The 236,245-nt window shown below is 43.9% G+C and overlaps 4 protein-coding genes and 1 long non-coding RNA gene across 13 annotated transcripts; 2 read left to right on the top strand and 3 right to left on the bottom strand.

Annotated features, from left to right (window-relative positions):
* The first annotated feature begins 1,953 nt into the window (after positions 1-1,953).
* On the top strand, positions 1,954-80,681 carry TMOD1 (tropomodulin 1). 2 transcript variants are annotated; one of them, XM_045562507.1, is made up of 10 exons: positions 1,954-1,977; positions 21,626-21,787; positions 41,073-41,229; positions 47,480-47,599; positions 55,921-56,010; positions 56,981-57,111; positions 58,804-58,911; positions 61,479-61,622; positions 71,450-71,594; positions 79,083-80,681. In XM_045562507.1, the coding sequence occupies exons 2-10, from the start codon at positions 21,668-21,670 to the stop codon at positions 79,145-79,147; spliced, it is 1,080 nt and encodes a 359-aa protein (XP_045418463.1). In that variant the 5' UTR covers positions 1,954-1,977; positions 21,626-21,667; the 3' UTR covers positions 79,148-80,681. The 2 variants fall into 2 exon arrangements, with proteins under 2 accessions (XP_045418463.1, XP_045418464.1); XM_045562508.1 differs by having other exon boundaries at positions 1,967-1,977; positions 21,631-21,787.
* A 525-nt stretch (positions 80,682-81,206) lies between these two features.
* On the bottom strand, positions 81,207-105,166 carry TSTD2 (thiosulfate sulfurtransferase like domain containing 2). 3 transcript variants are annotated; one of them, XM_045562504.1, is made up of 10 exons: positions 105,027-105,166; positions 101,026-101,237; positions 99,001-99,317; positions 94,845-94,965; positions 90,501-90,626; positions 89,563-89,668; positions 86,298-86,416; positions 85,643-85,801; positions 84,908-85,046; positions 81,207-82,204 (listed from the first exon to the last, which is right to left on the bottom strand). In XM_045562504.1, exons 2-10 carry the CDS (start codon positions 101,185-101,187, stop codon positions 81,906-81,908), a joined length of 1,548 nt encoding a protein of 515 aa, XP_045418460.1. In that variant the 5' UTR covers positions 101,188-101,237; positions 105,027-105,166; the 3' UTR covers positions 81,207-81,905. The 3 variants fall into 3 exon arrangements, with proteins under 3 accessions (XP_045418460.1, XP_045418461.1, XP_045418462.1); XM_045562505.1 differs by having other exon boundaries at positions 105,119-105,145; XM_045562506.1 differs by lacking the exon at positions 99,001-99,317 and having other exon boundaries at positions 105,027-105,155.
* Positions 105,167-105,215: 49 nt separating this feature from the next.
* NCBP1 (nuclear cap binding protein subunit 1) lies at positions 105,216-144,060 on the top strand. Of its 6 annotated transcripts, none has more exons than XM_045562500.1 (24): positions 105,604-105,667; positions 106,047-106,259; positions 112,604-112,692; positions 113,274-113,374; positions 115,321-115,477; positions 117,227-117,334; positions 117,670-117,791; positions 119,182-119,251; positions 120,097-120,312; positions 122,450-122,547; positions 123,248-123,311; positions 126,361-126,471; positions 127,641-127,705; positions 129,111-129,173; positions 129,431-129,505; positions 131,446-131,549; positions 133,834-133,956; positions 135,078-135,180; positions 136,439-136,532; positions 137,229-137,332; positions 139,568-139,682; positions 141,953-142,081; positions 142,697-142,810; positions 143,884-144,060. In XM_045562500.1, the coding sequence occupies exons 5-24, from the start codon at positions 115,418-115,420 to the stop codon at positions 143,995-143,997; spliced, it is 2,052 nt and encodes a 683-aa protein (XP_045418456.1). In that variant the 5' UTR covers positions 105,604-105,667; positions 106,047-106,259; positions 112,604-112,692; positions 113,274-113,374; positions 115,321-115,417; the 3' UTR covers positions 143,998-144,060. The 6 variants fall into 6 exon arrangements, with proteins under 6 accessions (XP_045418453.1, XP_045418456.1, XP_045418455.1 ...); XM_045562499.1 differs by having other exon boundaries at positions 105,611-105,667; positions 106,021-106,259; XM_045562497.1 differs by lacking the exon at positions 106,047-106,259 and having other exon boundaries at positions 105,216-105,667.
* On the bottom strand, positions 106,719-130,529 carry LOC123645949. The gene is made up of 4 exons (XR_006737743.1): positions 127,559-130,529; positions 110,534-110,783; positions 109,441-109,590; positions 106,719-107,293 (listed from the first exon to the last, which is right to left on the bottom strand). It is a non-coding gene; the product is annotated as an uncharacterized LOC123645949 (long non-coding RNA).
* Positions 144,061-147,715: 3,655 nt separating the features above from the next.
* On the bottom strand, positions 147,716-171,566 carry XPA (XPA, DNA damage recognition and repair factor). Its single transcript, XM_045562496.1, has 6 exons — positions 171,268-171,566; positions 164,393-164,500; positions 160,958-161,063; positions 158,298-158,463; positions 156,094-156,211; positions 147,716-147,945 (listed from the first exon to the last, which is right to left on the bottom strand). The coding sequence occupies exons 1-6, from the start codon at positions 171,437-171,439 to the stop codon at positions 147,797-147,799; spliced, it is 819 nt and encodes a 272-aa protein (XP_045418452.1). The 5' UTR covers positions 171,440-171,566; the 3' UTR covers positions 147,716-147,796.
* Between the last annotated feature and the right edge of the window lie 64,679 nt (positions 171,567-236,245).

The raw sequence follows: 236,245 nt of genomic DNA, 5'->3' as shown, positions 1-236,245 counted from the left end.
ACAGGAAAGAGTTCTTAAAAAGGACACAGAAAGTGCCACCAATGAAGGAAAAGATTAATAGACTGAAAATTTAGAACACCCGTTCATCAAAAGGCATCAATAAGGTAAAAAGACAAAGCACAAAATAAAAGAATTTAGTAGAGAAAATGCATACAGAGAGACTATTGAATATATTCAATAAACAAAAGACTCTCCAGAAGACAAATGGACAATAAATTTGAACCATCATTCCACAAAAGAAGACATCCAACTGGCCAATCAACATGAAAAGGAGCTCAACCCATTAGCACACAGGGAAATTCGAGTTCAAACCTCAATGAGATTTAAAAAAAAAAACTACTCATATACCATAATGGCGCCAATGTTTCAGTTTTTGTTAAATCCAAGTGTCATTGAAAATGTGAAACTGCTGTGTAAAACGGTACTGTGACCCAGCACTTGCAACAGCAGTGTGTGCACTTGTACCAGAGGATTCCGGCATAGAGTGTTCACAGCAGCACTGTTTGTAATAGCTGAAACCGGGAAACAACCTAAACGTCCACTTACTAAAATTGATTTTTTTAAAACTGTGGTATATAGAATGGAAAACTCTATAGTAATGAGAGAGAACTACGGCTGCATGAAGATCACAGATTAATCTCACAACACAGAGTTGAGCAAATGAAGACAAACTAGAGGGTTGAGGAAAGTAAAGGATGTGATTACCATAAAGGACAAGAAAGTGAACATCTTTGGGAGGGATTTGTGACCCAGGAGGAACAGGTGGGCTTCAGGGCAGCTGTCAGTGTTTCCTGACTGAGTGGTGGTCGCACAGGTATTCACACTATAAAAAGTTATGAAGCTGCATGTTTATGTTGTATGCACATATGACATACAATGTATGTTGTATGTTCTTACAGTTTTGATTCACAACAAAAATGTTTTAAAATAATTTGAAATATTAAACCATTGCTTATTTTGAAATATATGACACATGCCCCTTGAAAAGAGCATTCTCTTACAGCTGTGAGGGTTTTATAGGAATACATTTTCTTGAAAAACAAGATTTTTTACATGAGTGTTTCTCATTAGTAATCTATACACCAGGATTAAAGAATTGATTTTATTAGGGTTTACCCCACCAAAAACTTCCCCATGATAATCCAAAATGAGACGTTTCCCTATGTCGATACAAATTCCTTTGTGTGAGCCATTGGGGTTTAAGTGGTTGGTTCTGGAAAACATACAGCCTTTTAAGAACGTGAAACTTTTCGTTGTTATTTTAAGTCATTATATTAGACACTCCACTCTCTCTTAGTGTAGAGAGAATGCCTTCGACTCGACTCTGTTGGAACAACGTGTTGACAAAATGCTTGCTATTAAAGCTTCGGCTCATACCAGACCTAGCTGGGCTGTGGGCAGCTGGGACAGATCTTTGCTTCAGTCGAAGGCGGTAAAGGTGCAGGAGCTGCTTAGCTGGCTTCGTTCCATCACTTTTGAGTACTTTTGATTCTCAGAGGCTTAAATTCTAGACCCCTCAGGAATGCAAACCTGCCCCCCTTTTCCCAGATAACCCTACCGTCGCTTAAACTCTCGCTGGTACGAGTGGGAAAACCGAGACCCGGACAGGGGCCGACCCGCGCTCCCTCGGCTGCGGAGCCAGACTCCCTGGCGCTCCCCTCCGCAGGTGTCGCTCCCGGGCCGGGGTGGGTGCGCTGTGCCCCGGCGCCCCCGAGCGGAGGGGGAGGGAAGGAGGGAGAAGGCGGCGGCGGGGCGGGGCGCGGTGACAGCACGAAGCCGGGCCCGCCCCTGGCTCCCACCCCCAAAGCCCACAGCGCCCGCCCGCCCGCGGCCGTCCGGGAGCTTGTCCAGCCCCGCGCTCCGCTCGTCCGCCCGCCGCCCGCCCGAGCACCGCGGCCGCCGCCCGCGCCCATCCGCCCGCCGCCCGCGCTCTCCCCGCCGCCCGCGCCCGCGCCGGCCCCGCCGCTCCGCGTGCCGGTAAGCCCCCCACCCCGCCTGGGGTCCCCCTCGCGCCCGCGGGGCTCCCTGCCCCCGCGCCGGGGCCTCAGCCATATCTGGGCAAAATATTCAGCTGTCGCCGCCGCCGCCAAGAGGGACTGAGCGTGGCTCCTCTATAAATAGCTGCCGCCTCGGGTTGCCTCCGGGGCTGGGGAGCCCGGGTCTCGGGGTCCGGTCCCCGCCGCCCCGCGCGCGCGGCCCTGGCCGGGGCGCCCTCAGCTCTGGCCCTTCGCGCCGGGTCTGTGAACGCGAGAAGGAGCCGGGGCTCTGGAGGGAACGCGCCGAGGGCCGGGGTCCTGGCGGAGCGGGCGCCCCCGCCGGACTCGAGCGCCGCCCGCCTCCACACCCGCGGGGCGCTCCGCCGGGTACAGGTGCCCGCGCGGGCCGGGCCGGGGCGCGGCCTCTGCTCCGCCTGTAGGAGTCTGGGGGTGGGAGTGGGGCGGAAGGGCTCCGGTGGGTGTGGAGCCGGGTTCGCGCTGCGCCGGGCTGGGGCAGGAAAAGTTTCCCAAACTGCAGGAGACAAGGTTTAAAGCGCCACGACACGCGTTATGCGGCCAGATAGAGCTGCAAAGAGCCAGGAGGTGGGAGCCCCCTGGTTGTCGCCAGGTCAGGGGCTGGCCTTGGCAAGCACCCTCTCTTCTCCGGACCTCGGTTTCCCTATTGGAAGGGCGAGGTCTGGTTCCCGCGGTGGAGGTAGCAGCCCGGGCCGTGAGAGCAGCGGGGAGCGCTCTTGGCCGCCCGCGCTCCCCCCACCTGTTCACCGACGCTGGGGACACAGGCGCGCACATCCGGAGGGGCTGCGGAAACTGGAGACTGGCTGCCCCCTAGACTCGAGTCGTATCCCGGGACCCACTAGGGACCTCGGAGTAGCCTGGGCTGTACACTCCAGGGAAGTGCACCCTTGCGGTGCCTATGGGCACTTCTCTGCTGCGTAGACGCATCGCCTTGGCAAAGCAGCGTGTGACCCGTACGCCTTAGATCCAATGAACTGTGCAGGTCTAGGGGTTCCAGTCCAGGCGCTCCTTGGCCACAGTTTCCCCGCCCCTACCGCGGCTCGATGCGCCCTCCAAGCCGGGCAGCGCTGCCCCCCTTACACCCCTTCGCCCACCGCGGCTAGAACGACCCTGAATGCGGGGCTTGCCCTTCCGCCCTCTGAGACTCTTGGAGATGACCTGGCTTAAGCTCTTCCGTGTCCAAATCGCAGAACCAGACCCTGAACCCAGGTGCTGGGCCCTCAGCGGGACCTGGAAGGCCCCATCTTTCTCCCAGAGGTGACTGCCATTTTGTCCTCCGTGAAGGGCTGTGGAGCCCCCTGCTCAAGGTCACACACTGCTGGACATGCCGGGAGGTCTGCACTCTCCACCAGCCCTTCCCTTCTCTTCTCCGACCCTTTCCCCTGCTCGGGCAGGTCTTGGAGCTCTGTGGGCACCCGTCAATGCCCGTCTTCATCTTCCCGTCTGCTGCTGTCCAGGACTGTCCCTTGCCCGGACAATAGCGCCCTCATCCTGAAGTTCCATTTTTGTTTCTACTTTACTTTCTATTATATGTTTTCTCTGAAGCCATCTCAAAGATAAAAGAAGGAGAAATGGAGCCAAATGGTAAAGTTCCCATCAAACTTGAGCCACACAACCTACATGCAGAGAGTGAAAACAAAACACTATCACTTTGGTGTATTATCTTTAACGAACTAGTCTTACAAACCCACATTTGAGAAAGTCATTGGCCCTTGAGCTCCTCCCAGCCTAAGTGGAAAGCCAGTGTCCTCTAAAAATAGCGTCCTCCCCACCTTATCAGGGCCTCACACCTTCTCCCTCCTCCTGGGCAAGGCTGTCCCCTGCCGCTCAGCAAAAACAGAAAACACTGAGGTAGTGGCAGCTCTGAGCAGCGGGAGGTGGACTGGCCTGGAGGTTAGGACCCCTGTCTCCAGCCCCAGCTCTGCCACCACTCAGAGTGACCTTGAGCAATGAGGGGCTGGACAAGATGGTCTCTAGTGGAGCCGGAATGAAGACAGCTTGGAGTCTCCCTTGGAGGACTTTCTAGCAAGACCCACCCTGTGAAGGGTTGGGGAAGGAGTGGGAGGAAGTGGCTTCCTAAGAGCCAAGGGAGGAGAGAGGTGGGTAGCTCCCCCAGGTTGCTGCTGAGAGACAGAGGCAGGTGAGGACTAGGAAGGGGCCATCACAATTGGCAGGGGTCATGGGTGACTTTGCAGGGGGTTCAAAAATGGGATATGTCAGTGACCTGGCCTGTCTGTCTGAGCCCCAGTTTCCTCCCTTGTATGATGGAGACAGCAACAGTACCCATTTCATATGGGCTGTCATGGGGAGAGGTGAGACGATGCAGGGAAAGTTGTCCCCAACCCGCCAAGAGCCTGTACCTTGCAGTGATATTATTAGTGTTAGTGAGGGGCAGAGGCAAGAGCGCATGAACAAGTGGAGAGAGAGCTGGGGACAGGTTAGGTGCTCCTGGGATGAGGAGTGTGATAAGTGGAGGAGAAGGGTCGGGGGAGAGTCAAAAGAGAATCTAAGGGCTAACCCTGAGGGCTTAACTTACTGACCTGCTGCACATCAAAGGCTCCCCTGAAACCAGGCTGAGCAAAACAAAGCAAATGAAGTCGGTCCTGGCTCAGACCCTGTGTCACCTGCAGACTTCAGTATCTGCAAAAGAGGATGGTGACTGGCCATGAAGGGTGTTTTGACCCAGCCCAGAGGCCTCGTGACCTTGGCTTGCTTATTTCTGAAATGACGTCATCTATCGATGACTCCTGCTGAGCCCAGTCATAATAGCCTTTTCCAGTCAATGTTTTGATTTTTCAGTCTTACTAATGGACCGGCCAGGCTGCCAACATTTCTAAAGAGGCCAGTTCAGTTTTTGCTTAAAGCCAGAACACCAGAAGGATCGATTGTTGGGCTGCTAGGAGCCATTATCAGTTTAAAACCATAAGCCCGTTTCTATGGAAAAACATGAATCAGAATAGCACAATTCTGGGGCCATTTCCTCTCTCTTTTTTTGTTTTGTAAAATCATCTTTTGGTTAATTATGATAGGACCAGACTCTTTGCTCTTAATGATAATGAGAGAATGAGCTCATTGGAGTCAACCTAGGACGCAGTCTGGAAGGTTTTCTTCTGTGTTAGAAGGTGCTGGATCCTTGTCTGATCTGAAAAACTAAACAAACTCAAGCATTTCTTTTGTTTCTCCTATTATGTCCTTTTGGTTTTCTCTTGGGAAAAAAACAGATTTATGAAAAGGCTGGACATTACCGTGTGTGAGGAGGGAAGGGGGAGGGAGGGGGAGTCAAGCTCTACCCTGTGTCCCTTGCTCAGTCATCTTCTCAGGGGCCCCAACCCACCCCCCACTCACTCTGGGGCTTCAAGGGTGCAGACCCCAGGGTGGTTCCTAAAGCTGATTCTGGTAGGTGTTGAGTTATGGCCACTGAGGCGTTTGCTCTCCATGCCCAACGGAACCAAGGGTATCAGAGCTGCCTCTTGGCCTCCTCAACTTCCTTCATGGACTTATTGCTTCTGCCCATTCCTTAAATGTTGGTGCCACTCTTAATCCTAATCTCTTTCCACCCCACGCCCTCTCACAATCTCATTCACTCCCATGGCTCCAATCGCCCCACAGTTCCCAAATTCCTGTGTCCAGCCTGGGCTGCTCTCCTCAGCTCTGGGCATCTGTGACTTCTACCTCCCTTCTCTTCAGCACCCCATTCATTTGCCCACGGAGTCCTGTCAATGCTGCCTCCCTTCATTTCTCTTACATCTGTTTCTACCCCCACTGAGGACTGGGCTATCTCTCTCCCAAGCAATTGTCAGAGCCTCTGAAAAGTCTTTCTGCCGCAAGCCATTTCTTCTTCCATGCTGCTGTTAAAAGGTCTTCCGGAGAGCTGCTATGATGTTGTCAATTCTCTTCCTTTAGGGATTCTATTTCCTATAGGATAAAGAAAGAATTCCTTAGCATCTAAGATCTGGCCCCAAGCTACTTCTCCACAATCATCTCTAGGCACTCCTCCAAATTCTCCTTGCTTTCTGTCATGGAGCAAGTGTGCTGGGCCTCAATGCTTCCATGCCATTGCCCCTGAAGTTCCTTTTGCCCTTCTCAACCCAGCAAACTTGTCATCTTCCTTTAAAGCAAAGCTCCTTGTTGCCTTTCCTGTGCTCCCATAGCCCCCTGCACTGACCTCAGAGCACCAGCCACAGTGTGTTCTAAATGGAATCGTTGGCTCATGTGTCTTTATCTCTGGCTAGACTAAAAGCTCCTTGAACATGGGGTTTCTGCTTTCCCAGTGTCCAGCTCACAGCTCCGCGCTTGGCATAGTGCAGGTATTTATGTTTTAATAAATGGCCGACCACTGAATGAAAGAATGAGCAAAAGAATAAGTGAATGAAAGCCCTGTGATAACCATGACAGTCACACAGCACCAACCAGTGTTTGCAACATGTGTCCCCACCCTGCCAGACTGTTGGCTCTGTGAGGGCAGACACCGCCCCTGACCTGCTACCCATGCACTCCCCAGCCACACTGAGCCCCATGGCAAGGAGTAGCTAGTGAGTGAATCCATGATCTCGTTTGAAACTCACAGTTATGCTGTGAGGGAGGATTGGCAGGTATTGTCACCCCCTTTTTGTAATAGGACAGTGAACCCCAGTAGGAATTGTTCCAGATAGTCCAATTGGAGCGTGTATTCCAGAAAACTAAAGTGCTCTCCAGGGTTTATAAACTTGAGGAATGGAAGTCCTCATGTTCTGCATCAGTGCTTCTCTAACTGTAATGTGCATGTGAATCACTGGGACTCTTTTTAAAAATCCAGATTCCCGTTCAGTAGGTATGGGATGGGGCTTGAGATTCTGAATTTTTAATAAGCTCCTTGTTTCTAGCAAGCACAAATGGGTTTATGAGGTAATAAGCTTAATAATTCCCGATAGTCGCTAATAAACATCTAATAAGGTGGTGCTAATTCTGTATCCGTGAACCACCACACCTGAGACACCACAGTGAGTGCTAGTTATCACAGAGTTTCCCCCTGGCCATTGCATTAATATAGTGGTTTTTTAAAAAAATCTACAAATGAATTCATTTGAGCCCTGGCTCAAAATTGAGGGCTCTTTCTGGACAGCACACTGCTTACAAGTTTGATATCTATGAGCACAGGATGGGTGCCCGGCCAGAGCTGGGGTGGAAACCTGAGACAGCTGAGGCCCTGACACATCAAAACTACTCAGAAGTGTAAATTTGGAGGTAAGGGAGAGGGAGACATGAAGACAGCCTTCCTCCATGCAAACCAGGAAGACTTAAAAGTTCAGACTGGATGCGGCATGGCATGCATTTGCTTACGGTTTTTATACAGTATTCCACTTACTCCATTAACAAGCTTTGAGATGGCTTAAAGTAAACATACACAGGCAACTTAACTGGTAAAAACAACATTTCGAAAAGACAAGGCAGAAGTCTTGAAGATTAGGATCATGAAACTCTTGGAGAATCTGATTAGAGCTATGGACCATTGCTCCAGAAAAATGAATATATCTATATACACAACACTTTCTATATCATTTCAGTGGGTATGTGGATCCCTGCTGAAGCCCATTTGAAAGCCCAGGTTAAGAACACCCAACACAGGGAATAAAGACAGAAAACTATGCCAGCAACCTGGCTGAAGATGGTAACTGTATTTGGACACTCCAGTTGGCTCTGAGATGAATCCTGGCAGCTACAGGGAAAAGGGAGACAAGACGAATGGGAGGACTTTTCATGTCTGATAATGAAAGGAAGAATACCAGTCTTTCAGGAGAGAGAAATATTTTCTTAGCCCTAATTCTCAGTATATTGTCATGACAGGATGCTAGGTGGAAGGGAGTTTAGCATAGCGGTTAAGAACGTGGACTCTGGATCAGTCTGTACAAGCCCAGGGAGCCCAGGAGCAACCAAGGGCAGGCTCAAGGCAAAGCCCTGCCAGGTCCTTTTGGGGGCCCTTGAATAGCAAGTGATAGATCATAAGACACAATCTGTTCTTCTGGTTCACAAAACAAAACAACAACAACAAAAACATGGACTCTGTCTGGACACCAGCTTACTATGTTCAAATCTAAGGTCTGCCAGTTGCTGGCTCTGTAATCTAAGGTGACTTTTATCCTTCTGTGCCTTGTTTCCCCATCTGTAAAGTGGGGTTGATGTGGGGATTAAATTAGTTATTATATGTAAAATGGTTAGGGCAGTGCCTGGGACAGTGCTAGCATTATGTAAATGTGAGCTATTATGTTAGGGACGGCAGCACGGAGTCGTGGTGGTGAGTACAGTCCCGTTGCCTGCCCAGGTTCTGATCCCGGCTCCACTGCTTAATCGCTCTGGGACCTTGGTCAGTGTACTGAGTTAAATGGTGGCCCTCCAAAAGTCACGTCTACCTGAACCTCAGAATGTGCCCTTATTTGGAAATAAGGTTTTTAGAGAGGTAAGTTAAGTTAAGAGGTAAGTTAAGAGTTAAGTTAAAATGAGGTCACACTGGATTAGGGTGGGTCCTAAATCAAACGACCGGTGTCCTTATAAGAAGAAGAGTGGACACACACATGAAGGAAGGCCACTTGGTGATGGAATCAGAGATTGAAGCGCTGCAGCCATAGACTGAGGGCTGTCGGGGATTGCCAGCAGCCGCCAGAAGCAGGAGACAAGCACGGAGCCGAGCTGCCCTCGGAACCAACCATGCTGGCACCTTGATTTCGGACTTCTGGTCTTCGGAACTGTGACAGAACAAATTTCCGTTGTTTTAGGCCATCTGGTATGTGGTGATTTGTTATGGCAGCCCTACACAACTAACATAGGTTACTTCTCTTCTCTGCACTTCAGTGTTTTCATCTGTGAAATGGGGATAATGAAAGTACCCACTTCACAGAGTTATTTATTAATATATTGCATGAAATAATCCATGGAAAGCTTAGCACCGTGCCTCGTATGCAGTAGGCACAGAACAGTGCTTGCTGTCATGAGGCACAGTGACATTCTGGGCAACAGTAGCCTCACGGATGGTGTTAATAGTGTCCCACTGTGTATCTATACTGTAATTTAGTTACCCAGTGCCCTGCTGATGAACTTTTATGTGGTTTCCAGTGTTTTTTTTTTTTTGCTAAATAGATTATAACCAGATAATTTGCACATATGTTTGTACGATTCCGTGAGTAAACTAACAGAGTAAATTCCTAGAAGTGGAATTGCTGAGTCAAGGGTGTGTGCATTTTGATAGATATGGCTTAACTTGCCCTGAGGGGGGTTTACCAAGGTAACTTCTGCTCTGAGTGAGGAACCTGGTCTCCCTACATCTTGTGAACCCCAGGAATTCTTAAGACTTTTTAATCTTTGTCAATCTGATAAGATAGGAACTGATATCTCATTTCCCAATTTGCTTTTCTATAAATAAGTGAGTTTCTTTATCTATTGATACATTGTTAAGCCATTAGTATTTCTTTTTATGTGGATTTATCACCTATTCCTTTCCTCTTCCCATGCTTTACTGGGCTGTTCTTTTTCTTTTTCATTGTCTATGAAACAAATTAGCCTTTTGTTCAATGTGCAGCAAATATATTTTTGTCCAATTTGCCATTTACCTTTTGGCATTGTTCATCCTAATTTTCATATTGGTTTTTCAGAAAGGATAAAAATGTGCTTCATTTTTATGTTAACCTTATGTTAACACCTACTGTGAGGCAAGGTGATAAAGTTCATGTTTGTAAAATGGAGAATGGGAAAAGGAATGAGGTCCATGAACTTTTCTACAATTAACTTTTATTCTACCAGCGTTTTTGACTTAGGGCTTTGAAAGCCAATAATAATGCTTGGCATTCATTCACTCATTCGTTCAACACACATATTAATATATTCAGCACTGGAGAGGTACAGGACTTTGTAGGAGCGTGGGAGACAGAGATGCTGGCTCTCAAGTAGCTTTCAGACTTGGGGGTCTAGGGGATGCCCTAAAACAATGCAATAGCTCCCGCAGAACTCTGGTGGCCTTTTCGGTTTGTATTATGATGTCTGGCTTCCTGGGACCCTATTCATCTGGTGTGGAGGAAGACAAAATGGAAGGGGCAGAGCCTGGGGAGAGCTCAGGGTGGCCCGAACCAGGAAAGTTGCAGAGAAGTCGGGGGAAGGAGCTGCAGAGTGGAGAGTAGCATGGTGTGAGGGCAGGTGGGCAGCCCAGCTGGGACGGGAAGATGATTTCAGAATCTTTTCCTGAACCCTGTTGCTTACAATGATTTGTGCAGTGACTCAGACAGTGTAATGACCCCAAGAGATGCAAAATGCAAACATGCACACACATTCACACACACAGAGACCTTTCTAATTTAAACCACTTGACAAATTTAACTGACGTACAGACCTCTGAGGCTCAGTGTGTTCTGGGATGGGCTTGTAGCAACTGCAGAAAGTGATGGAGTCAAACGCTATGTTTAGTGTCCATGTTTTTTTAGAAGGTACTTTCCCATATGACTAAGAGAATGAAATCAGCCAGGGAAAATAAATGCAAACGAGCCAGAAAACAAGACTTCTAATGATAGCTGGTCTCTAAGTCCCAATCCTCCTCCATTCAGTGGCTCCAAACACGTCTTTCAGGATAGAACCAGGCCTCAAAGGGCCTTAAGTCTCATCTCGTCCACTCCCGAACTACCACCATCAATTGAGACATCAAACCTCTCTGGAAAATCTCATCTAGGGCTCTGTCTTCTCTGCTCACGAGCCTGCAGTGACAGTGCTCACTATTTCTGACTCAGTCCAGTGCATCCTTGGGCAGTTTTTATCCTTAGAAAGTTCCTTGAGCTGATCAGAAATCTGCATCCTGGTAATCTTGGTAAATCTATGCCTTCTGCCCTCTGGGAGCCACAGACCTCTTCTGTTTCCTCTTTCCTGGGTCAGCCCATTAGAGGTTTGCAAGTGTCATCCCGTTCCTCCTGGTCCTTCAACTGTTCTTCATACGACACCCTGTTCACCTTCTCTGGACTCCATCAGCACCACTCAAGATGAAGGCCCAGTTCACGGCAGAGGTCGTGCACGCAGCCAATAGGCACATGAGATGCGCTCAGCACCATTAGTCATCAGGGAAATGCACGGTGAGATACCACTGCCCACCCACCAAAATGGCTAACATGAAAAGTATTACAGTACCAAGTGTTGGCAAGGATGTGGGGCAACTGAAACTCTCATACATTGTTGGTGAAAATGTAAAACTGTACAATCACTTTGGAAAACTGTTCGACAATATTTACTGAAACTCAGTGTATGCCTGTTCTATGACCCAGCAGTTCCACTCCCAAGAGTGGTGCTTATTTCTACCAAAAGACATATTCATAGCACTATTTGTAATTACCAAATACTGGAAATAACCTAAATTCCCATCAAAAGTAAACGAATACATTATGGTTTATTTCATATAATAAAATATTACATGTCAATGAAAATGAACAAACTGTTACTACACACAAAAGTATGGATGAATCTCACAAACACAATGTTGAGTGAAAGAAACCAGACCCAAGAACATACCTACTGTTTGTTTCCATCTATATATACTAAAATGTTCGAAAACAGTCATAGCGAATCTGTGGTGGTAAAGGTCAGAAGAGTAGCTCCCCTTGAGGAAGATGGACTGGGAAGGGGTGTACGAAAGCCTTCTGGGGGGCTGGAAATGTTCTGTGTCTGCATCTGAGCGTCCACATAGGTATATACAAATGGGAAAATTCAGTGAGCTGTACACTTAAGACTTGTACACTTGACTGTATATAACCCGTGCCTTGTTAAAGCCCCAACAAAAGAGTGAGACCCAGAGTTCAGCTCCAGGACAAAGCCAAGCAAGACCATCATTGCCCTTGCTTTGGCACGATGCTTTTCTTCAGGCCACTGAGAGCTCACCTTGGCGTTTGGGGCCAACACCTCCCACCGGTGGTTTATGGTGGGAAGACAGTCACCAGAGAGGCCCACATCTGCCTCCTGGTTGCTCAACCACACCCACCCCTTCAGTGCTTGCAGAGTTGTCTTTTGGGGCCTGAAGGGAGGGGAAAGAGCTGTGTCATCCTTTATCTCATGTCCCCTTCATAGCACCCCTCGAGAGGACACGCAGTACATGTCCTGCTCTCACTTTGCAAAGCAATCCATGAATCTCAGAGGCACCGAGTGGCACGCCCGAGGCTGCCCAGTTAGTTAGAGCCAGGACAGGCATTTTAGGCCAGGTTGGCATGACCCCTAGTCCAAGCTCTCACCTTTACCCAGGCCTCATCTGCAAAGGGTGGCTAATGGCCCAGAGCACCCCTCCTCCTCCGAGGGTGGTGGACGCAGAGATGATGCGTGTGACACCATCCCAAGGATCTCTGTGTGAGCCTTGTCTTCCCGAGTTCATTATAAGCTTCCTGAGATCTGGGGCTCTCTTATTAATTTCTCTCTCTCCCACAAGGTCATGCAGCAAGTCCTCAACCCAAGGGAGGACTTGTAATAGGCCCCCTGACCCCTACGCCCGTGCTCCGTCTGCCATTGCACTGTGGCCCCGTCTCCTATAGACCCTGGGGACTAGAGATTTCAGTGGGTTGGAACACGCTGGGGGGAAGAGGACCATCACAGGTGAGGCAAGGCTGAGTCTGGCCCTGTGGCCTTCAGGGTATCTGTCCTGGGCATCGGGCTGGGACCAGGTTGTACACCTGTGCAGGTACAAGAGCCCTACTCTCAGAAGGCCCCCGTGCTGGGTGGAATGCTCTGCAGTCACCGTCTTGAAATTCTTCATCATTTTATCTTTGAGATTATGTCTTTAAGTGAAGTCTGAATGGACAATGGAGCATGTGCCAGGGCTCCGAACCTCAGCTCACATGGGGTCTCGCTTCCTGCTGCCTCTCTGCTTCCTGGGGATGGGCTCTGGGACTCCAGCTCCCCTGCGCTTGGCACCCCCGGTTCCACCCAACCTCCCTCTCCCCAGTCCAGCTCAGCTACCACTGGGGCCCCTTGGTGCAGTCAGCTGGGAACTGCAGGGCAGACGTTTCATCCACCCCTGACCCAGGTACCTAGTGTCCCGGCACAGGGGTTCCAGTACCCTTGGGGATTGCTCATCATGTTGCAGCCTCCGTGCCAAGACACTAGGTACTTGGATCACAGGTGGAGAAGAGGATTGCACGGAGGCAGTGGCCAGAACACTAGATACCTGGATCAGGGGTAGACAAGAGGATTGTGGTGGGGCAGCGGCCCGTGGGAGGGGAAATGCCTGGCTTGACTTTCTGGCCCTGCAGCAGGCAGGGTGTGCCCGTCGGTGTCTGGCAGGAGAGGGACATTGGCAGCCAGTGAGTGGGCTTCTTGTGCGTGCTCCGAGTCACAGCCCATGGGCACCTATGTGGATCACACATTAAAGAATCGATTAAAAACATCGTGACAGATCAAGAAAGTGACCATGAGAGAAAGAAAAAAACTTTATATTTTAATACCTTTAATGGTACTTTTTTCCTGCCTTTCGAGCAAAGGTCCCCACTGGTTTATGTTGCACTGGACCCAGCACATTATGTAGCTGGTGCTGCCTGGGACTCTCTTTCAGCAAGGCAGGGGGAGAAACTGAGGCTGTCTCATGCAGGGGCTCCTCAGGGGTGGCAGACAGCGTGGGACCTAGACCTTGGTGGCTGGCAGAGCTTGGTCTTCTCAGTCCAGCCCTCTCCCTCTCTGTTTCTCCTCCTCTCCTCTCTTCTACCTGGAGCCCATCACAGGTGACAACACGCCCCCGGGAACATGCAACTGCAGGAATAAAAGTGGTTATTTTTTTATATGCTGCAAAGGTCTCTGCGCATCGGAGGAGTGGTTATTGGCATAATTATTGCATCACATTTTATGACCCAAATCTCAACCCTAAAAATAGAGGACGTTAAGGGCCCCGAAAGTTCCCTTGACTAGCGCTTCCACACCCCACCCCGCCCCTGCCCCGCCCGATCGAGGGCTGGTTGACTTTCTTCCTCCAGCGATCACTGGCCGGGATAGGATTTGGCTGTCCCCCTGCTCCCAGCGATCTGTGTCCCTGACTGACAGTCCCATTCCGCCTGCAGTGACCGCGCCTTCCCTCTGAGCCAGGCCAGGGCTGGGTGCTGAGGTGTGGAGATGTTGGTGTGATCGTGGCCCTCGCCCTGCCCAGCCTGCGGGTACAGAGAGGAGTGGGGGCCCCATCTCCCCCGCCAGGCAGGGACGGCACTGCCTCCACAGGGTGCCCGCAGAGGCTGTGGGAGGACAGGTGCAGTGTCCTGGTACGGAGGGCTGGCGCCTGGGTGTGGGGACGGTGCCTGAGGACATGCTCTGTCTCTGGCATAATGGGAAGTGGTGGGAGTCGTTTTCAGCTCGGGAGCAGCATGAAGACTGATTTTCACAAAGATCCTCTGGAGCTGAGTTGAATGAGGACAGGAAGGTGGGAGAACTGAGGCAGGGGACAGGTGGGAGACTGCTCTAATAACACAGATCACAAAAGACAGCGCCAAGAGAAGGGAGAGGAGAGACAGATGCGAGGATGTGAAAGAGACAAGGTTCCAGGCACAAAGAGATGACCCTGTGTGACTCCACACCTCTGAGGCAGCTGGAGGAGGCAAATTCACAGGGACACAAAGAAATGGTGGCTGCTAGGGCTAAGGGAGGGGAACGCAGCTAGTGTTCAGGGGTGCGGAGTTTCAGCTGGGGTAGACGGAAGCAGTCTGGAGGCGGATGGGGTGATGGTTGCACAGCAAGGGAATGTACTTAATGCCATTGAGCTGTGCACTTAACAATGGTTAAAATGGTAAATTTTGATTATGTGTCTTTTACCACAATTTGGAAAGCAACTGTAACAATGAAAAGAGAGGCTTGTGGGCAGGGAGGGTATCTGGGCTGGGGTGTGGGGCTGGGGCGTGGAGGGGGAGGTGCACTCAGGCAGGGATGTGGGGCCCCAGGGGCCCCAGAGGGAGGCGCCCAGCAGGGAGCCGGGGCTCGGGGAGGGGCCCCGGGCTGGACACAGACAATCTGAGGGTCTTCAGCTTATCATGGTAACAGAACCCTCGTGGGAAGAGATGACAGCCAGCCAGGGAGGCTGTGAGAAGTGAGGAGGGAGAAGAGCAGAGGAACAGGTGAGCTGAGAATAACATGTCATCAGGGAGCCTAAGGAGTCAGACAAAGGGGAGGGAAACCGAGAGAGCTGGAGCTGTCGTTCTTGCTTGGCTGCAGGAGCGGGGACTCTTTCAACGTCCCTCAGGACAGTGAGGGGGTGTGGGGACAGAGGTGGACTATGTAAGGATCGTGGGAAGACAGGGGTCTTGTGGGAAGACAGCTGGAGCCGGGGTGACCGAGGCCTGAGGGGACGGGGCCCTGGGCCCCTGTGGGGACTCAGTGTTCATCTCTCGGGTTGCACGAGCTCTCCCTCTCAGAGGACTCTCGCTCCCTGGCCACCTCTCGTCCCTCGTGGCCTTGGTTTCCACACGCTCGTCATGGACCCCCGGCTTCCCTTCACCCTAGCTGCCCTGGCACCTCTATACTGTTACGGGTTGAATTGTGTCCCCCGAAAAGCTGTACCTGTGAAAGTGACCTGTGAGCATGATAAGGTTATCAGGGAAGCCCCAATGCAGTCTGACCGCGTCCTCATCCAAAGGGGAAATGTGGACACAGACGCGTACAGAGGGCGCAGGGAGGAGGCATCTGCAAGCCAAGGGATGCCCGAGGCCACCAGAAAGAGCCGGGCCTGGAACGGATCACCCCAGAGCCCTCAGAAGGAACCAACCCTGCCAACACGTTAACTTCTGACTTCTGGCCTCCGGAACGGAGTGGCAACACATTTCTGTTGTTTAAGCCACTCAGTTATGTTGCCTTGTTGGGGCCCCCACAGAACACTAACACAGATGCAAATGAAGGAGCCCATTTGCCCAACTCCTGTTTGTTGTTTTTTTGTTTTGTCTGTCCTATGCCACCTCAGGACATTGTCGCTGACCAGCCAATCAATTAGCTGCCCCTGAGCCAGGCACCCACTCTGTCCAATCAGCTGAGCGTAGAGGGTGTCACATGACACAAAGCATGGCTGCCTGCCACGTGCCCCTTGAAAGGTGAAAGGGGTGACAACTCTCTCAGGAGGGACAGGGGACATTGCAGATGCTCTTGTGTCCCTGAAGCCAAGGGAAGAGAGAGGTTCTAGAGAGCGAGTAAATGGCATTGTCATGAGATGCAGGATTTAGGGATGAGGAATCGTGGCCTAAAATCTCTTTAGCCAAAGTATCTTCCAAAAGAGAGGGACAAACATACAAGGAGATGGGGTATAAAGGGTCAGCTTTGTTTATAAATCAACCTTACTTTGCCCATGCTCAAGATGTTCACTGTGGCTGGAATAAGAAGATGGTATAACTGGAAAATATTCCTTCAAACTCGTGACTTAGCTCTCTGTGAGCTCAGGGAAGTGCGGTCCATAAATCATGATGATGCCACTCAAGGGCCTCCTTCCCAAGCAGCGCTCCCACACGGGCGGGCGACGCTGGAGGTGCCATGAGCAGAAGTGCCTGGACCTGCGGCCTGTGAAAGATTTAAAAGGGCCTTTCATGCTCCAGAGCTGCCCCTTCTGGAAACTTCCATTTCCGAAGCTTTCCTGATGGATGGCCTTGGTCCTTGACCCTCTAATTTTTACTGCCCGACCTGCTGGGTTTTACTTCCCGGCACAGCTTGTAAATTCTATTTTTTCATATTTAGCGGAGGCTTAAGGCTTCTGCCCTGGAGGAGCAGGGTGGCTAGATTTACCGTAAGTGTAAAATAGACACCAGATTTGGAAGATTTATGTACGTAAGGGTGTTTTAAATTTATTGACCTGCCCTTTTGTTTTTCTCAACAACTCTTACTTAGGGAAGTAACAGAGCAGCCGTTGTATCCCAGGCGGGCCACCTTGGGAACCCGGTGGCTTCATCACCCGCTTCCCACCTGTCCCTCCCCTCTAGGATCCCCAGCTGCCCCAGACCTGGTCCAATCTTTCCATGGCAACGATAGGAAAAGAGAGCAGCCAAGAAGAGACGGGGCTTGCCCAGGGTTCCAAGAACCCCAGACCAGAACGAGGGTGTGCACATTCCCTGTCCCCAAATGGCACCTCTGGGCCCAGCCCAGGGCTAGGCACTGGGGACACAAAGACAAGCGGGACATCAGTCCTCTCCTGAGGGCCATTACAATCTGGTGACAGTGTGTGGGGGAAGGTGCGGGAGAGGTGGAGGCTCCAGCAGCAGCAGCCCCGTAGTGATGGCTCGCGTCTGGTGAGCCCCAGGTGGCACCCTCATCTGCTTGTTGTCACTCAATCCCCACAGCACCCCGTCTGGGCGAGTTCTGTTAGCCCTTCACTATACAGACCAAGAAACCCAGTCCAGTGAGTTTCACTTTTTTATTCCAGTGGCAGAATCCTGTCTTCAAGGGAAATCTGATAAGGAACCCCAAATAAACACATGAGGTAAAATCCGGGGTGAGCCCCCTCACTTAGCCTTAACCCCCTGGAGGCCCTAGAGGCGCTTTCTCAGAGCCAGAGACCTCCTCTTGGCACAGTTTAGGAACCACTCCGGTCATTCAATTTGTTCATTGTGCACATGAGCAAACAGAGGCCCAGAGGAGGGAAGGAACTTAGCGAGGGTCACCCAGGGAGTCGCCGTCACAATTAGCACCCCAACCAAAGTCCTGTGAGTCTCAGGCCTGTGTTTCGTCCCTAACACCTCTTTTATTAGGAAATGCAGGCATTTTATGAACAATCATAAAATGCAGTCTCTTCCGAGCGGTATTTTAAGACCACGCTGCAGTAGCTCTGTGGCCGCACTGGTCTCACCTCCCTCCCACCCTGCCTCTCTCCCACCTCCCGTTCCCCACCTCCCTGGCCACAGGAGGAGAATCCTGCTTAACGCTGCTGGCCCTGTGAGCCAAGTGGATGAGTGTGGCTGAAGCTGACAGCTTCATAGTTTACCTTAGGAGCTCTCGGTTCCTCTCAGCTTATTTAATGTAATGCCTCACCACTCCATAATATTCACGGGACACTTGACATTAGAAAGGGCTTCTGAAATCCTATCATACGGGATTTTTGAATTCAACAGCACCTTGGGATGCGTGAGTGGTACATTAACTTTCCCACGTGCAATAAGAGGAAATTTAACAGTTGCACCTCTTGTGGTGGCGTCTCTGGAGGAGGCCTGAGGACCAACCCTTAGCTGCCACCTCTTTCTCTCTCCTGGCTCTTTCCCCAGCCCCTTTTCCCAAGCTGGCTTTGATTGTGGGTTCCTTCCTCCCCGGCTCCCTCATCCTGGCTCGTCCATTCTCCGGGGTCTGTCCATGACTCTTTTTCTAAGGGTTTTACCACAAATCATCTAGAAAATGAGTCAGCTGGAAAAGGTAACAGGCATGGGAGCTCCCATGGTTCCAAACCTGCCTGACTGTCCCCAGAAGTGTGTCCCAGCTGGTCCTGTCTCTATGCACCTTCCTGCGAGGTTCTGAGTGCCTCCCCGATGTGACCCAGAGGTGAGCCTAAAGCTATGTTTTCCAAACTTTGTTTCATGAGATTCCAATTCTGGGAGAAGCAAAAGGATTGGGAAATTATGCTCGCAGCCCATTCCTCTTGGAGATGCCATTGCATAGTAGCATACCAAAATGTTTGGGAAGTCCTGCCATCCAGAGTCCTGCAGAACTTGGCATAACCCTAAACTTGTTTGAGCACCAAAACCTTGTGTTCTGCAGCCCAAGAGACCCTAGTCTGGAGGTGGTTCTGGACATCCCTGTGCGTTGGTTCTGGAACCTTCTGTGCCCTTTGTTGGGGTCCCGGGGTGGAGATCATAGATCCTCTCCCTGTCCTGGATTCACTTAGGAAAAGCCAAATTAGGTTGTTCTCGGAGGGCCTTCAGGAAGGTTTTTTTCATCTATACCAGAGCATTGTGAGCTGGTTGTACTTTCTTTGGAAGTAAATAGAAATGGATCAAGGAGGGGACCCATTTATGGTCTGAACATTGCATTCTTGGGGTCTGGTCAAAGGAAGACGTCAGGCCAAGCCAAGCCATTCTTAGAGAAAAGCATGGTACTGGGGTTTCTGTATTTGGGAAGCCAGTCCTTCTTATCAAGCCGGCTGTCATACCCTTGGATTTCTCCTACAAATATGCCCACACATGCACAGACTTACTCTAACAAAGTGTGCTCTCTGTTTGCTGAAGTGAGACTCTTTCTGTTAGCTTAGTGAACGTGGTTTTAGTTTATTTTTGATGACTTTAATTCTTTTTAGTTAACAACTAACCCCAGCTTTTTGATTGATTGGTTGGTTGTCTTTTCCTAGTTTTCATTTTTCTCTCCTCTGGAAAATTCCATTAGTCATTTCACAGATGAGTCATGGGTTTCATTTATTTGTTTGTTTGTTTGGCATGGGGGTCTAAAAATATGAACTGCTGTGAAGACGGTGATACTGATTGTGTAAGTTTTCTAGGGCTGCTATAACAAAGTACCACAAATTGAGTGGCTCAAACAATGGACACTTATTGTCTGACCTTTCTGGAGGTCAGAAGTCTGACACCAAAGTGTCAGCAGGGCTGGTTCTTTTTGAAGGCTGTGAGGAAGGATCTGTTCAAGGTCTCTCCCCTGGCTTCTGCTGGTCTTCTGGCAATCTGTGGCATTCCTTGGCTTGTAGAAACATCACCCCCATCTCTGCCTTCATCGTCGCATGGTGGTGGTCCTGTGTGTGTGCCTGTGTCCAAAGTTCTCCTTTTTATAAGGACACTAGTCACATTAGATTAGGGGCCCACAGTGTGATCTCATCTAAACTAACTAATGACATTTGCAATGACCCAATTTCCAGTAAGGTCACATTCTTACCTGTAACGTGGCACTAGGTGACTGAGGCACTGGGGGTTAGAACTTCAACATGTGGATTTCAGGGGACACAGTAGAATCCATCACACTGATTCCACATGCAGTACTATATTCTATTCTGCTGAATTTAAGGAAGTCCTGAGCTGCTGCCTTATCTGCCAGCCTGTTAGCTTCAGAAAGGAAGGCTTGTGGCTCAGTTCAGGTAGGTTAAAGGACAGGAGGGGACGGGCACATACATAGAGATAATAGCAGTGTCTGCAGCAAGCTAACATTTCCCAAGAGCAGAAGAGCCCAGAATCTCCTCAGGGCTGCCCGATCGGCCACCAAAGGCAGGTGGAGAACTGGAATGGATTCGCCGATCGGCCACCAAAGGCAGGTGGAGAACTGGAATGGATTCGCCGATCGGCCACCAAAGGCAGGTGGAGAACTGGAATGGATTCCTTTCAGGGAGAAACTTCCTGCTGTATGCATAGTCCTGGGCTGGGCCCTGGGAGAGGGGATGGAGAAAACCCAGCCCCTGCCCATGAGGAAGCTGTGCAGGAGACAGATGCACAGGCTGCAGAGAGAAGTGTGGCCCCGTGCTCTGGGCCATGATGAACTTTGCTGAGTGAGGGGATGCCAAGACTTTGCTGGCTGGTTGTGGTACCAGGCAGCTTTAGTCGAGCTGGAGGCTCGAGGCCCCCTTGTCCCTCTCAGTGTAGACAAGACGCAGTTTGGTATAGTGGAGAGCACCCTAGGCCACTGATAAAATGGCTTTAACTGAAAGTCCTAACTTACAGGGTGTGTCGTGAGGCTCAGATGAGTCAACAGGTCTGAAAATGTCATGGCTATGGGAAGTAGCAGAGACAGGATCCAAACACAGGCATTAGGTGTCATCTGTGAGACATGCAATGAACCGTAGCGTTCTCGAGCAAGAGAGGGCAGCCTGGGAAGCAGCAGATGTGGACCTTGGTCTCCCTGGGTCCCCCTGAATCCCCCAGGCAAACCACTTCTTCCCTCCAAACCAGCTCCCTTGCGAGTAAAACGAGGGGACTAGGCAGTCTCCTTCTGGCCATGACATTGGGTGATTCTATGAAAAAGGTGCCGTGACGCAATGGCCAGGGCAATGCAGGCTGGCACAGCCAACAGACCTGAGCTCAAATGTGGATTTGCCACTTCCCAGTGGCATGATTTGGGTAAGTCGCCTAACCTCTCTAAGCTCAGCGTCCTCATCTGTAAAATGGGGATAAGAATGAATACTTACCTCATAGGTTAAACTAGAAAATCCTTGGCAAGTGTTTAACACACAACTTGGTGTATGGTAGTTAAAGTTAGCTATTACTAGAGGCTCCTTTTTGTGATGATCCAATGAGATGGAACAGGTGAGGGCCTGTATGCAGCAGGTGCTCAATTAACCATTATATGCCCTCCCCCTTTTAAAATCAGCTTTGGCAGCATTTACAGCATTCATGATTCCCACTGGGGTGTGGGGTGAAGGGTGGAGGGTTATACAGAAAAGTATTTGAACTACTTGAAGAATAAAATTGTTTTCAGGCACTCATAAGCCATTTATAATCACCCATTTACTTGTAATTAATGTCCATGCCAATTGCAACCAATTACCACTCATTAAATCACATGCCCTCAAGGACTTTCACCTTGCGCAGCTTCGTTAGAGAATTAGTCAAACTCAGTGCAGTGTTTCACTGTAGTCATTAGTATCCTGGCGGTTCACAGGACATGCCCAGGCCACCATGTGCAAGGAGCATCCATTTGCTTTGGGACAGCAAATCAGAGCAGGGTTTTTCTAAGACTTTTCTCTTTCTGGTCGGTCGTAGATCAGCGCAGAAACTCAGGAGACAAAGACAAGTCCTTCCACAATGTCGTACAGACGAGAACTAGAGAAATACCGTGACCTGGATGAAGACGAAATCCTTGGAGCCCTAACAGAGGAAGAGCTCAGGACCCTGGAAAATGAGCTGGATGAGCTGGACCCTGATGTGAGTAGGTGCTAAAGGGGAACACGTGGCTACGGGTGCAGGGAGCGCAACGTTACCACCGGGGAGGGACAGGGGTACACTTCCTAAAGCTACCACTTCCTTTTTCCTTCTGTGAGAATGACATTAGAATAACTTTGCCTTTGCAGGGTTTTTAAAAATGTGTTATATCAGGGTTCTCCAGAGAAAGAGAACCAACAGGATATGTATTTATACATATACATATATGAAAAGAGATTTATTATGAGAAATTAGCTCACATGGTTATGGAGGTTGGCAAGTTCCAAGATCTGTGGTCGGCAAGCTGGAGACCCAGGAGGGCCAATGCCATAGTTCCAGCCCAAATGCAGGCAGGCCGAAGACCCAGCAAGAGCCAATGCTTTAGTTCAATTCCAAAGGCAGGGAAAAAACGTCCCAGCCCAAGGCAGTCAGGTGGGAGGAAATTCCCTCCTACTTGCAGGAGGGTTGCTTTTTTGTTCTATTCAGGCCTTCAACTGATTGGATAGGGCCCACCCACATTGGGGAGCGCAATCTGCTTCACTCTGTATACTGATCTGAATGTTAATCTCATGCAGAAACACTCTCACAGACATGCCCAGAATAATGTTTGACCAAATGTCTGGGCACCTCATGGCCAAATCAAGTGGACACACAAAATTAACCATCACACCCGGTGTCAACTTGGCATGCATGTATACCTCTGTAAACCATACTGAACCTCCACATAGAAACAATAACATGGTCATAATTCTGCCCAACAGGATGCAACTGTCCTGTGTACGACAGAAAATACACTAACCCCTTCCCCAGAAGAAGAGGTAAAGTCCTTGAGTGAGGTTTACTCTTCTCCCCTTACGTCCTATAACTTAAATGCAATGATGTAAAATTAACCACACTTAAACACTGTAATATAAGGTCAATGCCTCTATGTTGCATGATAAGGGAATAAGAGGGGAAAGAACCCAAAGGTATTTGCTGTACACATATGCTAACATGTTCATAAAATAAGGAGAAAGTATTCATGGCAATTACAGTCCTCATTTCTGCAACTGGTCAGGTGGCTGTAGCTGATATTTACAGCTGCCCTCTCCCATCACCCATCCTGTATCCCCTCTGCCTTCAGCAAGCACCTCGGCTCGTTGTGGTTCTGTAGCTGGTGAGTGACCCCAACCTTCATTCCTGTCTGGATGTTTGAATGTGGCCTTTTGACTGAATCCAAATTTTACAGAACAAAGCCTTTTAATAAGAGATTTGTTCTGTGAAGTTTGGATTCAGTTGAGGGGCCACACTTGGGATCTGGAGGGCTACATGTGGGCTTGAGGCCACAGGTTCCCCACCCCTGGCTGGGCCGTTAGTAGTCCTGCCTGGATTGGGTTGTAGATTTCCATTGACCTTAATCGCTGGGCATGGTAATACTAAAAAATGCCCTAAGGGATCTCCTGTGTTGCAGATACAAGCTTCCTTACCTCCCGTGTGAGTAGCTATCCAATTTCCCCTTGGTAGTCAGGGCCAGTGACCCCAGCCAGCACAGGAACTCCCTTCTCTGCCTGTTGGATCAGAGGCGAGAGGAGCCCAAAGTGATCGGGTGGCAGTTTTGGGGTTTTGTTTGTTTTTTAGAGACAGGGTCTTGCTTTGTCACCCAGGCTGGAGTGCAGTAGCATGATCATAGCTCACAGCAACTCCAGCTCCTGGGCTCAAGCGATCCTCCTACCTCAGCCTCCCAAGTAGCTGGGACTACAGGCATGCGCCACCATGCCTAGCTAATTTTTTAACTTTTATTTTTGTGGAGATGGGGGTCTTGTTATGTTGCCCAGGCTGGTCTCAAACTCCTGGCCTCAAGCAATCCTTCTGCCTCAGCCTCCCAAAGTGCTGGGGTTACAAGTGTGAGCCACGGAACTTGGCCTGGTGGCAATTATAACTTCCAGTTCAATGGAATCATTGTTGTTTGTTTCTCGTGGTGGAAGCATTCCTCCCTTTGAAACTAAGACTTCTAGGCCAGCAGAGTGTGAGGTTGTAGGAACAGGAAGCAAAAATTTTGCTGATGGGTCACTAGGAGTAAGGGTAAGTGGTGCCATTCCCATTTCCAACCTCGATTCCTGGAACTATGAATCCTGGCTGTGGGAGAAACAGCACCATAGATTGCCTGCTGATTCAGGGCGTGTACAGCCTTCTAGAGAATGTTGCCCCGGCCCTGCACCCACCCTAGCTGGTGCCATCTCTGAGTCTTCAAAAGGCAATTTCCCCGTTCTATCAAGCCAACTGCTTCAGGACAGTGGAGAGCATGTGTCATGGAATGAATTAGCTGAGAAATAAAGGACTAGAAGAATCCTCTCACTTGTTTGATGTTTTATCGTTGCATTTCATAGTTGGCACATTTAAGAAGTTTGTTTCCTACTCAGAATTTGCCTCTGCAGTCAGGGTACACAGCATCGAGAGGCAGATGGCTCCTTGGTTGTGCATGTGGTTTAGCAAGCCACGCTGGAGCTGTGAGCAGGGCCAAGAGAGCGATTCCTAGGTAGCCTATTAGACGGGGCTCTTCATCCCGTAATTATATCCCAGGCACCCAGGTCAATGCCCAGGTATAATGAATGTTACCGAATTAAGTGAATTTTCCATTTTATGTATCTTTCATTAAAAATGGAATTTTTCTTGTCTTTTTCTTTTTTTAACTAGTCATTGCTCAACTCTGGTTTAACTCTGATCCATAAAGAAAACAACACTTCAGTCTGGGTGCAGTGGCTCACACCCATAATCCCAGCACTTTGGGAGGCCAAGATGGGAGGATCACTTGAGGCCAGAAGTTTGAGACCAGCCTGGGTAACATAGCGAGACCCCATCTCTACAAAATTTTCTTAAAAATTAGCCAGGTATGGTGGTGCATGTCTATAGTCCTAGATACCTGGGAGGCTAAGGTGGGAGGATCACTTGAGCCCAGGAGTTTGAGGTTAAAGTGAGCTACGATTGTGCCACTGCACTCCAGCCTGGGCAACAGAGTGAGACCCTGTCTCTAAACCACCACCACCGCTTCAATATCATTTCACTCACCCACAAATAATAACTGCTAATGTACAGGGAGCACAGCTTAGCTGGAAGAATGCAAGACTGGAAGTTAGATGTCCCACTTCCAACCCAGCCCTGTCTCTTTCACTCCATGTGACCTTAGGCTAGTTGCTGTCCTCCTTAGGCCTCAGTGTCCCCCCATCCATGAAATGATGGAGTTGGTTGGTCCCTTTCAGGGCTAAGCTTCCGTGACTTATAACCTGGTCTTATCTCCAGTTTGAGTAAGTGGCTTCTTTCTAGATAACTCAAATTCCTGAGTCCCAGGCCCCCTACAATGACAAATCCCTCTGCAGTGTCTCTGCGTCTTCCTCATGTTCACTGCTTTCCCCTGCAGGGCCACGAGAAGGTGGTCTCCTAACGTGGCTGCTCAAGCTGACTAGAAGTGGGCTCGGTGGGGACAGCCTTGGGTCCTTCCTCCCTCCCCTGCGTCCCCTCTGCCCATTGGCGTGGGTTTCAGTAAAAACAGATGCTGTAGGCCAGGAACAATCAAGCTGTAAAATATTCTGTTCTGATTCTATCCTCGATCACTGTCGCCTAGAATTACAAGAACAAACAGCTTTAAAAAGGGAGAACAAAAGGGAGATGTAGCCACTTCTGGTTCACTCAGTGAGTGTGACCCAGTTACCTGCTGGCACCAGGCCTGTGCTGGGCGGCACCAGGGAGCCTGGCGGGGGCTGCGCCCTGGGGCTCAGGCTGGAGGGGATGCGCACGTAATAAACCGCATCCTGGGGAGCGGACTGGGAGCTCGGACAGAGGATTAATGCCTACTGGTAGGAGGCTTCACGGAGCAGGTGATATTGGAACTGGGCCCTGGGTTTTCTAATTCCAGGCCGAGTGAAGGCCAGGGGCAAAGGCTTCTGTGGGGTGGTAATTGGGGATGGGGAGTCTCAGTGTGGTTTCTGTGGAGGGTCAGATGTGAGCAGAAAGGGGGTTTGGGCTAGATAATGGGGGGAGTGGCACAGCAGACTGGAGAGCTGGGACTTTTCTTAGTAGGCCCGGAGAGTCCTTGAGGGTCAGTGACTCAGTGGGCTTGGCGGTTTCGGGAGCTGAGGCTGGGCACACATGGACCAGGGGGTGCCGGGGAGTCCAGTGAGAGGTGGGAGGGGGGGCCACGGAGGAATCTTCGCCCTTCCCAGGGAGGAGAAGTGTGGACCCCCGAGGGCCCCGCAGGCCTGCTCTCTCTGGCATTCCCTTGAGCTGCTGGAGGGGGATGAGGTTAGACGAGGCTGTGGCTGCAAGTAGGGCAGGCGACTGCAAGGGTCGGAGCCCAGCATCAGGCGGGGAGTGGGGGCCAGAGGGAGGAGCCCCCACAGAATGGAGGTGCAGCCCTGAGGACTGCACTGAAGCCCCAGCTGGGAGCTCCCTTTCATGCCACCCCACATATCAGGGTACCTGGCCTCAGCAGCAAGCCCCCAGGACCTCTTCGCCTCTGGCACAGCCAGCGCTCTTGCCCAGGTGACTAACAGGACAGAGGCCCCTCCCTTGTGCCACTGGAGGGATGGGGCACCCGAGGCTCAGCTTGCTGCCTAATTTGCCTGGGGTCACACGACCAGGGCGTGGGGACTCGGATGTCAAACAGGCTCCCAAGTGTGGGCAACTCCCGCTCTGGCAGGAGAAAGTAACTGAGCATAGGGATTTGGGAGTGGGCCTGGGCCAGCTGAAACCTGTGCTTCTCGTACCACTGTGGTTTCACAGATGATGTTTTTCAAAGACTCCTTTCTCTCTCAGTTCAGGGAAAAGAAAAGTGAAACCAGAGAGAGGGTGGGAGATAACAGAGGCCAGTGGGTTTTGGTCCCAGTCACACAATTGGCCCCTTTACTGAGATCGTCTCTGTTACCTGATTTGCAAGACAGTATGTGAGTTTTGAAAAGGCCTAGTGGGCCTCCCTTCTTGCGAAGTGCACAGACATTCCAGCTCAAGTCTCGCTGTCCCTTGGCCCAGGCTCTGAAATCATAGCACAGGGTGAGGCCAAGGGTTTGCAGCCCATGAGAGGCTCCCAGCCTGCCAGCAGGTGTCCAATCCCCCAACCCCTCAGCTCATAGAGCCTGAGCTGAGCTCAGAGAGGGGAAGGAACTTGCTCTAGGTCACACATCCAAACAGAACCAGATCAGAACCCAGGTCCCTTGGTGCCTGGGCCACTGCCGTCTCTGTTATACTACATATTCCTCCTGTTTTTATTTTTGTTTAACAAGTGCTTATCTGACACTATGTGCAGGTGCTGTTCTGCATGTCATAAGCACTTTGAAAATATTAACTTGTTTGACCATCATCATGATCCTAGGAGCCAGGCACTGTTGTCATCCCCATTTTACAGATGAGGAAGCTGAGAGGTGAAGTAACTTGTTCAAAGCCCCACAACTAGGCAGTGGCAGAGCCACTGTATGAATCTGGAGTCCCTGTCTTAGCCCTGTTTCTCTAAGGCTTTATAGGAGGCTTCAGGAAGGTAGTTTGGGCTGCAGATGTGCTCTGGTTTTGTGGTTTGAGAGGGTGCTGTATGCAAAGTCATCCCTCTGTCTTCGTGGGAAGAGCCTGAGATGCGGAAATCCATGCTCTAGTCCTGGTTCTGCTGTGGACTTAGGCACATGATTTTCCCTCATTGGTTCTCAGTTTCCCTATCTGTAAAATGGACGCAGTTGGATTAGATGGCCTCGGACACCCTCTCCAGCTCTAACCACGTATGATTTCTCGAGCCATTCCTGCCTGTCTTAGTACCTGAATAGGGGAAATACTTCAAGGGGTGCCGTTTTCGGTTATGCAATTTTTAAGCCCCAGTTCATGTGACAGAATAGAGTACGAGGAGTTGGAAAGCAGCTCTGTTTGCAGCAGAGGATTCCAAACTTGTGCATATTAAAAAAGAAAGAAAGAAAGAGTCCCTGAAACTTTCTGTCTCTCACTCTGGAAAAACTCGAGCTTATCATGAGATTGTTGCACTTGGACTCCCTCAGGAAAGGAATGCTTCATGTGCTAAAAGTATCCGCTGTTGACTGATTCCCCAGAGGATCTGCCCTTTCTCGTCTCTCTGGAGTTAAGTGGATGCTGCTCTGAAGCGGAGCCAACTCCTCAGTTCAGATTGCCTTTGTACCAGGCAGCGGGGGCAATGCAGAGAACTTGGAGAATGATAAGTCACTGAGACTCGCGCGGGGAACAGCGTACAGTTCTCATATGATCAGTAGATACCCAGCGTGTGCTGGGTGTGCCACGGGTAAGGCCTTCCGTAGATTATTATCTCATTTAGTCCTTGGAGAAGGTTCAGTCATTAGCCCCATTTTAAAGACGGGGAAACAGAGTCTTGGAGAGATGAAGTAACCTGCTCAGGATGCAAGCTGGGTGGTGCTTGGATTCCAACCTAGACAGTCCTGGCCCTGTCACCTGTGCTATTAACCATGACCCCCTGGGAGCACCTGTGGGACCAGCCCAGAAGGGAACTCGGAGAACAGATTGGAGAACAAACAGCAAACTGTTTTTTTCAATTTGATTTCTTTTGAAGTTGTTATGTTCTTTTCACCATAAATATTACTGTTAAAAAAAAAATCGCAAATCCACCAACACGAAGAATTTAACTATAAATATTGCTTGTTAATGAGGCTTTGGGGAAAAGGCAGAATATTTTTAAAACTGTCTCAGTAAAAGGATCAAAATATTTGCAGGAGAGAAGAAAGTAGAGATCATTTCAACCTTATAAAGAAATTGGGTCCTAAGAGTTGATTTTAAAGTCAGCTGTTAGGAATCTGGGACACAATATCACCACAGAAACAATAATAAAAAACAACAGATCCGCTGCAAAGCCTGAAATAATAATCGTAATAATAAACTATTGTTTTCTATTGAGGTGTTCTTACATGCCAGGTGCTATGCTAAGTATTTTATGGGCATCATCTCATAATATCTCCACAAGGATCCTATGAGATTGATCCTCATAGGTTGGGAATAATACCATTATATCGATAAACAAATGCATGGCCAGAATCACACCACTATTGAGTGATAGAATGAATTCAGACAGACCCTGCCTTCCTTCGCCTATAATGTGCCAAGAGTTCAGAAGAAAGAGCCATGAATTGCAGGAAGAGATGATGGAAAACCTAGAATTGTAGAATCCCCGAGCTCCAAGGACACTTAGCAGCCATCTAACACCACCTGCCCACCTCTGGCATCTATGTATGCCGTGCAGGTAGAGAAACCCTAATTTATGGGGTCTGTCCTGGACGTGTGTCATTCACTTGGTGCTTTATGTATTTCATCGAACACTCATACCAATCCTATGGGGTGTTACTGTTACCATTTTAGTGATGAAACATCAAAATAACAACAAAACCGTGAAGTCGAGAGAGGGGAAAGGACTTGTTCAAGGCCACACAGCAAGTCAGTGGCAGAGCCAAGACGCGAACCTGGAACTTGTGTCACTCGCCGCGGCTTCCCATCAGACTCCACCCAGATGTAAAGTCCTCCCTACCTGTGCCCCAAATCACATCCTGTAAGGTGGGGGGCACTCCTGGCCATCCAGGAAGCAGCCAAGTTTGGTCCACAGGGACGTGGTTCTCCTTTGTAACACAAACCAGCAGAATCACAAGCCCTGGACAGAAGTAAACAGTTGAAATGGAAAGAAATAAATCTCCCCTCTAAAAATAGGCACACATCCTTAGAAACACTGCCGGTCGTGCGCAGGACAAGCCTGGTGGGGCAAGGGTGAGTCAGGCCAGGCGTTGGTGTGTCCCTACCCTCCCTCTGCCTTCTGGCCCCATGACCACATCCCCCCCGCCACCTCCTCTGGCCAGGGGACCTCTTGGACCTGCAGCCCTTCACTTCTTCCCCCTTTATAAGCCTTGACCTCTCTCAGGAAGCCTTTTTTATCCTTCTACCTGCAAGCCCCCAGCACAGCACCTGCCCCACGCTGAGGACACTGAGCACTTTCCTTTTGATTTCAACATTTTCAGTAGGAAGCATTTTAAACATATAGGAGAATACAGAATATACCTGTGTTCCCATCATCCAGATTTAACAAATGTTCCAAGTTTGTTTTGTTTAGTTCAGATTATTCTTAAAAAGAAATCACTATAGATAAAGTTTAAACTCTGCCTGTCTTCCCCACCTCCCGCCCCCAGTTTGTTCCCCATCTCTCCCACTCTGCTGAGCACTTTCTACCGAGAGGCAGCAAACCCAGGACCCATAACATCACACAAGTAATATAAAGGAAGGAAGGAAGTGGGCCCGTTTTCTTCACCATGTGATCATCTTGGTTCATCTTTTACTTTTCCACTCATGAAAGAGATGTGTATATAAGAAAACTTTCACTTGCCGTTTAAACTTTCAGGTAGAAAAGCAACAGCAAAGCCAATGATATGTAGTAACTGACCATGGCCACTGTGTCAGAGACAATAGGGAGTGGTGGGGACTGAGGCAAACGGGAGTTTGTCCAAAGACCAATTGCTTTTAAGCTCCACCAATTGTTGCCAGTGTGAGAATGCAGGCCTAGTATTGCCAGGTCACCTAATTTTTCAAGAGGTGCTAGAAATGTGGGTTTTTATGAAAATGCTGACAGCTAATTCAAATGCACAGACCAAATAAACGCAACCAAATTTCTGCATTTAGTTGGACTACAGGCCTCCCAGTTTGCAACTCTGGTTCTACTTCATATGGCAAGTGTTTGTTTTGCTTAAAAATATACACATGCCTAGAAACTTACATACATATATGTATGTAAATATCATTAGATAAAAAGTACCTAGCCCAGTTAGTGACACATAGTAAATAGATGTTGAACCTGAATGTATGATTTGTCCACTAGAATCTAAGCTTTCTGAGACCTGGAGCCACATTGTACCATCACAGGTAACAGTGCAGCCAGGTATAGTTGTGCAAGTTGTGCACTGTGCAACTCCAGGAGACACTGTTCATGTAGACTAGAGAGTGAATAATGCCTTTGGATTAGTGCAGTGTACAACTTGCACAACCAGATGCAGCTGCCCTGACAGAGTACCTCCATAATGCAGTGTCTGTTCAGTTGAATGGAAGTGAACGATTATGCCCTATGGTGGTAAAACTGATTGGCAATAAGTTGCTTTCATATGGTGTTCAAACCTTTATTCTGAGATTCAAAATGAAAGGGCTTTTTAAAAAAATTTTTTTTTGAGAGACAGGGTCTAGCTCTGTTGCCCAGGCTGGAGTGCAGTGGCACAATCATAGTTCACTACAGCCTTAAACTCCTGAGGCTCAAGCAATCCTCCTGTCTCAGCCTCCCAAAGTGCTAGGATTATAGATGTGAGCCACCACACCTGGCCTGAAAAGGCTTTTGACCCTCATTTTACAGATGAGGGATCCAAAGGCAGAAAGCATCAGTGTCCTGTTTGTGGTCTCACAGCCCTGGGAGGAGAATCCAGGGTGTCAGGTAGGGTTCAACTTGGCTCAAGTAATAGAGACTCAAAATAACATGATTTGTGCTGTGGTTTATTCGTCCCTCAGGTAAAAGTCCACAGATGAGCAGTCTAGGGCTGGTGTGGAGCTCAGCTTCCCAAATGCCCCAGAGTCCCAGACTCTGTCCAGCTCACTCTTCCACCATTCCTGGAGTGCTGCCTCATCCCCCTGGGAGATGGGAGCCATAGTAGCCATGTTCCAGACATCTGAATAGAGAAAAAAGGCAGGGAGCGGGGAGTAAAGAAAAGGAGAAAATCCATGATTCAAGTGCTTTTTAAGAAAGGTTACCAGAAATTGCCACTGGATACTTCTCATATTATTGATCAGAATTTAATTACATGGCTCAACCTAGTTGCAAGAGAGCATGGGAAATGTAGACTTTAGTCTGAGTGGCCAAGTGCTTGACTAAAGAGTGGGAGTGCTTTTATTACTAAAGAAGGGGAGGCTTGACATCAGGGACAATTTGGAATCTGTCACTGTGTGTTTTCCAGTTTGATGGCCTGATGTGCTGCTCTGCTGAAAGCCCTCGGGTGGAGTGAAAGGTGTTGGCAGAAATTTAACCAAATCCAGGCTCCCAAGGAAGATACTGCAAAGGTCTCACTCTCTAGCTTGGCATTTTCCAAAACCCCAGTCAGCAAAATCTAGTGTCATCCTGGGCATCCCCTATGCTGGCACCTTTATAATGTGTCCCTCTCCCCCAAACACACTTGGGGGCAGTAGCTGGGTGGCCCAGCAAACAGCTTGGGGCAGCAGGTGTGAGGGGGGCCTGAGAGGTGTCCAAGTAATACCATCCTTTTCCCAGCTGGAGCATCCGTGTGTATGGTTGTGGGCAATTCAGACCGTGTGTTCTTAGCACCCAGTGCTGAGTGCCGGGGTTCAGAGAAGACTAAGATGTACCCCAGCTGGCCCTTGAGAGGCACCCAGTCTCCTTGGGGAGAGAGATACAGCATAGATGTGCTCCTAGACAGAGCAGGATGAGCATTATATAAGAACTGGCAAGATGCCTGGGGGAACTTGGAAGAATTGGCAGACAGTGCGGGGAGCGCTGCAAAGGCTGGACAGGGTGACCGAGGGGAGGGCCTTGAAGGATGAGTGCAGGGGAGCCGCAGCCAGAGGATTCCAGGCGGAGGGCACAGCCTGAGCATGGCAGCGTGGGGGTGCAGGGCGCAGCTGTGGAATGTGGAGCAGCCTGGAGTGGCAGGAACAGGGACCACTTGAAGAAGGGACCCTGGAGCAGTAGGAGTATGTCAGGGTCAAATCATGAAGCCGCCTTGCACCTGGCTAATGAATTTGGTCGTGATTCTGTAGGTCAGTGAAGTGGCTGAGCATCTGTGAGTATGTTGGGGGTGACGTGGTCCGATGCACGTGCTGGTGAGGTCTGCCTGGCTGCTGGGAGGGAAGGCAGTGGAGGTGGGGAGGCCGGAGGCAGGGAGACCAGCCAGGAGGGCTGCTCTGCTGGGCCTGGCCGGAGGCACAAGCACTTGAACGAGGGTGGTGCCCACAGGATGGAGACATTTCAGAACACTGCGGCCTCAGAGCCCTTGCCCTGGCAAGCCACGCTCCCGCATCTGCAGGGCTCCGCCTGTGCTGTGCTTTCCCCTGCCCTGTAACCCCCCTGCCCTTGCTCTTCGCCTGGCTGTCTCCTCTCTGGTCTGCTGGGACTCAGCTCAGGACCACCTCCTCCAGGAAGCTCAGGGCTGGGTAAGGTGACCACACTGGGACATGTGTCTCCTCTGGCTGTCAGCCACCCTGGAGCAGGGCTCACACAGTCGTCGTCTCAGGATGGCCAGTGCCCAGCACAGCGGGAACATGGAACATTTTCCCTGTGCGTGAGGCAGAAAAGGAGGATTAGGAGACAGCCGGGAAAGGAAGCGTCCCCGCTTTGTAGCATGAATACCAGAGAGAGACAGAGTGTGTGTGTGTGTGTGTGTGTGTGTGTGTGTGCATGTACAGTTATGACCAATAGATCCCACACAAACAATTCCCAGGCTTGGGCCACAGGGTGCCTTTGGAGGTCAGCACTGATGCCCTATAAAGTTGACTGGGGGAAGTGGTGGCTACTGCGTTTCACCAGCCCTGCAGCAAGGTAGGGGTGGCTAAGCCAAAGGCCTCGCTCTTTCCAGAAAGAACGTGAAGAGGGGAGGAGGCCCAGAGTTTGTGTGTCAGGGTTGGGGGATATGTCTCTCTCGAGAGGGCACGTAGAGGTTTGGACCCTGCTTGTCCCCTTTGGATGTGACGTCGAGCTCTCAGGCTAAGGTATGCTAGATGCCTCACTGAGTAAGTTCTAGTAGGATCTGGAAGCTGCTGGTCAGTAATGCAGGGGCAGAGCTCTGTCTGTCTGGACGGGGCCCTAAGGGACTAGCTGCCTCCTTTTACGTAAAGAGAACCAGACCTGGCAGATAACTGGAAGATGAACGTCCTCAAGGCCAGTTAAAAAGATATTTTTTTCTAGTCAAATACTTTGTAAAAGGTAATTGGGGGGGCAGCTGGCCTGTAGAATGTTTGGCCTGATACGGTGGGAGGGGAGCGGAGGGGTAGGTGTCTAGGGCATGCTTAGGTCAAATTGTTTGAAGTAGGAGGAAGGGAGGGAGTCAGCGGGAATTGTGAGAAGTTAAGCTGCCTTGGTTTCTGTGACCCCGTGACAGTAACTCCACACCTCTGGGCCTCAGTTTCTCCATGTGTAAACTGAGACTAGCTTGATAAGGAGGAGAGTTCTGGCTTCCCAACACTTGGAGAGGACACCTGGCTCTCACATGGGGCCTCATCTGGCTCCCAGGATCTATTCCTAGAGGAAGGCAGCCGGGTGACATGGAAAGTTTTCTATGGGATAGAAGTCAAGAGTCCTGGGCTCAGTCCAGCGTGTAACCCAGGCGAGGCCCCACCCCTCCCTGGCCCTCAGCTTCACCCAATTCCCAATAAAGAGTTTGTACCAACTGGTCCGTCGTCTTAAGGAGTTGTGTGTGCTTCAGTCACAGAATTGGAACCCAGGACTCCAGGAGCCCAGACCAAGGGAAGCATGTTTTGCATTCGTTATTACACACAACTGATTTATTTGGGAAAAGTAATAAAATCTCTTGTTTTTTGTCACTATGAAGGACTGGGTTAAGGGACGTTTTATGTATGGTTAGCTACCAGTCTGAAGACAGTCATATAAATCCTTACCATGCTAATACAGAAAATGCTAATTATGTACAGTGTTATTCATATGTAAGCACAGGCTTCCCGGCCATGTGGCTAACAAGCTGTGTGACTTTGGACAAGTGACTTCAGTTTTCTATGCCTCAGTTTCCCCATCTGAAAATGAAAAAGTTTGCCTAGAGGAACTCTTAGGGCTTACAGCTCTGAGCTGCTGAAAGTCTATATTCCTTTCAATACATTGTGTGTGTGTGTGTATATGTGAATGTGTGTTGCCTGTGTGTGTACACGTGAGCAAGCCCACAAGGTTCTAGCCAGAACGGTTTCTCACGTAGTCCTAACTATCTATAGCAATGATAATTGTGCAGATACGTGATATTCAGCCTGACCAGCACCTGTTTGCAGGGTGTTAGCGCTCCTAACAGCACAGTTAAGGATCTGTCACAGTTTCCATTGTCCTTTGGACAACTGGACCCGAGAGTGTGGGTGTGAAAATTAGACTAAGATGTTAACCTGTCAAGCTGTACATCTGAGTTTTAATTTTACAACATTTAAAAGGAAGTCACCATTTAAAAAACCAGGAGTAAGAAACTGTACATACAGGAAAGGTTGCCTCATTTTTTTTCCCTATGATTATTTCCAAGAATAAATTAAACTTTGTATTTTTAAAATTTAAAAAAACTCTAAAAACCCATCTATATACCTCTTTCTTCCTCTAACTCCGTGCCTGCTATGAGAAGATATTCAGTACATATTTGTGCAATAAATGTTGATATTTTAAAATCAAGAGATTTCACATAAAAATGAGCAGATCTAATAACACCGTCCATATTCCTACCTGTCAACAATTGGCTGGAGCTGGGTGGTGTGGGGTGTGAACGCTCCCTCCTCACATTGCCAGGCAGCTGACGGCTATAATTTTAGGCTAAGATCAGAGAGCACCTAGAAATTCCTCCTCCTTAAAACCCACACTAACTTTCCCGTCAGGTTATGAAAAGGAGATCACCCAGGCACTAGTCACTGCCCTCCTCACAGGAGTAAATTTCCAACTGTAAGTAAGTATGTGAACATTTGCTCAGAGTCCTATATACAAAGCTCTTTCCCAAAGCAAATTCACCCATAACCAACCTGTCTTTGGGGTAAGGATAAGTGCATGTGAATTCTGATTCCCCACCGCAGAATCGGTGACTTTTCTGACAGAGTCAGATTGTTTTGTTTTGTTTTGTTTTTAACTAATTATGAAGAAAGCGCTTGTCCAGTAAATATACCCTGTGCACGTTTTAAGATTAAGAGAATGAAATTTAAATTCCTTAAGGGATAAATGATTCCAGTTTCCCACGGGCATCATGAAAGTGTACCTTTACAGGTAATGTCCAGGCTGGTTATGGATTATTCGTTGCTATTCAGGAAAGTAGACCTCCCTTTAGGATCTTGATTACCATGGGTTTAGTGAATAACCGTGTGAAATTGAGACTTTTCTCTAATTTTACTCCACCTCCCCCATTCGACTCGCATCTCCCCAGTTGCTACAAGTTAAAGAGCTTTTTTGAGGGGTCATAGCCCCACCTCTTATCACACTCCTGGACACACCGTACTCATTTGGTGGATGTTCCTTGAATGAATACAAAATAAAGGAATGAGAGATGCATTTGTACACATTCGTGATCACCAAATACTCTCCTGGTCAGAGCCAACAACAGAATGGTTGTGGGGACTCTTTTCCTCACCTATTGGATAGGCTGAGTCTGAGAGTCAGTATTGGATCCTAGTAGCCATGAGAGAGCCAAGGCAGGATTTTCATTTTCATACTCACTTAACTCCTCCATGACTAATTTACATACTACGGCACATCACATTGTAAAACGGGGCGCCATTTCAGATCTAGCCAGCTCTCACCTGGCCAGTCTCAGCCTCTTTGTTGGTCACTGGCACATGAGGAGGCTTCTGTCCTCAGTATTTCGTGGCCATTTAGTTTAGTTAGTGCATTTGTCATTTTTAAAATTCTTCCCTAGATAACATGTGTCATTTAAAAAATAACAGCTTTTTTCATATATAATTCATCTACCATACAATTCATCCATTTAAAGTATGCAATTCAATGGTTTTTTTTTTTAGTATATTCACAGAGTTGTACAACCATCATTATAATTTTAGAACATTTTCATCACCTTGAAAAGAAGCCTTATACCCGTTAGTTGTGACTTCCTATTTCCCCCCAACCTTCCTGTCTGTATTAGTCTGCTCAGGCTGCCATAACAAAATACCACAGTCTAGGCGGCTTAAACAACAGAAACTTATTTTCTCACAGTTCTGAAGGCTGGGAAGTCCCAGATCAGGGTCCAGCAGGGTCAGTGTCTGGTGAAGCCTCTCTTCCTGGCCACCTTCTCGCTGTGTCCTCTCATGGCGGCTGGTTGGGGAAGTGGGGGTGTGCAGCAACATCTCTGGTGTCTCTTCTTGTGAGGGCACTAATGCCGTCAGATCAGGGCTCCACCTTTATGACCTCATTTAAACTTAATTACCTCCTCAAGGTCCTAGTTCCAAATAGAGTCACATTGGGGATTAGGGCTTCAACATGTGAATTTGAGGGGACACAGTTCAGTCCATAGCACCAGCCCTAGGCAGCCAGTAATCTACTTTCCATCTCTATTGATTTGACTCTTCTGGACATTTCATGTCAATGGAATGGCCTTTGGTATCTGGCTTCTTTCACTTAGCATAACGTTTTCAAGGTGCATTCATGTTGTAGTACTTCATTCCTTTTCATGGCTGGATAATATTCAATTGTATGGATATACCACATTCTATTTATCCATTCATCAGCTTTTGAATATTAGACTCATTTGTACTTTTGCCTATTATAAATAATGCTGTTATGAGCATCCATGTACAAGTTTTTTGGTGAACATACATTTTTAATTCTTTTCCACCTAGGAGTGCAATTGCTGGGTCATATGGGAACTCTATGTTTAACTTTTTGGGACTGTTTTCCCAACTGTTTTCCAGACTGTTTTCCCAAAGGACTGCACCACTTCACATTCCTACCAGCAGTGCATGAGAGTTCCAGATACTTCACATTCTCACCAACACTTGTTATTATCTGTGTTTTTGATTATTGCCATCCTAGTGGCTATGAAATGTCATCTCATTCTGGATTTGATTTGCATTTCCCTGATGGCTAATGATGTTGAGTATTGTTTCATGTGCTTATTGGCCGCGTGTATGTCTTCTTTGGAAAAATGTCTATTCAGATCATTTACTCATTTTTAAATTGAGTTATTTGTCGTATATTATTGAGTTGTAAGAGATCTTTACATATGCTGGATACAAGACTCTTATTAGATGTATGATTTATAAATATTTTCTCCCAATCTGCAGGTTGTCTTTTCACTTGTGTCTTTTGCAGAACAAATGTTTTTAACTTTGATGAAGTCCAATTTATTTATTTTTTCTTTTGTTGCTTATTGTATCCTATCTAAGAAACCATTGCCTAATCCAGAGTCACAAAGATTTATGCCTATGTTTTCTTCCAAGGGTTTTATAGTTTAGCTCTTACACTTAGGTCTTTGATTCATTTTGAGTTGATTTTTATATACAGCGTGAGATCACCTGCTGTTTTAAAAAGCAAGATAAAGTGATAAATAATCAGGAGTTTAAAAAACATGGAACAGCCTTTGGTTTTAAGTGAAAATCATGTGATATTTACCATTTAATGGAAAGAAAACAAACTTCAACTCCTAACGAGGCTGATATTTTCAATATTTATTTAAAAAATGTGATAAGCTAAGAATTATTAGAAAAGGCTTTTGACATTTTTTTTAAAAGATCAACTACTTTCAGTAAAGATTTAAATAAACGATTCCACATTTTCATGTTATATAAGTAATATTTTTGAAATGCATTAAAAACATCTTTCCCCTATTACAATTGTCTGTCCTTCAGTTAAAGGCAGTAGTTCTCAATCAGGGGTGATTTTGCCCCTCAGAGGAAATTTGGCAGTGTCTGGAGACATTTTTGATTGTCACCAGTGGGGGGACTGTGCTACTGGCAGCTGTGAGACAGAGACCAGAGAGGTTCTGCAATGCACAGGACAGCAACAAGGCAGAGTCCAGCTCAAAACCTCGACTGTGCTGAGGTTGAGAAACCCTGCTTTAACTAAATCAGTGGCCTCTACCAGAGAGATTTGAAAACAAATGTGAGTTTGCAAACGCTTTTCCCCTCAGTTGCAAACTCTTCATTCCTCTCATCACAGTACTGAGCCTCTCTCAGGCCAGAATGTGCTCAGAACCTTATTGCCATTAAAATCTTTTACGGTGAAGAAAATCTGTAGGCCTTCCCTTGGGGATTGGAGATCATTGAGAAAGCATGAGCACTTACTCTCAGTGCTTAATTCATTTTATATGTTTGCATTTTAGTTTTTTGAATTTTAAGATATATTTGTGTAATACGTTCCTTGTTAAATATATATGTATATATATATTTAGGCAAGCAATTTCCCCTTAAAATGTATTTTATCTGATTGTAGAACAACAACACTGATACTAATAATCAAAAAAACCCAACATTTTTAAAAAGATAATAAGTAATCATTTTTGAGTGTTCACTAGGTCAGCATTGTGTGAAGCACTCTCCCTGCATTATCTAGTTTAATTTTCTCAACAACTCTGTGAGACAGCAGCTATCATTATTCACATTTTACAGCCGTAGAAACTGAGGCACAATGAGATGAGGGGGCTTGCCCAAGATCGTACAGTTAGATCATCATTATTCCAAGTCAACTGTGCGGTCAACTGTGAGGTGCAGGCGTGTCACAAAGAATTTAGATCGCTCGTTACGAATAATCACACATTGACATTCGCGGGGCAGTGAGGTGTTCTCTCACTTGCTAGTGCCACAGTAAGTGCCCTGCCTTGGGAGAGAGGAAGTGGGCAGACACTGGGAGCATTCCAGTGGCTCACCTGCGACCATCACCTGTCCTGCCTGTCGTGGTGGACAGTATCTGAGAACTGCTGCTTAAGGAAAACCAGGATGTGTGTGGCATCACTTCAGTTCCTGATACTCACCCCAAATTAGTCAAGGCTTGATTTTCTACATACTGGTTGTTCTGTCATAAAATGCTCCAGCTCCCAATGTCTCTCCTGACTGTGGCCTAAATGCGTTTGCATGTACACCACCACCACCCCCCCCTGCCGAGTCCCTCATCTGTCCTGGCACTGTGCTGGGTGGGCCATGCTCACCTACAGCCCTCTCAGAGCCAGGGAGGGGCACACCCTGATCCCCTGATCTTGCAGCCACTGCTCTTACCAGAACAGCACTGTGGTATTAAGCAGTGGTACAACATCTTGTAAAAATTTACACATTTGTTAAACAGTAGTATTTCCTCCCAAGCTTTATCCCTCTAGGTGCCAGGCACCTGGCTATCTTCATAAGCCTGATAACCATTCGCTCACAGAGGGGGCTTTCAGAAAAGGATTTGGAGCGTGAGTGACCAAAGAGATGCATTTTGATGGTACAAAGATTTGAGGTGGAATGAGTCCCCAGTTTAGACAGTTCAGGGATGCATCAAGAGGTTGGGTGAGGGTCTGCTCATACCTGCCCCCAGGTGTCCTCCCTAGCTCTCCGAAAGAAAGGGGGCAGGGAGCACACGATGATTAGAAACTAAGTTTGCCCTTCTCCCCAAATCTGAAGAAAGACCCTGGTTATTGTTCTGGATCTATCCCTAAAACTCCTTGGGCAAGTCTTTTCTTGCTCTGGGCCTCAGTTTCCCCTTGAATGAGGGTGTATGCACCAGATGATCTCTAAGCATCCTTGCAGCTATTAACTTCTTTGACGCCCTAAGGTACTGGAGGCTGAGTTAAAATGAAAGCCCACTAGGGTGATTCAAATCCACCCTAATTAGGAATCTGCTTTAGCAGTAAGCCCACACCTAGAAGCCTGCCCATGTTTGCAGAAGAGAATGCAACAGTTGGTTGATGCTATCTTTCTTGAGAGACCCATCTCCAGGGGCGACGTTCAAAATATTTAACAACCAGTGTGTCATGAGCACAGACCCGTCAGGAGGCTGGAAGGCAGCGGGCAGGGCTGGTGGGATCTGGGGCTTGAGCGCCTGCCTTGCCCACCTCACAGTTCCGCTGAGCCCCGCCCACCTAGAAGCTCCGCGGAGCCCCGCCACCTCCTTGCTCTGAGGGCCTTTCTCCTGCTTACATTTGGGTTCCGCCTCTTCCTGCCTGTTCTGCATCCAGGACCTTAACTCAAACCGCTTTTGCCTTCTGTCTCCAACCACTTGATACCCAACTGCTGTAAGTATCTTTGTGCATCCAAACACCAGCTGAATCATTCCTCACTCAACAGATGCTCTTTGAGCGCCCTCTGTGCTCAGTGATGAGTCAGCTGCCCTGACCCCTGGCTCCCTCGCCTTCGGAAAAGTTAGAGGCAGCGACATGCTGGAGGGACCTGAGTCCTGGCCTCTCTCTGCCCCTTATCTGCTGTGTAACCCTGGGCCTGTCCCTGCTCCTCCTGGGGTTCCGGATCCCTTACATGTAATAGGAGGGACTAGGACAGATTCCATGAGCCCTGAGGTCCCTGCTGTTCAATGATGAGTTTCTGGGGCAATGCAAGTCTTCAGCAGCTGACCACTCTCTTTCTCTCTCTGTTTCTCTCTCGCCCCCCACAACCTCCACTGTAGAATGCACTGCTGCCCGCAGGCCTGAGGCAGAAGGATCAGACCACCAAGGCGCCCACAGGCCCCTTTAAAAGAGAGGAGCTCTTGGATCACTTGGAAAAGCAAGCAAAGGAGTTTAAGGACCGAGAAGATCTGGTCCCCTACACAGGGGAGAAACGAGGTACTGAACAATGTTGCTGTAATGACTATGTCACTCTCCATGCATCATTGAGTGCCAACTGTATACCAGGCCCTGTGTTGGGTCAGTTGTGACTGGGCCTCCTTGTCCTCATCCCCACCTGGCCAAAAAACAAACCCAACTCCAAAAGTATTGATGCATGATGTAGATTCAGTGAAATTTTTGAGTAGACTGAGAAAAGAGTCAGATCTACCCAGATTAACAAAACTTTTCCCTAAATCCCCTTTAATTGGGGTATTTTGATTATTTTTCATACAAATCTAGATACTTTTGAGAGTGAAAGAGGGAACTATTGATAATGATATCAGACATGAGGCCCAAACAAGGACCAACCTGTGCAAACCAGGAACAAGAGATACCCTTTCTCTACCCTAACTGTCTCTGCTATTTCTCCCAAGTTCCTCTCTCTGGCAGCTGCAGCATCCCTTCCTTCTGTTCCTCCCAGACTCTGCTCTGGTCTAAGGCAAACCATCCAGAAGGCCGTGGAGAACAGAGAGGCCCTCCCTGATCGTCCACCCTTCCTGAACTCCCATTCCCCTCTTTTCATGGCCTCCTCACCTTTGCTCATTGCCCTGCTGCCCCAGAGGCCTCCTTCCATTCCTCAAACTGTCCAAGCCCCTTTCCACCTCAGGACCTTTGCACATATTTCCTATGCCTGGAACGCTTGTCCCGCTTCCCAGCTCCATGCTATGTTCATGGCCAGCTCTTCCTGCTCGGTAAGAGGTATAATGGGTAGAAACAGCCTGCAACTAGATCTATGTCCATTGCGATCCTGGCACTACCCCTTACTAACTGTGTGAGTGTAAGTAAATGTCCTAACCTGCTGTGCCTCCCTTTCCTTCATAAAATGGGAATGGCAAAAGTAATATTACCAGCCTCCTGAGGTTGTTATGAGGATTAAGTGAATTAAGATATCTATAAACCACTTAGAACAGCATCTGGCATGCAGGGAGTACTGTGTAAGTGTTAGGTATTATTATCCTGTAGGTCTCAACTGTTCTGTCTTCTGTTTCAGGGAAGCTGTCCCTGTCTACTCGGTTTAGGACATGTAGTCCCCCTTCAGCTCCCCCCTTGGGTATTTTCCATCTCAGGAGCCTGTGTGTGCCCTTTATAGCAATTCACATTTTATCAGTATCTCTTCTTTATCACTGGTCTCTTTCACTAGCCTTTTAGCTCCCTGAGGGCAATGACTTGGGCTGGTTTTGCTCATGTGGTTCCCATAGCACCCAGCCAGCACGAGGCCTGGAGTACAGTAGGGTTGAGTAGGGAGATGTTGAATGAATGAATGAATGAGTTAAAATTAAATAAATATTTAATGAACCTTGTGTGCCACTTCTTTAGAATACAAGCTCCCTGAGTGCAAGGGCCATATCTGTCTTGTTCATCCTTATATCCCCAGCACCTAATAAATCCCTAGCATATAGAAGGCCCCAAATAGATATTTGCTGAATGAAGGCATTCATTCTAATTAATTCATTGTGTAATTAATTCTTTTCAGTCGCTTCCATTCTCCCCCCACCCGAGCGAGAATGTAAGCAGGATGAGCCAAGGGTCCCTGTCTGTGGCTGGCATCTGTGTATCTGTGTGGTATTAGCACAGTGCCATGCACATAGTAGCTGCTTAATGAATAATAAAATGAGAAAACACGTAGGAGTAGACATTGTGGGGAGGACTTCTCGTCAGTCCAAATCCTGAAATTGGAGCTCCGTCCAGGTTTCACTGAAAACTGGAAGGTCAGGAAGGCCCGAGGGGCATCAGGATTACAGAACTTCAGGATTGTGTGACCTGAGGCATCCTGGAGGGGGTGGCAGGAGAGGGGGTGGGGATGAGGATGGGGGTGGGGTGGGCAGCAGATCTGGGTGGACAGTCATTGCTAGTGTCTATTTCTTCAGTTACTCTCCCTGGGGGGAGGACCTGGAGGGTGGCGTGAGGGATGGGGACAGGAGTCTGGGCAGTGCACAGACCAATCCTGCCACCCTTCCACAGAAGGCTGGCCTGGCAGAGCCAGGAAAAGCTCTCCAGCCTCCTAGGACCTGACTGCCTCCATGAAAAACCAGGCCGACCCAAGGAGAGTAGCTAGGATTCATTCTGTTTCCATATAGCAGCAAGCCTACAAGGTTCATCATCATCAAGAATTTAAATGACGGTCAATAAGGTTCTTATGGGTAGACTACATGGAGGTCTCAGAGACAGTGGGGCACGAAACCCTCCAGCTGTTACTGGCAGGCTCAGGGCTGTTCAGCCCAGGCCCTACTGAGCACTTCCCCCGCACCGGGCCTAGAGCTGGCTTGGGCTGGGGGAAACAGCCCCCCACACCACAAGACCTGGAGGGACATGGGAAGAGCCATAAACCAGTGCAAAGTCCTGAGGAATTTAGAATGGGAGGTGTTCTCATTCAAGTGGGGGAGAACAGAATAAATCTCTGCAGGATATTTTCATTAGAATTACATCTGGCTGCATGTGCTGGGGGGGGGTAGTTAAAATAACAGAGACTTAATCAAGAAGGTTCATTTTCTTAGGCATTCCAGGGCTGGTAGGGCATATTCCTCAGCATCAGGGATCCAGACCTTTTCCAGCTTTTCATTCTGCCATCCCTGCGACATGTCTTTGTCCTCATGGTCTGTGTAGCTGCTGAAGCTCCAGTCATCACATTCACACTCCAACTAGCAAGATGAAGGGAAGAAGTCCAGGTCCCTCTTACAGTGTCTTAGAGTCACCATACTCACTTGAGGTACCTGTTACAGGGGTATAATAAACCGTGAGCCTTAAATATTTATGGAATGTTCATCTTAGTTATCACATCAGTCCTTTTCATACTTGAGTTCCTTTTTAGGCATTTTTTTTCCTTGTGTGTTTCCCCTTTTCTGGATCCCTGGAATCTTATATAAACATGGAAGTTATGATATATTTTTCCTGAAATGATTTTGTTGTATGTTTTGCTGTTTAAACAATAAAACAGAGCAATTCCTTCCACTGAAAATAAGCCCTGATCCCATTTTAGTGAAGACCTATCTGGACATTTCTCAGTGCACTTCCTGCTCCCTCCCCATCTCCATCCTACGACCCTGCTCCAAGCTGCCCATTTCACTAGCCAGACTGTGAAAGTGATGACTGCATGATTGCACCAGTCTCCTAACCATGTCCCTCCTTCCACCCTCGCCCCTCCAGGCTGTTCTCCATCAACAGCTAGTGAGCAGGGCTGTTTTTTGTGGTTTTTTTTTTTAATTGCGGTAAAAGTCACATAACGTAAAATTAACCATTTTAAAGTGAACAATCCACAGTGTTGTGCAACCACCATCTCTATCCAGTTCCAAAACACTTTCATTGGACCAAAATAAAACCCTCTAGCCATTAAGCAGTTACTCCCCACTCCTTCTTTCCAATCCCCTGGTGACCACCAATGTTTCTATGGATTTACATATTTTGGATATTTCCTATAAATGAAATCACACGATACATGACTTTGTATCTGCCTTCTTTCACTCAGCATGTTTTCCAGACTCATCCATTCTGTAGCATGTATTAGCACTTCTTTCCTTTCATATCTGAATGATAATCTGCAATTTGTTCAGCCATTCACTTACTCACAGACATTTCAGTCATTTCCATCTTTTTTTGGCTATTGTGATTAGTGCTGCTTTGAACATTCCTGTACAAGCATTTGTTTTAATACCTGTTTTCAGTGCTTTGGGGTACATACCTAGGAGTGGAGTTGATGAATCATATAGTAATTGTAAGTTTAATTTTTTGAGGAACTGCCAAACTTCTTTTCCACAGCAACTGTACTACTTTATGTTCCCACCAGCAAAGTATGGGGGCTCCAATTTTCCCCATCCTTGCCAACACTTTTTTCCATTTTTATTTTTTTATTACAGCCATCCTCATGAGTGTGAAGTGGTATCTCAGTGTGGCTTGACCAGCGATGTTGAGCACCTTTCCATGTGCTTGTTGGCCATATGTATATCCTCTTCGGCGAAATGTCTATTCAAGTCCTTTACCTATTTTTACTTTGGATTGTTTGTCTTTTTCTTTTTGAGTTATAAATGTTCTTTCTATATTCTAGATACTAGGCCCTTATCAGATATATGATTTGTGAACCTTTTCTCCCATTATGCATATTGTCTTTTCACTTTCTTGATAGTGTTATTTGATGTGCAAAACTTTTTAATTTTGGTGAAGTCCAGTTGATCTATTTTTTCTTTTGTTGCTTGTGCTTTTTTTTTGTTGTATCTAAAACTCCATTGCCAATTCTAATGATATGAAGACTGTGCCTATATTTTCTTCTAAGAATTTTATAGTTTTAGCTCTTATATTTAAGTCATTGCTCCACTTTGAATTCATTTTTGTATATGGTGTGAGATAGGGGTCCAACTTCATCCTTATGTATGTGGACATCTAGTTGTCCCAGCACCACTTGATGAAGAGGCGATTCTTTCCCCATTGAATGGATTTGACATCCTTGTTGAAAATCAATTTGCCATAGATGTTTGGGTTTATTTCTGGACTCTAAATTCTTTTCCAATGTCTGTATGTCTATCCTCATACCAGTACTACATCATTTAGCATTTTAGTAAGTTTTGAAATCAGTGAGTCCTCAAATTTTATTCTTTTTCAAGATTATTTTGGGTATTTGTGGTCCCTTGCAATTCCATATGAATCTGGGGACTGGATTTCCATTTCTACGAAAAAGGCCACTGGAATTTTTACAGGGATCCCATTGAATCTGTACAATATTTTGGGTAGCATTGCCATCTTCAGAATATTAAGTCTTCCAATCCATGAGCTCAGGATATTTTCCCATTTATTTAGGTCTTCTTTAATTTCTTTCAGTGATATTTTGTAGTTTTCAGTGTCTTATATCTCCTTGGTTAAATTTATTCCCAAGTATTTTATTCTTTTATGCTATTATAAACTAAATTGTTTTCTCAATTTCCTTTTCAGATTGTTCATTGCTAGTGTACAGAAACACTACTTATTTTTGTACGTTGGTCTTATACCCTGCAATGTTCCTGAATTTGTTTATTAGTTCTAATGGGTTTTTTTTTGGGGGGGGTGGAAATTTAGTGTTTTCTACATATGAGATCGTGTCATCTGTGAACAGAAATAATTTTACTTCTTCCTTTCTAGTTTGGTTTTCACTTGTTTCTTTTTCTTGTCTGTTTACTCTGACTAGAACTTCCAGTACAATGTTGAACAGCAGTAGTAGAAGTGGGCACCCTTATCTTGTTCCTGATCACGGGGGCTCATTTCCTCACTTCTGCTGGGTCCTAGGTCGTGGCCGTCATCTCGATGAGGCCTCCCCCGACCACCCTTCCCAAAAGAGCCCTGCCCAGCTCACCCACCCCCAGCCTGGCGTCTCCTAGGCCCTTCTCCTCTTCCGTCTCCCTCCATAGTGCTTAAGACCATCTGATTCCTTTACGTGTCTATTATCTGTCTCCTTTCACCGAATTGTTAGCTCTTCCAGGTTCTTATCACTGCTATTCCCCAGCCCCTAGAAGGGTGCCTGGCACGTAGGGAGCACTCAATAAATTTCTGTTACATAAACAAATATATAAATGCATAATTTCTCATAGATGGAATTAAATTGCTCATGCTATTTTGTAAACTTGCTTTTTCACACAACATTTGTCTTAGGCACTCTCGTCCTTAATAAGTAGCAATCTCCATCGTCCTTTCCAGTAACTGCTGGGATTCCATCAGATGGATGCTCCGTAATCTCTTCCCCAGTCCCTGTTGCAGGCACAGCAGTGACCAGGCTCATGATGCCTCTTTACTCCCTCATTCAGTTATGTCTGATGCTTTAAAAATACAATGTCCCATGAAGCAAGGATGCATTTTTGTTCCTTTTTCATTTTTTAATAATCTGAGTGTATTTTATTTAGAAATGTTTATAAATTTTTCTCTCATATCAAAATCCTTGGTTAGGGTATCCCAGACTCTGTCATTCTATTATACTGTTCTTTGGTCTCTTTTCCCCCTACTTACAGATTGTTTAATTATGACCAACACTTTCAATAGAGAGTAGTTTGGCTAAGTTATAAACTCACTCTTTTCAAGTGTGAGGGGTGCTGTGGTGACATCCTTGATCCCTGTTCTTTGGGGAAGTTAGTCCCCAGCAGGAGAAGACTTAAGGCACTCGCAGCATGGAGGGACCCACAGGGCTCTGTGATGGTCCACCCAGGGCCATGGCAGCCACCACCACCCCCATAACAGGTGTCCCATGTGTTTGCAGGAAAGGTCTGGGTCCCCAAGCAGAAGCCAATGGACCCCGTACTGGAAAGTGTGACGCTGGAGCCAGAGCTGGAGGAGGCCTTGGCAAATGCTTCGGATGCAGAACTCTGCGACATCGCAGGTAACGGGCATTCCAGAAACTTCCCCACGTCCTCCAGAAAGGTTTCACCCACATAGACAGGGAGCCTTGTAGGGTTCATTTCAACATGTATACCCTCCTTGTTTCTACCGAGAACTGGAGGAGACCAAGAGTGTTAAAATAAAAATCCATTATCACAAACCAAAATGAGGCTGGGTGCAGTGGCTTACGTCTGTAATCCTAGCATTTTGGGAGGCTGAACTGGGAAGATTGCTTGAGGCCAGGAGTTCGAGACCAGCCTGAGCAAGGGTGAGACCCTGTCTCTATGAAACATAGAAAAATTAGCGTGGAGTGGTAGCTCACACCTGTAGTCCCAGCGACTCGAGAGGCTGAGGCAGGAGGATCGCTTGAGCCCAGGAGTGTGAGGTTGCTGTGAGCTATCATGATGCCACTGCACTCTAGCCCAGCTGACAGAGCGAGACCCTGTTTCAAGAAAAAAACCAGAACAAGGAAAATAGAGATAAAACCACCCAAACCCATCACACAACAGAGCCATCTGTTGTTGCCATGGGACCCCATCCCAGAGGGACGTGGACGTATCCCGGGGAGGGGGGCAGTGTGGGCCTTTCCCAGCCATTTGTGTCGAATCCTGCCCAAGCCTGGGAGGAGAGAACAGAGGGGAACAGACAGAAGTCCTGGACATCTCCGGTTTGAGAGACTCACAAAGGGCTCAGAGCAAAGTCACCTGATTTTACAACTTTGTGCTTTGCCTGTGGCCTGCTCAGAGAGCTGGCTATGAGGAGATCTTCCCGTGTATCTCATAGTTGCTCCACACCCTCCAAGTTCACATGACAATTCAAGAAGGTGGCCTGATATTCAGCACCCTTTGCACCCCTGCCTTCTCTCCCTGCCCCACCGAGGATCAGGCACCGGCCCCATCTGACACCCCACGCTCCCCGTCACACTGTGCTCCCTGACTCGGTGAGGATGGTTTTTGTTCTGCAGATTTGGGGGCTACTGAGCATCACTCAGGTGATGGCAGGAGGTGGGTGGATGGGGACAGAACCAAGGCATGTGGGCAGGGCAGAGGAAAGAAGGGGATAACTGCCACCAACTGGCTGTGGGAGGGGGGTAGAGGAAGGAGCAAGGAGGGCCGGCCCCAGGGACTAGTGGGTGCTGGTGCTGTTGGTGATGCAAGGGGAAGTTGTCAGGGGGCGGGAGGGGACATGAGCTCTGTTTAGGGACTGTGGTGTTTGAGGTAGCTGTGGGGTACCAGGCGGGGATAGCTGTACAGGAAGGTCTTGGGGTGCTGCAAGGGTCCCCATTTGCGTAGAGATTTGAGCATCATTAGTGCTGTCAAGCTCCAGACAGAGCACAGGTGGGCTGGGGCCTGGGGCTCTGGGAGGGCAAGTGCCAGGCCCAGGAGGAGCCTGTGGGGGTTGAGTCGTGGGGCACAGCTGGCATGGACACCAGTTAGCCACGCTGGGGCTGGAAAGCAAAGGCAGAATCAAGATGAGCAGACCAGATGCAAGAGCCACAGAGGCAGAGTGAGGGCTCAGGTCTGGCCAGAAGACTCAGAGGTACATGAGGCCAGAGGCCAGGTGGGGCCACCAGCACCAGGGACTTGGCCAGCCGCAGTTGTCTTCTGCCTCATCACATGCACCGGCTTCCTGTGGGCATCGTGCATGATTCCTGAGGGCACTCATGGCGATGGGGGAGGGGGACAGTGCTGGGGGGTAGGGCCACGGGGGGAGAGGCAGTGAAAGACTCGGCTACATGCAAGGGGTGACCTGGGTGGTGGCGGGGGAAGCCAGGTTGCAGGGACCTGAGGAGTGAATGGGGACAGCCAGTGTGTGACCCTGAGTCCAGACAGCCCCCTCCTCAGGAGACAGAATTTGAAGAAAGACAAAGGGTGTCAGGGCTGGCGAGAAGGGTTTTCATTCTCACTGTGAAGCGCAGAGGTAGCGAGTACTTCACCCAGACAGGGACAGAACTCTTCACTCGTTTGCTAGGTTAGGGATTCATTTCGTCAGAAGCCACACAAGTCACGTTAGAGCCTATGTCGAGTCCATGGGTTTCAACTGAACCATGTCCCCAATGGGGGGGGACGACTTCTGGTTCATCTGTGCAGCAGGGAGGTGGCTCGTGCCTTTGTCTGGCATCTCCATGTTGACAACCCTGGAGCTGTTTCTATTCTGGACTTTTCTCCTCCGATCGCTGTCCGTGACATCACTCCCCTCACTAGGCAGCTCCGAGGGATGATCGAATGTCTCTGCTGTCACAACCAAGGGCTCCTGCCGGATCCTGAGCCAAAACAGAACTGCAGCAGTGCGGGAAGTTTCTGTGTGGCTTTCTTGAAACTGGTTCTCTCTATTTTTGTTGGCACGGCTATTTGTTGTTATCTGCCCGTGACACCATCCCCTGTGCATGTCCGGGAAGGACAGGGGAGCTGTAAGTCTGCACCGGTTAACTGGCTAACCTTGGACGGCTGTCATTTTATACTCGACACTGGAAAGGGCAGAAGGAGGGACTGAACATTTCTTGACCACCAGCCATGTTCCAGGTGCTGTGTGAGTTGCTCCCAATACCTTGGTGCATTTATTGACCACAACAATGCTAGGAAGTAAATTCTATTGTTGTCCCCAGTTTACAGGTGGAGAAAGTGGGCAAGGTAAAGTTAAATGCCTTGCCCAAGGGGTTCGAACAGGCACCCTTGTTCTAGGGCCCATTCATAGCATCACCACCCAGGGTGACCTTGCCTTGCCTCTCCTCTCCTCTCCTCTCCAGGGCAGGGGGGACGCAGAGAACACAGAGGGTGGGCAAGAGGATGAACTGCCAATACAAAAAGTCAGCTGGGGATGGGGTGGTGCCACGTTAGGAAAGGCTCTGGGTGTCACACCGAGGAGATGAAACCTGGGACTAAGGGCGTGAGGGACAGGCAGACGAAAGCAGGGTTTGGGCCGAGAGGAGGTGGTGTTCTGGAGGGACAGGTGTAGAGACAAGCCTCGGTGAGGCCGAGGGCAGAGGCAGAGCCGTGAGACGGTATCTGAGACGTGGCTTCACCATGAGACCAGCTGCCCTTCCTAGTGCTGGCTCAGAGGCCGAGGGGCCGAGATGATGCCAGGCATTCTGGCCTGAGGCACCAGGACACAGGCTGGGTGGCTGAAGGGGAGTGCTCTGCCGTGAGCCGATTTCAGAGACGCTGCATGAGATAGAGGCTGGACATCGTATTGGAGGTGCTGGGTGGAGCCGGCCCACCAGAGAGCTGGTGGCGGGGGGTGGGAGCCTTTCTTAAGAGGGGGCTGGCTGGGGCCAGAATGGTGGGAGAGTCATTAGAGTAAGAACAGAGAGAGGGCCTGGGGTCTCCAGGTCACTTGCAGTCTGGTGGCCAGACTCCCAGGCAGAACACGTCCCTCCTCTTGGCCTTGGCTTGTTCGCTTGTGCCCAGAGTTAGGCTGTTTGTCCACAGCCTGGGACATGGCAGGACACAGGACTAGGTCCCGGTGGAAGAATCATGAGAAAACAGCCCAATTCTTGTCCTCACAGAGCCAACGTTAAACAAGTACTATGCAGATAGGAAGTGACAGATGAGACGAGTGTGATAACGGAAAAAGGACAGTGTGTAGGAGGGGCAGTGGGTTTAGGTGATGGGGCCACGGGAAACGAGGGAAGAGATATGGAAGCCGAGCCTGCAGGGGAGAGTAGGGGTGAGCTCGAGAAAGCACGAGAAAGCTCGGGGAGAAGGGGCCAGGGCAGGGGACGGCAGGAGCAGCGTCTCAGAGCTGGGGAGGCTGGGCCCTCTGAGCTTCGCTCCGCAGGTGCGGTGTGGCAGGCTCCATACCTGGCCAAGGTAAGAGCCTGTAGGAGGGCGCCAGCGAGCGTGCCACGCTGACTCAGGTGCGACAGGTCATGTGCGTCTCTCATGCATTCGCCCGTTCACTCACTGAACCAGTGCACATTACTGAACTGCTGCTGTGCACCAGGGTGAGCCAGAGCCAGTCCCTGCCTTGGGGGGCCCAGGAGGTGACGAGGAAGACAAACGAGAAACACGTAGGTTTCATCATTAAAAGTGCCCCCACTGGGTGATGGGCAGCGTGCACGGGACCCTGACAGTGCCAAGCTCTTGGCATGTGGCCTTGGGCTGTAGCTCGGAGTCAGCTGCCAGCGCTTGGAATTGTCAGTGCCTCCCATGCCCTCTCAGGGAAGTGGCCCTGACTGGCATTTAGGGACCCTTCAGGTGTGGCAGGCCCCAGGAAGGGAGTGGGCTAGGGAGACTCACCCTTCAGATGGGACACCCCCCAGGCCGCCCACCCCCAAGGGCAGTTGGCGACCCCTGGCTCCTGTGGCTATCAGAGTCTTAGCCTGACGAGCCCCTGGCTGCCGCCTACTGCCATATGCTTAGACACCTGTCCTCCTGCAATTCTACCAGTGTCACGGTGTGGCTTATCCGGGAGCGGCTCACCTGTACCCAGGTCCTGGGCTGGAGCCAGTTTCTCCCACCTATCCCTAGGATGCAGGAAAACACCGTCCAGCGTCTGCCCAGAGCCAGCCCGAGCAGTTGGCAGCTGGAGAAGCTGAGACGTGTGCTGTTATCTCTCTGCGTCCTGAGTGGAATTACCAAATGAGTGAGCCCTGCCAAGACAGAGAGAGGAAAGAGAACTCAATGTTCTTTTTCAGAGTTCAAAAATAGCCCTTTTTGAGTTTTGAGGAAGATCTAGACTTAAAAAAAAATCAAGTTCCCCAGCGCTAAATCCAGCCTTGCCAATATCTACAAAGAATGAAGCAGCAGGCAATGTTGATGAGCTGTTTTCTCCCCTCACGCTCTCCTGGTGACTGTGGGGTGTGCAAAACCAAGCGAGGGAGAAAGTCATGACTGTGTATTCCCTAGGGCTGGCCGGAGGGAATTCTAGCTCCAGAACCACCAGGTATTCTGCACATCAGTGCAAATTTAGCTTGGTCCCTTCCCTCTTTCCCTTCCTCCCTCCCTCCCCCGCTGGCTTGCTTCCTTCCTTCCTTCCTTCCTTCCTTCCTTCCTTCCTTCCTTCCTTCCTTTTTGGAAACTTAATTTCCTCTGACCTGCAAAATTTTACTTCTTCTTAGGCCTGTTATTAACATATATTACCTTTAGAATATATGATATCTATCCTTAGAATTGCAATGTCAAGGGGAAAGTTTTAGAACTGCTAGTGACGTAGTGGATGTGAATAGTAAGTGAGAAGCCACAAGAGTCCTTGCTGAATGGGTTTGGCAAACCAGTTCCCTCTTGAGCCTGCTGGAAAAGTGGGGAGTTGACAGCACCTGCCCTGGGTGCTTGTTGTAAAACTCAAACAGGATTAGAACCTGAGAAATTGCGGTGTGGCTGTTAAGTCCTACGGGAAGGTAAGAGATCAGCATTCAAACACATTTCATTTTACAGGTGAGAAAATGGAGGCCCCCAAAGGAGAAGTGACCTGCACAGGGTTACCCAGAAAATTAGCACAAAGCCCCAGACTGAAACCCAGGTCTCCTTCCTCTGGTTCCCTGGCAGCTCCCCGTAACTTCCCTGCCTCTGCTCCCCTTTCTAGAGGACCCCAGGAAGCTGGCCTCTGAGCACCAAATGCATCTTCCATTTTCCACCTCTGTACTTTCTAAGCAAGACCAGCCGGCCATATGACATTACATCTTTCACATGAGTCCCAACAACCTTCACAAACCTGAAAACCCAGCACATCCTAGAAGCACCCTGAGCTGCCGTGTGGGAGCTGCCAAGCCTGCTCCAGATGGGGACTCGGGTGATCTGATTCACCTGCTGCTGACTCAGGCTCAGCTCCCGCTGCTCACAAGGACACAGCCCAAATTAAATCCCCGAGAGCTCAAAACAGTGCAGATGCCTCTCTCCCTACCGGTTCTCCTTAGTGATGAACGGGCAAGTCTAATTTTAGCAGAGAAGACTTTCAGAATGTGAGAAACAGAAGGGACTTTGAGATCATCTCATCTTGTGGTTCTCGGTTTCCACTGAGCATCAGAATCACCCGAGGAGATTAAAAAAAAAAAATCTCTGGAGATTCAGATCGGTTGGTCCAGGGTGGAGCTAGGCATTGATACTGTCTTTCAGCTCTCTGGGTGACTTGTGTGTGCACCCATGAGTGCAACCACTGGCCTTGTCCCACTCCCTCATTGGGCAGAGGAGGCTGATGCCCAGAGATGGGAGGGGACTTGCCCAAGGTCACACTGACATCAGGGCTGGAACTTGGGTGTCCTGACTCTTCATTAAGGGCTCTCATGTTATCTCTCTAACTAGAAACCACATCTAATGAAATGGCTTGGGGATTTTAAAAAATTGTCACCAAATATTTACCAAATACCTACTGTATTCTGGGAGAAGAAAAGTGGAAGAGAGAGAGAGAATAGTCTTCCCTGATTTCCAGAAGCTTACAGTCCAGTAGGGGAACACAGGTATCCAGTTATCTCTAACACCAGGTAGACTCTGTGGTATAAGAAGGTCACCAGGTGCTGTGGGAGAACTGGAGAGGGACAGGGAGGAATCCAGGAAGACTCCCTGGAGGAGGAAGGGTTACTCCAAGTCTTAAAGGGTGGGGAGGTAGAGTTGTTAGATAAAATACAGGATGTCCAGTTGAATTTGAATCTCAGATAAATAATGAATAACTTTTTAATATATGTCCCCAATATTAAGATATACTAAAAAAAGATTGATGGTTTATCTGAAATCCCAGTGGAGGAGGGTGTAGAGAATCGCCAGCAGAAGGGACAGCATTGGCAAGAGCAGGAGCATCTACTGAGCAGGTACCGTTTGTGTAGCTGGAACAGAGAGAGTGTGGGAGGGACAAGGCTGTTGAGGCAGGGCCAGCCCAGGGAGGGCCTGTGAAGCCAGGCTCCGGGCCGTGAACTTGGCCATGCAAGCCACCATCTGCCCATCTGGACAGCTGCCACAGCCTCACAGTTCCCCAGGCCACATCGCTCTCTCCCCTTGGTAGTGAGTTCCCCACACACAGTTGGGTCAGGTCACAACGTCTCATCCCCGCTCCCCAGGCCGTACCTAGGAGAAGACACTCGAACTCAAAACTCAACCCAAAAGACCCTATGGGATCCGACCTTGCCTAGGTGAATGTGATCTACTCCAGAGGGTTGGCAGCTTCAGGGCAGTAGTGTCAGGCAACGGTGCTCAACCTTGGCTGCCCATTGAAACCACCTTGGGAGCTCCAAAAACGCAGATGCCTGGGCCCCGCCCCCAGAGATTTTGGGTTAATTGCTCTGGGGCAGGCCTGGGCAGCAGGAATTTCCAAAGATGTGCAACCAAATTGAAAGCCACCATAGAAAGCATCTTCCCTGGCCCAGAGCATGCGCTCAGTGAGGGTGGTGGCATTGTTGTTCTCCTTGTCACCACCATGTGTCCAACTTCATCTTAGTCTTTCCTGGCCACCACCCTCCTCCCTCACTGTCCTGCCACTCCCTGAACCTCAGGGCTTTCCCACCCGCCATCCCCTCTGCCTGGAATGTTCTATCTCCCTTCTCTTAACTTGTCCAACAGTGACTCATCCTTCCCATCCCAAGTCCCTCTTTTATGTTCTCCAAAAGACACTGAACTTTACCTTTACAACACCGATTGTTGTGTGCTCCTATTTTAGTTGTGTGGGTATTTGCCTAGCGCCTCTCTCCCCAGCGCCACCATCACAGGAGCAGGGACCTGGTCTTTCTCGTTCTCCGCTAGTCCCCCGAGAGCCGGGCTCTCGATGAACGTGGAACAAATGAATGGGTGAAAGAATGGCTGAGCACGGGAGTGATGTGGTCAGATTGGCACTTCCAGAAGGATCTTTCTGGCCGCTGTGTGCTGAATGTTGGGAGGTGGAGGGTGGGAGGAGGCCAAGGCCAGGGCACCGGCGATTACACAGCTGTGATAGTATAGCCAAGAAACGATCCGGCCTCAACCGGGACAGAGGTGCTGGAATGGAAGAGGGACCATCTGAGAGACACTGGGACCGTCACACGGATGTGGGGGAGAGGGTGCCACGTGACTGGAGTTTCACCCTGAGAGACGTGCAGGACGGCAAGCTGGAGCCACAGAAAGAGGCTGTTGCTGGGAAAGGGTCATTCTGCTTTGGCCAAGTTGGGTTGGACGTGCCCGTGGGACTTCAGGGTAAACCTGGGAATCTGAGGCCAGGGCCTAGAGAAGTCTGGGCCGGGGATGGAGGTTTGAGAGTCACATAAATAGAGATGAGAGCAAAGATCAAATAAAAAGGCAGAGTTTTCCTGCAAGTGTTTCTTGCCATTTCTGCGAGCCAAAGTTCCAGGTGTGGAACATCACTCCCCAGGGGGCTCTTCTGCCTGGGAGAGGCGAGTCACCGGCTCTTTGCTTGTCCCCGCAGCGATCCTGGGCATGCACACGCTCATGAGCAACCAGCAGTACTACCAGGCCCTGGGCAGCAGCTCCATCGTGAACAAGGAGGGCCTCAACAGTGAGTACCCACCCGCTGCCCGGCTCGGCTCCTGGCCCCGGCCCCGGTCCCGGCCCCGGCCCCAGAGGAGAGAGCTGCCCTGGGCTTCTTGCTTCCTCTGTCCAGCGGTGCTCTCTAGCTCTTTCCGGAAGTTTTAAAGTTTATGTAGCTGAATCTGTCTTTTCCTTTGAGCCTCCTGGGATTTGTGTCTAGCTTACAAAGACCTTTTCCATCCCAATGTTATAAAAATATTCTCCTGTATTTTCTTCTAAACGTTTTAGAGGTTTAATTCTTATGTTCAGCCTCTTAATCCGCCTGGAGTTCCCGTTTGTGTGTTATGTGGGATGAGCTCAAACTGTCATTTTTTTTAACGGATATCCAATTGTCCCAATATCATCCTTTGCAGAATTTACCCTTTCACCACTGGTTTGGGCCTCCCACTTTATTATAAATGTCCACACATCCACATGGGTGTGTTTCTATGTGCCTTTTCTGTTCCACGAGGCCCTTTGTCCTTTCCTGTGCCAATGTTGCATTGTCTTAATGACTCCACCTCATCGTTCTAAGCTGGCATTTTAGCCCCAAAGAGCAATGAAGGTGCCAACAGAATAATTATCCCTCCCGCTGGAAGACTGACGCATTTCCTTCCCCGCCAGGCTTCGTCTTGGCCTCAAAGGGCCCACTGAGGTAATGAGCACAGGTAGAATGACTAGCCCTACTTCACAGATGAGACTGTACCTGAGGTTCAGAGAGCTTAAGTCATTCACCAGTTCTTGCAGGACGTCAGAGGTAGGGTCCAAGCACACCCCCAGCCTGCCGGCTCCCTTGCAGGGCTTCTTCCCACGGGGTGCCCCGGCCCCGGCCCTGCAGCACGCAGCCTTCACCTGTCCCTGAGCTCTGCCAGCGCTTCCTTTCGGAGTGTCTTTGTGCTGTTGAGAGAAAGTGATCCCCTGGTTTCTGTGAGCCACCCCCCTTTTGTTGGTCACTCTAGGCGTGATTAAACCCACACAATACAAGCCTGTGCCCGACGAGGAACCCAATTCAACAGACGTAGAGGAAACACTGGAGCGGGTAAAGAACAACGACCCGAAACTTGAAGAGGTCAACCTCAATAACATCCGGGTAAAGCCCTTTATTTCACTTGCCCCTGTGATGGGGGAGGGGCCGTGTCCCTCGTCACCCAGGTGCAAACAGTCCAGGCCAGGCTGTGCAGAGTGACCAGGGTCCTGTTTGGGCTCTGGGTGTTTCTGAATCAGGAATAGGGGCAGATGCCTTACAGATGGTTTAAGAGGGGTGGACAGCGTAAACAAGCACGCCCCACAGTCCTGGTTTCTCTCAGAGGACATCAGGCCCAGATCTCCCCGTGGGCCAACCCGGCTTCCTTCTGGAAACCTGCCATGTTATTCGAAACACTGGGAGATTCTCTGAGATAAAACCGTGAGTCAGAGACACACTGCCGCACGGGATCTCAAGGCTGCAGCCGTCCAGTGCCCACCTGGCTCAGGGGTAACCCAAGCCCTGCGCGGGTCCCACCCCTGAACCGTCGGTGCCGGGGTATCATGTTCATGGTCAACCTCATTTTACCCCCAGGGAAGGGAGCTGTTGGGCCAAATGTCCAAAGGCCAAGCACTCTGCCCAAATCTCTGCAGACGTTTCCCCGTGTGACCACTGGGGCAAAGGAGGGACAGGTGGACGGGCAGCCCCGCCCCCGACGGGCCGCGGGAGGGGTTCAGAGGCAGGCACAGCTGTGTGTGCCCACCTGCTCAGCCCGGAGGCCTGCGGATTAGCTCTGGGAGGGGCAGGGGCCAGACAACAAGCCCCTGCTCCACTTTCTGTCCTTCTCCGCTTTCTTTTAAGTGACTGCCAGCCCCGCAGCACCATCAGATGGGAAACCCGCGCCCTAGTGTTCCCTCCACCCAGCCCCCGTGCTCTGCTCCCACGGGAGCTAACGTGACTCTCTGAAATGAGAGATTGGCACAAACACAGCCGCGCTCTCAGGCGCCTCAGTTGTCTGCCGTGTGCCCCGTGGGAGACCTGGCACAATTCAGAATCGTGCACTCGGGCAGCGAATACCACCGCAGAGCCATGTGAGGGCGTGGAACCCGCTGTGAGGCCTCAGCCCCCTCCATGCCTCAGTTTCCCCTTTGTACCATGAGGCAGTTGGGCCAGATCAGTGGTTTTCACCTGAGAATATTAAAAAATGTACATCAATGCCCAGGCCCACCCCCAGAGAGTCTGATTCTATTGGTCTAGGACAGATTCGGGCATCACCATTTTGTAAAAGTCCCCAGGAGACTCTGATGTGTCAGAGCAGAGACTCTGGGCTAGACATCTCTCAGAGAGCACCTAGTACAACACCCCCCCACAAGCTTTGCTTTCCAGGAACAGGCCCAGAGAGGGGAAGCGGCTTCCCCAGAGTCACATAGCAAGTGTGCAGGTCCCTGGGGTGGAGACTGAGCTCCAGCCCCCGCCCCCAACACCGCCAGCCCTGAGCACTTGGCCTAACGCACCTCCAGTCCATGCCTTGATTTTTGCCTCTTCTCCGGCCTCCACGTGCACAGAGAGACAGTTGCAGGTCCTGTATGAAACTTTCCAGGAAGATTTTCTCAATTTGTTTCCCAGAAAGGTCTCTCCAAATTTCAGCCATCTGGGACAAAGCTCGACCCCTTTGCCCATTTGGCTTTTTGGCCAGGAATTTGCTGGGGATCAGTGAGGAACCAGGCTAGGATGTGAGAGAGTTGCTGCCCCGTCTGCCTGCGTTGGCCCGGCCCGCTGGGGGCTGCTAGTCACCCCCTGCTGCCTTTCTCTCCGCAGAACATCCCCATACCCACGCTCAAGGCGTACGCAGAAGCCCTGAAGGAGAACACGTACGTGAAGAAGTTCAGCATTGTGGGGACCCGGAGCAACGACCCCGTGGCCTATGTATGTACTTTCCTGTCCCGCCCCATCGAGGGTGACGCAGAAGGGTTGATGCGTGTGGCCTCAGGACTGGCCGCACCCACAAGAGAGCCCTGTGTGGTGTGGAGGAAGGCACCAGCGAGGGGCAGTGGATGGAACGGCCGTCACCCGGCGCCAACTACACTTCAGCCCAGGCCGTCCTCACACCGCGCTGGTCTCAGACAGGCAGGGCTCCCCACCTTGCCTGGGAAGCACCTAGGGATCAGAGAGGTCAGGCAACTCGCTTTGTCCAAAGTCACACAGCAAGTGAGGGGTGAACCCGCAGAGTCCAATGTGGTCACGTGACCACTCAGCACATCCATTGGGACAAAGGTCTGCCCCTCCCTGTGCCTCAGTTTCTCCATCTCTAAAATCAGCACCTTCATCAGTGGGTCCCTGTGACCAACTTTATTTGTTTTTTACTCATGTCTCAAAAGATATCGCCAATCAAATTAAGTTGTACTTACTATAAAGTAGCCATCAATTATTTTCCAAAAAAGCATTCAGCACGTATTTATGGAGAGTCCATGCCCAGCACTGAATTAGGCTCTGGGAGTACAGCTGTCACCCAGCAGTCTCAGCTCCCACTGGTCCATCTGGCCAAGCAGACGACGGAAGGATAGCAATACATGTGATTGCTACAGTACTAAGAGCAGGTAAAGAGTACAGGAATTAGCTTGCCAGGGCTAGCAATTAACAATTTGGTAGCAATCATTTCTTCTCTGATTTTTAAAATCAGGTAGGGCAATGCTCTTCAATATTTTTGAAATAATAGAAATAGCTCACAGTCTCCCATTGCTACCAGTGGGGAGCCTCTGGATCAATGACCTCTGACCTCAGAAGGGCTCCAGCGGATCCTGAGTTTGCCCATAGCGTCACAGCTGGCAAAGCCACACGCCATATACACTACTATGTCATGGATCAGACACCAAGCACCAGCCCACGAATGTGTTTGGGGCGTGGACTCTGTGCCAGACCAGCAGCTGGTATCAGCCCACGCACACCAGTACACCCTTGTCAAATACCGAAATGCTCCTGGGCTGGTTGGTGAATCCGGCTGCCAGAGCTCTGCAAGTGCCCTCCACTGCCTGCCCCAGCTCTTCTCCTGGGCCCCGGTTTCTCCACCGTGATCCAGCACACAAGGGGTTAACACCTGGCATGACAGGGCCTCCAGGACCTGCTCAGCCACCAGCATGTCCAGCTGGACCAGCCTGGCGAATTGCCTACTGGTTGTTATTTAGATTATTTTTGATGATCAGGCCAGGCCAGACCTTTCCTGGGAGCAGGGGTGGCTGTGGAGGGCACAGAGAGGACACTGATGGGGACTGGGTCCCTCCCCTCTGGAGCACAACCTACTCAGAGAGACAGACATGATCACAGAGGAGGCCAACATGCCACTGCAGGGGCACACTGAAGTGGGGGGCGGAGAAGCTGGTGAAGATCTCCAAACAGAGGGCTTCCTGGGAGCTGAGCTTCCCCAAGGGTGTCAGCAAGGCAGGTGCCATCGGGCAGGCATTCCTGGCTCAGAGTGTCATTGCAGACAGCAGGGCCCACCGATCAGTATGTCCTGGGCCTATCAGCTGCTGGTGTCTTCTTTCCTCCATGACACATCGTTTCCACCAGCTGCTAATTACCTCATTTCCTTCAGAGGCTCTGATTGTCATCGACACCCCCTGGCTGAGCGCCTCTGAAACGTGCTGGGGGCCACCTAAGCTCCTCTCCTCCAGTCTGCCCTGGTCACTTGCCCAGTGGGGTGGTTTGCCAGGCTTCCCTCTTCTGCTCTCTGGTGCTCGGATGAAGAAAACGATGTCTCCATGGAATTTTAAGAGGGCAACAGAAGGGACAAGTGGGGCATATGTAGGGGAGGTTGAGACTCCACTGGCCACTCAGTGAACACTGCCCGAGGACCTGCTATGTACTGGGCACTGTGCGGGCCCTGTGGGTGACATGGGATGAATAGGGTGCTCTTCAGCCCACCAAGAGTATACAGTCTAGTGGCAGACACCAGAATGAAAACGACTCGGAACAGAGGAACACAGGCCCCTGAGGGAGGTATGGATAGACTCCATGCAGGTTCAAGGGAGCAGGCCACAGTGAGCTGAGGATATCAGCAAAAGCCCTTGGAGAAAGGGGCATTGAGAATGGCCTAGAAGGATGGGCAAGGTTTGGATGAGGGAAGCAGAAAGGGAAGGGCATTCCAGGTGGCAGGGGTGGAATGGCCAAAGGCAAAGTGGTGGGAATCACTGAGCATGCTCAGGGAGCTGCAAGTGGCCCTTCTGAAAGGGAGCAATGGGCGTTAACACTGGACAGGGAAGCAAAACCAGGCCATAGAAGCTTTAGATGCAGGCTAAGCAGTGCAGAAGTCTCCAGGAGGAGTTCGGGAGCCATGGCAGGTTGGAGGGGAGGGGGACACAGTCAGAGTTGGGTTTGGTGAAGGAAGTGGTGGAGATCGTCCTTCTGTTCCCCCTGGGGTCATAGGATCTACCCAAGAGGGCCTCCAGCCTTGCTCAGGGTGACTCATGGGTACCCCTGCTTTTCTTCTGTGCTTAAAGGCCCTTGCTGAGATGCTCAAGGTGAACAAGATCTTGAAGACACTGAATGTGGAATCCAACTTCATTTCTGGGGCTGGGATCCTGCGCCTGGTGGAAGCCCTCCCATACAACACTTCGCTGGTGGAACTGAAAATCGATAACCAGGTGAGATGGGCAGAGGACTCCTCGGGGCCCTTACTAAGTGCAGCTCGCCCATCCGCATGTTCCAGCAGGCTGCCAGGCAAAGCAGACGATGCTGAGTACGGAAGCTCAGAGCCCAGCTTTGAGGGACCTTGAAGGTTGTCCAATCCATACCCTCCACCATGCTCCCCTTCCTTCTCACCTGTGTGCTTTCCCAGTTCTGCTTGTATACACCTTGTGATGGGGGGCTCGCTCCTTACCTACATCACCCCTTCCATTCTTAGGCAGTGAAAATATCCTTCCTTCTATCCAGTAGAAATCATCTCCCTATTAGTCCTGCTTGTCGGGCTTAGTTCTGTTCTCTGCTACCCCCAGGACATCTGGTGCACACATCTCATAAACCACTGGACTCTTCACCAAGCTGAATATCCCCACTTTCTCCTATTACCCCCCCCCATTCAGTGGGGCTTTTGAGTCTTCTTGTCATTCAGGTTACTCTTTGGGCAAATTCTAGTTCATCTGTATCCTTAGGGAATTACTGTTTCTCTGTGACTTCTGTGGTTCAATCATTTATCTGCAGGACAACTCTTTCAGTTCTGACTTTCCAAGAGGATGCTAATACCAGTATCTTGTGTGTTACATGTGTTGAGGGTCTACTGTAGGCCAGACTCTGTGCCACGCACCTTACACCCATCATCTCTGATCTTCACAATAACCCTGCAAGATGTGCTATCATGAGTCTCAGCTTGCAGAAAACAGCCCAGACAGGCTAAAGACAAGCAGCCTTTTCAGTGTTACAGAGTCAGCACTTAGGAAGCAGAATTTGAATCCAGGTCTCCCTGACACCCAGACTCACACTTGTTCCACTACAGCACGTTGCTTTTGATACTAAAATGTTTTCTTCTTTATGGATAGAGGAACTCAGTTCTTTTATTCCCCCTACATGAAAATTTTTGTATAAATGTATGCATAGGAAAAGGATTGGAAGGAAATATTGTAAAATTGTAAATAGTGGTTATACCTGAGTGATATTATCAGTACTTTTAAATGTTTTTATTGTAAAATGGGGCAAACATACAGAAAAATGCATAAAACTTAAATGTATACCTTAACAAATCATAATAGGCACGTTACCCTATCCAGGTCAAAAACTAAAATATTACCAGCCTCCAAAAGACTTTGTCCCTTCTGAGTCATAAGCACTCACTCTCATGCCTCCCTGCCTTTCCCTCCTCCTGCAATTGTCCTCCCCAGCCCCTACCGACTCCTCTGCTTTCTGGGTTCAGGTGAAACTTCTCCTTTCCCCGGTGGTGTTCTAGAGCTAGCTTGAACCAGCTTGCAGAGCTAATTGTGCACATCTCTTCCCAACTCCAGTGATGACACATTGGTACCTTGAAATTGCCCATGGTAGGTGGGAGTATTTACACTATGGAAATTGGCAAACCACAAATCAGGGCTTTTTTGTTTGTTTTTTGAGAGCCAGGGTACCACTGCCTTCCCCCACCAGTCTGCCATAGCTCCTCCAAGCCTCCACCCAGAGAGAGTTAGGTGCTCCCTCCTCTGGGTGCCCCTGGTACCTCAGCTTCCCTGTGAGCTTCCCAGAAGCTGGTACTTTGTCTGAGTCATCTCCATATCCCAGTGCCCAGCTCAGGACCTGGCCCTGCAGGGGTGCTTGGTAAGCAAGGTTGCCCCGGATGGTTGTGCATATTGTTCACTGCACAATGAGGTGGCAGAGAGCAAAATTCATCCCACAGTCATCTCTCCAACCTGCGTGCCACAGTATGGGGCTTTGTTCACCCAGAGAGGACCCTTTTTTCTAATTCATATAAAGTAGTCACATGAGCTAGCAGCAGCCCTGTTGTGTGCATTTGCTGCATGGGAGTCTTTGCATCTCCAGCATGCCAGTGGCCTTGCTGCTGCATTAGTCACTCCCAGCCCCTCCCCACCCCTACTCTTTCTGCCCCCTCCCTGGGCCATTGCTGACTCTGCTCCACTGGAGGCAGGAGGGGCAGAGCACAAAGGCATGCAGCGGGCTTGGCAGCCGCCCTGGACCAGGCTCTGGGATCCGCTACTCATGTGACCCCAGGCCCGGCCAGGCAGGGAGTCAGGGTCTACCCAGTGTCAGCTGAAACCTGACCACCAGGACAGAATGGTAGTCAAAGAGGACCAGGAGCACCAGTCTCAGGTCACTGTGGTGGCAGCTGCCAGGGAGCTACCCGCTTCCCTCTCTCTCGTTGCCATGCCCCCAGACCCCGAGATGGAGCCAGTGCTAACCAGTGCCCTCACTCTGGCTGAACGCACTGCTGCAGGAACATCCACTTCCCTGAGCCTCAGTTTCCTCACTATAAATTGGGGATAATAAGAATCTCTACTTTTAAGAAGATAATGTAAACTCTGAAGTTGGTGGCTTTTAGAGTTACTCAGATGGTGATCCAGGGAGTTCACACGTTATTCTAAAGGTTAATTCACTGAGCAGGTGTCACGAGCCAGGAACCAAGCTGGGTGTTCTGCAGTCCCCAAGCCCCAGGCCACGGACCAGTACCAGTCCGCAGCCAGTTAGGAACCAGGCCACAGAGCTCTGCTTCCCCTCCACCAGCTCTGCCACTCCTCCCCACATCCATGGAAAAATTGTCTTCCATGAAACTTAGGAACTGGCTGCACAGCTGGTACCGGTCTGTGGCCTGTTAGGAACTGGGCCGCAGAGCTCCACCTCTACCACCCCCTAGCTCCGCCTGCACCACCCCCCAGCTCTGCCTCCCCCCACCCGCTGCTCTGTGGAAAAATTGTCTTCTATGAAACTAGTCCCTGGTGTCGAAAAGGTTGGGGACCGCTGCATTATTTCATTTGATGCTCACAAAGATGCTGTAAGTGAGTATTACAACCGGCCCCCATGTTACAGGTGAGGAAACTGAGTGCCAGGCAGGTGGTGAAACCTGCCCAAGGTCACATAGGAGGTAAGGGAATAGGGGTCAGGGAGGGCTTCTTGGGGGAGGTGGAATTTGAGATCAACCTGTAGGGTAGAAAATGTCTCAGAAGGTGAAATGGAGGCTGTGGCATCCCAGGTGCAGGGACCCACACAAAGAGAAGTCGGGACAGCCGTGGTGCCCATCCTAATGAGCCTCGTGGTTCCCCCAGAGGAAGGCTACAAAGGGAGCAGGGAGTCGCAGAGCTTTGAATGCGTAGGTTTAGGGAAAGTGGGCTGTGGCTGCGCTCTGGGAAGATGGTTCTGGCTGGACAGGAGAGGCCTGGGGACAATGAGCAGGGGGCTGTGGCCACCAGGATGAGGGGCCTGTGGGGACGGCGCCTGCCTAACTGGAGATGAGCCTGATGGGGGAGGGGCTCGAGGCAGGTCTTGGGGAGGGGGCTCCGCTGACCCGGGCTCAGGGGAGAGCCCCCTACACCTCTCACCACGTGTCCCAGGAGGCCTGGGTGGAGCAAGCTGCTTGCCCTCAGGTGCCCAGCTCTGGGCTGGGGGATGTAGGGGAGTGTGACGCAGAGGAGGTGTGAGTGGCATTTGATTTATTCCTCATTCTTGGTTAGTCGCAGAGGTCCTTGGTGCCCAAAGCTTTTTCCTCAATCCTTGTGCTTGTGACCTGTGTCGGTGAGTCTCTGCCCTCCTTTCTCCTTGTACGGCCAAAGAGAGGGACTTGGGGAGTTCTCCCTAGGGTGACGTGGAGATGCGCAGGCTGGCTGGGGACACAATTTGGGAACCAAGACTCTTTGTTTGCTCAACCGGTCTCTCCTTATCTCCAAGCAACATTCTGTTGCCCCTGAAGCTGCCCGACCGCAGTGAGGGTGGGAAGCGGCGGAGGGGGCCCTGACCTGGAGCTGAAGGTCACGGGTTAGGTTAGTGGCGGAGCTGGGCCGGAACAGAGGTATCCTGGCTACGTTTAAGGATGGGCAGGAGAGACCCTGTCAGCCCCGAGGGAGCCTGCAGGCCCGACCCATCCCAAGCAGACCACGTCCAAATGGGGATTCTAGTCCCCGCTGATTCACCTCCTAACCCCCAACAGAACTGCCCCCACAGACCCTTCCCAGGACTCTCAGGGCACAGAGGAACCTGCTCCTCAGAACAGACAAGGCCCGAAAACATGACCCCCTCAAATAAAGATATGTACAATGTCTGGGGGCTACTGGCCAGATTCCCCAAGTTTCATTCCAATATTTGACAGTAAAGATGTGCCTGGCTTTTTTCACTCAACATTGTCTGTGAGTGTATCAGTTATCTATAGCTGTGTAACAAATTGTCCCTAAATTTAGCAACTTAAACAGCCTCCAAGTCCTGGCATAAAACAGCAATAAGCGTGTATTAGCTCTCTGTTTCCAAGGGCCAGGAATCCAGGAGCAGCTTGGCTGGCTGACTTCTCCCAGAGCAAGTGACCAGGGCGGAGGAACTGCTTCCAAGCTGGCCTCACATGGTGTTGGAAGGAGGCCTCAGCATCTTGCTGTGTGGCCTCATCCAATGTACAAAGTGAGCTTCTTGGTGTATGGCACCTCTGGCCAGAATGAGAGTCTCAGAGCCACCAGCTCCAGGTCACAGCTCATAACACCTAAGGTCTTGGTTGGTTATTTTGTCCTCATACCATTGTGGTAAAGGTGTGAGGTCACAGAGCTGTCACACCCTGCAGAAAGGCACGCCTGCCAGCTTTTGCATCCTTTTGGCAGGGCAGTCAGTTTTTATTCAAATGCGTCTATCTTTCAACCCAGCAAATACACATCGCCATAGCCAGCCTAAAGGATGCTCCCTCCCTCCCCTGCCCAGTCCACTGCTGCGCTGTTTGTAGCAGGGAAAGATGGAAGCAACCTAAGTACCCATCCACGCTAGGGCATCTCACGAAGCTGTTAAAAGGATTGAAGTTGTTCTCTATGCACCCGCTTAGGAAGATCTCCATAAAATATTAAATAAAAAAGGCAAGTTGCAAAACAGTAAGTATAGTATGAATCCATTTAAAGAAAAAAAAGTGCCACAAAACAAAACAAACGCCTGTACATTCTGTCCTACATTTTGAGCATAGAAACACACCCCATTGGCCGTGGTGATTACTTCTATAGAAAGGGGGTGGGATTAGGAATAAAGGGAGTGAAGGGAGATGCTTTTGTTTGACTCAATCTGTTTAGTATCATTTGAATTCATAATAATGAGGTTATATTTATTCACAAGTGATTTATTTAATTCTCAAGCAAATCTGTGGGGTGGGGGAAGGGGAAAGGGTTCTTCCCCAACCACCCTCTCTGTGGCTCTGCTGCCCAGAGACTGCCGTTGCCAGTTCTGACATGACCGGTCCCTTGATATCTCCCCTGGGGGCTTCTGTCAAGGTTGCCCTGCTGACTTGTTTAGGCCATCCAAGCAAGCTATTCATAGGCTCATGGGCCCCAGAGGCCTTAAAAGTCATGGAGTCTAAACCTTCCCCATTCGTGATAATATCTAGGGAGACCCTTAGGAGAGGTGGTCTGTGCTCTATTTACATACCTCCAGGGACAGGCAGTTCACTACCTTCCCAGTTCCTTCTTATGGCCAGATCACAGCCCTGCGCGCTGAGCCAAACACCATCTGTCTGTAGTTCCCACTTGTCAGTCCTGCTTGTGCCTTCTGAGCTTTCTCAGAGGCACTCAAGTGAGGTGGCAACTCGCACAGGCTCCAGAGAAAACTACCTGTGTTCAAATCTTGGTTCTGCAACTGACCAGTTCTGTGCTTCACTTTTCTTGCCTGTGAAATGAAAATTATGATAACGGTGCATGCTCCACGGGTTGATAGTGAGAAGATGAGTCAGCTTTCGTAAAATGCTTATGAAATTGGTTGGCACACAGTAATCACTAACTAATAAGTTACTTGCAAAACAAGTGAGAGACTGATTTTCAGTGCTGACTCCCTAGCCACCGCCTCTTCCCTTGTCTGAGATGTGAATGAGTGCTTTTAGTCTCAGAGTCCCTGGAGTTGGAGAAGGAAGCAAGGACGTTTGCTTGAGGTTTAAGTTGCACGCACATTTTCTATTTTACTGCTTAATGGAAAAATAATAGTTGGGGTCCAAAATGAACACTCTAGGAAGATTGGCTGTGGTTATCCAGTGGAATCCGGCACCCTCTCACACACACTCAGACACATCCACGTGCGTCCCAGGGGAATTGGACACTGCTTTGAGAACCTGGGGCCTGGAGGATCCTCTGCAGTCCTTCCAGCCTCAGGTCAAGGTCAAGCGTGGGCTCAGTTATGAGTAAGCTGAGGGAGCACGGTCCAGCTTCCTTCTATATGTGGGCTCAGTTTGCTCACCTTGCAGATGGAGACGCTGGTTCCTGCCTGCTCACCTCCCAGGGATGTAGGCAGGTTGAATGGAAGCAATTCGTGTCAAGGGGCTTTGTACTCTGGACTGAGCCTCGAGAAGCATCAGCTTCACAGAGGCAGCTCTCAAAGTCCCGGTAGCCTCCTCACTCAGGGGAGACCAGCGTCCTGAGTTCTAGCAGGGCTTCTCCAGCAGGTGACCTCAAGGAGAGGCCAGGCTGCCTGCTAACTGGGGCGGGTGGAGGGAGCTGCCAGTTCCTTCTTGGGGCCTCAGATGGTTGCCGCACGGTCTGCCAGGCCAGCCTGGCCAGCGCCCAGGGCTGTGCTGAGTCCTCCAAGGACAGGCCTGAGCTCTTCTCAGCATTCTCAGGAGTCTTGCTAGATGGGCTGGTGGAATTTCACCAGTGTCCCTCTCTGCCTGCCGCGGTTGGCTTTCCTGGCCCCGTCTGAACCCAGATGAGCTCTAGTGAACTCAAAATACCTGGGAGGAGTTCTCAGTCCTGAGTCTCAACTGCGGGTCACACTTGTCTGTTTGGGTGCTGTGCTGATATATGCTCTGTACCCCCTACGTTGCTGTGCACCAAGCGTGTTCCTGTTTCCTCCATTCAATTCAATTCCACAAACCGTGACCAAGAGACACTGTGTACCATGTGCTATCCAGGAGCTCAGAGTCTAGAGCAGCACTGTCTAACAGAACTTTCTGGGTTGATGAAAATGTTCTCTATACTGACCAATATGGTAGCCACTAGCTAGTGGCTATCGAGCACTTAAAATGTAGCTAATGAAACTGACAACTGAGCTTTAAATTTTATTTTAATTATTTAGATTTAAAGAGCCACATGGGGCTAGTAGCTACTGTACTAGACAACGCAGGTCTAGGTGGAGAGACAGATATGGAGGCAGGTGACCCAAGTGAGGCAGAGGGACTGAGCCAGGTGTGGAGAGGGACAGCCAGTGTGCCGCTTGAGTGTGGGATGAGGAGAGATCATTTCCTGGGATTGGCATCAGGAAAGGCCTTGTGGGAATTTGCAATGGGTATTAAAGCCCTAGGGATACACAGACAGGTGAACATAGGAGGTAAGAGAAGAGCATTACACATGGAAGGCAGAGAGCACAGAGCTTTCAGGAGTAGCCCTCTGCCTGCACCAGGTGCATGGACCGGACCGCCACAGGCAAAAGGCTGAGTAAGAAAGGAGAGAGAAAGGGGAAGCCAGGACTCCACTGTGCAGGGCCTCGACTGCCAGGCCGAGGAGGTGGGGGTTCACCCTGCTGGGTTATTGAGGGAATGAACTGAGATCATGCAAGCTGGGCATGAGGCCGGGCCTGGAACGTAGTGAGCTCTCAGTAAACAGCACTAGTCACTGGCAGTGGGAGCCGTTGGCGCTGGTCGTGTGTTTCCGTTTGCTTTCTACATCTGTGTTTTTAATTAAACTTTTTTATTTTAAGACAATTGTAGATTAATATACAGTTGTAAGAAATAATGCAGAGAGATCCTTTATACTCTTTACCCAGTTTCCCTCAATGGGAACTTTAGTGTCGTGTCACAACCAGGATAGTAACATTGATTCAGTCAAGATACAGACGTTTCCATGATCACAAGGACCCCTCACGCTGTCCTCTTATAACCACACTCACCTGCCTCCTCTCACCTCCTTGACCCCAGGCAACCGCTAATCTGTTTCCCATTTTAATATTTTTGTCATTTCAAAATGTTAAATAATTGTATTCAACCCCCCACTGCTAAATTTGACTGGCTTAAAAAAATGTTAAATAAATGGAATAATATTCTATATAACCATTGTGGATTGGCTTTTTTTCACTCAACATAATTCTCTGGAGATTCATCCAGGTTGTTGCAAGTAGCAGGTTTGCTGCTTTTAACTGTTGAGTAGTATTCCACAGTATGGACGACCACTCAGCTGTGAGGACTTTTGGGCCATTTCTAGGTTTGTCTATTACAAATGAAGCTGCTATAAACACTCATATATAGATTTTATGTAAACATTCGTTTTTATTTCTCTGGGATAAATACCCAGGAGTCCAATCACTGTGTCCTGTGATAGTGTCATGTTTAGATTTTTAAGAAGCTGACCAACTGTTGTCCTAGTGACTGTGCCATTTTCCGTACCCACTAGTAGTGTATGGTGAACCAGCTTCTCCAAGTCCTCCCCAGCGTTTGGTGTCGTCTCTGTGTTTTACTGTAGCGATTCTGATAGGTGTGTGGTGATACCGCATTGTGACTTTGATTTGCATTTCTGTGATGGGCAATGACGTTGAACATCTTGTCATGTGATTATTTGCAATGTGTACATCCTCTTCAGAGAAATGTCTCTTTGCATCTTTTCCCCATTTTCTAATGGGATTGTCTGTCTGTTACTGTTAAGTTTCTTTGACATATCGTTTATATAGCACACAATTCATCCTTTTAAAGGGTACAAATTCAGTGTTTTTAAATATATTCCCGAAGTTGTGCAACCATCACCACTAATTCTAGATCATTTTTATCACTTAAAAAAGAAACTCCATACCTGTCAGTTCTCACGCCACATTCTCGCCTCCCCCAGCCCCCGGCAACCATGAAACTCTTTCCCATCTTTATGGATTTTCCTGATCAGGATGTTTTATATAAATGGAATCATACAACATATTAATATGGATTTTATGTCTGGCTTCTATCATTTAATATAATGTTTCAAGGGTCTCGCATGTTGTAACATGTATCAGAACGTCATTCCTTTTATGGCTGAATAATATGGATCTTCCATATTTGTGTATCCACTCATCAGTGAAAGGACATTTGGGTTGTTTCCACTTTTGACTATTGTGAACAATGCTGTTATGGGCATTCATGTGCAAGTTTTTGTGCGCACGTATGTTTTCATTTCTTTTCCACCCAGGAGTGGAATTGCTGGGTCATATAGTATCTCTGTGTTTATCTTTTCCAAACTGTTTTCCAAAGCAGTTGCACCGTTTTATTAATATATTCCCACCAGCAATGTATGTGGGTTCCACTTTCTCCACATTATTGCCAGCACTGGTTACTGTCTGTCTTTTGGATTATAGCCACCTTAGTGTGTGTGAAGTGTCTTCACTTATAAATGGAGGAGATTGATCTAAATTACTGATTATCAAACTTGGCTACATATTGAAGTCACCTGGGGAGTTATAAAAAAACACAGCCTCCAGAATCCCACCCCAGGAGATTCTGATTTAATTAATATGGGGTATAGCCCAGGAAGCAGGATTTTTAAAATCTCCTTGAGACTAGATGATTTGAAAGTCACTCTTTCAAATATTCTTCTGTAGCGGAGCTCTTACCTGGACACCCTCTCAGAGAGGCAGGAAGATGGGGCAGTGGAAAGTTCTAGTCTTGGCGTCCAGCAGACCTGGCTTTCAATCTCAGCTCATTGGCTCCTGGCTGCGTGACCCTTCAACACCTGTAAACCATTTCCCTGCTCCTGGAGAGGGGGCTAAAATCCCCTCCCACCACTCAGCCTTTCTGCATGTAGAGCTGGTGTAGGTACTGCACACACGGAAAGAGTGGTGACTATTGCTCTTTTTCTCTTGACTAAAGAGCCAGCCCCTGGGCAACAAAGTGGAAATGGAGATCGTGAGCATGTTGGAAAAAAATGCAACACTTCTCAAATTTGGCTACCACTTTACCCAGCAGGGACCCCGGCTCCGGGCATCCAACGCAATGATGAACAACAACGACCTTGGTGAGTGGAAATGTGCTTCTTGCCCTGCTCACCTGCCTGTCATTCTCTCTACCTGTGCTAGGACGTCAGGGGAAATTCCACTGATACTCTCTCCGCCTTGTCTTCTCGAGCCTAACTCTTGATTTTCACGTTGGTCACATCTTCCTTGTTTTCTGTGTGTGTGCTTTGTCTCCTCCCGGGACTCTGAGCTCCCTGACTTCAGGAGCTAAGGCAGAGTCCTCTCCTTGAGCGCAGCTCAGCACTGGCTGGGCCCAGAGCACACAGCAGCATGTTAGCGGAAGGAAGTGAAATTTGGGAAAGCACAAGTCTCCCCGTGGGTCTTTTCCTCTTCTGATACCCTTCTCTGAACTCTTAGAGTCCTCTCCGGATCGTGCAGTCTGACTCTAGCCCCAAATCCCAAAGCCACCTACCAACACTACTACCAAAACCCCAAACCTAGGAGACATTGCATTGATTTTAAGGTAAAAGTTGAGAATGTCAACTTCATACTAAAGTAAAAGCAGGTTATATGAAGTGAATCTCAGTTAAAGGCATAGTTTGATCTTTTTCTAAAAAGAAAAATAAGCGTCAGTCTTTCTTGATGATGAGCACACATCAAGTAGGTACACAAGTCAGCTGAATGAAAAGTTAGATCAGTCATTAACTCACCTCCAGGTGCCAATTGTTCACAAGCTCCGTGTAGCTATTAATTATGTGTATTCCTGCTGGCTGTTAAAAAGAGCTGATACAATGTACAATAAAGCAAGTATGATTGACAAGAGAGAAAAACAAGAGAAAAACAAAAACAAGAAAAGCAGTAGGTTTATACTGTTAACATGAATGATGATTATATTTAGCCCTGAGTTTCCTAGAACGGAGGCAGGAAGACAAGCCAAGGTATATTATTCTCATCACAAAAGAGAAGGAAGCATAATGAGCTGAAAAAAGAAAAGCTTCTTTCTGGGATTAAATTATGCAATAGATATGTGTTTTAAAGGAAAATGTCTTCATTGAGTTTTTCATCAAATTCAAACTTGCTCTGCACAATGGCTCTTTCTGGTTTCCAGCCCTCAATAAAATGCAAAGAGCCTAATGCTCAAGCTCAATTCAGTGCTCAGGAATATCACTTCCTGGTGATGCATCTGAGGTTAGGTTCATGCATGGAAGGCCTCGAAGAATGGAGATGAGTGCGTGGGAGTGTATGCACAAGGCAGGTGCACAGACCCTGTGTGCGTAGATAAACACAGAGCTACACACGTTCACACTCACACTCTTTAGATTGAATTACTCAATCCCACAAACATGTATCACAGTCCTGCAAGGCACTGCATGTTGAAGATACAAGTTCCTGCTGTTTATTCACAACTCACTCCAGATGCCACTTTTTTCCAGAGCCTCAGGTCTAGAAAAGCCCATTAAAAAAAAAAAAAAAAAAAAAAAGCATCTAGCCAGGTGTGGTGGCTCACACTTGTAATCCCAGTACTTTGGGAAGCCTAGGCAAAAAAGGATCATTTGAGGCCAGGAGTTCAAGACCAGCCTGGGGAACATAGCAAGACCCCCATCTCTACAAAAATTTGTTTTTAAAAATTAGCTGGGCATGGTGGCACATGACTGTAGTCCTGGCTACTCAGGAGGCTGAGGCAAGAGGATCACCTTGCTCAAGCCCAGGAGTTTGAAGCTGCAGTGAGCTATGATCATGCTATTGTGCCCCAGCCTGGGTGACAGAGTGAGACCCTGTCTCAAATTAAAAAAAAAAAAAATGTGCTTAGCAACTTAGTTTATTGGAAGTGTCTTTATCTGAAATAAAATAAGAATGAACATTAAGAATCATAATTATCACTGTCATATCACAGAGGTAATAGCTAGGCTGAACTGTTGAAGAAAGCCAGCAGTCGCAACTCTGTTGACCTGGCTGTGATCTGGCTGCAGAACCAGCACTTAAAAGCCTTGAGTTTTGTTCTGATATGCAGTAACCTCACTTTTTTTCTCCTAGTTTAGATTAAGCTTCTTATGTGCCCCTTAGGCCCTTTCTCTGGGCTAACCCAGCTTTTGTCTTCCGATGGCATGATGGTCTAGTGGTCTTTTTCCAGTTCCAGAGGACCAGAGATCAGGGTGGGGGGTGGCTGGGATACCAGAATCATCTAGAGCTTAGAAAAAATGGCCTTTGAGAACTGTCCCAATCCTGAGAGTCTGAGATTCTAAAATTCAGGCCTGAATCCCATCACCAAGGACTCTTAGGGGCCATTGTAGGAGTCCAGATTGCTAGAGCTAGAAGGGGCTTAGAGCTCATTGTTCCAGTACCTTATGGAGAAACTGAAGCCTTGGAGGTGGAGGGGGGTCTAGGCAATGGCTCAGTCAGGTCACACCAGTTGTTAGTACAGCAAACATTTTCTGAGCAACTTTTGTGTGCCCAGAACTGTGCTAGGTGATATAAGTGGTAGCAGAAAGTCTAGTTCTGACTCAAGAAGCTTTCAATCTTTTAGGGAGAAAAAAGACTCAAAGACATGCATAAAAATTTGAGAATGCCTATAAACTCTATCCCAACAGAGTGAGGAAGTGCCTGATGAGGACAGAAGCCAGTTAGGCAAAGCACCCTGGTTGGGGATGGGGTTTTTGCCATTCTTGAAAGGAAGAGCGGGTTGGTGGAGGAGGCCCAGAGGCCTTCCTGCAGGAGCTCCAGGAGGGGGCAGGACAGGGTGCTGGGGTACAAGGGCAAGGCAGTAGGATGGGGCAGGAGAGGCAGCAAGATCTAACAGGATTGGAGGAACTGCTGTGGGGAGTTACACCTAGAAGGAAAAATCATTCACAAAGGGAGGGAAGGGTATTCCAAGCAGAGGGAACAGCATGAGCCAAGAGGACGGTCGGCAGCATGTGAGGTGTTCACAAGGAACGGGGCTGGCCACAGGTGTTGGGAGGCTGGGCCCAAGGCCTTTAATGCCAAGCTGCGGAGTCTGGCAATGGAAGCAGAAGGGAACTGGGAACTGTGGCAGTTTTCTGGACAGGGAAGCCAGGTGGAAAAAATGGTTTATCTCAGAGGAGAACTGTGTGCAGCTGCTCCCCAGGGGTTTCTCACAGAGGGAATTAAAACAGATTCGTGTCAGTGACCACAGGTGGCGTTCAGAGTGCTAGTTGGTGATGTGGGATTTAAAATCAAATTTCTGCCCATCTCCTAATTTGCATAAGAGAAACGTTTCTGATTCTGGTGCATTGGCTTCCTCCGGACTCTTTCCAATAGTGATTTTCGTCCTGCTTGCAATGCTGCGGTGAAGCAGACAGGCTTCCGTGTTTTCCAGCTGCATGTTAGCATCATGAAAGCGTCCTGACACTCCTCCGCTCCTCCGGGGGACTGGGGTGGTTAGCAGCAGCAGGGAGCACGCATGGAGAAGGGAACAGGCCTCTCAGGTTTCCTCCTCACCCCAACCTGCCTCTGTGCTGGCTCTGGGCCCCATGGCTGGGGCCTCTGCAGTGCTTGGGCCTTGCCTGCTGGAGGTGGGTGGGCTCCTCCTTGGGGGACGTTCAGTCCCCAAGGCCACTGGGTCAGCCGGTGCCTCTGCAGACAGGCGGCCTGTCTGGGGCCCATACTGATTGGTGCATCTTTGGTCCTCCCCACTCTGTGCACTGAGCTCTTAACAGAGCGTTCTTCTTCGTGTGAGTGCAAGGCGCCAGGGGGCGGGGGCCGGGGGGTTGTCAGGGAGGAGTGAGCCATGGATCCCTATCTGCCATTTCCCACAGCAATACCTCGGATGACTCCTATCTCCACACTATTTATAGCTAAGAGCTGGGCTAAGCGTGGCTCTCAGGTCCTCTAAATCTGCCACTGAAGCTCTCTCCACTTAACAAAGTCTGAGTTATAGCGTCCAAGTTAAGACAGTTGTGTGGGGTGAGGTGGGGTGTGGAGGGGGAGTAACATGCTTAAAAGAGGCAAACATCCCTTCCTGGGAAAGTTGCTCTTCCACAGTATTCTCAGGCAAGACCTCTCTACAGAGCACCCCAGACACAGCACACCCCAGAGCAATTTCTTTTACAATTTTATTGTAAATTGACAATTCATAATTGTATATATTTATGGGGTGCAAAGTAATATTATGGTTTATGAATACAATGTGGAATAATTAAATCAAGCTAATGAACATGTTACCTCAAATACCATTTTTTATCAAGAGGACATTTGACATTTACGCTTGTAGCAGTTTTGAAACGTACAATGCACTATTGTTAACTATATTCACCATGTTGTGCAGTAGATCTCCCAAAAACCCTTATTCCTCTTGTCCAAATGAGGTTTCGTGTCCTTTGACCATCATCTCCCTGTCCCCTACCCCACAGCCTCTGTGACCACTATTCTGCTCCCTGCTCTGAGTTTGATTGCTTTAGATTTCACATATAATTTGTCTTTCTGTGCCGGGCTTATTTCACTTAGCATAATTGTCTCCAATTCTATTTATGTTATTGCAAGGCACCGTATTTCCTTTGTTTTTAAGGTTGGATGGTATTCCCTTGTGTATACATACACAGTTTCTTTATCCATTCATCTGCTGACAGACACTTTGGCCGAGTCTGTATCTTGGCTGTTGGGAAGAAGGCTGCAATGGATGTGGCAGTGAAACATCTCTTTGACAAACTGATTTCAAATCTTTTGGGCAAATACCCAGAAGTGGGATTGCTGGATCCCAAATCAGTTTCATCATATCCCCCTAAACTCATGTCAGGAAAGGGCCCTGCTTTCCTCACAGCCACCTGAGCCAGAAATCTGGGCCTGTCCTAGACGCTGCCCCCACCCCAGCCGGCTGGTCACCTCCTCACCGGTCCCAGCGTGTATCTCGTGTCGCACCCTCATCACATTCGCCTGGCCTCCAGCACTCTTCCAAGTCTCGCCCCAAAGCTCGCCTCGCCGCTCCTCTGCTTGGAGCCCTACCCGGGCTCCCACTGCTCTCAGGGAGACCCCTCAAGGTGGCTCCCGAGTGCCTTAATGATGGTAGCTGATTCTTACATGGCCCTTGTGTGTCAGGGGCTGTTCCGAACCCTTCTCAGCTTACCAGGTGAGACAAGTGCTATTACTGTCGCATTTTACAGCAAGGAAACAGGTCTGAATAAGTCAGTAAGTTACCCACAGTCAGTGGGCAGGACTGGGATTTGAACCAGAGCCTGTGCTCTCCACCTCATCAAGAGATGGTCCCACCAGGAGGTCATCTCTTGACACCCCTGACAAGCCATCCTCTTGCCACATTAGTACCATTCCAGGTGGCTCGAGGGCTCCCAAGTGACCCAGGGAAAAGCTTACCTTTTGAGGGCTGTTACTCCTAACGTCCCCTCTACTTTCCATCCTTTCATTATTTAAGATTCCGCTGACCTCTTACCTGCCCATCCCGGGACGATCTGACCACTTCCTTCGTTATGCCTCCCATACCTCACAGAGATCCGCCAGGGTGCCTGTAATATTTGATCAAACATTGTCTGCATATCTTGGTCCCTGTTATGCCGCATCCTCATCTCTGATCCTTGTGCTTGGCACATGACAGCACTCAGTGCTGCAGAACACAGAGACGACTAGGAAGTGCCTCCCACAGACGTGGTGCAAGAGTGCACGCTGGGCAGGAAGTGGCAGAGGGAGCTCACACGGCAGACGGAGGTTGGTCCGGACGGCAGGAGGAGATTAGGAGACCCGGCTTCTACTCTCAGTTCTGTCACTTATTCACCATAACTTTAGGCAAGTTACTCCCCTCTCTTGACTTTAATTCCTTCATCATTAAAATGAGAAAAAATAATACCTGAGTAAATGGATATTTTTCCCTTCATCCCACGCAGTCCCTGTAAAAGCCAGTGCCAGGGGACCTGTGCACACAGATCTGCACACAATGAGGCAAGCAATGAAAAAAAAATAACAAAGCATGGGATCCCTTTCTGTACCCTCAATCACAGTCCTGGCTCTGCCACTAGATCTCAGAGACTGCGGCAGTTTTCCTCTCCAGGGAAAAGGAGCCAACCCTCCCGCTGAGAATCAGATTAGCTATGGATATGCAGAGCCTACATCCACGAGGCCGAATTGTCCTGAGGGGGTGCTGGGCTGAGGCTGTAGATGAGTCACACGCCTCGGTTCTGTCCGGTACTAGCTTTCTTCCTGTCTGCCTCACCTTCCTCATCCATAACATGGGAATGGGAACAGGACCACTGCAGAAGTGTTGGAGGGGCTCCAGTGATGTAATGAGGACTGCCCTGTTGGGCGTGCTTGCACAGCTAACGTGGAGATGCTTAAAGTCTGGTTCATGCACGCTCTCTAGTCACTTTGGGCAGAACTCTTCTGCTTTTTCGGTTTTGGTTTTTGTTTCCCTACATCTACCCCCAAGATGCTAGACATTCTGATCATCTCCAGAAATAGGGCTAGGCAGTGTCTTCTCTGGGCAGGAGATTGATCGCCCATTATGACTTATATTAATTATTCTTTTTCCAAGGGTGAGGGGGATGGGTAGGGGTCAGGCACAGGCTGCACTGTAGCCCCCACACTGGGCAGCCTGTGTGCCTCTGAGAACTTACCCACTAACTCCCAGCCACAGCCTGAGTGACACACCTCCCTGTGGGTCTGCTTTATATGCTTGGTGTAATGCACAAGCTGATTCGGTTCTTGTTGCAGCTCACATGCATCGATCCGGTAGCTGCAGGTCTACCATCTCAGCTTGGGAACCGGAAGATATCTAAGTATAGATAGACAGACTTTCTCCCTGGGCAATAGCTTCCTGTTTCTGCCACACCAGCAGGCCCCTTGACTGCCACCTACTGGCTCTACGGACTCCTTTGCTCTTTCTCTATGGCTGATCTAGCTCGATACCTCGTCTTCAGCAGACACTAATTCGTTTCCAAACACTGTCCTTAGTTGAAAGAGAGGAACCCACCTCCTGTCTCTCCCCCCTTCCTCAGTGGTCCTCTAAGCTGGCAAGCTCCTGGCTAGTGCTTTCCTCTTTATAGCATTTAATTCTTTTTCATGTGAACAGTGTCTAAGCATAAATTGTCTTGCTTCTGGGAAAACAGCAAAGTTAAACATAAGGGGACACAGATACTGCAGGGTAATCTTCAGGGTGGAAACTATTGTTTACACAAGCAGGAGGCAGGCCAGGCCCTCCCAGAGCTGGGGAAAATGCTTCCACTAGGTTAAGACCCTACTCTCATTAAGATCAACTAACTTGTAACTCTTATCTGAACCACAGTAAAGATCTTCAGCCGCGGGGCTTTGGCAGGCAAGGAAGAACAGTGGAGTTGGGTGAAGTAGGACTGTGTGGTCAACCATTTAGAAGGAATTTATGGATGAATCTACACTACCACAAACCCTCACCAGTGAACACCGACTAACTGGAGGGCTGTTAAACAGCTCACACATAACTGTCCTTTCAAAACAGACTTCAGACTCTGCTAACAAAAAAGTTAGCAAGAGGCTTCAGGGTGCTTACTCAGAGCACCAGCGGTAGTTCCCGGTCTACAGGGACAAACGGCTTGTATCTTATCTCCCTTCCTTTGCAGTGAGGAAAAGGAGGCTCGCGGACCTGACTGGGCCCATCATTCCCAAGTGCCGGAGTGGCGTCTAAATGTGTGGAGGTGAAGACCATGCCTTTGAACTGGACATGTTCTACCGACAACCTGTGCTCTGCAGTGGAAACCAGAAGGCAAAATGCCGGCACAAAACCCTTCTGTGGTTCAGTTCTTTATGCACTAAGGTTTTAGGTTAATTAGTGGTTGTAGTTGAAAATTTTATAAAATATGGTTAATGTGAAGTTTTTCTTTAGTCACAGAAGTTCAGTCTGGTTATTATTTAAAAACTGAGAAGCCCTCAAACTGGCAGATCTTACTGAAGATGGCGTAGTAGCAGTGACTTAACCCCAGGAGCCCAGTTTCCGTGGCCTTGCTGTGCAGCGTTTCAGGTCCGTTTAAAATGTGGGACACGTAAACAAACAGCACACTCTTCCACATGACTTAGAAGTATTATAAAATACTTTATTACAGATTTGATCTTAGCTATTTAGCAAACAGAACAAATAATTAACCCTCCTTTGAAATTTAAAAAAATTCAAAATTAAAGTTGCCAAACTGATTACTAGATCAAGAACACAATTTTACCTTCAAGAAAGACAGACAGACTGAAGCCACAGAACTCTGCCAGGAATCAAAGAACATGTTTGCTGGATATGAGGAAATGACAGAAAAAGCCAATGGTGAAATGTCAAGTTTCAAAAACCATCCTTTCCTTACCAATCCCAGGCAACAAACATGTCCCTGAGTGTTCTTTAGGAACATTTGGTATTTATTTACAATTTAACACTGGAGTCAGAAAGAATGTTTTTCCTTACTGAATGCCAGCCTTACAATGGATGTGAAAACCTACAGCCAAATACTTGAAAACCCCTTTCTACATTGCACAGTGGGCACACGGCACCTGTGAGGTCAACAGCAAGAGACAGATCTCCAGTCCATCGTGGCTATGGAATTTAGCACAACCAAGCATGCGGACTTCAGCTACCTGTCTCGTCACTTATTAGACAAATCACCATTGATCTTATGCCTGTAAACTAAGCCTCTGTGGGACAATGGTGAAGAAAATCCAGGTATTAAAGAATGGGGAAATCCTGGCCAAAGCACCCCAAGATGATTATTCTGAAAGTATAATTTTGATATTTCTGCTGGATCCCTTTCTAACAACATATGCATCTCTTGGGATCCAGCAAAAAAGCCATGTTGCCCTTGTGCCTTTTAATATACCACAGTGCCAGTTAAACCAGTATTTCTGTCTGTTGCTTTGAGGAGTTATTTTCAATAGTGGTTCAGCAAATCTTGTGATAAAGGACAAGGCCACAGAGCTGCAGAGCACTGAGCAGAGAGGCTTCTGATGAAAAAGGAAAAGTCCTGCACACTGAACTATGATAACGTGGGCAGTACAAGGGAACCAGGGGCAGAGCCAGGGCCTCACCACCATGGAAGAGTGTCTACTGAGGCTGCAAATGGGCCCAGGAGTGGCACCCTGCTGCAGCGACGACCATCCCCACTCAGCTTCTCCTTGAAACACAACTGCAGCTGCATTCTGCATCACTGGAAACTGCAACGTAATATTAAATCTGTTGATCTGTATCTGGCATGATATGTGTTTCTTGGGACCTGTGTGACAGGGACTTATGCCTGGTACACTGGCCAGAAGGCTGGGCAGCCACCACGGTAATACTGAATGAGCTCACTAAAAATGTACCTTGTATCCCAGGCGCCGATCTAAAAACTGCTGCTCAAATGTCAGTGTTATTGAGCTTCTCTGAAGTCTCACAAAGAGAACACTTAAAAGCTAAGAGAGTGAGTGTTGGGGGAAGTAAGGGTATTAGGGGAACTCTCTCTCACAGAAAGCAGATCAATAAAAAATGAAGAGGGGCCACATCTTTAAGGCCATCTCCATCAGATAAGCTGTTGATCCAGAGCAGGGGTTCGCAAACTTTCCTGTAAACGGCCAGACAGTAACTACTTCAGATTTTGCAGGCCACAAGGTCTCTGTTGCAACTACTCAGTTCTGCCATAGATCCTATGTAAAGGAATGGTTGTGGCTGTTCCAGTAACTGTACAGCTGACCCTGGCACAACAAAGGTTTGAACTGTGTGGGTCCACTTAATTTTTTTTAACCAAACATGGATTCAAAATACAGTATTCACAGGATGCAAAACCTGCGTATATGAATGGCTAACTTTTTGCATACACAAGTTCTGCAGGGCCTACTGTGGGACTTGAGGGTGCACGGATTTTGGTGTACTTGGGTGTCCTGGAACCATCCCCCATGTACACCAAAGGATGACCGTATCTACAAAAGCAGGAGCTGGGCCAAATGCCACAGCCGACAGATCCCCTCAGGCTGTCGGGGAACAGACAGAGGCAGGGGTAGATGCCAGATGACCTAAGAGGCCTGGTTTACAGGGCCTCTCCAGGGCCACAGCTTTTACATGTTTGCCATCAGGAAAGACAGTTTGGCTGACAAGGACTACTTACAGTCCTGCTGCATGGCAGGGAAAGGGCATGTCCTGGTCACCAGGCTCAAGGCTCTCTTTCTCTGCGCCTCTGCGGTCCCACATAGCTTACTTGTTTTCTGTGCTCTAGCATCTTCTTAATCAGAATGTTGCAGGTAAGTGGTCAACATTCAACTCGCTGTCCCTTCCCCCTGTGAAGTACAGGTGGCCAATAAAGTGACCAGTATGCCACAGTGGCATGGGCCAGCACAAAAGTTCTGATTTCTCTGTTTCTGCAGCCTTGACATTCTTCTACATGTAGTCACCCCAAACCTACTGTTACTGAAGGCTCGGGGAATGCCGAACGTGCTGCTCACACCAGCCACGGCCCATCCTCACTGCCAGCAGACTCCGGCTCTGGGCTCCCAGGGAGGCCCAGCTGCCGTGAGAGCTCCCTCGGTATGCGCGGCCGCCGGGCTGTACATTCACATTCCTCTTTAAAGCTGTCCTGGGTAGGGCCTGAAGCCTTCCTGCTCCCTTTGTCTTGACATGTGACACAACAGGCTGTGAATCCTTGTCCTTGACAGGCAGGGCAGGTCAAAACGAGCTGGCGGCACTGGGGAGTTGAGCAGAGTTTATACTGGTCCCACTGGGCTCCACAGTATGAACATTCTGCAGAAGAAAGAAAAGCTCTTGTTACAAACACACACACACACACAGAGGCACTTCTCCAGTTCCTAAATATAACTCTTAGCTGACCAGAATCTAATATATCCTGTTGGGCCTGGGGAAAGTTTCTAAATAGTAGGCTTCCTGTAGTTGAACAAAAACCCTCCCCTGCCCCCTTTCCCCCAGCACCAGTTTATTCTGGGGGTGGGTGGGGCTGCTTTTGGGAATTGTCTTTCTGATTCCAGTATCCACTGACCCATTTTTCTTTTTCCCATCTAGAAAACAAGTAGTAACATTTCTCTTTCATCACCTATTTTGAAGCTGGCTAACCACCGCCCCACTAACCCCTTGTTAAATGGTCTTTTCCTGTTAGATTATTCCCTTTTCCAGTGGGGACAACACAGACAGATGATGCCACAGACACTGAACTTCTGCAGTCCACACCGCTCTCCCCCATGCCTGAGTCTCTCCTGCTGTTGCTAGGACACGTGATCACCCAATTCCTAAAACTCACATTATCGTCTTCCTCTACCTGTTTCCCGGCTCACTTCCTGTTACCATTGATCACACCCTTCTTCCTGAAGCCTCCTTTGTCTGCCTAAGCTACCTCTGGCTCTCCTCTCTCCTCTTCACACTCACACGCAGGTGCCCATCAAGTCCTGCCAATATTTCCTCAGTAAAATCTCTCAAGTCCATGTTTTCTGCTTATTTAAAATTTGTTCTCCATCTAGCTCCAAAACAGAACTACTTCTTATTGAAGTAATTTTCAACAAGAGACAAATACAAGACCACTAAAATAAATAAAAAGATCAAGAAGGAAGGGGAGGCCAGGTGTGGTGGCTCATGCCTATAATCCCAGCACTTTGGGAGGCCAAGGCAGGAGGATTCCTTAAGGCCAGGAGCTTAAGATCAGCCTGGGCAACATGACAAGACCCTGTCTCTATAAACAAATTTTTTTTTTAATTTTTACTTTTATTTCAAAATATTAAGAAGGTATAAAAATTTTTGTTACATGGATACACTCTATAATGCTGAAGTCAGGGCTTTCAGTGTGCCTGCCACTAGGACAGTGTTCACTGTACCCCATAGGTAAGTTTTTATCCCTCACTCCCCTTTCTTAGTTTCCAATGTCCTTTACATCTTTTTGTGTCCAGGTACACTGATCATTTAGCTCCCACTTATCAGTAAGAACATGTGGTATTTGTTTTTCCATTCCTGAGATATTTCACTTAGGGTAATGGTCTCCGGTTTCATCCAAGTTGCAGCGAATGACATTATTTCATTCTTTCTTTCCTTCTTATGGCTGAGTAGTATTCCATAGCATATATACGCCACATTTTCACAAAAAAATTTTCAAAAATTAGCTGGTCGTGGTGGCAATGCCTGTAGTCCTAGCTATCTAGGAGGCTGAGGCAGGAGGATTGCTTGAACCCAGGAGTTTGAGATTGCAGTGAGCTATGATCGTGCCACTGCACTCAGCCTGAGTGACAGAGCAAGATCATGTCTCAAAAAACAAACAGAAAAAAAAAGGAAAGGAGAGGACAGTCAAACTCAAATCTTGCCCATTATCCGAGAAGTAATTCTACCTCAGTCCCTGATTACAGGACTTTTAGAAAACTGCAACAGCCACCGAGGTTGTCTGCCTATGACCTATTCCATTCCAAAATGTGGCATCCAGGGGCAGAAGCCATCTTTCTGAAGGATTATTCCAGCCTTCTTTTATCATCATCTGGTATCACACTCAGTGTGGGCTAACACTACTGTCACACCACAGGCTTCCTGGGGCCACCCTGCCTCCAGCTCTGGCCCTAGGTTCAGCTCTTACCTTGGAATGCCCCACCTACCAATCAAACATGCATGCCCCATGTGTCCACCGACCAGCTAAACTAGGAACTTTTACTCTTATTTTGTGCCAGGGATATTACTTAGCAGTCTGGTGAAGACTATGGACCCTGTCTTAGAAAAATATTTTCAAATAAAATAAAATACACAGGATTACAAAAGAAACCAATCATATAGAAATATAAAATACCAAAATATTTTTCAAAATCTGTGATATATAACATATGTGCTACTTATTAACATATTAAATAACTATGGGTAGGCCTAATAATTATTTTCATTTTAAAGCAGTGATGAGTATAAATGCCATTTTGAGATATCTGCTGCAACTGTAACATGATATGAAAGAATTAGGAATTCTACTGAAGACAAAGTCATAGGTACATCTAATAACTGGTTTGTTGCCAACATTCATAATTGAAGGAACTGCTTCATTTTAGTGAGGAGTTATAGAAAAGCAAAAGTTATAGAAAGCAAAGATAAAATTATCTTCCCATCCAAATTCACAGAACCCCTGGATTCCATACACTGATTCCAGGTTAACACCCCCAATTCAGCCTATTAGTCCCGCTCCTAGCAGGCAGGCAGGCAGGGTGGTGAGATGATCCTTATTTTAAAGGACTTGTCCAGCTAGCAAATGGTGAAGCCAGGATCCCAACACGGGCCTCCTGACTCCTGGTCTAAGGTTTTGTCTGGTCCACTGCTGCTTCTCCAACTGTTGGGAAAATAGTGGTACAACACACTTATCACTGTTCATTCTGCAAGTAATTAGTACTGGCCTGCCTTCCCTGTATACAGTTTTTTGAGAATAGTTAATGAGTAACATGCCTGACTTCAGCTGGGCTTGGACCTGTGCTGACCTACCTGACACCACATCACTGTTGTAGGTCAGGGCATAACGCTCATCAAAAACAAACAACTTCCCTTTGTAAAAGCCATCAGGAAACTCTTCCAGGTACTTGTGGATGCCACCCTTGAGCTGGAACACTTCCTTGCACACTCCCTAGGTGTGGAAAAACAATAGGAAATCTGAAAAGCCAAGCAGAGACCTGTTAAGAGGCTCCACAGAGGAGCGGCACCTGGCAAGGAGTGCCCAAATGGAGGACTCCCTGTCTGCAATCAGTCAGAGGCTCCTGCCCCCCCCCGCAGGGCACTGAGCAACTGCTGACCAACTGGTCAGACCTTGTCTCCTAGGGGGATGGGTGATGACAGCAGTCAGGGACTCTACCCTGTAGATCCTGGGAAGCCCAACTATTTTTGGGCTAAATATAGGAAGACACCTGTTGGGATATGTAATGTTACTGAACTTGCTCTTCTCAGGATCAAGCAAAAGGATTAGAAAAAGGGAGATGTTAACTAATCTTTCCCTTTTATACTCCATGAGTCTCTAAGGCTGTTAAGTGTTTTTTACATATTGAGATTAAAGAACCTCCGATTTTGTACTTACAAACGCTATGCTGGAGCCATACCAATGGAGAATAAATCCTTTGGCTGGCTGGGGGTGGGGGCAGCAATGGGGGAGGGGGAAAGCTCCACACAGGCTGTTGGTGGCGCCTTCTTCACCTCCAAGCCCGCCGTGCCCCGAGAGCGGTGGCTCACCTTGGCTTTGAGGTAGGCTGAACCCCGCTCACAACGGATGCCCCCAGTGCAGTACATCAGCACTCTCTTCTCTCTGAAAAGTTCTAGATTTTTGTCAACGTAGCTAGGGAAGTAACTGAATTTCCTGATGTCGGGGGCTAAGCAGCCCTGGAATCGTCCCTACGATATAGAAGCAGTGGAAAGAAAATTATCAGAAAAACATACCTGGTAGAAACAAAGGTTCAGGTTCTTTCTGGGCCAAACAACCCCCACCTTGGCAAAGAAGCACAGAGGCACTTGCTAGTTACTGTTCTCATCCCTTTCAACCCCATGTCTGACCTGTCCACTTCAAGATCTGGAACTTAAAACCAAGGCTGGTGGGCTGGGGGTCACCTTCCCAGAGTCTCAACTGGAGAGGCCGCCCAAAGCCAACTTCTGTGAGATCCTTGACACATGTCAAGGGTAGGCTCACAGGAGTCAAAAAGTACGTAATGTGGCAAGATATCTTTCATTCATGTTTTAGAATTTCTCACCAGATCTGGAGTTCAAGAGCTTGAGTTTTCTCTGAAGCTGCTGGTACTGGCTGGGCACACACAGCATCCTCTTGGGAAACAGACCATGCTGCAGGAGGGGGAGATCTACCAATTCACTGAACTCAATTCTGGCTCTTACTTACTATTTTGCTTTCATAGAAGTTTCTGCAATCCAGAAGGATAGTATCACTTTGTTCTTGATCTGCCTGCGATAAAAACTTTTCTACTTCTTTATGAAATTCACCTGGGGATAAATGAATTCCTAAAACCAAACCAAAAAATTATGTTAAAACAAAAACGAAAAACCCAAAACTTTATCACAACTGGCCTAGCCTGACTCACATGTTGTTTTCTTTCTACTCAAACCTCTTCTCTTCATAATTACAATTGTCTGAGAGTAACACTATGTACTGATTATAATGAAATAATTCAGTAATTCCAGGCATCCTAAATCTCCCTCCTTCTAAGATGAGGACTATAGAGACCTGATAGTTTAGAAATACTTACTCAAAGAATTTTGCATCCTCCTACTTGGCCAAACCCCAGTGATAAAAACCAGATAATCAGAATCTAAGTTGCCATGTGGGTTTGCTAGTCCACTGTATGGTCACTAGCAGGTCAGGAAATAGCCACTATTCTAATGTAACTGTACATGGAGGAGCTCAGCATGTATGTGCTTGACTACAGGCTCTGTAAACTGTCCTATACCGAGGCTGAGCCCAAATTCAAGGCTAAGAACCCTAGCGTGGGCAGGTGTGAGCATAAAGTTGTAGACTAAAGTTGGAAAGTATTTTTTAAAAGTGCAAAAGGGTAAGAAGAATGTATCTAAGTATATGTGCGTGACTGAAAGAGAAAAGGGCTAGAGGTGGACAACAGGAATGACATATGAGAAAGAATGGTGAGGGAGAGAAAAGAAAAGAAGAGCTAGAAGATAGAGGAGAGAAACATTAAAATATAAGGGGACTAAAAAGAAAGAACCTCAGCCTGGTAGGGCCCTTTGCCCCACGACACTCCAGGATAGAAACATGCCTCTATCTTTGGGAGTTCAGACTTCTCAGTAGATTGTGAGGAACTTTTGATGAATTTGTATTGTGGGGTAACCACATCTCACGGGTGGGGGCCCTGGTGACTCATTCATGCACCACTCATGACAGAGCTTTACAGCACCAAAGGACCCGCACTCCCCTCAGGGATGACCCCAACAACCAGCTGAAACTGCCCACGTCAAAGAGAGACAAGGCCCCAGAGCTCAGCCAAGGAATGTGGATTTCTACCTGCCTAACCTAGGGGTGTGGGGAGCATAAAACAAAGCCACATTCTATACAAGGTATTATCATCTATGGATACCAAAACAGTGGGGTGAAAAGGGAGGATTAAAAATGCGATGAGAGGCATGGAATCTGCTAAGACTTCTGCTTGCAGAGAGCCACAGGGAACCAAACCTGCTCCCACTGCTGCTAGTACTACTTTTGTTCTACTGGCCCCGAGAAGGCCTGTTTGGACAGTGACCCATTGGATGTGTTTTAAAAGGTCCCTTTAAACAACTCAGTTCAAATGAAAGCAAGATAGCACTTACTGCCTGGAACCCACTCTCCCTTAAACTCCTGAACAATGTCCCATGGTGCCCAGAGAGAGCTGTTTATAGTCACACTGCCTGCATAAAAAGGGGGACACTGAGCAGACACAGCTCTTTTTGGCCCTCATTTCCTCTCCCCATACATGAGTCTCTTTTCCCAGATGCTGATATTACTCCCATTTCCCTCTGGCTTAACTCCTAACCTTCTTTTACATATTTACATTTAAAAAAATGAACACCATGGAGTCAGCCAGAGCTTTGTGCTTCCTGATGAAAGATGACAATATTAGCTATGAAGTAGTCTTGGGGGTAAAAAAAGGAAAGAAAGAACAAAAGGAATCAAATCTGAATCTGATAGAGTCTGTAGTCCTGAGCTGTCTAATATGGTAGCCAACAGCCACTGTGGCTGACAAGCACTGGAAATGTGGTTTGGGATGTGCTGTAAGAAGGGTGACATATACATACTGGATTTCAAGGTCTTAGTATGAAAAAAAAAGGTAAACTATCTCACTAGTAATTTTTTATATTGATCACATGTTGAAATGATAATATTTTAGACATACTACATTAAGTAAAGCATATTATTTAAATTAATTCCAACTATTTCTTTTTACTTTTTAAAATGTGGCTCTTAGAAAATATAAAATTATATTATATGGCTCATATTATATATTATATATTTCTATTAGACAGCCATACTCTAAATCTAATTATCAATTTATAGTAAATAAAGAGGACAGAGAAGTATACCATGGGGATATAATTAGTATTATCCAGATTATGGGAAACTCTACAGGCCGAATGTCCCAGTTCTTCAAAAAATGCACTGTAAGCAGAAAAAAATGGAGGCAAATCTACAGGATAAAAGACACTTAAAGAGACATTGATGAATCACAATGAATGGACCTTACTTGAATCCTGATAGAAACAAAGTTAAAAAATTATGAGACAGCTGAGAATTGACTGATAAGACTGACCAGCTACGTGATACTATATTAATGTTAAGGAATTACTATTAAAATGTTTTAGACGTGATAATAGTTTTACAGCTTTTTTTAAAAAAAAATCTTTATCTTTTAGAGATATTTACTAAAGTATTTATGAATAAGATGACTTGACATTGGGATTTCCTTCAGAATAATCCAAGATGGGAGAAGGGGATGGGTATAGATGAAAGTCAGCCAAGAATTAGTTAACTGATGAAGCTGCGCAGGAAGTACATGGCAGTTGACTGTACTATCTTCTCTACTTTTTTTTAATGTTTTACAACTTTCATAGTAAAAAGTAAAACAAAAATAAAACAATGTTGCCAAACGTCTTTCAACCTTTTACCATGGACAAGAATGGGAGAGAACATTCTAGAGCACAGTGTAAACTGCTTTGGTGTTGAAAGCCACTTGCTTCCTGTAGCAAAGGCCCATGTGTTCTATTCTGCTGATGAACTATTTACAGATAATAATTACACTCTCCCCAAATTGCTGTCTTTGGACAGAGAAAACAACTTCTTGCCAAACCATCACCAAGAATAATAAAACAGGCTACTCTAAGGGGGTGAGAATTCAATTACCACAGCACCATAGAGCAGAGGTCCCCAAACCTTTTGGTACTAGGGACCAGTTTCACAGAGGACAATTTTCCCGGGGGTTAGGGGCCATAGCCATAGAGAACCAAGCTAAGCGCAGGGTACACCCAAGCCTTAGCCACCCCACAGCTATTTTAAAGAGCGGATTCATCAGGACTCTTGCTGAGCACAGTGCCTAACTTCCTTATTTATCTCTCTATTAGGCTTTGTCCCTATTAAGAAAAGCATAATCTTCTGAAAGCAAGCATACCAGGCTTCTTGTAGGAGATCTTACTGGGGCTGATCCCCATGGGCACGATTTCTTCAAATACACCAACACGCAATTCTGGAAAACAGTGAGCTCCTCCTTTGCTGGTCTAGCCAATGAGAAACAAAACAGAATACAGTCTTCCCTTCCCATCTCCAGGTATAAGATAAGTGCCAAATAAAAGAATGAGATTCTGTTTTGTAATAACAACAACTGAAGTCTTAAGAAACCTCAAATCAGGGAGAAAAAAATTAGTAGACCTTAATGGGAAAAAGAGGGCCCAAGACATACCAGATAATTCAACATTAATAAATATTTATTGTGTACCTACCATGTGCAGCAATGTTAAGCTGAAATGATGTTTCTTTGGCTCTAAGTATTTAATTATAAAACTGAAGCACCACTGAGCAATTCTAACATGGGTTCACACTCAGCTTGTTTCAGAGAATGATCTTTCTTCTCCTATCGTCACCACCAGGAACACTATCGAGGCGTTTCCCATCATGTTATCATTGATTATGATAAAGCATAAAGTCACTCGAACAAAGCAGCTCAGCTGTGAGAGCAACGGCCTTACTTCCCCATGTAGTGTGAAGTACTAATCTTATAATTCCGGGTTTACAAAAAAAACCAGTGATCTGCTAGAACAGCCAGGTGGTCTCTCAAATGAGTAAACACATCCAGATTTTGAGTCCTCAATCGTAATACCCTTACTTTATAAGAAGGGAGACTGAGGTCTAGTGAGGGCACCAACTTGTCCAAGATAGCATGGTGACTCAAGGGAAGAATGGGGACAAGCATGCTCCCTGCACCGCACTGCCTCATAACCTAAAGGGGAAAGGGTATTTTTCTGGCACTGCTGATTTCTCTATGTTGACCTCTTCAATAACCTGCACTGTGGCAGATGGCTCTAAATCCATTTTATTTTCATTTTCTTTTACCTTAAAATCATCCTTACACAGATAATCCTTAAACAATGGGCAAGAAAGCATGACTTCCACGTAGAGTCTGGTAGCCAGTTTGCTTCCACCAACTGTCCCATTGATTCCTTCTGTAGCGACTCGAACCTGAGACAGACACAAGATGGTAAGAAAAAGGGAATGTAGACTTAGCTTAGTTATCTTTCCAGAACAGAATAGGCTCATGTGAGTCAACGAGTTTAAAAGCAAAAGCAGAGACACTGCTGTGGACGCTGAAGTGTTACTGGACAAAGATACCTGTATTTTTCTAAAATGGCACAGCCTATGGTTCAGATGAGGTATTCAGTTCATAGGTGGTGAATAAGAGAATGTGAATAAAACTTCTGGAAAGCCCCACTTGCTATGGAACTCCAATGATCCAATGGCCAAAGAAGTGAATTCTGAGCCTAACCTAACTCCAGGCAGCATGATTGAGTCCTCCACAGAGGCCAGCAGATCTAGGATAGAGATTTAGCTCTGCCACTTACTGGCCATGTGCCCTGAGAGTTAATCGACTTCTCTGAATCTCAGTTTCTTCTTGTTGATAAAAAGCGTAAAAGACCACCAAAAATGAAAAAAAAAAAAAAATCTTCTGAGGAGATACTACCCAAATCCTAAACATAGAGCATGTCTGATTGCAGGGAATATAAGTCGTATCTCTGCATGGTGTTTGGGGAAAGCCCACCACTACAAACCCACCCACTGGAATACAAGTTTCAGGAGGGGTATGTGTCTGTTTTGTTGACTGATATATCCCTAGTGCCTACAACAGAGCCTGCTATATAATAGGCATTCAATACATATTTGCTGAATAAATGCATGTGTATCCACAGCTGGGGTTCTCTGGTATCTTAGACCCTGTATTCTCTTTGAAATGCTTCACTGGTTAGGGACATGAGAGCCTGAGGTAAGGCCCCTGACTTAAGGTGCAATGCTCTGGGGACCCTGCAAAGCTGGTTGTTTCGGTACTACAAAATCCTTTGGATAAGTTTGGAGATGGATCATCTTTAGAGAACTCAGCTCCCTAGAAAAAAGTGCCAGAAAGTACAGCACTGTGTCATGGTACTTTTTGAAAAGAGAGGTGATTTAATTCAAGGTCCTGTATCATTCTACTATTCATATTCATATAACACTGATACCTACCAATGCATTAGAATTTGAAATTTTTAAATGGCTGCCCATTTTTAAGGTCCAGAGAAGATACTTCAGTTGTTGCCTCACTTGATCTAATTCTTTAGGCATGGATATAAAATTTCAGCAGTCAATGCCAACTCACTGACGGTGGCTATCCAGAGTCCCATGATGAGGATTCCAGATCACATACAGACTCTTTGAGAAAAAGTGCTGCAGTCTAATGAAGCCAGTTATGGGCATGGGAAAGGCAAGTAGGATGCACGTGGCATCTCTGCCACACAGCCTACTATACTGCCAAATGATAGGGGACTGCATAGAGAAATAGAGCTGAACCAGTGTAAGGGTCAGAAAACTCACTCTGAAAAGGTTTCTGACTGTGGCTGGTAGGATAAAGCAGCACATATGTCTACATAACTCTCTTTGGATAGGCTGGTGGATTCTTTCCCAATTTATTTTAATCTCAGAACACAAATAGAAGACAAGCACACCTACTCCCTACATAGCTAGGGCACAGCAATCTTTAACTCATGCACTAGACTTTCAATCCCTAGGATTCTCTAACAGATATCCTTCAAAGAAGCTACTTGGTGAGGAAGGCCTTATATCTAAGAAATTGAGAAAAGCAATAGTTAGCATTCATTCAGCAACTTCTAAGAGACAGAAGCTTTACATTATAATCTTGAAAGGTAGATATCATAATCCCCATTTTATAGAAAAGGAAACAGAAGATAAGAGAAATAAAGTAACTTGCCAAGGGCACAGAGTTGGTAGTTGGTAGATCTAAGATTCAAAACCAGATCTTACTGGCTCCAACTCTTGTAATTTTTCCATTCCAAGGTCTCCAATGTGTCCCCTCAAATTTCTTGAGGCAATAAGGACTATATAGTAATAGGGATAGAAGTTTATTTCCACAATTCTAGAATCTTTAGGCTCTCCTCTTTCCCTACCTAAGCACCAATATTCTGCCAAATCTTCTACTGGCATAAAATTATCTCAGCAACTTCAATCCTTGGAGCCTAGGAATCTGGACTGAAGATCCAGGCAGGTGCTGCCACCTTGTGGGCAGGATCCCTCACTGCTAGTTCAGCACTTGGGCTTGGCCAAGAATAAAAATCTGCCTCTAAACCAAGAAAAAGAAATTGATTTCATATTTTACATATTCAGGTTTACTGTGAGAGTTCTATCTTTTTCAAGGTTGGAAGTTCTCTGAATAGGAACGGTGATAATAAAAATGGTGATAAATGTATTCATTCCACAAATATTTACTTATTTTTTTTTACTGTGCACCACGAATTGTGCTAAGAATTAGGGATGTAGCAGCTGGAAAAATATATAGTTTTTCCCCTCTTGGAGCTTACAGGCTAAGGGAGATCACAGATATTAAGATAAAAGTTACTAATGGACAAGTGCTATGAAAGATAGCTAAAAGATGCCATCAAAGTGCACTGGGAAAAATAAATTTAGATTGAAGCTCAGGAAAGGTCTCTTTGAGGAAGTGTCATGAAAATTGAAAACCGAAGCTTGAGTAAAAATTAGATTGGAGAAACAGAGTGAGTGTAGAAGAGTTTCTTGAAGTGTTTACTTGCAAAAAGGCCCAAAGACAGAAAAAAACTTGGTGGGTTCCGAGAAACTGAAAGACCACATTGCTGGAGTGTCATGAGTAAAGAACAGCACTAGACAAGAGGGAAAGGCAGGAGGGGCCAACTCACACAGGAACCCAATGCATGTTAAGGCTTTGGGGTTTACTCCACATGAAAGATTTTGAGGAGTGATATGACTTCATTACCCTTTAAGTAACCATTCTGGCTGCTGTGTGGAGAATGGATTAAATGGCGGGCAGGGAAGGCAGACTGGAGAGTAGTTTGGAGGCTGCTGCATAGACAAGGCAAGAAAAGGTGTGGCTTGGTCCAAGGTGGTAGAAGAGGAAGAGAGAAGGGAACAGGGTCAAGAGATATTTTAGAGGTAGAAATGGCAGGACTTGGTGATGAAACGAACAAGGTAAATGAAATCAGTATCTGTCAGAAAACATGGGTGTGGAGGGTATCATCGACTGATCAATTTATTAGTTCAGGAAATTAAAACCTGGGACATATATGGGAAAGATGAGTCATAAGATGGTACAGTGTCATCACTGGGGGTGGGGGGATCTCAGAGGAATCTAGTTCATTTCCTTTTGATTTAGATTTTGAAAATTATATAAAATTCATACACATATGCATGTAATCATAGAAGACATTCTAAAACCATCCATACCCCTATCATGCACAGATAATCTTTACTAACATTTTGGTATGTACTACCTTCCATCTTCATTCATACAATTCTGGTTTTGTTATGAACATACATTCACTCCTTTATTCAACATTCCCCAAATATTTACTGAGTGTCTACTATATGCTAACCCCTGTTCTAGCACTGAGAATATATTAATTAAGACAAAGTTTCTGTCCTCATGAAACTTATATTCTGTAAGGAAGGCAGACTATCAAGAAACAAATGAAGATTGTACTTTCAGGTAGTAATAAATTTGAAAAGCAGAAACAGATAGAATGTGATGAGGTTTGGAGAGAGGACTACTTCAGATTGGAGTTCTAAGGAGACAACATTTGAGCAGAGATCTAAAGTGGGGCATGAGCCATTTGAAGGTGTAGAGAAGAGCATTCTAGAGGGAGAGGAAAAAGCAAATGTCAATATCCTAAGATGGTAAAAGACCCTAACACATTCCAGGAAAATTAAGAAGCAACTTGAGATCACACCTATATGTACAGCTCTATAAAATGTTTTTCCATTTAATATATCACAAACATTTCCCTACACCAGGAGTCAGCAAATTATCCCTGCTTTTGCACATAGTTTTATCTGAACACAGCCATACCTATTCTTTTACATTATTGTCTGTGGTTGCTTTCATGCTACAGCATCAAGTAGTTTTTTTTTTTGTGCAAAGCCTAAAATATTTACTAACTGGCTCTTGAAGAAAAAGTTTGCTGATCCCTGGTCTATGCCATTAGATATTCTTATAAAACACCATGTTAATAGCTGTTTAATATTCTACTTAAATGCCCAGCAGGATTTCCCTAACTTTTAAGAATCCAACAGTGAACCTTTTTAATAATGAGCATAGCCTCTGCAATAGAAGGCTGGCAGGCAAGACAAGCCCAGCGAAGGAGAGGGCGTGAGAGAAGCTGTTACCTTGCCTGTGAGGTGCAGATGCCGACACAGAGCTGTCTGCCAGGCACACATCCACTGGGGATCCTCCAGGTCACAGTAGCAGTAATACAGTAGCACCTCCCCTCCATCACTGCCCTGGCCACTATAAAATTGGATGGAAAGAGTAGTTGATCATTTCTGAAGGACAGCATTGCAAAAAAAACCCCAAAAACCAACCAAACAAAAAACGCATTTGAGTCACTGACATAAGGAAGCCACAATTCCAAGCATACCCAGGTAGCATCAGAGGGAAGGCTAAAATAGAGACATTTGACTGCCTTTGCTCCTACTATTGTTCTCCTGAAATAAGAAGTAACTCCTTTTTATATTTTCTGCATAGAAGACAGTGTCTGTGCTGACCTTCTTACTTTACAAAAATGAGTTTGCTTTGATCTCATTTAACAGTCACATCCAAAAGATAGGTATTAATAACTCCATTTTAAAAAACAGCTAGAAATCTGAGTCCATTCTGGCTTACCCTCTATCACAAGGCAGTAATCTATTTTGAATCTCTTCATGATACAAAAAAGTTTCACTTCCATTTTTTCATAAAAGCCTCTGACCTCCAATGCAGGTTATTATTATTCCCATTTTGCAGCTGAGTAAACTGCGGCGACTCCTCCCAGGTGAGACAGCTACAAAGCGATAGTCAGGACTTGAATGTCAGTCTTCTGACACTAGAATCTATAATTTTTCTACAGCACTGTGCTTATACTAATTAGTTGTGGGACCTTTATAATTTCTGAGCCTTGGTTTCTTTATCTGTAAAATCAGAGAACTGAAATAAGTGCTTTTCCCAAAATATGCACTGAAGCTATTCTATGAAATCACTCTGAGAAACCCTGCAGACAGTATCTTCCTCTTTGAGGTTCACAGCAAAATCCCCTGAGTTTACTGAAGGCTCTGAGAGGTCCTGCAGTACACATTTTAAGTTAGTGCTTCCCAAATTTGTCTTAGTGTCCTTTTTCAATACCTTCTTAGCATCCTCCAAAACTAGTGCTCCACAGAACATTTTTTAGGGAATGCTACAGTAGATGATAATTAAGGTCCTATCCAGCTCTGGAATCTACAACTCTCTTATCAATAGCCTCATCATATTTCAGGGTCTAACCTCCACCATGAAACCTTCTTGTCTATCCTATATCCTATTTTCCTTTCTCTGAACTCCTGTAACAAAGTCTGTACCATACAATATACAATTATATAGCCTGCCTTGTATCACCTGCTATTTCATGTGGCCGTTTCTTTGTTTCTCTAACTAGAAAGCACATTCTTTGATGTGTGGGGCCACACTGAAATGAAAGGGCCACATTTGTATAGCAATTTGTAGTTCACAAGTGCTTGTACCATCACCATCCTATATAATTCATATTGCAGTACTGGGAGGCAGGCAGGGCAGGCATTATTATTCTAATTTTAGAGGTGAGGAAATGAAGGTACAGAAAGTTTTAGTGACTAGCTCAAGTCTGACTCCTAGTTCAATTCTCTCTTCTTTCTGATAAGCAAAGGAAATTTGACACTGAGTACTAATGATGAAAATGTATCAAATTTGGATTACAGCTGACCCTCAAACAACATGGGTTTGCACTGTGTGAGTGAATTTCTTCTGCCTCTGCCACCCGAGACAACTCCTCCCTTCCTCCTCCTCCTCTGCCTACTCAATGTGCAGACAAGGAGGAAGACCTTTATGAGAATCCACTTCCATTTAGTGAATAATATATTCTCCTTATGCTTTCCTTATAACATTTTTCTCTAGCTTACTTTTTTTGCAAGAATACAGTATATAATACATACTAACAACATACTAATATATGTTAATCTACTATTTATCAATAAGGCTTCTGGACCATAGGCTATTAGTAAGGAGTTAAGTTTTGGAGGAATCAAAAGTTACACACGAATTTTCAACTGCTCAGGTGATCAGCACCCCAACCCCTACACTGTTCAAGGGTCAACTGTATTTCTATTCACCAAATAATTCAGAAATTGCTTAAGTCAGAAATATGTCCTCTGGAATTCTGTAATATTATGATTTGATGAGTTTTTCAAAGCCAGGATCTCAACTCATAATCATATGATTCAGTTGTGAAAGTTAACATCCTTCCTAAAACATATTCAGTTCAGAAAACTGCAGTTGGTAATAAAAACCCTTTTGAAGCTCTGACATTACCCAGAGGAATCATTAACGTCTTTAGGCCTTCCCACCTATATTTGAAAATAATGTAATATTCTGTTCTTCATCTCTCCCTAGAGAAGACAGTATGTAGGATGGCTTCCAAAAAGCCTTGGGAACATCACAAACTGACTGGGTATATGCCACTGCACAGTCTATGATCTTCTACTATACAGAGTATATACATTATTGGCCTAACTTAGGCCCATAGAGAAATTCCATGCCTTAAGGATCTAGCTGCTCCAAGTAGTTAAGATCCCAATAAACTAGGTACATAGAGCAGACAGTGCTGCTAGATAACACACACTGAAAAGTAACAACTCTGAGGTACAGTAACCACCCTCCAAGATGGTTCCCAATGATCCCCACTTCCTAGTATTTAGGCCTCTGTGTAGTCTTCTTCTATACTCTATTAAGGTTGGTCTGTGTGACCAGTAGCACCATGAGAACGTGACAGCATGTTGACACTGAGGCCATAAAAGATTGTGGCTTCTGTCTTAGTGTTTCCAACTCCCTCATATCACCTGCTTTTGGTGCAGTCAGCTGCCATGTCATGAGAACACTGAGGCAGCCTACGAAGAGAAGGCCCCCTTGGAGAGGAATGGAGGCCTCTGACTAAGAGCCAGTGAAGAAACTGAGGCCTGCCACCAACCACATGAGGGAGCTCAGAAGTGAATTCTCTGGCCCCAAACACTGAGATGACTGCAACTTCATGAAAGACCCTAAGCTAGTACCACCGGCTAAGCTGCTCCTGGATCCCTAACCCTCAGAAAGTGCGTGAAATGCTGTTTGTCATTTTAAGCTGCTAAACTGTGGGTTAATTTGTTATAAAGCAAGATAACTAATACAGAGGATTTGGATCTAGAATTACGAGAGAGAGAGGAGAGGTAACAAAATAATAAGTTTGAGGCTTCTTAGTAAAAGGACAAACTTTTGTACTTCGGCAGTCTACTTAAAAGTTCATATTGATGGCATTAAACCACTCAGAAAAAGTTCAATCACATTCACTGTCATCTGTTTATGAAACTAGAGAGGAGTATAGTACAGTTTGAAAGATTCCACTCTAAAAAAAAAAGGTTAAAGTTTAGATGCTTTAAAAGGTAAGCTACATTTAACTGCTTTCTGAAAAATTAAAAAATTAATGATGTGGAACACTATATGCCCCAATAAATCCTAATAAATGATGCATTTGATCTGAAATCATCTGACAAGGGCCTTTTTTTTTTTTGCTTAGTTTTTACCTACCCTATTTATTTAAAAATGTAAATTATCAAGGTGTAAATTACAAGTGAAATATTCAGATCTTAGGTATACAGTCTGATCATTTTTGACATGTCAAAATTATTTGTATAATCCACACCCCTATCAAAACACATTTTCAGAACCTCGAAAAATCACCTCTTGTGTATTCCCAGTTAAACCCGCTGCCAGAAGCAACCTATCACAAGTTCACTGTGCCCTCAAGTACATGAATTCAGAAAACATGTACTCCTTTTTCTATTTTCACTCAGCATAAGGATTCTGCGATTCACCCAAACATATTCCTGCATATCAGCACTTCACAGATGTTTATTGCTGTGCAATATTCTTATGTGGCTATTCAGTTTCTTCATTCTCCCGTTGGCAGACACGTGTAGTTGTTTCCAGGTTTTTGTTATTATGAATAAAACTGCTACGAAGATTCTTGTACAAGGCTTTTTGTGGACATATGTTTTTATTTCTGTTGGTTTTATACTCAGGAGGGAGTCATAGGGACAATATTTACTTTCAAAAAGAAATTGTCAAACACTTTTCCAAAGTGGTTGTGTCATTTTACATTCTCACCAGCAATGACTGGTTGTTGTTCCACATTCTCATCCACATTTGGTGGAGTTGGTCTTTCTCATTTTAGCAGGGAGGTTGCAGTACCTCATTGTGGTTGGAAAAATATTAAAATCAAACCAAAATGCAGAATGAAAATCTTACCTTATCAGCTCATCAGGGCTAAAGCAGCTTATATCAGGGAGCCAAGCAGACATTTCATGGCTATGCATAAGGCACTCTTTCCCAGGGTTCTTTTGGTCTGCAGACATAAGACTCTTTGAGGTACTCAATGCTGCAGCCAGCTGCTTTAAAATAGAAGCAGTCTGTGCATAAATTTCATCAGCATGTTGTGTTGCCACATGTCTATGGATGCTGGTCTGGTCTGTGAATGATTGCTGACAGCATTTCCACCATTTTTCTTTACATTCAAAATTCCTTTTTGCTGGAATTTCTTTGGTTTTGACAAAAAGGGCAAAGGCCTGCAATTACATTTCACATATTAACACTGTTAAATAACCTTAGGTTTAAAGCTAATGGAGGTCTCAATGAAATCCCTTATATTCTCTTTCCACAGGGATTTCCAGTTTTATGTTCTATTATTGTATAGAAAAATTCCCTGAGAAGTAATAGTTCTCTTTTTAGAAGAGATTAGAGAATCTAAATCTGGGCATTATGGAGGTTAAATAATTCTTAGTACCACAATTTTATTCTCAGGATATAAGACTATAAGTCACACTGGAATATATTTATATATAAATATTACAGTTTGGCCTTATACTGCCTTTAACAGCCCAAACACTGAAACGGGAATACTATGGTATGGCATATCCCGGCCTTCCACTGCTGGCCCCTCTCCCAACTTCTCCTATCCTCCCCGTCCACACATGCCCGACACGTGGCCAAACCTGGATGCCTTGCTGTTACTATTACATCTTCCCGGCTTTGCCCTTGCTGTCCCCAGTAGGCAGGTATGTGCTACTCTAGCTTCCTCTTCTCCAGGATTGCTTTTAAACTTTCAGAGTCCATCTGGAGGCTACCCCAACATGAAACATCCTATAGTCCTCCTGCTACATGCTATTCTTTCATCTTTGGAATCTTTGTAAAAATTTCTATTTTTATTTTTCCACTTAAGGAAGGTCTAAAGTTGTAAATTCTGGCTCTGCCATGTACTATTTGTATCTTTGAGAAAAGATACAAATCTTCTGAGGAAGTTACTTAACCTTTACGTGCTGAGTCATTATCTGGAAAACAGACGCCATAAAGAATTACGTAAATATTAATCAACATAATTAGAATGTTTTTTTGAGATGTTCTCAGTCTGTCGCCCAGGCTAGAGTGCAGTGGTGTCATCACAGCTCGCTGCAACCTCAAGCTCCTGGGCTCAAGCGATCTTCCCACTTCAGCCTCCTGAGTAGCTGAGATTACAGGCGCACACCATCACGCCCAGCTAATTTTTCTATTCTTTGTAGAGACAAGATCTCGCTCTTGCCCAGACTGGTCTCGAACTCCTGGGCTCAAGTGATCCTCCCACCTTGGCCTCCCAGAGTACTAGGATTTATAGGCATGAGCCACCACACCTGGCCCAATTAGAATTATTTATGTCTTTGCCTGATACAGAATGTAGACAAACTGCTAAAAGGAGGGGATTTCAGTCAATGGCTTCTGAAAAAAAAGATAAATGGCATAGAAGAGTAGCACCAATACCACCCCCACTGTAGCCCAATCCCAGCCGTATTCAGTAAGCTTGCAGCATTCTGGGATGCTTCATCCCTTCACCAAACCACTGGAGGCCAGGCAACTGGATCAGATCAGAAATCTTACCTAAGTCAGTAGGGTTCAGTAGTAGTCTCAAGTGTATCAACCTCACTAGATGACAGCTGCCTTACTGCCTGTCTGTTCTTATAAATAGGTTTCCTGGGTTCCTGGGATTTCTCCCACAACCCTAGGTGGGGAAGAAAATCTAACCCATTTGTCTAGGATCTATCCTTCCTCAAGTACTCCACCAAAGCTGTCCCAGGGCCACACCTCACCTACGATTCTTCTTTGCTTAGAGCTGAATTAACATCACTGGTTGAAGCCCCTGAGTAGACCTTATCCTGAGCTGGAGGGCAACCTTGATAAGCTACTTCTAAATGTACCTACATTAACTGTATGTACATGAACATGAAACATCAATAGCAATTTTACCTTTTTCTTTGCAAATGAGTATTTCTTCTTTGTACTGCCATCTAGCTCTGCTTTGAGACAGCTGCTGGGATTAGTAAGACTTATATCTTTTAAATCCAGGTCAGAAAATCTTAAAACACAGGCCTCCAGGTCATCTCCTTGGTCTGGTGAAGTAGAAGGCATCTGGTTTGGTCACAGGAGTAGGGCAGAGATTCCTTTCTGTTAAATACCTCCTAGAATATAAGCAAGGGAGAAACAACAATGCCACTGTTTGATTACTTCTTGAAGTAAACATGAAGCTAATCAATCATGCAGATCAGCATAGGCCCAGCAGCCCAAGCTATCCATTCATTCACTTGCTCATGGAATAGTATTTATCTCACAACTACTTTTAAGTCTAGCACTGTTCTACATGCTGGGGATACAGCAGTGAATGAAAAAGTTTCTGTCTTCTTAGAGTTTATATTTCTGTGGGGCGAAGTAAACAAATACATAAACTGATCTAAAAAGAAGTCAGATGGTGAAGATATTATGAAGATAAATAAGCAGGTTAAGGGGGGCAGAGCGATAGATGGGCCCTTTAAACACAGAGAGTAGGAAATACCTTTGCTGAGCATGGTGGCTCACACCTGTAATCTCAGCTACTCAGGAGGCTGAGGCAGGAAGATAGCTTGACCCCAGGAATTTGAGGTTATAGTGAGCTATGGTTGGGCCACTGCACTCCAGCCTCGGCAACAGAGTCAGACCTTGTCGAGAGAAAGAAAAGAAAGAAAGGAAAGAAAAGAAAGAAAAGAAAGAAAAACCTTCCTGAGCCTGTAGCATTTGAGCAGAAACCTGAACTAGGGAGCAAGCCATGCAGACAGTCAAGGTAAATCATACCAGAAAAGCACCTCATACAACCAAAATCAACCAAGCTAAGTGCTAGTAACTTCAGTTATGAATACTTTGTTCTTTTTACCCCCTAATATATGAGGTTTGCAAATTTCTTTCCTTAGAAGAAATAGCTGTGGAGAGACCTCCACTGTAATGAGCCAGAAGAAACACTGAAATTGGTACTGTGGCCAAATCTTCTCAAAATGACACACTACAACCAACATACTACATTAGTTCTTTTATAAAGACAATGTTACAGGTAACAAGGCAACATGAAGCACTGAGAAAAGCATGGCCTTTGCTTTGTGGTGCAGCAAATATGTAAACCTGGGAAAGCTATCTAACTTCTGCGAGTTCTAATTCCCTAATTTGGAAATTGGGGATGATAGTGTCTACCTTGAAGGTCAACTGTACTGAGGACTGGAAAGAAATATATAAAGTATCTGGCACATAACAGGGTTCAATGAGTGATAATATCATTAATATTTCAATTTAATTTAATGCTATATTTTAAAATTTAACACTAAAATTTGATTTCTTTAAAAATTATCTGAGGCAGGTTGTATTTTCCAAAAATGGCTGTAGTGGTACTTCTGATGTATTTCTTCAGAAATATAAGCAGGCTTGTAACACTCCCCATCATCTATCCTCTCTGGCCGCACTGACTGTGCCTAGTTCCACAAAAAAGTCATGCTCTCTCCTGTCTCAGGGTGTCCACACGTGCCTTTCCCATCACTCCAAAATGATCTCCCCTCACTCTAAATCTTTCGGTCTCATCTTATTTTAGTTTACTTATATATTCTGAACTATCATTTGTGGTGCCTCTGCTATGTGCGTGGTACAGAGAACAGCACTGGGGTTGCAGCTCTGAAGGAAACAGTTGAAGTCCCTGCTCTCTTGGAGCTTATATTCTAGTAAGGAGAGACACTAAGTAAGTAAACAAATAAAAAAAAAAAAAAGAAAAAAAATACCAGATAGTGACAAGAGCCACTGCTTCTCAGTTTCCTATAGCTGGATCTTCCTTATCATTCCAACCTCTAAATGTTGAACCACTCTATGCATATTCATACTCTAGGTGACCTCATCTACTCTTAAGACTTAATAATTGGGGGAGGGGAAGTAATATAGGTGAAATCAGATTGACCATGAGTTGATAATTACTGAAGCTGGTGATGAGTACATAGAGGTACATTATATGATTTTCCCTACTCCCATAAATATTTGAAACCTCCATGAAAAAAGAGAAACATAAATAAAGGAAAATTTATGTTTAGGATACTACATACTAATAAATACTAAATTTATATCTCCAGCCTGGGCATCTCTTCTGAACTACAAATTTACACAACCAAACTGACCAAACAATCTATTTATATGGCTGGCTAGCTGCAGCTTCACTTTCAAACAACTGTTCAAAACAAAACTCTGCTCTTCCCCAGTCTTATCTCAGTAAAAGACAATTTTATTCTTCCTGTTACTGAGATAAAAAAGAACTCTGGGATGATTCTCTCTATTTTTTTTTTTTTTTTTTAGAGACAGGGTCTCGCTCTGTCACCCAGGCAGCAGTGCAGAGGCATAATCATAGCTCACCACAACCTTGAACTACCTGGCTTCAAGCAATCCTCCTGCCTCAACCTCTTGAGTAGCTAGAACTACAGGCATGCACCACCATGCCCCACCAATTTTTTTTCATTATTATTTTTTGTAGAAAGGAGATCTCGCTATGTTGCCCAGGCAGGTCTGGAACTCCTGGTCTCAAGTGATCCTCCCACTTTGGCCTTCCAAAGTGCTAGGATTACAGGCATGAGCTACTGCACCCAACTGGGATTATTCTTGATGCCTGATTTTCTCACACTATCATCCAGTTGCTCAGAAAATTCTATCACTTTTGCTCTTGAAATACAATCAGATCAGATCACTTTGCATCACCTTCACTACCACCCCAGTTCAAGCTACCATCATTCCTTGCCTGAATTATTGCAATAGCCTAACTACCTCCCTTCTATAAAAGAGATAACTATCAAAAAATAAGTCAGATCTTCCTCCAAGGGCTTCCCAACTTACTCAGATAATGTCCAAAGTCCTTATAAAGCCCCTTCCCCCCCCTCTCTGATCTCATCTTCTACTACTTCCCCTTTGCTCACTATGGCTGATTGCATTACTTATGTCCATTCCTGAATGGGTCGTTACAATACCAGCTCCAAGAGAGCAGGATTTTCCTTTGTTACTTCTGCATCCTCAACATGTAGAACACTGCCCGGCACATAGGAGGCGCTAAATGTTAATAAATAACAATACTCTCAATGAAATAAAACAGCGATTGGGTAGCCAGGGAAGGCCTCATAAGGACCTGACATTTGAGCTAAGACCTAAGTGACCAGAAGGCAGCCATTCAGATTTAGGAATACATTTCCTTCAGATTACAGAAAATAGTGAGTATAAATTCATAAAACAGGAACACGCTTCACTTACTGGAGTAGTAAGAAGAAAGTGAGAGTGGTCGTAGCACAGCTATGAGCGCGCAGAACCCCACAGGCCATGGTATAGAATTTTCAATGGAAAATCATTGGAGAGTTTTAAACAAAGGAGAAACACAGTCTGATGCTGGATTTGTTTTGAAAGTAGACCCAGCAGGGTCTACAAATAAATTGTTAAGTAGAAAGTGAAGGAAAAGGATCTAAGAATGACTCCTCCCTAAATTTTTGGATCAAACAACCGATGGATGGTGTCATTTACTGAAATGAGTAAGACTGAGGGAGAAATAGGTTAGGCCCGGAGAATGAAATTTCAGCTGACCATGGACAAGGCAGTTAGATAAACCAGTGTGGTGCTCATCAAAGATGTTAGGGCAGGGAACGTTCATACATCTACATGTACATAGTCACCCTATAACCACTGAAAACAGATTACTAAAACAATCATTTGTTCCTTCTTAAACAACTCAGAGAAGTGAGAGGTAAGCCGACTTCCAGAGGGTAAGCCCGGAGCAGCAGGTTCGCGTCTGGGCCGGTCTTTCGGTCCCAGGGGGCGGCACCAAGGGGCCGCCTCCCGCCCAGGCCCCACCCCGCGTGCCAGGCCTGGCCCAACCTCTCCACGCAGCTTTCCTGAGGCAGCAAAAGCCGGAAAGTGGGAGTAAAATGAGCACGTACCCGCCAGTCCTGATCCTTTCCTAGGTCTTTCTCCCCTGAGCTCTCTGCCTAGCAATTGTCACTCCACTCCGCCCTCCGGCCTACAACCCTACCGCGTGTTCGCGTGAGGAACTCTCGCGACGTCACCGCGCTCCGGAAGTCTCCGAGGCCCTGAGCGCGGGGACCGTCGGGAAAGCCCTCTGGCCCTAAGGGCGGGCCTAAAAGGGGGCGGGGACTGGAGCGGCCTCCTACACCTCCCTCCTTCGGGCGTACCCCTCTCGCGGCCGGCGGGCAGTGGCTGGCTGAAGCGGCGGTACTTTCTGCGTGGCCCCGGAAGGACATAGAGCGGAAGGCGGGAGAAGGAAGCAGCCGGCAGGGTAGGCGGCCCGAGGGGGCGGTTGCATGCGGATCGTACGTCCGTAGCCCAGTGAGCTTCCACACGCCGGCTCTCGCGGACAGGAGCCCACCCGACGGCCTGTGTTTGCGCTTGGGGACGTCGTCTGCGCTAGTGCGCCTGCGCGCCGGCCGGCCCGTGGGCCTCGCCGCTGTCCTCGCGCCGGCAGCCTGCCTGACGGGTCCTGCCGCGCTTTTCCCGGCCTCTCCGCTCGGCAGTGCATCGGCGGGCAGCATGTCGCGGCGGCGACACAGCGATGAGAATGATGGTGAGTGCCCTAGATCGGCCGCGGAGGCCGTCCCGGGTGGGAGCTGAGGTTTGCTTTCTTTTGGTCTTGGGTTCTCCTGGGGACAGACGGGAAGCCCTCTCCCCGAGAGCTTCGGGGAACCACGGAGGGAAGGTGGGTGGTACAGTGCGTGTGTGGCCAGGCGGCTTCTGGAAAGCCACTGCTCCATCCACCCCGCGCTCCCCAGTTCCTTTAGTCGTGAGCCCATCGTGGGGAAAGGAGGCCTGATGAAACCCCATGGATAGACCCCAGGTCTCCGAGGACTTTTCAGAATTTGGTTTTCAGCACCGTCGAGCAGGAAAGTACACACCTGTGTCTGTGCTGACTCCTCTTAGGGTGTATCTCGTTTTAACATTCAAAGCTGCACCTGAGAAGGGAGCTCGGAAGACTTTGATGAAAGAAAAGGAACAAAGCCGTGACTGAGATATCTGATGAATTGCCGTCTGAACTCTCTCTGCTGATCATCCGCTGATTTTCCTTCTTTCAAGCTACAGGGAAATAATTTTGCCTCTTATCCACACTCAAGGAGGTCGCTAATAAACAGACACATGTTTCGTTAGATTTTGAACTGGCTGTAAGTATTTTCCTAGTGTAACAAAGAGGGCTAGAAAGCTACCTGGAGAGCACTGAGAGATTTAGACCATGGGCTTCTATTTCCATTTGGATGGTTGTGCTCATGGGGATCATGGTATTGCCATCACAAAACTAAGAATGATTTTGCTAGTTTAAACAAGAAAAAGATGCTTAATTACACGTAAGCATTACAATCAATCAAGAACACATATCCACACATGAAAAAGTGAAACAGTAATTCTGTTAGTATATTTTTCCTTGATGAGAGTGTATAATAGTGGTGAAAATGCAAGACTTTGGAACCAGAGGGTTTAAGTTCAAAACCAGACCCTACCATTTATTTTGTGGTCTTGCCCAGGTTATACAACTCTCTTAAACCTTAGTCTGTAATATAGAAGTAATGGTATTTATCCCTTCTGGTTTTTGTGAGCATTAAATGAGAACACGTGTAACCAGTGGCTCATGATGATGTTTTATTTTATCATCTGTTAGTACTTAAAAGCTGATACACATCGTCAGATGCCAACAATGTAAGAAAAAACAAAACGAAAGTTGTAATTGAGTAAGTTTTCTCTACTGACATTTCTCTCTCCTTGAATGTTGGGGCAATTAGGAACGGGGGCAGAATCCCAAGTATTTAGTTCTAGCAGTGAAACACCGGATTTCTGCTAGGGCATGACTTGAGAGGATAGTCTAGTCCAGCCTTTTCATCTGACACCTAAGGAGGAGTTTAGAGACTGAGTATAATTACCATGGAGACACAGTTGTCAGTGCCCAGACACCAAGAAGAGCAAGTCCAGGGCTTGCTTACCTACCTACATGTAACTGCATCGCATGCTTTGATTTTCAACACAGGAGGCTTCTTGTATAACCCCTGTACAGTGTACCGAAAATACAGTTTTTGTATGCTGTGTAATAGACTAATCAAAAACTATGCTTGGAGTCATCACTTGGGGTTTTAGAGAATATGAGTCTTTTTGTTGTTCCCATTTTCTTTGCTCTTCGTATGCTTTCTTTTCTCCCTTCTCGGCATCCCTAAAGGGAGGAGAACACCAGAATTGGAATGCAAATATGTAGAAGAATAACTTTTGCTTGGTTATTGGGAGGCCTGGCATAACGTTCTTGGATTTGGCTTCTTTTTAATACCTGCTAGCAGCTAAGTCACCGTCCATTTGAGTCTTGCTGCAGGAACCTCAGTAAATAAGACAGAGAAGTAAAATAATGGCATTCATTAAGCAAAGTTTATTACGGTGGATAATTTAGTAGGAGAGAGGCAGATCTAATTGCTCTTCAGTAATACACTAAGCCTGGAACTTTGGTAAATTGCCACAATTTGGGTAATGATCGGATCTGAATCAGATAATTTTGATGCTTTGTATTTAACTAAGCATCTACTACTTTTTTAAAAGGAAGAAATATTTGAAGTTTAAATGTCAAAGAAGGCTATTTTAAAGTAGGCTAGGAATTATTACAGTAAAAAATAAATACATGAATCTGAGCATTTCTGGATTATTGTCAGCTCCTGTCAGTCACTGACCTGACTTTCCATATGCTTGACTAGGTATTATTTATTCAATAAATATATAACAGTGCCAACCTCTATCCTAACCACTTGCAATACAGTAGTGGACAGTGTACAGGTGGAGTCTCCGTTCTAGAATGGAGAGAGGGAAAACAATCAAGTAATGAATAGTGTATCATGGTGACAAGTGCTATGAAGAAACATAATGTCGGGTAAAGGGGATAGAGAATAATGTGAAGGAGGAGTCATTATTTTATGTAGTTGGTCAAGGAAGACCTCAGTGAGAATGGCATCTGATCAAAGACCTACAGGAGATAAGGGAGCAAGCCATGTGGCTGTATGGGGAAAAGCGTGGTCCAAACAAAGGGAACTATGAGTGCAAAGGCCTGAAGGCTACAGCATTCCTGTCATGTTCACAGAACAGCAAGGAGGCCAGTGTTACTGGAGCGGAACGGACTATTCAGGGAGATGAGGTAGGAGACTATACCAATGAGGTTCATGTAGTAGTCAACTTACAGACAAGAAAAGGGAAATCATAAATGGAAAGTAATATGTATGGATACTAGTCCAGTGCTAACTGTAATTCATTTCTTGGACTCTTTAAAAATGTCCCTGAAGCTTTTTTGAGATAGAGTCTCAACTCTGTTGCAGGGGTTAGAGTGCAGTGGCCTCATAGCTCACTGCAACCTGGAACTCCTAGGTTCAAGCGACCCTCTTGCCTCAGCCCCCCAAGTAGCTGGGACTGCAGGCACGCACCACCATGCCCAGCTAATTTTTCTATTTTTTGTAGAAATAAGGTCTTACCATGTTGCTCAGGCTGGTCTTGAACTCCTGGCCTCTACTCCCAAGTGCTAGGATTACAACAGGCATGAGCCATCGCACTCAGCTCTCTGAAACTTTTTAGTTACTATAGGATATACATATAGTAGGTGTTCAATATGTTATTTTTTTTTAAAGAAAGGATTTAAATTGTTCAAAATCTTAGCCAAGAAAACCGTAGTAGCTCCGTTTAAACTACTTGGAATTAAGCCTCCTTCTCTTTTAGGCTGTGGCTGATCATATACTTAAGTAGAGAAAAAAATAAACAGAAGTGAAGGCGTTTGTTATTCTGAAAGAGCATAGTTTGTTTCAGAGGCTATGGTTACTGTTACCTCTGTTTCAAATCTGCAGGATCAAATCACATTACTTTTCTCTTTTACGTTGTTGGGGTTTGTTACTTTACTTTTTTCTTTTATAGCTTTGGTTTTTGTTTTCTATGTTGTGGGTCTAAAATTTCTTACAGAACATCTAATTCTAATAAGGATATAAGTTGTACAGTGTATCCATATAAATTTAAGATCTTCTTGCAGGGAAGTTTTATTTTGTATGTTAAGACCCTTTCAGGTGGGTTTTAATAAAGACTTGCTTCTCGCTTCTGTACTAGCCAGCCTGTCAGTGAAGTGGCAATGTATAATTTTAATTTACATAGTGGCAATATAAAAGTTACATAGTTACATAGTTACATTTTAATACAAAATCTGTTCTAGCTTTGGGAACTACCATAAGTATGTTTTCTTCAGCACATGAAAACATTCAGCTAATTCCCCACATTTTATTCTTAATTAAGGTATTTTACCCACTTCCCTGTGCTCTGACCCAGGTTCTTGTCTGAGTTCTATACCTTGTTAGTGTCCTTGAATTCATATTGGGTCTGTAGTTTTCCCCTCCTCTTCATATTCTCTCAAATATCAGGTGAGAGTGGGGCATCTCTTCCTTCTTAATACTTTCTTCCTCCTCCCATTTGCCAAACAAACCTTGTCCTTCAACATAGCTGAAATGAAGTGTGAGAGTTTGCAGTTCAGAGATATGAATGACTATGTATGTGTATTTTCTAATTTTTCCTCAGAAATCATACCTTCTCTCCTGCAGCATTGTTTTTCCCTTTTAAAGCTTACGGGAGGGTCTTGGAGTGTTGCTTTAGAGACTGGGATATGATTCCAAAGTGGAACAAGCCAGCTGGATGGTTAAGTTATGAAGGCTATAGAGGTGGGTTAAAGGGTTGGCAAAGTAGATGGGCCAGAAAGAAAGGAACTGTGTGGTTAAGGTTTTAAAAACGACGAAAAAACAATTGCTTTTACTCAGCTAGTTTTTCAGTGTTTCTTAGAACACTATGAGTATATTCTGCTTTCTAAAATAGGTTTTCTTAACATGAGCACTATTGACATTTTGGACCAGATTATTCTTTGTTGTTGGGAAATGTCCTATGCAATGTGGGATATTTAGCAGCATCCCTGGCGTCAACTCACTAGATGCCAGTCACGACAACAAAAATGTCTCCAGAGATTGCCAGATGGCCACTGGGGGCAAAATCTGTACCCAGTTGCGAACCACTGCTCTAGAATAAGGCTGTTTTAATGTCCTGGCTGACAGCTTACGTAAACATTACATCAAATATGCGTTGTTTCTTCAAGGAATGACTCCTGGAAATAAAAGACCTTTGTGTGAAAATTGGCTCTTCTGGTGGTAGAACCTTAATAGATCCTGTGACTTAGGTTTGTTGTATACTTAAGAATTAAGGTTGCTGATCCCTCTGTGCCACAAATGTCTACAACTTTACACAGGTGGATATCTCCAGGAGTGCCTCTCACCTGTCAAAGTGCGTGCATTCGTGTTATACTTTTTGTGGCATCATCACTTCAAAATTATATTCAATGATGATTTAGTCAGATTATGCTATTTAAGGGGTTGGGAAGTGAAAGAACCAAGTGCTTTACCCTGTAATTTTTTATAATGCCTCCCTTTGGTCCTATCTGGATAGTAACAAATTGATTTTATTCAGCTTAAGTTCATGTGGTATCTGAAGATCATTTCAGTCATTGTAGAGACTTAACAACCCCAGCTTAGAATAGCCAGGTGCTGTGTTTTATGAGAATCACCATGCATTTCAAGCCAAATATTCCAGAGGCAAGTAAGTGATTATGAACTCTTTAAAAATAGTTAAATTTCTTGTTCTTCTGGAGTCGTCTAAAAGAAGAAAAAAGAAAAAAAAAATAGTTCAGTTCTTGTGGCTGTTCAGGTTTGAAGATTGAAGTCATATATAACTTGCTGCTGTGTAACCCTATATCCAGCTGCAGATTTTTGTTGTTAATACAGATTCCCAACGCAATTATAGACTCTTTCTCCCTTGGCCCACATGCTGTCCTAATAATCCAATTGATGGAAGTGGAAAGTTGAATGATAATAGACTAGCCAAAATTGTTTAGCAATAGCATCAGGTTCTATACTTACCACTATTATTTTAAGTTGTAAAGCCTTATGTTGTTTCACAAAAGAATTTAAGGTGGATGTGTCAAAGTTTTAAACAAAATGGTAAGAGATCATCAACAGCAAGGGTCTGAACAATAGACAGTCTGGTGTTTGAGGTTTATTTGTAGCACAGCTTCATTCACCTTGAATACTTTTTTTTTTTTTTTTTTTTTTGAGACAGAGTCTCGCTCTGTTTCCTGGGCTAGGGTGAGTGCCGTGGCGTCAGCCTAGCTCACAGCAACCTCAAACTCCGGGGCTTAAGCTGACCCTACTGCCTCAGCCTCCTGAGTAGCTGGGACTACAGGCATGTGCCACCATACCCGGCTAATTTTTTCTATATATATTTTTAGTTGGCCAGATAATTTCTTTGTATTTTTAGTAGAGACGGGGGTCTCACTCTTGCTCAGGCTGGTCTCGAACTCCTGACCTCGAGCGATCCACCTGCCTCGGCCTCCCAGAGTGCTAGGATTATAGGCGTGAGCCACCGCGCCCGGCCTTTTCACCTTGAATTCTTTAGCAATCAAAAGGACAGATGATTGGTTATGATTTTAGAATGGCAGATCTCTTTCGTATGTTAAAATTCTTTGAATGATACGGTTTTTGAATGAATCAGTATCAGTAATTATTCAGTTCATAAGAGCCAGTTAAAGCAAGGAATCATAAATCATGTGGTACTTTTTTCTTGAACTTTTGGCCTTAAGCGATCTTCCTACCTCAGCCTCCTGGAGTATCTGGGCTTGCAGGCACAAGCTTGCAGGCACAAGCAACCTTACCTGCCTAAAGGTACTTTTTTCTATGAATTATTTGATACAGTGCTCAAGACTTTTATTTGAGTATATTTATGCTGACTATAGGTCCTATTGTTTGGGATACTCTATACTCTGTTACGGTGTGATCTGTAGAACTGAAACTGTTAATTGAAGAGTTAAGAGCTTAGAAACTTATAAAGCAAGTGAGAAATCCAGATGTTTTATGTTCCCTTTTACTAGCTTTTGAAGTTTTCCTTTTCATACCTAATACAACTTTTTTTTCCCTCTAATTAAGTCTTTCTAAAGCATTCAAGTTGGTTTTGCATCCTTATTTCATCATTTACATAATAATTAAGTTACATTAGTAAATTAATGACTAGTACTGGCACTAACAGGTTTAGGAATAAGCAACTGAGAATCAGGAAACAACTCAAGTTAAGAGAATGGGAGTAGCAGTACATGAGTATTTTACTAACTGCTAACATATATAGTATGTTTTTGGCAGCATCCCAGCCTGTCCACAGAAATGAACATGGCTGCTGTAAAAGCTCCGTGGGCAGTATTCACAAAAAATTTAACATAAATAATGCCGCCTGGAGTTATTTTATTAATATATAGTAGGAAATGGAGACTCTTGGATAATTGAGCTTAGTCTGAACAAGTGAAGAGCTTCTACTCTGTGAAAAGGTAGAGCCTGGTAGAAAAGAGATTGTAGCCTAAAAAGGTTAAATAAAATTTGTGATAGCAGATTTATCATGTAATGTTAATTTTTTTATGTTGCTGAAATAGGTGGACAGCCTCACAAAAGGAGAAAGACCTCTGATGCAAATGAAACTGAAGACCATTTGGAATCTTTAATATGCAAAGTAGGAGAAAAGGTATGCAGTGCATTAGGCACAGATTGTGATTGGTTTAGGGCTGTGGTTGACTGGGTTTTGAGTAATTTCTGCAGCTGAAAACTTGATGATTTAAGTTTTAGGCAAAGCTTGTGTTACCATGCGTTTGTATACCAAAGTGAATGCTTGTTGAAACCCCTGAGAGATAGATAATTGACAGTTTTTAGTAATTAGTAATTTTCATAGTAAGATGAGCCGTAAAAGGGACCTAGGGAATAGTCCTCTCAACTTATAAATGAATTAAAGCAGACCTGGATACTGGAGGTAATTTGCCCAGAGCAAGATATTGAATTAGTTAAGAGAGATGGAATAGAACCCATGGTGTCTTCCCATTTCTAATATTCTGCTATTTTAGACTGCTTGCTTTTTGAATTCCATCCATTGTCTTTTCATGGATTTCTAAAGAACAGTAACTGTCTGAATTGATTTGTATTAAACCTGTCATAGCTCCCTTATACATGTCTAAGGCTTCAACTTCTTTATGATTGTCTAGAAAATTTTATTTTATTTAGTTCACTAATTGCTGAGTACTTGATAGATGTTTAATTTGATGCCCTCTACAGAGTGCCTGCTCTTTGGAGAGCAACCTAGAAGGCTTGGCTGGTGTTTTAGAAGCTGATCTTCCTAACTACAAGAGCAAGATCTTAAGGCTTCTTTGTACAGTGTATGTATGCAAAAGATTTATGAATCCAGGTGATAATGTATTATCTACTCTTAAATGCTTTGGGAAATGTTCAAAAGATGTGTTCCATATGTCATTGCCTTTCCTACTACCAGAGAATCTGTACAAATGAAATGAGCTTTGGCCCTTTGGTGAGCTCTTTTTCTTGGGGATAAATAGGACTAAAATTGAGCACTTTCCTTATATTTTTAGTTAGAACCTTAGAATCATTTGAGTTGACTTTTTAAATGAGGAAGTAGACACTTTCTCATTCAGATTTTTTTCTTTAAAGCATGTACGTTAAAATGTATAAAATAGAGTTTAACTTACGTTTTTAAAGTGGTAGTAAGTACCAAATAAATTTGAAAACTGGTAACTCAAGTAATAGCTCTTCTTGGAAGACTGAAGATACTTTTGAAGCTGTTTAATAGGCCTACTCTTGCAGTTAAGTGAGCTAGAACAGGGAACAGCATTTAATTTGTGAGGGAATTAAAGTGGGAGAATGTCTCATGAAATCATGAAACAACCTCTGCTAGTGGTGGAAATCGCAATCTAGACTTTGTTGTTTCTCATATAGACGTGGATCACTCTGAATTGTTTGCCTTGCAAACTTACGGATAAACAGGGGTCTTTGTAGTTTACATGAAATTAAATCTGTGAAGTATTTTTAAATTATGAAGGTGACTTTTAAGTTATTTTAAAATAATTTTTTAATGCTTGCAGCTCATTTTTGAAATTTAACAATGTATACACAAACTGAAACTATCAGTAGATTTAATTTGAACCTCTCATAAAGTGCAGTTAGTTTGCTGTATAATTTTTTAAAGGAATACAAATAATATTTTGGAAGACAGATCCTTAGACTAAGAAACTACCAAGAAAAATAGTTTTGCTATAGTTATCCATAAAATACCTTCTGTTTTGAAACCATTTATTACAAGAGAATGGAGTAGCATTTATACTTAAACTTCGTTAAAAGCCAGGTTTGTTTGTTTAGGGCTGCGCTAGTATTGCTTGACAGTGTTCTCTTCTAATTTTTGGTTTTGAGAGGGCTTCAGGGAACATGGTTACTGTCAACACAAGTATTTTTTTTGAAGACCTAATTTATCCTTAATGTTCTGCTAGGTACCTTAGGAAAACATTAAAAGAAAAGAGAATCCCTTCCCCACTTACCATGAATTTTTATTTGCTTTTCTTTTTGAGCTAATTTCTAAAGGGTGCGTTCATTAGGAAGCAACATTTTCTTTTTCTAAAGGTTTCTTATTATAATCTTCCCTACTTTTCAAGTAACTTTAATGAAATCAACATCCTTGGAGTAAGCAACTGTGATGTAAACAAAGCTTAACTATGTCAGAGTACCATGTTAAAAATCGAATTATTTAACTGATAGGAACTGAGTTGAAACTGGTTTTAATTCTGCATCTTTTCTAAGCAACTAGAATAGTGTTTCTCAAAGTAGAATTCTGATTCCATGACATTTGGTTAGCTAAGTTTAGAAACTCTGAACGTGTCTCCCAGCCGCCCCCCTTAATGATTCTACATTAAAGAAGCTTGTTTCACCTAGCATTTCTGAGATGTTTTACCATGGAAACCATTTTCTATGGAACTGCTATTTAGTTCCACTAAACATACTTGAAGAAAAACTGGTCGAGTATTAGTTATATTTATTTCAGTGTGATAGCTTTACAAATAAACTTTCTTAAAAAGATTTAAAAAAAGAAACTTTCTTAACTCTTGGATTCACTCACTAGAATTAAAATGAAAAATTCCAGGGGCCCCCGTCCACAGCTCTTCTTAATGACAGTGCCTTTTCTGAAGTAGTTTTAAAGACATAGCTGAAAGTAATCCTGTTCCAAAGTTCATGGAATGATAAATATTTTACATAAAATTCAGCAACTTAACATAATGCCATTGTTCTGGGATTTTCTTGTACTGGGTTCTCAAATCAGTGCACGTCTGTTACCTGAGAAGTTGACAATTTATACAACATTAGTTGGACTACTGAATGCCAGGAATTACAACTTTGGTGGAGAATTTGTAGAAGCTATGATTCGTCAACTTAAAGAATCATTGAAAGCAAACAATTATAATGAAGCTGTATATTTGGTAAGTTTTTTGGTTTTTCTTTAGGGTTCTTTTTGTTATATTATGACTTAGCGTTGGGATGGAGGGAAGAGATGAGCTGTAACCAGATAATTTAAAAAGACTTTCCTGAAGCATTCTCATTCACTGTCATAGCTTCATAAACCACCTTTATTTTGATGATGCTGCCAAATCTAAAACTGTATCTCCAACTTCAACTTTTCCACTGAGCGCCAGACCTATTCCAAATGCTACCTGCATAGCCCTAAGATATCTTACCTGGAAGTTCCTAAATTAATACATTATTCATACTTCGTTTCTTTCTGTCCTCTCCCCAGGGCCCACCATATACTGGGTAACCCATTTAGAAACCTGAACATTAATTTTTATCTTTCCTTTGCCCCCTTGTACCATAAGCGTCCCCAGGCCCTATCATGCTACCTCCTAAATTTTTCTCAAATCTGTCCCTTCTGTCTCCAGGGCCTCTAGCATAGTTCATGCCTTCTTTTTCATGTCCTTAGCAGCCTCTTAACTGATCCTTTTGTGTCTAGATTCTCTGCCTTTTACCTTATGATCTACAGTGGTACCAGAGTGGTCTTTCTATAACTGAGCTCTGCTCATGTTGGTTACTGGTTAAAAACCTTAGTTCCTTCTCATTGTCTATGGTAGGTGGTCTTAAAAGCTGATGCATAAGATGATTCCTTGGATGGCAGAAAGTGAATATTAAAACTCTTATCTTAAATGGAAATGAAATTAAGCATTACTAATACTTAATACATAGATTGATAGTGTGATCCAGTGTGTTTCACAAATAAATGTACATGTTTTGGAGATATGTGATCAAATTCCTTTTTAGTGTGTATACAAAAGTGTCTGGACACCCACCGGGCTATGGGATTCAAGTTCAGACTCTAGTCTGACCCTTTATGGTTGCCCATCTGTTTGTTTCTCTGTCCTTGCCTTCCATACACCCTCCAGGTGTATCAAAATTCTTGGCAGATCCCTAACTACATTTTGTTTTCAAACCTCTCTGCCTACAATGCCCTCTTGGCTCATGACTTGTGGATTACTTTGTTCATTCTTTATGACCTAGCCCAAGTGTTGCCTCCTTTATGATACTTTCTCCTACACCCTTTGTCACTGATCCTAGAGAACTTTTTATTTCCCTTTTAGTATAGGAGTCATCTCTTTGTGTTGAGATTGTGCTGATCACACTAGACCATGAGTCTCCTATGGCAGTGACTTCGATAGTGCTTAGCAGTGACACTAAATAACTATCTGTTCCATAATTTCCATTTCTGTAGTTCAGTGAAAATTATTCAAAGCCAAATGGAAAAGGAGATGATAGGTTCAAGGAGCTAGAATATTTTAGCGTCTGGGTTCTTAATATAGTATAACATGGAAACCTATAAACTCACAGATTCCTGTAACAGTCTGTTACAACTCCTCAACTCTGCCGTTGTAGCACAAAAGCAGCCATAGAAAATATGTAACTGAATGAGCATTGCTGTTCCAATAAAAGTTTACTTAAGGACACTGAAATTTGAATTCCATATAATTTGTATGTTCATAAAATATTCTTTTTCTTTTTTTTTTTTTGCAGGCATTTAAAAATCTAAAAACTGTTCTTAGTTCATAGGCTATACAAAAAACAGGAAGTGGGCTAATATAGTAGTTTTGGGGACCCATAGTTTAGACTGTACAAGATTGCTTATTTTGTAATTATTATAAAGAACATTTAGATTTGAAAGCAGAAATTATTTGCCCCTACAGGTCCGTTTTTTATCTGATCTTGTGAATTGTCATGTGATTGCTGCCCCATCAATGGTAGCTATGTTTGAAAATTTTGTAAGTGTAACTCAGGAAGAAGACGTGCCTCAGGTAAGAGAACCCCTTATGCTGAATCTTCTCCATATAGAATCAGGAATTTTTTACTGGTAACCCTTTAGCAATAAATAAAAGATAATAACAGGTAATCATACTATAACTTCTTAATATCTAAAAGTTAACTGGCATACTGATGAGTTCTCATGACATATGAATGTTAATTCAAATGATTCTGTCTAGTAAGACTAGAATTAATATACCTGGAAATGCTCTGAATGAACCAGATGTCTTATTTAAACCCTATAGCTTCCATAGGATTTCATTCAAGAATAAAATATGAAAAATTAACTGGCACATATTTTAAACTTACCTTTTTAAAAATCCTTTAGGTGCGACGGGATTGGTATGTGTATGCATTTCTGTCATCTTTGCCCTGGGTTGGAAAGGAGTTGTACGAAAAGAAAGATGCAGAGATGGACCGCATCTTTGCCAACACTGAAAGCTATCTTAAGTAAGGGCATAGCTCATAGTACTCTTTGTTGTTTAGATAAAGGATATCTTACTGATATAATGTGTTATACATTTTATCTGTTAGCGATACTATGTGAGTTTCTCAAAAATAAGCTGTAGAGTTCCTAGAGGTGTTCTCTAGGTACCCTCATTCTCCTATTGTTGTAAGTTACTGAAACTTCAAAGTAATCAAATATGTGTGCCTACTTTGCCCATGCAAGGGAGTTGGTAACAAAGCTTCTTTTAAAACATCCTAATGTGATACAGTATTCCTCAAGTATTTATGTGATTAAGAATTACCCGTGGTACTTTAAATGCTCAGATCCCAACCCCTAGACCTAGTGAATCACACTATTTGGAGGGAGAGTTGGACATCTATATTATTAATATATTCCACAGGTGGAGAACTGCTGCCCTAGCACATACGATATATTTATTTCATGTAAGTTAATCTTACCAAGCTCTTGAAACAATGGTCCTTAACCTTTTACCTAGCTTATACTTCTTAAGTACTATGGCACATTTCAATTAAAATAGTCCCAAATCTTCCCATTATCCATGTCCCAAGCCAGTGTAAAAGCTTGGTTTATCTTGTTAGATAGTTAATACTAATAATAGACCTTGTTAGTAGACTTATGCTTGATTACCCAGCAGCATGGTAGTGATTATGTGTCAGTTAAGTTTTTGCAGATTGGTTTCTCTGTTAAGTTTCATTTTTTATTAATAGGTACTTCTTTGGATAACTGTTAATATCTACTTAGTTTATAAATAAAGCTAGAAGAAGTCTAACAATCTTATACATGTGTATGTATACATATCCCTCCTCTTTTTATACAAATGATAGTCCAGTGTATCCACTGTTCTTCACTTGCTTTTTTTCTTACTGTGACTTGAATTTATTGCATAAAAATGTATAGCTGTGCCTCATTCTTTTTAACAGTTACATGATATTCCACTGTTTTAATGTACCATGATTTCCTTAACTGGTCCCCTGTTAGTGGACATTCAGGTTATTTCTAGTTTTCTGTTATAAATAATGTTTCACTGATTGTCTTTGTGTAAGTGCACAATTATGTTTATGGGGAATGTGAATTCTTAGAAATGGCATTTCTGGGTTGAAGGTTCTGAACGATTTTAATTTTGATAGATTTAGTCAAATTGCCTTCCAAAAAGATAATACCAATTAACCTCTCTGCCAACAATGTTTGAGACTGAATCTTTACCTACACCTTGACGATGCAGAGTACATTATCAAAACAGTTGATATCTGCCAATCCAATAGGTAAAAATTCTTTCATTGCTCTAATTTGCATTTTATTCATTATGAAAGTGACTGAGAATCCTTTTATGTTTTTAAAAGCCTAAATGTAGACTTTCATTTTTATCTTTAGAAGACGCCAAAAGACTCATGTTCCCATGTTACAGGTATGGACTGCTGATAAACCACATCCACAAGAAGAGGTAAATTGATTTCAGTCTCTTGTGATACACACAGTCAGCTCTTAAGTAGATTCTTATCTCTGTAACATATGCAAGCCATTCCATTTGTACACCTTAGCTACATTTCCACATTTCATGTCAGGGATCCAACTCCTCATAGCCCTAGAGTTACACTGTATTTTCAATAAATGTTCGAATGTAGTTGAAACATTCCCTTGTTCTGTAGGATACCAGCCATCACAGAGTTGACATATTTTTTATTTAAATGTCCAATTTGAAAAATATAAAAGGAAACAGCTCCAAGCAGATAGATTTTATAAAATAAGTAATTAAAATAAGCAATGTAGATAGGAGGAATAAGTTCTAGTGTTCTGTACCACACTGTGAGATGACTATAGTTAACAAAAATATATTGTTTCAGCCAGGCGCGTTGGCTCACGCCTATAATCCCAGCACTTTGGGAGGCTGAAGCAGGAGGATCGCTTGAAGTGAGGAGTTTAAGACGTGCCTGGGCAACATAGCAAGACCTCATCTCTAAAAAAAAAAAAAATATACATATATATGTAGTTTCAAATAGCTAAAAGAAGGATATTGAATGTTCCCAACACACAGAAATGATAAATGAGTGAGGTGATGGATTGAAACATCACTATGTACCCCACAAATATGTACAATTACTATTTGTCAATTAAAAAAAGGCATAATTAAATAAATAAAAACAGAAACAACTTAGCACCCTTCTTTTGTACTATTTTTAATTGCACATTAGCTTACTTTTGTATCCTATGTTTTAGAAGGTAGTGAATTTTTATTTTGTCTAGTCAAAATATTATTATATTAATTCTTAAAAATTAATCTGTCTTTAGTATTTAGATTGCCTGTGGGCCCAGATTCAGAAATTGAAAAAGGATCGCTGGCAGGAACGGCACATCCTAAGACCTTATCTTGCCTTTGACAGCATCCTGTGTGAAGCACTACAGCACAATCTGCCTCCTTTTACACCACCTCCTCACACTGAAGATTCAGTATACCCGATGCCAAGGGTCATCTTCAGAATGTTTGATTACACAGATGATCCCGAGGTATGTGACCAACTAAAAGTTCCTAGATACCACCTGTGTTGCATTGTACTTGTGGTTTAATCTTGCTTGCATTATGCCTGTGATACATTTTAATTTTGAGTTTTTTATCTAAAAAGGCCAATGGCAATGAATTTAACTTTTTAATTCAGTGAATGATATCACCTTATTATGCAATAAATTATATTTGGCCTGTGTAAATAGATTAGAGAGACATGCACAATGTGCAGGTTAAGGGTGTAGGTTTGAGAAACAGATTGGTTTGTGTTTTAATCCTAGCTTAGCCACATACTAACTGTGATTTTGGGTGAGTTATTTACCTCTCTGAGCCTTAGTTTCCTAAAGGAAGAATAATAGTATGTATCTCATAATCTTATTATGAGAATTAAATTACAATACATATGAACTGGATAGAACAGTGTCTGACACATGAATGCCCAATAATTTTAGCTGTTGTTCTTAATAAGGTTATTTTTCAAGAAAAATACCTAGTTTTAGAGATTGTCCATCTCTCTAGACAACACAGCTTAAGTTACTCATATTGTGTTGTTATTTAAAAACAAATATTAAAAAATACTTTTAATTAAACTCTAAAGATTAGTGTAAGCTGACTATTTTTAAATGTGCTTTTTATTATGAAGTCAAGTTACTAGCAGTCTTTACACTTTAAGGAAATGTATAATTTTGATATTAGGCATAAAAAATTATAAATGTGCATTAATTATTTTATATCTTTGCACTTATATGGTTATCTTACATCCAGGCAGCACGCACAGTGATGACTAGATTGTTTCTGAATAGAAATTTCCCTAGCTAAAGTACAATACCTCTTGCTTAGTATATCCCAGTCAGCATGGAACAGGGTTTCTCATCTTCTTAGCACAAGTGACATTTTGGGATGGATAATTTTTCATTGCAGGGGTCTGTCCTATGTATTGTGAGATGCTTAGTAGCATCCTTGGCCTCTACCCTCTAGATTCCAGTAGTGCTCCCCCTGCCTCAGTTGTGATAACCAAAAATGTCTCCAGAGATTGCCAAATGTCCCCTTTGGGGCAAAATTGCTCCCAGTTAAGAACTCCTGGCATAAGAACCAATATTACCACCTAAGGTCAAATTTGAGTTTCTTTCTCCTGTCTTTTCTGTCCTGTGGTAAAGTATTTATGACCAGTGGGAATTTAGTATGGTTTAGCCATATACTAACTGTTATCTATTTCAGAATAAAAAGTTATCAGATAATCAGTTACATATGCAAAATTATCAACTTGCCCACTTTTCTATATTTCACATATAATAAAATGCTTTTTAGTCAAAATTATGTAATGGTCTGTGGAGACATACGTAACTGAAAATCTGGTTTACATTTAAGACCGGTAAAGTCTTTGTGATTAAGTATTCATTTATACAAGGGAAACTAGAATGAGACCTCAAAATTTGTTTCTTCGGTACTGTTTATATTTAAATGGTGTTGCCTCTGTAATATGCCTATCCATCCTTTGCCAGAGGGTATAAATATATAAGATACTTGTTACCCTCAAAATGAAGAGGATTTGGTTTTTTCCTTTGTTCTGACCTTTACAAAAAATGTTTAAAAAAATGTAGAAATTATAAAGAAGATTAAAGTAAAATAATCCCAAAATCATTAAGGGTCTAATATATGCTCTTTGAAAATATTTGCTGTGAATTAGTTAAGAAAAAATTAATATCATACAGGTAATATTTCTTAACCTTTTCTTAATGTTTATGGACATCTTTCAGTGTATACATAATTTTTTAGATCTATATGGTATTTGAATAAATTTTCTCATGGTTTAAAAAATAAGCCATATAAAGCTTGTAATATACAAAATTACTTAGTTTATTTCATATAAGAACTGATATGTAAAGTGGGCAGTGGTAGCATGGCATCAGATGTAGTAGAAGAAACACTACAGCTGACACTCTGATTTTATTGTAGGTAAGTGAACACAACAATGAAATTTGCTGGAATACAGAACTTCTAACATTTTAGAACTTTTATCCCCTAACTTCTACCACCTAATAATAGTGCCTGGAACATAAAAGTCTCTGAAATAATTGTTGAATAAATGAAAGAAATCTGTTTTCTAGGTCTGTATGTATATATATTTGGTTTTCTTTCCAGGGTCCTGTTATGCCAGGAAGTCATTCAGTGGAAAGATTTGTAATAGAAGAGAATCTTCACTGCATCATTAAGTCCCACTGGAAGGAAAGGAAGACTTGGTAAGATTCTTTTTAAGGTCCTTTTAGAGGAGAGAAAAAGCGATTTTGGTGAGTCAATAAGACCAAAATATATGTTCAGAGTATAAGAAAATCTTTCTATCCTCCTGTTTCCTTGTCTTACTAAAACCAATCTCTAAAAGCACTTGCTTTACTTTCTTGAGACTCTTTACCCTCAAATAGTACTTTTCTGGGTGCTTTATAGTAATGTGCATATCATGCTGGGATTTTTGTGTGTATTCAGCATATGCTCTGGAGAACTTAAATGGCAAGCTATTTTGGTTTGGATGTATGAGAATAAATGAATACCAATGGTTTTGCTCCATTATCTAACAATTTGGAAGAGTTTAATAAAATTTTCTTAGACCTTGGAAGGTTTGGGCTTAGATTTTAAGGTGGAAAGGAATATAGTAGTATTTTGGGAGTGTTCCCCGCTATTAAAACTTCTTAAATTAGTAGGTCTGAATATGCTGCCTTAGTATTATTACTTAGACACCTTTTGATGTTTCAAGAAATCTTGGATGCATTAGAGATTTTCCTTGTGGTAGACAAAATAATTTATGCCATCATTAAGTGAAATAACTGAAATCCAAAACATTTCAGAAAAGATTTTTCTTGTATCTAAACATACTGCTTTTGAAACTGCTTGTTTTATTTTTCATATCTTTACATGCTTATTAAACTTAAATTATACTTTTTATAGTGCTGCACAGCTAGTGAGCTATCCAGGGAAGAACAAGATCCCCTTGAACTACCACATAGTTGAGGTATGCATTCCATGTGGAGCTTGTGTCTAAGTTTCAGAATCTTTCTGTTGACTTTAAAGTATCATCTACTCTTGGCTTTTTTTTTTTTTTCTTACTACTTGTCAGGCACTGAAAATTAACAGAGGAGTGAGGAAATTGCTGTCAGTTTTGATGCTCTGTTAGCCATGTTAGTAAAGAGAACAAAGGAATTTTGAGTTGCCTATAAATTATTTATTAAGGTTATTAAGTATGAAATGTCCGATTTCCTTAAGGACTAAGTTTGACAGTTGATATCTCTGACATTTCACTTTGACACTTCCTGATTTTATGTTTATTGTGAAGGTACATCCTCAGTCTTTCAAACGCATGTTTTGGACTGTGATTATCTTTCAACTTTTTTCAGAGCAATTTTTGTGAAACCATGGATAAGTCAAAAATTTGTGTTATCTTCAAATATGAGTTCTGTTGTGGAACCAGTGCAGCACAGACAGCTCAAAATATCAATGAAATGTTTGGGAAAGATGTAGCTAATGAACGCACAGTATGTCGATAGTTTGAGAAGTTCCATTCTGATGATTTTAATTTTGAAAATGAGCCACATGGGTGACCTGATACCAAGGTCTCAGCTGAAAGCTGTAGTGGAAGCAAATCCATCTCAACCTACATGTGAATTAGCAGCAAGGTTTGACATTATTATTCCAACAATATTGGACCATTTGAAACAAATCAGCAAGGTAAAGTAGTTGGACATACGGGTTCTACATGAATTAAAGGAGCGTCAGAAGAGAAATCATCTCGAAGCTTGCTTTTCTTTGCTGTCGTGACATAGGGCAAACCATTTCTACCCCGTATTGTTATGTGTGATGAAAAACGGATTCTTTTTGACAATTGCAAGCATTTGGCACAATGGTTGAATAAAGATGAAGTGCCGAAACACAGTCTAAAACCAAATATTCATCCATAAAAGCTAATGGTGTCTGTTTGGTGGTCCAACATTAGTATTATCCACTACAGCTTCAAGAAAACTGGTCAACTGATTACAGCGGATGTCTGCTGCAAACAACTGGATGAAATGGTGAGGATGCTTGTGATTAAACGCCAAGACTGGTTGACAGAAACAGGTCAATCCTCTTGTAAGACAGCGCTCCATCACGTCTCACAATGCTGCTCAAGCTATAGAGCCTGGACTTGGAAACTGTCATCCACTGTATTCACCAGACCTTGCACCAACTGACTGCCACTTCTTCCAGGCTTTGTACCACTTTTTGCAAGGAAAAATACTCAGTTCTCAACAAGCTGTGGAAAAATGCCTTTTGTGATTTTATTGCCACTCACTCTCCAGGCTCCTTTGCTGCTGGCATAAATAAGCTACTGTTAAGATGGCAAAACTGTGTCAATAGTTTAAGAGCACATACTTTGATTAATTGTACTGCTTGTTGTTTGAGATATGATAAACTAAACTTTTGATTCAAAATTGGACATTTCATATTTAATGACCTAATATATAGTATGCATTCATTCGTGAATAGTTATCGTGGATAATGTAAGTTACCTCTAGTTCTGTCAATACATTGTCCAGGGCACGGTGGCTCACACCTGTAATCCTAGCCCTCTGGGAGGCCGAGGCGGGTGGATCGCTCAAGGTCAGGAGTTCGAGACCAGCCTGAGAGAGACCCCGTCTCTACTAAAAATAGAAATAAATTATCTGGACAACTAAAAATATATATATAGAAAAAATTAGCTGGACATGGTGGCACATGCCTGTAGTCCCAGCTACTCGGGAGGGTGAGGCAGTAGGATCGCTTAAGCCCAGGAGTTTGAGGTTGCTGTGAGCTAGGCTGACGCCACGGCACTCACTCTAGCCCGGGCAGCAAAGTGAGACTGTGTCTCAAAAAAAAAAAAAAATACATTGTCCACTTAACAAACATATAAGTGGCTTAAATACTTTAAAATATTGTATTCAAGCAGATGATGTATCTTTAGCTGTGTTTATCTGGCCTTTTACTGCTAGCATACACCTGACTGGTATACTATTTTCTGTCACACGAGGTTGAGATGGATATTTATTCTTAGAGATCAAAAGAGCCAAGCAGTTTAGAAGTAGGAAGAATAGAAATGCTTTTGACCCCATGTTAACTCGTACAAAAGGATGATGTTAGTAAGTACAGTTGAATACTTTGTAGAGATTTATGTCCCCAAAAAAGTGTTTTCACTTGATCACATGAGTCAAACTGTTAACTGCATTATTCTTTTATGTTATAGTATTCATGAAAGAGAGAGCATAGTTATGATGTATTATTTAAGATTCACATTTTATTCATACTGTACTTCTCTGCTTTTTCAAAATACTTTTTTAGAGTATTGTACATGTCTATCTTTACAAAACTTCAGAGTGTGCTTAATGCTGTGAACCTGGCTCATTGGCATGTCAGTTGCCATGCAAAATGTAACTCATATTTTTAAATCTACACAATGTGTAGAAATTCATCAGATTGAAGTATAGGAGCGTGAGAGTAGGGAAAGAGTAAAGACCAGGGCTTTAGATTTCTAGGTAGGTGGGCCACCAATCATACAGAGAGGGTGGAAAGCAGAAGTTTCTTAACAAGAAGCATGGCAAAGAAGTCTTGGACTGTCTAAAAGAGCTAGGCATCTGTTTCACATAGCAGTGTGTTTCCATTCTCAGAATCTATTAAAATAGCAAGGGTTCTTATTACTTGTAGGGATGAAACTCTAACAGATTTATTGAGCCCCTCAGAAAATTGTACCTCTCTAAATCAACTTTGATACTTCCAAAGTTGGAATTTAATTGCACAGTTCTCTGAGAGGAGTTTGGGTCAAATAAGCATTGATCTTGTATATTTTTATTTGAATGAGTTATAGAGAGAAGAAATTTTTATTATGGTATTCAATTTTAGATCTGTGTTTGAAAAATATAATTTTCAAGATTAAAAAGTAATTCTTTTTTCATCATGAATGCCATGGAGTCGAAGTTTAGAATGTTAAGGTCTTTCTGATGGCAGAAGTGCAAAGGTAGCAGTTGATTGAGTTCTGACTCATGATTCTCTTGTAGGTGATCTTTGCAGAGCTCTTTCAACTTCCAGCACCCCCGCACATTGATGTGATGTATGCAACACTTCTCATTGAACTCTGCAAACTTCAGCCTGGCTCTCTACCCCAAGTTGTATCCTTTTTTTGTTTTGTTTTTAAACATACTCTTTTTGACCTAGCTTTAAAAGATTATTAAATATTTGTGTTTGTGGGCTTAAATTCTGTAAGCTAAAAATATAGCTTTTTAAATGTGTGTGTGTCACATACGTGTACTGGTATGTCTATAAATATATATTTATCTAAAAATAAATAGATATATACTTCTCTATTGTGGTCAAGAAGTTCAAGAAAATACTATAAAAGAAGAAAGATTGGCATTTTCAATTTTTAAGAAAGAAAAAAAAATTTAATTTTCCTGAGCTAACATACAATCTCTCTTCCTTAGATCCCTAGGAGGTTAGATGTTCATTTGACTGGAGGACAAGGACAAATAATCCTTCGTAAGCCTAATGTTCTACCACTAATAAAAAAATAAATGGCTCTCCATTTCAAGATTGAAAATAGTACTAATAACTTAATGACCTAAATTTTCTCAACTTCAATTTTGTTCCACTAAGTTTTAAGTTTTAGGGACACTAGTTCTGATTTGCTTTGTTTCAATGGTGAAGTGTAATATTTGAATAAGAGTGAGGGACTGAAATGCACATTATAAAATTAATACATACCCCCCCACACATTATGAAATAGAATATACTGTCATGCCATAAAATCTCCTCTTGAGTCTAAGGACTGCTAGATTCTTTGACACCTGCACAAGTTTGGGAGGCCTTGCATTAATTTATGTTGTTTTTATGAATTGAAGATGCTATGTTTTACTAATGCCTATGATTTAAATTATAGTGAAAGGATTTTCTTATCAATTTTGGGTTCTTAATTAATTTGCTTTGAGTTTTTTAAAAAATAAATTTTGTGGCCAGGCACAGTGGCTCATGCCTGTAATCCTAGCACTCTGGGAGGCTGAGGCAGAGGCGCAGAATGGATTATAAAGGAGTATGGGGAAATTTTGAAGACAATGAAAACATTCATTATCTTGACTTCATCGGTGTATAACAGGTTAAATTTATTGCACATCATTGAACTTAAATGGTATTAAAAAAACTCAAAAATATATCAATTATGTAAAAAGGTGCTCAACATTATTAGTCATTATAAAGACTTACCAGAAATGTTTTAATTTTTTCTGTTACACAATTTGTTTTGTATGAGAGCGGAGAATAGTTTTCCTTATCCTCAAATTCGCAGCTGGCACAGGCAACTGAAATGTTATACATGCGTTTGGACACAATGAATACGACATGTGTAGACAGGTACCATTATTGCCTTATTTCTATACTGTGTCAGTAGCTTCTACTCCTTCTACTTTATAAAGGAATTTGATCAAGACATTTGCCATTTTAAGAATTTCCATGTTTTCTTTCTTGCCTCCCCAAAATAAACTTTGTGTATTAACAAGACTTGTACTTGTTGTACTGTAATGTTACATTTTTGATGCCCATGCTGCAGTTTTAATTCCATTCATTGTTTATGTATTTGGTACTTTGGTACAGTTTTACTTTTTCCCTCTGTAATTGCATATGTACACTTTTAAAATACGTTTTATGCTAACCCTTATGTAGAAGGGGAATCTAATCTGTATATTATATATAAATATTAACAATATATATTTTTTGTTTTTAATAAATAATGTATATTTTTTTGTTTATAGGTAGTATCTGCATCTAAACTCTAGCTTTTACATAAAAGTCTTTTCAGACCTACAGTTTCAAGACTCTTAGTTTATATAAAAGATCATATTATAGAATTTTCACGTCTGTGATAATTGTATGGTCACTATTTTCTTTTGGGTGAAGTCTGAGTGGTCACCTTTATTCGCTGGTATTCTTTCTTACCTCTGTCAGTTTTCCAAATCAAATAAGGACAGGTATTGAACACTTCTGTAATGTCTATGATCTTTCATGTCCATTGTTCAAATTCCATATTTGAAAATTATCATTAAAGGCTATCCTGTGTCATTGGCCTTTTTACCCTGAATAATTTTAGTGATTGAAGTTATAGATACATGAGGGACATGCTTTAAGGGAGTGTCTTCTCTGATTTTTTTCCCATTCTAGTTAATAAAATAGCAGTCATGTTAGGCATCTCCATTTTGCCATTCATTCAGCAAATATTTATTGGACTCTTGGGAAGTCCACAGCATTATATAGAATAATAAGATGTTCCCTATCTAGTTAGAGATCAGGAATATTTTTAGGGGAAAAGGGGGCTTCAATGATATATTCTGTTTGTAGTGAAAGGGGCATGCTGTGATAAGAGACTATACTACTTTGGCTCTGCCATTTATATAATCTTTTTTTTTCCCGTCAGTTTCATCATCAGTTACTTGTAATACATAACCTCAGAAGTTGTGAGAATTAAGTTATATGAACATAGAAGGTGCCGTCACAAAACAGATGCTGGAATCATAGCTCTTATTCACCTAAAAAAGATAAAAGCGGTATTAGAAGTGAGATAGGGGACTATTAAAAAATGAATTACAAGATTTGCAGAGAAAAGATTTAGTGGCAGGAGAACATACAGCTATAGGTAGAGGAATGTGCTTTTCATTAACTCTATAAAGTAGGGTTTTATCTGTTATGGAGGATTTTATAAATTTCTGTTCTAAATCATAACCATTCTTCCTTTTTCTGTCCCCACCTCCTCTTTTCTATATAGGTTTATTAATTGGTTTTCTCATCATCTAAGTAACTTCCAGTTCCGTTGGAGCTGGGAAGATTGGTAAGTGATGATGTGTTTTATCCTTCCTTTCCCTAGTCAAAAAACTGTTACTGTTTAAAACTGTAACATAAAAGCAACCTTCACTGTCTGAATTATTTCCTTTATTTGATGTTTATTTGCTATGTATAAATGAAACAGTAGGTAGAAGGAAACTATTTGTAGTAAAGTACAAATAGTTATAAGTGCAGTTATAAATTAACAAAACTTTTAAGTTGCAATTGTGTGGAAGAACTTATAAAACCACATTTCCTCATTAGGTCAGATTGTCTTACTCAAGATCCTGAAAGTCCCAAACCAAAGTTTGTAAGAGAAGTTCTAGAAAAATGTATGAGGTAAGTTTTTTGTGTTTTCTCCTTATTTTAGGTCTCCTAATTTCTGTGAGGGGACTTTTTTCTCATCTCTGCATTTATGATGTATGTTTAGAACACCATTTTTGAAATCCAAGTACTTGCCCATCTTAAATCTCACTTTTTAATCAAGACTGAAGCTGAAAAAATTAGGCGACCATACCTTCTAGAATCTATGTGAATTAAGCCAGTAAGTTCTGTTAAAAATATTAGTCTATGAAATGGTTTCAGATTTATAGAAAAGTTGCCAAAATAGTAAGTACAAACAACTCTGTCTCCTGTTCACCTGGATTCCCTCCTTAGTTGTTAACATTTTATCATGTTTGCTCTCATGCTCACTGTTTTTTTCCCTCTCTAGATACCCATTACATTGGTCTTCAGAATAAACTGTAGACATGGCAGCCCCTCCTTTTTCAACATCCATTACACATTTCCCCAAAACAAAGCCACTCTCCTACATGGCCAGCATAGAACCCTCCAAATCAGGAGATCAGCTCTGGTACAATACTACCATGCAATCCACAGATGCTGCTGAATTTTGCTAGCCATCCCAGGAATGTCTCTTTTCCTTTCTGGTCCAGAATCCTATCCAGGAACATGTGTAGCATTGAGTTGTCATTCTCTTCAGATTCCTTCAGTCTTGAACACATATTCTTTCTGTCTGTTGTGTCCTTGTCAGTTTTAAACAGTTTAGACCTTACTTTATTGGATTGCTCTGGTATTTCCTCATGAAGACTCAAGTCTTGCATTGTTGGTGCTGTCAGTGTGTCCTGTCTAAAGGCACATGAATCCTACCTCTTGATGTTACTCTTGATCATGTCAGTGTCTGCCAGGTTTCTCCACCTTATTCCTACCATTTTCCCCCTCGTAACGTATTAGTATTTTATGGGAGATATTCTTAGGTTACACTCTTATCCTATTCTTTATCAAACCTCCACTCTCCACTGAAAATGACTTTTATCAGCCATGACTAAGGTGATTGCCAAATGATGATTTTCTATTTCCATTTTTTTTCTACATTTATTAGCTGGCATTCTACTGTAAGAAAGAGCTGTTTTTTCTCTCTGTTTATGTCTTTATTTATATATCAGTAGGGACTAATGAATTTGTTTCATTTAATGGATTATAATCTGTGACTATCATTGTTTTTCATGATGTCCAAATTGTCCCTGATTTGTCTACAGGAATCCCCGGTAAGGCCTGTGTGTCTCTTTTTAAAAAATATCCTGTACCATTCATTGAGCATTTTCTGATTTTCTAGCACAAGATGTTCTAAGCTCATCTTATGTTTCCTTGCCCCTCCCCCCGGAATCTTCTGTTTATTCAAAGAGCCTTAGCATCTGGTAGTGGAGTGCAGTATTTAGGAACCAAGATCTGGGTACTTGATGTGCCTGTTGCCATTGGGATATCATTGGTTCTAGTCCCTCTTGGTGGACAAACATACATATATCTATAACTTTTTATATCTACCTGTGTATATGAGTGTGCGTATGCGAATCCCTCCAATTCCAACATCTCGTTTCCTGGCTTCTTCTCTGCCATGATTTGTAAATACTTTCTCAGGCAGTAAGAAACTTGGCTCTCGTTATTCTCAGTATTTATTTATTTGGTACAATATAACCATCTTCCAGCCATACAGACTGTCACCTCCACCCCACCCCACCCCACCATTGCCCCACATCCTTGGCTACCAGGCTTGTGGGCCCACTAGTCTACATCTGAGTGCACACCAGTAAGTTTTGAAGTAGGCCTGAGATTTGGGATGCTGGCTTAGACAATAGCCTAAAGGACTTTTTTTCCCTTTCATTTCTTGGTTGTTAGCTGAGTTCAGGGTTTTGGACATTGTGACTTTCCAGGTAAGTTGGTTGTTACCAAAGAATGGAACTGATGAAAGACATTTTCTGAGGCTGTTATTTGTATTGTAGGTTGTCTTACCATCAGCGCATATTAGATATTGTTCCTCCTACCTTCTCAGCTCTATGTCCTGCAAACCCAACCTGCATTTACAAGTATGGAGATGAAAGTAGCAGTAAGTAATAAAATAAATCCCTTTGTCTAAAAGTACCAATGCAAGTATATCTGAAGTCACTTATTTAAGGTGGAGAAATTGAGCTTTTCCTTTTCTTGGGGTTTATATTTTCTCTATTTGAAATGTGGTCTATCACTAGCCACTATTGTTTTATTTGCCTTGTCATCATTTTGAGGATTTTCTTGTGATCTAATTAGTTATTACTGGCTTGTAATTTTTTCTCTTTTGATACTATTTGTGGTGTTATGCCCATGGTATTATTTTAAATACAGTCCTCAGTATAGCAAGATGAATTTATAGCCAGAACTTACTGAACTGAAGATGTGTACTTATCCTGATGATGGAGATTACTTGAATTAATTATGATCTTATAACAGTTCAGATGTGGTGTTGGGAACATAGATACACACAGTCTGTGGCAACATGCCTTTAGAAGTAAATTTTTAAATATGATTTCCTTACCTGTTTTGGTTACATTAGCTCTGAGATTACACCATAAATCAGAGGGACTATAATTTGATATGCCGTTTTTCACTTTGCATAGTATTTAGGCTTAATGAAGGGAAAGTGTTATACATCGGTGATTGCTGATAGAGAGTTAAGTGTAGAGTTTTTCCAAGTTACTATTTTCAGAATGCACTGAACACACAGCCCCTCCATGAGCCTTCCATTTCATGTCACGTAGAGGTTCTTCACATCTGGAAACACTCTACTCTTGCTTTTCCTATTCTACCCCCTAGTTCTCCACCTATGTCTCTGACAACACCTGTTTTCCTTGAAATGAACTTTGTTGGTCCTGATGCTAAGTACATTTCCTATGTTATGCCAACTCTGAGAAATAGGTATGATTATACCAATATTAAAATGGAGAAATGGCTCCAAGAGGTCAAGCCAGAATGAGCTTGCTTCTGAGTGGTGGAGCCCAGATTCAAGTCTAGGTGCACTAACTGAGCAGCCTTGTTCTTAACCACTGTGCTTTCTGGGAGATGAAATGTTCATATAGCACTTAGAGGTTCTAGATTTAGAGTTTTGTCTTATAGTAGCTTAGAGAATCACAAGGTACAGTCTTTGCTATCAGAGAACTCAGACTTTTGTTAAAGATTGAGCTTTCTTTTTTTACCATAGGAATAACTCAACCTAACATTCAAGGCTTTGGTAACATTTGTTCCTCCTTTATTATTTTTCATTTCCCCCCAAATGGACCTCTACTGCTGCCAGGCCCACATCCTTTTTAATTTTTTCCATACTTCTTGTTCTCAGATTTGCCTTTATGTCATTATCCCAATCTGTTTCTCTCTCTAATTCTCGTTCTCTTTCTAGGGTCTAGCCCAAGCCCCACACCTGTAAATTTTTTTTTTTTACCTTTTAGCAAGCCAGTTTTGTATTGCTCTCTGGCTACATCTAATACAAATATCTTGGTTCCCCGGCTAGAGTGTATATTCCTTGGTGACAGAGGATTCTGTTTTTCTTCACTTTCTTTCTTACTTCCAGGGAAAAGCTTATAGCAGGTGTAACATGACTGTCCTCACATGACCTGTTGTAAGTGACTTTATTCATTCCAGGTGCTTAGTAACTCACACTCTTATGACTGGATTGCCTTTTGTGTTACCTTTTTGCCTCCCTTACATTAAAAGCAGATTTCTGTTGCTCTGATGATGCCTTAGAGTATATACCTGCACACATTTTATACAGTAAGGATTTAACTGATATTAACCAATAGTAAACACAAGGAATCATATCACATGAGCATCTGACTTAAGTAGATTCAAGCTTGTAGACTCAGCAAAGGGGAAAAGAAAAAAAAAACCCACGTCTCTTAAGTTGGCAGCATTTCCTTGTTCAAACTCAAACTTAGTTTTCACTGTCCCAGGGAAAGGAGGAGGAAGGAGGTGTTGGCACAATGAAAGAGAAATAGATTGATTCTTGGCTTTTGAGCCCAGGAGAATTGAAGGCATTAAAAGAAAGCTGTAACTATATCCAGTTTTCTCCTCATCACTCATCTTAAGGAAGATCAGCATCCTTTGTACTCTGGATTTCAATTAGCTAAGTGTTCTTAAGGAAGTGTTGAAATGAGAATTGTCTTTTTTGTTTTTGTTTTTTTTTGGTGAAAAAACATTAACCATTAAAGGAAACTTTCACGTGTGGTATCTTTATATAGACTAAATACTGATCTTGGGATAGAGTATTCTATTTTGAAAGGAAAGAATTTTTTTTTTAAGTTCTCAGTTATATAACTGTTCATAAGTCTTTAAACCTAATCTTCCTTCCTCCCCATTCTGTTTAGATTCTCTTCCTGGACATTCTGTCGCCCTGTGTTTAGCAGTTGCCTTTAAAAGTAAGGCAACCAATGATGAAATCTTTAGTATTTTGAAAGATGTACCAAATCCTAACCAGGATGATGATGATGGTAAGGGAATTTAATGTTTCTTGAATGGAACTATGCACAGGCCAAGTTAAAGCTTAAATGTTATTCTAGCAACATGAGTCCCTTTTAAACCCCATTGGATGCTCACAAAGCAATGTATCTGTTTGGCCTGTTTAGCATGTAAATTGTTCTTAGGACCCCAGTATTTTTCCCCTTACATAAAGAGATCCTAATATCTCTAAAATAGCTTACATTAAGATATAAACTTCATCTTAAATACAAAATAAAATATACTGTTGTCATTCAAGGATTTTTAAACATTCTCTGCTTTCACTATAGATTGCTAAATAGGAAGACTTGGTGTGTTATAAAGTTGGTTGTTTTCTCCAAATTAAGCTATTATAATAATAATGTTTAACATTTACTGATTTATAAGTTTACCTGAAATCAATAAATAAGGAAAAAAGTGATGAGAGAGACTTGCCTTATCACATATTAAAAAACGTATTGTGAAAACTACAGTAACAAACAATGTGGCACTGGCACGAAAAGTGACAAATCAGTAGAACAGATGACAAGTCTACTGGGACAACTGGGTAACCATTTGGGAGGGTATTTTTTAATAGATCTGTACATAAGGACATGCACATAGAAAAACAACTTAAGAATCAAAATAAAACATTAGTGGTCATTGGGTATTTATTACTGGAATTTTGTTTGTTTGGCTTTTTCTAAGAAACTTGTATTATGATGTTATTGGAAATGTATTTAGAAAGCATAAGTTGAAATGATAATATTACATAGAGACATTATCAGACATCTTAAGAGTTAAGGATTTACTGTATTTTTTTGTATTAAACATAATACTTTGCCATCATATAGAGAAACTTGAATAAGGAAATCTATTTTTTAAAGAAATGGGTCATACAGAAAAATTAGGAAAACATTCCCGTAAACTTAAGAACTAAGATTATGCTTAGTTTTGTATTTTGAGTATTTGGATCAGTGATGGTCTTTTATTATTTATTAGTACTGAAAGACATTACACAAATATCTGACTTAGTGTTTAGATGTGAACTTGCCATCTGTTTAGCATTTGAGGTGAGACACCAAGGAATTGCCATACTTTAAATTTTTGTATCTTACTACGAAATATTTTTCAGATGAAGGATTCAGTTTTAACCCATTGAAAATAGAGGTCTTTGTACAGACTCTGCTACATTTGGCAGCCAAATCAATCAGCCACTCCTTCAGTGCTCTTGCAAAGTAAGTACAATAAGAGCACACAGCCTTTCTTTGAGGGTTTGGAATTTTGCTTGGTGAACATCAATGGTATAGTAATTTTTACCTAAAATTGTTGAATCTGAACATGTTAATAGTATTACATAGTTTGATACAGTGAGTTTTGGTTTTTGGTAGCTAAAATCCCTATCCCAGGGCTTTTGTCAATCTGTATGTGTAGCTTGCATATGTACAAAGTGCATTCTTTCATGTAGACAATTAGAGAAGCTAGTGAAAACGTAGGTGCTCAGGACAGTCGTGTATACAGTCAGAAGCTCCCACCCTGTTTAGGCATCTTCCCAAAGGAAGTTAAGAAGAAATGAGAACCTAACATTGTTGGGAGCCACCAAAATATTGGCTTCTAAAGACAGAGTTCTCTAACGTGTCAGAGTCCAAAAGAAGAAAGAGCATATAGATTTTCCTTTGGCCAAGCAGAGAAACCTGACATCCCACCCCATCTCAGCTTCCAAGGCTCTGTATTACTTACAGGGTTCCTACAGAAGATGCAGTCAGAATATTTCAACACATTAGAACAGTAGTCACCAACCTTTTTGGCAGCAGGAACCAGTTTCATGGAAGACAGTTTTTCCACAGACTAAGGGTGGGGGGATGGTTTCGGGATGATTCAAGCACATAACATTTATTGTGCTAACATCCCTGCTAATGATACTCTGTTTGCCGCCACTCCCCAGCACTAGCATCACTGCCTCAGCTCCACCTCAGATCATCAGGCATTAGATTCTCATAAGAAGTACGCAGTCTAGATCCCTCGCACGCACAGTTTACAGTAGGATTCGTGTTCCTATGAGAATCTAATGCTGCTGTTTTGATAGGAGGTGGAGCTCATGGGGAGCAGCTGTAAATATAGATGAAGCTTTATTCGCTGGCTCACTCACTGCTCACCTGCTGTGAGGCCTGGTTCCTAATAGGCCACGGACTGGTACCAGTCCGCAGCCTGGGGATTGGGGACCACAGTGTTAAAAAACAGTTCCTTAGCCCTTACCTATTCTTAAATACATGGAAAATTATAGTCCTGGGCTTGCTATGGTATATTGTAAATATCTTAAGATTTTGTGACAGCTTCCAAAGAAACTATGAATCTCTGATCATATCTTTTATATCCTTAATGGTTAATATTTGGTTATTTTACATTTACTTATTGCATTGTAAATTGAGTAACATTGAAAAGGTTTTGAAAACATTAAAATGCTTATATATGGTATTTTTCCCTCATTATCAAAAGGTTTCATGAAGTCTTCAAAACCCTAGCTGAAAGTGATGAAGGAAAGTTACATGTGCTAAGAGTTATGTTTGAGGTCTGGAGAAACCATCCACAGGTAAAAACTATTTAATTAGATATGTTGAGGTTCAGATTGTATATGTTTAAAAATAAGGGAGTTAATTTCCATTGTTTTAGTTTGAAAAATAATGAAATTTGACTCTCCCTATAGAATGCTTTTAAAATCTGTAATTTTTTTTAGTGCTATGAGAGTAATGATGTTTGATTCATTCTTTAAAGAGCAAGTGTTACAGTTTGTTTCTGGAATATAATATTGCAACATATTTTAAATACTTAGTAGGAATGCTTGTTGCTTGGAAGATTCTGCTACCAAGGTAGGAAATGGTTATCTAGTCTAGTCAATTTTTATAAGCAAGCTCCAGATTTCTCAAACCTCGATATATTGTTTTTATACTATAAAGAGGCATTGAGACAATGTTTTTTATGATTCAATTGAAATTATATATATTTTTTTATATAGGTATTATTATCTAAAATTTTTTTTTATTTAAATGTTACCACTCAAGAGTGTTTCTTTTTTGTTCAGTCAATCCTTATTGGTATTGTAGTATTTTGTACAGTACTAGAGCCAAGCAAAGGGCAGAATAAATCTTAAGATGTAATGGTCAAATGGATCAATTCCAGAGCCACTAAAAGTGAATTTTATAGTCGTCTTATTTTACTTTTACAGCAGCAGTATTATTTTGGCTTACATACGTGTGTGTGATATACTCAAATAATTCTTTCATTGTAGATGATTGCTGTACTAGTGGATAAGATGATTCGTACACAGATTGTTGACTGTGCTGCAGTAGCAAATTGGATCTTCTCTTCAGAGCTATCTCGTGACTTTACTAGGTAATATGAATTATTTTTACGAAGTTTGTGTTCTCATGTGGTTTCTTATTACATGAGCTACAAATTCTGGTCTAAACTAAGTTGATAGTAATATACTAATGATCCAATCTAACAAGATTGGACATAGCAAAATTTCCCAGCCCATGGAAATATACACAGCCAGGTATGTTGCAATATCTCTTAGGGACACACTTGTCAGTCGAGTCAGGACTAAAGCAGTCAGGTAGAAATGCTGTTGAAGGGTCTAGACTGTTAGGAAAGAAAACCAGCAAGAGCTGGCTATGTATTGGGAGTCTCAGATGGGAGTCAGGAAGGGTTCCAGCTTGAGTGGGCATGGGACCTGGAATGTACACCAGGAACTACGAGAAACCAAAGCCGTAGTAGATTAAATACAAATGGAGGAATCAGGGCAAACCTGGTGGGTACCAAGATACCTAAGGGTGGGAGTTCTCACCACAGTCATAAAATCCTAGATTTAATCCAGAAGATTCATTCTATACTCATTCTCCCTAAAGGAGAGAAACTTCTCACTAAATTTGGTTCATATTCGTGAATTTTCACAGGCTTTACAATTGATCAGAATTGGGACAGCCAGAGTTGACACAAAACAGGAAACAAAAGTGAATTACTTGGAAAGACATAAAACTCCATCCCAACCTTTAACTTCTCCACTGATCCGTTATTGCCAGAGGACACTAGTCTGAAATATACTGAATCTTTAGGGTGATAGGATGTGATCTAAAGTTGTCATACCAGCCAATTTGCCCTTCACAAATGAAGACAACAGAAAGGCATTCTCAGATCTGTAAACTCTAAGAAAACTGACCACCCAAGTATGTTTCACCCGTTATTCTTAGTGATTTACATTTTCAACTCATTTTATCCTTACACCACCACCACAAAGGAAGTTCCATTATTGTCTACACTTTACAGAATAGGAAGGTGTCACAGAGTGCTTCAGTAGCTTGCCCAAAGTCACACAACTGAGTGCAGAGCCTTCCCTTTTCAGAGTTAAAGTGCTTTACTTTACTTTTGTAGGCTTGGGGTTTTATGACCAAATTATTTTTATTATCTTTCAATTAAACTATTATATCATCCAGGTCAAAATGTATAGAAGAAAGTACAGTTGACCCTTGAACAATGCGGGGGTTAGGGGCACTGACCCCCCTCCAATGGAGTAAAAAAATCTGCATATAACCTTTGACTCCCCGAAAACTTAACTGCTAGTAGCCTACGATTGACTGGAGACCTTACCTATAACATAAATAATTGATTAATATGTATTATATACTGTATTCTTACACTAAAGTAAGCTAGAGAAAAAGTATTAAGAAAATCATAAGGAAAATATATTTACTATCTATTAAGTGGAAGTGGATCATTATAAAGGTCTTCATCCTCGTCATTTTCACGTTGAGTAGATTGAGGAGGAAGAAGAGGGATTAGTCTTACTGTCTCAGGAGTGACAGAGGTGGAAGAAAATCCGTGTTTAAGTGGATTTGCACAGTTCAAACCCATGTTGTTCGAGAGTCAACTGTACTATTCTGTGCTGTATCCTGGCGTTAGGAAACATAGTTTATAGACACAAAAGTAGCTAAGAAGCTACTTTAAAAAAATAAACCATTTATTCAACAAACACTTCAAAGCACCTACAAAGATGATCCTGGCATTTGAGCCATTTGCTGATAAGGTAGCTGACATATAAATATTTATCTCATTCTTAGAGCCCAGCAGTTGATAGCTATTATCAACTAATGAGTTTCTTAAATGTTCTAAGAGAATTGGCTGTGTGTGTGCTAGTTAAATAGTATAAAGCATGTCAGATGAGCCTCAGTTTACATCACCATTTTGAGAAATTCCAACATGTATTATTTACATTTAGAAGAGAAAAAATGTTTTTCTGTTCCTAATGTTTTTTAGTTTGCTATTTCAATCTAATGAATTTGTACATGCACCTTCTATGTACATCTAGTAGGAGACAAAAACAAGAAAAATGACAAGTGCACAGCACTGCCCTCAGGGAGCTCACCTGAGTCTAATGGGTGGAGCAAGACATTTGCACAATTTACGATAAAAAGCAAATCATAAGTGTTGCTGGAGAAATGACTCATTTTCCCCAAAGGATGGAAGGAAGGCTATATCAGCCCTTAAGAATGAATAGGTTATAAAAATTAAGGTTTTATTATCTATAAGCATAGTTTAACATACAATAATCAAATGCCATATTACTTTAAGATTGTTTGTTTGGGAAATCTTGCACTCTACAATTCGTAAGATGAACAAACATGTTGTGAAAATCCAGAAAGAGCTAGAAGAAGCTAAAGAGAAACTCGCAAGGCAACACAAACGGGTAAGTCTTTTGTCAATTCACAAATGGTTACAAGGTATATTGGAAGCTCTGGAGTGTATTCAGAGTCCATTACCTTGATGATAATTTGTTTTTTCGGAGTCCAAATTATGCAAAGCTGTTTACAGAAGCAGAGGGGGAGGAAAGAACAGGTGGTCTGTTGTGCCTTGTTGTACTGCATGGTGAACCTGTTTAGGTTCCATAAGTTTAATAAGTTCACGTCTCTGGGTCAGCTTCATGTTTGCACTTTCCAGAAGGGAAAAGGTCACATATCTGGAAGAGTGTCTGGTGCAAGAGGGAAAGAGGGAGAAGATTGTAGATAACTTATCATTTTCCTGGTATTATGGGGAGGAATGGGGGTCGTTCACAAGTTTATAAAATACGTCTCATATTTAGTATTTTGTAAAGTTTAGTATTTTAGCCATTTTGGAGGGAAGCAGTGAACTGGCTGCATTCTGTGGCTTAGCATGATACTATTGACAGTATTCAGTACTCATGACAGTATTCAATATTCATGACAGTATTTTCCAGTGTTATGCACATTTACCAGAGTAAAAGGTAAAAAAAATATTCTTATTCAAACCTATAGCAAATTTGAGTGCCAGTTTCCATATAGACATACATATATACATATATGGATGTAAACACACTCATAGACCTAAAATACTGCAAGGTAAATGGTGTCATCCCATTTTATAGATATATAAATAGAGAATCAGAGAAGTTAAGTAACTTGCTCAAGGTTACATAGCTTGTAAATGACAGAGCTAGGTTCTGACCCAGGTCTGTCAGACTCCAGAGACTTTCTCTCATGCCACAGTTTCCAGAAATATGCTGTCCATTACAGTAGCCACTATCCACATGTGACTATTTTAATTTAAATTAATTAAAATTAAATACAATTTAAAATTCAGTTCCTTGGTCATACAACACATTTCAAGTGCTTAGTAGTAACGTGTGGCTCATGGGCCACTGTAACGGGCAGCACAGATTTATGTGACATTTCTCTCTTTGTAGGAAGGTCTGTTAGGTAACAGGGCTCTAGAACTTTACCTTAGAGTGGTGTTAGGAAAAGATAATCATGCACCTAGGTGCCTACAACGTAAAGTAGACCTCATAATAAGTGCTGCATTAGCAATAAAAAGCCAAATTCTATAAAATCGGAGAGGGGTTCTGATAATCTTGCTTAAAGCGCGGAAGAGGCTATCATAGATGGGGCGTTGGCATTAGAGTATTATCTAGAAGGATTACCAGGCTTTCTAGGGTCAGTGATGCCACTTCTTGCTGAAAGGACCTTGGTGTGTATTATATGACAGCTAGAACCCGGTTCTGGCTCTGCCACTTTCTGACGAGGTGATACTGAGACTGTTATCTAACCCTTCTCTGTAAAATGGTGATAAACCATGCCTTATTTTTCTTCTGCCTTTTTTGAAAAACCAAAGCAAATGCTAGAAACTCTTCAGGGTGAACTGGGAGGGAATTATTAAAGGTCTACAGGGATTTATTGAGCCTATAATTGCCAGCAGAGATGGGTTTGTTTTTTGGGTTTTGTTTGTTTTGAGACAAGATCTTGCTCTGTTGCCCAGGCTAGAGTGCAGTGGCATCATCATAGCTCAAATAGCTGGGACTGCAAGCATACACCACCACCACCATGCCTGGCTAATTTTTCTAGTTTTTGTAGAAGTGGGATTCACTATATTCCCCAGGCTGGTCTCAAACTCCTGGCCTCAAGCAGTCCACCCACCTTGGCCTCCCAAAGTGCTGAGATTACAGGTGTGAGCCACCATGCCCAGCTTCCAGCAGAGGTTGTTGAGCAGTTTACTTTGAATTATTCCATGTCAGTTGTAGCAATTTCTAAATTATGTCAAGAACAGGCAGCCTATGGCTCATGAGCCACAGAAGGGCCTACCCAGCATTTCCATGTGGCCCATTACTGGACGAAAGATTAGCAAGCTGCCTGCCTGTTGTTATTGTTCAGATGGTCAAATAGTGACATTTTGTAGCCAATAGCCCCACGGCTGTTACCAAGAGAAGTGCCACTAAATTTCCTTAGCCTTGATAAGTACACATGGAACCACTGAGTGAAAAGACCATGTCTCTGAACCACAGCTGGACTTTGGCAGGGGGGGTGTATTTGGGGTGCGGGTACTTTAACTATGCTATATACATCTTTAAATACCATTTGACCAGACAAAACCCTTCCCCTTATTTGATAATATTTAGAACACTGGAATTCTAAATGATATTTTCCTTTATTCCTTTGCCTTCTGTAGCGAAGTGATGATGATGACAGAAGCAGTGACAGGAAAGATGGGGCTCTTGAGGAACAAATAGAAAGACTGCAGGAAAAAGTGGAGTCTGCTCAGAGTGAACAAAAGAACCTCTTCCTTGTCATATTTCAGGTATCTTGGCTTGGGACATTGATACATATGATAAAAGGAATGAATATATTTCTTTCGTTTTAAAAAATGTTATTTTTAATCATAAAAGGAATACATGCACATTTATATGTAAGAGTTTAAAAATACAAAAATTTACAAAGGAAATAAAAGTTCACCACTTGGAGGCAACCATGTATACCTGAGTTGTGCTGTTTCATTTAGCATTCTTGCATGAACATTTCTCCATGCTTTAAAAAAATTATAGGTTGCTTTTGCTAAATACATTTCTCATAGTGAATTATTACCTATTTTTGATCATTTGGTTAATTGCTTTCCTTCCATGAACATTTTTGTACATAAATCCCTATTAACATTTCTGATGATTTCATTAGAATAGATGTGAAGAAGTAATACTACTAGGATAAGTACATTAAGATCTTTGTGTATTTCCAGAAAGAATGTACCAAGTCACACTGTTACCAGTCAGCCTTTCCAGATTGAGAGTACTTAATTATGAAAGTTGAGAGCGCATGCCACAAAGACAGGGTGGAACAAGTAATACTTTGAGACCCTTCATGGATTTGTTTCTGAAGTACAAAATTCTAATACTTCTTTAACTTTGTTCCCCGTCTCCAGCGTTTTATCATGATCTTGACTGAGCACTTAGTACGATGTGAAACTGATGGGACCAGTGTTTTAACACCATGGTATAAGAACTGTATAGAGAGGCTCCAGCAGATCTTCCTACAGGTTTGTGGGGAACTTTGATTAGACAATAAACACCACTGTTCTCAGCCACAAAGATTTTCCATCAAAAAAATCCTTGTCAAACTTGTCAGGAGGTTATGTAGTGCCTGTAGGCACTTTACTTCATGTCCATTTGCTGCTACTATTGTTCATCAGAATACCTAGACTTAACCCAGGATAATCTCTGTACCTTAAAAAAAAACAAAAAAACAAGACTTTAGGCTTAAATTGGTTCTATATCACTCAGACTCCTGATTACCATTTTCTGTGTTAGGAAGCCGAGCTGTAATATAAAATGTAGAGAAAAAATTGCTAAGGGAACAGTAATTGGATTTATAAAAGTCCTTAAAAATCTAATGTTGAGACGATTAACAGTGCCCACAGAAGCAAAGTAAGCTCCCTGGGGTCTCTCTGCAAAAGCAAAATGCCAGCACCTATTCTCAGCTAGATTTAAGTTAAAGATATGTAGAAGAATGGAGCTAATTCTTTGTATCTTTAGACACTAACCCCCACAAATCCTCATTTGTTCTAGAAAAGAGTGATTAATGTAGAAGTCTTTTTTAAGTTAAAGTCTTTAAATCTCCAAATAGGAATTCCTTCTAGCTTTTATAGTTACTGCCATTTAAAAATCTTTAACAGCACCTAGTTCTATAGGAATTTCAAGTATATTCAAATCTATAGGAACACAATAGAAGAGAGCATTTCGTTTTCTGGCACTTTTTATCTTCCTAGGTCAGTCCCCTTCCAGGCTGTTTTTTTAAAAGCCATATTATGTCCTAATTAGAGGAGAGACCCAGCTGAAGCTAGTCTCTGTTAGTAGTAGTAACAGCAAGCAGGTGCTGCTGCCACTGCCTGAATCATTAATTGTATTTTTTAAAAAGTTATTGAACATCCATTATTCTCACTTCTCTTACATTTTCGTAATGTTGGGGCTTTTCAGGGGCCTGTTATTCCTGTCAGCACTATTTTTTTTCCTACCTCATCCCTCAGCTTGGGTGGGCTGCTGAGGGAAATGTTCTACGAGATTGCTTGCATGCTTTTTCCTGACCTGAACACCCCCTTCTCTGTGTCCACAGCATCACCAGATAATCCAGCAGTACATGGTGACCCTGGAGAACCTTCTCTTCACTGCGGAGTTAGACCCCCATATCCTGGCTGTGTTCCAGCAGTTCTGTGCCCTGCAGGCCTAAGGGTCATTTTTTCCCCCTCATGTCAAGATTTTTTAAAAACACCTTAAAATTATTTGTCTTATTTTTGATGGTTTGGATGCTTGCTTTCTTGTAGTGTCGTTTCACTTCTTAAAGGAAACAAACGGGGACGATGACAGTAAAGAATATGGCTTTAATTTTAATTGCTCCTAAAAAGCAAATATTTCCTAATGACAATAATGTGACAATGACCATGATGTATTATAGATGTGACAGATACAACTTTTCTGTATTCAATTTGATATTTTTTCTCCTTAAGGCACAAAATAACCGATTTGAGGTATGTGATACAATTAGAGGTCAAGCTTACATAGTATGTAGAACTGACGGGTTTATTACCAAGTAGCAATAGCTTTTAACAGCTTGTGGATAACTTAACATGGCTGAAATAAAACTAAAAGTATGTTTTTTAAACTTTGGTATTTCATGATTTATTTCAGTCTACTTTAAAATTGGTGGTTTATTACTGGAGGTGTATTCCATTTGAAATTTTCTCTTTAAAATATTTTTCTTAAGTAGTATCTTAAGACACTGTTTGTTAGTATATAAAAATGTTACTATTTACGCCAGCGGTTCCCAAATTTGTCTTAACATAAATCACCTGGGAATCTTTCAAGTTCTTTTAGAGTTTAAACCACAATCTATGGGAGTAGAACATAGACATCATCAGTAGGACTTAAAGTTCCCCAGGTGATTCCAGTTTTGGTGACCATTATCTTAGAGAATCTGGTCACTTCCTGGAGTCTCTAAGAGGGATTTGTTAAAGGTCATACAGTGAATTACATATAAGGTGAAACTAGAAGTAGCCAGACTGGCTAAAACTATACTTGGAATTAGATGTGGATTTAGATTTTTTCTATGAACCTGGTCCTAATAACTACTAATTCCTGAGCCCATTTCCTATATGGTGTTGAGACTTAAGATGAGAGAGTTTTGTAAAATAACGTACAAGTGTAAGGAATCACCTGACATTCCAAATATCTAGGATTTTTAGACTTTTTCCAGTAAACCTTAGAAAAAATGTACCAATAATCCTAAAACTATTGGTACTTACTTCTGTGCATTTGCACAACATAAATGTCTTTTTACTTGTTACATCATAAGTTTATGAGGCATTGTTTTCCATGTTTTGATATATTTTTTTCTTTGGTTTATCCTACCTCTTAGTGGCTACAGAATATAGTCCACTCAATAGATGGGAATTCTCAGGATTTTTAAATACCATACCATTTACGACAGGAAATAATTATTTAAAAAAATCAAGGTTGTGTGGCCAGTTACTAGCAGAAAGAGGACTAAAATCCAGGTTCTTGGCTAAATGTTGTTTATACTGTTCCTCCCCATAGCTTAAACACAGCACGCACTGTGTAATTACAGTTGACCCTTGAACAATGCAGGTCTGAACTGCATAGATCTACTGACACATGGATTTTCTGCCAGCCCTGAGACAGCAAGACCATCCCCTCCTCCTCAGCCTGCTCAACGTGATGACAAGCATGAAGACTCTTGTGATGATCCACTTCCACTCAATAGTAAATATATTTTCTCTTACGATTTTCTTAACATTTTCTTTTCTCTAGGATACTTTATTGTAAGAATACAGCATATAATACATATACAAATTGTGTGTCCATCAACTCTGTTATCAGTAAGGCTTCTGGTCAGCAGTGGGCTATTAGTAGTTAAGTTCTGGGGGAGACAAAATTTATATGTGAATTTTTGACTGTGCAGGGGGTCAGCACCCCTATAACCTCTGTGTTGTTCCAGGGTCAACTATAGTTTGAAATGACTCCTATCCTCAAGAAGCCAAAGGATAGTCTTTAAGGCATTGGGAACTTTATTTGATCCAGACTGCTTTGTAATTCTTTCACAGTGTACTGCAAAGTTTGGTTAGTTATATTTGGTCTACATTCTAGAGAAATGTGTAGGTTTTCATTTCCTTTTACTTGATCCTCTCTTCATGTATAGTGGTTGCTTCTAACATCTGTTCATTGATGTGACTCTGCCCTGTCCCAGTCTAGCAGCTTAGGTATATGGAAAATCTGAACCAGGGATTGAATTTTGAAGAAGTAAAGGTGCAAGAACAAACATTCAACAGTCGCTTTCCCCCCTAATGAAGCTCACACAGACAAAAGGATTTCGTGTCATTGTTCATCATACCTTGCAGTAAATCAATATTCTGTTAAATTGTATTGATGCAATTTAACATGCTTTTGTCAAAGTGAACATATACTGTTTTCCTAATCTATAATTATACCTAAAAATGCAAGATGAAGAAAGCCAACCTGGGTAGAACTGATTTGGCTGTCAGTGATGTCTGGGTACTAGATTGTCTTAAACTGATGAGGGTAAGAGAATGAATAGAAGCATACCTCAACTGGACAAATCTATAACTGTAATGGCCTTTGGTAATATGTGCTCATTAACTAGTGGTTATATGCCAGGTGCTATAGATTCACCCTATTAAGGCCTTAAAACTGTCCTTTGAGAGATTATACCCTCTTTACAGATAAAAACAGGCCCATGGAGTAACTTGCCCAAAGTCCACAGCTAGTAATGGAATTTGAACCTAGATTCTCTGGCTCAAGAGCTCCTCATCCCCCACAGTGCAGTATTGCTATTGTCAGTAGCCTAGTCAGTCTGTAGTAATCAAGATGGAAGCTTTTTTTCCCCAGGGAGATTTTGCTGCCCATGCAGAATCCATTTTTAGTGAGCTGTAATAATCAGTATAGCACATTGAAAAATACATTAAACATTTCTGTGTTGAATGTAGAGAATTATATCTCATACTAATTATTTGGGCTTTACTTGTTTTGACTTTGCCTTTCTCCAAGCATATCTCCACCAGCTGGTCTAGAGAGAAAAATGGAAATGTATAAACTTCCTATTTCTTCTGTTTGTACTGTAGGATAAAAAGTCATGTCAAATAACAATTTGAAAATACCCAGTTTATCTTAAGTTGTATTTATTTTTGTCAAAAAAAAAAATACCTTGCAGTCAAGCTACTTTGTAATTTTTCTATAAGATGTGGGAAAATTTGACTAGCTAAACTTGACCCAGATACTGCCTGGCATGTTGTGAGGTTGTAGGTTGTCACTTCCTGCCCTTATTTAGATAAGCACAGAAGCAAGCTGTCTTCCCTTCCAGGACTAAAGGATAACCATAAGGCACTTACCATGGTGTGTGCCTGGCTCTTGGTAAATGTTAGCAGTACTTATGATAAACATATTAGCACCTTCTTTGATGAACAATCAGATATTTAACCTTGAAGATAGTGTTTCCATGTTAATCCAGCATTTGAAAAGGGCTATGTAGCCATAATGTTAAGGCCTATAGCAGTATGCCCCAGGAGTGCAGAAAACACAATCAGACTCCTATAATTCAGTGTTTATTCCTGCTATGTGTCCATACTTTTCCCAGCAATAGCTCTCCACTGTCTATACTGTCATGGAGACAGAAATAGTCCTAAAACACCTGACTTGGAATCTAGTGTTTGCCTTGCAATTTGTAGTTTTGACCCACCACTTTTGAACCTCCTCCACCACTCAGCTCCCATCCCTGCTGTAAAAAAGCAATCACAGACCTGACATTCTGTGCACACCAGGCCAGCTGAAACGTGCTCTTAAGCCATAACATGATTATTACTGAAGTATTATTTATACAAGTGTTTAATTCATCTATGAAGACATTATGTTTTGAGGAATTTTGAACAGGGCCAATCTATTATAAATTTCCTTTATTTAAATATAAAATTCTAAAAAATGGATCACTTAACTTATAATCACATTTTTTCATATGTCAGTTCATGGCCACACGTAGTACAAGTCTTACGGTACATGTCATCTTCTACGTTTTCTTCTGGTCCATACTCGTGTTGATGAGCAATCGTTTCCCTTTTCCACAAACTGCTTCTTACTGCTCGCCGCAATTCTGAGAAAAAAAATACAGCTTTTCAGTAGTGTTTTTTAGCTGAATCCAAAAATAAATCCATCAGGCTTTCAGTGTATGTGTATTTAAACCATATGTTTTATAACCTTAGTTTTATAACAAGTCAAAGTTGATTATACAAACTTGACAGGCTTACTTTACCTGACCACCTTGGCCAGTGAAATCATTCGAGGCATTGTTGGAGTAGTGCGAAACGAGAGTCAGGAATGGGTATATGGTTAACAGAACCAAATTCAGAAATGGGAGGAGTAACAGAACCGGGTACATTCAGACACATTTGGCTTCAGGTAATACAATGCCACAGTACGAATGGGAGTCATTTGAGATTAAGAAAAAGAAGAATTTCTAAGTTCTGTGTTTGTAAGTCAGGAGCAACGTTCTATAAAAGGTAAGTCAAGCTTTACTTGCGAGAAAGTTAGAAAGCCAAGAACTCTACTGCTATGCTGATGTGTTTGCATCTTAGAAAATGTGCTCATGCAGTTGATCTTAGGTCTGTTAAAGTTCTTTATATTATAAAATGACAGCATTATTTTAGGAGAGAGGTTGTTTATTTGTTGCAAAGTACAACCTAAAAATAAGAATCAAAGACTATTAAGAGCTGGAAAGAACCATAGAGTTTTTATTTTACTTCATTTTATTTTGAAGCATGTGAACCCAGGCCATCCATCCTAGCCCAACGTTAGGAAGCTTTATCTGCTATCTCATGCTAAAGTCATTTTATAGAGAAAATTATCTTGGATTCTCTGAAAGCAACTAAGTCAATCATATTTTAAAAGTTCACATTTCATATTACCTTAAGACACACACCAAAACTTAGTGCTAATTGGAAATTAACAAGCTGGTAACTTCTCAGTTTCTAGTTTAATGAATAAAGAGCAACACTAATTGTTGACATTTCTGTTCAACCAGTGATCCACCAGCTCACCACTGTCTTGGATGGTATCACCGCCTAAGGGAGATTATGATAGCTATCTTGATCTCAACCATAAGTATCAACAAACACCAAGTAATCACATTTTTTCTAATCCATTTAAGATCTATGATAAGTAGTATCAAAATACTACTTGAATCTTTGTATTTTCAGCTTTTATGTATCATGAGAGATAAAAGCAAACACATAGGGCTATATATCAGGCCATATTCTAAGCACTTTAAATGTATTTAATCTTCACAACCCTTTGAGTAAGTAGAACTATCAGCCCAGTTTTACAGATGAGAAAGCTAAGGCACAGAGAATCGTAAGTTGCCCAAGACCAAACAGCCAGTTGAAGACAAAGGTACAGTCTAGCTCAGGTCCATGTTCTTAACCACTAAGCTGTGCTGCTTTTTTCACACCTCCAGCATGAAAAGCACTTTCTTTGAAATTAGTTTTAAGTTTCAATGCTTGAAATACTCCTCTAGATAGATAGTTTCCAGCCTGGGGGGAAATCATGTTCACTCAAACACTAACCTTTACTTCTGTCAGTCTCCTGTCATCCTGAAGAACCCTGGTTTTTCTAGATATATCTGCAATGCCCTCCCCTCCCTCCTTCTATTATTTTTGCTTAGGACATTTTTAAAATAAAAAATAAATGAAATGATATGCTGACCAGAACTCCACAGATGCCTCCTGATTTCAGATAATAGTAGGAATATGTTTCCTGTTTGAGTTCCAACACCTGCTTTTCAACTCTGTTCCGATCCAGGGTATCCTATGTACTTTACTACCCCACTGAGAAAATACCTCAAAATTTGACTGCAGCCCAAGGGAAAGAAGGAAGTGGATGGAGGGGAGGGAAGGGAAGGAAGAAAGAAAGGAAAATTATTTTCTTAACATTAAAAAAATATAGCAAAAATAATCTAGCTTTCTAGCCATAAATGAACCTCAGGTTTTATACTGACTTTGACTTTTTCTTCCCATCCTTCAGCTAGTCTATCAAGCTATGTAATGATAAGAATAAAGTCCTACCTTCTGTATTTACTAGACAGTCCTGGAAAAACTTGTGCCAGAAAGGAAGGAAGTATTTAAAAATGGATCAGTTTGTCTTTTTCTTGCTCTTCTCTCTCTTTCTGAACAATCCAGTCCTAAAGGCCATTAAGTGGAGCAGGTAAAGTTGGCATCCTTAGTAGGGTGGAGAGACCCCAGGAGAGGTAAGGAAAGCTACCCCAAAAGAGGAAGCAGCAAGTGATGATAAATTAGTCACATACAGGGGCTTTGATCAAGTCGCTATAGTGAGGATAATGGGAGCCAGGGTTCTCATTGCCAGAGAAAGGAGTTACAATAAGGGAGAAAACTAAAATGAACCCTGAAATTTTGGATTAGAACTCGATGTATCAGTGTAAACTCAAGGTTTTTGATATATATGACGTTGTGTGTATGTATATGTATATATATATACACACACACACACATCCACACAGACAGAAATATACATGTGCTTTTTGCTAGAAGTGATGCTCAAAAAATGCTGACATGTCAAAAGGACACAAGAGATAGCCATTGGGCCAAATCTGAGACAATTTGAACATGAAAATAAGGACAGAAACGTGCCAAAGCCAATAAAAAAATAAAAATTAGTGAGTCCACCCGAATAATAAATCAGTGGGGGAAAGGATGCTGTAGCATGCTGACTGCCGGCTGGTTGAACGCGGAAGGAGTGCTGGAATTAATTAGAAAACAATTCTTGCAACCCTCATACTAAAGGCTGGTTTCAGCAAGAAGCATCAACAGAGGGATGTTAAATGGGGGGGGGGAGGTGTTAAGGACAAATCAGAAGTTAAAATTCCCACCACTGAGGGCTGATGAGACACCACATGCCTCCGGATGTGAGGACCTGAAGAAAGCACATCACTTACGTACTCTCCCCGGCCTGAGATGCACACCCTGCAGAAAACACCAGAAACACTAGAAAAGCCCCAAGGGAGAAACATTTTCAAAAAGGCAAGGCAGGGGAAGCAAGGACACTCTTCCTCAAAAATCTCAATGTCACAAAAGACAAAGGCTGTGGAAATATCCCAGCATATAAGAGTTTAGAAAGGTACCTAAAGCCGATATCCAATCCCAGACTGGATCCTGTTCTAGGAGAGACTCAACTAAAAAGGACATTATTGGGTCTACTAACAAAAGTAGAATACGGATGGCAGATTAGATAAAAATAATAAGCCAATGTTAAATTTACTCAAGTTAATGATACTTTTTGTTTATGTAAGAAAATATCCCTATTAGGGATAGTAGTATTTAGGGGTAAAGGGTGGTGAATGTATGCAACCTACTCTTAAATGGTTCAGAAAAGATAAATATTGTGTGTGTGCACATGATGAAAGAAAGCATGCAAATAATGATGCACACGGCATGAAGTGTTAATAGGTCAGCTGGGTAAAGGATATATATGGGTGGTCCTTTGTGCTATTATTATCCTTGCGTTTTCTGTAAATTTGAAATGATTTCCAAATAAAAAAGTTTAAAAAAAAAGACAGCTATCTTAAAGGGGACTCCACTGGCCAACTCTGGGACAATTTGAGTATCAAAATGATGAATGGACTATAATACATTGATTTCAGGATAAGAATCCATGAGTCCAACTGATGTTAAAAAAAATCAATTTTTAAAAGGGGAGGAAAGGCTTTTCTTTCCAAAAGAAGCCGAATAACAACTGCAGAAGGAATGACAGAAGTAGAAAATCACCATTTATATCCACCCTAATAATTGACACAGGTAAGACTCATCCCCGTGTAGTAAAATCACTGAGTGAAATGTAAGGAATGAGATATTCACATGGTGTCAGATTTCTTACTACTTACAAAGAGAAAAGAGTACCTTTACAATGGAGAAATCTGGCAGATACCACCTTAACCAAGTAGTCAAACTGTAAGTCCCTTTGAGAGGAACTGGCACCGTGTGTCTCCTGCTGTGCCCTTGGACATATCACCTAGGAATATTCCAACCAAAATATTCAACCTGAATCAAATCATAAGGAAGCAAGCTGCTAACAAATCCAAATGGAGGGAAACGCTGCCTAACAGCTGCCATGGATACTTTAAAGATGTCAATGTGGCCAGGTGCAGTGGCTCATGCCTGTAATCCTAGCACTCTGGAGGCCGAGGCAGGAGGATTGCTTGAGCTCAGGAGTTCGAGACCAGCCTGAGCAAGAGCGAGACCCCATCTCTATTTAAAAAAAAAAAAAGAAGAGGGAAACTAGATCTGAAATAGACCTTGGGAATGCTAAGGACACCTGGGATGCAGGTTGGGGGAGGGGTGGCAGGACACATCCTATGTCGCACTGAAAGTCTAATGGAGGCTGGAGGACAAAACAGTGCTTTACCATGTTACATACCCCTAGTTCCATTGGCCTAGAAACAGGTAACACAGAGAGCTGTTACCTAAGGACTACCTCTCCTGGAAATCTATTAATATGTTCATGATAACCAGTTTTGCTACTGGTATCTTTAGGGAATGCTTATACTTTTTAACCTAAAAAAGATTTCCCCTAAATCCTCATTTCAATGAAAAACTTATTTTATACCACTCTAAAACTTGTATTCAGTTTAATATCTTAATTTTGCAAAAGAGGCAGTGTGTATGTATTCAAAGAAACTCAGTGCTGCTTATGAGGTAAACTTATAAGAGAACTAGCTGAGGGAAGACCACATACTTCTAAATACTTGATGGGAGGGCAGGAATTATTGACCTGGGGCACCCCATGTTCACTGGAGATAAAAAATTATAAGGAAAAGACACAATAATATATGATCCTTGGATCTTATTTTCTCCTTTATAAACCAAAAGAGAGTAACAGGGAATTGTGTCCCCAAACTTTCCTGAGAGAAACCCCAAAACAGTCATAAATACAACTGCAGGCCTAGGATGTAAAATGTCCGCAAATTTAGAAGGGCCCCCCCAGATGGGATTTTCTTACCTACCTCTTTTAGGGAGGAAGTGCATAGTAACAAATAATGAAGATTAAATTATTTTCCTTTTTCTGGAAGGGCAACCTCTACTAGTACTAAATAAAAGAAAGCTGAGTATAACTAAAGAAAAGCCTGATCTCCACCTTATTTGTGGAAAGGCATGCAAACCCAAACCGTTCTGTATATTTGACCCACTTGAAAGTTCTCATCCAAAATCAAGGCCAATGCATACTGGAGTTGTGACATTCAGTTAAACTGCGCAGCAGTGATGGCATCATCTCTACTTCGGCCTTTTTGGATCTAAGATCTGTAACAATTCAAATTTACTGACAAGAAAACTCTTGTCTTTCACCTTGTCTATTTATATATACTTTACACTATTTATACTTTAAATTTTTTTGCAAGATGAATTCTAGAAATTGCTAAAATAGGACATCATATTCTAAAAACAGGTAAATGTAATCTCTTACCTTTCCATAAAGAAGTAAACTGAGTCAGCTTCTTTGTGGATCAAAATCAGAAGACCAAGAGGAACCAGGTTCCAATTTCTTTTCAACTAAAAAACTTTTAGACTTGCTTTTATTCCTCTCTGTTCTGAGCCAACTGCACAGTAAGCTCCTGGTTTCTAATCTCTACAGTGTCTACTCCACTCTCAGCCCTTTGTGGCCTAGACAGGAGGACGGGAACATATCCACCAACCTCCAAAGTAAATCTGAAGTAAAGTAGAGAAGAAGCCATAGTTACTGACAGCATCAATCACACTGACCTCTCTGCACATTCAACACCAGAAAATAGCGTAATGTTTATAGAACTGACAGAATTCAGATATTCACACGCAAAAAACCAAAAACATTCTAATTTATAGAGACTGGGAAAATATGTCGCTCATGGAACCACTTGGAAAAATTTCCTCTAAAGACATGCTTCGTTCAAACAGATAAAGAAACCAGTCCTAAGAGATCTAACTCTGAAAAACTTCAGGGCAAATTTGAACTTTTCAAGGATGAGGAAATCCACAGTAGCTTGTCTAGTGATTAATGGCAACAATTTAATATAGTGAGAAAAAAAATAATTATATTTAAGTTTATATTTCTTTAAAAAATACCAATGAAAATTATATAAATATTTTTAAAAAGTTCTGTTCATACTAATACTTAATATATATGCTTATCTTAATAGAATTTTTATAGAAAAAAGCATGAGATGAAACAGATGCTATAATCTTTTATTCTCTTAGTCAAATGATAGGAATTTACTTATTAATACCATTAGATGACACTATGACCAAACTACAGAATTAGTATCTAAGAAAAAATTATATAGTTCTCCTTTTTAAAACTATTTCATCACTATGCAGGCCTAAGTTTCTAATTAATTCTTTCTCTTTTATCACACATATTATCTATGCCAAAATATCATCTAGAAAGTGGTTTAAGGCAGCAGAGAGAGAAGAGTTGAGGTGATTTCAGGTAGCTGGGGTAACAAAAACCTGAGACTAGTATACAAGCAAATCTGTAACTATGCCCTCCTCTTTCACACCCCTTAGGAGGCCCTTTTGTTACTTTCTTTATCCTTCAAGGCTCTCCTTGCTACTGGAAGAAAAAAAGGGCTGGTGTGGGACACTGAAAAGATTAAAGAAAAGGGCTAAATTCAATAGAAGTCTTTCCAAATCCTCTCAATCAGTCCTTGCTGCTACCTTTGAATACTGGATACAGCAGTGGCTAATTTAAAGAAGATTCTTCAGTAAAATGCTCTTATATGGCACAGTTTGCTACAGGAAACCTCTCTACAAAGCCACACAAGTGTGCTTACCATATGATTCAGTAATTGATGAATAACTATAATATATATAAAGATGTATATAAGGATGTTTATCATGGGGTTATCTTGACAAACTGCATAAATGTCCAATAGTGCTTTTTATACAAAAACTTTTAAAAGGGTCTATGCATAAAAAAGAACTGGAAGAACAGACATTGAAATGTTGCTAATGATTGTCTCTGAGTAGTAAAATCATGGAATAAGAGGTCTTTGTAGTTTTCTAACTTTTCTGCACTGTACTTGAATTATACTTGTAATGAAAACGGGGAAAAATTCCTCACAATGCGAAGAAACAAGGAAGGCTTGCATTCAGTTTTTAGTTTTGCTTTTTCATTTGTTTTTAAGACATCGGAGTCATCCCATTCACTCCCCAAAACCTCTTCTAAATCCTAAAAACATATGGCCACGACATTCATTTAAATGAACTAATTTAGTGCATGTATAACCCAGTATACACAGAAAATACGTACTGTCTGTACACACTTTACACCACAACGGGACTCTACATAATTACTACATGAAGAACATTTATATTTACTTTTTTAAGACTCTTTTTTAGGGATTCTATGGTACAGCAGAAAGTACTCTTTGTGCTCCTGCAGCATCCTATGTTCATCACTCTGCTGTACCTATCACACTGCAGTATGGTTTTAAGTTTCTCTCCTGACAAACTGTGACTCCAGCACTTACGTTAGCACAGGACCTGGCACATGGTTGACACTTAGTAAATATGGATGCATTGATGGACGGATGGATGAACAGACAGATGTACACATACATGGATGGATGCACGGACAAATGAGTGCAGAGACAGACAGACAAGGGGATGGATGGCTGCGTGCAGAGAGATGCATGGATGGAGGAATGACTGTACTTCATGAAGACTTTCAGTCAAGAAAGCCTGGTTCCAGTCCCAACTCTGCCAATAACTGTCTATATAATAAGTCACTCCACCTTTCTAGGTCTTTTAGTCATATATAAAATAAAAGTGATTAGACTAGTCAGAAAGTTTCGTCTAGCTGCTGAATTAAGTAACTTAAGACTTAGGGCACGTTTTTTTCATTTTAAGCAGTTAGAGGGGCTTGGTGGGTGTCTGTTTTTTATAACATTGTTGATCATATTTAACTGATGCCAAATCCTTGACCAGGGAAACTATCCCTGATCCTAATGTCCCTATATAAAAACTTGATTCACTTTAAGCTTACATGCTTTTTAAAAATGCAGTATTGTGAGGTTTGGATTGAGAGCCTCAAACACCAACATACTGAAGGCAAACTTTAATTCATTTTTTTTCAACCTATGAAAAAACACAATCTACTGGTGACATTGTATCTTTAATGTCTTTAAATGGAAGGAATCCAGCTAAAGGCTTTTTGCAAAGTGGTAAAACAGTCCTTCATAATGGAAAATGTAGCCACTTACCTTTTACTTTTTTGTCAAACTTCTTCTGTTTCATTTTTTCTCGATTTTCCTGTCGAACTTCCTTTGCTTCTTCTAATGCTTCCTGACTACCCCAAACTTCAAGAGACCTCTTCACAATCTATGACACAAAATCTATATTTAAATTGGTTGTGATTCAGAGTTGCAAAATATTATAAAGTTATAATTATCAAACCCACAGTTACCAAAGAATGATCTAACTTGAGTACAAATTTATAGTTATTTGAAATTGAAAAGGTTTTAAATGTTAGTAAGAAACAATGCTAATAAAACATCTAAACTTATGAAACTCTTAGTAAATATATGCTGAATTAGATTACAAATAGAAAGGTTGTCCTCTGACTATACTGTTGTCACAGGAATCAACAGAAATACATGTGCACAGTAGGTCTGATGAATTTTGGCAGGTTCACCAAAGAAACAGTTTATTAACAGATAGTGTCAACAGATGCATAAATACGAGGTCATCTCCAACTACAGGAAATCAGCAATTACAACTCATCTCCTTCTGGATCAATAAGCATTTCCATCTACTTGACTAACTTCTGATCTGTAGAATATGAATGTTTTTTAAAAATTTGGGTGGGAGCTAAACTATGGCTATATAAGGCCACATAGAGTGGCATAATGGATACTGGAGACTCAAAAAAGGGAATGGAGGGTAAGGGATGAGAAGTTATTACATATGGGGTACAATGTACACTATTCAGGTGATGGGTACACTAAAGCCCAAACTCCGTTACTATATAATATATGCACGTAATGGAATTCAATTTGTACCCCCAAATCTATTAAAATTTTTTAAAAAGGAAAAAAAAAAAGAAATGCAAAGCTAATAAAAACTATTGGCAAGTAAAAAAAAAAACAAAAACACAACCCTTTGGTATCTAAATGACCTAAAAAGTCTTCATTCTAGTTTTAAAACTTTGGATTATATACATCTTTACTTTTTATAATATTTATTTAGATTTTAAGAGAATAATTTAGACACTAAGAATTATGCTCAGGATACCTCTCACAATATGTTAAAGGGACCAAAATATCAATCAGTGTAGCCGAACTCAGATTTCTGCTTAACATAATGAAGTAATACACTTGTATTTCATAAATTCTAAGACACTGTATTTTCCACAATTTAACATCCCTGAAAATGCCACATCACCAATGTGCTTACTGGTACTTTGACAACTCAGAGTCAAAAGTGATTCAGAAGAAGAACTGAATTCTGAATGTAAAGAAGTTTAAGAATATCTTCATAAATCTTTTGCATTTGCATTTTCCATCTTATGTATGCACAAGTGATATATGACAAAAAACTACAATAAAGTGTAACAAGCACTAGTTCTTTAAGTATAAAAGCATCAAGTGATAAAAAAGCACCAGTTGGTTTAATTAGCAGCATTTTTAAATTTTGAATGGTACATAAAATAATGGCAAATCTTCTAATCAATAGTCTTATATTTAATGAAATTCAGTACATGTTTTGTTTCACGATGTGGCTTCTTAATTTTATTTGAAAATATGGGATTTTTTAGTATATTTCAATTCAAATTGTGCTCTAAAGCAATGCCTCCCAATGTTTTAATACAATGACACAGAAAGATTATTATAATATTTGTACCATTCTGGGGTAGATACAGGATGCTTGCGACTCAAGGCAACGGGCCTGTGCACTAGCAACCCCAGCCATTAAGTGGATAACTATCTTGGCACACCTGTAACCCATTTGCAACAACTGGAGTTGAGATCTGCTCTGAGAGATACTAGAGTTACATGGACAACTGTTAGCATTCCACATGGGTATTTCTTAAATAGAGTTAGACTTTAGGTATTTGTGTAATTCCTGAAATTTTTATGTTTTTCTTAAGATTTCTTTTTTTAAACGGCAGGTAGGGGTGGAGGGGGCAGGGGAACAGGGTCTGACTCCTATTCCAAATTTCTTTAGTTTCCAAATTGTACTCCTAACATCACTCAATAGTGACATATCTGTTCCAAAGTACCATACCAGAAAGCAAAATATGAAAACATTACAGTATTAAATGTCATGACTCTGACTCATGCAAAACAAGGTAATCTTTTTCACTCTCTGTAAATAAAAACTAAACTAATTATTAATATAACTAGTTCATTGTTAAAACTTTGCCTGAACCAGAGTTTAAAATTAATGAATAAATCATATTAGAGACCTGCAGTTTTAAGTAGAGTTTCATATCACCCCATTGTGAATGATGAGGATTCTTCTTCACAATAAATTTAAGAGCTGGTTCTCTTTTTTCTAAATCACAGTCCTTCAGAAGGTATTCTTCTTTTGCTTCTGTTTTAGTTATAAGCCTGTGTTTATCATCGGCATCTCTGAAAAAAGATTAAGTCTCTTACATAAATCCATTATTTTAAATAAACTAAGTTTTCAAATAGCCCAGCAACCGAGGGGCATGCACACCAAAAGGCACATATAATATACTTTTTCCTGCAACTCTCATAGTTAAATTAGCAGCACAAAAATTGTAACAGAAAAGTGCTTCATCTTTTCCTTATTCTGAGTTGTGTCATATTAGCAGCAGATCCATGCCATTTAACAACTTAAGAATTTCTTTAAAGTCCCTCTTATTCCAGAAAGGATTTGAAATGACTTATAAAAGTAGAGCAAATATAAGTGAGAACAAAGACTAAATGAAAAAGAAAATATCAATTGAAGGATAAAGTCAGGGTGGGCAAGAAATAAGATAAATATGCAAGGTCCAACCACTCCAACACAGCTGAGTTTCCAGTTGGCTCTGAGCTTTTTCAAAAGCAAGGTAAAAATGGAGACAAAGTCAATCACACAGTTCTTCTCATCTACATGCCAGGTACTGTTCAAGGCACTAGGAATACAGCAGAGAATAAATAAGTCTTGTTTTAATGAAGCTTGCATTCTAGTTAGGAGAAGACAGTCAATTAAGAAATATAATGATGACAGGTAAAAGTGCTATAAGGAATAGAAATTTTCAGAAAGGCTGGGTGGTCAGAGAAGGACACTGATGAGGGGACATTTGAGCAGAGCCCTTAAGGAGTCTGAATAGCTAGAGGAAGAACATTCCTAGCAAAGGGAACAGCAAGGGCAAAGGCTCTAGGGCAGCAGTGTACTTTGCAACTGGAGCTCCCAGCGAGAGGGCCAGTATAACTAGAACACCTACAGTAAGTGATGGTGAGGTGTGGAGGGAGATGGAGTCAGAGACAGGAAGGGCCTTGTAAGCAATGGTGAAGACAATTTTGTTCTAAACGGGATTAGAATGTTTTGAGCAAAATGCTATATCAAGAGGAGACTCCAGGGGTGCACAATGGGGGTGGGCAGAGACCAGTCAGAACACCAGTGCAGTGGTCCAGGCAAGAACTGATGGTGGCCTAGACTGAGGCAGCCGTAGGAGGAGGATGAGAAGTAGATGGACTCGGGATAGGGTTTGAACATAGAGCCAAATGAATTTGGAATTACACATGGGATAGTAGAGGCATAGCCAATGAATGAAGCTGGCCAAAATGGTAAACACTAAAGAGCAGGTACAGGTCAGGGAGGGGAGAAATCCAAGGTTCTATCAGAGAACTCTACCACAAAACCAAAGGACTGAAAACCCCTGACTTCCACCACAATGCAATATATCAATGTAACAAAATTATACTTGCACCCCCTATATTCATACAAATTTAAAAAATTAAAAAAAATAAAGCTAAATAATTTGGAAGTGTAAACTAAGGAAGAGGACATGCAGACTACACTGTATTAAAATTATAATCTTCAGAGATGTTGAAAGGAAACAGAATGGAGGGCTGTGTTCCTAATTATGTTTAAACACAATTGTATATTTTTTCCAGACTACTACACAACTTCTTTGAACTGATACAACAGGTGCTTCCATTTTCTCATGCAAATAGAATTATTTGCTGTGCTTCAGTTCCCCAAAGCTCTGTTGACCTTTAAGGAGAGTGATATACTGTGGACTTTAACCACTATGTCAATGGGAAATGAGTTTATAATTTATAATTCAACTGGGGTGCCAGAACATTCCCAGCCATATATCTGATCATGAGACCAGAGACATCTCCCATTCTATCTATTGAGGATTCCACTCAGCAACAAGCCAATGACGACGGCTCCCAGTGTCTGCAGCAGGGACTTTGAAAAGGTGGGTCCTCTAGGCAGTTGAGGAGCTTATCTGGGGCTACAGGTACAAAATAGGAACAGGAGGGCCAAATAAGATTCCAAGATAGGGCCTTCAATGTGCGAAAGACACTGACAGGATTTGGCTAGGTAAACAGCGATGGGAGAACCATGTAGAGTGACAAAGATTATTCTGGGGTGATATAAAAAGAGGATAAACTCTAAGAGAAGAAGAAAAAGAATAACAGAAAAATGTGATTTTTTTTTCCTCATCTATTCTCTTTATGAAGGTAGCAAAAGATAAATGGAAAAAGGTGTTCTACGTTCCCCTCCTCTCACTGCAGGCCCCAGTGCTCTGACCAAGGTGTCAGCACACACTGGGGCAAGTAAGAAACAGAGGGATCCTCAGGGCTGGGTGAAGAGAAGGGTTAGGAACTTGCTACTGAGAGATGGTTAAAAGAAAAACCCAGGCCGGCAGAAAGGAAAATGAAATTTCTATGGCAGAACCAGGGGCATATAAAAAGCATAGGCTTCCTATAATATATTTCTTTGGCAAAATGGAAACCATAGAAATTTTAGGAAATTCTCAAAATAAAAATCATAATTCCAAAAAAAAAAAAAAAATCTAATCCAAACAGATATAACTATTGTTTTGCCCTAAACCTACATGCAAACATTAGTAATTAAGAATACTATCTGAAATAAAATAAGTACCTGCAGTTATCACAAGTGGCCAAATCAAAGTGGTTCATAAGATAAGAATCCATAAATTCTTTCCCACATTCTTCACATATTGTATAATCAAATTCCATAACAGGTCCTAAAGAAAGGAAAATTAATTATTTAAGTTTCCTTTTTTGTGACTAGAATATATTTTTCTCTATTTTATTAGTTTAGCACCATGTATTTTATGCCTGACATCAATATATTTACGTAAAAGACAAGATAAAACCTTGATTAAGTTATCTTCTGTTTATCTAAGACATTCTTAAAGAGGGAAAAAATAAAAGTAATACAAGGAAAAAAACCTAGCAACTCAACAAGTATTTCTGACCCCCAACCATGTGCAAGGTACTTGTACTAGTGTTACAATGCAGCTATAAGAAATTACCACAAATTGAGTGGCTAAAACACAAATCAGTTATAATACAGATCGTAGTTTAGTCTGACATGGGTCTCAGTGCGCTAAAATCAAAGTGTTGGCAGGGCTGCATTCCTTTCTGGAGTTTTAGGGGAGAATCCATTTCTTTGCCTTTTCCAGATTCTAGAGGCTGCCTTCATCCCTGACTCATGACCCCTTCCCTCCATCTTCAAAGCCAGCAATGGTGGCTTCTCACATTACATTAACTCACTTCTCCCAAAATCACATGTCCCCCTGACTCTCTTCTTAGGCTTTCCTCTTCCACTTCAAGGAGACTCATAATTACTGGGCCCACCATGATAATCCAGGATAATCTCTCCATCTCAAGGTCTTTAACCTTAACCATATCTGCAAAGTCCCTTTTGCTATGATAAGGTAATATATTCACAGGTTCCAGGGCAATTAGGACATGGACATCTTTGGGGGCCACTGTTCTGTCTACCGTAGTACGGTTCAAAGCACAAAAGAAATTAGTCCCAGAGGGAGGGACAGGAGGGATCTGTTCACAGACAGGGGAGACAAGGCACCCACATACAACATGGTAAAGAGCAATAAAGAGCAAGGCATCAGTGGACAAGACAATACAGAATTCACTTCCAAATGGGAAATTTTTTTTCTCCCTCCATTCTACATACTACCAACAAAGCAAGTAGCTTCCTCTTTATCTGTCTCAAGTACTGCATTATAAGCTCCTTCAGGGGAGCTATGGTATTTAGCCATGCATCCTCAACAACCAGCACAGAAACCCCTTTAGATAGGGTAAAGCTAGATATTTTAAAGACTTCAAATGCCTAGCTAAGGATCTTAATCCTATAAGAACCGGTTCTCCCAGCAAGTCTCTAAGTTTTACTAATAAGTCTTTATGTTGAATGCTATTGCCCTAACCCTGAGAACTGCCACAATGTAGTTGCATTCCCCTATGGATCTAAAGTACATAATGGAGTTAATCTTCTAGAGCAAAGTTCTCCAAGTATGATCCCTGGGGCGGCAGCAGCAGCATCACCTAGGAACTTAGAAACAAATTCTCAGGCCCTACCTCAGACCTACTAAATCAAAAGGAATTCTAGTGATAGGGCCCAGTAATCTGTGTTTAAAAAAAAAACCTTCCTGGTGATTCTGATGAACCACTGTTCTGGACCCTAAAAGTATTTGATAGGCTTCGCTTTATATGCAACAAAGCTTAATGATCTAAATAAATTATTTTGACTTTTCTCATTTATGCTGAAGAAATAGACTGTTTCTTAAAATTAACCATGAAAAAGTGATAGAAAATATTAACCACTCCCTTTTCTTCTACCTATGTAGGTCAGCCACAGAAAGCTGTACAAGTATGCCCCTTATGCAAAAGCATCTTGCCAAGGGAGCAAACAGGATACAACACAGCCTATAACTACATGCTAAGCCATGAGCTCCGACCCAAACCGTATCAACCCAAAGGGGCCCTTTTTCTAATTTGTCACCCAAAGAGAACAGTTTTCCTAATTTGCATAATTTCACTACCAGAGTTTACGTGCAAGCAGCAGCACATCAATGCATGAATAACAATAACACCTGCCACATGCACACCCTCATCAAGTAGCAAGGCACTACAATAGGTTCTCAACAAATATTTGTTGAATGACCTGTTAAATAAAAGCATAGGCTTTACAGCCCATGATAGATTTAGAAATCCATAAAAAATATAGTTACAATGAGTCTTCATAGCCTAAAATCACAGGGACTTTAAAGATCATTGCATTCAATGTGTTTCCTCCTAATGCAGGACTTCTTCTCTACAATATTGTGGTCCGGTAGTCACCTTTCAATCTCTGAACCCCTCCAATGCTTTGCTAGTTAGAGGCAGTAATTCAGATGGTTAAGAAGTTTCTCTATTTCAGAGTCACTGTGAGGCTCACCTGTTATATGCACAACATTCTAAGTGCCAAGTGCTAAATACGCTTCAGGTACACCTTTATTATGCTGGGCTGAAATCTCCCTCACTGTAACTGTCATCCATTGCTCCAGGTTCTGCCCTCTAAAGCAAATTACCATTAAGTATGCTCTCTCCACCATGAAGGAGTGCCTCTTGCATTTGCAGGCAGCTGGAAGTATTCTCCAAGTTAATTCTGACCAGTTTTGACAACTGTTCCTCATATGTCAATTTCAAGACTTCTATTTTGCCCACCCTTTTTTGGACACTATACACTTGCCTATATCCCTCTTAAAATATAACACACAAAATAAAAACAAATATTTTAATCCTTCAAGTTTCAGCTTCTGAAAACATTTAGACACACACAGACTAGAACAGGGCTACTATTAATGCCTTGACGAATACACAATACTTTTGTTGCTGCAGCTAAAGCCTGAAATAGGTTTTTTAAGTTGTTATATTACACTATTGCCTGTCAAACTTATGATCAAATAAAGTTTTTATCTTTTTCAAAGAGTATAAAAGTACCCTCATTCTGAGGATATATGTATATATAAATGATTCACCAGTGTTAACCTTAGATAACAATTACATTATTTTTCTGCCAGGTGTCCCTAGTTTATCTTTTGTAAACTGCTTTGTTTCTCCAAACATAAATAACAGAATGTCCTAAATTTTATCTCTTAGGTTCTGGCCCCTCATTTCAGCCTATCAAGATAATTTTGAATATTTATATATTGGCTGTCCCTGCCTATTATAAAGTAACAGAGAGCATCAACCTCTAAATACACCAACCACAAGTTAAACAATCATTTCCATATGTATAGGTGTTTCTTTAATTTTTTTTAATCTATTAGCAAAACTGTCAAACTTTATTACTCTTATAAAGTTAATCTGCTCACAGATTAAGTGTGGCATTATTTAGCATCAGTTTGCAAAGAATTATGCATATTACACAAAATAACCAATCTAGATTTTTTTTTAATTTCAGAATATTACAGGGGTACAAATGTTTTGGTTACATAAATCATTTTTGTACTGTTTGAGTCAAAGTTATAAGTGTGCTAAATATTTATTTCTGAAAAACTCACTTTACCTGGTTGATGAACAACATTTCCAATTTTGTTTTCTTCTTCTTCCTCTTCCAAAATGAAACCTCCTTTAGTGTCAATTATCTTTGGAGCTGCTTTTACATTAGTCACACCTGCAAAAAGTAAGTAAAAGTGGTCAACAATAAAACTTGATAAGCCCATATGTTCCCCTCTGCACAAATAGGAAATTTCTTTAAATTCAATATACAGGAGGTCCCCAGGTTACAGACAAGATACATTCCTAAGAATGTCTTTAGGTCGGATTTGTATGTGACTCAGATCCCTGATGAACAAAGCATATATGGTAATAATAATGATAATTATTATCATGAGCTATAATGGCTTATGTGGTAATGACAATACAGTGTAATACTGTAATAATAATAATAACACACCTGTACTGTAATATTAAGTTATGGAAACTATTGTGCTTTTTCTTTTAATTCAAACAAACAGAACATAAAAAGAAACTCATATAAAAAGTTTAGATAGGAATTAGGAGAAATTTCAAAAAAGAATATTAAAGATTAACATTTACCTAATGTTGCATCAGGGCTAGGCTAATAGGAATGTTACGCTTATTTTGATCTTCTAACCAAATCGATAATGACCTTTCAAACTCAATAATTAATCCACTACACTGCTTAGTAATAATTGGTGCTTTTGCCCAGCGCAGTGACTCACACCTGTAATCCTAGCACTCTGGGAGGCCAGGGCAGGAGGATTGCTTGAGCTCAAGAGTTCCAGACCAGCTTGATCAAGAGCAAGACCCCATCTCCACCAAAAATAGAAAAATTAGCCAGGCACGGTGGCACACACCTGTAGTCCCAGCTACTCGGGAAGCTAAGGCAAGAGGATTGCTTGAGCCCAGGAGTCAGAGATTGCAGTGAGTTATGATGCCATTGCACTCTAGCCAGGGTGACAGAGAGAGACTCTGTCTTAAAAAAATCAAGTATAATTGATGCTTTCATTGGAGCACTGCCTTTCATGTGTTCCATTATTCTCACTTTCCCCTTTATAATTGATAATTGTTCCAACAGTTGAGTGACTGAAGCCTAATGCTTTCCCAATGAATGATGGCATCTGGCCTTTCTCTGAAGGCTTATTTCTACTTTTGTTTCCATTTTAATCACCTTTCTCTTCGCTGCAGGCTCACCTGGACTTGCAGGGGATTTTCACTTTGGAGGCATGGTCATAAGGGCACACACAGACTCACAAAATTGAATAAAAAATTTAAGACAAAAGTGATTCTGTGTGTAAGCAACCTTATAGACAATGCCATAACTTGGGGCTGCCTGTAACCCAGGTAATGCCTGTATATCAAATAAGGGAAGGATGTCCATGATTATCACTTCTATTCAACATCATACTGAAGGTCCCAGCTAGTATAATACAGCAAGAAAACCAAAAAAGCATAAAGGTTGGAAAAAAAAAGAAGTAAAACAGTATTTTTTCACAGATGATGTGACTATGTATTAAAATAGCCACAAGAATCTACAATTAGAATTAAGAAATAACATACTACACAATATACCCATTTAACAAAAACCACTTTGTACCTACTAAATCTATTGAAATAAAGAGAAAAAAGTTAAGAAATAACAATAACCTAGGAAGAGAGGTGTAAAACCTCTACACTGAAAACTACAAAACACTAAGAGAAATCAAAGTATACCTAAATTAATGGAAAAATACACCATGTAGAGATTTTAAGCCTTAATATTGCACAAATATCAGTTATCCCAAAATTTATCTAAAGATTCAAGGTGATCCCAGTTAAAGCCCCAGCATGGGCTGTGGGTGGGGTGAGGGGGTCCTGACAACCTGTTTCTAATATTTATATGTAAATAGACAGAACTTAGATTAGCCAAGATAAACTTGAAGAACAAAATTGGAGCATTTATACTATCAGATTTAAGATTTACTATAAAGCTTCAGTAATTAAGACACTGAGGTATTGGCACAGAGACAAAGAGGCCAATGGAACAGAAGAGAGAGTCCTGAAATATACATACGTATATTTGGTCATTTAACTTAACGATAAAGGCTCCATGGCAATTCCAAAAGGAAGGATAAGTTTTTCAATAAATGGTGCTGAGGTTTATGACAAAGGATCCACTACACAGGTAGGAGAAGATGGTCTTTTCAATAAATAAACTTTGACCCTACCATATATAATACACACACACACACACACACACACACACACACACACATGCAAACTTAAAATGGATTACCATCTTACATAGACCAATAGAACAGAATAGAGAATCCAGAAATAAAATCATACAGCTATGACCAACTGATTTTTGACAAAGCAGACAAAAACACACACTGGGGAAAGGATGCCCTATTCAATAAATTGGGCTGGGAAAACTGGATAGCCACATGCAGAAGAATGAAACTGGATCCCTACCTATCACTATACATAAAAACTAACCCAAGATGGATTAAAGACTTAAATGTAAGACCTGAAACTATAAAAATTCTAGAAGAAAACATAGTAAAACTCTTCTAGACATTGGCCTAGGCAACTAATTTATGTGTAAGACCCCAACAGCAAATACAGCAACAATAAAAATAAATGGAACTTAATTAAATTAAAAAGTGTCTGCACAGCAAAGGAAATAATCAACAGAGTAAATAGACAACCTACAGAATGGGAGAAAATATTTGCACACTATACATCCAATGAATAGCTAATACCCAGAATCTACAAAGACTCAAACAAATCAGCAAGAAAAAAACAACCCCATAAAAAAGTGGGCAAAAGACATGACAATTGTTCTCAAAAGAAGATAGACAAATGGCCAGCAAACATGAAAAAATGCTCAACATCACTAATTATCAAGGAAACGCAAATTACACAAGGAGATACCACCTTAGCTATGTCAGAACTGCCATTATTAAAAAGTCAAAATATAACAGATGTTGGTGTGGTTGTGGTAAAAAGGGAATACTTATACACTGTTGGTGGGAATGTAAACTTGTACAACCACTGTGGAAAGCAGTATGGAGATTCCTCAAGGAACTAAAGTAGACAGACTTACCATTCGATCCAGCAATCCCACTACTGGGTATCTACCCAAAGGAAAAGAAAGTCATTTTATCAGAAAGACACTTGTACCAGAATGTTTATCACAGAACAATTCACCATTGCAAAAATATGGAATCAACCTAAATGTCCATCAACTGATGAGTGGATAAAGAAAATGTGGTATGTATATACCGTGGAGTACTGCTCAGCCATAAAAAGGAATGAAATAATGTCTTTTGCAGCAACTTGGATGGAACTGGAGACCATTATCCTAAGCAAAGTATCTCAGGAATGGAAACACAGATATCACATGTTCTCACTTCTAAGTGGGAGCTAAACAAAGGATATATATGTTCATAAAGATCTGTAATGAACATTGGAAACTAAGAAGGGGGAAGGGGGAAGGGATAAAAAACTACCTATCGAGTACAATGTACACTATTATGGTGATGGGTACACTGAAAGCCCTGACTTCAGCATGATACAATTTATCCACATAATAAAAAACAATTATACCCCCTAAATTCTTTAAAATTAATAAAAAAAAGGATCATTGTCTTCAATGTAAAAAGTAAAACAATAAAAGTTCCAGAAGAAAACAAAGGGGAATAATTTCATCAATTTGGAGTAGCCCAAGTTCCTTAAACAGGACACAAAAAATACTAACCATAAGAGAAAAACGCTACACTGGACTTGATTAAATTAATAACTTCTATTCATCAATATACCACTATGAGAATGAAAAGACAGAACATAAACTGTGAGATGATACTTGCAATACAGTAGTCTCCTCTTATCTGCAGGGGATATCCAAGACCCTCAGTGGATGCCTGAAACCTCTGATAGTACCAAGCCTTATATATACTATGTTTTTTTGATCTGATAACCCAGAAAGGGATATGCTGGATGATGGGATGATTCATATCCAGGCGGGAATGGGGCGGGACAGCTTGAGACTTTATCAAGATACTCAGAACAGTGCTCAGTTTAAAACTGATGAATTGTTTCTTTCTGGAATTTTCCATTTAATATTTTGAGCCATGGTTGACCACAGGTAAGTGAAACCACATAAAGTGAAACTGCAGATAAGGGAGGACTAATGTATGTACATCTGACAAAAGACTCATACCCTTAATATATAATAAAACCCTGTAAATCAGTAAAAGACAAATAACCCAACCTAAAAAAATAGTCAAAAGACCTAATAGGCACTTCACAAATGAGGATATCCAAATGGTCAATAAGCACATGAAAAGGTTCTCATCATCATCAATCATTGGGAAAATACAAATTAAAACCATAATGAAATATCACTACACTCTCCCAAGAATGTCTAAAATGAAAACGATTGGCAATACTAAATAGTGAAGATATAGAACAACCAGTGCTGTCACACATTGCTGGTGAGACTGTAAACTGATAAAATCAGTTTGGCAATATCTACTAAAGCTTAACATACACCTCCCCAATGATCCAGCAATTCCAACTCCAGGCATACACACAATAGAAATAAGTGTGTATGTCTACCAAAAGACATATACAAGAATGCTCACATAAGTTTCATAATACCCCCAACTGGAAACAACACAAATATCCATCAAAAGGAAAATGGAAAAATTGTAGAATACAAAAGAATACTATGTAACATACAAGTGAACAAACTACCAACACATGCAACAAAATGCATGAACCTCTCAGATACTATGTTGAGCAAAAAGCCAAACGCTGTGTGATTCCATTTATATTAAGTTCAAAAACAGATAATACTAACCAAATGTTCAGAATAGTAGTTACTTCTGAGGGGGAGTGGTGTGTACATTGACTAGGAAGTAGCAAAGGGAAAACCTCCAAAGTTCTGGAAATGTCTGTATCTTGATCACTATGATGTTTACATGAGCATTTACACAGGCAAAATTCAGATCAGTACATTTTACATATTAATGTATGTTATACCTCAATCTTAAAAAAGACAAATTTAATATGTATTATTTTGCTTAAGTCATTCCCATTCTCTGGCTTCAATTTCTTCCTCTATTAAGTGAAAGGATTAGATTATAATCCTTGTTTCCATTGTTAATGGCAATTCTCACCCTATACTGTATTGCCTGTTTATCTCTCTACATCCCTTCATTAGACTGAGTGCCTTTATCTCTGTAATTCTGACAAATAATAAGCATTCCATGAGTATCTACTTGATGGACAGAAATGGATGAACATACAAGAATATATGATTTTGACTTCATGAAATAGTAGTGCAGCAAATGAATGGAATGACCATAAGTGCAATGAGAATTAAGAAGAGGGAAAGCTGGAGTAGAGTAGTCAATGCCATGACTTGAGCGGGATCCTGAACAATGCTAATAAATCTGGCCCAAAACAAACCCCCATTTCTCTCTGCTGCTATCTCTTGCTGCTTCCTCGGGACCTTAGCATTACTCTTAGCACCACATTCTAAGCAAGTTTTTTTCAGTCTTTGTCAAGGCATATGTCATAACACACAGAGAAAATGAAAAGTGTATAGTAAATTAAAAGTATTGCAAAGATAAAAATCCCAGCATTTATATAACTCTTGAAACATGACGGATTGTACCCAATGCTACAACACAGTTCAGTTCTTAGGTAACTGCATAAGAAATCTTACAGAATATCAATTCTACCTTGCTTTCCATAATCAGAAGTTTAATTTAATACCAGTTTTTGCTGTTTTTCACTTTCTGTTCCACAACCACGTAGTACATATCTAGAAACTTTTATGGAATCATGAATATAAATAAATTAGTGCAAATGAACAACTTTTTGTCCTGACTCTAGAATGCCTCCAGTTGAGAAAGGAACAAAAGAAAACCACTAGAAAGCAGAAAGCATGACATCAGAACCATTAAAAGTGGCTGGAATTTGCAGTTTAGCTGTCAGTATGAATATCAAGACATGCAGCCAGCCCCAGGCTCTTCTCTCTCTTCCTATCTCTGGCTGATAAAAAGGGGTAGTAGATAATACAGCTCTAAACTGTGCTCATCTATTCATACAGTATAGGATAAACTCAGGAACACGAGTACTTCATGTTAGAGGTAGTCCTGAAGAAGTGCCTGTCAACCAAACTATATTTTAGGTACCCAAGGAAAGATTATTTTTACTTGACCCCAGTGGTGAATTCTTCTATAACAGAACAGTTTGCAATGAGCAATCAGCCCTTAATTTACTTCAATCAACACATATGTTTCGGGTATCTACTTTTTGCCAAGAAATCGTAGCAGGTTACATATCCAAGAATAGACTCATGGAATCTATGGATTAGAAGGAATCTTAAAGGTTTACTATCCAGCCCCTTCATCTGATATTTGAATGTCATCTATGCCATGTCAGTAAAGATTCTTCAGTCTTGATTTGAGCATTTCTAGTAAAGGGAAGCTCGCTAGGTCTAGAAGTAAACCGTTCCACTTTCGGCAACTCCAGCTGTTGAAAGTTCTTCCTTAACAAACACTGGACTCTGCCCCTTTCATCACCTAGTCCTAGATATGCAGGCCAGAATCACGACCCAGCCTAACTCCTCTTTCTGGGAGCGCGGGGCGCTGGCAGGCACCGGCGGGCACTCCCGGCGTGGGCGGCCGCCCCTCCGAGCGCAAACGCGAATCTGGGCAGCCGAGGTGCAGCGAGCGGAGCCCGGGCCGGGATTCAGGAGGCCTGGGTTCTACCGCAGAATCTCTCTGCGGTCGTGGACAGGATTCTCCGACGAGGCCCGCCGGGTGGATCCCCTCCCGGGACCCGGGACTCAGCCCGCGCAAGCCCGTCTGGGGACCAGAGAGACGGGGACAGGGAAGGGGCAGGCGCCGCCGGGGCCCAAACCTCCAGTAGCCGCCGCCGCCGTCGCCGGGTAGGGCCGGGCAGCCAGCCGGGCCTGGCGCAGCATCAGCGCCCGCTGCCGCTTCCGCTCGATGCTCGCCCGCACCGAGGCAGGCAGCTCCGCGGGTTGTTCTGAAGCCGCTGGCTCCAGCGAGGGCTCCTCGGCCGCCGCCATCTGCGACCCACTGAAAGGACGGCAGCTCTTTGCTCCGCGCACGCGCACTGCGCGCCGAAGCCTGTCCTGGGCCGGGTCCCGCCACCAGCCCGGCCTTTGCGCTCCATCTGCCAGACGGCCTCCGGGAGCGAGCACGCCTGCGCGGCTAAAGGGGCGGGGGAGAAAGGGAGGGGCGGGGTCTGAGCATGCGCGGAAGCCCGGGCTGCCTACCTGCCTGCTCACCTTCAACCTGGGAGGAGGGTTGGTACTGAGCTCATTTTTCAGAACCTGGTCGTCTTTAAAATGTTTCGCTTGGTGGTTCAGAATATGGGCTTTGGAGTCAGATGTGGGTTAAGTCCTTACCTCTGATACAATCTGTGCGACCTTGGGCAAGTTATTTACCTTGAGTTCAGTTTCTTCAGCGGTAAAATGAGAACAATCATGGAACCACTCCTGAGTCATTGGGAAGATGAGATATGCCAGCATCTGGCACATAAAAAGCTTCAAAAAATGAGAGCAGCTAGTAGTAGTAGTGCCAATCACCGAGACCAATAGATAATTGATCTGATTTTATTTTGGACACATGGCCTAGATTTGAAGTGTTAAAACGTGTGTTTAATACATTAACTGCCCTGTGAGTTGTATTTGATGCTAGTTTTGAGGCCGGGGCCTCGTGAAGCATATGTAACTCACATCTCTTCACCTTGGGAGTCGTGTGAACTATTTTTCAAGTTGCATGTCACTCATGCACAGAAAACAGTAAAAAATAACAAATTTTTCATTAAATTAGAAAGGATCATTTTGTTTTTAAAGTTTTTATTCTATTTTCGTAATAAAACACCATGGCTCCACGGAAAAAATTTTTTTTTTCTAGTGTGGCAGTCAATGTGTTAAACTCTCACTTAACATGCTGTGTGACCTCAGCAAATGCAGCACACGGTCCGAGGCTGTTATGCATGAAGTTGGCTATCTTTTCCATGGAATATTCCTTCAGCATGGATGAGCTGCTGCCAGGTAGACACATCAGGTTTTGATTTGGACTAAATATCCTGACTTCCCAAAAGTGTGGCAAGTAGAACAAAAGAAGTATCACATCCTTTTCCAAAAACGTATGTTTTTGCTTTATTACAAATAAAACTTAATTGAAACCAGAAAACATTAAGTTCTAATTACTACATATACCATTTAAGACTAGTTTTTAGAAAGACCAACCTGACACACTGAAATTTCCCACTAATATTCAATGGTTAAGGTTTGAGAAGCACAATCCAGTAGTTCTAATCTGTTGGTCATATATGCATAAAACTGCAGAATCTTGTATAAAGCAGATACATGTTGCCATCTTGTGGTTGAACTGAAGATAGCAACCTCATGCCATCTCTACCTTCTTCCCCCTCAGATCTCTCTTTCTCCTTATCCATTGTTCTTGTCTAGGTAAAAATATCTCAAATTCCATGACACCAAAAGCACAGACAACAAAATAAAAAAATATATAAATTGGGCTGCATTAAAATTAAAAGCTTTTGTGCATCAAAGAACAGTAGCAAGATAGTGAAAAATCCCATAGAATGGGAGAAAATATTTACCAATCAGATATCTGATGAGTCAGTATCCACAAGATATAATGAACACTTTCAACTTAACAACAAAAAGACAAACAAGCTAATTTTCAAATGACAAAGGACTTAGACAATTTTTCAAAGAAGATATGTGCCAACAAGCACATGAAAAGATATTCATCATTAGTCATTAGGGAACTGCAAATCAAAGACACAGTGAGATACCACCTCACACCGACTGGATAGCTAGAATTTAAAAAGAAGAAAAGTGTAAAATAACAAGTGTTGGTGAGAACATGGAGAAATTGGAACCCTCATATTAATACATTGTTGGTGGGAATGTAAACTAGTGCAACTGCTGTGGAAAACAGTTTGTTCCTCAAATAGTTAAACGTAGGATTACCATATGAGTCAGCAATTCCACCTATGGGTACATTCCCCAAAGGACTGGAAACAGGTGTTCAAACAAAAACTTGCACATGAATGTTCACAGCAGCACTATTCACAATAACCAAAAGCTGGAAACAACCCAAGTGTCCATCAGCTGATGAATGGTTAAACAAAATACAGTATCATCCTACAAAGGAATATTATTCAGCCATAAAAAAGAATGAAGTACTGATACATGCTACAGCGTGAATGAACCTTGAAAACATTACGCTAAGTGAAAGAAGCCAGGCACGAAAGGCCACATATTGTATGATTCCATTTATATGAAACATTCAGACTAAGCAAACCCAGGAAGATCCCCAGATTAGTGGTTGCCAGGGGCTGAGACAAGGGGGAAATGGGAAGTGACTGCTTCATAGATAGGGGGTTTCCTTTTGAGATGATGAAAATGTTCTGGAACTAGGTAGTGGTGATGATTGCACAACATTGTAAGTATATTACATTTCATTAATGGTAAATTTTATTTTATGTGTATTTTACCACAATTTTTAAAAAACCTTCAAATTCTGACTAGGCTCAGGTAGGTAACGGCAGTGAATGAACCTAGCCAGGTGTAGAACTGAGGAGGCAAACTGGCGGCTGGAGGTTCCTCTTTAAGGGGGCAGCTACTACGCAACTCCAGCTGGTAGTTTCAAGAAGAGAATTTGGCCTGTTGTTGCTAAATTGTCCAATCTTTCAAGAAAAGTAAAAATCGAATTTTAACGCACATACAAGTCTCTTTGCTGATCTTGTTAAAATGCATATTCTGATTCAGTAGGTTCATGGTAAGACCCAAGAATGTGCATTTCTAACACGTCCCCTGGTGGTACTGCAGCACTACAGACCACACTTTGAATAGTAAGGGTCAGATCGCAGGTTCCCAGACTTAGCTGAATATTGGAAGCACCTGAAGAGTTTAAAAACACTGGGACTTACGCCCCACGCCCAGAGAGTCTGATGTCATGGGTCAGAGGTGGGATCTGAGTGTCAAGATTCTGCAAAGCGCCCCCTCCCTCCCTCCAGTAATTCTAATGGGCAGCAAACTTTGAGAGCCAGCACACTAGATGACCTCTACAGACTCCAGCTCTGAGCCTCTGAGGCTTTAAAATATTTCTGGAGGAAAAAGTAACAGTTTTCCCCCTGAGGTGACCTTTTAACAATAATTAGTCCCCAAATCCACCTCCCCAAGAAAGCATTCGAAGCCTGAATGCTGTAGGATGTGGCCCACAGCTCAGATGCTGTTCAGGCCCTGGTGTTTTGTAACTCTTGGCAACTTGTGGTCTTCTTTGCCAGTCACTCCCTCTTCTTTGGTGTACTGATCTTTGTTAGCAAGTTTCGTGTACCTAGGTCTGAATTGTTAGCTGACGCCTCAGCCAAGCTAAAATGAGACTCCTTCTTTAGAGAAAGGAAGAGTGCATGCCCTGATCCGAATGTCCCACGGAGTGACAGAGGCTGTGGGGCTTGCCCAAAGCAAAGCACATGAGTCATTTTGGTGGGGGCACAAAAGGAAAATAGACCAGTGAATGTGTTTTTGCCCCTCCCAAGTCACAATCTCGGGGCAACCCTGTGACTACATCTGTCTTCTCACTTGGTACCTCTCTCATCTCCCAGACCAACTGTGATCCTGGCTAAAAGACGGTTACTTAACAAAGCATGGAAAGAATTGAAAGCCCTAACCGAAGCCTAAAAAGGAGCAGGCAGATAAGAATGGAAGGGGAACGAGAAAGTTGGAGGGGTTTCCCAACAGGGCCTCCTCTCTAAGTGCATTACTGGGGTTACTCATGCCCATGACAGGGTGTGAACACATTTGTCTTTATCTAGTAAATAGTACCTGTGTGTGGCTTTCTTTTTTATTTTTCCCCTGATTCCCTGGGGCTTTACCTCTTAATGTGGTCACTTTGAACATCACTGACATCAATTCACAATAGGGGAACATCTGTGGGAAGAAACATGCCAAGGGGGAAATCTTTGGGGGAGAAGGAAGAGCAGCAGCAGAGAAATTATGCCCAATCCTGTTGCCTTAGGCTGTATTGATTTAGTAATCCAGGAAATGTGGTCTCTTTTTTCTATGATTGACCAGGCAAAACCTCCTTCTGGAGAAACTTAGATTTCAGCCTTCCTGAACCAAAGGATAAAGAGATTGAAGCAAAAACATCATAGTGGAGCTTTGATCAACAAAATGTGTATTCAGAGAGATTTAGGGAACATTTTGAGTACTCACAGGAATTGTCTTTCCAAAAGCAGTAAGGAGTGGGAGGGTCCCAATGAGTCACCTAAGGACAGGGCCTAGGAAAAAAAATGACCATCAGTTCTGGAAGTCAAAATCCTTCATCACTCACAGAGCAGCAAGGGCAGGTCCTCCCCACACTGCTTCCCCTAGATCCTGAATATTGCTAGAGCACCTTGGTTTTCATTGCCTCTTCCAGGAAGTCTGCCCTGACTCCCTCTCTGGCTGCCTCTGAACTTCCTATGTGTTGGTGTTGTGGGCACAGAAGTGACGGCTCCTGCCATCCTCATGGATTATCAGGTCCTGGAGAGCTTAGACCATCTCATTGACCCCAGTATCTCCAGGATTTAGCATAGTATCTGGCACAGAGTAGCTGCTCAGCAAATATTTGTGGAATTAAATAAATTGAATGAATAATACTGAAAAAACCAGTTGCATGTCTCTCCAGCACTGAAAGCTCAAGGTCCAAAGCTGAACCCTACAATGACACTTCTGCATCTACAATGACACAGAACACTCTACTTTAGAACAGCCTATTCCAGTGTTGTCTAGCTTTGCCACTATTTATTGTAATAATAACAATAATAATAACAAACACTTATATGGTGCTTACTCTATACTAGGTGGTTTTTAAGCATTTAAAATGTATTAATCTAATCTTCATAACTTCTCAGTGAGTATATTCACCAGCCTCAGTTTATAGGTGAGACCACTAAAGCACAGGGATTGTAAGTAACTTGTTCAAGGCCATACAGTGCTAGAGCTGAGTTCAAGCACACACAGCCCAGCCTCAGTGTCAATATTCTCAAGCACGAAATTACAAGTCTCTAAATTTCTTCCTTTTACTTCCTCTTACTTCCTCTACTAGTGCTGGTCCTGCATGGATTAGTACAGAGCTGGGATCAGAAACCAGGTTCTTGCCAACACCCGACGTGGCTAACCAACAGAGAAGGCTGTCTCTGCCTAGAGCCTGGTCCTGGAATTATCGTTGCCAATCTTGGGTGGGACCAAGGGAGGATGAACGTGGTCCAGGGCTCACCCATTATGTGGATGAACTCCAGTCCACACAATGGGTTATACACTTGTGGTTTCCTGTTCTCTTATTGCCCCCATTGGGGTTTTCCTTTCAATTGCCTTTATACCAAGTGTGGTTGTAGCTTCAAACCACAAACCACTTAAATTTTATTGGCAATTGCACCCTCTAATAGCTATAGCTCTGTTGAATAAGTAAAATATTTATCACTGGAAGCACTTATTTTTATAGTTTTTATAATGCCTGGAAAGTGGCTCAGTGTCTCTGACCTCAATCCCTTCTTTGGACCCACTAGAACTGGCTGAGTTCAGCTCCCACCAATTCTTACCTGAACAGCCTCTAACCTGGTCTCCCAGACTCCAGGCTGTTGCCTCTAATCTGTCTTCTCCATGAGCTCACAGCTCCATGTTTCTGAAGTACAGCTTTGGCCCTGCCATTCCTCTGCTCAAAAACTGATGTATTCATTCCCAGTTGCAGGTAATTCTAAGTTTTCATCACCTGGTTCTAGCAGCCCTTTGGGGGACTTTCCTTCCATGAATCTTCATCATGAACTTCATGCTTTAGACAAACTGGACAAAATTTCTAGACTTGTACTGCACCCCTCTGCTTCTGTGCTTGGCTCATGCTGTTTTTTCTCCCTACAATTCCTTTGTTCAGACCTTCACTCATTCTTTCATTTGTATATTCATTCATTCAGCAAACTTTGCTACACACTTGCTCCAAGCCAGGTCCTGTGCCGAAGACCAGGAATACAGCAATGAATTAGTCATGCTCCTCCTCTCAAGGAGCTTAAAATTTAATCTGCACCCTGGTCACATCCATGGCCACCTGTCACAATCTTACCTGACAGGGTACAATTTCCCTCTCCTTGAAGCCTTTGTTCAATGTTTCAGCTGGAAGCGACCTCTTCCCTCCTCTGATACCTATCCCTTACTGCTCACCCCCATCTTCCAAGCATCCCCATCTCCAACCTTCCATTCTGTATGATAATTATGGTGATGCCTTATTTTTTTAATTTTTATTTATTTATTTTTAGAGATAGTGTCTTGCTCTGTCACCTGGGCTAGAGTGCAGCAGTGCAATCATAGCTCACTGTAATCTTGAACTCCTGGCCTCAAGCAATCTTCCTGCCTCAGCCTCCTGAGTACCTGGAACTACAGGCACATGCCACCAAACCTGGTCCCTTTTTTCCCCTGGATGATACCAGATGCTTTACATCCAGGGACTAGAGGAGGAGCTGCCCAGAGTGGACCCACATCCAGCCAATACTGGTGATTGACACTGCATCCACCATTCGTCAGTGAGAACACAACACAGAGCACTCATGAAAGGTAGTGTCTCCCAGCTTTGTAGAGATATAATTCATGTACCATACAATGCACTCATTTTAAAGTGCACAATCCAATCATTTTCATTACATTCACAGAATTATGCAACCATCATCATAATCAATTTTAGAACATGCTTATCCCCCCAGAAACAAACCCTATACCCTCAGAGGTCACTCCCCCACTTCCCCTCAAACCTTCTCAGCCCTGGGAAACCATTGATTTGCTTTTTGTTTCTATAGATTTGACTATTCTGGACTTTTCATATCAATTGCATCATATAATACAAAGCCATTTGTGTGTGGCTTCTTTCACTTAGCATGATGTTTTCAAGGTTAATATGTGTTGTAGTACTGTGGTCCCCAACCCCTGGGCCTCGGAGGGATACCGGTCTGTGGCCTGTTAGGAACAGGGCCACACAGCAGGAGATGAGCGGTGCGCAAGCCAGCGAAGCTTCATCTGTATTTACAGCCGCTCCCCCGCACTCACATCACCACCTGAGCTCCACCTCCTACCCCGACTCCGCCCCCATCTGTGGTGAGTGGACGTGAGTGGTCCATGGAAAATTGTCTTCCATGAAACTGGTCCCTGGTGCCAAAAAGGTTTGGAGACCGCTGTTGTAGTATATATTGATATTTCTTTTTTTTTTACTGACAAATATCATTTCATTATATGGGTATACTACATTTTATTTATCCATTCATGTATTGATGGACTTTGAGTTGTTTTCACTTTTTGGCTGTTATGAATAATGCTGCTATAAATGTTCATGTGTTAGGCAGATAGGATCTCTGGCTCTTCTCAGGACAGGGTTCCCTGCTTTGGTGCTGTTTTGAGCAATTGCTCTACCTGGGAAGAAGGATAAGGGCGGGCACTCCATTTTTTGTGATGCTCCACCCTTAATCCTATCCTGAGCAACTGCTATAACTGGGGAAGGAGGGAATGTTTTATCAATCTAGGAATTCCCCAGTCCCGGCATAATAAGATTTAGAAAGTGACCTAGAGTAACCTAAGGGTAATTAATATGCCATTAGCTTGAATCTGCATTGCTGTTTACCCCCACCCCAGGTGGGCTTTCTTAGAGGGAGCTCATAGATGGAATTTTCAGGACACTTGTTGATCATTTGATAACATCCTACACCTCCCAAGAGCCCTCCTCCAGACTGGGCTAATAAAAGGAAATAATCTGAGAAGTCAGAAAGTGAGTGGGGCAGTGAGTGAGTTGGTCTGTCTTTCTCCACTTGCAGAGACAGACCTGTTTTATCCTATGATAAAGAGTTGCTCTTGTGAAACTGCTCCCTGCCTGAGGTTACTCCGTCTATTGGCCTTGCCGGTTTTTCCAAGAAAGGAGTCAGAGGACTGGGATAATAGTCTGTACTTGGCACTGTGGTGTGTCTAGTCATTTTTTGGCCAAGAGCACACAAAGAACCAAAGGCAGACTTCCACCCTGATATCTGTGGTGCCGAAACCCCAGATTCTGACACATGTACAAGTATTTGTGTGGATGTATATTATCATTTTAATTGGGTATAGAACTAGGAGCGGAATTTCTGGGGCATATGGTAATTCTATATTTAATATTCTGAGGAACCACCAGACTGTTTTTCAAAGTGACTGCACTATTTTGCATTCCCAGCAGCAGTGTATGAGGGTTTCAATTTCTCCACATCCTTGTCAACACTTCTTATCTTCTTTTTGATTATAGCCATTCCATGGGTAAGAAGTGGTATCTCACTGTGGTTTTGATTTGCAATTCCCTAATGATTACCAATGTTGAACATTTTTTCATGTGTATATTGACCATTGGTATATCTTCTTTGAAGACATGTCTATTAAAGTCTCTTGTCCATTTTTAAATTGGGTTGTCTTTTTATTATTGAATTGTAAGTGTTCTCCATATATTCTAGATATCCCAGAGATTTTATTTTTGAGACAGAGTCTCACTTTGTTGCCCGGGCTAGAGTGCCGTGGCGTCAGCCTAGCTCACAGCAACTTCAAACTCCTGGGCTCAAGCAATCCTCCTGCCTCAGCCTCCCGAGTAGCTGGGACTACAAGCGTGCGCCACCATGCCTGGCTAATTTTTTTCTATATATTTTTAGTTGTCCAGCTAATTTCCTTCTATTTTTAGTAGAGACAGGGTCTCGCTCTTGCTCAGGCTGGTCTCGAACTCCTGAGCTCAAACAATCCACCCGCCTCGGCCTCCCAAAGTGCTAGGATTACAGGTGTGTCCCAGAGATTTTAATTGTTTTCTTTGTGCACTCTGTATTTTCTAAATTTCCTACAATGATTATGAATTACCTTGGTAAACAGAATGCATAACCAGTATGTAATGCCAATATATATGAAAATATAGATATTGTTCTAATCAAATTTATGAATGACATGTCTATGATTTTTAGTTTAGGTAGGGGCAGACCTCTCTTGAGAAGGGCTCATGGCATAATCTGAAGGTCACAAACTGAGTGGGAACCAACAGTGTGACATAACTGCTAGAAAGAGGTGATGCAACGGAGGTGACGAGAACAAAAGCAGTGTCCCACTGTATTGGGCTGTTCAGACCACATCTAGACTCTGCCCAGGGAATTAGAGAGCTCCTCATATGGCCAGGATGGGGAGGGAAGAGCTGTTGTGAATAGCGCTGCGATGAACATGGGAGTGCAGATGTCTCTCTGATACACTGCTCAGTGTTGGGGGGACAATAAGCAGGGGGACAATGACCAGCTGCAGCAAGCCCACCAGGCCAAATCTTCCCCTCTGTCAAAGAGGAGCTAAAAATCTGGATTTTTATGTGAAATCTTCCAATTTCTAAATGTTGATGCCAATGCTTAAAAAACATACATAGGTTTGAAAACCCTTTGCCACAACTCTGCTGTGGTCTTCTTAACTCTAATTGCACGTCCCTGGGATGTAGGGCTCACTCCCAGGGGAGCAGCCTTCTCTGACTGTGACTAATAGAAATTGATGCCTCAGTTTAAATACAAACCAATCTCTTTATAGTATGCTGCCCAACCAGCCCTGACCTGCACAGCCTCTGCATTAGTCCTCACCTTAGTCTCTGGGCCACTCATTCATTCATTAATTCACTCATCATTCACCCCCAGGGCTCAGTTGCACACCCTCTGTTGAATCCATGGATATGAGTTCCTCAAGAGAAGAAAATGTGTTTTCTTTATCTCTGGGTCCCTTGGAGCCTCCTCCTCACCCATGGCTGGGACAGAGAGGGAGCCTCCTTTTCATCTACGGCTGGGACAGAGAGAGGCCCAGAGGTACCCTGGGCACCCTGAGTGGGAACACAGCAACCTCCCAATTCTTCTTCGGGATGAAAGCTGCCCCAGGGAAGGAGTTCCCTTGTGGACTTTGAGTGCGGCTCTCCATCTGGGCAGCAGCCTGGTACTGTGAACAACTAGCACATAGCTCAGTGGACTTGTGGCCCTGATCAAGTCACTGTTGTCCCAGCCTAGGCCTCTCTGTGTGTTCAGTAGGGGTCTTAACACCCACTGCATGGCATCGTGACACGCACTATTGACACAGAGGAGTGGAAGAACGTGGAGTCCCACAGGGCTGAGTTTGAATCCAGGCTTGGTCAATTTGGGCAGATTATTTAATATCTATGAGATTCTATTTCCTCATCTATAAAATAAGGATAAAGCTGCCTACTCCCCAGGCCTCTTCTTTGGATCCAAACTCAGAAATAATGGTGCAGGCTGAATGTCCTTCCTGAGCTGTAGATGTCCTGGAAAGAGTAGTGAGTGTTGTTGTTACTGACAGCCAGTAGAGGGCACCAAACTATTCTATAAATGAAACCAGCCTCGGGTGTCCCGGCCACAAGGCGGGCTTTACGCAGACTGCAAGAGGTCCACCGAGTACGCAGCTTCTCTCTGTTTCTCTCTCTGTCTCTCTCCCCCCGCCCTCTTTTTACTGGAAAGTTAGAAATTACATTTCACATTGTACTACAGGGGGCATTTATTTTTAAAAGCCGCTTGGAGTAGTGGAAAGAGTACCCGCAAAGAGGAAGGTTTGCAGAACCTGGGTTCCTGTCCTTGTGCTGTGTGACCCTGGGCAAGTCACAGCCTTTGTCTGGACCCCCTCTTGCAGACTGAGAGGGATGGGCCAGATCTCTAAAGGGACCTTCCAGCTGTCTATAAGCTTCTGGGACAAATAGATGTCATGAAGCACGCAGGTGGTGCGGGTCGGGGGTGGGGGGCATGGACTAAACGACCTCCGGATGCCCTCGCTGGGGCTGGGATTTGGTGATTTAAAACACTGGCAAGGGAAGCCACGTACAGGCTAATCCTGGCCTTACAAAGGAGTGCGGTTAGAGTTGTTGGGTGGTGGCGATGTTTTCCTGCAAGTGCACACGATGCTTATCGTCTTTTGTGCAGGTTGACGCTGAAGCCACGGAGACCACCCAGCCTGACAAAGAAAGGAATTCTTGTCTGCGGTTGACAGTCCTCAGGTTGACGGCTTTCCATTTGCCCCCGAGGCTGTCACTCGCAGAACAATGGCAACGAGCAGGGTGGCTCTCACCTGAGACTGGCGCTGCCGCCAGAGGAGAGGCAGGCCCGGATGGGGCGGGGGTGTTGTCTCTCCTCCCAGGACGCGAAGGTTGTAAGATCGCTCCCGCCTGCAGCGCACATGCTGGGAGAGACAGCGGAGGATTATTTTCTGTGCGCATGGTGACCAGAAAGCAGCCACTGAAGACGTTCCTCTTCATTTAAAAGAAATTATAATGAACTACTGATACACACAAAAACATAAATCTCAAAAGCATTATATTGGGTGAAAGAGGCCAGACATAGAAAAAGTACAGACTGTATAATTTCCATTTCTTTGAAGTTCTAGAGCAGATGAAACTAAACTGTAGTGGTAGAAACTAGGTCTTAGACAAGAGGAAGGTTGACTCCAAAGGGATGCAAAGGAACTTTCTAGGGGATGCAAACATTCTAGATCTGGATTGATTGGGCGATGACATGGATGAACATACCATTGTAAAACTCCAGTAAAAAACCAGTGTAAAACTGTGCACTTAAAAATCAGTGCATTTTACTCTATGCAAATTACACCACAATAACACCGATGGAAAAATTGAATTGCAAAAAGGGTTATAACGACTTTTCTCATTCTCAAAAGAAATATACATCCACACTAGAAGACTGAAAAAAAAACTGATTTTTTTTTTAAAAAGGAAATAAAAAACATCCATAATCCCATTACCTAAAGGTAAACATGGTTATCATTTTTATATTGGTAGAATAATACCAGTCCTTTATTGTCACAAAAAATGAGATCATACAGTTTTGTAATCTGATTTATTTATTGAATTGGCAATATATATACACAGTTAAAACTTCAAAAGATACAAAAGGGCATAAAGTAAAAAATAAATATATCTCTCAGTCTCGCTCTCCAGAAGCAATCACTTCCATCAGTTACTTAGATATCCTCCTAAACTTATGTCATGCATTTAAAAGTATATATGTATGATGATTCTTAAGGGGAAAAGTGGAGGTATACTACACACACAGTTTGTACCAGTAGTAACCTATATTTTTATTTTTTTATGTTTTGTACAATTTTATTTTTATTCTCTCCTTTTTTTAATTTCAGCATATTGTGGGGGTACAAAAGTTTACGTTACATATATTGTCCTTGCCCCCTCTTCTCCCCCAGCAGAGCTTCAAGCGTGTCCATCCCCTAGACAGTGTGCATCGCACTCATTATGTCTGTATACACCCATCCCCCCGCCACATCTGCCTGACACCTGATTAATGTTATTCCTAAATGTGCTCTTAGGTGATGATCAGTGAAACCAATTTGATGGTGAGTACATGTGGTGCTTATTTTTCCATTCTTGGGATACTTCACTTAGTAGAATGTAACCTGTATTTTTAACATAACATGACAACATGAAATATCTTTCCATGTCATGAAAATGCTTCTACAACATGATTTTTAAGCAGGCTTTTGATCAGAGTAGAACATAAAAACAGAAACATGCAAAAATCTTAAGTGTAAAGCTCATAGTGTTTTTACAAATTGACTCTCCTTCTATGTCCATCACCAATATAAAATAAGAGAACATCACTTGCATCCCCCAAAATCTTTTGGATCCTCTCTATCACCTCTCCCCTCAAAAGTAACATGATCTTGATTTCTGATTTCTAAAATTGGTTTTGCCTGGTTTTTGAACTGTCTATGGTAGAATTATACAGTATTTGTTGTCATGCCCATATTCTTTCACTCAACAGTATGTGAATGAGATTCATTCATGTTGTTGCATATAGCAACAGTTCTTTCACGCTATTGACATATATATTATACTATTCCTTTGTATAAATATATCACAATTTATTTATTCATTCTACTGTTGATGGACATGTGGGTTGTTTCCAAGTTTTGGCTATTTTAGCTACTATGAGCATTCCTTAGATGTCTTTTTGTGAACATATGTATACATTTCTGTTGCTTATGTGCTTAGGAGTGCAACTGCTGGGTCACAGGGTATGCATATGTTCAGCTTTAGGAGAAAAGGCTAATAGTTTCCAAAACAGTTGCATCAATTTACATTCTCACCTGCAGCATATGAGAGTTGCAGTTGTTCTACATCCTTACCTACAACATCAATTTTAATGGCTACACAGTATGTCATTCTATGGATATGCCATACTTCTTTGACCAGATTCCTGCAGTTCAGGGATTCTTTGCCATGGGCCTGTGGTCCTCTCATAAAGCCTGTGGACCCTGTCTCAGAATATGACATAGTAAAATATGAGCTTTATTATTAACACACTAAAAAAACACCATCTAGGAACAGGTCTAATAATCTAGTAATTTCAAGATGAGCATAAAAATAAAAATATGTTTTTGTGTTTTTAGCCTTTTGTGCTGCTTCTTTTATAAATCCATATTCTTGGCTTTGCCAATCTTTTAATGGCCTATTTATTTTCAATTTTTATTTAAGAACTCCTTATATGGATATTAACCATCCTGTGAAATCTTACCATTTTTTTCATTTGTCATTAGCTTTACCATTTTGTGGTGTTTAGAATGGATGGAAGCCCTGCATTTGGTGAGATGACAAAGGTTGACTTAATAAGTGATCCAGAAAGTAGGGGAGGCTGTTTTATCCTTATAACAATCCCAGGAGGTTAGACAGGTCCCAGGGCTCATTAGCTCCATTTTACAGATTAAAAAAACAGAGTCCCTAGAGGGTAAATGCTGAAATCCTAAGACTAGGACATGTTAGAATTGCATCTTAACAGTCCCTCCTGACACAAAGCCTCGAAAAACCCCGTTCACCAGAGAAAGGGAGTCAAAGGTCCAGGGTGTGTACACAGACAGCCCTTGAAAGGAATGTGGGGTTTTGTGGTTTGGGTTTTTCCTTCCCTTTCTAAGCACGCTTCGCATGCCAGCAAAGGGTGTGCTTTTGTGTGTTGGGGGGCAGGGGAGAGGTGCAGGGTTGCATGTCAGTCCTAAGCCTTTTTATAAAGGAGGTCAAAGCATGGAACCTGTGATGAAGCTCAAAAGTCCTTTCTGGTTTTCTAGAGTCTCATCAGAGCCAAACTCCTGCAAGGGGATGACTTGGAATGAGACTCAACCCGACAGCGGGAACTGGGCTTTGGTCCCGTGTAACACAACTTATTCAATTGTTTATTGTGATCCAAATATGGGCTTCAAATTCATAAAATACTTCTTTTGTGACAGTAGAGAGAAACAAACTCTTTGCTTCATGGCATCAAAACTAAAATTGAAAATATAAAAAAAAAAGTCTTTACGCGCCTATGGCACTGCCTAACCCAATATGAAATCTCCTTTGCGGAGGATTAAAAAATATATATTTTCTGGTCAAATGCTTTGGGCAAATGCTAAATATTGCACACCCCTTTTGGAGATTCTCAATGAAAATTAGTATATTTGTGGCTCCAAGAAGTTGTGCAAGGATGAGCCAGTTGAATATCTTAATCTAGGGTTTACTTAATGTCTCTGACCACTGAACCCTCTCTCAGGTAGCATCCAAGGTCTCTTACCAAATGACAGTCCCAAGGAACTTAATTTTGGTTAGTGCTGCTATGGAACATATATTTCAATTACATATGTTTATTAGGAACAATTGCAATATTTTAACATTAATATATTCCACCATTAATGCCAGTTTATAACTTTGAACAACCTTGACAATGTTTTTGAGCCTAAATAGATGCAGGTAAAATTCTATTACAACAAACCCCAAGAGGCTTCCCAAATTCTTTCACATGTGTGCTGTGCTTTCAAGTGTATCAAATATTCCTTATTATGAGTATAATATTTTCAGAAACTGAATACTTTTTTGTTCATCCAGATATTTTTAGTGTGTAAGAAATTTATCGTAATATGCTTTCACTGCATTGTACTTTTGAGTGACTCAGACTTGGTTTTTATCTTTATTAGTATACAAAAAATATCTTATTTTCAGATTTTTAAGTATTATTAATATAAATAATTTTACTGAAGTTTATGTAATTCTCATGAAAATACACAAATGGATTATGCCTTTGAAGCATTAAATATTTCTGAATAGAGTTTTTTTTTATTATAGGAGTAATTCACTAGTTCTTTTAAGTTTTAGAAAATATAGAAAAGCAGAAAAAAACTCCATTATCTATTCTCTCAAATACAATCACTATTAACATTTTCATCTTTTCTTCTGTGCGTATACAGTTTTTACATAGTTGAGATCCCACTTTGTAATTTTGTCTTACTTTATTGACTTAACATTTTAGCCAGAGTATTAGCATTTGTTTTTATATTCAATAAACATATAAACAAAGAAAACAATTTAAGATTCTCTGCCTTCCAAGAGATCATGGTGGTTTCAAATATCTGGGGTCCAGAGGAGTAAATAAGATGTTCCTCACAGAACGCAGAGACGTCCAGGCTGTCTCGGATGATGGCCCTCAGCATCAGTGGGGTGGCCTCTTGCCCCTAGCAGCACCCTCTCCCCACAGCTAAGTCCCCCTGGGTTCCCCTGCAAGCTCTTCCCATGCCAGGTGCTGGGACTGTTCCTTCCTTCAGTCATAAGTCAAAGAACCGAGGTTAAGAGGGATGGGTGATTTCGACCTTCAGGTAATGGAGAAAATCCAGATAAATGGCCTCCCCTCAACCACCATATTTTGCTTTTCCTTTTCTCCCAAGCTGGCAATAACAGGAACAATTGCACATTACTTTATAGCCTGAACACATGGTCAAATACATAATCTAATGTGGTCCTGATGAAAACCTTTCACAGATGGGGTAGTTGAGGCTCCCGCGGCTTCCATGATTTGGCCAAGATCCTTTTCAGCTGGTACATGCCTGCTCCGGAATCCGAGCCCTGGGCTTTGGAGTCCAAATCTCTGGCCCTTGCTCTTTCTGTGCAGACTTGCACCTCTGCTTCCAGGCAGCACAAAATGCCGTGTAGAATGTCAAGCCATAGTTCAGCTAGCCTTGGCCGTTTAGAGTTGGAAGATATTGCAATCCAACAGAATTAATAGGCTTATTACAAAATCCTTCTAATTCCTCAGTCAACTCATCTGAGCCCTAGTTCTGGTCCCTTCATTGCTGGGCTTTCACCTGCGGCCGACAGGTGCGTACATTCGGAGCAGAAGGCACGCAGGGCTGGGAAGGGGCTCGGTTTGCATAATGGCCACAGGTGTTCTGCTCTGCCTTTCGGCTTCACTCTTTTTACACCCTGCCAGACGGCACAGACATGATGACAGAGACTGGTTTGCCTTTCTGAGGTTTTACATGACTGAAAGAGTTTGCTAGATAAGGCACCTTACATTTTCCTGCCTGTGTTTCCCATGCTAATGTGGGACTATCAAAGATAGCTCCAAAACTTTGAATCTGGAGGGTTGCTCTGGCTTAAAGCTGAGTAAGGAAAGGTTAAAAATATTACATATATATTAAGGCGAAATTAAAAGAGCATTCTAACCAAGCCAAGTGTGAGATTAGAGTTGGAATTTGCTGGTAACAGCTAGAACATAGTGAGAAAGAAACCAGATTATATATAGTCTCTTTAAAACAAACAAATTCCACCATGTAATACATGCCCTTTGCCATGTGCCATCATTACAAATGAACAGAGTCCCAAGCCAGAGGCTAAGGGGGCTCCCAATCGGGGCTTTCAATCTTCTCTTCTAATCCCCTCAAATTCCTGAAAGGCCAGACTGGAGAACATGCCCTTTCCCAGTCCGGGTCTCAGTTTCCTCACCTATAAAATGAGAGATTTTGAACACATGACCACTGAGAATCCTTCTAGTAGAGGTTCTTTTATTTCTACATTAATTCAACTTGAGAGACAGCTCTGAACACTCATCTTCTGGCAGCGTATAAGATGTGCATTTATTTCCTTCCTGTTCGAGAGCCCGCGGTTTACCAGGGCAGGACGAGACCAGGGGAGAGGCAGGCCCAGCACACAGCGCAGGGCGTGCAGTGGGCCAAGGGGGTCATGCAAGTAAAGATTCTGTCCAGATGAAAAGATGCCATGGAGGAGGTGGCATTCGATTTGGCCTTGACGGAGGAGAAGGATGTCAATGACGGGGAGGAAAAGGGATTCTGGGTGGGGGAAGAGTGTGAGCGAGGCAGGGAAGCAGGGAAGAGCAAGGCAAGTCCACGTTGTCATGAGATGAACGTGTCTGGGATGTAGGCTCTCAGCAGGGGCACCGTGGAAGCTCAGGAGGCCTTGAACGCCAGGGCAAGGGGTGCGTAGTTCATTTGGTGGGTACTGAGAGCCACTGAAGGTCTGAGAGGAGAATGTGACGTCATCAGAACCGTGCTTTAGGGGAGTCAGTCTGGCAAAATGGGCAGACTGATCTTTTCAAAGGCCCCTTAGGTGGCAAATGAAGGGGCTGAGATTAGAAACCCCACCAGGCTGACTCCCAAACTTGTGCACATAACTCTTCAAGAAGGCCATAGAAACACCAGAGATAAGATTCAAACCTGCAACTCAAACCTGTCTTTAGGCACAAGTGTCCTATGCAAACGGATACACTCAGGGGAAAAAATTAACATCTGACAGGGAAGAAGTGGAGATTCACCTGGTAATTTCTAGTGTGGTGGCCCCCAAAAGGTACGTCCACATCGTAATCCCTGCTACCTGTGACTATGACCTCATATGGCCAAAGGTGTCATTAAAGTAAGGATCTTGAGAGGAAGCGCTTCTCCAGGATTATGTGGGGAGGTCTGATAAACAGTCACATGCATCCTCATAAAATAGACACACAGAGAAGGTACCCAGAGAAGAGGAAGAAGAAGCAATGTGACCACAGAGGTTGGAGTGATGTGGCCACAAGACAAGGAATGTCTGAGGCCACCAGGAGCTGGAAGAGGCAAAGAATAGATTGTCCCCTAGAGCCTCCGGAGGGAGTGGAGCCCTCCTGACACCTCGATTTCAGACTTCTGGCCTCCAGAGCTGTGAAAGAATAAATTTCTGTTGGTTTAAACCATCAGGCCTGTGGTAATTTGTTATAGTGGCCACAGGACACTAATATACTAGATTACCTTTTGCTAAATTTAATTAAGTCATTGGAATAGGTAATCCATGCATGTGGTTCAAACTTTTTAAAGTGCGAAAACCCAATGCTGAAAGGAAATCTCCTTCCTTCCTTCCCATGCCCTTGAGCCACCCAGTTTTCCTCCCCAGAGCTGTCTACTATTAGTGGTTCAAGATGATCATTGAATCCTCTTTTTTATGTGACTACAGAATTTTACAAATTATCCCAAAATAATCTGGAAGGTAGCATGTGGTCATGGGGTAATGGAAAGAGACCTTGTCCTGGCACACAGACAGACCTGGGTACAAATGTGACCAGTCCAGCTCCAACACACACACAGGGACTCTCTGGGCAAGCTCCCAAGCACAGGGCCTTGGTTTTCTCCTCTGTAAACGGGGACGATGATGTTTGCCACCTCTGTAGATGCTGCAAGGATTACTGAGACGACGGGGGGGGGGGGGCGGTTGACACTCACAGCGGGGTGACTGGTGTGCGGCTGTGCAGGGAGTATGCATCTTTTGAACCGCTGTCACTGCCGCTCACCTGGCCTGCTGGGGGTGCTGCTCAGCTCGTGTTTCTCTGTTTGGACTCAGCATGTCCTTTGCCAACATGTATAAGAGAGATGGCTGCATTGTGCCATTCCAGGGTTATTTCTGTCTGTCTGTGTTATCTTCTTTAGGTGTTGATGGAAATCAAGTTTACATAACGTCAGTAAGCCAGCATTTTAAACCCCTAAACAGAAAGGACTGAGCATTATGGGAGAAGCATCCGTGCCTGGGCTGCCACTAAATGCAGCCTTTCACCCGCAATGCCTTTTGTCCCAGTACAAAAATTCCAACAGCAAACATGCAACAGGGTCTGCGATGTAATAGAAAGAACACAGGAACTAGAAAGAACACAGGAACCAGGGGATTCAAACTCACTTATTTGCATTGCAACTTTGACCAAGATTCTTCTCAGTGAGCCTCAGTTTTCTTTATCTGTAAAATGGGGATAATGCCTTTTTCCCTACCTATCTCAGAGTTGTCATGTCATTATAAAGGAAGGATCAGTGACCAATTTAGACATTACCTACTCCATTCCTTATTTTACAAAAGAAGAAATTAGTACCCAGAGAAGGTAAGTTACCTGCCCAGGATTACCCAGCAAGTTAATACCTGGGCTGGGGCTGCAACTCAACCTTCAGGAGAGACCCCTTTTCTTTTTAGCAGGCTGGTAAGACGTATGTGATAAACCGTAACATTCTATGTAAAAGTCATTTGAAGTCACCTCTTTTAAAGATGGCTAGATGTCAATCTATCTGTTTCTTTTTCTAAAGTTCTGTCCAAAATGGATGAAGCCCCAAGCCTCTGCTTTTCAGCCTTTGAATGAAGGGTTCAGGGTATTTGAATTACCTCTGTGACTGTGGGCCTCTGGACCTAATCCCCTCCTGGCCACCAGCTGCTCCTGACAGCAGTGACTTTGCGTGCCCCTCTGTGCCCCTTGATTAGGAATGCAGGGAATTAGCCCACTGCGTGAGGCCACTTGACCTTCTGCCGGGTGACATGGTGATGGGGACAGGCGGGGGAACCTTTTAGTGGCAAATGATTCTTCCCTGGATTGGGTAAACATTCTTTAAACCTACACATCATTCTCAAATATTTGTCTCCCTGACTTGTACTTTATTCTTTCCAAGTTGTATGAAACTAGAAAACAACTTGGGAGGTTTCCAAGCAATGTTTACCACAATCCAAAATGAAATGTCTTTTTTCTTCTTTCCTATCATTAAAAATAAAACAACATAATATACTATCTTAAGGAACAAGGCCATTTTCATTGTGTGGGGGAAAGTGGTGCTATTAATAGAACAGGCAGAAAGGAGGTTTGGTCACCTTGCTGTAAGTCAGCTAAAGACACCCGATGCTCTATTTCCCTTCTCTCATACCTAGAGACACCAAAAAAATCATTTAAAAATAATAAAACTCAGTAGTATTTGAAGGAATCAATCAGTTTTCACTTAAAGCAAATTAGATGGTCTAGAATGAAATGACAATTACAGAGAGGTCTCCTGGACCCTCGAAGGTGCTCTCCAAATGTTTGGGGCCAGCTATCATCATCAAGCTACAGCACATCCCAGAATGGATGACAGAGTGCTGACGCATGTTGCAACCCAAACTGGCATCTAGCCCCTTCAGTACAATATTTAACAAGGACAGCCTGGTTTGGTTAAAGCAGAAGTCTCTCAGTACTTTTCAGGTTTTGATAGCAGTTGAAGCTTAAATAGATGTAAGTAGCTGCCATTACTGGAAAACATGAAGTCTTCAGTCAAGATTTTTGATCCATGGGACAAATTCTGCCATTTCAGTTTGAATTCTTTTAGCAACAGTCATCAAGAACTTTCTCTACACAGTGTGCTCTGCCAGGGTGGAGGGGTGAGATTTCATTCTCTCCCTTCTGAAGTGCCCTGTAAGAGGGGAATACAGACGTATCAATGCTTAATTCAGAAACAAGGTGCAAGGAGGGAGGTGCTACACAGAGGTGCAGGTAATGCAGTAAAGGTAACATAAAACAGAAGCGTGGAATGATTCTGATTGGAGGGAAATAATCGAGAAGGCATCATGCAGGAGACAAGAATTTGGGTCAAGGATGGATGGAGAATGGGGACAGGTGAGGGCATTTCACTTTGAGGAAACAGAAAAAGCATGAACATTGAGGAGGATACAGAGGAGGAAATGAGAAAAGAGCATTTGGATCCATTCATGCCCTGGAGAGTTTTGGATGCCAGCATTGGGAGCATGATCTTTATTCTGTAGGTGCTGAGCATCCTTCAAGGTATTTAAGCAGGGGGCGACATCCTCAGAGAGGAGTGACATCATCAGACATGAGAAATATCCTCAAGAGGAGTGACATCCTCAGAGGTGAGTGACATCATCAGAGGGGAATGACATCCTCAGAGGGGAGTGACACCATTAGAGAAGCGTGACATAATAAAGAGGAGTTTTGGGAAAATAATTCTGGTAGCTGTGTGGAAGGTGAATTAGAGCTGCGGTGGGGGTGGATAAAAAGGGACCTGCTAGAAAAGTTCTACATGGGACAGAGTGGGGTTTAGAGAGAAGAGGAGCAAGAATAAGGAGGTACAAGGGGTAGAGAACTCATTTCTCCCCAAAAGGGCCCTTAACTGGGCTTTCACAGAGCTCTCCATGGGACAGCAGCGTCCAGACCAGCACAAAGATGTTAGGATTTGGGCTAAAACTGTTGGGGAAAGAGCATCTCAGCTTCCACGTTCAACCAGTCTAGTTGTGGTTTTAATCCAGTGCTTACTACATACACATCTTCAGGAAAGACATGTCACTTCCTGAGGCTCTGTTTCTTCATCTGTAAAATGGGGGGTAGCAGTGATAACACACGAGGACTTTGAGAGGCAAAATGAAAAAGCATGTGTCAATGAGGTAAAGCGTGCAAAGTGCTTGTATCGGTGCCAGCACAGGGTGGGTGTTCAGTAATTCTACCTGATGTCATTACTGTAACCAAGACATGATCTGACAAGGAAGAATGGCTCCATCTCCTTAGTCCTGGGGAGTGACCTGACTCCAGGAAGGGGACTGGGTCCGCCTGTAGGTTTCCCTTTGTGAGAAGCTGCTCCCCTCCCCTCCCCTCCCCTCCATCTGCAGACTCAGACACCTTCTGTGCTGTTTGCTTTTCCCATTTGATTGACAGGATCATAACAGCATGAAAATAGGTTTTGAAACGCTCCTGATCACTCAAAAACGCTAATTCCTCTCCATGTGAAGGGGAGTAACAAGTACCCGTGATTCCATGCTTCCAACAACATCGACATGGTCTTCTTTCCTAGCCTGTTGAACTTGCAAACCGAGGCTGTATACGGGTTCCCTGGGAAGACAGTTGCAAGAGTGAGGCTGTTTCCCACTTTAGGGACCCAGCGGGTACCTCTGAAACAAGTTTCTTCTGGATCGAAAAAGACAGTTATCCAAGTTTTCCACGTAGTGAAGTATGATCATCTTGGACTTTAGTTACACATAAGTTCCATATGTTCTTTTGCCTGTGTCAAATTTATGTACAAAATTTAACTTTTTGTTTAGAAATAATTTCAGGCTTACAGGAAAGTTATAAGATTAGGATAAAGGACTCCCTTATGCCCTTTACTTGAATTCACCAACTGTTACCATTTTATGCTTTTTTTTTTTTTTGCCATTCTCTCTAAGCCATGTTATTTTTTTTCTAAATAATTTTGTGAGTAAGTTGCATATATCATGCCGTTTAACACCAAAATACTTCAGTGTGTTTCCTAACAAGGACTTTTTTTTAATAACTACAATATAGTGACCAAACTCAAGAAGAGTAACACTGATAAAATAATTTTAACCAATCTATTGTCTTTATTCTAATTGTTACACATTTTCCTAATAATGTCCTTTCTAGCCATTTCCACCTGCCAGTCAAAAGTCCAGTCTAGAATCACACATTGCATGTTTCTTTAGTCTCCTTTGACCTAGAACAGCTCACTCAGCTTTTGGTCTTTCACTAACATTGAGATTTTGGGACAATCTGGGCTTTTTTTGTTGTTTAACAGAATGTTCTTTATTCTGAGTTTGTCTGATATTCCCCCATCAAGTTAGATTCAGGTTATGCATTCCAGGCTGAACTCGTGCATAAGAGATGCTGTGTCCTTCCCAAGGTACTCTCATGTCCATCTGCAGGTACACGCTGTCCATCTGCCCCCATCAGTGCTGTGAACTTTCATCACTTGGTAAAGGTGAGGTCTGGTTTCTCCGTTATGTAGTTAACTTTTTTCCCTCACAACTAATAAATAATCTGTGAAAAGATACTTTAAGATCATACAGATATTCTGTTTCACATCAGAATTTAGTCTAGCCATGGGGAAAGTGTTAGAAAATCTAAATTGGAGGGTATTCTAGAAAATACTTGACCAGGACTCCTCAAGATTGTGAAGGTCATGAAAAACAAGGAAAGACAGGAACTGTCACAAACAAGAGGAGTCTAAGGAGACAAGACCACTAAATGCAACATGGTGTCCTGGATCAGATCCTAGACCAGAAATAGGATATTAGCGTAAAAATTATTGAATCTAAAACAAAGCCTGGAGTTTAACATAGCAATGTTGGTTCTTTGTGTTGACAAGTGTACCATGGTAACATAAGATGTCAACATTAGGGAATACTGGGGGAGGCATATGGGAATTTTCTGCATTACCTTTGTAACTTTTCTATAAATAAAAAATTATTCCAAAATAAAAATATTATTTTTTAAAATGTATCCCTAAGATGTCACATCTTTTGAAGATTCTTATTCAAATCAGTTTTTACTATGATAGTTGCAAAGGATGATCTTCCAACTCTAGCACTCTCTTCACATCTATTGGTTGGCATTTTATTACAAGCAAGAGCCCTTTCCTCTTCCCTATTGTTTGTCCATTTATCATTGATCTATTTATCATCAGCGCAGACTCATAGATTCCTGTTTTGCAGCGGTTTATTATTCTTTATTTTCTTAATTACGTTGGCACTCAAATTGTCCCAGGTTTGGCTGGTGGAAGCCTCTTCAAGATGTTTCTCTTGTCCTTTTGACAAGCCCCAGTCACTTTTTTGAGCACTGTTTTACTTTCCAGCATAGGATGTTTAAAGCTCATTTTGTAAGGAAAAGTGTAGGACTAGAAAAAAGAAAGGGGCCCTCACACATCAATAAAGATGACTGTGCACTGGTAATTATGTTAATAGGCTTAATTTTTTTAATGTATAAATTAAGAATAAATTATTCTGAGTATATAACACATAAAGGAATAACTATGCACAGAAAAAAGAGAGGACTAGAAGAAAATACTAGAAGACTAGAGGAAACTCTGTTGGAATTATGAAACTTTTTTTTTTTTGAGACAGAGTCTCACTCTGTCACCCCAGGTAGAGTGCAGAGGTGTCATCATAGCTCACAGCAACCTCAAACCCCTGGACTCAAGGGATCCTCCTGCCTCAGCCTCTCGAGTAGCTGGGACTGCAGGCACGTACCACTGCACCCAGCTGATTTTTTCTATTTTTGGTAGAGATGGGATCTCGCTCTTGCTCAGGCTGGTCTAGAAGAGACTTTTTTTATATTGCTCTTCTTTCTGTACATTCCAAATTTTATGTGATAAGAACGAATTACTTTTATAATGGGAAAGTTACATAAAAGGTTTTTCCTTTTTAAGAACAATGGAGTGGACTGGCTCTGAGAACGTTACAAAAGGATGAATAAATATGTTTAAAACATTAATAAAAATGCACTGAAAACACTTCTTCATTATCATCAATCACACTATCAAAAACAAAACTCTGTACTACAGACTGGTACTGAACTGGGGTTGGAAAATTTGGGTCCCTACACCCGATCCTGCTGTGTACCCCTTGGGTAACTTTAATCTAATCACTCCATCAATTTGCCCTCAACTTCCTCACCTGAAAAAGGGGATAGTAATTTCTTCCTATGTCAGCCACGTAATGAGGCTCGAGTACAACCATATATGTGAAAACTCCTTTAAGACGTGACACAGGTCAATGGTTTTCTAAAAGAGCTTTTTAAAAAAACGGTTGCTTAATGCTTTACTAAAAGGTTAACTTCCTAGAGTTTCTTTTTTAAAAAAGCAGCCAACTGGGAGGACTTAGACGTTTGGGCAGAGAAGCCCCGTGGGTGCCTGAGCACACCGGCTTGGTTCTGCCCTACAGCCTCTCCCTGGCTGCGTCTGCAGTCGGGGTCCCCAGAAGCTACCCTGGAGGAGGATTCATGTGAAAGTGAGGCATCAGGAAGTGCTCCCAGAAAAACAGGTGAGGCAGTGGGAAGTAGGATCAGAAAGGAAAGGAGGCCCAGCCGAGGTATCTCATCAAACAAGGCACTCGGGGGAGAACTTTGGCTCAATCCCATCAGGGAACTCTGGTGAGAGTCACAACTCAGAGCTGTCCTGCTCAGGGGAAAGGGCACTGGGAGATTTGTGCCTCAGCACCCACCTGTCACTGGAAAAGAGGGTGGGGTGGGCAATCTCCCAGGTACTTCCCGCTCTCCTGCGTGCAGGCAAAGCAGATGCCAGCAGCCCTGAGCTCCGTCCTCTGACAGAGATGTGCAGATGCTCCCACAGGTAGGCCCCACACGGTAAAGGGATCTCAGGGGATGCGGGCTGACAACATCAGCCCAAAGGAGGGACTCATTCCTGTAAGGCTGGACATTGAGAACAAAAGGAATAAAGCAAGAACCAGCGTCACACAAAGGACAGGCCTTTGGGAGGCACCACGGTTAGGAGACTGCCCCAGAGAGGTCGAGTGACCTACCCAGGGTCACACAGGTGGCAGAGTCAGGATTCCAGCCCTGGTCTGTCTGACTCGAAAGCGCGTGTGCCCTTTCCCGTGCCATGTTGCCTCACTACACTGGGGCTAATGCCTTGTCTGTGGAGGGCTACTCACAGGGAGTCCTTCATGTACCACAAAATCCTACAGACGTCCCCGCTCCCCTCAGAAAGTCCAGAGTCCCTGTGGGTGTCCTCAGGGTCGCCTTAGTGGCCCATTCTCCATGGCCACCCTTGTCCTCTTAAATTTGCCCAACGCGAGGCACCGAGATGGATTGCGTCGTGACCTTATAAACCCCAGAGAGAGACGCCTATGTCTCAGACGCAGGGTGGCCCGTCTGCTGGCTGCAAAGACAGTATTAGTGATTTGGGGAGAGTCGGTTAGATAAACAAGTACCATCCCAAACAAAAAACCTTGTGAGCTCATGGGCTTGTTTTCCTTTATTGTACTTAAAGGCAGTTTCCCCACATCCTGCGTTTTGAACATGAGCAAACATGTGGAGGAGCCAGACGCACGGGAGCTCCAGTCACGCAGACCTCACATCTAGCCGGGAGCGGCCGTCCAGTCCCGGCACAACGGCCGGCCCCGCTGCAGACCAGTCGAGGGGTCTTGGGTAAGACGGGTAATCTCTTCTGGTCTGAGCATCCTCATTCATAAAACAGGAAAGCCATACCTACCCCTTAATGTGATGCTGAGGATCAATGACATATGTAAAGGGCTTCAAAAAATAGGAAGCTCAATGCACACATGTAAAGGTATTGTGACCCACATTTGTTCTGCCAGCATGATTTTTATAAACCAAATGTGGTCACTCCTCTTTTTTTAGAATCGTTGGTCCAACGTCCTCAGACACACAGACTCCAGCCAAGAGTTAGGCTGTAAACTTGTCCAAAAGATAACCTGAACCCATGTACCTTTCTTATAATGAAGCTGCCAGGCTCTGATACTCAGTGTGTTTTCTAGGCAATTCTGTCAAGCTTAGTTATCATGTCTGGTTTCTCAGAGTGGAAGCAAACAAAGAGTCAAGAAGTTGGCCCAGTGACCCCAACAAAAAGCAATATTTAACAACCTGACAGGAGAAATGCCCAGAAGAGTATAAATAGCAGCTGTATTCACTCAAAACCATAGTCTGGGGCTGAAAGCCTACACATTCCAGGAGCCCCTGGTGTTGGCAACGCCTCACCACACTGAGACTCCAGTTGCTTTGTGATGTCTGCTCGCTGTTTAAGAGGGCACGGACAGCTAGGAGAAAAACTGACAGGAAAACGTCCAATAGCACCAATCATTAAGACAAAAAGCACACAAAAGAACAATGAAGTCTATGATTAGTGTGTATTCTCTGAAATGAAAACAGTCTATGCTGGTGGTAATGGGGTAAAACTGGTTCTGGAAAACCAAAAATTATATAAATGACTCAAAGGAAAGGTAACGTGAATTTTGATTACATAAAAGATGACATCTTCTGCATCTACTAATAGTGGAAAATTTGAAGACAATAAAGGAACATGGAAATTGCTTATGATATGTTATGTGAGAAGCCACAAGGCACTAAATTGCATGTACAGGCCAAAATAATCACCCACTACCATATGCCTAAGAAAAAGAGATTAGAAGAAAATACCAATGTGTTTTCCTTCTTTCCATCCCTTCCTTCATTAACACTTTACAAATGGGGAAACTGAGGCTAAATGGATGCCCCCGCTGTTGAGAACCTGTCCCTGTATTTTCTATGTGGCCCAAGGGGTACCTGGAGGGGCAGAGCAGAAGAGCTGGTGACCATGCACCAAGAGGATCAGGTCCTGGGAGACATGTGGGTAGGGTGGGGAGGCTGGTTCAATGCATGGCTTTGGCACACATCTGTTGAACAGTGGCACCTGCTGCTGGGCCCTGAGGGAGAGAGGCAGGTCAGACCCAGGGCTCACCCTCCCAGGGCACATGGGAGGAAGAGACGGTCTCTGCCTGAAGTGGTCAGCGAGCGCATCAAAGAGGAAGTGGCATTTGGATCTCAAAGCAGGATGAGGACAATGTGGCGTGTTGTAGCCCATGTGCACCAGCTTTTGAAAGCTGACTGCTAAATTTTCAGGAATCTCACATACCAGTGCTTAGACATAGACAGTATTAAAAATAAATTTGATAAGTTTACAATTTGATAAATAATGTTTGAAACAAAGGTAGTACTCTAAACTCATCACATCTGAATTACTACATTTTACTATTATCTACTCTCTTGAGATTGTTTACGTTTATTGTGTTTGTATAGTGGAAATACTATATAATGATGTGCTACTGCCCATGTTCTCCCAACTCTGGATTCCGTGACATCATGTTGGTCGCTTAAAATGGGCCATAGTGGGAATATTTACACTGTGGAAATGGAAAAACACTACACATCGGGACTCAATTTAATGTAGTGTTGATGTAATGTGTTGACAAAAGAATGAGGAAATTCTTCCAGTTTTTGAAACTGTTATCTGATTCAGCCAAAAACTTACCCATGTCATTGATGAATGAATGAGGTTCCATTATATGTCTTCATTATTTTATTTTTGTCTTATTCGTTAGTGTAAATGAAAATATCAGTCAACATTCATGAAAGAACTACACTCTGTGACATGAGTGGTTTCTTTGCTGAATCCTATAGCAACCAAGCATTTGTTCACAGTTTGATTTTGTTACACTACTGCTGGTGATATAATTACAAAAACTGATAGTGGATTTTTATGAGGAACAGCAGCACTGAAGTTAAAGGTGTATGGCATTGACAATAAAGTATATTGCATATTATTATTTGTAAATTGTGGTCTACACATTCTTTTTTTTTTTTTAAAGCCAGTCAAATGTAGCAGTGGGGGGTTACACATTCTTTATACCAGGAAAACTTATATCATAGAGATATATATGCACATATATTTTGGGGGGCTGAGCCATTGTTAAACATTTTTCTACACACCACTGGTAAGGACTCAGGCTGGAAGAGACAGGGCTGGCATAGGTAGAGGAGGGCAGAGGAGGGATTACAAAATGGGTTCTAGAGCAGAGTGACATTGTAGGGCATGAGGTGGCTGCTGTCTCCTGGGGGCCAGCATCCTCACTGCCCTAGGTTCCTCTGGCCCTGGCCCCTGGCCCAAACAGCTTTCAGGAGGAAGGAGGAGGCCTTGGGTGGGGCTGCTCCTCCCCCGACCTCCCACTGAGAGAGGCTGACTGGAGGCTGTGCTGAGGCGGGCCACCCCAGGAGGGACTGCCTTGGGGCCACTGGAGAGATGGGACCCTGCACAATTGAAGCATCCCTGGGGTGGAGACAGCCAGAGCTGGGAGAGCCAGAAGACCCCTTCACACAGTGCTAGCCCTCTCTAGGTCAAAGCCCAAGGAGGGGAGATGGGGCAGAGAGGGGAGGTCTGGGAGGTTGAGCTGACTCCAGGGGTCCCTGCACGCCCAGTGGGGAACCTGTGCTTCTGCCCTTCAGGGACACAACCTGCTGCCTGATCCTGCCATTATGTCAAACCCTAGTCAGACAGGAAATTCTGAGAAGCTCTGCTCTTCATTGCCTGTCCTTCCTTTCCTTTCACTGTGGTTTCCTCACTACTTACTTTTCTTCTATGGTTTTAAATCTCCTCTGTGTCTGTGTTCAGCTTTCTCTTCCAATTCCTGCCCTTATTTTTGTTCTTGATAACATTTATGTCATTTTCCCCCCTTAATTTTCATTCTAAGACTGGTCTATTTTATCAGTTTTAAAGAACTGGTTTTTTGTTTCGTTGATCATCTGTGCTGGGTTTTTTGTTTGAGTTGGTTGTTTCTCTTTTGATATTTCTACTTTTGACTTCATGAGTTCCTTCCTTCTACTTCCTCTGAGTTTATTTTATTCTCTTTTAGCATCTTGGATTGAAAGTTTAGTCGGTCCCACTTTTTATTCTTAAATTTTTCCCTTTTAATAGTGAGGACAGTTAAAGCTATACATTTCTGAGTACTGCTTTGGCAACATCCCATAGATCTGATATCCATTCATTCAACAAATATTTTTTTCCAGCTTTACTGAGGTATGATTGACAATAAAAGTTGCATATATCTAGGGTATATAACATGATGTTTTGATATATCTATACATTGGCAAGTGATTACCACAATCACACTAATTAACATATTCACCAGCTTGCATAGTTACCTCTTGTGTATGTGTGTATGATAAGAGCACTTGAGGTCCACCTCTCAGCAAATTTCAAGTATACATTATTATTAATTATAATCACTATGCTATAAATTACGTCTCCAGTACTTATTCATCTTATATCTGAAGATTTGTAATCTTTGACCAATACCTCCTTCTTCCCCCACCCTCTAGCCCCTGTAACCACCATTCTACTCCGTTACTATGAGTTCAACCTTGTTTTAGATTCCACATATAAGTGAGATCATGCAGTTCAGCGAATATTTATTAAGTAGCTGCCATGTACCAGGAACTCAGAAATGGTGCTCTCATTGTCATTTAGTTCTAAATAGTGCAATTTCCATTTGCATTTCTCTTTAGCCCAGAGTCATTTACAAGTGTATTTTTGTTTCTGGGTGTGTGGATTTCCAAAGGGAAGCTATCCTTCAATAATTGAATTCTGATTACTTAACTAGAATTCAGTTCTAATTAATTCTGGTCAGTGAATATGGTTTCTTTGATGGTAGTGTTTGGAATTCACTGAGAGCTCCACTGCTTACTATTTTTTTCTTAACATTTTTTAAAGTTGAAGTATAATGCACACTCAGTAAAGTGCACACATGTTAAATGTACAGACTGATGAACTTTCACATATGTATGTGCCTATGTCCCTGCCATATGGATCAACATGTAGAACATTCCTGGCACCACAGGTGACTTCTGGCCCCCTCCCAGTCAATACCCCTCAGAGGTGCCATCATGATTAATTTTTCCATTTGTAAGTTCTTGACATTCTTATAAATGGAATCATACAATATGTATTATTCTGTGTCTAGCTTTTTTCACTCTACATTGTATCTATTAGAGTCACCCATGCTTTTGCATGTAGCAATGGCTTATTTCATTTTCATTGAGGCATAGTAAGTCCATTACATAAATATATTACAATTTATCCATCCTACTGTTGAAAGATACTTAGGGTGTTACCAGTTTGTGGCTATTATAAATAGTGCTGTTACGAACATTCTTACAAATGTCTTTTAATACACATGTGTATTTCTGTTAGGTATATAGCTGGGAGTCCTAATTATTAATAACTTAATTTGGGGAATCAGAGTATTTTCTTTTTCCTATACCAGTTTAGGTACAGGGATCTTACTTGGCTAAAGCTAGGATATACACTATCTTATCGTGTGTGCCTGTGTCAGATGAATCAGGGGCTTTAACTCACAGCAGCATTGTGTTCCCCCCCACCCCACAGCTCTCCTGGCCCCTTAGTGCTGGGACTTAGAAGAATCCTAGACCCCAGATCTCCTAAACTTCTGCCTCAGAATCATCTGGAGTGCTTGTTAAAAATGAACAATCCTGTTGCTGCCTCAAACCTATGGCCATCCCTTCTGGAGCAGGACCCAGGAATCTGCATTTTAGCAAGTATCCCCAGGTGATTCCACTACTCTGCTGGCTGTGGAAACCTGCCTGGTTTCTGCATTTCCATTGACTATGGACCAGTGAGGAAAATTATCGCCATCCCAGGCAGCCCGAGTGCCTCCCTGTCCTCTTCCCTTGACCCATCTCTTGCTGTCTTTGCTCCTAAAAGCCAAAGCAAACAAAACAGTGGATAGTTTTATCAGAAGCACCAATAAATTTGGGTGCATTTGGTCCCTTTCCTCTTGTACTCATGAGAAAACCAAGGTGGAGGGATGAGGGAGAGACTACGAGGGGTCAGGGCTAAGGAAGGCCTCCACTCTGCCTATTTCTACCCTCTACACTGAGAAAAAAAAGTCCTGCAGAGAGCAGTGCCTTGGTCCCAAGTCTCCTGAGAGTGTCAGTGCTCTGAAAGAGCCGTATGTTATAATATCATAGAAGGAGCATGGGCTTGGGAATCATATACAACTGAGCTCAAGTCCTAGCTCGTCTCCTTGCAAGCAAATAACTGCAGGTCTCTGAACTTCGGGTCCTGCATCTTGAAAATGGGATTAGGACTGGTGTTAGGATTTGAGCTAATTAATACATGCGGAACGCAGGGTTCATGAATGTGCTCAGTACGTGGCCGGGAGCATCACGAGGGAAGTCTAGGTCACCCACCAAGTCCCACACATGACCTGGGATATTACACACGCTGGTGGCAGAGGTGGAGGGAGGGGGTAATGTTGACTTCCCCAATGCTTTAACTGTTGTCTTTAAGTTCTTTCTTCCTCTGTGACCTGTGTGCCTTAACTCCGAGTTCCCCTGGGAGCCATTCCATTGGACACACATGCCTGAACAGCTACTCTGGGCTGGGTCCTGTAAGGGGATCTGGGGTTCAGTCCTTGTCATTGAGGAGCATCCAAGCTGACGGGTAGGTGGGCACCTACGTGAGAGCCACAGTACAGAGAGCGGAGTGGGAGTCTGGGTGAGGAAGTCGTGTTTGGGGCAAGCCCCGGGGACCGAGGAGGACTTCAGTGGGTGGAAACAGTCAGGAAAAATGAGCCAGATGAGTTCACACCTGGCCGTTCACAGGTGGGCAAGCAGACAGCAGGGACTGGGGCAAACCCTCCCTGTGGCCCTCACAACCTGGCTCCCCCGGCTCTCAGGGCTCCATCTCTCTGTCTATTTTACAGTTTATCTTTTAGGGAAAGCTGGGTTGATACAGTGTCAATAAAGAGGCCAGTGGATATGCAAGAGCTTAGTAGGAACTTGTGGGCATAAAGTAAATCCAGTATGTTACGCAAACTGAGAGTCATAACATCCTTTGGATGCCTATCTGAGCTAATATTTCCCAAAGAAGAAAGACACCCCCATGGCACAGTGCACGTGAATTTGTATTAATAAGTGGTGTTTACAAAGTATTTTGGTTTCAAAAATGACATCCACATGGAAGTTCAGGTACAAGAGCAAGAATTCACCTTTGACAGCGCTCTGCTGTTTTCAGGGCTATGCCCTGAGGTTGGGGCGTGGGTCCTGGGTGACAGCAGGTCTGTGTTCTAGTCAATCTGTGTCTGACTTGCTCTGGGATCTGGCAATTCCCTGTCTCTTTCTGGGCCTCAGCATCCCTGTCAGAAATGAAAGCATTAGGCAAACTGTCTCCCAGTGCTTTTTTAGATCCAGGGTTCTCGAATCCTGCCATCTTTTGTTGTATACCTGCAACACCCCTGGGAGATAGATGTCATCATTCCCCTTTTACAGATGATGAGTCAAGGCTCAGAGGAGGGAAGAGTCAAAAGTCATGAAAGAGTCAGAAGCTGAGCCAGATCAGAGCCGAGACCCCACACCTGTCCTGAGTATACCTCCTAGAAAGTCATGTGTGTGTACATATGTGCGTGTGTATGGGGGTACATGTTTCCACATGTGCCCCAGAGCTGCCCTGTGCTTATTCCCCAGATGCTGCATGTGCAGACACGTTGGCTGGGCCCGGCCTATTCCAGGCAGTTCCACCCCGTGGGAGGGGGAGAAGAGAGACAAGGGGGAGGGGGGAGGGAGCTACACCTACATTTTTGTGCTGCCCACTGATTTCAGCTGCTGAAACGCAGGCTCCTGGCTGCTGTGTACTTAGCTAAGTCTGAGTGACTCCATACACGGGCAGTGGGCCGGAACGCTCCCCTCCAAGCATCAGAACTGACAGCTCCTCTCACAACTGGGATCCAGGCCTGCAGGAGCATTCATGGCCCTTCCTGCACACAGAAAGACACACACGCACACATGCACGCACAGAGCAAGTATCTTCCCTTTTCTGGCCTCAGTTTCCTCATCCGTAAAATGGAAGACAATTATCTTGACCTTCCTAGAAGATCCTCAGAGTTCAAAGACATTAAAGTTTGCTTTGCAAACTGCAAAGCACTGACAAAACCCTGCTGAGATAATGCTCATCCAATCTGCCCACAAGCATGGCAGAGAATGCAACATTTTTCTTTTTCTTTAAATAGTAACATAAGCCCTGTGGGCTGTGCCTAAATGGATATGAGATAAACTTACTCTAATAAATAGATAATACTCTATTGTCTTAATACAAAGTTGGTGATTTCCTCAGAAGCATGCTGTCTGGGGTACCCTTCCCCCACCAAATTTGGAATAGTTTGATTGCCAGAGAAAACCCTGATTCACAATTCGAAAGGAAGATGATGTAGTAAAATAGTTAATAAAATGGGCTCTGGAACCAGAGTGCCTGGTTCAAGTCCCTGTTCTGCCACTTGCCAGTTGTGTTGCATTGCCCTGGGCATGCCATTAAATTGTTTTGTCTTAGGTCCATCATCTGTCATGTGAGGTGACTACAGTACCTGCTCCATAGGGCAGTTGTGAGTGTCTGCACGTACAAAACTGCTCAATACGAGTGGTTGTTACTATTTTTTTCTTGGAGGAAGAGTAGGTGATGGTGGTGGTGGTGATGTACATCGCGGTCACTCAGTGATTCACTGCCAGTGCCAAGGCTAGCCCTGAGCTCTCCCATGGCCCCTCCAGCCTACACTGGCTTTCGGGGAACCTGTGGTTTTGGAGGGAAGACCAGGTGTTCTACCCCAATTTCCTGCCCACACCTTGTCCACAGCTCTCACCAGGAGGTTTTAATGAGGAAAGGTCAAGCTCTTGCTGGTTAAAAGCAAAAAAGTGGGGCTCTGGACACAGAGGTCTTGTGGCAGAGGGTTTGGAACACTGAGGGCTGAAAGGACTCAGAAATTTATCAGAAAAAAGGACTAGACTAAATGAAGAATTGGGCTCCAATTTCTGTTCTGCCCCGACAAGCTGGGTGACCCTAGGCAAGTCACTTTACCTCTCTAAGCCTCTGAAGATGACAACATTGGTTGTAGTTCTTAAGGCCAGGATTTGATTGGATGATAAATGTCTCATTTTCCAGAGCAAATGTCAATAAAAATTATTTGCGTAGCTTGGTGGAGGTATGAGATGAGATCAAGCATGCAGACTTTGATTCTAGCCTGCTAAGCTACTAAGAGCCATCGTAAAAGCTCATTATTGAAAAATTATCTATGGGAATAATTTTATGTGAAATTCAAATGCAACACAAGAAGCCAATACACAAAAGTTCATGGAAGGTGGATCTATTCTGAAGGTGGCTATCGCACAGAGTGAGAATTGAAGAAGCTTCAAGGCACAGTGTGAATGAGCACTATGGCAAAAGGGTTGGGGACATTAGTTTGGAGTTAGGCAGGCCTGGGTTCAAATCCCTGCTTGGCCACTTTCTAATAGCTGGGTGGCCTTAGGTTCTCCCTTAGCTCTCACATCTCAGCTTCCCTGTCTATAAAATGGGCATATAGCTCATGTGGCTGTGTGCAAGATTTTATGAAATGATACAGTGAAAAGCTTCCAGCACATAGTGAGCTCAAAAAAATGGAAGATGTTGGTCTCATTTAGGACTCTCTTGGCTTGGGGTGACAGAAGTCAGACTCACACCAGCTTAAGTAAAGAAAGCACTTTACTGCTTTAAGTAACCAAGGGCAGGGATGGAGCTGGCCTAAAGGAGGTCTGGGACCAGGTCCTCAGACACCAGCAAGACTTGCCCTTCTCTGCTTCTCTATTGGCTTCATTCTATCCTGCCAGAGAGGTTTTCTGTGGGGTGAGGACATGGCTTCCAAAAGCTCCCAGTTCACAATTCTATGACCCATCAGGAGAGCATTCTTTCCCACCAGTTCAAAAAAACAATCCCAAGAAAGGACCCTAATTTGCCTGGCTTGTGTCACATGACCATTCCTGGACCAATCTTAGCAGCCAGGAGGATGGAGTCCTCTGACGGGCTCAGCCTGAGTCACGTGCCTCTCCCTGGGTTGAGGGGTGTGTTTCTGGAAGGAACAGAAGGGGCTGCTCCCTGACATTCTTCTCAGAGAATCTAGATGTGAGTGGATTTGGAGAACAGGTCCCTGTACTAGGCGCTGGGGGTGGCATGAAGCCACTTCTTACAAGTGCTACATCATCTTAGCATGGCTTTGGTACCATGTTTATCCTGAAATGTACTCTTTGTAGAAACAGCTCTACTTAATACAGCTTAATGCTGACCAAATCCACCACCCTCAGCTGCTGTTTGCAGAGCTTATGCAGCGCTCATGGCGGGTGAAGCCCAGGTGCTGTGGCAGTCCCACCGAGGGCCCAGCGTGGAGCGGTCCCTTCCCCAGCCCATAGTCCCCAGCCTCAGCATGACCCCTGCAGAGCTCAAGGAGATGGGGGGGCACTGTACTTGTGGCAAGAAATGATAGTGCTCAAGAACAACCGTCTGAAGCCAAGAGAGGGCAGGGGCCTGCCTGCCCAAGGCCACGGATCTCCTTTGGAACTAATGTCTTCTTCATTAAACACCCTCAGTCCCTGGCATCCTGTAGGTCCTCAATAAATATTGGATGAATGAATGAATGAACTGAGATTTGAGTCCAGGCCTCCTGATTCCCAGGCTCACATTACTTCTGTTGTATCATTCTGCTTCCCCTTGAACCTAAACATCTTAATTTCTAAACCTAAAATCATTTCCCACTCTAAGGGAGATGGCTCCTTGACCAGGTTGGGCAGGAGTAGGTAGGTGCTGAGACGAACTCAGTGCTCACAGCCCTGGCTGAGGCAAATGAGAACTGGTGTGTGGTGCTGGGGCTGGCGGATGGGGAGGAACGGATTGGAGCGGGGTCAGTATATACTCATCACCCTCTCATAACTTACGATGGTCCCATGTGTAGGCAGGGCAGCGTTCCAGTCCCATCTGATGGATGAGAAAGTTCCATCAAAGCTCCTCTGAAGCTCAAAGAGAGCAAATGATTTACTGAACCACCCTTGCCTAGCAATTTGTGGAGGAGCTTAGACCCCTCACCAGGTGTTCCAGCTTCTGGCTCACTAAGCTCCTCACCCACATGCTGTTAGCATCTGCCGCTCTGCCTGGGGTACCTCCCTGCCCGTCGTTCCTGGCACAGGCCAGCCCCTCCCTGGGCATCCTCAACCAGTGACTGATAGGAGCTGGTGGTTACATGCTCCAGCTGCCTTGCCCCTTGATGGAGTAGCTCAGGGGCTATGCACATGTCCACACTGGCTCCCAGAGTCCCCAGCAGGACCAAGCTCCAGTTGCCCACAGTGGTTACTTGTGTGACAACACATTATTCTTTGTCCTTTCCATCCTGCTATACCCCCACGCTCCCTGGCACCATTTCCTGGGATCTTTTCCCCAAATGAACGACTTGTATTTGACTTTTTGCATTAGAGTCTGCTTATGAGGTAACCCAAACTAAGACTACCCTCTTTTTTTTTAAGGGGGGGGGCTGGACCCCTGGCTAAATAATGAGAAATACAGCTTACATATGCAGCTTACATAAAATAATTCCAGGTCAAGTCTAGAGTGCCTCAATGCCTTCTTACCACCCGCCTGCTCCCTTCTGGCTCCACCCTCACCAGTCTTGCAAGTTTCTCCACCACCCATCAAAGAGGTGGACACCTGTGAGGGTGTCACACGTCATGCCATCAAGAATCAGCACCACGCAGAGACTGACTCCATCCGTGAGCCCTGGTGACAGTTTCCCATGGCTCTAACAAGGTGCCAGGGGTGAATTGGCACATGCCCTGCCTTCTAAGGCTATTGCTCTATCCTGGTGTCTGTCACACATGAGCCCAGCCTTATGTCACTCAGCTCCTGAACTGACTCCCCAGGATAACTTATGTCTCCAGCAGCACAACCTCCAAACCACTGGGTCTGGGGACCAGAGTCATGGAGTCATGGGATGCTGGGGCAGGAGAGACCTATAGGGACTGGGCACCTTGTCTAACCCTCCCAGTGTTGGAGGTGGAGGGGAAGGACTTGGACCTGGGGGTACAGGGTCTTGTCCAAGGTCACACAGTGCATCAGGAGTGGAATGGGGCATGAACAACATTTTTTCTTTTATTTCCAGTTGAAAGGCTTTGCCTCTTATTAAAAGGCAGTATGGAAAGAGGAGAGGGGAGCATGGCAGAAAAGCAAGGGCACAGGATTTAAATCCAGGCAGACCTTGGTTTGAAATCCAGTTTTGTTCACTGTCATCTGTGTAACCTTAGGCAAGTTACTCAGGTCCATGTGCCTCAGTTTCCACAATTGTAAAGTTGAGGTTTTATTACGCATCTGACAGGGTTGTTGGGAGGCTTAGCAGAGATAATTGAGGTGGAAAGTACCTGGTAGTAACAGATGCTCAATAAACATTGAGTGACTCTGAACCTAAAAAGAGATCCCTCCCATTTTACAGGCCTGCACATGGTGACACTCATGGAGGTTAAACAGAAATGTCTTCGTCATCTACATAATCACTTCTGGGAAGTTTACAACACAGTCTAGTGTAGAATTTCCAGATTGTGTGCTTCAGAGTTCTGCTTCTATGTGAGAAAAGGTGCCATGTGAAGAAAGAAGGGCTGTACCAAATACATTTGGGAAGGGTCGCATTAAGATCAGCCACGTTGACATACTACAGGACTTCTCAGAGCCTTTGCTTCTTGGTGTGCTTTGTGCATGTGCAGCATATCTCTGTGCATCTAAACACATAACATTTTCGGTCGGGATCACTAAATATCTCCCAACAGTTGGGTGTGCTCCAGGGAACAGAGTTTGGGAGACGGTTGTTGGTCTACTGGAAAGGCCACCCCATTGAAGTCAGGAGCCTTTGATTCTGTATTTTATGTCTGCCAATTTACTCGCTGTGTGACCTTAGACATGTCCCTGACCCATAGGAGCCTCAGTTTCCCCATTTATAAAATGGGGCGGAATGGAATCCTTAGGGTGCTTCCTGTTCTGATGTGCTGGGATCTTGAAGCTCTTCACCCTGAGCTCCTTGCTTGCAACCTTAGCACGCGCAGCCCGGGGACAGTCCTGGAGAAGGTTGGAGGGTTCCAAGAGGGCGCCTGCCTGCACGGGATCCCGTTGCTGGTCCCCAGGCTTGCCCTTGAAAGGTAGGCGGAACTGAGAGAGGCAGGGCCCCCACCTGCCTCCTGCCTGGAAGGGAGACTGGCGGCTGCGATCCTCTCCTCCCGCCTCCTGCGCTCCCTGCCAGGACAGTCAGCCGCTGGGGGATTAAGAGCCGGCCGGCGCCCATTCACGCCATTCAGCAAGACAGGAAGCCAAGCGCGCTCCTGCCCGCCCGCCTCTGCTGGGCAGGTCTGCGGGATTACACGCATTGTGCTGGGGACTCGCACAAAGGGAGGCCCAGCCCGCTGGGAAAGGCCGCGTCCCGGCGGGAATCCAGCGCCCGGTGGCTGGGGCGGCCTGCCCGGCTGCAGCGCTAATCCCGCCTGTCTGCCCAGCCCGAGGCAGAGCCCCCACAGGGCAGCTTCCACGGTGCCCGGTGCTGCCCTTTATCTGCCCACGGTGGGTGGCCCCGGGCCCCTAGGCGCACGATGGGGGCCATCCCTTCCCGTGCCTCCCGCGACAGGGTCCTCGCCATCTGCACGCGGCGTTCCAGCCTGCGTGCAGGCGTCTTCCTTCAAGACAATGCAGAGATCTGCACAAAAGGCAGGCAGGCGGGTGAGGACAAGTTCATCTTCGTGAGCCAGAGGCTCCCGAAGGCCTCCGAGGAACGGGCATGTTCATTTTCTCTGCCTCATTAGAGCCCCACCACCTAATCCTCCACTTGGACAAGCTGGATCTGGCTTGGAAGGCTCCTCTAACACAGAGGTGTCCTTGTCAGTTCTCAAAGGCTGATGGGCCAAATCTAACCGGATGGCGAGAGTCTGCAGTTCTGTCACACCCAGGCCACTTAAAGAGATGGGCTTTCCCGAGCTGGGATCCTGTTGAGATTTGCGCCTTGGGTACTGCAGAGTGTGTGGCGTTGCGCTCACTCCTAAGTTCTGCCACGTCTCTGCACCAGCCGTCAGGGACAGTTCTCCAGGTGGTCTTGCGCTGACCCAGTTCTCCCCTCTTTCTCGCTGGTAGTTCTCAAGCATAACTGTAGACTATGCTGGGAACGCAACCTTGTAAGATAGGGAGGGGCTGGCCAGAACAGCCAGGCTCTGCTCCAGTCCTCCCGAGAATGGGATGTCCTTTCACAATTTAGCCCAGGGAGTCCTGTACCCCGGGATATAAAACCCGAGACAGGTGGCTTTCCTGGGTACCGTCAGCTGTATAATAGCGGGGTATGCACAGTCAAGACTCCCTTCGCCCTGGGCAGCCTTCCTGAGCCTGTGGGGACCAGCTCGAAGTGAATCCTAGGCTTCCATTGTCCCTTGCTGCCTCTGTAAGTAGTGAACCCACTTTATGTAACGTGTGTGTGCCAACAGACTCAGACAAGGGGGTAACCAGTGCACAGTGAACCCGATTTACAGCTTGTACTTTTACTGATTTAATGTTTTTCTTTGTATCAACTCACTTACTCAATTGAAATTTTAGTCTTTTACTAAGCAATATCTATGAAATCATGGGTTTTATGAGCTAGTGGTTTCCTAATACAATAAAAATGATTTGTCCCTACATAACCTAAAATCACCTCAGGACTCATCAGTGGTAAGTGAAGTAGAGAGATGGGATTAGATAGTGTCTAAGCTCCCTTCAAATCTTGGAAGCTAAGTTTATAAGATACAAAGACTCCAAAATGCTATCGATTCCAAAACTCTCCACAGTCACCTAAGCCAGACCTTGAGGAGTCATGTCAGACTCCTCCTCCTTTCCCACTCCTCTGACGTGCCCACTAGGCAGTCCTGCCTCCCAACATCTCTCCCATCTGCTCCCTCCTCTCCCACCCCAGTGGCCATGGCTTTCATCCCCTCTTACCTGAGTCCCTGCAATGGCCTCACTCGTCTGCGCGTCCACCTCTGCCCACCTCCAAGCCACTCTCCACCCTGCAAGCAGAGTAATATTTTGGCCACACATATCTCAAGTGGCTAGAACATGGTAAACACCCCGTTAATGATAGCTTTAATATGTTTGAAGATACAAGTCTAATCGTGTCTCTTCATTGCTTAAAAGCTTTCTATGGTTTCCTCCATAGACCTCGGGATGAATTAAAACTCTTTAACCTGGCATAGAAGGCTCTCTCTGATCTAGCCCCTACCCAGTCCTTTAGCTGTATTTCCCATCACTCCTCAATTCTATCCCTGAGCTCCAGTGAAGCCACAACACCAGGGTGTCCTAATGTGCCATGCCATCTCATGACCCTCTGCCTGGGCTAATTCTGTCTCTTCTTCCAGGAATGCCCCACCCTCCACCTGACCACCACTCTTCCTCAAATGTCTTGCTAATTCAGGACCTTACTAAACTGCATCATCCTCTCTGTACCAAAGAGGATGTATTTGCTGCATAAAAAACCACCCCAAAACATAGTGGCTTAAACACAACAACACTGATTGTTTCTCACAGTTCTGTGGGCTGGTTGGGTGGTTCTTCTGGTCCAGGCTGGCTCAGTTAGGGCCACATGGTCTGGAGTGGCCTCACTCACATGTGTGGAGCCTCAATTGAGATGTCTAGAATGGCTGGGATCGCTGAGTCTCTCTTGGCATGATCCAGGAGGCTAGCTTGGACTTGGGCTCCCATCAGCAACAGAGAGGGCAAGCCCCAATGTACAAGTGTTTGCAAATCTCTGCTTATATCACATTTGCAAATATCCACTGACCAAAGCAAATCACATGACCAAGCCCAAATTCAAAGGAGGTGATTGGAAGAGCAGCAAAGTCACTTTGCAAAAGGAGTGCATATTAGGATGGGAGGTAATCGTGGCTATTTTGCAAGGTTACCACACTTTTTGAAGTTTTTTATGGTGAAAAACTCTTATTTTCTTTTCCTGATATATATTTTGCCCTTAATCTGGTAATATCTCCCTTCTTTCTTCCAAAGAACTAGTCTCTCCTCACTTCAACCAAAATCCCTCCCCTAGCCACAGGCATGAGTAAGCTGGATCAATTGCAGCATCACATCTCCTGGGCCATAGCAATTGGCCCACAAGTCAGGCATCTGATCCAAGACAGGCCAATCAGAGTTTTTCCCTGAGATCTTAAAATTAGAGCTGGAAATAACGAATGCTCTCTTCTGTTGACAAAGCTGGGAAAATGAACTGACAGTAATAAGGAAGCTATGAAATCTACACCCAGCCACATCCTATCCATCTCATGGTTGGCTTACATGAACCAGTTAATGTTCCCTGTTTGCCTAACTTGATTAGAATTTCTATTACTTGTAACCAAAAGAATCCCAACCAGCTCACCTTCCCTGGTCCCTGGCAGAAGTGACCATACCTATTTTGTCCCACACTGTACCTGGGCTTCAGCTCAATTATTGAGTGTTGACTATGTGACATCGATCAAGACATAGTAAAGTGGCCGAACATTGACCTGCAGCAGCCAGGGAGGACAGTCAACGGTGGTGCATGGGAGATGTCACCTTTTCCATGTTTCTATTCAAAGGAAAAGTCTTTTTCAGCTTGGATTCCAACCAAAGGAAACAGATTATAACTCTCCCCATTGTTACATCACTGCAGGAAACTGAGAGATTCAGAGCAGGTCGCTCACGTTAGAGAAGGAAAACCATCCCCAGATGGACACAGAAGGGAAGGTACTGAGATGCTGAAGAGTGAACAGAGAAAACAGGCCCCTCCAGGAATAAGTTGACAAAGGCTTGCACTTGTCACAAACTTGGAGTGATGTCATAAGATAAGCCTAAAGATATTCTCCAAATATTGCTAAGGACCTTGAGACAAGAAAGTATCAGCCTCCTGTGGGTAGCACAGGACAGGAGTCCAGAGGAAGATGTATGGACCTGGGAGAAGACAGATCCACACTGGACCTGAACGCAAGCCCTTCCTTGATATAGTGGTCCTTGATCGTTGGAGTCTGGGACACATTCTCAAATACTAGGGTTTCTAGAGGCATGGCTGAAAGGATTATACTGTACTCCCAGGTGTGTAGGACTTACATTGCACCTCAGCAATGTGACATTGTTGAATAGAACTGATGCCTGCTCGGACTGTATTCCCTATATATACCCCCAAAGAGCAGAGTTCTCGTGTGCAGCCCTGTGGTAAGATGACCCTTTGCTACCAGTGCCCTTATTTCTCCCAGTGAGTTGTACGCCAACCGCCCTCAATCCCACAGTCTTCTGACCACAAAAGGAATGACTGGATCTGAAATCAAGTTTATGCTTTTATGAAACTCCAGTGCATACTGGTTGGGAATTACTGCCTTAGCCTCGCAACTAAGCCAGTGAGACCCTCTGACAAGGAGCTGGGGGTTTATGTTGGAGCCCACCCATTCATAGCACGTTGTATATACATTTGTGCATAAATAAATATATAATAAATATCATAATTCTTGTTTAATAATATGCTTCATTCTTTTTAAATGGTCTCATTTATCTTATTTTTTAAATTGAGGTACTACATGCATACGGTAAAGTATGGGCAATGTTCTGATCTTGGTGTGTGCAGATATACTCCTTTGTGTCTGGCCTTTTTTGCTCAGCGTATTTGTGAGATTCATCCATTTTATGGTGTATATTGGAAGTTTGCTCTTTTTAATTGCTGAGAAGCATTCCATTGTGTGAATATACCACATTTGCTTCTGGACATTGGGTTATTTCCAGCTTAGGGATATTATGAATAATGCTACTATGAATGTTCTTGTACTTTCAGTGAAGTACACTTCCCTTTGGTATATACTCAGAAGTGGAACTGCTGGATCCAGAATGGGTGAGTATTTGGCTCTAATATGTAATTTTAAAGCATGAGGGTTTTTTCTTCATGAAGTCCCTCCAAGTACCGTTCTATGCAATGGCCCCAGGCACTACCCTCTGCCTGGTCCTTTAGGTCAGGTCCCAAGGTGGTTGAGAACAGCGGCCTAAAGGAGAGGAGTTGGGCATTGGGGGTTGGGGGCAGACCCAGCACCCCGCAGTAAGATCCAGGAAGTGAGGGCCATGTCCCGCCAGCCCAGGGCATGGCCAGGGCACTGTCCACCCCACAGTGCTGACCAGTCTCCATGGCTGGGAAAAGACAGACCTCTAGGGAGAAGGATTTGGCCTTCCCACCTCCCACCCTTCCTGACCAGCAGCTGAAAGATTGGGGGAAAGGGAGAAACAAGAGCTGGCTGCTTCTCCTCCCCCCACTTTCTCCCCACTCCATGCTCTTTGGTGACTTTGTCTCCCTAACTCATCTTTCTCCTCTTCTCTTGCCCCTCTCCAGCCTCCCTCCATTCCTCTGGAGTCACTGGCTTCCACCTCCCTCTATCCCTATCTCCTCTCTTTGTTTCTTCCCTCCTCTCTCTTTCCTCTTCACTCACTAGCTGTGCAACCACTTGCAAGCTTCTTAACCTCTCTGAGTCAAAGCCCTGACTTCACAGGGTGGTTGTAAGCTCAGTGGACAGCTTAGAGAAGATGCCCAATCCAAGTTCATTTCATTCACCATCCCATTCTTCCAAGATGAGAAGGACAAGTGGGGACACCACATTAGCTTCCTTCCTGTCCACAGCAGAGCCCTAGCATGCCGACTGCCCACCAACCACTGGAGAAAGCCTAGGGGTGTGACTGGCCTCCTCCTCCACCTGAGGGGACAGACCCTGGCCCAGGCCATTGGGCTACATCCAGCAGAGCTGTTGAGTGACAGATGATGATTGATGAAGATCTCTAGGGGGAAGGAGCTGAGCATTTTACATGCATTGTCACACATGGTCTTCACGAGAACCCTTTAAGTTGGTACTATTATTAGTATCCTCACTTAACAGATGAGTAAAGAGGTTAAGGGAGATGAAGTGACCTTCCCTGGGTCACACAGATATTAAGCAGTAAAGGCAGGTCAGTCTGACTCTAAAGGACATGCTCTTTCATTTAACTTTAAACTGTGGGAAAATTAAAACAGAAGAGTAGCCAGGTGCAAAGGCTCATGCCTGCAATCCCAGCACTTTGGGAGGCTGAGGAGGGAAGGTCACTTGAGGAGCTTGAGACCAGCTTGGGCAACATGACAAGACCCTGTCTCAAAAACAAACAAACAAAAAATTTAAGCCAGGTGTGGTGGCGTGTGCCTGTAGTCCCAGTTACTCAGGAGGCTGAGGCAGGAGAGTCACTTGAGCCCAGGAGTTCGAGGTTATGGTGAGCTGTGATCGTGCCACTGCACTCCAAGAGTATAATGAACCTCCAATGCCCCTGTCACCTGTCACCTCCATGCAGCTTCAGTGATCAACTGTTGGCCAATTTCCTTTCATTCCTATTTACACCCACTTCACCCTTTCCTTATTTTAAAGTGTATCTCAGACATCATATAGTTTTATCCATAAATATTTCAGTGTGTGTTTTTAAGAGATAAAGCAAATTTTAAAAAACATAACCAAATCACCATTACTATAATTTAAAACTTTACAATAATGTCTTAAGATGACCAAATAACAAGGCAGCATATTTGATTCACATTTCAGTCACTGCCATGCTCTTCTGCTCTCCCTGCTGCCTCTTCAGTAAAGACAATGATACCTCTTCCACTGCAAAGCCCCTCTGCACAGTCTTATTTACTGCTCACCCCTGCCCTTGGCAGTACATGGGGCAGGACCTTCCTCACTCTGGAAAGGTAAGAAAGTCTCTCTGGAAACGCTTACAGAGGTGGGTGACGCACTCAAGATCACCCACCAGCTTGGGGTTACCCCAGCCCTCGCCTCTCCCCACTTCAGGGCCCTCCCAGTGAGAAGTTGCCACTGTTAAGCACAGGGGTGGGGGTGGGAGGAGCAGGCTGAGACACTCTCCCTCCGTGGTGGCAGGCTGCATAGTGCACTAGCGGACGTTCCCAGCTGGGGAGCTACAGCCAAGCCCCTTTCTCTTGGTAACAACAGGACTAATTCCCTGGCACAGGGAATGTTTGTGTGCAGTTGCTCCCCAAAGCCTAGGCAGCAGCAGGGGCTTACCGCCCGGTCTCCCAAGGGGCATGCCTTAAGCCCCCTGCACTACGGCAGATTGGATACTGAAGCCCAAAGGACAGGCACAATAGCTGGATCACTCAGGCGACCCTATCCTAATTCTGCTTTTCACCTAAGTGTAGGGGGAGGGCAAAGGTTGCTCTGTTTTTCTTCTGGAAACCTCCTTGCCTAGCCAGCCCTGCACATGCAGAGAATGCCAGGGATTCCATTCTAAATCCCCTGGCTTTTATGACTAATTCTTCCATTAGTCTGCAAACTACAGAGCAACCCCCTCAGCCTGGCATTCAAGGCCTATACTCTGCCCAACACCTCCGATGTCACCTGTCATAGATGCCAAGGAGGCCACGGTACAATTTCAGGGGAAACAAAAAAGCTTTATACTAGCTAATTCCTGGAGTTCTTCAGTTAGAGCTTCACTTCTTTAGCTTTAGGCTGTATTTTCTCTTTAAATGTGAGCAATCTCCCTGCCAAGTATCCGTTAAGTCTTCTTCCACACCGCAAATTAATGTCCTAATAATACCACTTGCTCCTCCTTTGCCCACATAGACCATGGCATTTCATTTCTCCATGACTTTGTTCATGCTGTTTCCTCACCTGGAAACTTATTTCTTCTTCATTCACTAACCACCAGGTGCACCTCAGGACTCAGCTGAGGCATCACCTCCTCCAGGGAAACTTCCTGAATGCCTCCTGCCCCGAATCAGCCTTCTCACCCCCCATACGGGGTGAAGGGCCCTTTCATGGGCTTACCTTGACCACGGCACGTAAGCCCCGCGGATTGTGAGCCCCCCAAGGGCAGGGATTGTGTGTTGTTTGTCTCAGTCTTCCCCAGGGCTAAACTCAGGGCCTGGCATGTAGTAGGATCTCAACTTAATGCTCTCGTTGAAATACTTTGTCTCCCTGAACCCTCACTCAGCCCTGTGGGTTAGGTTGCTCGGGAGTCACGATTCTTCCCATTTCATGGAAGTGGAGACTGAAACATGGAGAGGGAGAGTGACGTGTCCCAGGCTCCCAGTGCCGAGTGAGAAGCCAGCCTCTTACCCACCTGTCTCCTGGTCCAGCTGCTGTCCCTGCTCCAGACCAGCCCTGATGTCCAGGTCAGAGGAGCTGTAACAAGGTGGAGCAGGAGGCCGTGCCTCTGGCACTTTGGAGCCAGCAGCTGTGCTCAGACACCCCCAGCACAGCTCCCGGTCGCCCAGATTCCTCCTCCTGGCATGAGGGCCTCCCACGGCCTTCCCTGAGTCATCTCTCCAGCTGCATCCTTTAAACTCTTTCTCAGGTGCCCCTGCTGAGCCACACCTTCCCACTCAGCCTTCTCTGGGCTCACCTGAGTTTCCAGAACCCTGTACTTGGTGCCCAAACTCCGTCCCCCTTGCATCCCGGTCTCCATGATTAGAGCAACTGGTTGAAGAAGTGGGACAGATGTTCACAGGAGTCTTCCAACATCAGGGTGACAGAAACAGTGATGTGCTCAGATCACACAGACGGATCAGCACTTCCCAAACTGTGTTTGTGGAATACTGCAATTCCCAAGAGATGCTTATAGCTATTCCTCCACAGAAGAACCTCACAGGCAATATAATAATAATGCCTGCTGTGCACCAGGGCACTGGGCAGAGTGTCTTACATCCGACACTGTATTCCATCCCCACAGTAACCCTAAAAGGCCTGTTCCATTTTTTCTCTAAACTATTAATGAAGAAACTGGAGCTCAGAGAGGCTGGTGAAACCCCCCTGGTCACACAGCTAGGAAGCACTGGAACTAGGATTCAAAACCCCGCCTGTGCTTTTGGCCACTTTGCAAGTCTACCTTTCTGTCTACTGCATTGTCCCTGGAGGAAATTCAAGATGCAATTAACACGTTAAACATCCTGAGGATTCTTGTTTAACTAAGCACCTCCCATGCTTATTTGAGGCTGAAACACCTTCCTCCCCACCATGGCCTTTTGTTTGCTGAATCTCATTCTTGTCCCACAGAATATGAATGTTTCACTGAACAGTTTGTGAAACGCTGCCCTGGGGAATACCAGCTCTTGTCCTAACCACCTGACAGCACAGGATGGGGGAGACCGAGGAAGCCTGTAGACCTCTGTGCAGAGCCTCTTTGCTGCACATATGGGATTCTCAGGCCCAGAGAAGGGGAGGTGTTCTCAGGTTGAACAGCCAAGGAGTGGAGGAAGCAGGAGCCTGTCTCCCTCCCCAGGGCCAAGAAAGGCCTCGTTCCTCCATGCAGGCTGGTGGGGCTGGCATTTTGGAAACCTCGCAGCAGGTGCAATTCACACGCCTTCCTGTAGAGGCCGCACAGGCTTTGGGAGACAGAAAATGCTGGAAGGCGGACCATCTTATTGAAAAGAATCATTAAGATCCAAGGGCCAGAAAGCTGGATGCTTTCACAGATCACATCAAATCTAACTCCCCCAACACAAAGGCCCAGAGAGGGGAAGGACTCGTCTAAAGCCACACAGCAAGTTCAAAGCACAACTGGAACTGGAATCCAGGCCTCCTGCCTTCAGCTCCAAGGCTCTGTCTGGCCTTCCCGGCAGTTGCTGATACATGTGTCTGTCTCCTCAGCCTGGCCAGAGGCCCCTTGAGAGCCCGGAGAGTGTAGAGTTTATGCCTGACTTCCTGGCTTGTGGCATTTAGGGCTAAAGATATATTGATTAATGAACGAATAAATAAAACACTTTATTTTTACCAAATACCCTACTTCTCAGTTTGATTAACTTTTAGCTGCTTTTAAAAATTATTGTACCTTCAAAGGATAAACATTTGCTACCAAAGAATAAGAGCAACAACATATATGTGTGTGAACACACACACACCCCAACCAGCCCCTGGTGTGAGCGATATGGCATAAGGACAACAGACACTGTCACTACCACCCCGGCCTTCATAAAACTTACATTCTGGGAAGACAGATCCTCCTTAAACTATTGATTTCACAATTAATTAGCCAATTTAAGTGGTAGTAATTGTTACAAAGGAGAGGTACAGAGAGCTGCACTGCAATTAGCTTGATCGGAGTAAAGTGCTGGTTAATCTGCTGAGCGTTTTGAAAGCTGTCATTAAAACAAACTTTTCTATAGCTCCATACAGCAGTTATGAAAAGACAGCAGGGAGAAAGAAGTTTGTGTGTATCTGAGGGAAATCAGAAGGAGTCCTTGATCAACATGTATTACTGCAAAGCAAGTCTCCCTAAGAGCATCTTCAAGAGACACTCAACAGGAGTATCTTCTGAGCACCTCTCGTATGGTGGAACTCTGTGGGGGCTTTCCCAGCAACGCCATTAGGTAGGAGTTATCATCTCCACTTAAAGAGGAGAAGCCAAAGGGTCAGAGAGGTTAGCCAGTTCTTCAGAGTTCAGCCACACAGCTACCGTGTAGGACCAGGACTCAAGCCCAGGACGATGTGACAGCAACACTCAGAATCTTTCCCTGCACCACACTGTATTTTCTAATCTTAAAAGCTGATCAGCCAAGAGTTGAAACTCTGGACTCTGACATCATAGGTATGCGAAGTCTTCTTGTCCATACCATCTCCTCTCCAAGGGGCCCTGGAGAAGAAACACCTCATTTTCTGGAAACCAAGAGGACCAGAATGAGAAGGCCATGTAAGATGCCAACCACACTTCTAGGGGAAATTGTTAATTACTGGAATGATTGCATTCCTTTCCCCTGAGATATAGTTTCTTCAACAAAAAGCTTTAATATTTTATTTATGCAAATGGAGAAACTACTCTTTATCTCTCAAATAAGGTACCCAAGTGAGTTTTTTTCTCTGCCCTTCTGAGACTTAAGCAAACATTTTCCTTGTCTAAGGCAATTCCACCTAGGTGCAGCCAAACCTTGCCCAGAGGTCCTGGTCCTAAATTCATGAGCAAAACCACTTCTTACTAATCCAGTTTTCTCATAGTTTATAAGGGACAATTTTTCTTTTGAAGAGAAAAGGGCTCATCGTTTCTGGATTCACCCTCTGGCCTGGGGACAGTCTTTATTTGATCACGCACATGGGCCTGACCCCACAAATGCCTTTTCCCACCAACAAGGAGCACTTTGGAGCATTTTCCAACATCCAGAATGACTCTAACTTTGGAATGGAGAAGCATAGACCATGCTTTGGCCAATGTGCCTTCTGGAAGCCTACTTTTGGAAGCTCACTGCTCCCGTCGTCCCAAACCTGTCCCACCATGGGGGTCTGGGAACCTGAATGCCCACTGCACTGCTGCTCCCGAAGCAGACATTCTGCCTTCTTGAGAGTGAGCAGGGAAGAGGGCACCCGGACAGGCATGTACAAACAGCCCTCCCTCCTAAGGAGCCTGCCTTTCAGGTTTCCTAAGAGCAGATGGATGTGCCTGTGGATTCTATAATGAGAAGGGATTTGTTTGTTGAAGGATCTTTTCAGCTTTATTGCTTAACTCAAAGGTGAGAAGGGGGTGGGGGCCAGATGAGAATTACTCTCCTTTGCTTCCCAGATAGTTCAAATTTAAGCTTTGTCTGCAGCTGCCCTGAAACAGCAGCCAAGAGGGTCTTAAGGATAGGGAACCAGGAGTTCTAGTCCTAGGTTGATCCCTTAACCTGCTACATAACCAGGGGCAAACTCTCCCCTTTCCCGGGGCCCAAGTCTCCCCATCTGTTCAGTGAGAACATGGGTACTATGATCTGTACCTCAACTTCCTCATCTGTACAGTGGGAATTGCAGTAAATATTTGACTGTACCCTCCTGTTTAATAGATCAATATGGAGTAATGTCAACTAGATCAGAGAACTGCCCTCTTTTGACAGTGGATGTCTTAGAACTATAAAATAGGGACAAATTCTCGTTGGCTTTGATGTTTCCTTGGTAGTGGCTATCAACCTGTTTGTGCAATAAGTATAATTTATTTTCTTTTAACTTTTCACTTTGAAAAACTTTTTGATTTGCAGAAGAGTTGCAAAAGATTGAACAGAGAGTTTCCATATATTCATTACCCAGCTTCCCTGATGTTAACATCTTATATAACCATAGAACAATTATCAAACTAAAAAATTAACATTGGTACAGTACTAATAACCAAACTACAGACTGTACTCAGATTTCACCAATTTTTCCACTAATATCCTTTGTTTGTTCCAAAATCCAACACAAGTTACCACATTACATTTAGTTGTCATGTCACCTTACCCTCCTCCAATCTGACAGTTTCTTAGTCTTTCCTTTTGTTCGTGACCTTGACATTTTTGAAGAGTACTGCCCAGGTATTTCTTAGAATGTCCTCAACCTGGGTTTGCCTAATGTTTTCTCATGACTTGACAGAGCTAATGCATTTTGGGGAAGAATATCACAGAGACGAAGTTTCATTCTTAGTGCATTATTATCAGTGGCATGATATTAATAATATTATTAATATTACTGGTGATGCTAAGTTTGATCACTTGGTTAAAGTCTGCCAGGTTTCTCCACTGTCAAGTACTGTTTTTCCCTTTCCATCATCTACTCAGAGAAGACAGTCACTGAGTTCAGCCCACACTACACACTGAGTTCAAGGAGTGGGAAATTAAACTCCACCTCCTGAGGGAGGAATATCAAAGAGTTTGTGGATATATGTTAAAACCACCACAGTAAGTAGTAAACATTTTGGGGAAGATCCTTTGAGGCTGTACAAATGTCCTGTTTCTCCTTAAAGTTTGCCCACCAATTTTATCATAATCAGTGGGTCTTGCCATTATTGTGGTGTTCAGTGGTGATTTTCTGTTTTCTTCATTTCTTCCGTATTTTCTACTGGAATTCTTCTGTAGGGAAGATTTGTCTCTTCTTCCCCATTTGTTTATTTATTTATTCAACTGTTGATTTATTTATATCAAAATGGACTCATGGGTATTTTATTTGGGGGGTTATAACCCAATACTACATGTATTGACTTTGTGGTTGAACGTAAGCCACTGGGAGCTCTTTCAGGTTGACTCTTATGTCCTTTGGACACATCTCATCTTTATTTTTGAAAACTGCTTCCTTACTTTCTGTCACTCTTTTAAGCTTCAGAATCATCTTGTATCTTGTATTTTCCTTGACTCAGTCCTAAAACCAGCTATTTCCCCAAGGAGCCCTTACTATTTTATTGGAGAATGGCATTTAGAAACCAAGATCTGGGCGCTGAGTGTGCTCATTGCTACTGGGGAGTCACTGCTCTTAGGCTCGCTCAGCAGACAGAGCCAGGACATATGTGTAAATATATATGTGTGCTGACCTATTAATACACACATATCTATATTTATTTCTGTACCTATTTGGGTATACATATGAAAGTAAACATGAATTCATACCGATGCTTCCAAATCTAATCTAGCCCCACAGGGTTCATTCTAGTCTTTCCTCCATGCTCATTTGTCGCTTTTTTCCTCTGACAGTGAGAAAACTGGTTTCCATTATCTACCATTTATTTACTTGTTTAACCCTCATATACACGTAAAACAGCTTCAGAATGCTAACCTCTATGCCTATGAGAAACACCATTACCAACTAAAGTACAGCATTTATAAATAGTTATTTTTGTCTTTCATCAAATATAATTTTTAATATTTAAAAGAAGGCCTGAGTTCAAACCCCTACTCTGCTACTCATGGGCTGTGTTGATGATGTAAGGCACATGCTCAACCTCTCTTGCATTTCAGTTTACTTGTCTATAAAATGACAATAAACTACATCTTACCTGCTTCATAGCCCCGGTGGGAAGGGAAGAATTAGAGGAGATATCAAGGGGCTCAGAAAAATCTCCTAGCACACCTCGAATGTCTGATATTATCATAACATCATAGTCCCTGAGCTCCAGGTTTGGGCCCTTTGGATGTTAACTCCTGTCCTCTAAGTCTTGTCCTGCTCTAAGGCACATACAAGGGACACAAGTGTCTACTCCTTTCTGCATCCAACTCAGTGAGTCTGATCCAGCCTCGCTGGGAGGGAGCCTGGTCTCTGGCTAAATAAACACAGACGCTAAGAGCACCTGAGCTCTTGGAGCTCTCACTGCCTACTGGAGCATTGCAGCCCACCCAGCCCAGCCAGAGCCAAAGCTCACCACGGGCCTTTGCCCTTCTCTGCCTCTTCTTCCACAAGCAGCAGGCCTTCCTGGGGGCCTCCCCCTTCCCTGGCATGACGAGCTTTTCTCTCACTCTGTGTTGCAGACTGGCAGGACCCTTCCCTTCTCTGGTCCTCAGTTTCCCTATCTGTAAAAAGAGGGAGCTAGATTAGATCTGAAGTCACACACTTGTGGCTGGATCTACTGGGCATGTGTTCCATTTGGCCCACAGAGCATTTTCAGGATGATTTAAAAAATTAATAGAATTTTATTTTAGAGCAGTTTTAGGTTCACAGAAAAATTGAGCAGAAAGTATAGAGAGTTCCCACCTAGCCCCTGTCTCTACCCATATCCTAACAGTTGCTTTCATTATCAACACCTTGCATTAGTATGGTACATTTGTTATCATTGATGAACTGACCTCCATGAGTCATTGTTAAGTGACGTTCATAATTAATATTAAGGTTCATTCTTTGTGTCGTACAGATCTGTGGGTTGTGATAGATGCATATGTCACATATTCACCATGACAGTAGCACACAGAATCGTTTCACTGCCCTAAACATCCCATGTTTCACCTATTCATACCCACCCCTTCCCCTCAAACCCCTGGAAAGCATTGATCTTTTCACTGTCTCTGTAGTTTTGCCTTTTCCATATGTCATACATGTGGAATCACATAGTATGTAGCCTTTCCAGATTGGCTTCTTTCACTTAGCAATGTGCATTTAAGGTTCATGGCTTGATAGTTCATTTCTGTTTATTGCTAAATAATATTCCACTGTATGGATGTACCACAGTTTATCCATTCACCAATATAATTCGAAGTCAGAATTACTTGCTGGTGGTCAAGAATGGAAGGCATTACATTGAAATCCAAATTTTCAACTTCTCCTAAAAACATGGGAAGGTTTGATGACACTGGGTCTATCATCCCAGAGGGCAATAATTGGTGGGAATTGAAGAGCAGTAGCCCTCTTTGGACAGGACACGAGGGATCCTTTCACTGCAGTTCCCTCCTATCTTCCTTAGGTGACCTGCCAGGTCCTGGTAAGCATGTAGACAAGGCTTTGCATCTTACGAGAGAGTGACTCCAGGCAAGTGTGCCAATTGTCTTCCATGCGCACCACTTCCTAGCCCCTGATCCCACCTCCTCCCTTTTCTGCCCTGCTCTGTGTCCTGAGAGACTGAGGCTGCAGACTGTGTCTTCCAGAACCTCTCAATGGCTGGCTTCCAGCCGGTTTGGCTGTAGAAGGCCTCGGCAGGAGATGAGAGGGTGAGAGGCGAGAGAGACCACTGTATACTGCACTGTGCTCCTTCCCTGCATGGGCACCTCCTGTCGGGCAGTGGTTGCAGCTCTCCAGGCCATGCTCTGCTGGGCAGCTGTCCCCAGCAGTCCCCAGGCCCTGCTGGGCACTGGTGACTCCACATCTCCCTTGGCTCCTCCCCACTGTGGCTAGCCCCTGGGTCTCTCAGCACCTCTCGGTTACTCCCTGAACCCCTTACTCCTCTGTAAGTAGTCCTTTCATTAAAGTCTCTTTATTTGAACCATCTGCATGGATTCTGTTTCCTGTTGAGGCTGATACAACCAAGTTGCTTATTTTCTGTGTGCCTCAGTTTCCTCACCTGCAAATGGGAATCACGTCCATGCCTTCACAGGGGTGACAGGGCAATTAGATAAGAAAACCTACATATGATGTCTCGCTCAATGCCTCGAGTATATAAGTGCTCAGTGAATGTTCATACATATTATCATCATCATCATTGGAATTTATGACCCGGGGGCTGCCTGATCTCTATAGATCCCTACAGTGTGGATAGAATAGGAGCAGGTGATTCGCTACACAAAAATTGCTGCCAATAAATCTCCAGAGATTATTTTAATCTTTTTCTCTCAAAGTAGAGTTGGGGCTTACATGATGTAAACTGAGTTATTTCTCACCATTTATAAGCAAGAGGACTGTGACTTTCACAGAAAGCTTTTATACCCCTTCCTCACATGACATCAGCCATGTGGAGCTTTCCTGCCCTCTTACAGATACCAGCTGACATTAGCGGCCACTTTCCCTGTGACGGATACTCCGAGTGTTTACATGTGGAATTGTGTGACCCCACACAATACTGCCCTACCGATGAGATGAATGAGGGTCAGAGAGACAAAGTGACTTGTCCAAGTTCACACTCAGTCAGTAGGTTTTTGAGCTGGGATTAAACCCCGGTCTGCTGGCTCCAAGTCTAGTACCTGTCCCATGCCACACCCCACCCCGCCATGGGCAAGGACCTGCCACACCAACACACACTGAGTTTTCCTCACCACAAAAATCTTCCCACTTTTAAACAGAAGCATCACTCAGCCTTATAAATTCCCTAATTAAGTTAGCAAGGATCTTAAGAACTGTAAAGTGATATTATTGAGGGTGAGGTAAAAGTCTGTCCTCGACCACCCCTTTTTCCTTGCCGGGCCCGGAAAACAGCCTCTGCCCTGTCACTTCCTGATGCCGACCGGTTTCGGTGAGCCCACACCCAGTTTGATCCCCTCTGACGTGTCTCCCTGTGAGAGGGGCAAGGCTGAGCCGCTGCAGGAGCCCAGCGAGCAGGAAGCAGAAAACGAGGCTCGGGCAAAAAATGGAATCCCTCCAGTCAGAGAGTGACACATATTTGTGGATAAAGGAAAGGGGGGATGAACGCAGCCGTGAATCCACCAAAACATCCTGACTACAGGGTCTGAGCCCACCTCCCCTGCTGGGCCTCAGTGTCCTGTCTGTGGAATGGGCTGCTGCCACCTGTCTTCGGGGAGTCGTCTGGGGGGCTGGAGGGGGACACACGTACCCAGTACCTGGCACACAGTAGGCCCTCAGTAATGCCCGACTCTCTGCCCTGCGCCTTGGTTCACATCCTCCCAACACATCCTCTGACTTCTCTCAGCCCCCTGGAAACGCACTCCCGCTTGAGGCCTCCTGGGTGGGTCTAGCAATGGCATCTGAGAATAAGCATATTTGGGGTTTGCAGAAAGCAAAAGGCCCAGCGGCCTAAAGTTCTGATTCCTTGGACATATGTCTGTGTGTCTGAGCATTCAGTGCGGTGCCGTGTACATGGTAGGTGCTTAAGAAATATTAGTTGACTTAATGGTTTAAAGGGTAGATGGTGGAGGTTCAGGTCATTTCCACCTCCTTGAACTCTTCGTAAGCACTCTTAGCAGGTGCTGGGACATTTATGAAATCACCAGAACCCCCAACAGCCTGGAAGGTGGTTGAGAAAGTATATGTTATCCCCATTTTATGGATGGGAAAACCAAGTCTCTGTGAAGTTACGCGACTTGTCAAAGGTCACAGAAATCTCCCGATTCAGAATCCAGTGGTCTTTATGTTCTAATGGGCTGTGTGCTTATCTTTGACTGGAAAGGAAGGTGGTGTCTCTGTGCCTGCCTCCCAGTAATGTTTCTCGCAAACTCAGCAGGGGTTCTCCCAGTGAGGAGAAGCACCTTGTCCAGCGCACAACAGGGTGGGAACTGGATTGGGACAAAAATCTGGGTTCTTCGACTCTTTCCACTGAGCTCTTCTCTTTCTACTCTGCACCTTAGATTCAAAAGGAAACAGATGTAAGGCAGGGGTACTTGGGACTAACAAAATAAGAGAAATACTTCATAGCCTCAGATTCCTGGTAAATCAAATTCCCCCCATGAGTGACTAGGAGAAGAGCTTCCAGGCCCCATGCTCTGCCTGCCCAGGGGATCTGAGGCCGGGGTGTCTCCCAGGAGCCCGGGCCTGGCCGCTGCCGCAAGGCTCAGAGATGCGCAGGATCCCAGGGTGCCGGGACGCCACAGTGCTCACTCCAGCACTGCTCCGACCTGGCTGTCACAGCTGAGCGCATCCCCAAGCAGGGGCTGGGAAGGGGAGGGGGCCAGGGCTGCTGAGAGGGGCCAGGGCTCCAGAGCACACTTGACTTGTCTCTCAGTGGAGCCGGGGACACGCTCCAGTGACACCCATGGCTACTTCCTCGTAGGGTACCCTGCCTCTTGGGAGCCTGCCTTTGGCCCTGCCAAAAAGGGGCCAGCGGGAAGTAGTCAGGGGGTCCTGCTCTGACCCGAGCAGCCAGTGGGAACTGAGTGCACTGAGAGCGCCATGGACAAACTCTTGCACGGATTTACTCAACTCAGCAAACACTCATCGACGGCCTGCCGTCTGTCAGACTCTGCACTGGGAACTGGGGATTCTGTAGTGAACCGGGCACTCTGTTTGCCCTTTACAGTCTAGTAAGATGTGGGCTCTTACTAGACTGCAAAGCAGAGTGTGGCAGGGCCCTAGAAGAGGGACCCCAGAATCCCACTGCCTGGCCCAGGCACAGCTTAGCCCTGCGATGCTGGGTGGCCTTGGCCAAATTGCTCAATCTCTACTCTCAGTTCCCACACCTAGCCTTCCTTCCTCAAAGAGCTGCTCTGTAAAGGAAACCAGACAATGGGCTGGGACATACATTGCAGACAGAAACTGAATAGGGAGAGATGAGTACCGGTGTTTCATAATGTCATCATCGACGTGCGTGCCATGTATGCAGCACCTTTCCAAGCACCCAGTATTTGATCAGTATCACATGTCATTACTCCTACAACCCTGGTACAGCTGTGCTATCGTTTATATTTTAGGAATGAGAAATGGAGGCTCAGAGAGGGGAGACAACTTACCCATGGTCACACAGCTTGTGAGTGGCAGAGCTGGGATTGCAACTGGGTCATTCAGATTCCACCACCTATTTTTCTCCTTCCTTCCTTCCTTCCTTCCTTCCTTCCTTCCTTCCTTCCTTCCTTCCTTCCTTCCTTTCTTCCTTCCTTGATGGCTTCATTTGTCCTCTTCACCCTTTCATTTGGCAGTGGCATGTTAGACCCTTTCTCTCCGGCTGTACTAGGCCAGAGATAAGCAAACAGACCTGGAGCCTTCCCTCCCGACTCAGTCTAGCAGGAGGACAAGCAATGATGAATAATTACAAGCATAAAAACCCTCACCAAAGGGGAAAGTCAAGGCTCCATGGGAGTGTGAACTTTCCAGAGAAAGTGACATTTGAGATAAAGCTGAAGTCTTGCTAGGAGTCGGCCAGACCAGAAATCAGAGAGGAGGGAACAGCATGGTGTCTGGAGTCCAAAGTGCTCAAGGAACAGAACAGACGCACCACTGGAGGGACAGACAGACCAGGGGTGCAGATGCACCAGGGAGTGGTACAGGCATTGGTGGCAGAGGGAGGCAGTAGTCTTGTGACACATGTCAAGGGTCCTGAGGGCCCTTGAGAGTGGGATTCACATTCTCATTTTGTGTCCTCGTGGCCTCTTCATCTGCCTCGTGGCCTCTTCATCTGACAGGCAGAACCAGCAGCTGAGGAGTGAGTGGGAGCAGGAGTCCAAGGAGCTGACAGTGACAGCAAGCTGCAGGCAGCGCAGAGCTGACAGGACAGGAGGGACTGGGCAGGGGCCAGGGCAGGGCAGCATCTGGGGCAGATCTCAGTGGCACTCTGGACTCAGGGCAGTGAGAGGCCATTCACTCATTCATTCTACAGCTATTTATTGAGCACCTACTATGTTCTGGGCACCGTTCTGGATGCTGGGGGAGACCTCAGAAAGCCAAACAGATTAAATCCTGTTACTTTTGAGTGGAGAGAGACAGAAAATAAACGTAACAAACAGGACGGTTATGCATCACATTAGAAGGTGACAAGTGATGGGAAGAATAAATAGGAGGGATCCAGAATGCAAGAAGGGGGTGGGCAGTTGTGACCTGAGACAGGACGGTCAGAGTGGGCCTTAGTGGGAAGGTGCCATCTGGATGAGCACATGACAGAGGACAGGAGTCAGGGGCATCCATGGGGAAGAGTGTTTGAGGCAGAAGGAACAGCAGGTGCGAGGTCCCTGAGGCGGGAGAACAGAGGCCCTGTGAGGGCCTGGGGAGGGAGAGCAGGAGCGCAGGACCTCAGAGTGGGTGGCTGGGGAGGCAGAGCACCAAGGGCCACTGCAAGGACTTGGCTTTTCCTCTGGGTGAGATGTGGAGCTTTGCAGAGAGGTGACAGGACTTGACTTCTGTTTTCATAGGCTCCCTCTCGCTGTGGGGTGGATATAAGATTGCTGGGGTAAGAACGGAGGTGGAGCCCGCAGTTTTGAGTCTATTGCAGCAGTTCAGACAAGGTTAGTTTGAAGTGGGAAAGTTGAATTCAGCACAGAAAGGGTTAACAATACCAGCAAAGGAGCAACCAAGGCTGTGACTGGGGACAAGGTGGGGCCAGAGAGAGAGGGACAGAGAGAGGCCACATTCCTGGCTCCCACCTATGGGAGTCTGGGAAAGAAGTCCACAGCCTTGGGGTGGAGGCCCCCCCATCCTGCCTTCCAAAATCTGCATTTTCTTAGGCCCTTCTTCCCAGGCCCCTGACTGTTGCATGGATCTCCTCATTGAGTCTCACTTCCTCCAACCCGTCCCCCAAGCTGCCCCCAGAGTGCTCTTCCGAAATGCTCCTTGGACACTACCATTCCCTTCCACAAAGACCCTCGGTGGCTCCCTGTGTCTTCAGGGCAAAGTCAGACCTCCAGTTCCCTCCTGACCTGGCACCGCCCTCCCAGCCCCACCGCCCAGCCCCATCTCTCGCCATGTTCCACCACACACTCAATATTCCAGCCGTATGCGAGTTCCTGCCTTTTCCCAGACAGGCCTCAAGCTGTCCTTGCCTTTACGTGACAGTGTTTACTCCAGCTGCTACACACATACCATCGAGGTCCTCCAGGAAGCCTTTTCAGATCTACGGCCCCTTCCCAAGCTGATGAGATCACGCAGAACTTGCACAGCCCATGGGCCAGCGACCTCATTTCTATCAAGGGCCCGGAGAGGGGGAGGGGAGGAGGAAGGTGATGGTGGCACTCAGGGGCAGGACAGCCAGCTTGTGAGTCCTGAGACTTCCACCCAGGGAAGAGCAGGAGCCAAGAATCCCAGGCTGCCCCAGGGCACATTTGGCCCATGACCCTTAGAGGCAGAATGTAGAGGGAGCTCCTACGGACTATGGCCAAGTATACTCCTGAGCAAACCACTCTCCTGGAGAGGTAAGAGTGGACACCCCCTGTGTAAGTAATGACCATGTGCCAGGCACCTCACCTGCATTGTGTCCCCTCTGCAACACTGTGAGGTGGGAACTATTGCCTCCACTTTTCAGACAAGGAAAATGAAGCTTATGGAGATTAAGCTACGTGTCTACAGTCACGCAGTTAATAGCAGTGGAGCTGAAATTTGAACTCAGAGCTCTCTGATGGCTTCCAACCGTGCTCTGGCAAGGCTTTGTGGCATAGGCATGTGCCCTGGGCTTTAGAAGCCAGATAGACTTGGGACACCTAGAGGGAAGGGTGGGATGGGGAATAGAACAAAAGGTATTTCAGGCTGGGCGGTGGCTCACGCCTGTAATCCTAGCACTCTGGGAGGCCGAGGCGGGAGGATTGCTTGAGGTCAGGAGTTCAAGACCAGCCTGAGCAAGAACAAGACCCCATCTCTACTAAAAATAGGAAAAAAATTAACCAGTCAACTAAAAACAGAAACAAAAAATTAGCCAGGCATGGTGGCTCACGCCTGTATTCCCAGCTACTTGGGAGGCTGAGGCGGGAGGATCACTTGAGCCCAGGAGTTTGAGGTTGCTGTGAGCTAGGCTGACATCACGGCAGTCACTCTAGCCTGGGCAACAAAATGAGACTCTGTCTCAAAAAAAAAAAAAAAAGTATTTCAGACAGAGGGAATAAAATAGGGGGTGAAGGAAGGAGGTAATTGTGGATCCCCGGATTCAAAAAATAGAGATGCTTTTGTTTATTTGTTTGCTTGTTTTAAATAGAATATGTGCTGGGAAGTGCTGGAGTTAAGTCTAAGAAGGCCAATTAGGACCAGTTCCTGAAAAAGAGCCTTGAATGCCAGGCTAATGTGGGGGAGTTAAGGAGCAGCTCCCCCTTGCACCCAGAGAACTTCCGAGCTTCTAACCTTGGTGGAGAGGGTAGTGCAGAACCCAAAGACCCAAGAGAAAATGGCTGCTCCGGTCATATCTAACCAAGCCATTTTAGCAGCCTTTTGGAAGGAAAAAACCAAAGCAAAACAAAACCTGCCAGGCTTTGCTTGCTGGTGTCTGCAAGGGACTTTTGGAAACAGGCAGGCTTGTGGATCAAAATATAATGCTCACCACTTAAATAGCTTTATTTCTCAACAGCTGCACTAAGTCCCTAAGCCTCCCAGCACCAGGGAGGAGGTAATAGCACCACTGCTCTTTGCAGAGGACAGACTCCCCAGTCTGCAAGCCTCATCTGGGCCCCAGCTCAGGCCCCACAGGGGAGGTGGGCCCTCATCCCCAGGGGGTGGCTTTGGACGGGCCCAAGAGGGCACAGGGGCTGCTGAGTGGGGAGTGCGTCTTCTTAGCTCTTGGGCCCACCCTCATCAAGTCCCACCCTAACCCTGACACTGCGGCCCAAAATGGGAAATATTTGGAGGCCTATTAGGGACTGAGGGATGAATCTCAAAGGGTCGCAATTTGCCACCACTCCCAACTCCATGCTGGGCTGCCACTTGCTTTGCTGTGGTCATCTACCATATGACAAGGCTGCCACTGCTGGGCCTCGTCGTGCAGGAGCTGTTGAAAAGCCCACCCTCTGTCCTTGCCCATCCTCAACATCCCACATCCCACCTACTAGGCTACATATTAATAGGTCTGTCAGCCTCTGCTGAAGGTCAGAGGAAACAACAGCAGTTGCAGCCATAAACTGGATTCCAAATATGACGTGTCCAAGAGTCAAAAACAAAGAACCATAAACCCTCCACCAGTAGTCTTCTATTTCTTGTCTTGAAGACCACTTTCCATTTCCTTCTCAGAGAGAAATCCTTTTGTTAGTCCCTCACCACGTGAACCCCCACCAATCAGGAAAAGCTCAACCCTGATCCACAGGAACGGGACTAACCCAAAGTCAGCATCAGTCCACAGTACACAATAGCCTTCCAGTAGCGTATTACCCAAAGTACAAGTCTAGAACAGTCACACAGGGACCCAGCAGAACAATAGGAGGCGGGCTTGGGCACTCAAAGGACAGTCCTCTTCAATGTGTCTCCACCAAAATGAAATAAAAATGCCATCTCCTTCTTCCCACTGCCTCCCAAATGGCAATATTCGGAACACACACACATACAAGAGAATGGTGATCAGTAAGACATCCACACACCTTGTCCAGACCCAACCTTCACGTGCTGCCGTCTGCCCTTCTAGTCACTTCGGGACTACCGCTGCGGGGCTGGACTGGAGTGAGGCGGGGCTGAGGCAGGAACACCAGTCAGGAAGTCAGCCCCGCTGTCAGCCCAGGGCCGCTGAGCCCAGGAGACGGCCCAGCCCAGGAACGCTGAGGCATGAGTCACGAGTGAGTTTTCGGTGGGAAGGCTGAGACAAGAAGGGAGTGGTCTCAGAGGGAGAGCTCTCGGAGATTCTGCCAAAGGGGGACATCAGGCCCTGAGCCCTTCCATAAGGGCACAGTGGGGGGACACAAGACTGTGAGTAAGGGGAAGAGGGAAGAAGCACATAAAGCCTCCTCTTCACTTGTCTTGGTGGTGCCAGGCAGGTTGGGTGGACAGGACCCGCACCAGGACTGCCCCTGATGCTGTCCATCCCATCAGCTCCCCAGGAAGGCCTTGGTGATGGGGACTGGGAACCTGGGATGTGAGTCCTGCAGCTGGCTGTCCCTCATCCTCACCCCAGCCTGTGTTCTCCCAGCATGCTCTGCTCTTTCTTGCCTTCACACCTCTGCCTCTGCTGCTCTCTCATCAGAAAGGCTCTTTCCCACCCAGGACTCCCAGCTTCATCCTTCACAGGCAGCCACTGGAGCCCCGACTGAGTGAGTAGCTTCCTCCTTTCCCTCCCACACAGCGGGAGGGCTGTACGCCTCCCCTGGGGTTGTAATTCCCCACTGCATGCTGGTCTGTCTGTCTCGCATAATGAACTGTGGGCTCTCCAGGAGCTGGGACCATGTCATGTTCATCTTGGTGACCTCTGTGGTGCCCAGCACAGGGTAAGACCACAACACCTGCTGAGGAAGGAAGGCTAGGAAAGGTGGGAAGAAGGGAGGTTCCTGTCACTTCCTCTAGAGCTGAGTTTTCCAATATGGCAGCCACTAGCCACATGTGGCTATTTACATCTAGACTAATTAAATAAAACATAAAATTCAGTTCCTCCGTTACACTAGCCACATTTCAAGGGCTCAATAGCCACATGTAGGTAGAGGCTACTAATCAGACAGCCCAAATACGAACATTTCCATTGTGGTAGAAAGTTCTATTCTAGAGACTCAGACTCTTGCTGCAGCTCTGAGAGGAGCAAACCATCAGCTGCAAGCTCCTTTCTTTTCCAGCCCAGCACCCAGAGCAAGGCCAGACATGCTCCTTCCTGCTCTCTCTGCTTCCTTTCACCCATCATTCTCCACACCCCTCTCCAGGAGCCATCATAATCCTGGAAGACATGATCTTGAACGTCATAATACCAAATATTGAATCCCAAAAAAATCAAAGCCCGAAATGTAATTCTAGGAAAAGGAATTTTAAAATTCTTTAAAAGATAATTCCTTACTTTTTTTAAAGGTGATTTATTTGAGAAACATATAAAAACACAACAGAATACTTCATAGGCCACTTTACACATAAAACATGCAATAATAACATATATATTTTTGCAAGCATAAACACACAGGTATGCTAATGACAGTTGCATGGGTATAACAGTTATGAGCAGATGAACCATATTCATGAAGAAATAGATTAAAAAGGGAAATGTATAAATGCATATCACCATGACTGGTAATTGTGGGCACCCAAAGGCATAACTGTGGTCACCTGAAATGCCATGACAAATAACCTAAGTCCTTTGACAGGATTAATTGAAAACAATGATGGGTCGCCACCAAATATGCAGTCACTCAAAGAGCTGAGATCTCAAGAAATTTTATCTGTCACAAATGTGGATGTACCAAAAAGACATCTCTTCACTTATTGAGGAAGTTTCAATGTTTTTACATACAAGCACACTGCTTACACACAAAGCCAACATTGTGATAATGCACTCTGAAAGTCTCTACACAAATTATACCTCCAGTGTCGGAAATGATGCAAAGATGAAATACACGGCAGAGTGGTTTGTAAAAAATAATGCTGACAATTTAAAATAATGAAAAAGAAAAAGGAAAACTAAAAATAAAAACTGGCATGTGAAAAAGCATGTTACAGGGAGATTATGGGCAATTGCATGAAGATAGTCCGTAAGAGCTGACCAACTTTCACAATCACTAAGTGTATTTTGAAGTCTTGCGTCATGCTGAATAGCTGTTTGGTTTTTTTTTTTTAGAACTTGGCTTTCCTGGGGGAATATGTTCACATTCATTTTCCATGTGGTGCTGCTCTTTTTGCAATTTTGCTATGATTCAATATATGCTGACATGAGCATTCCCTATTAAATTTTCACATCTTCTGTGTCATGGTTCTGTGTTGTTTTGGGTATGTGAAGATCCATTCCACATGTACTCATACAGACCACAGATTTTGTGGAAACAACACTGCTAACCGAACAGCAACACTGTTGGGCAAATGTTTTCTTACCCCTACCACGCACATAATTATTTTTGAACCAGCCAGTAGCTTCACTGACTTCTCAGTGGATTTAATTCATTAAAAGCTCCTAGACTGTCATCAGCTGGAAGGAACGTCAATGCAGGCATTTTTAAATTGATGTTTTCATCATTGTCGTATCATGTTGCCAATCCACTCATCTGAATTTTCCACCAAATGCAAATAAAGACAATAGCAAGGTAATACTCACACCTAACATGATGCAACTAACATGATGTAACTCTCCTGTGTACAACCCCAAATCCACTAATCCCTTCCCCAGAATTCAGCTTTCGGGATTTCAACATTCAGGATTATGCACTCAGGATTGTCTTTTGGGATCATGATCCAAACCCTGCTCTCCCCATCCCCCTACAGGGTCAGGTGAATAATTCCCAGCAGCTTCAGAGTTCACAAAGCCTTTTAACAGTTTGAGTATCTCTACCCTTCACTCCAATCCCAGATGGTAAGGAGCATGGGGATTATAATTTTCACTTTACAAATAAGGAAACCAGAGCTCAGAGAGATGAAGACACTTGCCCAGTGTCACCCAGCAGGCAAATGTTGGAGCTTGGATCAGACCTCAGTCATAGGCCTTTCTTTTTCTCTAGTACCACATCGCCTTTCACTAAGGCGTCATCTAACCCAACCTGCTGTCTGATACACTAATGCCTTCAACAACATCCCTGTCAAGTGATTATCCAGCTTCTGCCTAAATATTCCCCCAGACGAGAGCCTCATTTACAATTTCCTGAAGCAGTGAAATTCATCTTTAGATAGCCCTGCCAGAAAACACTAGCTTATGCTGCATCAA

This window comes from Lemur catta, chromosome 10, assembly GCF_020740605.2.
Source record: "Lemur catta isolate mLemCat1 chromosome 10, mLemCat1.pri, whole genome shotgun sequence".
NCBI lineage: Eukaryota > Metazoa > Chordata > Mammalia > Primates > Lemuridae > Lemur > Lemur catta.
Note: the sequence above shows the minus strand (reverse complement) of the source record. Positions and strands in the feature narration are given on the sequence as shown.

What these genes read in the sequence shown, in the direction of transcription:
- TMOD1 (XM_045562507.1), top strand. Translation starts at nt 21,668, where the DNA reads ATGTCGTACAGACGAGAACTAGAGAAATACCGTGACCTGGATGAAGAC. An exon ending in TGGATGAGCTGGACCCTGAT is followed by an intron (nt 21,788 to 41,072) that starts GTGAGTAGGTGC and finishes CCTCCACTGTAG; the next exon opens with AATGCACTGCTGCCCGCAGG. An exon ending in GCAACGACCCCGTGGCCTAT is followed by an intron (nt 58,912 to 61,478) that starts GTATGTACTTTC and finishes CTGTGCTTAAAG; the next exon opens with GCCCTTGCTGAGATGCTCAA.
- TSTD2 (XM_045562504.1), bottom strand. Translation starts at nt 101,187, where the DNA reads ATGCCTTCTACTTCACCAGACCAAGGAGATGACCTGGAGGCCTGTGTT. An exon ending in GATCTCCTACAAGAAGCCTG is followed by an intron (nt 86,417 to 89,562) that starts GTATGCTTGCTT and finishes GTTTGGTTTTAG; the next exon opens with GAATTCATTTATCCCCAGGT. An exon ending in CAGCCTACCTCAAAGCCAAG is followed by an intron (nt 85,047 to 85,642) that starts GTGAGCCACCGC and finishes TTCCACACCTAG; the next exon opens with GGAGTGTGCAAGGAAGTGTT.
- NCBP1 (XM_045562497.1), top strand. Translation starts at nt 105,634, where the DNA reads ATGTCGCGGCGGCGACACAGCGATGAGAATGATG. An exon ending in ACACAGCGATGAGAATGATG is followed by an intron (nt 105,668 to 112,603) that starts GTGAGTGCCCTA and finishes TTGCTGAAATAG; the next exon opens with GTGGACAGCCTCACAAAAGG. An exon ending in GTTCTAGAAAAATGTATGAG is followed by an intron (nt 129,506 to 131,445) that starts GTAAGTTTTTTG and finishes TTTGTATTGTAG; the next exon opens with GTTGTCTTACCATCAGCGCA.
- XPA (XM_045562496.1), bottom strand. Translation starts at nt 171,439, where the DNA reads ATGGCGGCGGCCGAGGAGCCCTCGCTGGAGCCAGCGGCTTCAGAACAA. An exon ending in GGCGGCGGCGGCTACTGGAG is followed by an intron (nt 164,501 to 171,267) that starts GTTTGGGCCCCG and finishes TACTTTTTGCAG; the next exon opens with GTGTGACTAATGTAAAAGCA. An exon ending in GTTTGACAAAAAAGTAAAAG is followed by an intron (nt 147,946 to 156,093) that starts GTAAGTGGCTAC and finishes TTTTTTTCTCAG; the next exon opens with AATTGCGGCGAGCAGTAAGA.